Genomic DNA, 204,920 nt, shown 5'->3' on the forward strand with positions numbered 1-204,920 from the left:
GTCTTAATACATCAAGTTTTTGCTAGCATTTTTTATTTTTCATAAGGACTTGAGTACTGAGTAAAATTTTAATGACAAATATTGCAGTCATGAGCTAATGGTTTCATGTCATCTGACAAGGTTTAGGTCTGTAAATAAATAAACATAGATTAGATATAGATATTTAAAACAAATTCAATCAAGAGTGCATCACAAAAGTACTGTACATTTTGCAGAGCAGTTGAAAATCTCACAGACCTCGTACCTCTAAAGCGGCCTGTCATTTTGACTCACCATCGTCATGGTAAGTGACAGTCAGAGCCCTGGTGAGTAACATCTGGCATTAATAGGTGAAGAGCTTCCTGCTTTCTAGGATGTAACAGTCATATCTGCCATTGGGGCTTTTCCGAAGAACGCTCTGATGATGAAGAGCTGAAGTGCTCCTTAAAACTTAAGTGTATTTCACCTACAAGTAACAAGTTAGAGAGCGCAGTAGTGAAGAGAGCGAGCTTGTGAAGAGCTGTTGGAAATTTGGTAGCAATAATATAGAGACATAGAAAGAAAAAGAAACAAAGGATCCAGCAGGGGGAGACAAAACGTCTGCAAGAAACGTCTTCTGCTTATTGGCGGAGTCACAGCTGGAGCCTCTGTTGTGAGAGTTGGGGAACAAGAGAGTTTCACCCACTCCACCACAGCTCACACATGTAACCGGACGAGGAAGCGTGTGTTCGTGTCTGCCGCACAAGTGTATCTTTAAGAGCAGAGAATTGCGCGATGACGTCATCGTGTAGTTTCTTATTGTCGATGAGAGCGTTTGCAGGAGTTTAGATGTGGCTGTATCCGCACTGACTGCCATCTTTATCATCCTTTGAAAACAAGGTATGTAAGTCTATCATGTGTACAAAAATAGTGTTTCCAAGGCTGTTCAGATGTATGACTGGCTAACAAGTAGTGTCAAGTGCAATGTTTTTAGATTGTGGTTGACGTATATTCGTTCTACTTTTGCCACATGTGCGCGTGTGAATGTGGGTGATGAACTTCATGTGACGACTCGTGTTGTCCAGGAACTCTGTGACTTCTATCCGACCCTGGTTAGTTGAGGCAGTGCGTTATACTTCATTCGATGTGGTTTTGGATGGAAATGAAAAGAAACTTTTTTTTTTTTTTTTTTTAACGAATTCATGAAGCAGACAAGAAGTTTTTTCTACTTGCGGTTGCAACAGAATAAATAAATCAGGATTTCGATTGGAACAATTTTATTTTCCGCGGAGTGACGGGGACCGTACGTGAGCTATAAATAGCTACTCGCGGGTAACGACGTTGATAACTACGTGACTAAATATAATTCGGAATTCATAACTTTTAACTGTTGATCTTCAAAGGGCCTTTATTTTGAAATGGCACTTAGGACAGAGTTCTAACTTCCTCTGTGCATTCCTAGGGTGCCCTAGTCTACTTCTAGAGCAGTGGCATTGGTGGCAAACTATGCGATTCTGTAAAATATCACCATGAATTCATAACTGTTATTCATCAAAATTCATGATATTCAAAAGGCCTTTATTTTGAAAAGGCACTTGTGACATTTTCTTAAACAATGCACTGTATTTTGGTGTCTTTTACTTTGAAATCAGCGTCGCATATCCATTACTGTAATACCCGCAATACTTGTGCGATGTTGAATTGAGGATTTACGTTTTGGTGCAGGCTTGACCGCGGTACTCAACCGGTCTCATTGTGTTTGTCGTGTCGCTCACTTTTTTTTCCCCAAACATGACTGTTTGATCCTGGTAGATGACTCTATCTTGTTCGATTGTGCAAAGTAGGCCAAGTACTGGGACTATGTACAAAAGGGTCATAAAATGGTAAATCACTTTTCAGTCAAAGTGGCACACTTGAACCGACTGGGACCGCGCCAAGTTAATATTTTCTTATTAAGTGTTCACACTTGACACTGCCAAGCGACTGTGACCTTTGAAGAAACCGTCTTCTGCTCCACTCTGACACAACTGTAAGGTGGATTAATGTTACAAAAGGTCATCATAGGTGGAAAATACCAAAGGTATGAGAGACGAAAAGCTTTTTGTGTTATGTAAGGTGATGAGTGAGTCTTATTCATAGAAATCAAACCAAGCCAAAATATATCGTTATACATATATAGTTATATAATATCATAATTTTAAGATACGTATTTTCACCAAATGAGCCACCAATGGCTGCGATTTCTGGTGAAGTTGCTATTGAGATGATCGTTTATACTGGACATAAGACAAAAAAGTGAGAGCAATTCTGGTGAAATGTCAAAATATTCTTCAAAGATTTGACTAGCGTTTAACTTTGAAACATAAACAATAAACCTTGCTGTCATCAGATCCACGATCAACACGATTTACATGGCTTAGCTCCACGTTTCACTTTGTCCTTCCCTAAACTAAACTAAAGGTGTGGCGTGTGCTTCACCTATTATTCATTGTTCTATTCAGTGGAGTGAAGACGCTCCAGTCTGCAGCCTGGCTCACACACACACAGACCAGGGCGATGTTATTGGTAGCATGTAATGTAAAAAAAAATATATAACACGTAAAAAAAAAAAAAATATATATATATATATATGTAAAATAAAACAGCGCACACATTTCTATCGACGCCACTTGATGTTTCAAGAAGGATCAAGGTAAAATGTATGAATTTTAAAAATCCATTCACAAGAGACATACGCCGGACGCAAACTAGACAGACAGAGATGTGCTTTAACCGCTATACTGCCACTAAGTCAGTGAGCCTTACATGTTGGTAGGATGTGGCTCTTTCCAGCAACAGTGAAACTATGTGGCTCTTAGCCTCTGACTGGTCGGCCACCCCTGCTTTAAACAGTATGTCATACAATGATATAAATAAGAATTAACCATTTATCAAGGCATCTTTTCGTCTACTATTTTTATATGTGACATATTTAAGGGAAAAGATTTTAAAATATCAAAGGAAAGGATCTGTATTCTGTCACAGTTCGGCATTGTATGCGTGTGAAACATCATCTCACCCACAAAGCTGCACATCACATGAAGCAACTCTCTTAACACCAGGTGAAGTCTAACATGGGGAAACAGAGTTTAGTCGAGTGCGCCGCCCTACAGGTTATGATGCTTCAGGCTTCTATGGTAATGAATGAATAAACAACAGACAGGTGAGTCATGAACTGACTTCACAGGAAGTGCATTAGTCGTCATTGCGCCGTGTAGAAGGATTGCTGCTTCTACGTTGGGTCACATGACAAAGGGAACTGGAGTACTGGTGAGCCTCTTCATCAGAAAAGTCTAGCTGCATCCTGCTTTTGCCATGCTGAAAACAAGAGCCCAGACTAGCTCCTTACCTGAACTCGCCACCTGATAAATTTGGTAACAGACTCCCTTTCATTTTGTGGCTCCGCCCCCTGGCACAGCTTGACAACTTGGTGAGAGAGGCTCAGACATCTGATCCTTCAGCCTCCTGCGGATTCAGGTAAGCACCGTTTTGTCAGTCTTAAGAATGAAGTGAAACATCTTCACTTATTTGCCAAAATATTTATGGTCAACAACTGGACATACTGGAGAGGTGCTGGGAGAAAAACTGTGTTGTGGCTTGACGGAACATTGAGAGTGTGTTCTAAAAACATTCACTCTCAGTTATGTTTCCTTGTCATGTTTGTTGAGCTATGGGGCAAATTGAACTTTATTTGCCTGTCTGTGTGAATCAGGAACAGTGCTGTTAATCAAATATTGTCTTTGTGTTTTCTGACTAAAAGCCCCTGTACTTTGTGGAGTGTTTGCAAGTGAGTCCAGGAAACATCGATCTGGTCGTGTGTGCGTCATTTACCATAAGGTCATGAGCTTGCCAAGTGACTGCGAGTGAAGACACTTTTGACTCTTGATTCGCCCTTAAGACACAAGAAAACAAGTTTGCAGTGACGCAAATGATGGAGAAAAAAGAACACTCCTCCTACAGTAGATCTCTTCCATCGAGTCACTCCTCTTTCCAGGAGTTGTGAGGTCAGCCGGCTGCTGACGGTGAAACCCATACAATGCAAAAATGTTGTCAGACCAGGCCGTGTTTGAGAAGCGTGTGGCTCCTCGCATTAGTTTCGTCACTTTGCTCTACAACCGGATCTACGAGTTCATTCACGCCGACTGAATTCTGGTTTTAGCAAACAATAATATTATGCGCTGAGGGACGTCATTCTTGTCATGTACTTTACAGGAGTGTCAGAGGGGAAGAATTCACAACGCAGTCCCAGTGGCTGGCTGATAACATAGATATCCTCGGCAATTTCCTTTATCAACATAGCGGGGAGACGCGCCCTCTGTTGATATGAAACGTAGTGGGTGTCTCCTCCACTAAGGGGTAACTTAAGCATCAAACTTCTTCAGCGGTTTTCTCCTTGGAACATGTATCCACTTGAAAGTTTCCAGATCTTTTTTTAAGCATAATCTTTTGAGTTTGACAAGAGTCAACATCACACTGTTGCACTTCATGACTCGAGGGCTATTGATTTGTCTGTCTAATATGGAACCTCTTGTTGTTGTAATAGTTTCCAATGGTGATGTTTTTCTTCATCTTTTGTTCTGGTTTGACTATGCTACTATTTATAGTCTGAACACGAGAAGATATATGGAGCTGGTGGTCAGGTTAAGGGTAGTGTTGTAGTGAAGACTGTGTCAAGACCAGAGCATACAGAGACCAAGACCAAACTGAATCCAGAGCCATGAGAGACACATTTATTTTGTAGTGTAAAACAAACAGGACACATTTTTCTAAACAAATCCAGAATTAAATGTTTTTATTGGAACTAAATTGGATTGTGTCTTGTAGTCAGTTTGGTCTCTGTCCTGACAAAACATTTTGGAGAAAAGTAATGAAACACATAAACAATTTGTCCTTTAGAGCAGGGGTTCTTAACCGTTTTGATCTCGGGGCCCAAACAAATGGACCCGGGGCCCATTCAAATGATAGAACTGACTCATGACTCTTGATTTCATTTGTGGTCAATAACCATATTTAATCTACTCACACGTGAACAAACCATAACCTTGTGAAATGACATAAAACCATGTGATCATCACAAAGATTTGTCATTGAAATGTCCAACCAGCAGCAGAACCAGGTGCAAGTCATATTCCTCAAATTTACTAAAGAAAAAAAGGAAAAAAATACATTTGATGCAAATTGTTGAGAAAATTGGAAAAACTGAATAAAATTCTAAATATAATAAAACCATGTCTAAATATCATAACATAAAATTAATATATTTTATTTAAACTCCAAAGAAGATGTAAAAGAAGTGTAAATAAAAAATAAAAATAAATAATCGCCATTTCAAAATTGCTTTGACAGGTGCTTTCATGAACAGTATTTACTGTTGGGGGAAGCATCACTTTCTTTATCATTTTTTTCTTTTCAAGAAATTCTCCATAGTTGTTAACTATCACAGATTTGCAGCTGTCAAGTCAATTCAATGACACTCTACTCCCACCATATGTGGCCAATGTATTAAAGAGGAGGATCTCGCGGCCCTTCGTGACCCAAAGGTGTAAAACAAAAAGCTTTTAGCGGCCCTCTAAGGGGGCACTCGCAGTCCAACCATGAACCCTATGGTTAAGAATCACTGCTTTAGAGCAATACACAGATAGATATTGCATAATAAAAATATGCGACAGTATATTTCTACATTGTGATACTGATTTTATTAAAACATTTGTTTAAAAAAAGACCTGAGATTTCGAATTTCCAGTCTCCATTGTGTCTTTTTTATTCTTGTATTTTGGATATTTCCACTATAGTCTGAGCTCAAACTGTGTAAAAAGTACTGCAAAGCTATGTTGAGCAGTAAAGCACCATCTATTAAACAGTGACAGAGAAGAAGATGCTATCTGAAGTTTGTTTGTTTATAGCATTTGTGCTGCTCCCATACAAAAGACTATTCAAAATGCTAGTTGCCTACGGCTTTGAATACCAAATAGTTTCCATGTGAATCACAGGTGAAAGTACGAGCAAGGGTGGTTGGATGTGAGTACAATGAAACCGTCCAACAATTTATGTCTTTCCCGCTTAAATGTTTCTCAGATTACAACAATGGAAAAGACAAATCAGGTGCCCCCATCAGAACCCGCACCACCATACCCGGGACCGCCGCCTGGGTACAGCGTCGGGACGCATCCAGGTAGGTGGAGATGAAAGCAGGGCTGTCAAGAGATGACCATTTTTAATGAATAATGTGGTGCATTGACAGTAGGGCGATAACTTATAGTACACAATATAGTGCCAAACACAATCTCCACGATGACAATTCTGCATCTCACACTAAATTCGATGAACACCCGAGTCACTCGCTACATTGGACCTGCACCCGTGAACATGACGAGACCGCGACGAAGAAGGGAACCTTTGATGATGACTCTGGTCGACTCTGAGTCTCTGGACCTGTGTTTATTTTATTAGATGGAGTGGTCCTCATAGGTCCTCTGACGCGGTCGTCTGCCTTGGTTCACATCAACACACTCAGCTTTCCCGCTGCGCTGGCACCTCGGCCAAACACCGTGGTGAAAAAGTTGGATATTGGACGGAGCTCTGCTCCGGTATTGGTGGCGGCGTCCTCTTCCGCGTCCCCATTAGGGTTCACTGATCTCGGACACACTCTCACAGGCAGCGCTAATGCTACACCCAGGCATCAGTTAGGGACCATCAACAAATTCTAAAACGGTCAAAGTATTAGTGAAATTTTCAATAAGACAAAGAAAAACATCCATTTTAGGAGCGAGAATTGTGAAGGAAAGAACTTAAATTATCATTTATTCACTTGATTTCTAATATTTCTTACGATATTTCTGCATCTAGGAAATGTGTCCAGACTGGTCCAAGTCAACTGTTCAGAGATATCAGATACTGCAGACAGACGGCTCAATTTAACCCCTAAATAAAGCTGGCAGAGCAGCTTGCAGACACCAGCGGCTTCTAACAGAGATGTGAAATTTCTCATCTCTACACTTCGTGAACTATTATATTTAAACATAAATAAATAATGATGTTGGAGACAAACTCCACAAATTACTTTCATCATGAAACAGTTTCAAGAGAGACTGTAGTGTCCAACACATGGAATAGAATGAAAATGGATTTATCGTAATAATTATTGTCATCGCTGAAATGACGTTTATTTAACATTTATGGCGATAACTTTTGTTGCCCGTATCGCCCAGCCCTTATTGACAGCTCTACTTGAAAGTTCATCAGCATGTTTCAGTCATGTGCTTCACTTCTGTCTCCCCTTTTCAGCACCAGCTGTTGCTTACACCTACAGTGTGCCTCCACCTCAGGTGATACAAACAACAACAAGTAAGTCATCTCCTGTCGAGTCCATGGTGTGAGGACGTGGAATGACCCGAGCGTTTCCTTTCCAAGCGTCACAGGTGGTGATGGTGCAACCGCGGCCCAGTGTTGCGTCCGGACCGATGATCTGCCCGAACTGCCAAACCACCGTGGTCACCAACGTCCGCTACATCAACGGCTTGCTGACGTGGCTGATCTGCGCCATCGTCGGGATCTTCCTGTGAGTTCCACACACACACATGCTGTTCTGCCACCCGCGGCCACCCGCGTCAATATGATTCTGCCTTCTCAGGTTGTGGCCCTGCTGCCTGATCCCCTTCTGCGTGGACTCCTGCAAGGACGTGGAGCACACCTGCCCCAACTGTCACAGAGTCCTGCATGTCCACAAACTAATCTGAGCTCACTGATCTGAACACACACCTCTGCTGCCCTGACACGGAGGCCACCAAAGACACTGAGCTCATCCTTCCTCTGGACTCAAGCCACAATACAAACACGCAGATTTAATCTTGACCCCTGCGGGTGCATGTGATGGGTAATCAACTCTGTACATGACTGACATGTATAATGTAAATTTGTCATTAAAAGGCCGTAATTTGATTAAATATACAATCACTGTGTTAGAAATAAATTGTGCATTTTTTTTTAGTCATGAAGTGCTGAAGTGTGTCTGGTTAGCAGCAGAATGAAGCTAAGACAACCTCATTTCTGCCGGTTCCTTTACAGGGGTTTAACTGTCCAAGAGGTTTGGGAAGTGAACTTCTGTGAACCATCGGGGCTCAGGTTTTACACACAGAGAGGGGAAACTCAGCAACCAGACAATGAAAGTGAAATAGAATGGTTGTGGCTCATAGCACTTGCTGGAATACCTGACTCACGCTCCCGGCCCCAAATCTGTTTTCTCGTTTCTGGAGCTTTGGTTTGGAAAATCGCCACAGTTCAGGTGCGCCAATTCACGTTTGCCCTTCACGCAATGTCAATTTCAGCCGCTAGATGGAGGTCAAACCACCAACGTCACGAGTTGCCGCTTAACTGTCAATGACGAGTTCGTCTCAGCGGGAGGAAACTAGAGTGGAGAACCCCCAAAATGACGTCACAATATCCATATTCACAAAAGTGCATGCAGTTTAAGAAGTTTGTCCAGACCCTTCGTCCATGAATGTGCGTCAAAAGCCATCTAGTTGATTTGTCCAAATCTAGGCAACAAAATGTTTTCATGTTATTTATTCAGTCCATGACTGCCACACTCGCGCACGGATATTTTGAAGGGCAGGCACTCGAGCCAGGAGAAGGGGAACCCCTTGCAAATTATTATTGTTATTATTAATAGTTGTAATTTACCAGGCGATCTTGAGGTTTCCAGAGGTCTTTTTTATTCGCACGCTTTCCTCGCTGGGATCAATACTGACCACGACCCCTAGTGGCTAAACAGTTGAACTTGTCACATCACAACCATAGTATTATTCCGCAACGCTAAACAGTCCCCCAATAGCGCTTGCTTACACTACGATAGTATTCTTTTGTTGCTGTTGCTGTTGCTGTTTTTGTGTCGGTTCGATTGGATTTACAAACGAAGCATGCCCTCATTATTTTACAAAGTGACTGGACACCTGACTGGGGCTAAATAAATCTAAACTAAAAAAAAAAACAATTCGAAAATTTGACTTAAAAATACGGAATTGAAATTATCAGCTTTAATGAGACCATTGTGGCAAAAGGATGTTACCCACATCAAACCAACATCTGTTTATGAAAACTCAAGGGCACATTTATGTGCAGCGAGCTAAATCTAGGCATGTAGTGAGCAAAATATTTGTATATTAAAAATGTGTCATCTTTCCAGACGTACACCTGCAACCAGACTGTTGTGGCGCATGAGTTCATGAAAGCCATTCTTTTCTGAGTTGTCTTGGCTCAGTGTATGATCCTTCTGTTGTGGGCAAACATCCTTGAATTATTTCATATTCCTGGTGTCTTTCATTCTATCAATATTTTGGGTCAGGCCTTCCTATCTTCCCAGCCCAAAATCTATTTTTCTCCAATATTGTGTGTATTATGTCACATTGTATGTAAACTAAATCATTATCAAAATTTGTGTGATCTTTTTTTACTTTCTGTTTTGGCGTTAATATTTGGGAGCCCCTAAAAGGACCTGGGAAAATGGTGATTAACTGGTCCACACAAGATACTAACTTGTGTGAGTATTATAATTATATATAATTATATAGCCACAGTTCAGAAACTGCTTGATTTGATTCGGCACCCATCTCAATACAATAACCACTAGTTCTCAGTTCAGAAATACCAGGATCCTTAGATGTGAGGGACATGTTACATGTTTTCAGGTGGCTGGGTGGTAAAGTAACTGAAATTAGTTCATACATTTGCTGTAAAAGCACCCTGTTGGGAATAGTTCTTGTGAAGCTCTGTTTTTATTAAGAAATGGTTCCAATGACTCGACTGCTCAAGCATTGCAGGTGAGTTATCTAATCTGTTGCTGACAAACATTTATGACACATTTCTGTAAGGTAAGGTAAGGTAAGGTAAGGTAAGGTAACTTTATTGTCAAATATGCTACAGTACGAGACATATAGCATGGATGAAATATCTGTTCTCACAGACCTGGACACAACATACAATCACAGACAAACATAAAGATCACAGACACAACATAAAGATCACAGACAGCAGGATACATGCAACAAAAATCGTCACATCAGTCCATCAACCACCGGGAGGAGCACCTAGCTCATGGCAGCATGGCAACATCCTCTGCCCCTGTGGATGGAGCCAAAAGTGCCTGGTGCAGACCCGGGGGCAGAGCAGGGAGGGAGTTCAGCATCATGACAGCCTGGTGGATGAAGCTGTCTCTCAGTCTGCTAGTTCGTGCGCGGTGACTCTGGAACCTTCGCCCTGATGGTAGCAGCGTGAAGAGGCGGTGCGACGGGTGGGTGGGGTCTCCTGCGATCCTCAGGGCTCTCCGAGTGAGGCGAGTCTTGTAAATGTCCAGGAGGGACATTACAGCATTTATAATTGACACAGTTTAAAAAGTGCTTTTACACGTCCTGTATAAACACAAGTTATACACAGGTTTGGGCTGTTGCCTTTACTATTTCACTGGACGTTTCCATGGATGCGTATTGGACAGACTTTACAACAATGTTTTGACAGCATCTCTCCGGAGAATATACAGGTCCACAGCCTGATAAGGGTCTGAAGTGGGACGGTGCCACAGTAATATTCCACAGCTCATATACATCTGGGTCACATGGTGAAATGCTCGACTTCACAGATGTAGTCTATTGTTCCAATGGATGCATTGCATTGGGTGGACCACTGGGAACATTCGGGTTCTTAGCAGGTCTGATGTGTCACCTCAACGCTCACCTCATGACTGGCCACATATTTCAACAGATATGACAATCATCTGATTATGTCTGTCGTTTGATGTTATCCGCTGGTATTCGTCAGATTATTTATGGTATGTGCAGAGCATAATGTTGGTTTGGGGCTGGAAAAATTCAGAAATGCATAACTTGTGATATTTATTTTTCTCATAGTAACAACATACAATATCATTTTAAATACTGAGAAGTTATTTGAATGAGAACAGGCATTTGTTAAGTATATATTTGTGTGTACACACATATGTTCAGCTATGTCTCTGAGTGCAGGCACACTCACCTGCATGAAGCAGTATTGGAGGAGGTGTTAACTGAAGGGAGAAACCGCTGGAAGTCTCGTACGTGAGCACTTTCAGTTCCGAGATTGCCTCGTACGACTCTTGTGAATCCCCCTGAGCGATATACTGCTCCAACGCAATATCCTCCCATCAGCTTTGGGCCGCTGTTCGTGGTGTACACGTTGAGCCACTTTCCTCGAAAAACCATTGCTTTAGGTGCTTCGTAGAGTCGCGACGCCAACTTTCAATTGATGTGAACGGCCGACAGCAAGATCAATTTCTAGATGACGGTCAAAGATCAATCATGGACGTCACTAATGGCCTATTAAATTTGCACTTATTTTGCAAGTGATTTAAGCGAAGCTGAAAGGCCGGTGAAGATTGGTCAGTCTGGTTATTAACATATGTATAACATCACTCAAACTGTCTAAATTCCTCTCAGCATGTATCAGGACAGTGGGAGGAAACTAGAGTGCAGAATTATTTTCCTTATTCTTATTGGCCCTAATACGGCGTCTGACACATGCGGCAAGCTGTCAAGATTCGCTTTTATTTGGCACCACTTGCGTTTCGGCCTCCTTCCTCTTCCCTGTTTTGTTGGAGCTTCCCTCTTGGATATGGCACACAGCTGGAGCTGATCCACAGATCCTCATCCGCCCTTTCTGAAGCACCTTGGTTCCAGCAGTGAGTGCCAGATCGAACCAACTGTAGGGAATCGGCTTCTGCGTATCATTCACCTCGTTCGCACGCTCTCTGTGTTTTTCCGATCTCTTGGTTTTTCCCTGGTGCCTGAGTTATATAGTCGTTTCTATTCTTTGTTTGCTTCCGATCTCCACGTGCTTCCTGTTTCCTCTGATTTTAGTTTTGTCCCTCGCGAGTTCGTTTTGACGACCGCTTTCTGTTTGGATTCTTCGACCTTTGTGTGATTATTGTGAATTCTTTGTTAAAATTAAATACTACTATTTAATACTCTGATCTCCTGTGAGTCTTATTCATTCAGGCATTTGGGTCCCGCTCCGCTCGAATCGATCCACAAGCACCGATAAGCTCTCTCCGATTGGTGCTCCGCCCACCTGTACACACCCATTATTCCTGTAGCTCCACCTCTTCAGTCTTCTATTTATTATACGAACTTCACAGTTAGTTTTGCTACTCGGCAGTGAGACAGGCAGGAGGTGTCACTTGGTTGCAGGTAAGATGTCTTCATTTCCATGAACGAACTTGTTTTGGAATCATTTGTCATTTTTCGCATTGAAGAGCAGAGGAAGAGACAGTTACTTTTGATGTAGAAGTCCTCAATAGTTGCACTGCACCGGCTGAACGGAGTTAAACGTCTTGGTCCGGTAGATCTGATGTATTTTCTCTCTCCCTAGCCGTGAGTTTGACAAACCAGATTCATGTCTATGTTGTTTCACAAAAAAAAAAAAGATATAAATATTTACAAATCCAGTTTGCGTTTCAGAACATCAGAAGCAAAAGTAGGCTATAAATCTAAATCTAAAAGTATTGGCCACATATTCCAAAGGCATGGTGAACATTTTACAATTTACAAAACATTTTACAAAACGATGAGCGTGGCAGCAACTATGCTACGGTTTTTAATGAAACAACAATACAATTTGCAAAGTTCAAAGATGATCCAGAAAATTTTTGCAAGAAAGTCTTATGCAGAGACTGCGAAAGATGAACGTTACGGCGTTACCAACGGCACAGCCACTGAACTTGATATTATTTGATTCTTGGGACCAAGGATTCAGAGAAGCAGCGATCAAACCAACCACCTGGGACAAGGGTTGGACTGGCATAAGTTTTTTTTTGTTTGTTTGTTTTAGTTTTTTTGTTCCCTCCGGTATCAACTTCAGGGTTCAACTCACAAAAGATCCTTGTCTTTCCTGTGGCGACTGCACAAAAGGACATGGATCAGGAAAAACTCATGAACTCAAAGCGCATGGCAAAATGAGAGGATCAAAAAGGGGATTTGTGACTTTGCGACAGAAAGCATTAGATCGAAATCTGCTTGCATTCCACTGCATCTTGCATCAAGAGGTGTTACGTGCACAAACATTCCAGAGTGTATGGCGGTGATGAACCATGTCATCGAGATGGTGAACAAGCATTGAACCACCGTTGATTCGGTGCATTGCTTGAGAGATGCTATCAAAGCATTGTTGTAAAGTGAATATTCCGACGTCCTGCTGGTTCATTAATAGTATAATGAAGTTACACTTGAGGTAGCATGGTACAACAGAGCAGTCATGTGGTGCCTCATTCTCTACAGGACGCACTGCCTGGAAGATAAACATTGAACCATGAAGGCTCATTATGTATTTGTAGCCAACTTTGATAGAAGGTCAATATGGCTAATATAGACGCATACAGCATGTGTTGCCTTCATTACAAGGCTTATATAAGGCTTTTACATTTTTGCAGTTTGTTTTTTGGTCCAATATGGCTCTTTCAACATTTGGGGTTGCCGACCCCTGAGCTAAGTGTTCAGCTGATGTGGCTATCGTGAAAAGGTAACAATCATTATGACCACATAATGCTCTGGTGCAATGAATATTAATGTAATGAGCACATTTATGTTTAAGAGGGACGTTCAGTCAGCAGTTACTGTATGTGAACTAGTCAGTGCTGTTGCTTATCTGATGTCTATGGCATGTGGAGAATTTAGAAAGAAAGTCAGAGATACGTAATATGTGGGTTGTTCTTCGGCTGGCACATACTGCACAGCTGGCAAGGAAACCTTCACTCAGTCCAGGTAAGCAACACAATGCACTGTGGAAATAATCATGATGCCTGCGATGAAGCCTGTCAGTTTCCAATCTCATTCTTTGGCTTGTGTAGTTCTCAAACTGAGAAGCCCATGTGATGCGACGCAAAGTCAGTTTTTGAAGCTCAACAATAATCCGGCCTGAAATTTCCTCTCATTTAACAGGTACACAACATGGGAAACAAACTGACCACGACTCCAGCGACAATATCTGATCCTCCTCCTCCTTACAGCATCAGTGTGCCGACACTCCCTCCAAATGGTGATGAGATGATATTGGGAAATATTTTAGCTGGTGTTCATTGTTAAAGGGCCACAGACACGGTACATTATTAATGATATAGTAATATATACAGTAGTTTTCTCCTGGTTCCAGTGCCACAGCCTCTTTATGACAACAACAACCCACTACCTCAGACCTCAAAACCCGGTAAAGTTCTAAACAGTGTCCTTCACAGGTGCATTTTCTGTGTCTGTTTAACAATTCTGCTCTTCCCTGTGGCAGCGGCTCAGGTGGTGTCGACGCAGGCATTGCCACAGGAAGCTCCTGGACTGATGTTCTGCCCTTTCTGCCAGACCACAGTGGTCACCACAGCCAAAAGTGTCACTGGAAGCCACCAGTGGCATATTTGTATTTCCCTTTCATTGGCATTGTAAGTAGCTTTCTGAACAACCTGCAAATGAGCAACGTCTGATTTTTATTTTCCCTCACCAGCCTCTTCTGTTTTGCCTGGATCCCATTCATGGTTGATGCCTGGAAGGATGTGGAGCACAGCTGTTCCAGGTGTGGGCGAGTCATACACATCTACAGAAAATGACGAGGCAGTCTGAGCTGTAATTGTACACCCTCATGTTAACACTTGGTGGTGATCAGTGAATATCGCAGTTGCATTCCAATAACAGTAACACCATCTTCAACCAAAATTTCTATGTTAATGTTAATGTTAATTTCCATAATCACGTTCAGTGTCTCTGCTTCATTCTTCTGCTTCATTGAAGAAGAGAAATGTACTATTGAACACTGTACACAGACTGTGCAATATAAGAACCCTATGATGGTCATAATTATGTGCGGGTGAAATATTTTCTTGAGTACATTGTGGTGTGTGCTGAGTGCTGATGGCTTTGTGAAGTGAGCTTGAATAAACAAATTGCTGAACCGCCTCCTGGTCCTGACCACAGATGAGGAAGGGACATGCGTACACTGTAGCTAGCTCAGCTCACTCCTCCCATGATGCATTGCTCCTGACTGATCTGAACCAGACCAACACTCTGAATGACAATATGGTTAAGAAACAATGACCCATAATTGACCTCTACTTGAATGAGGCAGTTCAATAAAAGCGTCACTTGGAGAGACAAACAATACAAAACTCTTCATTAGTATTGTTTTTTTCATTGCATGATTATGATTTCCGTACGTGGGCTGTTATTTCTTTTTGATAGCTCACATTACGGTTCCATTAACAGTACAATGTGCAGATTCAACTCCACCTTCATGTTCACTCCAACACGATCTGTGGGACAGCATCTGTGAGAAGGGAAAATGAGCCCTGCCGAACCAGGTGAGGAGCTTTTGCTCGCATTAGAAAAATCTCTGATAGTCAGACACGATTTTATACAGGATGAAACAGGGCGTGGTCTTCAGTTTTCTTAATTCTCTAATAATATTCCTCCTGTTTCAACCCCAGCTTAGCATCAAAAGCAGCGGGGGGTGTCAGTCATGTGACTGAAATAATTTTTAAATTTACAACAATACAGTTCATCTATATGGTCACACAGTTTTAAAAAATTCTGTGGACCGAAAAAGAGTTTTAATGGGCAGTGAGGGTGGATGGCTGTTTTCTTTATTAATTTTTATAACATTTAATCTTTGTGATTCATTACTGTATATCTATATTCAAATTTCTAGGTATTTCTATCCAATTAAATTAACTCATTTATTCTTTGCCAAAAATTACACATTTATTGTAATTACCTAGATTCCCATGTGTGTTTTATGACTATGGTGCTGCGGTGGCTCAATATTATTTCACTATATTTATGCGTACAGGAATAATGATATTTTACTTATAATTATATTAGTGAAATGATCTTGTGTTGTTGAATAAACTGCTTAATAATTCTTTGTCTAATAGAGCTAGAATCCAACAGATGCTGTGATATTGGCTAAGGTGACCTTAGTTTGGCCCTGTATGCGTGTGGTAGAATGTGTGGGGTGGAAGAGTGAGTTGAAAGGTAGGAAGCACCTGGTATGAGGACCAAGGGAGAGCCATACAACCACTGGACCGGTCCAAACCGCCGGATCTGATCCTGAGTATGGACTTTTCTGGGAAAAGTACCTACCGTACAGATTCCGATACCGATACCTATATGTATGTGACTACACCGAATCATCGCTTCTAAGAATGAGTAACTTATTCGTTATTTATTTACTCTGGAAAAAAAAACATGTGGAAGACACATTAAAGGTGTATTTCCCTACACCAGTGTGGACCACCTTTCATTCACTGCAGTACCTTGAACTACAAAAATATGCTTTTGAAATTTCTGAGGGAGACGTAGTGCACCATCTATCCACAAGAGTCAGGGTGTTGCTGTTGAAGGGATGCAGGCTTAGTGTTCTTGGACCCCGGTGGAAGAATAGAGAGCAGTTAGACTGACCCAGGAACCGTAACGTGTGGCAGTCTTGAGGTGAAACTAGTTACTGTATGATCAAAACTATAGGAAAGGTAGCTCAGTTCTTTACAGCACAGCAACCACCAGAGGGCGCTCCTTGTTCCCTCCTGTCATAAGCTCAACAGATGACCGCAAACCCAGCCTTTGTTCTTTCTGATAGTGCATGGATTGATGTTGATGTCGGTGACTGGAGGATGAGGCGGAGCCAGATCCTTCCAATCTTGTGAAAAGTTGATAGTTTCTTGCATTCACTGTTCCATTTTTTTTCCACTGAACTATTTGGTTACGGCTTGCATCTCAACACTTTTGTTAGTTTGCTTCTAATTTCGTTCCTCAGTTCCCGTCTCTCGTGCCTGTTTCAGAGAAACAGAAACACAATATGGTGCGTGCAGGTGAGCAAGACAAAGACTGAGGTGTGGCAGAGGAGCCCAACCCTCTCTCCAAACCCGCCATCGCTGTCAGCAGCCTGGGTCCCGTAAATGACTCCAAAATGAAGTGGCAACACCCTGATTGCACTTTCTGTTATTGTCACTTGGCAAACTCATATTCCTGCAGCTCCGCCTCTTCTGTCTTTACATTTATACTTAGTTTTGACACAAGGCAGTGAAACAGACAGGGGAATTCACTTGAACAAGGTAAGCTGCCTTCACTTCAATGAACTCACCTGTTTTGGAATCATAATCATTTGTCACTTTTCATGTGACACATTGACGGGCACAGGAGGAGTAAATGTTAAAGTTGTTAAAGCAAATCATGTGGTCAACGTTAAGCAGGTGATGGTAGATAAAACTTCATTTCAGTACTGATGTGCCAAAATGGCCATGACCGAACAAGAGGCCGGTGCTCAGCCTTTGGTTTATTTCTGGTCAACTGACTTTTTCATAAGATGGTATTTTTATAGTTAGATTGTTGTTATTGTTTTTTCTGTCTGTCACTCAGTGTTGCTGTCTGAAACTATGTGATAATTGCAAAGATATTTGTCATGGAAAAGTCCAACCAGCAGCAGAACCAGGTGCAAGTCATGTTCCTAAAAATTTACCAAAGAAAAAAAGAAAAAAATACACTTGATGCAAACTGTTGATAACATTTGAAAAACAGAATACAATTCTGAATAAAATATATATAATAAAACCACATCTAAATATCATAAAATAAAAATAATGTATTTTATTTAAACTCCAAAGAACATATTAGTGAAGTGTAAATGGAAGTATCGCAATAAAATGTTCTAATTAATTTTCAAAACTGCTTCAAAAGGTGCTTTCATGAAGCAAGCATTGTTGTGCTTAGTCAAAAGTCCTGCAGAAAATCCCTTTTATTTTGTGAAAAATTGTAGCTATTGACACTCGGATATCTTGGCATGTTATTTGCAGAAACAAATGGCTGAAATGTATTGGTTGAAAAATGTCTCTAGAAAGGGGCGGGGCCGTATGGCAATCATTTTATTCTACTTTGGGGAATTTCCAGACAAGTTTTTATAGCATTCTTTGCCACAGCTTCATAACAACAATGATTCTTTCCCTCGTTTCATTTTAGAGCGCATTTATTTGGTTCTGCATTTAGTTTGTAGCCAACTTTTAAATCATGAAAGAAAGTATGAAGGTCTATTAGTGTCAATAAAGTTTTGAAGTGCGGTACGGGCAGTTTTGGTTTTTTTCTTTGAGTGTGTGGGAAGCAGCAGCTCTACAGCGAGAGATGGGCGAATCAACATTTCATCATAGATCCGTGGATTCTATGAAGACTGTGACCGAATCCATGTAGTTTCCTTGCGTTGGTAGATGGTCAACACGTTCTAATTGATCATGATTTAATGTCAACATATCGCCCACCTCTGTCTCCGGACAAATGAGAAACGGGGTCATTTCCCACGGCGCACTGGTTTGAAAAATACTGCTCTAGAGAACAGTTTATTCGCATACTCCGTCATCAACCTTTTTCTCAGGCTCTTCTTGAGGAGCAGAAGCAATGTCTTGTGTTACGTTGGTAGGTGTTCCCCCAAGTGTGAGAGTATCATAGTGCAGTACAGTGTTCTCAACGCTCTTTGATTCAATAAGCTGTTTACTAGAGGTGATAGAAATATGGCGATTGCGCAAAAAAGATGGATGTGGTGTTTCATGATGTCCTTTGCCTGGTGAGTGAAAATCCAGAAGTTCAGCTTGAATACAGGCTATCACCAATGTGCACCTTCCTTAATCCAACGATTAAGTTAGCCACAGACGACTTCATACATCAGTTGAATACGTCTCAAGTCGCTCTAAAAATCGTGGATAAGTTGTGGAGCAGAGAGGACAATCAAAAAGTTTAATATTTGAATTGCATTTTGAAACTGGAATCATACAAGAACTTGGCATTTCCTGATAACTAAACAGAGCTGTTCACGATCGTGAAACTCTGAGGGTCACACCACGACCCGGGCCCCGTAGAACCGCTGTGGCATTGGTTGTGAAATTCAATCCATCAAAGCATCTTCCTCTGCTCAGCAGCAGGTGTCACTCATTCACACAATTCAACCCCTAAAATATTTTTAATTGATTTTTGTTTAACAAGAAGTTGCTCCCTTTTGTCCGACAAATACTAATAAATAAATAATTCAGAATTATATCTAATGATTATTTATATTACGCAGTCCAAAGAGAAGCAGCAGTAAAAAATGCACTCATGCACATATACAAGCGCAACTAGTTTGTCAAAAATAGTCGTCAGTTACATATGTAAACATTTCTTTCCAAAGTTTGTGAGTCCTCTTCTGCCAAGCTTCTTCAGTTAGTTTGTCCTCCAATATCTAAAAATCACACTTGGTCAGTGTATGATCCTACTATTGTGGGCAATGGTGAAATGCTCGACTTCACAGATGTAGTCTGTTGTTCCAATGGATGCATTGCATTGGGTCGACCACCTTATCCGCTGGTATTAGTCAGATTATTTACTATATGTGCAGAGCATATTGTCGTTTTGGGGCTGGAAAAATACAGAAATGAATGACTTGTAATTGGCAGATTGTGTCTTGTCCTGTTTATGATCATATTTATTTTTCCCATAGTAAGAACATGCAATATCATTTTAAATATTGAGAAGTTATTTGAATGAGAACAGGCATTTGTTAAGTATATATTTGTGTGTACACACATATGTTCAGCTATGTCTCTGAGTGCAGGCACACTCACCTGCATGAAGCAGTATTGGAGGAGGTGTTAACTGAAGGGAGAAACCGCTGGAAGTCTGGTACGTGAGCGCTTTCATTTCCGATACTGCCTCGTACGACTCTTGTGAATCCCCCTGAGCGATGTACTGCTCCAACGCAATATCCTCCCATCAGCTTTGGGCCGCTGTTCGTGGTGTACACGTTGAGCCACTTTCCTCGAAAAAACCATGGATGCTTCCATTGATACACAGGCCATATGGTTTTAGTGTGTTGTATGAGTCAATATGCCAGATGAAGTTGGGGCCATTTGAAAAATAGGTGGGTCAACAAAGGTGTGTATAAAAGATACTCCAACAGGATCCAGCTCCTTCAGAACCAAGCAGACATCTTCTTTCCTTAGTCGCCGCAGTTTGCTGCATTCAGTGCACATCCACCCATAACCATGAAGCTGTCCAGAGTACTGAACTCGACCAGCGCAGCCAGCTCTACCAGGAGTTCGACTTATGCTGGTAGAGCACCCATGCACGGAAGAGTCTCTTCAGATGGCTCTCACTTATTGACACGCCACGCCGTTTCAGCAATGCCACAGTTTCACTCATGCCAACTTCAGTGTAGAATCCATTGAATTTGATGCAAGGGTGTATGTCTGCCATTTTGCCCATCTGCCAATAATTTGTCCCTTTAAGGGCAGGTTTGGGCAACCCGGTCCTCAAAGGGCCGGGTTGTATTTCCCTGACCGTTTTGTGTTTGTACTTTCAGATTCCTCGCTCCTCATCTCCCGGTTTGGTGACACTTATTTCAGTTTTTGTATCTCCTGGTTCGGTGACACCCTCAGTTTTTTTTTTGATCTCCCGGTTCAGTGACACTTTCTGTTTGGATTCTTTGACCTTTGCTGACTATTGTGAATTCTTCAGCGTCAACAAGCTCTCTCCGATTGGTGCTCCGCCCACCTGTACACACCCATTATTCCTGTCGCTCCACCTCTTCAGTCTTCTATTTATTATACGAACTTCACAGTTAGTTTTGCTACTCGGCAGTGAGACAGGCAGGGGAAGTCACTTGGTTGCAAGTAAGATGTCTCCATTTCCATGAACAAACTTGTTTTGGACTCATCAGGAAGAGACAGTTACGTTTGATGTAGAAGTCCTCAACAGTTGCACTGCACTGGTTGAACCAAACCGGGATTAAACGTCTTGGTCAGGTACAGTACATCCGATGTATTTTCTCCCTCCCTAGCTGTGAGTTTGACAAACCAGATTCAATATAAATATTTACAAATCAAGTATTGGTCAAATATTCCAAAGGCATGTTGAACATTTTACAAAATGATGAACAACACATCAACTGAAACAACAGTAAAAAACAACAATAAAAGTTCAAAGATGATCCAGTAAATTTTGGGAGACTTTGAATCTAATTTTACCGCGAAAGATGAACGTTACTGCGTTGCCAGCCACACAGCCAATTAACCTTCTCGGGACCAAAGATGCAGAGAAGAAGTGATCAAACCAACCACCTGGGACAAGGGTCGGACGGGCCCTAATACTTTTTTGTTTGTTTGTTTCAGTTTTTTGTTTTGTTCAACTTCAGGGTTCAACTCACAAAAAATCCTTGTCTTTCCTGTGGAGACTGCACAAAACGACGCGGCAGTGTTGTTGACTTCCTGTTATTTATTGTTCCTCATGCTTGGCAAGGGAAGTCAAATTTTGGACCAGGTCACCTCTGAAGTTCCAATAGCAACACACTGTAAGGTTTTCTGATTTGGGATGGGCTGTCCAGAGTGTCCCCTGGCTCACGTCCTGTGTAGCTGGGAAAGGCTAGCCTGCCACGGATGAATAAATGTCGAGGCACAGTGAAGTGTATTTTAAAATGTGCAATGGAGCACAGTGAATTACAGTTCAGCTGAAGTGGCTACTGTGAAAAGGTAACAATCATTATGACCATATAATGTTTGTCTGTTGGAACGAATATTAATGTAATGAGCATGTTCAAGTCAGTCGGCAGTTATGTGAACTAGTCAGTACTGTTGGCTGTCCAGTGTCTCTGGCATGTGACTTGTTGCCTGTCAGCTTTCAATCTCATTCTTTGTGTAGTTCTCAAACTGAGCAGCCCATGTGATGCCACACAAAGGCAGTTTTTGAAGCTCAACAATAATCCAGTTTTAAACTGAACCGTATTTTTCCTCTCATTTAACAGGCACACAATATGGAATACTATCAGACCACGACTCCCCCGACAATATCTGCTCCTCCTCCACCTCCTCATAGAAGCAGTGTGCCAACAGTATTTCCAAACGGTGGTGAGATGATAGAAAATATTTTAGCAGTTGGCCATGGTTAAAGGGCCGCAGACACCGAACATTATTCATGATATTGTAATATGTACAGTAGTTTTGTCCTTGTTTCAGTGCCACAGCCTCTTTATGACAACATCAGCCCACTACCTCAGACTTCACATGCCGGTAAAGTTCTAGACAGTGTCCCTCACAGGTGTATTTCTGTGTCTGTTTAACAAGTCTGCTCTTTCCCTGTGGCAGTGGGCCACCCTGCCACAGGTGTGGTGTCGACGCAGGGGTTGCCTGGTGAAGCTCCTGGACTGATGTTCTGCCCTCACTGCCGGACCACAGTGGTCACCATTGTCAATCGTGTCCCTGGAGGTCTGCAGTGGCTTTTCTGCTTTATCTCTTCAGCACTATGGTAAGCCATTTTCGATACATCAACCTGCCAATTGACAACTTATGATTTTTACTTTCCCTCACCAGCCTCTTCTGTTTTGCCTGGATCCCATTCTTCATTGATGCCTGGAAGGATGTGGAGCACAGCTGTTCCAGGTGTGGGCAAGTCCTACACATCTACAGACAAATGAGGAGAGAAAATGAACCAAAGAGGAATTGTACACCCTGGTGTTAACACACAGCTGTGAGCAGAGAATATTGAATGTGGATTCATTGTTAAGAGCTACTGGATGGACATATTTTCTTTCTGTAGTTTGTTGTAACTCCACCCTCCAAATAAAATGCCCTGGATAAATGAGAATAAGACTAAGAATATAGACTCTTATTTCTGATCTAGGCCGATAATAATAGATAGAGAGAAACAGGTCACTGACAATGAAATATCTGAAAAACTTGACATTGCCACATGTTCATCAATTCCTTTGTGATTAATAAAGAGCAGTGCACCGACTGAATTTCTCTGCTTCACTCTTCTGCTACTGTATCTAACTGAAGTGTTAGACTTGTTGGAGTCATGTGTTATGCACAGTGGATGAGTGGCGTGCAATGTTAAGTTGGTCTTACAGGAGTGTCTATTGGTTGGTGTGAATGCTCTTCTCATTGGCTGAAGAAGGCGTACGCGACGTGACGTGTGCGTGTTGATGTTAGAAGTGTTATGGAAGCCAGAGAAGCTTACTAGCTTTTGACCGTGCTATTGCTGTTTTTGTCTGGAATACTGCAGTTATTTTGTTGTCACGAAGAAGGATCTCAACAAATCCTGTGGATTTAATAAAAACTGTGGATAATGTTCTTGCATCGGGAGACACGTGCCAACTACATGCTCGACTCCCATAATGAAGTGTGTTTTGGAAAAGAATCGACGGAACCACACTTACAAGACTGATCACAGTCTGTGAACTATAATAACACATTCATCGTCATAGTCATTTTTGGGAGGCTTACTTTTCGAGAGTATCCCACGACAGATTACAGAACACATCCCCCAACAAGTGTACTGTAAAAAAGCCTTTTAGATAGGAGCCTTTTAAGCTAAACTGCAAAACATGAAAAAATTGGAAAGAGTGTTTCCGGCTGCAACAGATTCTAAACCTTGTTGTAGCAGTATCTTGGATGTCGAAGTCCCTATGTTGGTTTATCGGCATAATCTTGCGCTTATCCTCATCTCACGAGTCGCGACACGCACGCATTGAAGCACACTGTTATTGATGGGATGTCTCCCGATGCTCCCCAGTGCAGTGCAGCAAACTGTTCTGGGGAGTGCAGGATCCCACAGCGCCTGCCAAATGCTAGCAAAATAGCTTAACAAAATTCATTTATTTATTTATTTTTGGAATGAATGAATGAATGTTTAAAGATGTGAAAGTTCAGAAAACTATGACAGATACAACGGGATGCTTATCTTGCATAAGTATATGAAAGAAGATGAACAAAGCTGGAGAATCATTCTAAAAATATGTTGTAGTTTCTTTAATAAATCAGGGTCTGCCAAGTAAGGACTGCCCAGGAGACCTCTACTACTGAAAGTGTTACTGCTGCAACAGATACTGAGTTCATCTCTGTTAACGTTTATCATTTGGTTCATCATTTCTTGTTTATTGAGTCATTTTTGTACAAATAGATGTTTACAGCTTCTTTTTACAAAACAAGTTGTTAAGTTGACGTGGCGTGTCGAGAGGGCAATGGATCGGGTCGGGGTTATGGGCTGGGGGGGGGGGTTTGGACGCCCTATTTTCAAAATCCGGGCTATTACTATAAACCACCATCATTTTAACATCAGTTTTTCACGGTTTTCAAGTCTCCCTGAACTGAAAATATATTGACTATAGAGCTGCAAAGACAAGGACATCTCAAAGTAAGTTGAACTATACTTGCACAAAGACAAATCATTAAAAAGACTAGGTTAAAAAAAGACTGACATTATCCAGCAACATTACTACTTCATAGGCTTATTTAACCACCAAACAAATGCATGCAGCAAGGTCAGTGCAAAACGTGTAGAGACTTAACTCTCCAAATAAATTAAATGAATAGCTCAATTGCAGCCAATGTGCTGTGCTGCTTCACAAAAACATGCCTCGAATGTTTTTACTTGTGACCTCAGTCAGTCTTCAGTCCAGTACAGGTGGTTGTAACGTGCCACAAGCACCTGCTGTGAGTGCTTGTCTGTCATGTGGTGTGGAGTCACTCAGAAGAAACGGAACGAATGAATGTTTATTTCAACCCTCTCACACATTGTATTCTGACACAAACTAAGTTGAAGTACATTACCAATGGTATATGCCATCAAAACAATGGATTTAATTCTAGCTCCATACTTTTACTTAACACAAAGGAATTTGCTATTAAATAAACAACAACTATATTTGGTGACTATACAGGTACTAAGCCAAAAGACAGTTTAGGCACATCTGTCTGTAGCTCGTGAGGAAGTTACTTTGTCATCGACTCCAGTTTGTTTTTATGCAAGAACCTCAGGTAATTTACCGAGCTGACACCTGACACTCAGATACAAAACCTCTCAGTGTTGGTATCAACATTATTCTCATTGCAAGGTAATGAGTAGAAAGCCTCACCAGCTGACTGACTGAAACTGTGGGCTGTTCTTTGCTCTAGATAGGTCACATTCTGCATTGATTGACAATTTGCAGATCCTGCTCCTCCATTACCTTTTTTTCAACAGCAGCTGTGGGACGTCAGCTGAGAGAAGAGAAAGTTTCAGGCCTGCTGAACCAGTGAGGTGAGGAGCTTTTGATTGCATTTGATAAGTCTCTGATCATTGAAATCAATCGATCCCAAAAATAAATAGGGTTTTTTTTTCAAATCTCAAATGGTATTTTTATGCTGTTTCAACCGGCCATGTGACTGAAACGACTGATCCAGTTCATGTATGTGCTTTCAATGCTAAATCTTGAGGACTAAACAAGGTTTTTATGGGTGTGAGTGGAGGACTGTTGCAAATATTTACTTTAAATTTGCAGTGATAAGCGCTATCTATAATAAGATTTTAATTCTCTGTTTAATTCGTAATTGTATTCACAGTTCTCTGTATCTATAGTCATAGAGTCTATAGTCGTTTATTTATGACTACATTTCCATACCATGCCATATTTATTTATAGAGCACTTGAAAAACAAAAACATCATCACTAAGTGCTGCACAAAGTGTAAAAACAACATAAACCAAACATGAAAAATAATAAATACAGACACAAAAGGCAGCAGAGGTGGTATCACTAAAAACTGCGCACGTAAAGTTCTAAACAAGATCAGCTAAATTTCACACATTTCTAACATTTTCACGTACTTATATTTTCTCCTGAGTATAGCGCTCCGGTGATTCTATATCATTTCACAGTCTTTAGGGGGCGTGACCACTTGACAGTTGTTTGGATGCAAAGATAAGGCTGCTTTAACACATTCAACACTTGGATCAGTAAACTAGCCCACAATCTTCCGACACCTTTATTGAATAAGCGACTCGTTCTCCTTCCCCATGCTTTTGCTGATCACAGCTTTTGAAAACGTGTTCATACCAGAATGTCGCCAAACAGGATCGATTTACACTAAGTTAAACGTACAGACGATCCTCTTCATAGTTGCCTGACAAAGGAAAAACATACCAACGTGTCACTTTTGCGCTTCTGTTTTCGGAAATTAGACACTGATTCAAAGAGTTGGTTTGAACTTTCTCTCTAGGTGGAACTTGGGTTGGTTCTTTCAGATATCTCAGGAAGGAGTTTCTGGATCCTGCTTTTGGGCCGCTGGGTTGTGCATGTCAGAACGAGAGCTGCAATAACTTCATTTGAATGCAAAGGCAGATAGTTTGGAAAGAAAACAATAATTATCATATAAAAAATATAACGTGTATTCAAACTATTCTTAAATAAGACGATGTCTCACTCTGACAAATATGCTCCCTGTTTTTAACGTTTTACAAAATGAAATCACCGTATTTATCTCAACTTTTTAACTTAATGACATTGAAATATCTTGAACCTGAAGACCTGACAACAACTGAAGACTGACAGGGAATGAAATGACGTCACATCTTGGGTTCAGGCCAGGGGTTTTCAGAAAGGCCCCATGGTTACTGGCAGGCATCAAAATGAGGATTAACCAGCTCTGCAGGGAATTTTTTTTGTGGTATCTGCATGACAGTTTTTTTATAGGCAACATGACAAACGATAACGTGAAGAATCTGCTCAGTCATGGTGGAGGTGTCGTGTTTTTAGCTAGCCTGCTTTTAACATATGTTATAAGTAGAACTTAATAAAAGCATAAAGAGAGTGCTGACCTCCACCAAAATACTTGAAACAACAACTAGCTGGGCTTCCTAGCTCTAACCACTTGTTCCTTTTCATTTATCGGATGTGAATGTTTCGTCCAAGATGTGGCTCGGTGGAAATAAAAACATGCAATATCAGTCTCACTTTAAATCCGTGGAAGCAAACAATTGCAGCCTGTCGAATGGCCTTGGAGTTTTCACACATGCACTGGCTGAATTGTCCATAGATTTGTGGACGTGGGCTTCACTTGGAAACCTTTCCTGGGTATCCCTTGCCCAGGATGGACAGAAGCAACCATGTGATCCCATTAGGATCCCTAAGATTTCGCCCCAGCATAGGGGGGTGTATCCAATGTCAATGTGTCAGAGTACATCATTGTACATCCTTCAAGGTCCTCCTTAAAGTTTCTTTATGGTCCTACTCACCTGAAGGGACCACTGTCAGTGCAAGTCATTGAATCCCTGCGTAAGTTCCAGAGTAGGAAACCCCGATGCTGTTGAAGCGCCGGGGAGAACCCTGCTGCGAGTGGAAGTGAATGAATGAATTTGAAGCAATGACTGTAGCTTTAACTGTTGTGATGCATCATGGGATTTGGTGGTAGGGATTTTTTTGCCAGTTTGCAAGTCACAGATTGTGGAAACTTCCCGCCACAGCTTCAGCTCACGTTGAAAGATGGACCGGCGACATGAGCTGCCCGCTGCCTGGCCTGCCGGTGCTCCTCCTGACTACAATGTCGGAGTCTATAATACTGTGGTACCACCTGGTGAGTGATAGTATCGTGTATCGTCCAAGTAGGATGTACACTTGCTCCATATGTCTCTCTGTCATCACATGTAACCAGTCTCAGCAGTAGCTTCAGGCGGGTATGAGCGCCATCTTCCAAACCCTCCACAAGCCAGCCGTATGTTTACAGTATTTTTCTTTATTTAAAGGTTGTCGTGCTTTCAGCACTGTTGATCTGCTGCTGTTGTTGCAGCTCCACAGCAGCAGCCGCTGCCACAGCCTCCAATGCAGCTTCCGGTGCAGCTGCCGCCGCAGGTCAGCAAACTTCCAACCAAGAATCCTGGATACATCTGGTGCTCTCATTGCAACAAGACCGTCATCTCCGATGTCAAGTACAAGCGAGGCTCATTCAGCTGGATCGTCTGTGGCCTGATGGCGCTTTTTCTGTGAGTCAAAGTGGTGTTAAAGAACTCCTCTTCGCATTCTGAAATTGAAACTGGACTTAGGCTCCGTGCTCCTCACCAGGCTATGGCCCTGCTTCCTGTTCGCTCTTTGTTTAAAAACCTGCAAGGACGTGGAGCACACCTGCCCTTCCTGCCAGAGGGTCCTTCATTTGTACAAGCGTCCCTGAAGCCACTGCAGCGGCAGGCAGGAGGACTGCCCTGATGAGGCGCGCAAGGGTGGTAGCAATATTTGTAAATAGATCCTGCATGTGCCTATCAAGAACGTTCATGTTCCAGATAACTTTCATAACCCAATGAAAGACATATACGTGGTTTACCCTCCATCTGTTCAAGTTGTGTCCAGCCTCAAGAGCCATTACTGGAGGTTGTGAATGTTTTCAGATGATGGTGACGTCCTGTGCTGCTTATCTGTTTAGCATCAGCTCTCACAGAGACTCGAGTTATCTCCGAGTCACTCTATCAGCAATCGCAGGTCTATAACTATGATTTTTTTGGGGGGAGGAAATTTGTTTAAATGGGTGTCTTAGCGGAGGTCTGCACTCTCTGATATAAATAGATTTTTTTCTTAATGTACAGATGAATGCAACATGCATCTGACAGAATAGAACAATCCATATATAAGACACAAATATAATGCACTTATTATCATATCATGTTCTGCCTTATTTTGGATTTATTCAGTTGCACTTCCTGTTAGCTCCCCACTCTGTCACCAAGGTGTTGCTGCTCACCCGATTCTTGACACACATTATTGAATACTGTGTTCAGTATAAGTTTAATGTTTTTTTATGTATTAAACATCCCTCTTGATGTGTTGTGAGTTATTGATCACTCGCACTTGGGTTCATGACATATCAAACATGCAGTGCAGTGCATGTTTTTGTTTTAATACTATTACTACTACTGCGCTCCACTTGTTGTCTCAAAGACATTGCAATAAGAGGTGAGAAATATAACTCAGAAATCTGGGTTTTAACAACCATTGCAAACTGCATTCTCTGTTCATGTGTAATGATTATTCGAGTATCAGTGATACTGGGCCTGGCAAAACTGACTGAGTGACTTCTGGTGAAGGTTGCCAAAGAATGACAACCTGCTGGTTTATCGTCAGGACTGCCACCAGCTCAGAATCATGAACACATTTTTTTTTAATCTCTATAGTATGTGCTGTAACCTGGAAACAACAGTGACATTTTGTTGGATCAAACCTTCAGGAAGTAATGGGAACGAACCTGGGAAGCACTTGGGTGCTGACTGAGAGGAAGCTTGCTGCACAGCTCTGCAACTCCATCTTCCACATCTGGGGCCTCATTTTTAAAACTCTTTGAATGAAAGCAGACGAGGGTTGGCGTATGCCGAGTCATTTTCTTTGATTTGCTGCTGTTTCCAGTTCTGGAAGATTTTGGAGTCAGAGCAGCTGTTGAGTTGCACAAAATCTCTTGGTTTTTTTTTTTTTTTAATACCTAAACATGCATCCTAGATGTTGTATGCATTCTGTTCAGTTGAGAAGTATAACTACAGGACTCCAAAGTAAAAGCTAAAACAGATTCCTTTAATCCAATTTTTGTTTCACAATAACAGGAATGATTGAAATTGAAGTTAAGGAAAGTTAATTCAACCAGACATAGCACAGTAAAGAAACCATGTGGCTCACTAGACAACCCTTCTCAACTGACCTGTAATGAACCTTTGCAGCTATAAAGTTCTCTCTCTTCAAAGGACATTAACAACAAAAAAATGAAATGCCACTAAATCCGCAAATTGACTCTATAAAGCCACCCATGGTTCCTGAGCCACATGCGACTTGCATCGTCATCAGATCACGATTTAACATGACTTACTTCCGTGTTTTGCTTTGTCATTCCCTAAACTAAACGTGTGGCATGTGTTCTGCGTATTATTCATCACTCATTGCTGTAAAGTCTGTTTCATCTGTTTCATTCGGTGGAGCTAAGAGTCAACATGAGACGCTCCAGTCTGAGGCGTTGCTCACACACACACAGATCGGGCAGATGTTATTGGTGGTATGAGACATGTAAAGAAATATAGAAATAAAACAACTGGCGCACACATTTCAATCTACACTGCTTGATATTTCCAAGAGGATCACTGTAAAATGTATTAATTTTAAAAATGAATGTGCACAAGAGAGATGCGCCAGAGGCGAACCGACAACCTTCTGACATGCAGCAATGTGCTTTAACCGCTATATTGCCAGTAAGTCACATGACCAGGCCAGCCTTACAGCATTGTTTGCCATACCTGCATAGATGTGGGATGTCGCTCTTTGCAGCAACCAAGCAAAAGAATGTGGCCACGCCTGAGCTGATATTTACCACACATGAAAGTCAACTCGTGAAAACGTGAAATACAAATCCAATATTAATTATTAAGCTAAATGATATACATTGTTCACGGTCTCTGGTGCATTTAGGGGCAAATCATGAATCACAAGCAAAGGAAGGAATCACTTTGGTCCGGATGCAGCGTGTTTTCGCTGTTAACTACAATGAATGTGTCGCCCTGATGATGGTGATGACTGGCAGTCAGCTGGGTTAGACACACAACATAGCTCTCTTTGATTTTATTTATCAATATTTAGTGGTTTTTAAGTGAAGTCAATAAAGAAAACAATAAAAACCAGACATCACATTTTGGCAAAGAATCATTACTGTTGAAGGCAACAATTGCAAATCATCGATGAAGAAGTATTAGTTGTCGTCACCGGCTGCACCGTCCCTCCTACCGTGGCTTAGGGAACAAAGAGCAAAGACACATAAACAAACAAACAGAAAAACAACAACTTGAATGACTGATTCTGGTTTGTTGTCGAGTAGACGGTGAGAATGAGACTTACCTGTTTGTATCACCTGAGCTTGGGGGACACAGGGGTTGTAAACAGGCTGTGGTGCTGCGAGTCAGGATAGAAGGAATTATATAACTTGAATGGAAGTCATCCTGATGAGGCCTTTTATCTCCCCCGACCTGCAGATAGTCCTGGTCCCATCGGTGGTCCCAGGTATGGTGGTGCAGCTGGGGCACGCATATTGTAATCCATGTAGCTGTAGCTATAAGCAGGAAGGGAAGCTGAAAACAGACGGTTTAAAGGTTATTCCATCTTTCAAATGGGACGTGTCCTTTGATCTTTCCCTGCCTGCACTTAGTTCCAGTCCTATCGGGATCACTGGGCATGGTTGGGCGTGTCCAGCTGGTCCCCAGAAACGGTTATCCATAATCATAATCTGGGGGGGTTAGTGGGGATGAAATATTTATTGTGCAATTGAATTGCTTTGCTTTCAACTAACACTTTCTAAAGATCTTTGTTGAACATCAGGACTGTTATAGGAACAGACGTGCCAGTAATCCATGTAGCAGTTGTTTTTGGCGTCATATGGAGAACATCGTTGCATCCCATTCACGCATTTATGTCAAAATGAAGGAGTCAAAAATATTTTTGCAACGCAAATAAAGTCAAAATGAAAGACAAACTGGGCAAAAAGGGAAGATTTCTAAATAATTTTAATAATGCTAATGAAACATTTTTTCCCTCAGAATGCAGTTGAATGCCGGTGAACAAAAGAGAAACAAAAGAAAAAACAAGATTCCACTGCTTCCGTGTGCAATCCTGCCAAACCCGCCGCACACCAAGTAACATCCGCTGGTGGCTTGACTCATTTACAATATATGTTCTGGGGTTTGTTGATTGTCATTCACCTCATTCCCCATTCAGCAGCAGATTAAAACGTAGTTTGATATCACACTATTACAGCATTTCCTCTTACAGACAGTATAAAAAAAGTTAGTTCTATTCACACACATGAATACTGACATGAATGTTTCTTGTCAACAAGTAAAAAAACACATTTCTTCTATACATTTACTATACATTTACTATACAAGTACTACTAATACTACTTAAACTGCCAGAATGGTGCTTACCTGAGGAAGCGAAGGATCAGAAGACGAGGCCTTCAGATACTCTCCAGCAGGTTATAAAGATGTTTAAGTGGGTGGAGCCACACAAACAAAAGATACTCTTTAATCAGATTTATCAAGTTCTGAATACAGGCTGGAACAAATCTGGGGTTTGAACAAAAGCAATACCCAGTTTTACTCCTCTGATGTCGGCACCTAGGGCTTCTATCAAGTCAACTTTCCTCCATGTGTCAGGAGCCGATTGTGGGCTCCTGTATTCTGGGGATTCAAACACTTGAAGCAAACAAGAGCGAGCATCTTCCTTTATTTCTTATAAGTGGCTGCATTACATTAAATCTGTACTTGAATTCGCATTTCTGCTGCGGTTTCTCCATCCCGTGCTTCAACTGGTGTTGCTCCACGCTCACATGTAAACGTAATAAACTGTCACTGTTTGGTCATGGATGGATTGTTTTGTTGACATGGCGAGGAGATTGTTGCCGCCATGTAAACACGTGCATCACAGTACTTGGGTCACCGTGCAAGAGTGTCACGACACATCACCTTGCAATATACCTTATGATATTACGAAAAATTAGAAGGACTGGTTAAGTCAAAATGATTTCATTGGATTCAACTTTTCTTTTTTGTTTTTAAATACTGTAAGTCACATGCAGTGTGACTTGTTTGCCACTTGAAATACTGTGACATTGAACTCATGTTTAAAATAGTTGTGTGACTTTAACAAGTTAATTGCGATAACTAATATAATAATAATAATAATTTAATTTAACAGTTTACTCTCCAGACAACAGGGAACCTTTGTAAGTGCACGACTTCACTGATCCCACTGATGCACAAGACACGTGGCAGCTAGGATTATAACAACAACAACAAACATGGAGGAATCCCTGAACAAAAGCAGACAAAAGCATCTGTTTGCTTTCGTTCAGGGATGTTTTTCGCTACACAATGGCCAGGGTTTCCACTACTCTGAATGTACTTGAAATTCTTATAAAACTGAAATTCTTATTCAAATGTTTTCAAGACATTAAAAGAACTTTAGTTTCTGTAAGGTGATATAAAATCTTCAATATAGCCACCATCGTGATTTATTGTGCTATTGTCAAACTGATGCAAAATAAACAATATTGTGTTGTTTAAATGTATGTATGGCTCCATCATTTGATTCAGTAATATACCAAATTCATGTCGAAAATGAGTCTGAGCAATAACCTGTGGCTGCATTGTTTAGCTTCTTGTAATTACACCATAGTAAGATAAAATCTATCACAAGACCTACTTGCTCCCAAGTCCGGACTTTTGGGAGACTTACCTAACTGCACACAAGATGGCCAACCTCATTCCTCTAGACTGGATCCTTCTCCTCTGTAATGAAACCAATGCGGTCACTATGACACCATCAACTCATTTGCAACTCCTTGCAGCAAGTGTATTTGAGAACTATAGAGTCACAAAATGGTAAGAACATAGTGTTTTAATTAATGTACATTTTGCACTTTTGAGATGCACAGTGATGCTATAAAACATCTGCATCTGCTGCCTCATAATGAGTTGTACATAGATCTTTAGTCAATAGCGTCGGGCTACATATCAATAGGTCTTCTGCCAGGTGGAATCCAGGAGATGAAGAGTCATAATGGTACGTTGTCATGCATTGGACTTCCAATGTTTCATCTGAGTTCATACAAGCTGATCTATTATGCGTCCATGTATAGAGGTGCTTGCATATATGGAGGGGTGGGGTGGGTTTCTAAGAGCGTGACAGTCCTAACCAGGACCTGCCACTGCCCTGTGAGTCGCAGCTGTATGTATTTCAAGTCAACTTCTCAGTTGCCAAAATGCACGTGTTCTCAGAGGATTTTGCTGTTGTGACAAGACAGACTCCACACTCGAGGGCTGCCCCAAGCTCTGGAACACTTTTACCATCCAGTCGGCTGGAGTCTTAATATCCTTTTTATTATATTCAGTCCATGTATTGTAGTGGTGACTCACTCTTCTGCATTTAATCCGAATATATAAAAAGTAATTGTCAAATAATGATCATTACTTTTTATTACAATTTTTTATACATGAACAAGAAATGCATGCAAAAAGTGTGATCTCATCTAAACATGGAACATGGTTATGAAGAAAATATATGAATTTTAGTACTATTTGACAAATAAATACCTTCTGTTTATTTATCAATAAATGTTAATTCAGAACAATGACATTTTTAAAAAGCAAGGAAAATTAATTAATAAATATTAGCAACCGTGGGAAAAAAGAAAAGAAAAAAGAAATGACACTGAAATTTTATTATTATTTTTTTTCCAAAAAGGATGTATTTAGGACCTTTTCAATATCACAACTGAAGTGGCCTCAAAAGATGAGAACAGACAAATAGTCATATTTCTCCAGGTCTTGTTGACATGTTACTTGACATGCTGACTCACCCGTTATACTGTGACATGTGACACTCCCATTTTCTGACCTGGACCCAGATCCATGATCTCAACATGCAGTGGCAGACCAGCAGGAGGAGGATTGGAGCTACACAGATGAGCAAAAAGCATCATTTTGCTGAACGCTATTAAAGCTAGTCAAGATAAAGCAGACTTAATTTATTACATATGAAGATTATGCTCAATGTTTATAGGGCCTCAAGGTCAAATTCATTTCCTCAATCTTTTAGTCGACCTGTTTTGCTTTCTCCGCCTTCTTTTTCAGTCACATCTCATACAAGGCGACACGCGTGTCTCATTCCAGTGACTCCAGGTAAGCTGCTTTTGATTCAAAACATTTCTGCAAGCTGCGTGATTTTCTATGTGCATCCTCTGTTAAGTGACTTTGCTTTGTAAAGCTGCATCGTATGGATAGAAATATTTGGAATGTTAGGTCACTGTTGTGTACGTGTGCGAGAGGAAGACCAAAGAGGAGATTTATGCACATGGTGAATAAGGACATGAGGTTTGTAGGTTTGAGAGAAGAGGAAGCAGAGAACACGGTGAGATGGAGGAAGATGATCTGCTGTGGTGACCCCTGAAGGGAGAAGCCAAAAGGAGAAGAAGAAGAAGAAGGTCGCTGTCGTGAGAGAATGTTGAGATTTCAATGTTATACACCTGATCAGGAACAACAAAGAGTTTCTATTTCAGAAGTTCTAAACCAATCTTTGTCCGACACTAACTCCAGTATTTATTTGTTGGCAGCGTGTGGAAGCGAGCACATTTTATCGTTGTGGTCCAACTGGCAGGATCTTGTTGAGTTGATTGAAGTGAATTTCACATTCTCCAACTGTTTATATCTTCCAAGTGGTTCATAAATAGCGTTACATTCCTTCATCCCGGATGTCTGGACCCTCTGTTGACCCTGAAAATGGTGAGTAGTAGCACCCAGAACAATTTTAGCTCAGTTCTCTGGAGCTGTGTCATGATTCTTCTTGTTCTTCTTAAGGTCCTGGACAAGGGACGGTGACCATTCCTAGAATAAATGGTCCCGACTATATGTGGTGCTCTTACTGCAAGAGGAACATCTGCACTGATGTTGGATTCAAAAGAGGCAAACGGGCTTGGATTACCTTCGGCATCATGGCGCTGTTTTTGTAAGTGATGTTCGGTGTGGCACACATCAAAACAAGCTCTTTCTCACATCCTGGACTTCAAGGTGGCGCTCTCCGTCACAGGTTGTGGCCGTGGTGTTTGATCCCGCTCTTCGTGAATAAATGCAAGGACGTGCAGCATTCCTGCCCCATCTGTCAAGGAGTCCTGTATCAACACCAGCGCTCCTGCTGTTTGGTGGGCAACGGCTAACAGGCTCGCAAGTGCCGCGTGTTTAGTGATCGGACATGACAGGATGGATGTTTCTGTAGAGAAACAGTGAGTTTGCACCTGCAACCTTTCCCAACTTGAGGTGGATTCTCTCCCTTTCGTGCTGCTACTTTGACCAAACGGGATCCAGTTCTTTGACCACTGTTACACTGGTTTGATGCAAACCTGCTTCTTAGATACAGTTTCTATGTATTTATTTCAAAAGTCCTCAGCAAGCCACGCTACATGACACTGAGCACTGTTGCTCTTTTGTGCTCGTCGCTCAAGCTAAATATACTTCTCAACTCAAAAGACAACATTGTCTATGACCTTTCAACCCGCCTATATAGCATTTATAAACTTCTTTTCTAAAAAGGCCTTTTTATACACTGACTTTTGTTGTTGACGTTTCTTTGTAGTGTGTCATACAGTATGACGTTTTTACAGGACCTTGAAATGCTATGTTTCACTTTGGATTTATAAAATGTTGACTTTAAAAAGACTTCTCCGTTCATCTGAGTTTTTGTCATTTTTAAGTCTCAAAAGGATTTTGAATGTAGACTTGGATTTCTCTGTTTTTCTCCGGTTTCCACGCCAGAACCAAGCAGAGGTGAGGTGATGACAATCCACTGTCCTTGTCTCTTTCCTCAAGGACCCAGTTAAGGAAATGAGCAGTGGACAATAAGAGAGAAAAGTGACCACTTAGGTCCCTCCTGTCCACCTATGTGGAGACTATATTTTTTGAGTTTTTGAAAATGCTAATCCAGTACCAAGCGGGGAAGTACAGCTACTTCTCTTAGCGGAACAGAAACAGGTTTGACGTCCTCTTCTGAGAATATAACCACCTCCAGGCGTCTTCCCGACACGACGCACTTGGTACTGTCTGCCAGGAAGGGGCCACAAGTCAGGTGCTGAATGACAGTTCATACCTGTTGTGTCAGTGGCCAAACCAGTGGAGTGTGTTGTGCACGGTGTGTGTGACCTCAGTGGGCATTATTGGACACAGCTATAGTTCACGTTTGACTGACACTGAAAATAATGGCTGTGTTAAATTCATCTGCTCAACATTCTTTCCTTGAAGAATCCCCGTCATGTCTATTCCACTACCTGCCACTGGATGATAGTGTTTCCTCTTCAAAGAACAGATTCGTTTTCAGCGGGACGTCAGTTGTGCCGTGGGAAACGAAACAATTACGCGTAGTTTGGTTTAATAAAACATAGATTCTGTCATATTCTTTCTATACAGTCTTGATCTATGCTGATGCGTCGACTGCCCATCACTCGCTGTCTCTTCCCACACTCACTCACAGCGAAGAAATTGGTCAAATGCACATGTTGAGTTGTTTTTCAAACCAGACGTGCCTCTAACTTGACCACACACCTGCACGACAGAATGATTCCTTGCCGGAGCCGTGATGCCAAAGACAGAGCTAACGGCTGACGTGACGTTTAGGTTTAAAATTCCCCAAACTAGTATAAAATCCAGCCCAAACATTGTACAAGAGGGAGTGTAATAAAATTGAAACAGTTATTAAAAATAAATAATTAAATAAATCATGATACATTTTTTTCCATATTGCCCTTTTTGGATATTTTTTTTTTAAGCGAATACATTTTCTACAGGACTTTCTACTAAACAGAATTGTGCTTGGTGCGTTACCTTTGGTAGTGTGTTTGTTTTTTTTTGTCTTTTTTTTTTTTTTTGCAATGAACGTAGTGCGTCTTTTATTACTTACTTTTTTATTACTTTTATTAGTTCCACAGTGGGGAAATTGGACCAACAAACAGCACAACAATTCAAGGCAAACAGAGGTTTCTGCCTGGGAGCTATCTAAGCTTTGGCAGACTAGGTGTCTTCCCTGTCAATCAAATGGCTGGGTGCGTGGGTGTTACGTTTGCCCGCTGGAAGTGGAGGCGGCATAGTGGTAGGCATTCAAGGCATCAAAAACACAGCATGCAAATGGCAGAGTGACAGAAAGATCTTGCTGATACTTCTTGGAAAGCAGGTTTAATGACTGACGTTCTGTCAAGTTCTTGAGTTCACTGAGTGTCTTTGTGTTGACGGTGGTGTGAATGTTTTGCCATAGTGACAAATGTCATGAGGGTGGATGGAGGCTGATGTGCTGATGTTTTCATGTCATGGAGTGTACAACCTGAAGCGCATCACCGCTGTAGTGCCACCGTAGGGCTGCTGGAGGAACTGCACCCGTGGCTCACTCTCCCTCTGTTGGGTTGGACGTTTGCTGGGAGATTACTAAGTGGTGAAAGAAGGAAAATGAAAAAATGAAGACTAACTTAAACTCAGTGGTACAAGAAGATTGGCTACTGTAAAATCCTGATGTGAGTCACATTTTATCATGACTGTATTGGCTCCTCCTGCTCTCATGAGAGGAACAAGTGACTCATTATTCTGGATGACTTCCTTCTGGTCATGCTTCCTCATGCATGTGCGTGAGTGCGTCCTCCAGCCGCCGCTCAGTCCTCTGGGATCTGCTTGCATTCGTCTTTCTGGCTGAGTTGATCACTGGAGAGAAGCCCTGCTGTCATGAGCTCCACACGAGGCCTCAGCGTGCAGAAAACCTACATCCCAACCCGTCTGACTCACTGGTCTAAGGCTCTTATGTAAGCTGTGGCCACAGGCCTGTGATTATGGAGCATTATCACCACAACATACACCATGACTGGACATCCTCCCGCTGAAGAGCCGTCCGATTGTTTCCAGTTGGCTTCAGTTACCCAAGTATTTTAGCTTGAGAGGGAGGTGAAGATGTGGGAGTTGGGCGGCAGCAAACATCTGCGACTCATACTGCACATTCTGTACCTCTCTGCCCGGATTCTAATGGATCGACAGGTGCGGCTCGAATTCATTCTCAGGATGTGTGGGTGACTTTGTGCGAGGCTGCATCTCTGTTGACACCTACGCAGAATAAGCATGAAGCTGCGCGAGAGGGACGCAGACACACAGATGGAATGAATAGACATGGGGAGGACAGACAACTAGCAAGAGAGGGAGTGCGGTGGAGGGAGACCAGATATATTTGAGTGTGTGGGTGTGCAAAGTATTAAGGAATGCATCATAACTGTTTTGGTTTTTTTCTCGGAGCAGCCGGACGTGTCGGAGCAGCAGCAGGACCTCGCTGAGCGCGTTTTGATCCCATAACACTTCACAAAAAGGCAAAAAACAAAGGGGACGTAACTCTGCCGTGAGGACTTTGCTGGACTAGCTGGACTGCACTGACAATGGCTGGAATATGAGACACCTCCCCTGACTCTTGAATCACCTTCTTAAATCTACCAGAGGTGAGTTTCAGGAGATTCTCTGAATTCATGACTGTTTTTTTTAAACTCAAGCTCAGTGTGGACGGGGAGCTCCGGCTGTTATAAACATGTCAGTGAGCTCTTCTGTGCTTTTGGTTGATTAACTCGCCTTTTCAGAGCCCAGTGTGCCATGTCCTCAGCCCACACTGTTTCCGGTTCCCATGGAAACAATCGCCTGGTGTTCAAGCTGCTTTGTTCAGCGCTGAGCCTTTGTGTGTACCTGTGTTGCAATCAATACATTTTATTTTGCTCTTTCTAACTTAACTATTTTCATTTGATGAACACGTTTTTTGTTTCTCCAAGATGGATCTCCGCACCGTCGTCCTCTGCCTCCTCCTGCTGCCGTCTGGAGCGACCTCTCAGCCGTCTGCTCCGCGGGGATGCCGAGAGGACGTGGACCCGTCCTACCGAGTGCTGTGTGACCTGGACTCGGTGTGGGGAGTCGTTCTGGAAGCAGTCGCCTGTTGTGGCGGCGTCGTCTCCCTGGTCCTCTCCGCTCTCCTTCTGGTCAAACTTCGCTCAATACCAGACCCTGCCAGGCAGTCTGGCTTCGGGCCTCTGCTCCTCCTCCTCGGGACGTTGCTCGGGATTTTCCCTATTTCTCTGGTTTTCCTCGTGGGGAAGAATCAGGCCCTCTGCATCGTCCGCAGGGCCTTTTGGGGGCCCCTCTTCGCCCTTTGCTTCTCCAGCCTGCTGGTTCAGGGCATCAGGCTACGGAGGCTGGTGGCTGGAAAGACAAGCCCATCAGGCAGTACCTTAGCGGCTCTGGGCCTGGCACTGGCTTTGGTGCAGGGGATCATTTCAGCCGAGTGGGTCCTCCTCACCGTGGTCAGGGAGGGGCACCCAGCCTGTGAGTACCCACCTTTGGACTTCGCACTGACCTGCAGCTACACCCTCGGCCTCCTTCTTATCGCCATGGGGATTTCTCTCGGCGTGGTGCTCTGTGGAGGAGAGTTCGGGGTGGAAGGATCAGGCAACGACGAAGACCGAGAAGAGGAGAGTGACAAACAGAAGTGGAAGTGCAACGCTCTCTGGCTCTTCCTGTCCTGCCTGGCATCGGCTCTGCTCTGGGTGGCCTGGCTCGGGTTCTATCTCTACGGCAGCCAAATGCTGAGGGTGAAAGGAAAAGTGGACAAGTCCGCCGGAGACAAGAAGGATCTGAAGGTTCTGGATGAGCCCGCGTTGGCCGTGGCCCTGGTGATTCAGGGATGGATCCTCCTGCTCTTCCACGCCGTTCCGGAAACACATCTGTGCCTCAGAAAGACGACACAATCCACCACGCAGGACTTCTTTGAAACTAGCCAGTCGTCGCCTGCGCCGCATTTCGGAGATGATCACGCCGAACACTCTCATCGGTCCTTCGCTGAAAACAAAGCCTTCACCCTGGAGGAGCGCAGTGCAAGTAGGCCCATATGCTGTGTTGACGTTCGTGTATGTTCACCCACCGGAGTGTGTGTTTTAAAGGCATACATTGTGGCCTGCCTGCAGTGGGTCAAGCACAAAACTGTTTCCCAAGCTGTGGTGCTGCTGTTGCTTAGCAACTGACAGCCAAATTTGATGTCGCTTTTCTGGCTAATGAAACTTGAGGGATGTTTTTCCCCAGAGTAGTCGGCTGAAAGATGAGGACACGATAAACATTCTGATCCTGCCGTTCAGCAAGACTTTTTAACTTATGATGCCTTGCACTTTGAAGGGATTTGCCCCTCAATGGCAGCAGGAAGGTGTGAAACACAGGGGAACTAAATACAAATGGAGAAAACATCTGTTGATTTAAAAAAAAAACTGTTTAAAGGAGGAATACAAACTTGGCTTATCGTATGAGATGAGGGACAGGGTGGGTGTTTCTCCTGATGAAACGATGACAAGCACCAACTATATTAATAACTTGGTTGCCAATATTTACACATATTAAACCATCGTCACAATAGACCCGTCTACTGCAGACTCAGGTTCCACTGGATCCTTCTCAGGACTGGCAACCATAGTTAAGTGGAGTAGATCAAGTTTAGGGGCAACGTGTCTTTGTACATACGATTTCAAAGTTATACTTTTCCAGCTCATCTTACAAGTTTGACAGGACTGCTCTCACAGACGAGTCAGTAGCATGACGCTCCTGCAGGGGTCACTAGAGAGCGCTTCACAAGTACAAATAAAACGGCATCGTCTACAGCAGTGGTCCCCAACCCCCGAGCCGGGGGCCCGTACCGGTCCGTGGAGCAATTGGTACCGTGCAGCATAAGAAATAATTAATTATTTCCGTTGTGTATTATCTGAGTCTGAAGGATCTTTTATTTTGAAAAACTTTGAATTTTGAAACATGAGTTTCTCAGTCACTTTCTCGCAAAATGAGGAGGGACCAGCTGTTTCTTTGCGAAGGGGTAAAGGCTCAGTGAAGAGACAGAAGAGCCTGCGACTTCCAAGAAGATGAAAGTTTTTAACAAACAATACCAGGAGTCGTACTTGAAATATGGATTTATCGCGGCCGTCTACCGTCACGTTGGAGAGAAACAAGCTCAGGGCTCCCATTCATTTAATGATATGGTGATTTACATTTTCATGCACTTTATATGACCAGAGTCAGAGAGCATGAGGGCACTGGTGGAGAGGTGAAGAGTTTGTGAGTCTTAGCAGGTGCACAGAGGCCTTATGTGACTGTTCAGAGTGCCAACTTCATGCCCCCCGGGCCACGTTCCAATTGTCAAGTATTGACAGGTGCGCGGTGATAAAAAGGTTGGGGACCACTGATCTACAGCAACAAAACAAAAATACAAAATGACTGACGCCAGTCTACTGAGAGTATTTTTTTTTATCAATCATGATATAGTTTGCAAAAAATGTATTTCTGAAATGTATTTTTACATGAGGTGGATTTTAGTCATCTGGTTGCCATGGTTATGCTCCATCACTGTAGAATTAGTGTGACACCGGTGATGTTTTTTTTCCTGAACTGGCTCACACTGTCTGCATTGCATTTCCTTTCCTCCACCTGCTTAAAACCGCAGAATCTCAGAGTGACTCACAGTGTCGTCCATTACATCATGAGAGGAGCTCGACTGAGAAGATGCCCAGTGGGAAGTTTCATAACAAACAGACATTTTAGAATCAATCTTTAGGTAACTGTGGGTTGTAGCTGTGTGGAATTGAAGCATATTTTCCTGGTGTGTATGTGGGGTTTAGTCCAGGCACTCAAGTTTCCTCCCACAAAAAATGCCCCTGGGAATTTGGAATTTGTTGGAGTGTGTGTGTCTGTTTATGTTGGTCCTGGACTGGTGTCCTATAGCTGAGCTTGACTCCTCACATCAGCATGACTCCTCATATCCCTCAATAACAGTTCATGTTCACCTCAGAGTCACCAAACCTGCTGATCCTAAAATGATTTCATTTTTGTTGTCTGCTAGCCATCCAGAGTGGATCTTTCCACAACAGACATGAAAGTGTCCGCCCTGGCATCGCCTTCAGAGGTCACGTCTATCAACCCACTGAAATGGCTTTGGTGATGAATGGAGGAACCGTAAGTGAAACAATTCACGGCAGGATTTCACTTTACACCTTGAGAAAATTCAGCTATGATATTCAGATATTAGTGCAATGATGGAGGGGGACTTCCAAGACTGTAATACTGTTGTATTATTGTATTATATTATATGATATTATATGATATTGTATTGTATGATATGATATGATATGATATGATATGATATGATATGATATGATATGACAAGATATTATATTATATACAGTGGTACCTCGGTTTTTGAACGTCCCGGACTTCGAACAAATCGAAACAAAACACAGAGCGTTACTTGGTTTATGACTTTGTCACAGCCAAACTGCACAGAAGCGCACATTCAGAGCTGGACACGCACCGGGCACCTCTTCACTTCTGGAGAGACGTCACTCGCTCAGCAACCCCTCCCACATGCAGCGGCCACACACATAGAGGAACAGCGCACCTGCAGCAGACACTCTACATTCACTCCTACAAAAGATTATTTTAAGGCTTGGAACGCATTATTTCTTTTTCCATTCATTGTAATGGGAAAAATCGATTCAGATTTCGAACAATTCGCTTCTCGAACGGCCGTCTGGAACGGATTGTGGTCGAGAACCGAGGTACCACTGTATTTTATTATGTTCTATTATATTTTAGAAGAAAAAAGTGGTAAGGAACACTTGAAATATGAACAAAAAACTTTGGAAGATAGTAGTAAAATTGATTTTTTTTTTTTGTCTGAAGTAATTCCATGAGTTAATATGATTACACAAAGCTTTTTAAGAACTCACTCCTTTCCCAGAGTTAAAGGGTTTGACAGCTGTGTGTTGAGACTATCTTACTGAAAATGAATTAAAATCATGGCTATATAGAATAGTCGTGTAACATTTTTGGGGAAAACAATAATTTTCAAGAACACATTTTGATCTGATATTGAGCAAGATTAATTTGGGGAGACAAGTTCATTTAAAATTCAGATCGGAGGAGAGACAGTTATAACAGGTTTTTTTTTCGCTTGATCACTCAAAAGGCCAAAAAAATTAGAAGGAATAAAACGTATTTCAAAATGATCTTTATTCCTTTATTGGGTACTATTGCATGAATTATCCTTTACACTTTTTTTCTGGCTGATTGTTGATGTCTACAACTCTCAGCCTGTTGAGCAGTGAACCTCAAACTCTGTGATCTTTGTGGGTAGTGGTGTCTAATTCCTCCATTTCCAGGCCTCTAAATGACTGGTCTGACTAGAACAGGCCCTCTGGCCTGCAGTTTGGCACTCAAACATTAACTTTAATTCTCTCTCTCTTTCTCTCTCTCTCGCTCTCTTGTTTGTAGATGCCCACAGCCCCAATAAACTACACTGGCCGACGTCTCTGGTAAACCAGGAAGTCTTGCGAGCCAAACAGAAGCCATGTGACTGGTAGGGTTCTCCTTTCCCGACAAGCCGTGAGAGAGAAGAGCAAGAACGCCTCCAGTGGATCCTCTGGACTCGCTTGCTGCCATGTAAATATGCTGGACTGTGGAGCTCAGGAAAGCTGGTGTTAGTCCTTGAGTTTGGCAGGACAGAAGACACGTCATCTTAACAACATATAAATAACGTGTGGTCAATATTATTCTGCTAATATGATTCAGATGAAATGCCTGAGACGCTTAGTAACTTCCAGATATCTCTGTTGGGAAGACCACTGGATATAATGTGGGTCCGTACCTGTTCATGAGAGACGACGGAGACGTTTTGATGATAATGATGACCAGTTTTTAACCACGTCGTGATTGTACGGTATGGAAAATGTATCATTCGTTCCCCGTTCTCTGGATTTGCTGAAAGGTTTTTCAGCGCACAGCAAGTGTCAGCGGTCTGAGTGAGGCTCTGCAGTCTGAACACCTACAAGCGTATAGACGCTCCACTTGTTAATCTGGTGACACATCCTGAATTGTTGCTATGGCGATGGTGATCTCCGTCAATTCATTTCAGTTTGTCCCTCCGCCAGAAGCTTTTGTGGGTTTCATTTTCGTCAGATTAGATTTCAGTTTGTGAGCAATGGCAAATACAAAATCCAGCCTTCTGGCTCAGCACCTTTTTATCACGGCAGTGCGCTCTCTCACTCAATAATCCGACCTTTGTTTTGAACAAGTCTTTATAGGTTAGTGTGAAGTGTGGCAAAAGCCCTGGAGATTCTGATCCAGCGATCATTACGCATCATCTGTGCAAGAAGCAGGACTCGATCATGGGACTTCTTGGAGCCAAGCACGTCCTGTTCACATCCTCATTCACCACAGAGTTAGGGAGGCCAGAGGGAAGGAGGAAACTGAAGCTTATAGATGCAATAAATGAGAAGAGGAGGACAGCTGTCACTAGGGAGGATGATCACAGGTTACAGTGGAGAGGGACGGCCTTTTGTGGCAAGTGCCATCTCAATGCATGAACTTACCTCTGAGCATCCAAACATAACTTCACCGAGAATCTATCCGATTCCAGTTTCTCTGGCTCATTGCAGAGGACTATAAACTCCACCAGCCAAGTTCTCACATGGTGAGCTGCCTAGGTTGATACTTTAATTTGAAACCCCTTAAGACACATTTAGCACTTTAAATTCCTGAGAAATAGCAGATAAATGCCCCTGTCATGGCACAACACCCTCATATCTAATACTCCATTTTCTCAAAATCCCATGAACTGTGATCATGAAGTCCACATTGAAAGTGGGGCGTTGAATATATATGAGACTGGGACTGAGATATACCATGCATATTATAATTATAATAATGTTAATATTTTGAAACCAGAAGGATCAATTCTCTGCTGAATTATTACTAATCAAAACATTTAAAAAAAAAGCTGAAATGATCCACAGGAGAGGTGTGTTTCTGTATGTGTGCGCTGAAGCATTGCACTTTGTAGTTGCTGTAGTAAACAGTGTGTGGGGGCTAAACACACTTCCTGATAAAGGACGGTAAATTTATTATATTCATATCTATGTATTTTCAGTGTTGTACAGTTTTATAAATGCACAGAAATTCTATTTATTGTTGTCATCGAGAGACAATCTAAACATTGGTTGACAAAATAATCTTACGGACTTGAAGCCATGTCCTCTAAAGTGCTCCTGTAAAAGTGAACAACGCTTTTAATGACCAACTGATCGTGCTTTTAAACCAAATATACGTTGATGTAAGATTGATTTGTCAACTGGGTCACTGGAGATTATTTATTACTTGTGAGTGTTACACAAATAACAGCGGCAGTGTTTCACGTTCACTTGTCAGTTTTGAAATGTAACTCAACACGTGAAGTTCTCGCTTATTTAATGCATGGAAGTTGATATAAAGTTGGCTTTTGTGTGCACAGTTGTAATACTGATATTTTGCAATAAATGCGTTTAAAATAAATCAATATAAAGCTCGTCTTGCTGTTTTGTATTTGGCAAAAGGAGCTGCGTGATAGAAACCGACGTGTAATTGTAATGCCATAACAGAGGGTGGCGGTAATGCGCCTCAATGCTGTTGCACACCACCGACAAAGTCATAGAAGAACAGATGTTCAGGCACGTCCGAGTAAACTACACGTGAAAATTCGGTTTGGTAAGTGATTTATGTGTTTTCACGACGTTTTTAATCCAATAGACGAATGCACTGTTGAGTCTTTAGCTGGTCGTGGCAGCGTTTGTCCTCGGGTTTTATGACAAAGCTGTGTGTCCCTGAACTCTAGTAAAAAAAGACTTAAAATCTGGCTTTTCTAGTTTTAAAGAGAAAGAAACACTGAATGGTTTGTGGGGTCTTGTGTTCTCAGCTGTAGGAAGTAATACATAGTCTCGTGTTTTGTCAAAACTATCATAACGCTATTATTGTTAATATAACGCTAAATCAACTATAAGGATAAGTTTCAATGTGTTTGTTTGCAAATTATTTGGTGGTTTAGAATTGTGTGTTTGTGAATACTCCATTTTTTAAATTTCAAATTCATGTCAACGTAATATTACCAATATAAAGTACAGTTTTATGTTATTTTAATAAGCTCTTTCTCAGTCCTTTATAGACTGAATGGGGATGAAAATAATGTCTGACGAGATAAATCATGAAACGCTGAAAAAGAAGAAGAAGAAGAAGAAGCACAAGAGAGAAAAAGAGTCTTTGCCTGAAAGTATGAATGGAAGTGATCAGCCAAATGAAGATAGGGAAACGTGTGACGGAAGAAGTGACAAAATTCTCAAGAAAAAGAAGAAAAGGAAAGTTGATGACTGTCTGAATGCTGAAGTTGCTGCTGACCCTGTTGATGAAAGTGCTGCCAGCGTCAGTAAAAAGAAGAAAAAGAGTGAGGAGATCGATCGGAAAGCAGGGAAGAAACGAAAAGCTGAAACGACAGAAATGAAATGTGTCGACCAGGAATATGAAAAGAAATCAAAACAACAGGAAAACGGTCCGATGGTGGAAAATGTTGAAGAGATTCAGGGGAAAACTAAAAAGAAGAAGCAAAAGAAAGTGGACACTGTTGAGAATGATGGCATTACTGTAACAAAAAAGAAAAAGAAAGCAAAACATGAAGAGAACAAAGAAGACGAAGCAGCAGCAGCAGAAACCCAAAAGGAAGAAACGAACGTGTTGGAAGATGAGAAGAAGAGCAAGAAGAAAAGTAAAAAAGACAGATTAAAACTTGAGGATGATGTTGTAGTGAGTGAAATAGAAGCACCAGAAATTATCAAGAAGAAAAAGAAAAAAAAGTTCAGCAATAAAGAAGGAAGTCAAGACACAAATGGGAACACAGAGGTAGAAGAGAAGAAACTGAAGAAGAAAAAGGCTAACCCACAAGAGGTGGAACCTTTATTAGTTGACGAGAGTCTCGCCTCTTTAGCAGAAGAAAAGACCAAAAAAAGCAAAAAGAAAAAATCTTCAGTTTCCCTGGAAACGCATTTAGAGACAAAGCAGGTGCAAAGTGTGAAAAAGAAAAAGAGGAGAGCTGAAGTGGCAGACCAGAATGTGAGTGTGTGGCATCACCATTCCATCTTGCAGTTGGTTTGTTTTGTTGAATGGTATTTCTTTATTTTTGCAGTCACAAGACAACATGGCCGACACTGATCAGAAGGACGTGAACTTGGTGAGCACAGATGGGTCATGAACATTTCGCCTTCTTTTTTAAGATCATTCTTCACTGCAGCCTCTCTGTACATGATGTAATACATCACAGCATCTGCTCTTACATCAGTTGCGTTGAAGAAACTGCCTGGATACGTTATGTGTTGGTGAACAATTTTGCATCACACAGGAAAGAAGACCGGCTCAGAAGGAGGCTGTTCAGTCCCAGACAACATCCAAACCTTCGGTCAGTGTTAAGTCTTGCCACAAGCTCCGGCTGTGTTTAGCTACCAAGAGTCGGAATACATTTGAAATATGTTTGAATAGCTTGTAATGTATGTTAAATTGAAAAGACAAATGGGAGCAATTGACAGAATGAAATACATTTAAACTAGGGTTGAGATTCGATTAAAAAAATAATTAAGAAGTAAAGTGAATTAATCTCAATCACAGTTTAATGGTATAAGAATATTTGCCACAAGAAGCCACATTTCTATTTGAATGAATTTGGTATATTACTGAATCAAATGATGGACCCATACATACATTTAAACAACAAAATATTGTTTATTTTGCATCAGTTTGACAATAGCACAATAAATCAGGATGGTGTCTATATTCCAGTTTTTATATCACCTTATTTAAACTAAAGCTCTTTTCATGTCTTGAAAATATTTGTATAAGAATTTCAATTTTATAAGAATTTCAAGTCCATTCAGAGTAGTGGAAACCCTGGCCATTGTGTAGTGAAAAACATCCCTGAACAAAAGCAAACAGATGCTTTTGTTTGCTTTTGTTCAGGGATTCCTCCATGTTTGTTGTTGTTGTTATCATCCTCGCTGCCACGTGTATTTTATTAATAATTATATATATATATATATATATTCTCTATTTTGCATGGTCTGTGAACCCTACTTTGCATGGCAACTATGTTGTAATATGCTTGTCATAATGCAAGGAAAGCACTTACCATGCTGCCATTATTTGGGATTTGTCCCTCAAATAAAGCAGACGTAATATAATTCACAAAATCTTGATCAATCCCTGCGCTGAACATGACTATGGCACTCGTCAAAACCGTTTAAATTAAATTTCAACAGAGCGAAATGAGCCCCCTGTTGAAAGGTAATGAAACCTCATGCCGGACCCTAACTCTCCACACCTGTGTTGGGCAGGGCTTGGGCCAGTGGAGCACTGCTCAGTTCAACAACTCCCAGCAACGCGACAAGTTCCTGCGCTTGATGGGAGGCTTCAAGTCCGGCTTCCAGAAGGCCACGACGAGCACGGATCACGCCAACATGGCGCTCGGAGCGGAGGGGCAGAAACACTTACAGCAGGGACTTATGGGAGAGTTTGAGCGAGCGCAGTCGCGGAGGATGGACTTTTCCAACAGAGGGGCAGGACTTGGCTTCAGCGCACCGACAAACAAGAAGTTCTCAATCGACGTCAACGCGTGTCGCTCAGTCCGTTTTGATGACTGAACCGATGGGATCTGTGTTTTTTACTTGAGTAAAATGAAATGTCTTGAAATCATTTTCACACAAGCTTGACAACTTCAATAGTCTTTTTAATACTTCTTGAATAAAAGCTCTGGTTTTACATCAAAGATTCATGTGTCTGTTGTTTAAAGGCTCAATCTTTCTTGAAAGGTAAAAAAAAAAGATGCAGAACATTCAGGTAGATCATCTTACAGTGAACTTCAATACTCCCGCCTGAAGGTCTGTCAGCAATCCCACTGAAGGTTTAGCGCAAACATGAGCACCTTCCAGAATTCATTCTTGATACAAACATACATGACCACCGACAGACTGTCATGTCCAAGCCGCAGTTTCACAAGCAAAACCCCTCTGATCTGAGTTCAGACACTGCAACATGAAACTAGTCTTGTGATGTCACGTGCAGAGAGACAGCTCGATGAGAATGAAAGCCAAATGCATCTGGCTGGTTGACTAGCCGAAGGGAAAGGAGGGAAGCTGTGTGTTCCATGTGGGGAGAGGAGGAAGACTTCAGGCTCCTCACGCCTGTAGGTACTCCGGCTGCACACGCGCCACTTTGCGGAACTCTTTGGAATGTGTGAGCGGACACTGCATCTCGCACCAGCTGATCGGCACCATTTGTGCGCCTGGGTCACACAGAGATGTGAAGTTACTGCAAAGTCTTGGGTGAATGAACTTCACACACCGACCAATCAGTGAGCATAAAGTCAAGCTTCTCAGTACAAGTAACATCTCACTTACGACTGGGATTGGTTCCGACCAACCGGTCGTAAGTCAGATTGGACGTAAGTCGAAAGCCATTCAAAATAGCAGACGCAAGGGTTATAGTTGCTACTGTAGTGGTAGATCGCTGTGTGAGAGTGAGATGCTGGGATACTGCGCTGCCTTTCCTATGCGTTGCTGGGCTGCTACGTGCATCTGCTGGCCGTTGTCGTAAGTACTGGTGGACGTAAGTCCAACTTCTGCTGTCATCACCGACGCTGGTTATGGGCCAATAGAAACTGTACAACATTTGTGCGAAGTGAAGGACTCACCTGCTTCACTGTGAGCCACCACTACCCCAAGTTCATTCTCAGCTGTTGTCAGCAGGTAGTTCGACTGGACGTCGCCCAGAGAAATCTGATGGCGCAGGTCAAGGTCACACACCACAAAGACAATGGCTTATATTGGAAACATCATTAGATAAAATGGCAGTGTATTCCACAGTATGGAAGTGAGAGGGACGCAACTATTGCAGCACGTATGGCTTCAATGACAAAGGAAAGGATACAACTTTGGCGAGCACGATGTCACCAGGTCTGAAGCTTTTGTACGTCTCCACCTGCAACAACAACAGGGGTGAACATGGAGCTAAGAATCATGCTTCAAAGAAAGGCTTCGTCTGACTCTTCACTGCACCTTGTCTTTCTCTGTCGCCCGCACGTCTTCTTTTCTGTGGAGCCACAGACACGACGTCAAAACAGAAAGGCATTTTTCAGCCGGGTTAACAAGAGTCTGACAAATGCACAGCTACAGTCGATAACACAACACTCTTAGATGATGTGTGTTAAGGAAAACATTTTCTGAACCCAACAGCCACGTGTTTGAGCTTCTTACTGCTTATATAATGGACATGTATAAGCAGTGCAGCCTCACCTGATGGTTCCTCTGAACCGGTCTTTCAGTGGAGTGGAACCAACATAGAGAATATGGACCTTTGCGAACCGCGGGTTAATGCTTGTGACCTGCTCAGACGGACAAACAACAGATTCAGAACGCTGCTCTCCATCGACAAGTCCATCCATCTTGATGTATTCTCACCTTGCAAGTGACTATAGCGCCCACATCTGGTAGCAGTTGAGTTTCTGTTTCCCGCACGACAGATATCACTGGTAACTGGGGGAATATATGAAGGGGAAACTGGCTTCACATGTGCGTAAACAGTTCAGGCTTTAAGTCAGCTGTTGCTTTCAACAGAAACACATTGCGCAATGTCATACCTCCACCACACACACCCACTGACACTCCCTGAAGTCTAAACACATTTCTGCACCTCTCACCTCTTCGCCCTCATTTTTCCTGAGCACATAGCCTGCCAGAGAGGAGTAAATGTAGCCGTGCCGCAGGTAAACTCCTGTGCCGGGAATGCAGTCGTCTCTGCTGCATAGTTTGTCACCTGAGAGCAGGATTGAACAAAACACGTTTGAACCATCAGCAACTCATTTCCACTCAAATCTTAGAAATTAGAAAGAAAATACAAAAAAAAAACATGTTTTTGGTCAATATTTGTCTGTTTAGATTTGGTCACAGACGATGCCATCATGCAGGGAAAAAAAACAGGGTAGAGTTTGCCTACATTCACAAATGTGTCACAGAAATGATGAGTATTATAATTATGTTATTCATTATGATAAATAATCACAGTTTCTAATTAATAAAAGAGGGAACAGACACAATATTATCGACTTATTTCTGGTATCTAAAAGTATGTCACCTCGAAAACCAATGTATTGCCATTTCATTGAGACAGTATATAGCAAACAGCAACTATTTTGGACGGAGTAACATATTGCAGCAATGAGTAACAACAAGTGAAGAAAGAATGCTGCCGTCCTGCTTGGGGCCATGGGCAGGGCAGATCTGGGACCTGCCTCGGAAAGTAAAAGTAAAGCCTTGAACGATCGTTAAATGTACACAGACACCCTGACGTGTTCGTGTCACCCCTTAAATGTCACATGCTTCCACTGCTGCACATCAGGAGATAAACTCACTTGACTGCAAGGTCCCTGACTTCGATACACAAACGTGGTCGTAAACAGTAGCTGTTACTTTCTTCAAGCTTGAATTTCACTTTCACAGTGATCTACGAAGCAGCGTAAGACTATATAACCACCAGAACAGCAAGTTAAACACACATTTGAAGTAGTTTAAGCAACATTTTAGACCACTCACCTGGAACACACAGCTTCATGGGCGACATGTTTGCGAAGAGAACAGACCACGACGCGATTGGTCGTGACGGAGGCTCGCTCTCATTATGATTGGCTCGACAGTTCCAACACGGAAGTACATATGGACCGCTGGATCAGCCATGTTTGTTGAGGCACATGCGTGCGCTCGAGTATAACATTTTGCATGAGGCGAAATGTTATATAATAATTTGTGCTTGTTTAAATGGCAGGTGTATTAAAAGTAATGTTGGAGTTGAGAAAATGTCAAAAGTCATGTTTTTATAAACGAAAATAAAAGTATGGGCATATTTGCCCCAAAATATTTTAAACAAACGAGATATAGTTGGAGTGAGTGAATGGATTAAATGCATAATAATTATTGATCCATAAGATTAATCACTATTTATTATTATCACAGATTTGGTCTTAAATCAATGTCATTTTTCCTTTAGACATCTGTCTAAACTATGAAATCCTCAAAATATACTTTATGACTGTTTAAGGACATTTCTTTCTTATACAACTATTTGGAATTGTGCTTCATGCTTTCTATCTGATAAAGATTTGAAATATTCAGATTAAATTTAACACTGTTTCATAAACAGAAAAATGGAAACATAAAAAAATCTATTGAAAAAACATACAAAACAAGGAGCATACTTTGTCTAATCATTTTCACATTTGGGACGGTGCAATGCATCAGTGAAGTTATTGGGGGGGAAAAAAACAATCAAAAATTAGACCAGACAATGGAATCAATTTATTGACTAACAATGCCACAGAAATCACAATTCAGCAGTGCACAGAACATCTACTCACTCTGAGATTTAAAGCGAGGTTAGCTGACATATTTATCTGGGTTAATGTAGGCAAGCTCCAAATTTTAGGTCCCAATTCATCATGTTTTCAATGCAACAACACTCAGCACAGCGATCTTGGAAGGATAATAAAGTGCAGGTCGGGTGAGCATCTGCTGTGCAGGTCTTTTAATGACGTAACAGTGAATGACTTGTACTTAACAATGGCTATACTGGGCGTCTCCACTAAACAGGTAACGTGAAGGGTGTCTATTTGTTGGCCTTGCCCTGAGCTGCCACAGCAGCCATGGCCTTCTTCACAGTCTCCTCATCTCCCAAAAACTGCATGGGGCCAGTGGGTTTCAGGTTTTTATCCAGCTCGTACACGATTGGGATACCGGTGGGCAGATTCAGCTCCATGATGGCCTCCTCCGACATGCCTGAAGGTGAATCGCTATTGTTAAAGAAGAGCGTCCATTTGAGGAAGAGAAAAGTCTGATACAATAAAATCTGTTTTACCTTCAAGATGCTTGACGATGCCTCTGAGACTGTTGCCGTGGGCGGCGATCAGGACCCTCTTTCCTTCCTTGATTTGTGGAACAATTTCATCATTCCAGAAGGGCAGCACTCTTACAATGGTGTCCTTCAGGCTCTCGTGTGTGGGGAGCTGGTCCTCTGTCAGATCGGCATAGCGCCGGTCCTGCCACAAAGAGCAGCTGTTTAGCCTGGTTTCGCAAAGACTCTGGCTGAAAATAAATCTGTTTTTGTACCTTGCTTATATTTTCATAGTAGTCATGGTCCTCATCCATAGGCGGGGGTGGAACGTCAAAGGAGCGTCTCCATATCTTGACCTGTTATCAATGACAGTGTAGTTACCTCATAATTCCACATGAAGTCAATTAACTCACAACAGTTTCTGCCCCACAGCAATGCAAAAAGACTCAAAAGCATCACATTAAAAACGATTCCGCCACAGACTGACCTGAGCCTCCCCGTGTTTGGCAGCAGTTTCAGCCTTGTTCAGACCGGTCAGGCCTCCATAGTGACGCTCATTGAGGCGCCAGGTCCGATGAACAGGCAGCCACATTTGGTCGATGGCATCTAGGACGTGCCATAAGGTACGAATGGCCCTCTTTAAGACCGAGGTGTAGCAGATATCAAACTCATAACCAGCATCTGATGAGTATAAGAGAGCAAGGAAAGATGGACACAAATGATACACCGGGAACAGTTGCACAATTGTCATCCATCAAATGAGTCATATGATTTTTGTAGTAAAGCTGTTGATCATTCATTGACAGGTGCAGATCTGATTGTGTACAACAAAATATGACCAATTCTCATTCTTCACTGAGTTTGCAGACGATTACATATGGCAACCCAGACAAAAAATGGAGTTCATGTGATTTACAGTTAATAAACCATGTTATATCTTAGCACCGAGTATGTTCACACCGTCTAAGAATAAAAGCAATGTGTCAATAAAAAAGTACTTTATATCGGCTTTTTTTTATCATTTTAATGCAAGTCAAACAGTAATGACGAATAACATGAAGTGAATTAAATTCTTTCAGGGCTGAGTGAAAACGCGCCTGTCCCCTTTCGCAGCGGGTAACGACACGTCTATGTTGCGTAATTACCAGCTTAATCCAATGACAGCCCAGAAGGCCACGAGAGAAGATACCTTTTAATGCCTGTCCTCCTCTCTGGGCCTCTTGCGTCCCGGTTTCACTCAGGTCGGCATCAAACCAGCCGCAGAAGCGGTTCTCCTGGTTCCAGCAGCTCTCACCATGGCGGATTAGCACTAGCTTGTAGGCGGCCATCCTCTCACCGATGCCCTCTGCGCTGCACTTCCGGGAATTTGGACGTGAGGAACTCCTGACAAAACTCCGAATCCTCGTCTGTATTTTCGTCCTGGCCGACCCGAAGACCGCGCAGCCGAACACGACCAAGCGGTAGCAGGGTTTTTGGTGGTGGTCGGTGAAGAAGTTGTTCCCGGTGGCTTCTAGTGGCCGATGTTGCTGAAATTGAAAGACACTGCGTCTCCTCCCTCACTGGTTCTTTCCACCAATCAGAGTCGCAGCTGAAGAGCAGGAGGAGCCGGGTGAGGATAAGAGAGGCAGAGGATGCGCGCAACTGCACGTCCCCACAGTCACTGGAGCATGCTCGCACTACTGTTCACATCTGCGCAAAATAAACTAAAGACGCCATGGTACTACACGTGAAAGTGTTAGTCCAATACGCATTTAATTTAATGGCTGTTTTGTTTATTTCGATATTTGGATGATATGCTGTTAACTGTTTTAAAGAACGTCATTATACAATAATAATTATTTATTAACTGTTCTACAGGCACTTTACTCTTGGCTGTTCCATAATAGTCTTGAAAAGTCTATTGGGAATGTCGAAAATGCACATGTATTAAGACTTTCTTCTTCTTTTTTCTTGTTCTTCCTCTTCTTCTTCTTCTTCTTCTTCTTCTTCTTATTGTTATTACTATTAGCTACACACGCATCATAAGCTTTTTTCTTTATTGCAAAAATTAAATGTCTAGTCATGAACAATGCCATTACAATGTCAAATCACTGTACATATATTTGGATAGACGATGTTAGCATCAGAAACATATGTGTACAACTGAAAATGACTATAATAATTTTGTAAAAAATTAAATAAAACAATATGTCAAATGAAGTATAGATATCAACGCTTGGGGTGAAATGGTTTACATGAAGATTTAAAATTGAGGGCAAGCACTTTTGTGCTTTTTGTTTAGTTGGATGTTTAATGGAATTGAAATATTGTTGTGTTTCAATGTAGAAACCAATTAAGGAAGGGGATCTGTGAGTATATTTATGGATGTGGAACTTGGCTGCGATTATAATGAAATCAATGATAAAAATAAGATGGAGGTAAATGGTCTTCATATAAACCAAAAACAACATTCTTCCAAAATACTTCAAAATTAGTTATTACGCTGTTATTAATGAAGTCACAGATCTCCTGCCAGAAAATCTTCACAACGGGGCAAAGCCAGAAGCGACATGACGTGCATCACCATCTCAGGGGATTTCAACCATGTATATATGGACAACACCCTGCAGCATTCAGTCAGTAAAAAACCCTGGGTGACAAAGGACATCAAAAACCATATTAAATAGTAAAAAGAGGGCTTTCAGAGAAGGCAATATGGATGAGCTGAGGATTATTCAGCGTGAGGCCAAGTTAAGATACAGGAGGAAGCTGGAATGCAAACTCCAGGCTAACAATATGCGGGAGGTCTGGAGTGGCATGAAAACCATCACCGGCTACAGACCTAAGAGCAGCAAGGTCGTTGAGGGAGATAATAACAAGGCCAATGAGTTGAATGTGTTTTTCAACAGATTGGACACAGAGGCACCAGTCCACTCCCCCGCCATCAACGACAACGATCCCTACTGCGATCTGTGGCCTCGGATCGCCCGACGCCTCCCCTCCCCCCGGATCCTCCCCATTGTGAAAGTACTGGACCCCCAGCTCACACCTTCACCCATCCACACATCACCCACCTCGCAGCTCAACCTAAGGACTCCACCTCCCCCTCCTCCCCACCAGGGCCACCACTTTGTCTGACAGTGGACCAAGTCAGGAATCAGTCGAGAGCCCTCCACTCAGACAAGGCAGCGGGCCCGGATGGTGTCAGGCCAGGGGTGCTCAAAGCCTGCGCCAAGCAGCTGTGTGGAGTTTTACATCGACTCTTCACCCTCAGCCTCCAGAGAGTCGCAGTTATGTGGAAGACATCATGCCTGGTCCCAGTTCCGAAGACGCCCCACCCCAGGGGAAATAAGGACTATAGACCGGTGGCTTTGACATCATATGTCATGAAGACCCTGGAGCGCCTGATTCTCAATCAGCTCCGGCCCATGGTCTCACAGCATCTCCGGACCCCCTCCAGTTCGTCTACCAGCCCCACCTGGGAGTAGATGATGCCATCATCTACCTGCTGAATCGGGTCTACACTCACCTGGACCAGCCTGCCAGCTCGGTGAGAATCATGTTCTTTGATTTCTCCAGCACTTTTGATACCATCAGGCCAGCTGTGCTGGGAGTGAAACTGACGGAGATGCAGGTCGACGCCCCCCTTGTGTCCTGGATCATGTACTACATGACGGGTAGACCACAGTATGTGTGCCTGCAGGGACGTGTGTCGGACATAGTAGTTATACCGGGGCACCACAAGGAACTGTTCTCTCTCCATTCCTCTTCACCATTTATACTACAGGCTTCAACTATCGGTTGGAGACTTGCCACCTTCAGAAGTTCTGTGACAACTCTGCCATAGTTGGATGTATCGGCAAGAACGAGGAGACGGAGTACAGAGCTGTGGTGCAGGACTTTGTGTCTTGGTGTGAGCTGAACCATCTGCAGCTCAATGTGGCAAAGTCCAAGGAACTGGTGGTGGACCTAAGGAGGGCCAAGTCTACAGCACTGGTGTCCAGTGCATTTCTGGTTGCGGTGGTTTGCTGGAGCTGCAGATTAACGATGGCGGACACTAACAGACTCAACAAACTCATCCGTAAAGCTGGTGAAGTGGTGGGGGTGAAACTGGACTCCTCCATGAGCTCCTGGTCCAATACAGAGGCACATGGACCAACAGACTGAGACTATCCATCTCAAAGACCAAGTGCCACAGGAAGTCCTTTCTTCCTGTGGCAACAAAACTGTATGTATTTATCCCTGAAAAAATTACAATGACGGACTCTTTGGCACGATTTTCTGTTCACTCTGTCCTGCTTTTTCTTGCACATTGTTTCTAAGCTCTTTTGTATTACTTTTTGCACTTTATAATATTATTTCTTTTTCATTGTATTGTGATATGCTGTGTACAGAGCATGTTACGAACATAACTTGGCTTTCTGATTCTGATGAAGTTGATTCCGCAACTTTGCGGATGACACCACCGTCATCGGGCTCATCTCAGATGGAGATGAGTCGGTTTACAGGAGGGAGGTGGAGCGGCTGGTGTCCTGGTGCAGCCACAACAATCTGGAGCTCAACGCCCAGAAGACAGTGGAGATGGTCATAGACCTCAGGAGAGTAACAGTTTCTATGTCCCCTCTAATGTTGGCTGGTTCGCCCGTTCCTATTGTAGACTCCTTCTGCTTCCTAGGAACCACCATCACTGAGGACCTCAAATGGGAGCCAACCATCAGGTCCCTCATCAGGAAGGCCCAGCAGAGAATGTTCTTCCTGAGGCAGCTACGAAAACTACGACTGCCGACGAAGTTGCTGGTGGAGTTCTACACGACCATCATCCAGTCCATCCTCACCTCCTCCATCACCGTCTGGTACAACAGCGCCACCTCCAGGGACAGGAGCAAACTGCAGCGCATCGTACGTTCTCCTGAGAAGGTGATCGGTTGCAACCTGCCACCTCTTCAGGACCTGTATGTCTCCAGGAGCCAGAGACGTGCAGGTCGGATCAGAGCCGACCCTTCTCATCCTGGACATGAACAGCCTTGTTGTTTAATTTAATTTAATTTAATTTAATTTAATTTAATTTAATTCCAAAACACTTTCCTAGTAGGTGGATTCCCCACTGACCATGGCAATAAATAAAATTCTGATTCTGATTAATCATAGGCTTGTTTACCCGAGTACGTAGGGTTCAACGTCATTTTCTCGAGCCCAGCTGTTGGACAGATTTTGACCAATAAATAAACGGTATGAATGATTGACAGGAAGAGCGGAGTGTGGATTGGTTGATTGTCCAGCACCTTTCTCGGCCCGCCTTTTCCCGGAAGCCGATAGTCATCTGATTTGTTTCCTTGTTAGCAGTCAGCCTTAGCCAACAAACAACCGCCGTACTTTGATTCTTCGCTTCCCTTTCTTCTCTCTGGAATATTTCCGGGGTTCCAGAAGCTCCCTGCTTAGCCACGGAACCATGGACGAGACGAGTCCGCTTGTCTCTCCATTGCGGGACTCGGGTGATTTCGCGTACTGTCCCACAGAACCCACCAGCCCGCGAGGCGCGTTTGGAGGCACGCCGGGCTCGGTGGTCCGGATCCCAGCGGGCAGTCCCGGGCGCAGCCGAGAGAGACAGCCGCTTCTCGATCGGGACCGTGGAACGTCACCCAGAGAGCAGCATAGAAATGAATTCCCTGAGGATCCCGAGTTCAGAGAGATCATCCGAAAGGCCGAGAGAGCCATCGAAGAAGGCATCTATCCGGAGAGAATCTATCAGGGATCCAGTGGAAGCTACTTTGTGAAAGACTCTCAGGGGGTAAGATACCGCTGCCCAAGGAGACCTCGTCTCACACAAGAACATCAATGGTGGTTTGGTGAAGAGTGCTCTCGAAGGCCCTACATTCCTCCCCCGATGACTTGGCGCATGACCACAATAGAAAACTTCTCACTTTTTCAGCTGCATTTTTATTGTTGCTAAACCTTTATTTGTTGACCACACAAACTACAAGTTCGACGTTACTGTTAATTCAGCATTGGTAATCCAGTCCGTAGAATTTAATATATTATACAAAGTATTAATTCCAAGGTGTGCTCAGAAGTATATGTGTAGTGTTGAGCCGATTACTGTATAAACACAGTGTTCCTTCATTGTACACTAGTATGATCAGATACTACTCTTAATTGAAGTTCTTTTAAAGAATTCTTTTGTTCCATCTGGTCATGTGATGTGCAACGTGGAAGTGGACCCTACAAATGAATTTGTCGCACAAAAGAAGTGAGAGGTAGAAGGAAAAACATCAAAGAGGTGTGAGAGTTCACACTTCACCCGGGATCCTGACGGACAACATTTGCTCCACACACTCATGTATATCATCTTCAACTCTTTGGGCAAATATATGTACCTTTTTGAATCATCAATTCTTGCATCACAACAGACTCATGTAGTAGTGATTACCAGTGCTACGTTTCCAGGCAAAGTCCACAGTGTCAAGCCGAACATTCTGAACGCCCTGAAACCAGCAATCCATTGTCTATTATTCTCCAAAAGAAGAATATAAAGCCACATTTACATTCTGTAAACTACTCTACATGTAAGGTGCATCTCTGTACTCAATATTTTACCCGCCATTTATTCTGCTTTCCCCACTCCAGACCAAGTGAAAGAGGTACTGGAGTCTATTATATCTCAGCATTATAGTCAGTGTACTTGTGTGTGGGTTTTAATCCGTTGACCCACTCCCCTCGGCCCCTCCAATCCACGTCAGGTCCTTTCCTTATGAGTTACCATTGTGCTTTGTAGTCATGTGCTTCATCTGTTAGGGTGCAATTCTCCCTTATCACCGAGTTATGGACTGTAATCTGTGAGTAGGTGTCGCCTTGATGTTATTCAGATTCTTCAGAATCATAAACCATCAAATGGCCTTATTTAATTAACAAGGAATGAGATTTTTTTGGAGACGAAGAAGCCTCAGCCTTTTTGTTGTACCGTCAATCTCTGCTAAATCACTATTCGCGTGATGTTGATCTAATCTGTTTGTGTCATCATCTTGTCGTTGTTTGTGTATGACTGATTTATTCGTGTTGTCGTAACTTGTCCTCATATCCTGTATACAACTGATAAATTTATTATGCTTTCATAAGGGAAGCATTTTATTCATGAAGGCTTCAGAAAGTGATTTATTTATTTGATTTTTTATCCAGAGAACATCACTTTGTCGCCATCTCTTTGTGCCCATTATGATCCTGACCTCTAACCCTCTGTCTCCATTTGCAGAAGATCATAGGCGTATTCAAACCAAAGAACGAAGAGCCCTACGGACAGCTGAACCCAAAATGGACCAAATGGCTTCAGAAACTGTGTTGTCCGTGCTGTTTTGGTCGCGACTGTTTGGTCCTCAACCAGGGTTACCTCTCAGAAGCCGGAGCCAGCCTTGTGGATCAGAAGTTGGAGCTCAACATAGTTCCTAGAACAAAGGTCTGTTTCTTTAATGGGATACCACCAGTCAAGATCTGTGTTCCATGAACTCTTCTCTTGTGCAGGTGGTCCATTTGGCGAGCGAGACCTTCAACTACAGCGCTATTGACAGAGTCAAGTCTAGAGGCAAACGGCTAGCTCTGGAGAAGGTGCCCAAAGTGGGGCAACGCTTCCACAGGATTGGACTTCCACCTAAGGTAACTGCTGTTGTATGAAGTGAGAAGAATCCAATATTGAGCTTTGTTGTGTTTCACTGACATGCACAGAAGATCAAACACCAGAATCTGTGGCTGTAAACGCCTTCATTACCAGTCAAACAGGGGCATGATTACTTGTTATCTTAGTCAACTGCCATTGATCTGCTAGAGCTATTCTTTCCTCAATGCTTGTTCCCTTTTCTAAACCTATCTCCCTCACTAGTCTGTGCGTGCTTGGATCAGCTAAATCGGGTCCACACTTCCTCCAGCAAGTAAATTGAATACTGCTTAATCTGTGAAGAAGGAAAAAAGCTAATTTGATTTTGCGTCTTCCAAACATGTTGGGAAATGCTGGCTATTTGCGTCCTCACTGTCCACTGTCATCCCTTTTATTCTTTCATGAGCATCTGCTTGTTGACTTAATGGAATGGCTGGGGGATCCTGTCCCAGCTTCCTGGGGCTAGAGCCATCAGACATAGAGGGCACATAGAGGCAGGCTGTCACTCACTCCTATAGACTGTGCCCGGCCATTTGCTTTCACAGGGTTTCAAAGTGACAAAATCTTGCTTCCACCAGTGAACTCAAGGGTTGATGCAGTCATGGAAAACTTTCTTTTGAAATGGTTGTGCAATGAAAAAAACATGTACAAAATGGATCCATAAAATGTATCTCATTGATCTATAATCATCTAAATATTCTGGTGGAGTTGTGCGGTCATTGTAGTCAAAGGTGGTGCAGAAGTCACTTTAAAGTGAGTAAAAGCTGAAGTTATCAAATGCCGCAAAACAAGAAACTGCAGGTTCCTTGTGACAATCCTGGGTTTGCAGGAAAAGAGGGTTTACGTTCTCCTATTGCTTGTCTGGGTTTCCCCCGCGCTCTTGTTTCCTCCCACAATCCATGACATTCATTCACGGATGTACTGTATTATGAGTGTACATTTTCCATGGGTGTGAGTGGTCGTCTGAGTGCTTGTGTGTTGTTCATGAATGAAGAAGTATTTCCATGAAGTGAGCAATTTTTGTTACGCTGCAGTTGTTCATGTTTGTGTAACGTTAATGCATTGTTTACACTGGCATTTTGAAGACTGTTCAAGGGTGAAACAGTCGACAGTCCTGTATAGAAGTACAAAATTATGAGCTGTTTAATGAACTGCTCGACGACCTAGATAACCCATTTACGCATGGAACTGTTTGTTGAAAAGTTCAGCTCATGTCAAGTTTGACTTTGTCCCTGCTCCAGGTGGGTTCCTTCCAGCTCTTCGTTGATGGCTATAAGGACGCAGATTTTTGGTTACGACGGTTTGAAGCAGATCCACTTCCGGAGAACACAAACAGGCAACTTCAGCTGCAGTTTGAGCGACTCGTCGTCCTGGATTACATCATCCGGAACACGGGTCAGTTATAGCGTCGCACTTAACTTTTAGCTGTCTGAAGCAGAGCTCCGATCTCTTGTGTAAATGAACTGCATTCAGGTTTATTCCTCTGAATCAGGGAGCTGTAGAGTAGTGAATTAGATCTGTATTTCCTGGGGGCAGAAAATTAGATTTGACTTTAACAAGATTGTCCTTTTAACACTTGTAAGTACATGACCAGTCTTGTAATCTATCATATCTAATGTCATCCGTCTAACACACACAAGAGGACACGAGTTGGTGGAGTGATTCAGATTACATGACTGTACTGAGCTGACTGATCATTACAAAAAGTAGCTTCTCAGCTCTGAATCTTTCCATTTTCCAGACAGAGGAAACGACAACTGGCTGCTGAAGTACGACTGTCCAATGGACCCGGTGGGGAACAGGGTCAGGGAGAACTTACAACCACCTTTTCAACATGTTCACAAAGCTGTTGAAGGAGACTCTCATTTGAATCTGTCCCTCTGATCTCAGGACACGGACTGGATCGTCGTGAAAGACCCAATCATCAAGCTGGCAGCTATAGACAATGGCCTCGCCTTCCCCCTCAAACACCCGGACTCTTGGAGGGCCTGTAAGTGTGGTCACCGCCATTGGAGGGACATGAAATCACAAGTGAAACCTTCAATTTCTAATGGACCAAATCATTTTATTAATTCACCAATGTTACACTCTTTGGAAGTGCAGTTGAATTCATTAAAAATGTATATTAAAAAAGAAAATCTAAATTTGAAATTCATAATATACAAATAAAACATTTGTTTAGATTAGCATCATTGTTAGCAAGTACAGTTATAATAATGTGTAAGTCACTGTGTCTGATGAGATATGGTGCATCCTACTTTTAATAAATTAACGAAGAGAGTATTTTTCCGGTTAAAACTGTTTGATTGATACAGTTTTGGATAGGACTGTGTATTTGCAAGTATCACGTATCCCGATACAGGAGTAGTGACACGATACATTGCAATACATAGCGAAACCGTTTCAACAATATATTGTAATAAGAGCCATTATTTTTAAGGGCAAAATCAGATAGTGCAGTAAAATATTATGTGTATTATAAAAAGTTCATTGTGATCAATCCAGTTAGGCTCTCAGTTAAATTTCACACTCCCAATGGAGTGTGCCTTTGTCAACAAAATACCTCCAGTGTGGAAAAAGAAAATGTAAACACATCACAAATGCTGGAGCATATTCAAGTATCTATGTATTGAATATGGATAAAGCCGACTTTATCCAAAAATTAAGACTGTATCACACAATTAAGTATTGCGATATCTCAGCAAAAATATAGGTACAATATCAATGTTCGAGTGTGTATATGAAAATATATTCTGTATACATGAAAGTGACTTGGTACATGGGGTTCAGCTGTCATTTGATGGTGAAGTATTCATGAGGAAAGTCAAGAATCAGACTCCATTCACTTGTGTGAGGTTTTCAAAACCATAAAGGAGCCAGGGAACTACAGACAACGCAAATATCTGCTGTGTCCTCAAGGGGGGTGGTGGGGACGTGGTCTGTGTTCTGCTCATAAGTACCATATTGACCACCCCTAGTTTAGAGGCTCATTAACCCAAATCAATATTCAGTACAATATTTTCATTGCACACAAATGCATGTATATTATACGTGTAATGGTGCACCACTCTTGTAAAACCATCTGCTGTGTTTCCTGCTGACAGATCCGTTCTACTGGGCGTGGCTCTCTCAAGCCAAAGTTCCTTTCTCCCAGGAAATCCGAGAGCTTGTCCTGCCAAAACTCTCTGACCCAAATTTCATCAAAGACCTTGAAGAGGACCTGTATGAGCTATTTAAGGTAAGAATTATTGTGAATTTAATATCCACGCAAGTGTGTGTACAAATGAAAACAGCCAGTGTCTAAGTAGAATCGTATCGCTGTCCTGCAGAAAGACCCAGGGTTTGACAGAGGACAGTTCCACAAGCAAGTGGCAGTCATGAGAGGACAGGTGAGTGTGCAGAGCTTTCAAAAGCACTGGTCAACACTTGAGTGTTATTTAGTTTCCTCGTGTTGATCTAAAATAATATTAGGAACAGAAAACGATAGGAGCTGATGGTTACGGCCACCCTGGTAAAGATCACTTCCTCTTGCTTATTTATGGTGGTGTCTTGGACGACAGGAAGACTATTTGGATCTCTTTAGTTTGGTTCTTCCTGGTATAAATTGACAAACATGACAGCAAGTCAAATACTGATCAAGTTTTTGTTTGTTTTGGTTGATAAATATCTGACTTTGGGATAAGGTCTTGTTGTCCCTGAAATATTGAGCTGTACTTCAAGAATACTGCTCTTCTTTGATCCATTCAGTTTGTCTTTGCCTTTCCTTTCCTTTCCAAGATCCTGAACCTGAGCCAAGCGCTCAAAGATGGTAAAACTCCCCTGCAGTTGGTCCAGATGCCTCCTGTCATCGTGGAGACGGCCAGAGCCCCTCAGAGAGCCAACAGTGAATCCTACACACAGAGCTTCCAGAGCAGAAGACCTTTTTTCACCTGGTGGTAGGAAGCCAGTGTGAGGATTCAGGTTCTCTCGCTGACAAGGAAGGAACTTGCTATGCTCTTCATGCGGATGCTTCAATGACCCAGAGGAGTTAAGAGGCTAAAAGAGGAAGAGTTTCCGAAATAATTCTTCCCCGTTTGCCTCTGTGCCTTGTTTGGATGTATTTACACTGTAAAGAAGACGAAGGCCTACGATGTGAATCCTCCAGACCCATGAACGAACTCACACGTGCATGTCAGACTTCATTTTGTGAGCGACTGGTGTCACATTCCTCATCATTGAATTGCTCATGCCTCTGCCTTGTTACATTCAGCTACACTCGAGCCACTTTCAAGCCCCGCTGACCACATCACGTTCCACCTTTCATCCTTTGCCAAAAAAAAGAAATGCTCTCCAAACCATCAAAATTGCAGGTACTGAGCGGTGGGTTCCGTGTTTGTCTGTGCACGCCCAACACACGCGCCGCGGGGACCGGTTTGATGGTCAGCTAGTCACGTGTGGTTTTTGGAAGGAAGAAATACTTTTCATCTGTACGAAGGTTTAACAAGAAGAATAATCCACTAACAAGTGAGTTCCAGGTATTAATGAAGGTCGGGCTGTATTTCTGTTCAATCTGACTCCAGCAGGGACCCAAGTTAAAAACTACCTGCTGAACTGAATTGACTTGAAGTGTATGGTGACAATGCACTGCATAATTTGTATGTAATATTTAATGATAGATTATAATTAAAATGTATTCAATTAATACAGGTGTGACTTGTTCGCTTTAGTTCAATGGTTCTTCATTGTTTCAGTCACAGGTCCTGTGGTTCTCTGGCTTTGAAAGGTGGAGATCCTGGGGCAGACCGAGGTTATGCTATTTTGTTTGTCCAGGATATTTCCCCCAGGAGGGAAAAGGATGGACCTCCTTCCTGAGACTGCTGCCCCTGCGACCTGACCTCAGGCTGGAGTCCTGTTTTTCACCGATATGTTATCTGTGTACCTTATCTGGTACCACTGTCAGGTGTGCCCTGGTAAATGATCCAGTTTCAGATCACATGAATTCGCTCACATTCTTTCGATACGCTATAGATTTATGCTGATGCGTTGAATCGTTCATCAATCGCAGCTGAGCGAGATGAGCAGTCGCTCTTCCCACACACGCACACACACAGCAAACAAGCCAGTCAAACACGCAACCTTGAGTTGTTTTTAAACCTGATCTAACATGACCACAGACACCATCATGACAGAATGGTGAAGTTTTCCTTGTGGGAATCGCGTCGCCAAAGACTGTGTGCACCATAGAGCGAACAGTGCTAACAGTGACGTCTCACTTCAAAACTTTGCACTCGTAGACCGTCAAAAGTTTGTTGCGTGGTTTAAAAGCTGGCTGAAAATTATATGCAGAACCAAATAAATGGCTGCCAAAATGTGAAGAGTTAAAGAATCCTTGTTATGAAGCTCAGGCGAAGAATGCTAAAAGATCTGTCTGGCAATTCCCTAAACTAGAATAAAATCATGCAAAAGAGATTGTGATAAAAACGAAACACTGATTTCAAATAAATCAATAAATCATAATGTATTTTTCCCATATTACCCACCCCTTTCTGTAGACATTTTAAATGCATTTTCCTATGTCTCTGCAAAAACCATGCCAAACAAGTCAAGTGTCAGTTGCAACAATTTTTCACAAATTATAAGGGAATTTCTTCTGGACTTTTGACCAAGAACAATTGGCTACTGTGGTGTGTCTCTGGATTTTTTCATTGAACACGTCTTTTGTTACCCCAGGATGGATCTGTACTCTGGATAGAAGCACTAACTCTGCTTTCACTCCTAAGAAAATTGCTAAGCAAGAGCTCTGTATTCAAATTTCCACTCTTAAGAGCTTTTGTTTCTTAAGTTATTTATGATTCGTTTTCAACAGCTGCAACCTTCCGCTATGGTGTCCAGACATCCGTGTTCTCAGCTGCCCCCTCTCCTCCCCTGGTCATGTTTCATTTACACACAACATTTACCTGCCCAAATACTGTACAATTTACTTCCGATAATGGAGGTGAGTGTTTTCATTCAAAACATTTTTCACTGAAAAAAAACAGAAATAATTTCTTTCTCAACGGAAATGTAGCAAGTGAATTATCATGTGACTAACTCAGCATGACATCACAAGACTGAGTAGTTCACACAGGATTACACACTCAAGCACGCACACACTGTCCACATTCCACACTCAGATGACACCAGTCGTATGGATGTTTGAGCGGAGAACTTTTAACTTTTCAGTCAATGAAATTAGGGAGTTAAACAAGGGTGTTTTGTTCTTGTCACGTTACTCCACAACCAGACTAAAGCCTGACTCTTCCAAGAAAAATAGATCCAGTAAAACATCGTACAAAGACCATAAGTCGTCTTTGATCGTTTTGGAAAACAGAATGTCTTTGACACACTGTACAAATAAGATGATCAATTAAAGTGCTCTTCAAAGGACATTGTCAGTATTCTATGGACTTTGAACACTGCAGTGTTTCTCCTATTGTACTTAAAGGCAGCACAATTACAGACAGACTTGAAAACAGGTGCGCGTTCTTCTCCTTCAAGCATTCAGATCTTCACCTCTGAAATCATGTCAGGTGTTGCTGCGGGCCTGCTGAGGACCGGGCGACTTCTCGCTCTGAGAAAAGCTGTGGTGCTGGTTCAGAAGAGACCTTACATCCACAGTAAACCTGCTCAGCACAACGTGGGCGTCATGGTAGGTTGCAGATGAGCTCATTTAAAGGCTTGAACTGAAGCTTGGGCTTCTCCGCAGGAGTCTGTGTTTGTCATGAGTGTGCTGTCCGTGGCTGTCCTGGGGCCTTCTGGCTGGATTATGTCGCAGCTGGATCATTATAAAGCCCGCGACTGAAGTTCTCAAAGGGCTGCTTATTTAATCTGACAGGAGCGAAATAAATGTTCTCGCCTTACTGTAAGTGTCTGACATTATTTTCCTGTTGTGTATTGTCACAAGTCACCCAGAGCTCCTCAAGTTCACGTCCACTGTCCAAGCTATTCAGCTGGTGAAGTGATTTAAAAAGAAAAAAATCTGGTTTAGTAGTAACCATGCAAAGATCCTTGTGTCCATCAATTTTATATAAAGCTTCTGAACATCTAAGTATTGTGACCTAATAATATAAGGTATTGAAGGCCCTGTAATATCTTTATATTAGTTGGCTTGATATAATACTCAAGCCATTTGGGTTGCTCAATGGGACTCACAGAAGTCGCCAACATATATTCAAATCTTGAGTACAACAGCCTCAGATTTAGAGATTGTCTCCACACTTGATATATTTGATGAAATGACCACGGTATAAAACCAATCTTGTGCTGTGACATGCACACAAGTAGAACAAAAGCTCCACATTTACATCATGAGTCAGAAGAGTTGGACACACAGGCTATGGCCCTGTTAAACTTTTATAAGGCCTTTGGTTGTTCATTGTAAAACTTCATAGCTCACCAGTGACACACTGACTGCAAGGTTGAAACAAGTACTTTGATATAAAGGAAACTAAAATGGAATGCAAAACAATGGATATGGAAAAAGACGGTGTTGAATTAAGCCTCAAATGCAGTTATTTAAATGGAAAAGAAAAGCAAAAGATTAAACCTATCGAACAGCCAAAATATTTGTAGTAGTTTATTGGAGTTTACAACATCTCAATGTCTCCAGGAACTTTACAATTGCACTGATGATTCTAACACAATAGGTTACACTCAACTACTCAGTCATCACATCTCCTCTGCTCTTTCACTTCCTCGCCTGCAGCCTTCTTTCCAAAATCTCTAACTCGCCCATTTTCTACAAGAGGAAATGTCATTAGTTTCAAAGCAAAAGTGAACAATTTCTAGGAAGCAACTTCCCAGTCACCTGTGATATCTCTGTGTTAATGATGTGGATGTACTGCTTCTCCTGTCCCAGAGCAGCCATGTCTGCCAGAAACTCTCGCCTCTCCTCTATTTGATCCAGCACTGCAGACGACACATCTGGGTTATGACCCCATCCAGAGGTGTGGCAGCGAGGGGACTCACCTTCCTGAATGGGATCCAAGTCCTCCTGCGCCGCACTTCTCATACATGGAGCGACATCTTGAATGGAAACATCTTCTTTGCCCGTTGCTAACAGGTTTTGAAGCCGAAGCTTCTCTTTCTCCAAATCCCCTGCGATCCAAGGTACACGTTTGAAACGGTGGTAGAAGTAAATTAAAAAGTATTTTTTTCCAATGCTTATCTCAACTTAAATCACCTCCCTAACATGAGAAGACATTGCTGTAAAGTTATTATTCTGTATTAAGTATTATCTATAAACTTATTACATAGTATTAACTATAAAGAGAAAACGTCTCAGGTCGATAACATACTTGTTGGACCAGGTTGAAACTTCTCTCTGATGTAGCTGTCACTAGAACGACATGACTCAGCGCTTCTTCTCAAGGGCTTTGCAGGCAGTCTACACCCAACACTTCTGGTGGGTTTGGATTGCGGTAGCACAGATGGCAGTGGCTTTGGGTTGAGTGGTAACGGTCCTCCATCTGCAAAAAGTGCAACTGAAATACAAGGCCAGCTTAACCTAACAAGTCATGAAGTGAAACTGGGACACCACCGTGGTGACCCTTTTAACTACTGCTTTACTGCTTTAAGGGCACTTTCACGCTACGGGTTCTGTCTCGAGACAAAGCTCTTTCGGCTCAGAAGTCCGAGATGTGAACACACACGTAAACACATGTCATATATGTACCATTAAATTAAAGATACAGTGATCAACTTGAAATGAATTCACCGAATTTACTGAAATAGCTAGGAGCTAATGTTTAGTAAACACTACAATATGGAGGCCATTGTTATCTATTTAGTCCAAATACTATAAACAAATATAGACAAAACAAGACTTGCGTTTCAAGCATTCAGTGATCTGTCGTCTCTGGACACTGTTGAGTCCTGAGTTCTCCATCATTGCTGAACACAAAACGTTCATTGCCTCTATTATTAAGTTATTACTTCCACCAAACGAACGATGGCAGCAACTTGAAGCAACCAGTTTATGTATTAGATTCTTACATTTCATCATGTCCTGGGTTACTTTGCTGTATGGTACCGGTTTAACAAGGTTTCTCACTCCAATACCATTTTCCATCTGTCAAACACACAAGCAATAAATCGCAACGTTGTCCACCCTGGTTAATATGTCTAATTTGGATATTAAACCATGAGAAACGGACACAATTATGAATAGAAATCACATTATCAAAGCGTAGAGTGAAAAAGTGACGTACTTTTACTGTCGTCGAGTCAACAGAATTCCACACCTAAAACGCATCTACGAATCCTGGTGTTCCGTGGGGAGACCGCGGTCGTTGCTAAGCAACAAGGCGTCAACAGTGGGAGGCAAAAAACACACGTGTTTTACAAATTAAAGCGCCAACGGAAGTCAAAACAACAAGAGGCCCTTGGCTTAAAACCAGAAAAGGCAAAAAACTAACTGAACATATGAACTTACAAAGATGAATTATACGATAGCAACTGGACAAATGCTCAATTGTAACATTTATAAAATTTCAGATATTTTTTGTAATATTAACAAAAAATATATAAAAAATAAGAACAAATTTACACTAGTCCGCGCATAATTTTGAAATCGCACTGGAAACGTTCATCTTAAAACGTAAGATCACGGACGGCGCCAGTCACAAACAAAAATTAAACCAAAGGGACACAGTAAATAACTTGCGAAAGACGCTAGACCAGCTCTTCATCTGAATGAGAATTGTATTCGTCAGCTCAATGTTTATCCATGGCACATGACTGACATCGCAACAGGATGTGGAGGAACTGAAGGACGCTTGTTCATGTTCGTCCTTGGCCCAGGAGGTGGCGCTGTGGTGGCGCATTGCCAGTGCGCCCCCGCAGGACTCGCGAAGAAGAATCGCAAGCACGCGTAAACAGTCGCTTCGTCTTTGGAAACGCAGAGTGTGGCGTATGACCTGGCACAATTATGCCACCGCAAAACCAGACCCATGAAGCCGTCGCGTCTCTTAAACTGGAGCTGGTCGCTGCAATCCGCGGAGCCTTCGAGGTGGCCGTGGAGCTCGCAGTTCGGGAGGTGACGGAGTTAGTCGGCCAGACAACAGACAAATACCTGGAGGTGATGCGTCGAGAGAAGGAATCTCTCAGCCAAAGAAGGGAGCGAGCTAAAGGTTATATGGACAGAGGAAGAAGTGAGAGTCAGCACTACCTCAAGAACAACTGCAAGCCTATAAATGACTGCGGCTCCTCTGCTGCTGCCGGGCAGAGCACCATGGATCCCAACGGTGTCTCAACCAGACACTTGTATCTAAGCATGAAGGACGAGGTCGGTGCCTTGAAAGTGGATGAGGAGCCTCATGTGATCAGTTCCGATGAAGACACTGCGACTGGTGGGTGTGAAGTTACAGATGACCACTATTTAGTTTGTAATGACAGAACTGAAAGGCCACACAAGTTGGGAAATCGTTTTGCCATTGTCAAGTTGCACAATAGACGTGAAGACCAAGACTTGACAAGACAGATCAACTGTAAACAGAGGCTGTCAAATGAATCGTGTGTATGATATAAGTGTTTCTGTGCATTGATGGTCATGTGCTTGAGGATACTGATTTTAGTGACGCAGACGGGTCTCCAGAACTTCAAGTCTAGCTACCAGTATATTGATGTTTTGTCTTCAAATGCATTTTGTACTGAAAATCCAAAAGTCAAACGTGCATTCATAGATGAAGATCATGGATCATCTGATACTTGCAGTGAGGGAAATGAAGCTCCAACTAACAACTGTTTCTTGTGTTGTTTTGTAGGATATGTCGACGGAGATGTACTTGACTGCAAAGACAGGACTGAGATTGCTTCCCAAAATATAAGAAACAAAAAGAAGGCCCCTCCACACATGGTTAAAGTGAAGCATGAGAAAATCAAAGAGGAAACCTGTCAAATTAAAGTGGAGGATTGTAGCCCGAAGAGGGAATCTGAAGCAGAGTCATCGCTGTCTATAGTTTCAAAGGAGCGGCAGAATGTTGTACCGCGGCAAACTGGAGGTGGGATGTGAAACTTGGACAGATTTTATGTCTTGATATTATTGTATTAATGTAACAGAATATAAATTCATCTTGTCGTGTGCTCGCTGTCTTCCAGAACTGGCTGCCGCGCGTCCTGTTCAAGTAGCGATCGCCAATGGCCAAATGTTGCCCGTGGAGTCTGTCATCACAATTTCTGTACTACCAACGGCAGAGGTCCATATTCCTCAGAATACGATTAGCAATATTTATAATACATTGGGTCAAACTATAAATCCAGCAAGTTTGACCCCGAGCAAAAGGACCAGCCCATTCCGCTGCACCATATGCAACAGAGAGTTTAACTATCTGATGAACCTCAAGACCCATCTTCGCATCCACACAGGAGAGCGGCCGTACACTTGCCACATCTGCTCCAGGCGTTTCCGCCACTCAAACGCATTAAGAAGACATATTCGGATTCACACTGGAGAGAAGCCTTACAACTGTGGGTGGTGTGAGAAGTCCTTCAGACATATAGAAGGACTGAAGATACATCAGCGGTCCCATAAGTAGGAAGGTAGTGCAAGCTCTTCATTTTATAGATGTCCTGTACAGTCCAGGTTCTTGATTTTAGTTAATACGTTTCATTAAAATTAAGATGACTCATGCTGTCATGTCTTGATAACAATTACTCTCTCTTTTCTACTTGTGTAATAAAGGCCTTGTAAAAATGTTTGCGGGCTTTATTTTTCTGAAAAACATACTTTGTGTTCACATACACACAAAAAATAAACACTTCACCACAGAAATCACTTTCGAAAGAACTTGTTTTGTATTTGTCTACATGCGGGTGCACATCAGTGTACTGATGCACGTCTTTCACAGTACGTATCAGTCGTTCATATGGGCCGGTCATGTATACTGGAACTGCTGGTCAAAAAGTCCTCTAGTAGATTTTAATAACAATTTCAGGGATTCCCAGTTGTGGTGCAAGAGGCTTCTGAAATGGCTCATAAAAAGTGCAAAATGTTTATTGGAATTGAATACATCGCGGTTATCTTGAATTCTGGTATGGTAGTTTTCTTTTCATGCCTCTTTTTGTGCTTCCGCATCGGCAGTCAGACTGTAAATATACGGTGGCGTGCAAAACACATTCGCAAACTTTCTAAACAAATTTGCAAACTCAAGGTACATGTTGTTACACATTTGTGACAAGCAAGAACAATTATTTCTGGACACATTTTCCCAGACAGATTTTAAATCGATATACCTAGAAAAGTGTGGGAATATAATATTCTATATAAGAATTGTGTCGTTCCTGTGACGCCTTGATTTCACGTTTTTTTAATGAATATATCGATTTTATGACAATGATGTGAAACCCTGCTGTTTTGTGTATCCATTATAGGGTGATGGAGGAGCCGATACATAGCAATATGATTAGAAACGAGGCGAATGAACATCATCGATTGATATCGATGCTCGATTACACGTCACTGATGCGCGTTCTCTTCTATCCATTATTCAGACTGGATTAAACCAGGAAGTAGATCTGCGGAGCTAACCCTGCTAGCTTGAGGAAACAAAATATCGAGTAGCAGAGCGAGGAGATTGGACGACTGGCCTTTCTATTACCGGCTACGTCCGCAATAAATGACGGAAATGCGGGAAGACACGACGCTGTCATGGGGACTGTAGCGCTCGATGCGGATGAGGATGTGTGATTTGGCCTGACATCCTCGTCTCACTCCTGCTGCTACTTGCCAAGTTGTTACACTCTCGGTAAGTTGTCGTTCTGAATTCAGACATTGTTGCGTTTCCGAATGGAAAACAGTGTATTAATATATTAGTGTTTGACGATAGGTTATTGTAGGTAACATTTACGTATCGCTGTTCATACATTTAAGTTGAATATTTGCTGAGCATCAACCTAAGTGTAAAATTAAAGCTACCTTTTAATATGAGATTATGTCAACATATATATCCATTAATAATACTCTTCAACCTTGTTAGCACTAGCAGGACTATTACTGGTACTTTTTTAGAACGAGCCTGGCGGTGTTTGTCCCAGCCGAAGCCCAATCTACTGTGTTCGTACGTGTTCTGTTTATATTAAATAACATTTCGTCTGTGTAACGGAAAGACAAGGGTCATAGTTTAGTATCTCCAATGACCATAGCCTTCACTATGATTCAAACCCTGAGCACTCGGCTCAAAAGCCATCTGTGTCGCCAATTTATCTCCTCAGATGGAAGATGTGTTTAAATATATATCAATTTAATCAGCCAACTGAGAAGAAAGTCGAGGAACTGGTCATACTATATTTGTTTTGTGTTCAAAATACACACACAACGCCATCTCCAAAAACATTTTTTAAACTATTGTTATTGTTATTGTTCAAATTTCTTCATACATTACTAATCTTAAGTGGTTATTGAGTACAAATGATACTGACAAAACAACAAGCAGATCAAAGAGGATTTTGGTGAGGGGAACTAGTACAATAACAACTCAATGACACAAATGTCAGAACTTTTTCTGCTCATCAGCAGAAAATGTTGAGGCCTAACTTGACCACGTAGTTGCTGCTTCCTGTCTCTGCTTAGATGATCAATTTGATGAAAGATAACTCTCTGTATTTTTTTATATTTTGAATTATTTATATTATTAACATATTGCCACCTTGACTGACACAGTATTATATATATCATATTCTGCCTTTCACTGGTCAATATGACATATTTTACGGCAGAAACAATTTATTCTGCTCCTGGACCATGTTATGCATTTCCTTCTTTGGACTTTGTTGTCGATTGTGTGGTCAAAAACAATTGTTCTGTATTTCAGGAACTACCTCTAGCGGACACTTCTCTCTGTCTGCTGTTCACAGTTAGGACGATGCACAGTGGAGCAGGATTCCAAGAGCAGTCACCTGCTGCCGGGGACCGGGCGGAGCGTGGGCAGCTGGTCCACACTCTGTCCAACGAAACCTTAGGTTCCCTGGATGTGTCTGAGCTTGGGAGCCCACGGAATACTCCACACTTTGACCTTCTCAACATGGTTGTGTCTTATAAGAAAATGGCACTGTATCTGGAACCGGTTGCGGACGCGGTGGAACTGGCTCGCTTCCTGCTCGGGTGTGTGTGAAAGTCAGCCGATGGCGGGGATCAATCTGGACATGCAGCTTTAGTATCTAACCTATCTAATCCTGTAGGTGGAGAATGCCACTGTGCTCACTGTTCGTCTGCTTGTTTCTCGATGTCTTCTTCTGCACTATTAATGAAGGTAGTAGCTGGTATTGATCTTTCTTCTTGTAACTTTTGAATAATTGATGAAGTGACTGTGCCGTTTGACTTTCCTCTGTCAGTGGGGTGGTTCTCGATGTGTGTGGTTGTGGTGACCATGCCTGCTGCCCTGGGCTACCTGCAGGACAGGTACGGGGGCAAACCTTCGGAGGCTGAGCTCCAAAAGAGGCGATACCATGCAGTGCACCGCAGAGATCTTCAGACGGTTAACCTCAGCAAACAGGAAGCCATGCTGGAAGTCAAAGACCTGTAAGAGGGAGTTTGTTTTTGTTGGAAAAAAGCGTGATGTACTACAGACTTAAAAGGGCAGGATAATTTTTTTTAAAGAAAGGTTTGATTTGTCCTGGGGCAAATTTCTCATGAGATTGTCATTGGTGCTTTGCATGATACACATATGATGGAATGACACTTTAATGCAGAATCTAAAAGCAATTCTTGTTTTTAAAAAAATTATTAAATTCAGAAACATGTATACAGAAGTTTTTGAGTCTTGGTCTTACTATCTACTGTTGGTGTTTGATTTCTTCTCTATTTCTCGGTTCTCCACCAGGTTGAAGCACCTTGATGACATGTTGACGTCTGCATGTCACTCAGCAGAAGCACTTTACAAGGTCCTGTACTGGGACAACCACACAAAGTCCTCCAGGTTTGGCTCCTAGTGCTATTCCAAACCTGTACAAATGTGTAGTTCTTAATCCTTGCTGTGTTGTGTCTCACTCGTGGATGACTTTTGAAATCTTTCCCTCCAGATTCTACGGCGCGATGTTGTTGGTGGTGTGTTTGCTGTACGTCGCTCCTGTGGGCTGGGTGCTTGCAGGGCTCAACAGTACCATCTTCCTCTGGAATGAAGACTTTTGTAGAGGTGAAATAATCCCCCGGCCCTTGCTTTGTTGATTGTAATCTGAGGTGTTAGTGAAGTTGAACCTCATGCTGACCTCAGATTGACCCTAGAGGAAGTTATGTCATTGCCTAGTTCTCAACCAAAAGCATCAGTTTGCTGCTGTGAATAGTCTTAATGCTTGTGAATTGATGCTGAAGTTATTTATGGTTCTTGTTTACCATCCGTGTCTCTCACTTTCTTTTGTCATGCAGCGATACCATTGAACTCACTTCAGTCGACATGTGGCTCACTCACTCACTCACTCATCTTAAAATTGAACGGTCTGTCTTTGATGTCCAGTTTTATCAGACCTCAGAAAGGTGTTCCATGTGGGTCCCGCCCAGGCCTCAGATGCAGTCGGGGATGAGCAGAGCCAGAGCAACTTTGTGGACCAAACACCCACACCCACAAGTCTGGAGGTGACAAGGCTCTCTCTCTATATGGCGCTACGTATTTAGGCTTCATTCACATTCATATTACTTAATATGTTATTGCGGTTATATCATAATCCTACAGTAAGTGTCACAGTTTGCGATTGTATTGAGTCCTTTGTGCAAAGCAGAAGTGGTGGTCTTGGTCTGCTAGCTTGTATGTCTGTATACTCTCATGGTCATGCTAAATTCCAAGTAAATTTGAATGCTAGCTTGAGAAAAGGGGCGACCCACCTTTCCCAGAACAAATGGGCCCATTCAAGTGATAGAACTGATTCATGACTCTTGATTTAATTTGTGATCAATAACCATATTTAATCTACTTTCATGTAAACAAACCAAAACCTTGTGAAATGAGATGAAACCATGTGATCGTTGCATATATATTTGTCATAGAAAAGTCCAACCAGCAGCAGAAAAGCTTAATAAAATCCTGAATAAAATAAATATAATAAAACCATGGCTAAATATCATACAATAAACACAATACATTTTATATACTCTACAAAGAAGGTATAAGTAAAGTGCAAATAGAAGTATTGCCATAAGTTTTTCTCATTAATTTTCAAAACTGCGTCAACAGGTGCTTACATGAACATTTTTTTTTACTGTTGGGGGCGCCATCGCTTTCTTTATCATTTTTATAGGAACTTCTCCATAGTTGTTAACTCTCACAGATCTGCAGCTGTCAAGTCAATCCAGTGAGAAACTACTGACACCATATGTGGCTAATGTATTAAAACTGAGCGTCTTGTGGCCCAAGGGTGTAATACAAAAAAACTGTTAGCTGCCCTCCAGAGGGCCACAGTCATTTCAGTCGAGGCAGCAACTTTGTAGAAATCTAAAATGATCGCTACATGAGAATGAAATTGTGTGGTATGGAAATGCATTTCCGACTGTTGTGTTAAGCAATTATGACTGTCTATTATAAGTAAATGACAAACCTTGTTGTGTTTAGAAAGGAGTTTTACATTTTAATACTGTATGTTGTCAGCCTTTTCATACTGTTTTTCCTGACACAACTCTGGAGAAAGAGTCATCATATGTTGCCACGCCAACCCAACCTGGTGTTTTTGAAAATGACAATAGAGTCAACAGAAATAGCATTTGTGTGTGATTTCAGGACCTGTCACCAGGAAGCGTAGAGGAAGCAGAGGAGGCAGAACCTGATGACGAATTCAAGGATGCAATTGAGGTACATGTTTCACCTAAAAACATCCAACACCAGCCTTTCTTGATAATATCGGTTGTCCATTTTCCTTTTGATTTTTGGTGGTCATAATGCAACCAACACTGCTTTTGTATCGCAGTGAGCATAAATGTGTCCGTTTACATGGCTAGTTTTTATATTAGATGTCATGAATGCACCCGAAATGCTCCGCCTGGTAAAACAGTTAGCTGCAGTACGCTTGCTGTGTTTTCACTGACATGTCACCTGTCCCTGTTTTTGTTCTGCTGCTCTTCCCTGAACTCAGGAAAGTTCAGTTTCACTGCAGGTGAGTCTTAAGAAGCGACTCTCACTGGTGGGCCCTTCTTCACTGTCATGTCAGGGGCACTGGTGGATTTATTCTTGATCTTTGACACACTCTTGTGCTTGTGTTATCTGACGATTTTGTGTTGGTGTCATGTTTTACTGCGTCAAAGGAAGCTCCCATGGTCTTGGTGGTAAGATCATGTCTCTAGTCTCTTCACTTTCCTGTCCCATTCTTGGAATCTTGTTTCTATTTAAACTTGTTTCATTCTCTCCCTTTCCGATGAGTGGCATCTTGACCTGTCATGTTCATGTTCTCAAGTTGTGCTTTGTCTTGTGTGTATGTCATGTGGCTGTGAACGGATGCTTGACATGGCAGCTTCATACAGTCTGAGCGTGATGTCAGCTGGTTGAGTCCCAGTGATGCTTAAACAAAACTGTCAAGTTCATTTAGCATATTTTGCAGGAGGACGACGACGGGCCCCTGGTTGCGCCGGAGTATGATACCATGTCTGAAAACGGCCTTCTAAGTCGAAACGAGCCGATCCGCAGCAAAGTGTCCAAGTTGACAGAGAAGCTGCGCAAACGTTACCCCACTGCCGCCACAGGTGGGTTTGTTGGACTTGAAACTGACTGTGATTTTCTGTTTGAAACATGGTGGCGCTGCCTTTTTCTTTCAGGCAACTGTTCAAGCTGCAACGCTGTCTTCTCAGTCCTGAAGAAAAGGGTGAGAGCTAACACTTGACTCTCGCCATGTTTAACAGCTCCTGTTCTCTATTAATATGAAGCGTTGTGATGTTGCAGAAGAACTGCAGTAACTGCGGCAACAGCTTCTGCTCTCGCTGCTGCTCCTTCAAGGTGTTTCGGTCGAGCATGGGAGCGACAGGTGAGAGGAACCAGACCGACTGATATGAGAGACTTGGAACATTTAGTATTTCTATATCTTAACTCCTCATCCCAGGTGAGAGTTACTTATATTTCTGTGGTCTTTATCTTTAGCTCCAGAGGCCCAGAGGGAAACGGTGTTTGTCTGTGGCCCCTGCAACTCCTTGCTTGTCAAGCTACAATAAGCTGGAGGCCACATTCGCTCATCTCCTGAGGACAGCTCACTTCCTGATGTCGAGAAACCCACTCTTCACCTGTTTTTTGTTTTTATGTTTAGGTCACTTGAATGTATACCATGGCCCTCATCTCTCGGTGTCGGACGCTCCTTGCCTTTTGTAGTTGCATCATCTGTGTGACTTCTACTGTAGTTAAAGTCTCTGAAACTGGACCTCGTGGGATGGTAAGGCTACTAATGAGCACAATGTTTTTATAAGCTGGACAGTCGGCCGTGCTGAACATCCAGGGATGGGCTTTTAAATGTGTGGGCTCAAGTTGATCTCACTTGCTGATGTCGTCGTGGGCTTCTCGATGGCTCCAAACAAAACAAATGTATACACTGTGCACACCTGGAGGACATTTAGATGTTGGAGATTTTTGACAAAACGCCAAGTGGGCTGGATCCTTTTTTGACGTGCTGCTGGTCATCGATGTCAAGTGGGTATTTAGAGCACTTTTTTTTTTTTTTAGTTGTGTCCGCTTCCCTTTTACAACCTGCCGTCGGATCATTTTAAAACGATTTCCCACGTACATATCGGCCCATACCTTTATGGCAGTTACTTGACTAGATGGATTTGGGTTTTGTGGATCTATTTTATCTCTGCAGTCTTTCATGTTTTTGGATTCATATTGAAATAAATGAGCCATTAAATTGGACAAAGGAACATCTTGTCAAAGCACCATCGCAGCCTGACACCTCACTGGGGAGCAGGACTTCAAAGGTTCCGCAGCTGGACCTTTGGATGACCGTTTTATTCTTTACACAGACACAATGATTGTACCTGTTTGGTTTTATTGTCGTAATATATAAAAAAAAACTTGCGGTTATTTTCTTCTTTGTCTAACATTTTATTTAAATCTCTGTTTAGGGTGCATTATTACATATTTTCTGTGTACCTGTACAAGGTTGTCTTTAATTATGCAGAAGGTAAAATAAAGTGTTTACTTCACTCGTTGACTGTGGTTGTGTGAGGGCTGAAGAATGAGAGAATAATAGAGAGAATAATCGAATTTTGTTTACTATTTTGATGTCTAAGAGCACGTTAAAACGTTGATTCTATAGTGAAAAAAATACAACCTGTTTGGGCGCATTGCTATGTGTCATGCACTTTGACAAGTGGAAGCGGTTTGGTCTGGAAAGCGGAAAAATGCAAGTGGTTTAAATGTGAAGTCATTGATCCCTGACTGTAAATCGCCTCCTTGATATGTCGTCAATACATAAGCCCCGCCCCTGCCCCGCCCTCATCCTATCAGCCCTCGTGCCCCACTAGCGCGAGCCGAGTGTCCCGACGGATGGAAACATGGCGACAGAGGTGAGCCGCCGACGTTTATTTGAATAATATTTCAATATTAATAACGCGCAACAGTGTGGTTATGGAGTGAATACACCGAGCTGGCTTCACGGGAACATTCTCCACCACCGGCTGAACCAGAATCATGACACACAGACCACCGTGTCCTACATTTTCAAGCTAGTTCCCTGCGATGTTTTTGACTCAGTGCGAGAATATTTCCAAAATATTTCTCGCCAATGTACCGGGCGCTTCCACTTCCACTCTGAAATAAGACTCAACCCTGGGATGTTTACAAGACTGAGTGACAGCAGCGCTATTGTTCGTCGCGTTAATCCGCTTCGACACACGCAGCCTCCAGAACCACGGACAGCGCCGTCCCAGACCCCGCTCCACACGAAGCCATCGCGCCGACACGGGGTGGAAATACCAATCCAATAGAAAGTAGATAAGAGATTAGATAAGAGTCGATTGATCTTTCGCAATTTACACGGATTTTATAGTGTCTTGTTCAGAGTGAAAGCGCATGTAATAACAGCATTTAAATACAAATTCCAGCGCCTTTAAAATGCATGTTTGAAGGGTACTGGGTGCTCTTATAGATCAACCAAGCAGAGATCTTAAAAGCAAAGATGTCAAGACAATCTGGACTCTATAGTATATTGTATGTATATTGAACACCCCCCACGATGACTGTCAAATGAACACAACACACACTTGAGAGTAAAAACATTAAGACAAAGGTGGTGCCACGTGCTGTTTTATAGGTTTATGCTTCAATATAAAGCCGATAAAGTTTGCAGCACTTAGCAAGTACTTCCTATGTACAGAAAACCTTTGCTGCCTGTCCCCTGAAGAATCAGGGCCTAGTCAGCTGTGGTCTATTTTGCTTTAGTCACATGCACTTTTTCACTGTCTGAATTGGATTACTGTGTTATGGCGCCTCTTAGACGCTGTATTTTCTCAGATCACTACATTTGGAAGACAAATATTTTGTTCATAACTCATTCCATTTTGTTCCCATAAAGTTGTGAAGTGTTTTTCTCGCTTATAACTCCTGCTTGGAAAGAAGAAGGAGCAAAAAAAGCCTGATACAGCGTCACGTCCCCGAGTCTGAATCAATTTAAAAAATGCTCCTCGTGTCTTATGACATCCTGATGCTGCATGATTCACAATAAATGTTTTGTATTTGACCCAAATAATCTTGAACAACCATTTTAAATACTTGATACTTTTTAAATACTCTGATTTCATAGTCTGTCTACGAGAGGGATTAGCATCCCTTCGATTCTTGATGCAATGTCCAGTAAAAACAGAGCTGGGCAAGGCTAGCTATCTTAGTACAACGTAGACAACACAGGAGTACAGCGGTTACGTAACATAACACATGTCTGTCTCTTCACTGGAGTAGAGAGTAGAGATGGCTGCACCTGAGGCCTAGACAGGCCCTAACACAACATGGGGCTTCCTCATGGATCTCTGCCAGTTTTCTGAAAACAGAAAGTGATAGCGCGATTGTGAAAGAGCCAGCGACGCAGAAACACTGATGGATGACAGTCTGGCTCCCAAATGTAAACATCAGCAGCAGTTTGCCAACATCAGGTGAAGAGAGCAGGTCGTCCTCCTCAGGGGAACCCATGAGCCGGATGCTGTATCAAAGCTCCATGTATCCATCTCTGTCACTCTGTCGTCTGATTCCTCCCCAGTTCCACAACCTCCAGGAGTTGAGGCACAGCGCATCCTTGGCCAACAAAGTCTTCATCCAGAGGGACTACAGTGAAGGGACCACCTGCAAGTTTCAGACCAAGTTCCCCTCAGAGCTGGAGAGCAGGGTAGGAGAAGCATATGGCCTTCGAATGCATGCACATTGCCTGTCCAACATCTGTCGACCCAGATCCTCTTGTTTCGCCTCCACCATTCTCTTCTATTGGAATTCATTTCTAATGTGAGTCTGGTACAAAACCAGAAGACCGTTACTGACCGTCCATGAAGTTGCTGCTGGCTAGTTCAGTGTGGTCTGTGTTGCTCCTCCATGTATAAGCTTTATACAAAAGAGTGGCAGCAAACTCAAGGACTAATATTGTTCCATCTGTTGGAGTGTGACTGCAACAGCCAGTCGGGTTTGAGCCACATCCACTGGCTCTTCAGTCCTGAAGTCACGAGTGAATCCGTTTCACCCTTGTTCAATGTGTTGGCAGATTGAGCGAACTCTCTTCGAGGACACGGTCAAGACGCTGAACAGTTACTACGCCGAGGCGGAGAAGATCGGAGGGCAGTCTTACTTGGAGGGATGCCTGGCCTGCTCCACCGCGTATCTGATCTTCCTCTGCATGGAGACGCGCTATGAGAAGGTCAGGTTTTGCCACATGCTTCACGCTGCCTCTCATACTCATTTTCTTTCCCTTCTCTCAGGTGCTGAGGAAGATTGCCAAGTACATCCAGGAGCAGAATGAGAAGGTCTACGCCCCAAGAGGTCTGCTCATCACGGATCCAATCGAGAGGGGGATGCGTGTTGTATCCTGACCCCACATTAGATCCTCAGCTGGAACCCCACCTTGATCTGCGAACCTCATCCTCTTCCTCCATCTCCAATTCCATTCTTCATCCACTGTCTCTTCTCTCCACATGTTCAGACCATCTGAGTCTGGGCTCCCTGACTCTCATCTGTCTCACTTCTCAGCTCCACCTCTGCAGCTTTGAGTCCCTAACTTCTCCCTCCAGATAGAGATCTCCATCTACGAAGACCGAGGCTCCAGTGGCTCCACCTCAGGCAGCAGCTCCGTGTCCAGCAGCACCGCTCGATGACTGGCCGCGCCCCACTATCCACCTCCATGAAACCACTCCAGCCAAAGCATCCCATGCACATCCAGACGCCAGGAGAAAGGAAGGTTGTTTCCTCAAGCTTTGACTCAAAAACACCCTGGTTGTTTTGTGCGTCTTCCATCCCTTTTCCCTTTTATTTTCCGACTGACGTTGCTGCAGCTCTGTGTCAACCGATCTGCTGCTCCAGCAGATGCGCACGGGTGAAGCACAGGGATCCACGAGTCGTTCCAAATATGATCAATATGTAGCAAATCTTCCAAGGTAAACCACCTCCTGACACAAGCGCGCGCACAAAGGGAAGTGCCAACCTCTGAACTAGAGCAGTTCTTCACTTTTATTATGCAAGGAGAGTATTAATCCAGCAGTAACTAGTCGTGTCTTCCTGAATCTTCCCATGTGTTTTAATCTACACCTCCTCTTTATGTATAAAAGAGCAAGGACGGTCGAGATTATTCAGCGACTGGCCAATCTTTGTTATCACATGACTATGTCTTTACATCACATGCACCGCTCACAAATAAATGCTCTTTCATCATGACTGCAAGTGTTGACTGTGTGAAAGCAAATACAACAATAATGTAAAAGGCGTAGAGGATAAACATAGTTTTATAAATGACAAGATGATGCAGAGATCATAGAAATATTATTCTATCTTAAAAAAAAACATTCACCTCTTACGACTGTTCTGAGACGCAAGGCTGCATTTTAAATCATGTGACCATCATCAGCACCTCCTATTGGACGACTCACAGGTAAGGAAAGAGTGTCTGGTATGAGAGAGCAGCCAGAGCTGACAAACTCTGAAGACAGAACGCAGTGTTAGTGAGAGCTTCAAACATGGAGGCAGAGGAGGAGTGCACCGCCTCAGAGAATGGATCTGGAAGGAGCACACGAGAGGAGAGACACGCACACAATGACTTTTTTAAACGTTATGAAGGATTATTAGGCTTCATTCAAAAAAATAAAAAATACATATAAATGGGATTATTATTGTGTCTGTATATGTAAATGTATATACAAGTCTCATTTGTATTACAAGAAAATAAATCATTTAGATGATATTATTAGCAACAAGCACAAGTATACGAACATTAAGATATGGCTCATCAAAGTATGTGTCAACACATTATCATGAACGAAACATGAGGTATATATTAATGAAAACCACCGGTTCATGAAAAGGAATTTAAATAATGCAATAAATAATCACAAAAATAAATCTTGTTGCTAGGTTTCTAATATAGCAAACTCTTACACACAAAATGGTGGGATGAAAATAACATACCGGGATCTTTCTGGCCGACGAACACATGCATAATAAAATCATCAAGAGCTTATTTGACTGGTTTATCAACATGATGAGTGAAAGAAATGAAACAGGATCCACATTTAACTTGTTCATGGTTTAATAAATACAAAAAAATGCCAACAGAAAACCAGAAAAAAAGGGATTTATTCAAAACTGGAAATAAAAAGCAACTAAAAGTGGTTATAAAAAAAAAAAAAAGGTTTCAGGCTACTCACAGAGCAACGTTAAAAAAGAAAAGGCCAAACAGGAGTGGAGTTAAAGCCAGTCCCACATCCTTTGCACAGCATGCATCCTCAGACATCTGTCGATACATTACAAAGCAGAAACCAAAATGTTGAATGCACTGAATGAGTCAATGAGGAACTTGGGATCTCACCTGCACAGCGGCCACCCTTGACTGTAAAACCTTCTCCACACTGCAAGATAAAAAACGAGGAGACAACATAGGTGTTGACAGTGTTCCAGGATGAAAACCTGAATGTGAATCTCTGCGCTGACCTGCGTGTCATTGGAAAGCACAGCGCCCTCTGTCGGGTATCCGATCTCCACCACGCTGTTCATCTCAGTGGGCAGAACAGAGCGGGTGAAGACGGTCTCATCAGGCCAGGAGACTTCCAGGACCATCACTCGGTCGTTCCCTGAGCAACATGGACGTTTACAAGTTGACATTCCTGCCACCACCTGAGCTACCAAATGTCTTCTCTCCGCTTGATGTGAATGCAACTGAATGTGGCAGAACTCCACTCAAGTCAGGTTGAAGTTAACACATGCCAACCCAACGCTAAGATTTTTATTGAAATACATTACTTTGTTTACCAACGCACAGATCTGTGGCGGTGAATTCCTTCACTTGCTCAAGTGTTAGTGCCATTGTTACCTAAGCCAAAGTGGGCCACAGGTTCCATCTCGCACAGGTAGCCAGAGCCGCCGTCAATGATCCGTGTGTGTCGACCGCTCTGGCTGGTGAACGCCGTCACCTTGGCACCACGGGCAAACGCACCGAACTGCGTCCGAGGAATGACCCGCAGCCAGTTGTTGGTCGAGCCCTGAGGATGAGAGTTAAGTCGGGTTGCTTTTCATCGCCGAGGAGACACGCGTGAACTGGGCCTGGTGAGACACACCTGAGCGACTCTGAAGACAGAGATGGGCTGCTGGGCACTTTCGCCGTGAGCAAGCAGCAGCTCAAGACGTCCGTCTCCGTCCAGGTCCGTCACTGTTCCGCCTGAACAGAACAGAAAGACGCTCAGATTTATTCACAGTATGGAAAGAAGCCTCAGTGCAGTGAGCGGCTGCTCACCTGTTCCTCTTCCTTGTGGCTCTGCAGCATCACCCACATTCAGCTGCTGGATGGCAGGGTCAGCGTTAGCAACTCTTGACACCCTGAAAAGACATTCACAGGAATAAAGTCCGTCTTTTGACTTTTCCCAGGGACCATCGGTACCTGAAGAGCGAGTTGGGGGCGTGTCCCATGTAGGCGATGTTGTTGAAGAAAACCTCCAGCTCCTTGTCGTTATCAAAGTCAGCGGCGATGACCGTGCGGATCGGCGACGGCATGGCAAACGCTCCAGTGGCAATGTTCTACTCAGATGGACGTCGGTTCACAATCTTCTCTAGAACTTGTTAAGTCTCTAACTCACCCTGAACTTTTCATCGCTGCTCTGCAGGAAGAGTCTGTGGGGGCCGTTCCAGTTTCCGTAAACAATATCGGTTTTACCGTCACCGTTGAAGTCAGTCAGGGCGACGCCTCTGCCGTGCTGGTACCTGTCCTCCACACCTGTGTGCCACCAACACGTCACAGCTACAGATCAGACAGATTGTTCTGCTTTGTACCAATGTGATTTTAGCCTTTCACCATTGCCCATAGATGCCCACCTGTACTTGGCCTAGCTGAGGCTCATAAGATGGTGATGCCCTTATGAGAGTCCAGAAGACCAGACATTCCATCCCCCGTCTGGAAGTGTTTTTATTAAAAAGGTAGGGGAAACACTAGTTATGTAATAAGATTTACTAGGAATATTAATGACAATGGAGTAGGAATCTGCGGTAGCTCTCTGGTGCTACTTGCAGAAGCCAAGTTGAACAACATGATGTCTGAGTATAACCTCTGGTCTGAATGAAGCCGTGACCCCTGGGTGGCAGTTTTTGAATGTGGCAGGAAAACGCTTCTGTTGTTACTAACATCAGGGTCACATTTGTGGACGGCAGTGTTGCCACAGTTACTTTGAAAAAGTAATCTGATTACTCCCTCAAAAAGTAACTTAGTTACTTTACTGACTACTTGAATTTAAAAGTAACTAAGTTAGATTACAAGTTACTTGTCAAGTTACATTTGGCAGCTGACTACAGCTCTCATTGCATTTTTTTTTAGCACAATCTCAGTTATTTAAATGTACAGTCAATATTTTACTTTGACACACTCTCACCCATTGGAGCGAAAACCAGTCACAAAAAGCAACAAGAATGAAAAACGAAACAAAGTGATATATTGCCATTTCCATAATAAAATGTAGGTAATGCCCCATTATTTTTCATTATTATTTTACTTTTTTACATTTTTTAAACTACAAGGCAGAAGTATAAGTCTCAGTGTGTCACGTCTCCTGTTGGCCACCTGGAGGCAGTAGTTGCACTTAAGTGGCTGCTGTTACTCCCTATATGCGCCATCACGCCGGAGGATCATTTTATTTCTGACTTTCGAGAGAAAATGCAACACCAGCACATCACATCAGTACTGTTTCTTCCTGTACCAAAGAAAAAATAATCTATAAAAGTCTAAAAATCTATCATAAGTGTTGTTTAGCTTGGCCTATCAAGAGGATTTTAAAAAACTGGTACATAGTTTTTTGAGTCTGCACTTTCCTCACATTTTATTTCGCTCTCTTTAACCGGTGATTTCTGCGCGTTGGTGGAGCCTGCAGGGTTAATATCTTCATCTGTGGCAGACACCGATTCAAAGTAGTGGCCGCATTTACTGTTAGAAACGTGCATCTCTCTCCTCACGCTTCTGTTATTTACTGCCGTGTAGCTAGCAGCTTGACACGTGAGCTGCCCGCGTGTTGAAACCGTGACTGGCATGTCCCGCACATGACGTCATGCCCAAAGACACAGTTGTAGAAAGTGAATGGTAATATTTCACGTTCGACAATGGCAACAATAGTAACGCACGGTGACCTAAGTAACTTTAATTTGATTCCCTTGTTTGAAATAGTAACGCGTTAGATTACTCATTACTGAAAAAGGTTTTGACATAAGAGTAACACCTTACTCAGTAACTAAACATCACTGGTGGATGGAACTGTTGTGTCCATACACACAGCTACTCACCTGCTTTATTGGCCACATCGCCAAAGCTTCCGTCTCCTTTGTTAATAAACAGGAAGTTGGGTCCGTTTTCATTATCGCAGAAGACGTCGGAGCGGCTCTGACTGAGGATGGGTCCCACCACGACGCCGCGACCTCCTGCAAGGCATCATAAAGGTGTCACCTTCACACGGCACGGGACGTGGCGGAGGCAGGGTCTCACCTGTGAGCTTGTTGACGCCTGCTACAGCGGCGACATTGGAAAGAGCGATGACACCTCTGGTCACGTCACTGGCAGACTCGTCCATTTCCAGGAGTGCGTGAGGTCCCACGTCTCTGCGGGCATAGTTGGCCACGTAGACAGAGTAGCGGCCCGTTCCCTGTCAGAAATAAAACAGAAAGTTGAGGACTTCATCTAAAATGCCAGAGAAAAGATCATAAATATAAAAAAACCAGTTCTTTCAATACCAACCTTCCGGTCCACACAGGCCACCGAGCGTCCCGCCATGCGGTTAGCAACACCGCGTCGCACATTCAGCTCATCGCTGAGCAGATCCTCAAATCGACCATTGCGGAACTTGAACAGCTTGTCCGAGTACGACGCCTTTCCTAAGTGAAGACTTATTTTACTACCAAATTATTTGTTTCACATTATACATTCAGAGGAAACGTGCCACAAACCAGAACTCGTTTAAAAACGATCATTGGACGAGTGAGACGTTTTATTTTTACGGCAGTAGAGGGCGCTATCTGATCAAAAATCAATATACACAAGTCAGCGTTATTGCTGAACACAATAACGCGTCCATATATAGGAATATATCTAATATTTGTGGGGAGGGAGAGGATAACAATGGCTGCTGTTTTCATGTAACCATCTTAAGCGACAAATATGCATCAATGCTTTTGAGAGACTCAATCAGGTAAGAGATTTGAATCCAATGTTTACGTCAACGACAGGCAGTTCGTTGACAATAAACAGACTTGGATACAAAAGAATGCGACTTGAGACTTCGATGACACGTAGTTTGTTGACAATAAACAGACTTGGATACAACAGAACGCGACTTGAGAATTCGACGACACCTAGTTTGTTGACAATAAACGGACTTGGATACAACAGAATGTGACTTGACACTCAGACGACACATAGTTTGTTGACAATAAACGGACTTGGATATAACAGATCGCGACTTGAGAATTCGATGACACATAGTTTGTTGACAATAAACGGACTTGGATACAACAGAATGCGACTTGAGACTTTGACGACACGTAGTTTGTTGACAATAAACAGACTTGGATACAACAGAATGCGACTTGTGAATCTCTCACCAGAGTAGGCGTTGTTGGTGTTGAGGAAGTAGATCTCCTCTCGCCCGTCTCCATCCACATCGCACGCTGTCACTCCGATGGCGTTTCCCGCCACATCTCTCAGAGCGTAATACGGAGAGTTGCTGTCATCAATAGCAATGTTCTGCAGCTTCCCCTGGCTGCGGTCATACTTCAGCACCAGGTTGGGCCCATTGAATCTGAAACATAATAAATATACAGCGCTAGCTAATGTATTCTAACATGCTTGAACCGATCCACTCACCCTGCCACGACCACTTCCAGGTCTCCATCTCCGTCCACGTCCGTTACTGCCATGCCATAGTTGAGCTGCGTGGGGTTGTGCAGGCTGTCGTGAGGAAGCATGGTCTCTGTCACGACCTGAAACATGGGCTCGGACCACTGGGCCTGGGCTTGTCGGCACAGGCCGATGAGGAGGAGGAGCAGAAGGCAAGTCGGACCCCACATCGCTTTGACCAGTTGGTGCAGGGCTGACAACAAAACACAAGAGAATTAAGAGCTTAACTGAAACTGGACTTAGCAGGTGACAATTCCCTCCTTTCTGCTTCTTGCTCTCAACATTTGTCAGTCAGGTTTTGCTTTATTTTCTATGGTGCCACATGAAAGGACACAAGGGAAACACCTTCACTTCAAACATCCCTGTTGACTTTTGCTGCAGGAGAAAAGACTGCCGTCTCTTCCTATAGATGTTGTCAGCCGCTTGCCTCGCTGTCTCTCAGTGACAGCTGGAAGCTGACTATTGGTTCAAAGGTTTGTTTTGTCAGGGACTGCCATGGTATTTGCGACATGTCAGTAAGGTGCTGAGGGGACGGGAATGCTTGAAGGATTGAGACAATCCTGTTATGTCCACCTTCCCCTAGACTGGGGACATAACAATATGGAAGATATTGCTTCAACAGACCTCCTTTGGCATCTCCAGTGCACCTGAAATGTACCAAAGAAAAATGATGGAAACCCTGGAAGGCCTGCAAGGCGTGGCAGTGTATATGGATGACATCATAGTCCATGGCAGAAACATGGGAGGGCAGTGCCTGAAGAAGGGTTTGGAGTAGCTGGAGTCAGATAGATTAAAGTTGAACTCAGAGAAGTGTTCACCGAGGTAGTCAGAGTTGCAATTCCTGGACCAGATCCATCTCAAGTTTCAGCCTTAAACAACCTACTCTTGTTTACTCTGATGCCATCAGGGATGGTTGGAGACCAGTGGCACATAGATGACTATGTGATGCAGAAAGGAGATATGATGCTCACATAGAAAAACAGTGCCAGGCTTCAGCGTGGGTGTGTGGAAGGTTTGAAAAATACCTGTATGGCTTGCTAAAGTTTCCACTGAGAACAGATCACAAACCTCTGGAGCCACTGACCAACTCTAGAGACCTCGACAACTCAAGACGGAACCGAATGCATCTTCAAGCTCAACCCTTGTGTAAGCCACGATCGCGACTAATACAACAACAGATGTTGAAGATGCTCCAACAAGCGTTCGTCCGGAACCAGGTGCAGGAGTCAATTATCGTTAATAGTTGTAGAATAGGGAAATAGGGACACGTTCTATCAAAACAAAACAAACAACACAATTAACACTCGAGAAAATGTTGCCTCTGAAAAGAACTTAACTAGGAAGGAAAACATTGTGAGGAAGAAATATTTACAGTAGCGACTCTTGGTGTGCAGGAATGTATTGCGTGCAAACGGGTGGTGACATTTAGAACGAGTTACAGTTAAATGACATCGTTCAGTCTTACCTGCAGCCGGATGAGAGAGAAAGATCCACAGCTTTCAGCGAGCGGAGCTATTTATCTGAAACGTTACACAAGCTGAGCAGGAGAATTTACGAAACGGCTTGTGTAACGAGTTGGTCGTCAGCCAATCGGTGTTGGCCAAAATCAGCCTTGACCAATAGCAGCGCAGGCGCAGCGACTCCACATAAACACGTCAAGAAAAATGATAGAAAACTGAACTTTCTAAGCGCAGAATTTCAGACCATTATCTTCATAATAATAATAATAATTATTATTATAACAAATGTCTGTGGATGACCATTCCAATGCAGAAAAAGAATGAGTGCAAAAACACTACATCGCCCAGAATGCTTTGCGTCGGCTTTAAGATGACGTCTTCTGCGCGACGTTTGTTGTCAAACAATCCATTCACTGGTAAGCTCAGCCAGTATGGTCGGTATAAATGTAATCCTGAATTTAGGAAGACTCTCATGGTAGCAACGGTTCATTTTTAAAGTTTTCTTGACCTCAAGCGACTCTTAACGATCGAATGTCTCTCTAAATTGTGCGGTTCGACGTTAGCTCTCTCACGCATGGTAACACTTCACTAGCTTGTCATTTTTGCTAACACCATGCACCATATTAGTCATTTGCATTTGCTCGCTGTGTGTCTTTGTCGTGTTATACTAATATGTTTGGCTGAGATTCCTGAATGCACCTTCTATTATTCCAGATGTGCAAGTGATTTGTCTCCATAAAGATGGAGGAACCCAGGCAGGACGGTGAAGCTGCCCAACCTCCAACCCCGTCTCAGCACAAAAGGCCAAGCCAAGCTCTGTATGTACCGAAACAACGGTCGCAGGCCTCCAAAGACGGCGCTCAATCCCGCGGAGAAGTGAAACCCAGAGCTCAACCAAAATACACAGACAAAGCACGGAAGAATGCCAGGAACAAGAAGAGAGCGGAGCAGAAGGCGAAGGAAGAGGCACAAACACAGAGTAGCACAGCTAGTCCTGATGTGGTCGAAGAGCAGCTTCCAGCAGAGAACAGCAGCCCCTCAGACACCACCAGGGCAGAAGGGACCTCACAGCTGGAGGCTGCATCCTGCGAGGAGGAGAATGCAGATGAGGAGAGTTGGGACACCATGTTTAATGACGATGGAGACTGTCTCAGTCAACAGCTGATGGAAGAGGTGAGAGAACGTTTTCTTCTTCTGTCACTTGAGAGGCCAATAAACCATTCATTCTCTCTGATCTGCGATGTATTTTTGTTAAGTTAAGGTGGACACCTGAAGTAATGCTTCAGGTGCCATCATAGTTTTCACAACAGTTCATGACAGACCTGCTTTAAGTGGAGATAATTACAATTGTATTGGTGATGATTTTATGAGGGTATTAACAAGTTTTGAAGTCCATTGTTACGTTTTATCAGTCTGATTCTTTGTATTTCCATTTTTTCTTACGTTTGATAATATTAGTCATCACAATATCAGGCTTTTAGCTAGGAGGGCATCTGCAAAACATGAAAAAATGGCACAGCTACGGTGGTGAATCGGACGTCCATTTTTTTTCATGTTTTTTCATGTATTGATCGTGTGTTCAGTTTGACCCAAGGTTTCCCCAAGAACCGGCTGCCCTTAAGATGTGAAAAACAATTGTAAAGCCAGTGAGAAACCACTAGCGTACTGGGAGATGGCTCTGCTTGGTAGACCTCCAGGTGTCGCCGGCTGTATTTCTTATCCGACTTTAAAGAAAGAGACAGCAAGGAATTTGAGTGTGTGCACTCGCAGGTGGCGATGGGTTTCGTGTCTTCCTGAAAGTGCCATCCTCTCGTTTGATTTACACCTGATCAGGAGTTTCCATATATTTTATGTAAATATCTGGTATCAAAAGAGATGCCAGCTGTTTTGAAGTAGCCTGTTGTTCCTGACATCCTTACCCTCTGTCTGCATCTGTCATAGCTCCTCCTCCTCTTTCTGGTACCTGTGTATTGTAGAGAGACTCTTCAGGGGAGTGTAGAGGTGGCTGTTCAGGGTTAAGAAGTTCTGGCGGTCAGAACACAATAACTGGAGATGGAGTTCCTGTTCAAACCTTTTACTGGAGTTGTATTGCAGCACTAGTGACAGTAATCATTAGAAGGATGTGGGTGTGGATGCAGGTCGGTGTGTGGTTATATACATACATACATACACAATATGTGCAATAGAATGTACCTTAACATCAGCGCAAACCACCCGCCCCGCTCTCAGCGCTGAAACGGCAAATGATACAAACGCGCAGCAAACATTTGTAGGAATATCAGAAATGAAACTTTCATTCGTGAAGGACGCAGACTGACCTACGGATCCCTGTAAGTGACAAAATGTGTTTATTTTTTTTGGATTTGGCATGCATGACTTTATTATTTCTTTGCCCAAGATAACAGTTATCTTGAGATAATTTTTATCTCGTGATAATGCGTAATTTTTATCTCAAGATACAATCATAAATGTCAGCGCATGCGTAGCTACCTGTCTGGCACAGCATTTTGTATACGTCCTCCTGGAACCACTACGTCACTCAGTCACTGTCTACAAGTCTGTGCGCTTTTAACACCCTGATCAAGTGCCTTCTACTCAAAATAATATCATATGTGACATGCATGACTTTATGTTTTTTTTTTAATCCCGAGATAAAAATTATCTCCAGATAACTGTTATCTCGGGAGAAAAAAAATAAAGTCATGCATGTCACATCCAAAAAAATAAGCGCATGTCACTTCCAGGGCTCCGTACCTGACGCATCCACACTGCCCAACAAACTTTCAGCAAGAGAACGAGTTCAGCAATCGCAACGTCAACCTCCCAACCGAAACTCGTGAAGAAACAGCACTCACCCACACACTGAACAACAAAGTGAAAAGTCACAAAGGAACCTGTCTAACACTGTGTCTTTAGTGTTACTTGTCCGACCAATGCCTCCTGAATCAGGAGAAGAGCCGACTGCAGAAGTTGACCTCAACAGTCTAAATGATTTGCTCTGCTTTCTTCAGTTGTCTCTGACAAGCGGTCAAGGAAAGACGTCTATCCAGGAGGCCAGATTTGACTACTACAACATGCACAAGTTTGATGGTGAGGAGGAGGAAGAGGAGGAGGTCGACTTAAGAGCAGATGAGCTCTCCCATATTGTGGAGATCTATGACTTCCCTCCAGAGTTCAGGGTAGAGGACCTGCTCAAGTGCTTTCACAACTATCTGTGAGTACATCATCGGGCTGGAACTTCATGGAGTTTCATGCTCAAGTCTTACATTTGTTGCTGTTAATCTGTAGACGCAGTGGTTTTGACATCAAGTGGGTGGATGACACACACGCGCTGGGTCTGTTCTCCAGTGCTCAAGATGGTGAGACAACTTTGTTGACACTAGCATTTGTGTATTTGCTTTTGTGAGTCTGTTCACTTTCTCTTTCATATTTCACATTGTGACTGTGGTCAGATGGCATTGATGGCAAGAAAAGATAAACACCAAAAATGTCTTTCATGTTCAGCTCGCGAAGCTCTGAGATCCAAGCACTCGATGATGAAGCTGCGGCCGCTCTCCAAGTCTTCCTCAGCAACCAAGGCCAAAGCTCGAGGCTGTTCAGGTAAATACATAAAGGGAGCAAAAAATATATATATATAAATAAAAAAAAAAAAAAAAAATATATATATATATATATATATATATAGGGTCTTGAATTCAACTGACAACTGTCTGTTTCATACTCAGACTACCTCCTACCGTACAAAGAGAGGCCAAAGACCAGCGCAGCTCTGGCCCGCAGACTTGTGACCAGTGCCCTGGGTGTGAAGACCACTGTGACCAAGGAGCAGAGGGAAGAAGAGAAGAGGAAACTTCAGGAAGCAAGAGGTAGAATGGATTGTTGCTGCAGTTGTTCCTGTTTTCATCGTTGTTCTTACCGACTTGGAGGACAAGTTGGTATTATTTGGCGTCTAGGTGGGAGTGTTATTTTATTTATTTTAGGTCTTGCAAACATGGCTTGCAGGCAGTCAAGAAACCATCACACACCTGTTATAAACACCTGGAATCTGGGCTCATCAAATGATACCAAAAAAATAAAAATAAAATAGGGAAATAAGTAAAAGTGATCTATGTATCATCTCTGTTTGCATATATATTTTAGATATATTATAACGTTAAAAAACGTTTTTTCTTTTTAAAATATTTTTTCTAGTAACTGTCTGATATTGAAAACGAATCTTGGAAAAACGCCATGCAAACTACTGCCATGCAATTGAAATAAACCCAGATATTGTAGTAGTTGGCAGGAGCCACCGAGTGGCACTTTAAATAGTTAAATAAAATAAAATATTTTTTTGACGTTCACTCTTTCACTGTTCCCCTCTGTATTTATTCTGTGTTTAAAAAGCTGCTGCAGAAACGACGAATTGTGTCGTGCTTGTAGCTGCATTACCCCGTTCTCGCCACGGCGGGGAGCCACTCTCTAAAAAGTCCAACTGCGTCCAGGCTGCAGCCCTCACAGACGAACATAAGGGCAAACGCAGGGAGAACCACAAATGAGCATCCACCGCAAAGATATGGTGTTTCCTAGTCGGCTGTTGGCCTCTGTTCTATTTGTGTCAGGAGGCCTCTGATCAGCCGGCTCCGAGTGCCACGTCCAAGTCTTTTGACTCAACAGTTGCAGCGTGTTTGCAGCGACAAATCATGTCTGTTTGTCATGTCGTGTTGGCTTTGGTGACTGATGCGTCTCCTCGTCTGGCTGTGATTCATCCTGCAGAGCAGAAGCGTCTGGCAGCCAAGCAGCGCGAGGACGCTTGGGAAGGGAAGTGACACGAGGACCGGACCTGCTCCGTGGGCCCCACCCAGTAACTCACCTCAGCCCTCTTGTGTTTGTGAATGTGATGCTCGACTCCATGTTGGACTCCCAAAGTTGGACAGATGGTCGTAATGTTATGGCAGAGCTTGCAGTTTTTTAGGTTGTTTTACACCTGAGGCTCGTATTTTTTAAAGATATGATGAACATCTACTGATGCTCTACTCCATGTTTTTACTCGCCTCGTCTTTTTGTAAACCGGTGATTCACCTCAGAATTTGTCCTTGTTGAAATATTAAAAGTTCTCCAAACATGACCCACGACTCTGGTTTTACCCCTGTTTATGCTTCGTCAGCACCAAAATCACCTCATACCAAGTCACTTTTTCAACCAATCACAGGTCGGTTATGTGTATTTGAAAATAGAAATGTCTGCAGAACAGACCTTCATATTTCAACTAAATGTCCAGGGCTTGTTGGAAAATGATAATAACGTTCTGAGTTTCAATTGGCCACAACACTTTACCTGGCGGGACATTTTTATTTTATATAACACTGACACATCATCTTGCATGTGAGCATGGTGTCAAACTGTGGATTTTTCCAACGTTTTGAAGGTCTTTCTCCTTCACTCCTTGCTTCAGCACGTCTCTCAAGCGTCTCTCATTGGACCTTCACAGCGCTACTGCCATCTGTTGTCCATTTAAGATCACTGCACTCAGAATATTTACCATGCAATATATAGGGAGCCTCAGTCTCCAATGCCTTCGATCCATGGCACCTAAGATCGGAAATAAATGAATGGAAGTCTATGGGGAGATTATACATACTGCACCTCAGTTTAAATGGTAAATAATGACGTGCGTTTCGACCATGTTTGTCACGTAATTTATGATTTCTTTATTTATTCATTTGAAAACACATACTTATTTGGACCACAAATCAAATGTTGCATGTGGGACGACACAGCAGAATCTGTCCATAAACCTCCTCTTTGGCCTTCCTCTCCACCTTCTGCCTGGCAGTTCCAACCTCAACATCTTCCTACCAATGTACTGGCTCCCTCTCCTCTGTACATGTCCAAACCATCTCCATCGAGCCTCTCCGACTTTGTCTCCTAAACACCTGACCACATGTGCTGTCCCTCTGATCTACTGCTTCCTGATCCATCCTGCTCACTCCCAGAGAGAAGCTCAGCATCTTCATCTCTGCTACCTCCAGCTCTGCCTCCTGCCTTTTCCTCAGTGCCACTGTTTCCAAACCATACAACATTGCTGGCCTCACCACCCTTTTGGACACTTTCCCTTTCATCCTTGCCGACACCCTTTTGTCACACATCACACCTGACACTTTTCTCCAATGATTCCATCCTGCCTGCACCCGCTTCTTCACCTCTTTCTCACACTCTCCGTCGCCCTGGACAGTACAGCTGCAGCCCGTGTGAGAGCAAGGGACAGAAACCTGTGGTGCAGCAGGACGACCTCCCTGGGAGCTGCTACCGTCCGCAGTGGCCCGTGTCCCTGCCGCGCACCGTCGTCGTGTGTGATCCGAACTGACCTGTAATCTCACGCCTCCTCGCGGTTTGACGCGGAGGTGAGGCACCACAGAGCAGCCTGCTGGGTGCCAAACACACAATTATTAGTTGAACAACAGGAGCCACCCGCGAGCCAGTGGCGTGGGGACACCCCTCTGTTGTGCTTGTGTTTCCCATATGTGTGTGTTCAATAACTCAACTCTTTGCTGCGAACAAATACTGTTTCTGTAAAAACAACAACGCCTCAGTACTCATTCATTCTGATGTTTATTTGTCTGCTACCGTGCAGTGCTGCTGCCGCGACCTGAATCCCAGCAAACAAAAAGAAGCATTTGTGGTGGTGAAATGAACAGCACAAAAGACACGTCTCACAATGTGACATCACAATTCTGCATAAATTAGAGGACTAAGGCACCTGACTCCGCAGAGGTAATATAAAACTGTACATGACAAAACATTGCAATACATTACACTATTTATTCATGAGAGTGAAAGTAGCACCGTGGAAATGAAATTCTCACTTGGAAAAAAAAAAAAAAACACAGTCGTTGGTGTAAATGCTGAAATGCGATCTCATTGCTGATGAATAGCGTGAAACTACTCGAGTACTTTAACTGGTAACTGAGTACAGAAACTCTCCCGTTGACTCCTCGACTGGAACACTCTCTGGTCTTGGCACTAAAGTCCCCACCGAACAGTTCTGATCCTCTACGTTCACTGTTCTCACATCAAGCTTCTGTGAAGTTTCAAACAGCGGATCTGTTCTCCGATGATCCCCAGCTCACAGGAAGTTGTTGGATATCTGCCGTTGGTGGTCGAACAGGTCCTCCGCTTCGGCGCTGTAGGCATCGCCTGCGAACAGAGGACCATGAGCCGAAAGGGAGATGGAGAGGGAGAGAGCGTGACCTTTACCCGCGTGACATCCGAACATGTAGACCCGGGCGCCGTCGTACTTGCATCGACACCGCATCACGTTGTTCTGGAAGTCGGACTCTGCCATGTCTAAGGAGGGGTTGACCTCCACCTGCAGACACGTCGGTATGATGTCAGTCAGGAAGGTTTGCTCTTCACACTGCAGTGTCTGCACTAGAATTCTGAAAGGTTGGTTTGAGCGCAGAAACGCTTCACAAGAGTTCAGCTGCTGTCATGGGGGAAAGTCAAGCAGGCTTCTCCAGTTTCTTCTGCAGTGGGCAGAGAGTCTGAGGTATAAGACGGCGCCTCCAAGTGGATAAACCAATGATGAGGGCTTAACACATATTCATAGAACTGAAGTTACATTCAGGTAACTATTAATTTCTGCTTTCTGTTGGCTTAATATGTATCTCAAGTTACTATTTAAATTCAAAACATGTAAGCTGGAACATGATACCTGGATCCATCTTCATCAGACCACACTTCATGTGACAGAGAAAAAAAAAAAAAAATAAATAATAATAATAATATATATATATATATATATATATACACACACACACACTCTGGATTGACAACATCAAATTAGTAAGTAACTAAGTAGTAAGTGGCAGGCGCTGTAAAGCAGCTGAGGACAACACCAAGCCTCATCACATAAAACGTGAAGCGCATGCTAACTTTATGTTGACTCGCTAACCGCGGCAGCGCCTCCCAGCTCCCCAGGAGCAATTAGGGGCTTAGCAGCGGCGCGATTAGCAGGAATCTGAGCATCTACTTTTAGAGGAATGTCAGTATATTTCAGACAGAAATGCTTTAACGGTGTGGCTTCAAGTCAGTTCGTGTGGACGGCGCTGCAGCCTCCGAGCCAAGAGTGGCACTGAGTTTCATCTGAGCCAAAAGGATTTTGGCATGAATCGTTGAGAATCATGTGGAGAGAAAAGTAAGGTGCACCCTGGAGGAGTCAGCATCACACCTCTGGTTGTTGTGCGATCACCAGCGTTTGTCTGCGTCAGCAAAACTGCAAAAGGAAGCGATCACAACATTTTGGTGCATGTCAGCTTTTGCTGACCAGAACGTTTAATCCTATCCTGGTTTCAACAGTGAGGCTACATTCAGGGTTTCAAAACCCAGTCCACATGTCTCGGGTCAGGTTAGGATTATCACATTAACCTACTGACCACTTCTTTTCCCCTAATAATCAGAAGGGGAAATGGCAGCGTTCTACTTTCAAAACAAGACGTGCTTGGTCAATAAAGCACTGAGGCCACACCCCCATGACTGCGCTTGTGCCGGGATGGAAACACCCTCCCCTGCGGCCCGTGGTAGGTACCAAATCTGTCTGCTTACAGAATGTGTCCTACCTGGCGGGGGGTGATGATGTCACATATGGCAGAATCGGTCCCACCACTTCCGGGTTTGCTGAACCGTGCTTCGTGATTGGTTGACATGTATATCGCACCAAAAGCTCCTTAGCTGACAGTTATACATACCTAAAGATAATTTTATTCTTGTGCCACAGAAACAACACTCCTTACAAGTCAACCAATCACAACATGTGGTTTGCCAAACCAGGAAGTGGTAGGTAATTGGATGAAGGTTCATACCAAATATGATACCAATCACGGCTTGTTGTTCCGCAGACCGCGGAGAAGAACATACTTGGCAACCTGACAAACATTGTATTTTGCGGATATAAATGTTACGCATGTGGTACAAACTGGCATCAAATCCTTCACTTAAACATTGCTCATTAAAACATTCAAGAAAAAAAAAGTCGTATCTGCTGACCTCATCATCCTGCGGCAGGTAAGACACATCAGTACATTTGGTACCGACACCATATCTGAGTCTTTTGAAGGATTTGCCTGTGTAGTGAGAGCTGAAACACAGGCACCAACTCTTCTTCATGCTGTGAGCGCGTTTCGCAAATGAGTTCCTGAGTGCTACTGCCACCTACAGTTCAAATCATTTCAGTTAAAAAATTTAACGTATTTAAGCACTGAAAAAAAGCACTTTACAATAAATACAGGACGATATCATGATATGAAAACTGAGTGGGATATTGTGCGATTATTTTGCAGTGCTTCTTACTTTTATACAATGAAAACACACCAGTTCTGGTTCCACTTCAGTCATGTTTGAAGGCGGGCGTAGAGAGCAACAACGAAGATGTAAGGAGTGGTGGAAGGTGTGGAGTCGCGCTGTACACATAGTTTCCGGCATCTAGTGCTGAGTCGCCTGAGGCGAGAAGCTCACCACCCGAGACAAAGTCCAGCTCTCCAGCCGGGATCAAGTCTGCAGCCAAAACCCGACTGACTTCTGAGCGGAAAGAGCTTTGTCTCGAGACAGAAGCCGCAGTGTGAAAGCGCCACAAGAGAGGATGTGTTGTGGGTGCACACGGACACATACGTGCCACCTGCCAGAATAAGAGTAACCCTGACGCCCTGGAGGATGTAATTGGGAGTCCGGCTCTCCTCAAGCAGACTGCTGTTTTCAGTTAAAGACCAGCTTAAAAACTTACATCATAGAAGCAACAAGAAAAAAACTACCACCTCCTCCAAAGCTAAATATCCAAATTGGCAGAGCAGAGACTGTCTTCACTGACAGTTTTGGAAAGTAAGTAGTGGATTTCCAGCAGCCGCCTGAGAAGCCTCGAGATTATTCTTCCAGCCTTTCCTATATGATAAATAGTATGGAGGTGCCCATGACATCACTTTCCCCTGTTATCACTCCGTAGGGAAAAAGGCATCCAGAGGTGCAGATGACAGTTTTGGGTTGGCAGGCTATCATTAGCCTGCAGCCAGGCTGGGTTGCCATGGCTAGATGTTTTCCACCCTGTCTGCCGTCGACAAGAAAAGCACCTAAATGAACTTTCCTGATGTACACATCAAACACCTCACCGCACGTTCTATAAAGTGACACCATTATATTTTTATAAACATTATAAAGCCGCTTTAATCTTTTAAGGCCGGTGACGGACGCGGCGTGTGCACGAGTGGGACTCTCATTCATAAGAATTCTGGCTCGCTCTCTTGTTACAGGCGAGCTAATGATGCTGCTTTAGCGCGGCACGGTGACACTCGCGCCGCTCGCTTCAAAGCGACTGTAATAATGTGGCTGAAAAAGCGCACGTGCGGTTCCACGTACAATAAAGCTCCTTGTCCCGTAAAAGACTGAGGCTGTGTGGCGGATTTGCAGAGCAATCAGGAGTCATCAAGCTTGAGGTGGACGTGACTCATGGGTTTAAATGTGCGCTCCTAAAAAAAGTCTGCCGCCCCGGCAGTAAAGAAGAAACACCCTGCTGCAGGAGACATGAGTGTGCATCCAAATCTTGCGCAGATTTATGAGCCACTCGACCACAAAGAGCAGCTGGGTCGTGTTATCCTGGCTACAGCTGATCCCCATGTTCGCTCAACGTACAGGCTTCTGATATATGAAGCCTCCGATGGTCTTCACAAAGTGCTGACCGACAGTTTCCTCTGTGACAGGGCAGAGTAATAGCACGTTCCTTCGCAAGCCAGACTTGATTCACTTTCCTTAAATACGCACACACCCATAAACGACCTTCACACCTGAGTGCAAGACGGCCGCGCCAAGAGCTATTTAGCTAAAATTACAGTTGTTTTTATCACAGCGTTTATCTGAATTAGATGTCATAACTCGAGCGATTTTGTTGAACTACTTCTGCTGTTTTCTTGGGGTAAGGGAAGCGCAAAAGTCCTGACCTGGAAGATGTATTCGCCAGGCCGCACATCCGTGACGTCGATCCACTGGCAGTCGATGTCGTGGCGGTAAGTGTCCCAGCAGCCCACAGAAATACCCTGCTGGCCCATGTTGTAACAGGCATATCGCTTGTGGAGACCTGGAGGTTGAATGAAAGCAGAAGAATTGCAGTAAAAATAGATTTTTTTTTTTTATTCACCAAAACAACCACATCTCACTTTCAGGTGCCCTGGTTATAAAGCAGGCATACAGTATATCACTAGGTCAGGTCTCTAGAAGGACCACAGAAGTGCATAACTCCAGTGAGTACTTGTGAGTACTAATGCTTGAGTTTCAAGGTGGACTAGTGTGCGACGGTTTTCAAAAAGGAAGACCAGATTCTCAGCGCTATCACACAAGCCACGCCCCCACAGTCCTTCCAAGTACAGAGCACATACTCAAGTCAACCGAAGTGGAACCAGGAAGCAGTGAAAGCTTGGCTTCAGTGTCTAGTTGATGGCAAAGTCGTCAGAAAGCATGAGGTGTGTGTGGACCCCTGCACTGAACCACCTACTTGGCAAAAGGCTATGTTGAATAGAACCATCTGATCAATTGACATGAGGCTCAAGCAAGATCAAGCAAGAGTCTACTGTGAGTCTACACTAAAGTTGTCTGTGCTAGACAATTACGGGGCAGATCTCCTGGAGTTCCTGGAAAGCAGGTCATAGGTGACAGGCTTTAGACCATCAGTGAAGGAGGAAAATGGTCAGAGGCCCACTTAATGTTACAGAGAACTGATAGTAGAAGAGTCTGTCTGACTGACGACAGCATAATCGCTGTGACCTCTGACAGTAGAGGGCGCTGGTGAGAAGGATGGTGAGGAGTTGCAGTCCTCAGCAGTGAGCTCAGAGAGGCAACAACATAAAAATGAAGTTTGCGATGAGTCAGACATTAGGCGAGGCCCTCTAGTGGTCACACGCTACCATTACCTTCAGGGCAGTAGGTGTCCTCCAGACAAAAGCTGGCTTTGTGACCTTCAGCCACTTTGGTGCCGTTAAGGGTCAGCAGGTCGTAGTGGGTGAACACCTCGATGCTGTGGTAGTGCCTAGAAAACGCAATAAACAAGATGAGCACGTAAAGACTTTTCACTCTCAAGTTCACCCCACGAGCATTTTTCTTGTCATGAAGCTGCACTATGTCCAGTACCAGAAGGTCTCTGTGCTGCCTGTAGACGTCAGTATGCAATGAAAGGATTCCAAAGAAGGAAACCTACTAACCAGCGTGTGGGTCATGAGCTGGCCATTGGCCCACTACGAGGGTGGAATTGAACCAGATGAAATAAAGATGAAACCTTGCTGATCTGGGCCACACAGGCTTGTCAGCTGGACTCGTTCCCATTACGTGCCGTGGTTGGTTTTTATTGGCCGTGGAAAGCGACCTAGCTGGTCTGTGGCTCACCAGCAACCCTTGGATGCCCATGACCCTGACTGTTTACCATCCATTCTTCAGAAGAGTGGGCGGAATTGCAACAAGTCACTCTGCCATTCAGTCTATAGACGTACACAATTACATACACAAATGTGTACTCATCTCCAGTGACTAGTTACCAAAGACAGTCTCCCACAGCAGAAGCTTCTGGCACTGAGGAACAAAGCATATGTTTGCTGGTTGTAGAGGTAGTGATTTTGGCTGCAAGAAAAGACTGAGCTGTGCCCTTTTTCTCATTTTAGGATGTAAACCCACAACCACTGAGATAAGAAGTTACAAGCAGCTAACCAATGAGGTCCGTGTTTATTGTAAACATTGCCCTCTTTGGGTGAAGGCAGGCTCGTGTTTACTGCATCAAATAACAGGCTTATGCAAGTTACGAGCCCAGAGGACGAAAATATTCCGCAGTAACCATTTGTGAAACTGAATTTTCGAGTCATCGTTTGTGGTAGATTTGGGGTGAGACTTGGTTCGTTTGACAGGAAAAAGACTTCATGGTGGTGCTGAGATATGTACATGTGGCGATCTGACCTGTGACACTGGTGCCAGGTCCAGCTCTCTCTGCTGGCCCGGGGTCTGAAATCCGCCCGACCGAGGTTCATGATGCGGGAGGAGAAGCGAAGCAGGCGGCGGTGTCCGTACGGCCAGTTCATCCTGGCTGCTGAGGAGGACAGACAGTTCTCTTCGTTGGCGCAGGTCAGCAGATGGAGCGGCCGGTCCTCCAGGTAGGCTGTCTCCTGGACAAGCTGGGCATCCAGGACCAGGTCAGGAGCAGCTGTCGGAATACAGAAGTCTAGTTTAGTAAGGTTCGACAGCACCCAAACTGGAGACCCTCTTACTCTCTTCTTAGTCTTATATTATACATTAATAATGTGCGTATATTCAGTTATTTTGGAAGTGATATAAACAATCTTCCTCACAGGCAAAACAAAGACCATGCTTGTATATTTATTCACTTTGTCATTTCTTTATGACTAAACCTTCATACTAAGATGTCTTTAATTTCTGTCTCAGCTTATGATTTTTCTCCTGAAGTGCTCTGGCGTATTGGACTTTACTTCCCTCGATCTACCTTGTCTTGGCTTCAGCCTCCAGATACTGGCTCCGGACATGGGAAGGCCAAAAACAACGCTTTCCTCTATTTGTTCAACTACACACGTGTGTAAGTATGTGTGAGTGTGTAAGTCCAGCCTTCCCCCACGCGTAAATTGGACATTTTTTTTGCCTCACTCTCCACACAGGTGACTCCAGCAGCTCGGCCGTCTCCTCCTCTGGGACAGTAGACGTGTGTGTTCCTGCGACACTGCTGGATGGACATCTCAGTGCCGATACAGTGGGTTCCACTGAGAACCACGTCCCTGGCATCGCTTGAGCCGGGCCAGTACCAAGTCTCCTGCAGGGAACACACGCCACAACAGTTAAAGCCCTGCAGCCAGAAACTCCCACACATGCAAAGCTAGTGTTTCTCATAGAATCACTATGCATTTTCCACTCTTCACGATTTATAAAACTACCAGTTAAACGTTCCCAGCAGTCCCTTTAAATGACCTGCCCTTTCCATGCACAGTTCTATTTCCATCTTGTTTGCGCTGAGAATTTCTGCCGATCTCTCCTCGCCTCACGTTCCCTCTTTTTATTTTCAGTGCACTGGAAGTGGACGTTTGCGAAGCCTGTAATTACCTCAGGCCTCAGTAATAACACAGCGCGGGCTCAGCAACAACAGGCCGGACAGAGAGAGAAAGTACGTCGAAAAAAAAGACCATAAAAGCGGAGGACGAAACTTGTGTAACACTTTGTTCAGTTATTCACCTGGTGAGCAGTGGAGGCGAATCCTAACCCCAGCTGGCGACAGACAACCATGGCTTCATTGATTCCCCAGTTCTCACTGCAGACGGACCCCCAGCGCTTCTCTCCGCCCACCTCCATCAGGACCTCAACTCGGCCCTCGGAAGACCCACGGCCTCCAGCTAGACGCACCTGAAAGTGTCAGAAGGAACAACTTAAAACAGGCGTTCTCGATCGCACTCCTTCTATTGCTTCCTTACCGTAGCTCGCAGGCCGACGTTGGGAGTGTTGCAGCGGACTGCCACATCCTGGTTGTGTTTACACGTGTACAGTGGCACTGGTCTGTACTGACACTCCGTGATGGACTTCTCTCTGCCTGTGCACTGGACACTGTTCATGTGGATCGGACCGGTGCCTACAGATGGAGAACGATCGCAGCTGACTGAGCTGCTCACATGCAAACACTCAGGGTTCAAAAGAGTCTGTTGAACCTCACGACTTCGTGGCCACGCTTGTCCACAGTGTGAAATTAAAAGCTCAGAGAAGATCCTGACCTCTGATGTGGCTCTGAACTGGAGCCTAGTGAATGATCTCTCTTAAAGGACAGCACAGCCAGAGCTATACAGCGCTCTGGGGTCCGACACTATTAAGACACCAAAATGTCCAAATGAAGGAAACACGTTTGCTGTATATTTGGTGCCTGTGTGTGGCCGGTGCCAGAGCCCAATAAAGCCCTATAATTTGGCTGTAAATACTCAATGATGTCACAAGTCTGGATTTAGGTCACTTTGGTGCAACTTTGCCACCCACGACTCTTGAAAGGTACATTTTCCTCTTCAAACTTTTCAGTCCAGAACAACTTTTTATAGGCTTTTTGTAGCATTGCCATCAAATGTTCCTTCAGCAGGACACACACAAAAGACCACGACATGAAACAGATTTGAGTCGCTTGTTACAGAGCTTCAGCCTTCATGTGAATTCATATGAAGCAATATCTTTATGTTCACACCATCTAATCTAAATACACTGGATTACATTCATAAGCTGTGCCTTTATCATTCATTCATTCACTCACACCTAAAGACAATTTATGGGTCTCAATCAACCTCTGTATGTTTTGGACTGTGGGAGGAAACTGGAGTGCCCAGATTAAACCCATGCAAGCACGACGTAATTTGGCCCAGGCGAAGCTGAATTTGTTGACCACAATACTTTCCTAGAACAAGGAGACACTTGGAGACATGCTTTTTGCGAGGAGGGCGTCTGGGCGTCTGCAAAACATGATGCCTGATGCCGCCATATACCGGCATAATCTGGCGGCCAAGCTCCAGTCGAGAATAGGGCGTCCATTTTTCCATGTTTTGCAGACGCCCTCCTAGCTAAAAGTCTGCTCGGCGATAAGGTTAGGAGTTCAGTCACCGAGTGGAGACAAGAACCGCTGCCACATATCATCCAGAGAGGTTAGACCCAAGCAAGGCTTTTGGAATTTTCTCAGGTGAAACCATCATGACTGAAACAAATTGTTAAGGTGAGGAGGGATGGTTCCTATCCCAGCAAGAGGTGCCCTTCTGGGGTCAGCAGTCCAACTGCTCTCAACTACGGACAATTTAGAATCGTTGATCAATCTTTGGACAGTGAGAGGAAACCATAGTGCCAGCAGGAAACAAGCACTGGGTGAACACAAACTCCAGAAAGAAAAGACCCAACCCTCGAGCTGGAAATAGAAACACTGAGATTTTGTTTGAATTCAGGTTGACTTTAATATAATGTGTCTGGTCTGGTGGAGACATTGTCGGAGTCTAATGTCACAGGCTTTTAAATCAAAAAGATTACACACGTGTGAGTCCAGACAGCCATTACTGTCGTGTCAATGAGGTCACTCGTGTTCATTATATGAACTGACTGTAGCACCAGCTCTAACTGGTCTAAAATCTGAATCAGCCACAAGACTGCGTTTTGACATTTTGCCTGTGGCCTATATTATTTTAACATCCACCATTGCACCTACTTTAACAGCGCCCTAAATGTTACAGTCTGTTTCCATGAATGAATTGAAGGACATGGTCTGTGCTGAGATAATGGCAGGAAATGAATGAGATTACAGAGCACGGTCAGAAAAAAAATAATGGCACTAACTACTTGTGTGAATGTTGTGTTTACTTCCAAGCAAAATGTGTTTTTGTTGGACACTTTCATGGCTACATTTCCCAGCCCACAACAAAAGCCCAGATAATCTTCTGGATGTTTGTTCCTGCTCACGCTTGAGTGCCTGACATCAAAGCTGTGTGAAATGTTCACATCCCATATGTTTGTTTTGACCACAGCGCGTGCCACTGTTTGGACCGCTGGGACATCGCAGCTCAGTTTACTCTGGTGTAATTGGTCATGGGTCGAAATCCTCAGTAAGCAGAGACGTAAACATTTTTTCTGGGTTTATTTGAGTACGGTGTCCATGAATCAAGACGAGTTTTTAAACAGGCATTTATCTTGGAACATGTTTAGTCTGAATAGACGAGGTTGATCACAGAGACTTTTTGAATAGGCAGGTGTCTTGTGTCTGTCGTGGTTCATGTGTCGTGTTGCTGTGGCCTCTCACCTTGTCCCAGCTGAGCCCTGGTAAGTGCCTCCTTGGCCGTCCCGAAGCCCAGCTCCCTGCAGACCACGCTGGCAGCAGTGATGTCCCACAGGTGATCACACACGGTTCCCCACTTCCCCTCCTTCAGCACCTCCACACGACCCTCGCCCAGACGGGGCCCGGCTTTGAGTCGCACGACAGGCTGCAAGAAACCCACATTCATTGCGAGATATTTAGACCCAAATTTAACCAACTGGAGACTCACCGGTACCGTGGGGGGGGCAGGTGCTCTGCCGTAGCGGGAGAACTGGGATCCAGGGACGCAGCGGACCACTGCATGCATGCCTCCATGGCATGGTGAGGCACTCCTGGGGATGGACAGCTGAGTCTTGCACTGGGACAAGGAGATCTCGTTGCCCTGGCAGTGCACCTTCTCCACCCAGTAGGCCTTTTTACTGGTCAAGGCCCGCAGTCTTCGTGGAAGCAGACACATTTCAGTCACATTATCTGTCATACTGATCATGTAATGATAAAATTGAATAAGAAAATCACTCATGTTGTTTTACCTTGATGACGGATCAGCCATCTTTGAGTCCCAAAGTTTCCTGAAAAGAGATTAGACATTGGGATATGTATGGAATGCATTTGTCCAGTATCAGTTCCCTTTGAATAAATGATCATTTAGTCATATTCTGTCCACGAAATCATGATACAAACTGTCAGTCCTTTGTCTTGTGTGATGAAAAACATTTTCACAATTCTCTCTCCTAAAATGGTTGTTTTTCTTTGCCTTATTGAAAATGTCACTAATACTTTGACCGTTTAAGAATTTGTTGATGGTCCCTAACTCATGCCTGGGTGTAGCATTAGCGCTGCCTGTGAGAGTGTGTCCGCGATCAGTGAACCCTAATGGGGACGCAGAAGTGGACGCCGCCACCAATACCAGAGCGGATGTCCGTCCAATATCCAACTATTTTCTCCACGGTGTTTCACCGAGGCACCAGCGCAGCAGGAGACCTGCATGTGTTGATGTGAACCAAGGCAGCAACTGCGTCAGAGAACCTATGAGGACCACTCCATGTAATAAAATAAAACTCAGAGGTGACTAGTGTCATTATCAAAGGTTTCCTGTATTAAAAATAGCTTTAAAACTTCGCTCGTGAACCACAGTCCACCACACTCTCCACGGCTGTCACACGCGGGTGTCGGCTGTCAAACACCGCAGAGGTACGATAAGTTATTGTCCATCCCTTATTTCACAAAAACAGCAGTAAACTCTCACTCCGCTGGGAAAATCACAGCTTTCTTCAGCTCTAATGCTCCCTGCAATAAGCGCACAGGAGAATCCTGGCAGTGCAGACACATGAGGAGAGAATAAAGGTCGAGTGAGTGAAGGCAGAATAAGGGACCTGCTCGACACTGTGATCGCACACAACAGGAATTTTAAACAACATGATGAAAATGTTGAATTCAATAAGAAGACTGGCTCACAAAAGCAGTCTGGAAAGTGTCTGTAAGACAGAAAGGAGTGTTACCATGCTGACAAAATGTGACTTGACTGAGTCACATGATGATGAATGACCAGACTCGGTGTGAAACTTAAGCCATTTTCCCTCTCTGTAGCGATGACATTTTATCACAAGAGGCGCCGCTTGTGATTTACCTGCAGAACTGTTTGGAGCAGATCCTCAGTATGGCCACGAAGGGTTGCTAAGCTGGTGAGATGGTAAAAGAGCGGTAGTTCGCAAGGAGGATGATGTTGAGCAGAAGGAGGAGGTGGTGACTTTGGCCCATATAATTGCCAGCTCTGCTCGACTATGTCTGCAGTGTGGTTAGGCAGTAGCATGTTAACTCACACACAGCAGACAAGCAAATATGCACGTGCGCATCCACTTTCCCTGCCCTGCCTGGGCTTAAACAAAGCCCTTTAAACCTCTTGTCTTAATTAATGAGCGCGTGCTGGGTAGCAGGGTGATGTCAGAAGAAAACCTCTGTTAACTGGCCAGCGTTTATAAGCAGTCGCACGACTTCAGACAGACAGGGAACCGCTGCCTCCCAGGCGCTGCAGGATGCAAGACAGCTATCCTTTCACCGAAAATCGCTTGACACAGCAGACAGGTTCTGACCCGATTAGTAAATCCTCTCAACCAGCTTCTTTTGTCGTATGCCAGGTTTTTTTTTTTTTTTTTTGGACCACGCAATAGCATAAGCCACAGTGGAGAGAGGAGTTGACTTTCTGGAGATAACCTGTCATTATCCTGCATGACTGCAAAGCTGCCTGGCTGGAACACTTGGCTCACTCAGGTTGCCACACCGACTCGGCGCAGACAGAAAGATCCTTCTCCTGCAACTTAAGGGGTCGTAATGATGCACTTTCCATCAAATGTGGGCTTTAACATAATTGCCTCCAAGACAGGAGTCTGTTGAAACAGCAGCCATGGGAGGTGAGACGCAGATGAAGAGTGAGCTATGCGAAACTGAATCAAAAGTAACATGAAGAGTATTTTAACATCTGGTAAGAGGGAGAGACAAAGGCAGTGTCAGTAAAAACAACCACAGGGAGTGCTGACACAGCAGCGGGGGTGAAGCAGGTTCATGTGGGACAACTCAGCCAGAATTAGATGCTCAATAGAACACAAAGCCATATAAGAAGGGTTCTTTTGGACATAAAACCAGGCTCTACCAACTCCTTTGTCTTGTGTCTTGCTTATTAAAAAAGGTTCTGGGTGGTCTTGTATTGGACATGTAGCACATTACTGGAGAGAATCCATGAAAGACAGACTGTTTATAAAACTCAAAGGCAAATTTGTATTTCAATTGAAATTTCAAACGAAGTGAAACTGCTTCAGAAAAGATGGAATACAATGTTGTAAAGATGAAAGTCACTGACTCCCTCCTGGTTTAGCAATGTGAAGCAAAGAGTTGTAAACAGAAGGGCCACATTTTTTTCCTTTGGGCTCAGCAGCTAATTTGATCGGAGCATATCTGCGACTGTTCCACTCTTTTAGGTCAAATTCCCGTATGTTTGGTACCAGAAGTTGTGACTCACTCCAGCGCACTACTTTCCTTTGATACGACAAGCAACAGACATCCAATGTTATGCTGCTGACAGAGAGTTCTTGAAAAGAAAGAAGGAAATGGCAATACATTTATTTAGACTTTACTTAACTTTTATCTTCTTTGGAGTTCAAATAAAATCTATTATTTTTTTTATGATATTTAGACATGGTTTTATTATATTTTGAATTTTATTAAGTTTTTCAAATTTTCTTATCAGTTTGCATCGAGGGTATTTTTTCCTTTGTTTCTTAAGTAAATTTGATGAACATGACTTGCACCTGGTTCTGCTGCTGGTTGGACTTATATCTTTGCAATGATCACATGATTTCATGTTATTTCACAAGGTTGTGGTTTGTTTACGTGTGAGTAGATTAAATATGGTTAGCGACTACAAATGAAATCAAGAGTCATGAATCAGTTCTATTACTTGAATGGGCCCCGGGCCCATTTGTTCTGGGAAAGGTGGATCCCGAGATCAAAAAGGTTAAGAACCTCTGCACTAGATGACCCTGAGGCTTACAGGTGCCAAACTCAAAGCCTGGGGTGCCAATGCAGACTCTTTATGAGGCCTGCCAGCTCTTACACACAGTACACATAGTTGAAAACAACATCAAATACGAGTTCACCAGAGCATGTCGCTATCAGGACCTATAAAGATGAGTGTTTGAGCTTTGCTCCTCTGGAAAAATCTGGAAAAAGGTAGAAGGAAATGAGATGACAGAAGAAGGTTTGTGTTGGGGAACTAACCAAGTGGGTCTCGGCATCTTTAGATTTATTAACAGGAATCAAGGACCAAAACACAAGCCACACAGAAAAATTAGTCCAAACACACAAACATTACCAGCGCTTCACTATTGGAGATGGCAGGGATGCAAAAATGTCCCGTCGGTTCATCTCCCACATAGACGTGTCGGGTTTACTCAGAAACAAGCAAACATTCTTCGGTTGGGTCAATGTGCGGCGCAGATTTTCGTAGAATTGAAATGTGGCATTTATTCTGGCATCAGAGTTGATCTGAGCTGTCTGTGTTGACGTTGAAATCCACATGGGATACAGGTTTCAAACAAGTTTATATGACACCACTCCCAAAGGTGATAAGACATAGTATCATCTGGCCAGTGGGAAGCGCTGCAACTATTCAGTGTAGAACACAAGGCAGCATTATTGGTGACACGGAGAGACCATCGGTGGTCAGTGCAGATGTCCTGGTAGCCAAGCTGTAAAAAGCCCTCTGCGGGCAGACAGATGGACACACATAGAGCCCAGTGTTTTTTAGGCGCACAAGTGTGTTGTGTTGTCTGCGTTTAAACTTGTGTGCACACGTGGAGTACGGTTTATGTAGGTGCTGTTGCTGTGAGGCTGGTGGGAGGGATGTACCCGTATGTGTGTGTTGAGGTTCTGATGGTATGTACTTAAGGGCTTTGAAGGTCTGCGGAGGTGCTTGGGGGGTATTTAGAGCTCAAGATAGACTTGAGAGTCGGATTCATCCTCATAAACCATCAGAACATGAGTAAATGACTCTGCTCCTGTGTCTCTTCGACAAATATAGCTGGAAATGCAAACCTGTCTACGGTAAGTACCAATGAAAAATGCATTGTTGGTTTAATGGATTAAATCCCACGAAGACGGTTATTTCCATGTGACTCACTGAGCTGCTGTCAGAGCGTGAAATCTCTTGTACTCCACTTGATCGCAAGGATCTTGGTAAGCAAGTTTGGCGGTGCTGATTTTTAGAACTTCCTTTTGGGTTTTGGTGAAGTAGATCATCCTGCAACAAACTGCACCAGCAAAGGAGAACCTGTATTTGGTGCTGATCAAGGACTACGGCTAGACCTGGGCAAAGTGTGGCTTGGGGGCCATATGCGGCCCGATGCCTGTGTTTTTGTGGCCCGTTTGACATCAGACTAAAATTATAATAATCATTTTTTGTTTGTTTGTTTTGTTTTTCTCCTTTAGTCACCACCACCACTTCAGCAGTAAATATCACACGTTCATATCTTCTTTTCACTGGCCATTTTGTGTTTTTCCTGTTCCTCAAAATACATTGAAGGAATACTGAAAATATATTTTGAAATAAAATGCCTTTAAATCTTGAAAGACTGGTCCTTAGTTGATTTATATTCAAATTAAGTGCATATAAAATGAAATATTTCAAAAGGTTTCATGGCGTATTTACACTATTAAGATCCTCAGTTGCATTTCATTTCCATAGGTTCATTTTGTCCTTGTTGCTAAAGTACATATTTGGGATTTTTTCCGTCACGTTTTGTAGTCATCGCTGTCTTTCTTTTGATGGTGGCCCCTCACAACCGTTACAGTTTCTAATGTGGCCCTTTAGAAAATGTAATCGCCCACCTCTGGTCTAGGCTGATGACAGCGCCGGCATATAGTAGAGCGAAGATTGGCCCCAAAAACATCTTCCCAATGGTGCTACAGTAAACTTGATTCTGTGCGTCCACGTGTGCTGAGAGCAGCACGGGCATTTGCCACTACGGCTCACACCCTCAACCTGCTGGTCCCAGCTCTTCTCCTCTAGCTCATGCCGCTTTAGGCTCCTCCCACTTTAGGTGATGCTTTGTGGACAGCACTTTTTTTAGCCAGTAATAGTAAACAGTTGATAGATTTTTAAAAATGTGGTTGTTGAGTCTTTCCAGTAGTTTTTTTTAATTATATGAAATTAAACGCGATGTAAGAGATCTTTCATGAGCAGACACACTCCATGAGTTCCTGTGACATTAATAACATGGGGGCCTAAAATATCAGGCCTGTACGGACACGTCAGGCCATTTGTGGTGGAACTAACAGCATCTGCGGCCAACCTCAACTACAGGGGGCACGGAACAAAAGTCTGGACACAAGCCTGCCTAATGCGCTGGCTACCAGGGCACCACACTTTCCCATCCTTTCTCAACCACACACACACACACACACACACTGTTTGATCTAGACTCAGTGACTTCCACAGAAATACCTGTAGGCATTTTGGTCGAATCCTTCGGCTGATGGGAACCCTAACATGCCACAAGCGACACGGCTGCTGCGGAGGTCCCAACCTTGGCTGCACACGTGACGCCATCTCCCAGCATGCTTCACTTCCAGCACTCCCTCCGACACCAGGCCGCCATGATTGCTGGAGAGCACAGGCCTGAGACGGGCCTCCTCCAACTGGGTCCATTCAGACCCCTGTGCAACACAAAGGAGAGATCACAAATGACTGGCAAGCTTTTGGTAAAAGGTGTGACAGACGCTTCTCTAGCTGATACCATCTAACTCACGTGAGAGTGAAACATATCGTGAAGAGCAAAACCCAGATGAGGTGATAAGAGGCCCTGTTGTGTCTGTAATCATCTCCTTTACAATTGAAGCAGGAAGTCAATCACCAGAAAAGAGTGTTGTTTATGGTGCCATTAAGATTTCAGTCATTACAGGAATCACTAACCAAACAACGTCAAAAAAACCCCACAAAATAACCAAGCGTTCTTCCAAAGAATTGGGCCTGTTTGTTTCAATCGATGCTATGGGACAGTTTTGGTTCTTCAGTGAAACATACAGTAACCACCGATCCAATGAGACGTTTGGGTACCCGAGTGATGGATCATAGAGTGAACAATACCCTGTGTGTGAATATGAAAGTGTGTCAAAGTGTGTTGGTTTTTACCTGACTTGAGTGAGTGTTTGTGTCATGGTCCATATCAGGGTAGACCAACTCAGGGTCAACGTGGTTCCCGCTGAGACTGGCAGGCTGAGGACGGCGATCCGGTGGGGGCTGGGAGCGTGGCTGTGACTGCCTGTTCTCTTGCGTCTCAGCCTCTCTTCTCGAGGTCTCCTGTCTCTGTCTGTTGCTCCCTCCAGTTGCCAGACTCGACGGAAGCTGGTGTCCTTGCGGCAGCCCGGAATTGGTTGGCTGGCTGGGTCTGGAGGTGACCCGATTCCGCCGCAAGATCTGGATCTCGTGACCGTTCTCCTGGGGTGAAAGTCTGCTCTGACGGGAGTTTGTGGGGTTGCGATGGAGAGCGATCTGATGGCCTCTTCCTAGAGAGGAGGAGATGTGGTTTGGGGGAGACTGAGGGCGTGGGTTTCTTTCTCTTGGCTGGCTTCTGGAGGGCGATGTGGAGTGAGGCTCCTCTGCTGGGGGAAACCCTGGCCTCCTCTGAGGGCTGCATACGACACCAAGGTCCTCTGCATGGGTGCAGTCGTTGATGCCCCAACCATTGGACTGACATTCTGCAATGGAAAGCTCTGAGCCCTTGCAGCGCACATTGTCAAGCCAGATCCGACCTGGACACAGAGATCACAACATGGCCTTAGATCAAAAGTAGGCAGCCAAGAGCGGGTTCACAGACTGACAGTACCTTGTCCTTCACCGTACTTGGCGCTGTGCGCCCAGGTGAAGCTCCGCTCGAAGCCCAGCTGGCGGCACAATACGTTGGCCAAGTTCAGGTCGACCTCATCATCGCACACTGTTCCCCACTCGCCATTGTAGAAAACCTCTACACGCCCCTCGTGTGAACTGCGGTGGCCCATGCCTGCCAGACGTACAAGCACCTCCTGGGCAAACAGCGGCGCGGGACAGAGGGGAAGCATCAGGAGGAGGAAATGGAATAGGGAGGTGAAGCCCAACATCCTGGATCATGAAGACAAGAGGAGAAGATGTTTTCAAACAACGCAACACTAGACTCCAGCAGTGCTTCTCATTTATTTTCTCCGCCATCTCTGAAAGTGATTTGAAGTATTTGTCTATGGAATTATTTTAAGTCAGCATAACATTGTATCCTTGTTAACATTAAAGAAAGAAAAAAGAAAGTAATGTAGATCAACTTACAATAAAGAATAACTTTATAAACATTGTTTTTGTAACAGAAAAGACTTAAAGTGCATCAATTCGCCAAGAGTTATGTCGCAACTAGATATCTTTTATAAAAATGTACTTTAATTGCAGAGTAGTCCACATAAACAAGGCACTTTTTTCAAGAAAGTAACTTTTCAGGACTTGCTGTTTTGTGTCCTCAATTTATTATTATATACAACTGCGAAAGTAATAGGTATAATTGAAGTAGTTATTTTTTTAATAAATAAATGAGAAACAGGTGAGATATGGTTATGTGTAAAGAGTCCAAATATTTTACTTTGAAATCCCAGGATGGAACCTTGCCATCTCTGATGTCACACTCACTGGTTGATAGCTTTAGGCTACATACAAAGATCACCACAAAAATGTCAAAAATCTATAACCCTTGAAAACATATCATTACAGTCTGATCTTCTTTCACTCACGGCACATTCCATGGTGTAAACGCAACGATTGACTGATGTCTTAAGCATCACGCAAAGTCAGAGCCATTCAGCGGACACGGCCAGCCCGAGAGGCAGTGGGACCCGCGGTCTTTCGCTCTGAACGTTGTAATAACCAGAGCTAAAAGTAGCTGCTCCATCCAGCCAACGGAAACTTTGGCTTTCCGCAAACCCTCAAGCTTTGCTGCATGTATTTAGCGTACAGACACAGAGAGCAAATAAACACCACCATAAAAACGTTCTCACACATAAATAAAGCATCAAGTTTGCATGTTTGGCAGACATTTTTGGTTAACAGGCGATGATGAATTCATCTTTGTTCCTTCGGCCCTAAAATTTTTACTTGCGAAACAGCAGGAAAACAATTAAGAAGAGAAGTGACTTAACAAATTGGTGTAATTTTTTTTTATCATTATGGTTAGCGAGCACAATAAAAATGAAGTTAGAGTGTTGGCAGACTATTCAGGTGAATCTGGTTGTTAAATTCAGAGTCAGTGAGGTCACACAGATGCAAGAATAAAAGGAAGCGAGGGGAGCTGAAAAGAAAAGTAAGCTTCACTCACCTCATCTGTTGATCTCAGCCTCGGGTCGCTGGGAGAAAGAGGGAAGAGAGAGCTCTGAGGGAGAAAGAAGGCAGTTGAATTTGTCCCGATGAGTCTCTATTCTCCTCATCTCCCTCCCTCTTTCTTTTTCTGTCACTCCCTAACATCAGCTGCTTTCTCCATCCCTCCCTCATTTACTTTCTCCGGCTTTTCATCTGGTTGCTTTGTCCATCAAATATCGCCCATTAAAAGTCTAGAGGAGGAAAATAGATGCGACAAATGAGAAGCCGACACATCATAAATCGACTTCTTTCCATAGATGGGAGGCTGGTGATGTGGACTCAGCTTTTGATGCTTTCTGAGACGCAGGTGGTTCAAAACGACCTCACGGTCGGTCCTCGTAAAAACAGTCCGCACCAACAAGACATGTCAGCAAGACACTTTTAGAAAACACAAACCTCCTCTGTGTAGTTAAATCGTAGTCAGTATTCTTTAGCTGCTGGTGAAACGTGACATGTGGATCACAAACACTGCTACACAAACATGTCAACTCACCAAAAGTTCATGCACAGTTTCTTTCCTTAGTTCGACACAACATGAAGGATCAAGAAATCATGCACACAGTACACAAACATTACACCCCACCATAGCACAACAAAACTGAACTACTCTGCAACACCAGGGGTGAGAGGTGAGACACAACAGAAAAACTGAATGTGTACAAAACATCCATCTACACAGCACCTTACAATAACATGGGATTTCATGGATATAACACACCTTTTCATCAGACAATACAACACAACAGTGAAAATGAATCGAACACTTACTTGCCATGGATTGCGTTTGTGAACATACGCAAACACACAAATACTACACACAATCACGATACACATATCAAACACATTCTGAACACGTGCACTCACTAGCAACACACACAAACACACATGACTTACTTAAAACACAAACGCACAACAGAAGATTACAGACTCACAAGTTCCAAAGAAACAGTGTCGCTACCGTATCACATTTAATGTTGTTACACTACACATTCACATGCTGTGACCTACTCAAACGTTTTATTTGCAAGCATACAAAAGCTACACACAGAGAGACACGGATCTTTTTTTTGTCCCCACTCACAGCTCAGTTTCATAACTTTGTCAGTCGTGGCACCTCCGCACAGGGAGGAAGCTCGGTCTAAGAATAGAGGTAGATGCTGCAGATCGCCAAATATAAGTTTACAATTCCTTAACTTCAAGCAAATAAAACACCCCTCCGTGATTGATGTCGTTCAGATTATAGTGTTTAGAGGCCGAGCAACTACCAGTTGAACTCATCAAACCCTACAGAGCACGAATTTACCTCTTTTGAACTCGAGTGATTTATTCAGGATTGTCATCTTATACTCGACACTATACAAATTGTATGAAAGGAGGATTACAATACGACTTTGTTTTCACCTAATTACACCCTTGTTTCCTTTAAAAGACTAAACATGCTTTTATTTGGAGTCAGAGCCTCGCGGCAACAGGTGACGAAAGAAGCTCGAGGGCGCCCTCTTGTGGAGCAACATCAATACAACTTCTTTTGAGACGCTGCTACTGAAGATGCGGTCTGATATTAACTGAAAACTTCTATATTGTTTTTCATTATTATTTCGCTAATAGATGAAAAACATATGTCAGATTTCTTACCGGAAGTTGTATCTTCAATCATGAACAGCAACGTGAAGGAAATTCCTTAAAAGAAATGTACAATGTATGCGGGTACAATACAAGTTATCCAGCAAGTACAGTCGTCCAAGCGTCAATTTCAACACTAAAACGGCATGTGGTGTATGATTTGATTAAAAAAAAAAAAAGAAAGTTACAGTAAATAATGGTTAAAGCTGGAACAAGCCTGACCTACCACTGGTAGACGTATGACCTCTAAAGAATATGATTCTGATGTTGGTGTAAACTGCCGATGTCTCGACCAGATCTCGCGAGTCCAAGATTTAAAATTAAGGTGATTAACAGTGGCAAGAAATCCCATAAATTCCAGAATTAACAGAATTCACAACCGACAGTTTTGATAAACCAGGCTCATTTTCAATACCCTGACAGCCTGGTGATGCTTGGATAGCGTTTGCGATGGCTCATACATTTTTGTCTGTCGATGAAGAGCGAGTGGGCTTTACACTGGATGTCCTTCTCCAGGGCGGTGCGCGACTCCTCCAGGTGGGAGAGGGACCCTCTGGCCTCGCTCAGCTGCAGCTGCAGAGAGGCCACAGTGGACTCGATCTGTCTCACCTCGTCTTCCAAACTACACCGGAGAAGAGTAAACGCATGCGACAACACATTACATTAAAATCACGGCGTGCACTTGAGCAGCACACACTATGTGAACTTCTCCCCATAGGAATCACGTACAGTGCATGAATTTAAAGACTGAAAATGAGAGACTGTTACAGCGTGTAATTCAGTGTACCTGATCTGGGGGTCATCTCTGCACAGCTCGATGTTGGGTCTCAGAGCGCGAGTGTACAGTCTGGACTGAGCAACCCTCAGTGGAGCCTCTTTGTTGTAGATGGCCTGCTGCAGAAGGACTATGTTCCTCTCCTGATCCACAATCTCCTCCAGCACCTGTGCACACACACACCATCACACAAAAACATCGCAGCATGGCAATGAAAACCACTTGCCTGTCTGTGTTTCATCTCCAGCTGGGACTTTGCCTCCGTCAACTCCTCGCAGCGATGGTTGAAGGCTTGGTCCACAGTGGAGCACTGGACCTGCAGGTCCTTTGTGGTGTCGTCCAGCACTCGCTCCACAAGCCCCCTGACCACATGTACAGCAATGTAGAACAGTGGCTTTACCAGTGAGAAGACGATCACTCACCTGAGACTGTCTGTTGCTTGCTCTTCGTGTGTCGCCTTGGTGAGGTTGTCCTGAGTGAACTTTGTCCACGACGTCTGGTTACACACTCTGAAGCACCACAAACATAAGCGTCACCACTGGTCTTGTGTGCATGCTGGAGATCCAACGATCCAAATGCATTCATGTGACTGTCTTTATATTTATACGCTACAGCTCATTTTTACAAGTTAAAGTTCAGTCACGTGACCTGGCCAGGGACAGTACAGTGACTCACTGCTCCTGCAAGGCTGCTGAGCTGGGGTGTTTCTTGGTGTCGGGACTCATGTTTGAGTAGCTGCCACAGTGGTTGTCAAGGTTGTAGGCCTGGTATTTATCAGACCAGTCCATCTCTAGAGTCTGCTTGGCTTCCTGGTTGATCCTGGTGGTAAACAGGAATCTGACAGTGTAAGCAAGCACTTTCTCTTTCTCACTTGATACTCACTTGATCTGACGGATGACCTGTTCTCTGGTGCTTTTCAGAAGAGCTTGGACGCTCCTGATCAAGTCAACCTCCTGCAAAATGAAACACGCCGCTGTTATGATCAGGGTTCGGGGCAACATCTGTTGAAAATTTAAAAATGTTATAATAGTCTTAGGACGGTAATTACATTTCGCACACAACACTGTTCACCAGTGCATGCGCCTTTTCATCTGTCCAGTTTTTTCATGACCACTTTACCTCTTTACTGCTTTATTCTATTATTTCATCCATCCATCACTCAATAATCCCAAATAAAATCAATTGATGTGGTGTAGAAAAATGATCATTTACGTTACCTACAAAACTTGATTATTATGATTATTATTATTACTTTTTAAATGTATTTGTTTTCTCCAAGTTCATCACTGACTGAGCGACCTTCAACAGCTCCTCTTCCACCGAGTCCCGCACCAGGTCTGGTCCGAGTCTCGCGGCCCTGCACGTCAGATTGTCGGTCGCAATAGCGTATGGCGTCTCGGTTGCGTCAGTCGCTCTCTCCAGGCGGATCCTCAGGGCCTGAAGGGACTCGATGTCGGTCCGGAGCCGCTCAATGTGTCGCTGCAGCTCCGACCTCCAGTGATGGATGTTGTGTAGCCTCTCCCCGAGCAGACGCGTTCCATCCGCCTGCTTCTTCAGAGTCGCTGCCTCGGTGGTCTGGTTGAGGAACTTGGAGCCTCGCTGGATCTGCTTGGCTTCCTGGTGGTCGGTTCCGGCCTGGCGCAGGATGGTGTGGTAGTTGGAGAACCACTCGGCTGGCGTGTACTTGGCCGATCGGTAGCCCGCGGTGGCGGCTGACTCGGAGGACAGACGCCACCGCGGGATCTCCGCCTGCACCGAAGTCCCGGGGACCGCTGCGTCCTGCGCCACGGCCCGGCTGTCGATTTGAGGCCGAGAAACCAACAACTCAGAACTCATCTTCTTGCTGAACAAAAACACGTTGAATGAGTGAAACCTGTGGGAAAAGTTCGATGTGCTGACTTTGAGCAGCACGACAGGTGAGTGTTTGGGGTTGCCAGGTAACGCCGACGGGATCAGGTGACCGACCTCCAAGTCATTCATGAATTCAACACCTCTCACTCGAAATATGTTTGGGAAAGGAATAAAGAATAAAGAAAGAAATAATTAACATGAGAGAAATGTGAAATTGGAGTTTACATACGCCTTAAAATACTGTCATTATAGGTAGTAAATACCAGCCCAGAATGATGTGAAGGCATGATGTGGAAAACATATTTTGTATTTGAATGAAGAAGCAAATGAGATCAACATTTTCCACCACGGCACTAAAACAAGTGTTCACTTCATTAATTTCAATACATGCGGCAAAATAAAAATCTCATGCAATATAGTGGATTAAATATCAATTGTGAACATTGTCATGCATCTGATCATGTTTAAGGCAGCAGTGAATATCACAGTCAAAACCGACAAATATTAAAATGTAACAAAAGGAACTTGAAACTGAAAGAACACAAGACAATGGTACATCTTCATAGTTTGAACACTTGCATGAACATCACTTCCTGTTCATCCTGCCCATCTCACAGCCCTTTCCAGGCTTCTGTCCTCGACCTGCCTCCCTTGATAAGTTTGAAGTTTCTCTGTTGCGGAAAACGCTGTCATTACAATAGACTTGCTCTGTAGCAGCATTCAGGTGCACAGACGCCTCTTCATCCTCTTGGCTGTGAATGATTTGAGGACCTCTCTGGGCCGTATTTGGCTTTTCAACATTTTCATAATCCTGAAGAAAGAAAATAAAGGTCACACTTCACATCCAAAAAGTCATCCATTTTGCATAAACAAAGGTTACGACTTTAGTTGTATTTTAATGCAGTCGACTCACATTGTCATCACTGTACAGTTCTTCTTCTTCTGCTGTCTTCATGCTGACTTGAGCTTCTGTTAAAAAGACAGGTGTGTGAGTCATCACGCACGTCTAAATGTGTTTTGTGACACTTAATGTCAGTAGGTGTTTGATAAGAGAAAATGGAGACGTGTGCGTGTCAGTGGGTTTCACATCTACCTTTCAGTTTCCGCAACTTGCATCTCCACACAAGCAGCGCCACCACCAGCGCAACCAGTAAAAAGCCCAGCAGTGCAGGAACAATGACATACAGCGGCAGAACCAACTCTGTTCAGAAGAAGAGGACGTTACAGAGACACTTCCCTTCAACACTTGAGTGCACACATTTGACTGTTCGGTCACCAACTTATCTTCATCTGTCTGAAGTCGAGGCGTCAGCACACACAAACCTGCGACCGGTGTCTTGGCTGTTATTACACTTTGATAAGTTGTTGGTGCTGTGGTGCTTTGGATCTGCGGAACGTCTGCATGAGAACAAATGTAAATTCTGTAAATGTTTCGTATCTCATGCAGGACCTTCGTTCACTCACTCGTTTATAAGAATTTCAAATACATTCGTAGTGGAAACCCTGGCTATTGTGTAGCAAAAAACATCCCTGAACAAAAGCAAACAGATGCTTTTGTTTGCTTTTGTTCAGGGATTCCTCCATGCTTGTTGTTGTTGTTATCATCCTAGCTGCCACGTGTCTTGTGTGTTCTGTTCAATGAAATGAAATGAAATTAAAACGATTAAATGCACATGAATGCTCTAAAGTTGCTCCCAGCTCAGGCGAAAGAAAAGCACCAACTTCATAATATAAAACACAACATGCGATGGCATCACAGTAAATACACCAACTTCATGTGGCTGTGGTAAGAAAATGTCTTCTTTTGAAAGTCTTGTGATTCATCACCTGCAGAATGAATCCTCTTCTTTGTGTTTCTAGTGTGTGTTATTCTAACTCAGCTCCGTGGCGCGTCTGCCACTTTATGCTAGTAGTTTTTTCAAGCTAAAGTGTCATTAAAGTGGCATTAGTATTTGCTTTTGCCTGCTCCACTGGTAAATGAGTCTAGTTGGTGGCTCTCATATACGGCGGTGCAGAAACGCTGTAGAAAAATGAAAGACAAAGGTGCAGCTTCTTTTCCCGTCTAACTTTATTGCATCATGACTCAGCTGTTTCAATAAGCAGTGAGCAGTCTGTAGAGATCACGTTCATTTTGAGTTGACAGTGGAGACACTTGAAACTAGTCTTCTTCCACGACAACTGCCTGGGTTGTTGTTGAAATGCTGACGGTGGTCGCGTCTCACAGCAGCCCAGTGCATGTCTGCAGAAGAGTCAGATGTGATTGAAGAACATGTTACACTTGTCCAAACCAGATCATCCATCCATCCAACAACGCCAATGACAGTGAGTCAACTAAACTCTCTTTTCCGTCTGACAAATGCTGGCGGACCACAGTCACAGATGTTAGCTGCTAGCGGGTAATGTTGGAGCTAATCTCTTGTGCTAGCTATATCTACGTTATACTTTAATAAACAGAATCACATGAGTAGCGAACACTTATACGTTTGTTAGCATCTGAAAAATAAGGCACGCACCAAAGACCTGCGGTTAACATGAAGAATGACTTACAAGTCCGGAACAAAAATCTGTCCGTCGCCCTTGGACTCTTCACCACGAAGTCTTGCCACGGCCATGATGATCATGAACGGTCGCTGCTGAGTTAGCGCTCATAGGTTCCGTGAAATGATTTGATAGTCACGTGAGTGGGTTGTGGCCGCCTGACTCTCAGGACGCGCCTCTTGTCGGGTCGCCCAGGGAAAGTTAGGCTGTCCAGAGATTCCTTTTACTGAGAGTTAGAAACACAGACTTGGCGACATCTGTCTGTTCAATATGAAACCTGTCATGTTAATGCTAAGCTAAGTTTCTATTCTCTCCTCTTGTGAGAGTCTTGTGATTCTTAACCAAATTCTTACAATTGATAAATAAAGACAGTGTGAGGCAGAAAAACATTTCTCATCTCATGAGAAGCCAGGCGCTTGACAAAGTTTGGGCGAGGAAATTCCATAGAAAAGTGAACGTTGACCATTGGACCCCAGTCTTGTTTGGTGGTCAGGTTCATCAGTTAAATACCAACTTACCAACAGTCAGATGATACTGAGTGTAGGTGCCAGCGCTCCACCGCGGCTCGGCACCACACCAGTAGGTCCCAGCATCCCTGGTGCTCACTTCTCTCATGGTGATCTCGAAGACGGTGTCTACTGAGGTGAGTCTCAGTTCCATGTTGGCTGACGGTGCCACGTCGGTGCAGCTGTCACGACGCTCTCCCTTACACACAAAGATCTTCTGTCCTGCCCTCTGCGCCTGATAGTGGCACTGGATGGTGAGAGGCTTCCCAGCAGTGCCTGTCACCCTCAGTGTTTTCTCACAACACCAGTCTGTCAAACACAAGGAGCTCATTTAGGAACATTTTGTGTCTAGGTGTTAAACTAGGTGTTTATTTCAGTCTTCAACTTCTCTTCTTCTTCTTCTTAGTCTTCTAACTTACAGAAACATGCCATCAGCTGTTACCACACTATCCAGCCTCCTCCACCTTAACTCATCTTGATCATCCTCTTCAATCGCACCCGTCCTCTCTAAGTCCATCCACATCCACGAGCTTCATGGGTTGTCCTCCTCTTCACGTTTACCTGATGCATCTCCAGTATTTTACTTCCAACATGTCCACTATCTCTTCCCTCCATGTGTCCAGATGTTACTTCACCGCCAAACCTTTCTCCATGAGCAGTCCATTTCTAATCTTGTCACTGCCAATGAAAACCTGTGTATCTTCATCCACTCCTAACTCTGCTTCCTGTCTTTTTGTCAGTTTACGATAAAGGCCCATTTATGCTCCCTTCATGTATGAAATTGTACCCGTCCAGTTCATGTTCACCAGTGTTATGACTAACAATGCATAACTGTAACAGCGTTCTTTTTGCAAATAACAAGTAGTCGATTGTGTGGTTTTTAAAATTCGGTAACTCTGTTACTGTTACCACATGACTATTTGTGGCATTATTTTACGTTATTTAACAATCTCAGTAAGAGACTGCGAGTAAGTCAGAGAAGTGTTGTGTCGTTCTGAATCTTCCTGTGTCAGTCACTTGGAGATATTCTCACTACTACACTTGTGTCGAGCAAGACCCTATCGAAGGCCCAAAACAGCAATTCTCATTTTGTAAGTACGGTGGTACCTCGGTTCTCGACCACAATCTGTTCCAGACGGCCATTCCAGAAGTGATTTGTTCGAAATCTGAATCGATTTTTCCCATTGCAATGAATGGAAAAAGAAATAATGCGTTCCAAGCCTTAAAATAGTCTTTTGTAGGAGTGAATGTAGAGTCTCTGCTGCAGGTGCGCTGTTCCTCTATGTGTGTGGCCGCTGCATGTGGGAGGGGTTGCCGAGTGAGTGACGTCTCTCCAGAAGTGAAGAGGTGCCCGGTACGTGTCCAGCTCTGAATGTGCGCTTCTGTGCAGTTTGGCTGTGACAAAGTCATAAACCAAGTAACGCTCTGTCCGAGACTCGCCTCATCCCTGTCCACAGTCAAACGTTCATGACGGCTACAAACTCCAAAACAAACATGGTGACTGTTGAAGCAGAACTGATTATCTACCTCTCGCACAAAAGATGAAACAGAGGCAGCGTTGTGGGAGGCGGTGGTCGTGAATGAAAGACAGAGCATTTCCGGCATTCTTAGCGACTCATTAGAGCTATATATTGGGTATTAACAGCAACACTGCCCCCCCACGGTTTCTGGTGTTATTGCTCCGTTTGGTCTGTATCTGTAAGCTTTCTGGAAACGGCAGAAAAACGGACAAAATGAATGCAGAGCCCGGACAGAAGGCTCCGCCGGATCCGTACACAACGTTGAGCATAGATGGGCCTTTAGACTTCCCCTTCACTTTCACTGCTCCTCCTCTGTCACAGATAACTCTTGGCAGTCGTCTCCACCCTGCCTGCACTCTCCTCTTCACCCCTCCTAAATCTTTGTTTTAAGTCTAAGTTTAACAGTTTTTCAGTAGTACTACAGTGTATATACTGAATCAGTTTGAGATGCGTTATGTAATGAATGATCTGTGCGTAATCTCACCTTTGACTTTTAGCATGAAAGAGCGAATGTCATCTGGCCCGGGATTTCTCTTGACGCCACTGAGGTACCGCCCAGAGTCTTCACGTTTTACATTTCGGATCCTCCACACAAACAGCCCGTTAGATCCACCTTCAGTCAGGCTGATCCGGCTGTTGCTGGAGTGCCTTGAGGTTATCAGGGCATCCCTCAGACAGACAGAGGGCTTGCTTCCTTTGCACAAGTATTTTAGTGCGCCTGTGCCCTGACAAACAAAGGACGCTGACTCCCCTTCGCTGACTTCAACTTCCGAGACCTTGTCACAGCAGCTGTCTGTGAACATGGAAGAGACTTAGGTCAAATCTGAGCAAACATTTATTCTTCACATATTGAAAGATTAAAAAGTGCAGTAGATCATTTTTAAAACCAAGAGAATCTGATATCGCATGACGTTCATTCACCTGGTTCAACCTTAAGTGTGACTTCTGTGTAGACATCCGGTCCGTTCCGAGACACTCCACACCAGTACTTCCCTGCATCGGATCTTCTCAGCTGGGAGATGTTGACCATGAAATAGCTCCAGAAGTCGGTGATGCTGTACCTGTTGCGTTGCTCCTGAGAAGTAGTTACCAGTACATCACTGTCTGATGTACAACCCGTCCCGCAAAAGTACTTCTCATAGGACTCGTAACCTTTCTCAGTGCGACAGGTTATTGTAGCTTCTCCTCCTTCATACCCAAACGCCTGGATGGCCCCGGCTGCTGAAGTCACAACATTCCAAGCGACTGTGAGAATTAAAGAAAGCCTGAACATCATTGTTTTAACTGAACCTCTCGACGGCAGGAGCCTCAGTGTCAGTGTGGTTAGTGCTGAATGTCACACCTAAACTCGCAGTATCACTTCTGCATTTTGCCACATGATCCAAATATAGAATAATTAGAATGACAGTCATATTATGAGAATAAAGCAAGTCAAACCAGTGCTACCACAGCCAAGGCCATCTCAGTTATTAATGCGTTAGACATGTGACACTTATGAAATGACTGTTGGAATAGTTAACTTGCAGTCATCACCCAGTAATCGTGGGAGTGACACACAGAACCGTGAGCGTGTCCATCAGCCAATAGTGGGCTGTCAACATTGAAGATAAAAACAAATTCCAACATGCTACAGAATACAATAATGTTGTATATATTTACATAACCTCCATAGTTAGGTCATTTTAAAGCCCCAAATTGCTCAATGCTACTAACACTCCTCCCTGAAATGGTAAATACAAGAGAGGAAAGCCCCAATATAGCAGTTCAAATATGCTGTGACTAGCTCACCTTGAGATTTGGACCTGTCTTCAAACGGATGTTTTGGTGCCTTTTATTGATCGCTAGAAAATGATGCATCAAATGCATACACCGGGGATTGCATCATTTGAGACGCAAAACTTCCGGCAGCTGATGAGGAACACCAGATGCGACTGACTGTAGGAGTGACAGCAGGTGTTGCCACTTGATCTGGCGGGCGTTCTATTATGGAAAGTGAGGCAGGGGTCGTGTGCAAAGCATCGTTCGAGCCCCGCTGCACCAGCAGCAAATTGTGAAATGCCAGTGAGTGACAGCTCAGTGTGCTCCTCGCCAAGTGTTTCCGTATCTCTCACCCAAAGTTCAACATGGATGCAGAGGGGAGCTGGGTTGTTGCCAGGATGAGGATCTCACTTGGGGGTCGAGCGCCTGTCTTTAACATGCAGGGTGTGTCACACACCAAGTTGCTGTGAAGCAGCGTTCCAAAGACGCTTTATATCGCTCCATACATTCTGGAGTCAGCAGGAAACACCGAGTGGCGATGGGAACCACAGTAACTTAAATATCAGTGTAGAAACTTACAAATCATCATTTATATATTCACTTGAGACGGAAACAAGAGTGCAAACATTGCTAGTATAGGAACTAAAACCATGACCTCCTGAAAGTGTGAACGTTTCAAGGTGAGGAAGTCCTATTCAGCATGAGAATAAAATACTGGTTAGATTGAAACAATAAGGCTTGAACTGAGAAAACATTTTAATATTTGTCAAAAACATTTCGACTCAACAACTCACAGAGCTGCACATCATTCACTTCTGTCAGAAGACTAAAATAAACAGGAAGCTTCTTACAAAGCAAGCTCATATTCAGGGCAATAACTCATGACCCATGACTGGATGCAACACAAACCACCTCACTTCAATACCCTCCTTTAACTGAAGGGCAGCTCTTCGCTGGGGTGCAGTTGACAGGGGTTGGATCCCTCACTCTGCGCACTGCTGTATATCTTGATAAAGTCTTTGTAGCGAGGGGCGCAGCCGAGCCAAGCTTCGCCAAAGTGAATGGATCCGGTTAAGAGAAACTCTTCGCCTCCCGTCGGAATGTGGCATCGCGCTGGTAGACTGACACGTCCGCTCCAGCTCCGCACTCTTGCTCCGCCCCACGCAAATATCCTGCTCTTCTGCTGGAGCACTTGCTTCAGACTGACCATGACTTCAGAGTGGTCTTCCGTGACCTTCGCGACACCCCGAAATGATCCCCTCGCCACTGAGGATATTTGGAGGGTGAGAAATACAGTGTCAGTGAAATAATATAAACCCAAACAGGTGTTTAGTATTGACGATTTGAAGAATAGGATTTGACATTTTGCTGCTTCTGGATTTAGTCCAGGACCAGCTACTACCTCAGGTCCACATGATCTGTAGTTCTAGGTTTAGCAGGTCTCCAAAGTTTGAACTTTGCACCAGGCCGGAATTCACTTTTTACAGGTGATTGAGAGGACCATTTAAAGTCAACCTTGCATGCCACATTTAAAGGCACCATTCAACTATTAACAAACATAAGAATATATTTTTTTCAGACAAAATCTAGGGTTTCCGCCAGGATTTTTTTAAGCAGTGCAGACCCAATGAAGAAGCGATAGAGATACATGGAAGCAGATGGGAAGGTTCTGACTTTTTTTTTACTGAATTGGCAACAATAAAAATGCTAGTTTCTAATAATGGTCCGGCCAGAACACGCGACTTGAGTCCCGCAAGCAACAGACTGGATTAATCTGTTAAAAACCAAAAACCACCATGAGGCGTCACCTGCTGTCCACTTGTTTCCATGTTTCCACTTCAATTTAATACTTTGCAGAGATGCACTACGCTCATTTACATGCAGAGGAAACACTGGCCTCTGCAGTGTCCCATACAGTGGGTGTCAAACTCAAGACGGGCAAGGGTTCAAAAAGGTCTGGAAACAAAATATATCTAAACATTTTAAATACAGTGAAAATTGACTTGATAGATCGGGCCAGAGCCTTGTCGCAAAGGTCACTGCTAGATCACAGTACACTTTCGTTTAGACTAACAAAAGACCTTCTGAAAAGAAACATGCTCATCCAACTACTGAATTACTCACGCTGAAAACCTCCTGCAGAAGGCAAACTAATACTCATTCTGTACTGTTATATATGATTTGGAAGTATGCTTCTGATGGATTATGCAACGGTTAGTGATAACATTCAAACAGCAGGCTGAATTTTCTTGTTCAACAAGAGCAGACTAGTTTTTCTGAAGGCACCAGGGCCAGTTATGGCTCATCACATCACCTGGTACTCACCGAAGTCACTGGTGCACACAGCCATGAGAACGTCTGCATCTGAACACGGCACACAGGCCACTACATTTGGGAGGGAGAAAAACAGTTACAAACAGTTCCTCAATACTGCGTACAAGAACTGACGGATGAGCTGCAAACAATCCCAGATTAGATGGAAAGTACCATCATGTGTATGATTTTCACGCCGGCTTCTCATGTATGGACCATCAACATGAATAATAGCTAGGCTAAAATGAAGGAAAACTTCTAAAAACACAGATGCATATTCCTTATATTTAACATGTGCCTGCCTCCACGGAACGGACCCTGCAGCAGCGTGAAGTCACGAAAAAGGAAAGCAACACAACACGACGGAATGAACTGAAACAGCATGTACAGGAAGAGACATAATCAGAGAATTACCCTTTGACCCTGTCGCCTATAAAACACCCACCCTTTCTTCACTCAGCTCAGCTTTTCTCTGCCTTGATTTTTCACCCATATGGGTGGGCTCGGCTCTCGCCGGACTTTTGATTGACAGTTGGGTTGACTCTTGTGCTTGACCCTGACATGCCCTTCCCATTGGCCTTCTTGTTTTTATAAGTCTGGCAGGGGCAGGAATGTTGGGGGCGGAGAGTCTCTGAGCGGAGTAGCGTGTAGGTGAGATGGCGGGAGGAAACACTAATGTGTTTCACTCACAATGCTCATCTGTCACTTCCACTTAGGTTGGTGCGACGACAGCCGCGGCCAAACACTTTAACACCAGGATTACTGACAAATTGTGGTCAGTTAGGACATTTAGAACAGAGTGAAAACCAACAGCTTAACCAGTTTTTCACATTAAGCATCGGTTTAAATAAATTGTTCCTTTATCTAATACTCTTATCTTTTTTATTTAGGTTCCATTCGCAGTAATATAATGATGTCATTCATGGTTCTGATAGCCTCCAATGTACTTTGAGTCCTGCTCATATTCTGCAAATGGTCTTCATTTTTAATAACGTTTGGTGTCCTACCTGGACCTGAGTGCAGGCGTGTGTACATGTGCACGCCAGGACCCTGACTGGGGACCAGCTCATACTGGAAAGCAGTGATCCTCCGGCTGATGTCGGTCTGGGGAACAGCCTCCACAAACAGAGCCCCGTCGTCTTTGCTGAAGCAGTGCACCGACCCGGAGGCCTGCTCCTTCTCCGCCAGCAGCAGCTTCAACTCCCCGGCTTTTTCCAAATACATGTTGGCCCCCTGTGCACACAGTACTGCATGTTAAAACCAGGAAGGACTCGCCAAGTTCTCTTCAGGAGTGAGGCATACTTGAGAGTGAGCATGAGGTCTGATGCACACATGGAGACCCAGGCTGTGTCCCCATGAGGGTTCCGTGTTTGGGCGCAGGTTAATGAAGATGGCTCCTGTTGGGTACAGCCACTCTACAGACCCTTGAGAGCAGCGGAGGTAGACCTGCTCCACGTCTCTGTGGTGGGCCTCGTGACTCAGACCACTGCAACAGATAGTACACCATCATTTGATGATTTTATGAACCCAAACGTCACTGCTGTCAGCAGAAACTCATGACTACGTTAAAGAGTTGAATGAGTTTTGGGTCAACATTCACCTGTTACCAGAAAACATTGTAATAAACTGTAACTGTAATAAATGTCCAGTTGTAGTTTCTACTTAGATAAGAAACACCGTTTTAAGCTTAATATTTATGATTCACCATGATTCATATAATAATATAAGTGGATTGAACAAATACTTATATACCTCAATGATTGTTTGAGATATATATATATATATATATATATATCTTGTGTGGGTATAACTGAGATATTTAAATTGTACTACTGATAGATATCAGTGTTGAACGCTGTCATCTATCAAGACAATTAAGACAATTGATATTGGAGTTAATATTTAGCCACTATTACCGGTACGAATTTAGTCCTAAGGTCATTTGAACAATCCACTCTATAGCACTAACCCCTGCTTTCGTTTGTGGAAGTTTCTTAATCTTGAGTAAGTCTCCCAGTGTGTATGAGTCGGCAGAAGCGAGTGTAAAGGATGTAAATAATCCTGAGCATGTTCGTCTTCTTCAGCGGCGACACAAGGACAACACAAGTCGAGGGAGTCCGGTGGACTTCTTACCTTCCCCGCCAGCTGCACTGGTCGCTGGAATACTGAGCCCCAGCCCCGGAGAGAAGAGCAGCCGGGATCCAGAGCAGCAGCAAGGACCGGAGCATGGTGGTCCTCGGTCCGCTATGTGCTGTGAAAATGTCCAGTTCCGGAGAGCAGCGACTACATTCTCGAGCGCACCCGAAGTGAAGGGCCGCGCGTCCGAGTCCAGAAGAGTCTAGCAACGGCAGCCTCGCGCGCGCGCGCAGGAAAGTTTTCAGGTCCAGCACATGTGACCGCGGGCGCGTGCCTGCTGCCGACCCAGTTGGAGTGACACGCGTGAGCTCGCGCCAGGCCACGCCCACACACCATGTACGTTACAAGCAGTCAAGTTAATGTTCCTGAAACACACACACAGGACGCAAACCTCATTCATACAATCCATATTATAGTGTCACCGACGCGCCTGAGGAACAATGCATGAATAAATCTTCCTCAAAATCCCTGCTTATTCGCTGATGTTGCCGCTGCTTCAGCGTACCGGTGTCTGTGACGTCACAAGATGGCGGCAGCGTTTAACCGACTTATGTGTGGAACCCAGTGCTTCTTCTCTCCAGTGATATAATGGTGGGTTGGTGCTGCAGGTGTCGGTAACCTCAACATTTCACCGCGCGACCCTGCAATTCATTTCTCTTTCTCCGTCTGACGTCACAGTTGTGTGTGAACCACAGAGGTTTGTGGGGGGAAAACGTCAGGTCTTGACACAACTTAAAAGTCGCACATGTACTCGAACCGCGTCTTTTGCTCCTGGTGGACTTTTCCCGTGAGAACAGGCAGAACTGCGAGTATGTGACGGAGTCGCTACATTCCACCACAGAGCCAGAGTCACGCAGCACATTCCTCAAAGAGAGACGCGCAGTGTAACGCGACAGCAGACGCATCTATATCATGTGTGACGCAGTCGTTCGTTTCGTGCTGCAGTGAAAGAAGTGATTCTTCTACTAGCTATTTTTAGATATCCATCCTCTACACCTTCTTCCAGTTGTGTGACCATATCATAAAATAAATCACAGAAACAGATGTATCACTTTGTCCACTTTATGGCCGTTTTTTTTGACTGTACATTTTGTATTCTGGGCTCTTAAAACTTAAAATGACCTTCTCTCTCTCACACACACACTCACAGTAAACACATCTATACACAGGTTTCAGTCTAATTCAGTCACCCCCTCCTGGGACCCTCTGAGAGGGCGATGAGCTGATCGACCTCCGGCGCTTTTTCGCCGTATCGAGGATCCGGGTTCTCCTCCTGCCACCTGGCTCATGTCAAGCAGCCTGACAGGAGGAGCCCTTCGTCTGTCCACACGTTTTCTGTACCCACACACATTCCTCTATCTCTGATTTCAACCTTCATGACCCCCACTTCCTCCACGCTCACGCACAGCACACTCCTCTGGAGAACTTTATTTACCCTCGGGGACCATGTCAACTTCCATGTTGAAGGGCAAAACCCACAGCAGTTGTTGTACTAACAAGCTTCGTAGACAGTTCTGCATTTTTTTTATTCAATATATTTTTCCCTCTCAACTCAGGAGTAGCATCACTTTTTTTTGTAGTAAAACAGTTTTTTTTCCAACATTTTAAAAGACATTTTGATGATGTTCATGTTGCTCATTTTCACTCAGGACTATGTTGAGTTTGACCCTCAGTGCAGTCACAACAAAAGAGTTTATTTTTCCCATCTAAACACACCCAGTTCTCTTATCAGGAAGTCCTGGAGTGTGTGCGTGCATTTTTCTGCACGTGCTGAGGTTTGTTTGAGGCAGGTTGGGGTCAGTCGTGTGTGTTATCAGTTCTGATGTCTGGAGATAGATGGAGTGTAAACAATGAGTAAAGTTCTGTTTACTCTTCGCTTGAGTCTCTTCCATTGATTCTCCATTAGCTCCCTCTGATCATCCAGCATGTGCTCTGTCATGGGTCAAGGAGAAGGGAGGTATTTAAACAAGGGTTAACCTCGCTTAAACAACTCTGGATTTAATTAGTTGGCTTTTAGGCCTCTTCTGCACACTTTCTGCAGTTCCATGTTAAGTTCCAAAAAGAGTCTGGTTTGAATCCAGCATGATGCAACTCTGTATTGAGTCTTGGACCTTTCCATGTGGAGTTGTTTGTGCTTTCCTCTGGGTTTCAGTTTCCTCCCACAGTCCCTAAACATACTAGATGGTAGAAATCGTGCAAAAAGTGTGAGTGCGGTGAAAAGAACTCTGTATGTAAATGTTACTCATGTCAAGCTTATTTTAGTGTTAACAGCAATTTAACACCACTTATAAAATGAGATGAATCATTCATACACAAACATTTGCATGTGCTGAGTGACAAGAAGTGAATGATACAGTAGGTGTATCTGCAGAGGATGGTCAAGATTGGTAAAGGTGAAAGAGGGTGACTTCATGCAGCAACCCCAGATTCCCAGGAAGTTGAACCAATAGATGTAACTGTTGCGCTAACGCTCCTCCCCAATGAGACAGCAGATACAAACCACCAATCCTATAATATTCTTTGAAGCTCTGAAGGCGATTTGAAGGCAAAACAAACTTTGTTCTGAAGCTATCGCCTCATGCCAAGATGCATTATCATCCACCAGTGGAGCTCAGGTTGTTGATAAGGCCCAGTTTTTGCAGCTCAAAATTCAAAGCTTGCCAAAGTTTTTCAGATCCTTACCAATTTTCCATGCTTAACTGAATGAAATTTGAGAATAAACAGTCCTGACACTGTTTCACGGTTCTCAGACACTTCTGCACATAAGCCAACACTAACAGCAGGATCCAGGCAGCTCCTTCATCCAAGGGAAGGAGGCCACGTTGAAGCTATGAGCTACAGCCAATGCACCTCAAAAAGCTAGTGTTTGTTAGCCAAACAAGTTTACCAAAATCTGAGCGGTTTCGCCTTCTTGCCCCTTGGTTACGGTAGTAATAAATAGCAACCAAAGAGTATGAGGCTAATCCTCTGGTGTAGCTGTGAAAATACAGATTCCTAATATTTTAAGGAAGGACTTGCACGCTTTTCTCAAGCTAGAGTCACATTAAGCTTCACAAAACAGTCCAGTGTGGATCGAGTAGCACCTCAAACCTCAGACTCAGATATGGTCCTCCTCTGCGCTCTGCTGCTTATTCTCCACAAATTTCTGCGGATGGACTTACAGTTACGCAGACCAAGAAGACGCTTGCAGGGAAATCTCTGTTTACCTTTGTGCATGAAACCTCTGCACACTGCGAGGTAAAATAAACTCTTTGCGTTTGTGTATCGGAAGCCTGCTTTCATGAGAAGGCTTTTGTCTTAGATTTCACGAGAGGCCGAGGGAAAGACAAACAAAGACATGTTTTATTCAGTTTTGTACATTTGAAGTAGTTGTGTGTGTAGTTGAGCTGCACCGCAGAGATGTGTGAAGAGACGGTGAGAGGCACTCGCTCTGAGGCGAGTCCCTCAGTTGAAATGGTAGTAGTCGACTCCCTCCACCAAATTCAAGGAGTTAATGTTCTCCTCCAGAATGCCCCCCGTCATGTCCTGGATGAAGAAGCAACGGGAGAATACAGCAGGCTGTTACTACATTGTACCACTTGTATGTAAAGCCTGCGTAAGCCGACTACGTTTGAGACTCCCACACATTCCCAGCAAGCCCGACCTTGGATGAATGAGCAGCATTCTGTCGGCTTCTGGACGACAAACATGTGGGATTGAGTCCAGGTGTTTGACTGTGTCAGGCCGAGTTGGCGAGGGGGGAGAGTGATTGAGGCCAGATCTTCTTGTTTTTGGACTCTGATTATGTCTCCTAATTCACATAATTGAGCAATTAGTGGCCCTTGTTGGCGGGGTCACTCAAGATTTGATGTCAGCTCGGCGATAAGATGGTGGAGTTGCTTGAATTCCCCCTGCTCTCTCTTCTAAATAAAAGCAGTGGTGTGAGTCAGCGGCAGCAAGGGGATGAGTCAGACTCTCCTCTGAACACGAGAGGCCATTAGAAAGAGTTGAACAATATCAGCGTTTGTTACAGAAGCGTGCCATCAAAGATCAGGCTGCTGTCTCGCCCCATTTCCTGCCGGGGCCCATGTCGAGTGCGGTGCCGGGCACACGCCCACGATCATTATGTTGTTAGCTTAGATTACACCGCTGGAGATGGACAGCAGCGACACACATACGACATTTAGACACGAGTTGTGCTCACCAGTTTGACACAAATGATGAAGGGAGGAGAGGCATCTTTGTAAGAAACAATAGGGACTCGGCGTTTTGGTCTCTCCTGGGCATCAAAAGAAAATGACAGGAAGTGTGACTTTAAAGTTTACATGCAACGATAAAAACAATGAATCAATGATAAATGTTCATATCAAGAGAAAGTTTCATTTTCTTATAGAATAAAAAAATCAGACGTCAGCTCCTTCCCAAAACCAAACCCATGATTCATATCCGCCTCCCTCAAGAGCAGTGATTCTTAACCATAGGGCCGGGGCCCATGGTTGGGCCGCGAGACGCTCAGTTTTCATATATGAGCCACGTATGGTGGCAGTAGTGTGTCACTGAAGTGACTTGACAGCTGCAGATCTGTGATAGTTACCAACTACGGAGAAGTTCTTGAAAAGAAGAAATGATAAAGAAAGTGATGCCATCCCCTCTAACAGTAAAAACTGTGCATGAAAGCACCTGTTGAAGCAGTTTCAAAAACGAATTTAAATTAATTGAATTAATTTGAAAATTAATCAAATATTTCATGGCAATGCTTTAACTTACACTTTACTTGTACCTTCTTTGGAGAGTCAATAAAATATAGTATTTTTATTTTATATTTGGACATGGTTTAATTATATTTATTTTATTGAGAATTTTATTCTGTTTTTTTTTCCAATTTTCTCCATAGTTTGCATCAAGTGTTTTTTTTCCTCTTTTTCTTGTGATGAACATGACTTACACCTGGTTCTGTTGCTGGTTGGACTTTTCAATGACAAATATCTTTGCAATGATCTCATGGTTTCATGTCATTTCACAAGGTTTCGGTTCGTTTACATGTAAGTAGATTAAATATGGTTATTGATCACAAATGAAATAAAGCGTAATGACTCAGTACTATTGCTTGAATGGGCCCCGGGTGCATTTGTTCTGGGAAAGCTGGGCCCTGAGACCAAAACAGTTAAGAACACCTGCTCTAGAGAAACAGGTCATTCTCACCTTGGAGTCTTCATATGTGTAGAAGCCTTTCTTGATCTTTTTCTCATCCACGTCACAGAAAGCTTTCACCTAAGAGGAGACCCTGCTGCTTAGCTGGTTAGGACACGGCAACTCTGTTCCACACAAGCAGACTGATGAGAAACTGACTTTCTTCTGGTTTGCTCCGTTCAAGTATCTGAACAGCTTTCGTCCCTGTTTCCCAGCATTCCATATCGTGAAGCTCTGCCATTGGCTGATGACTTGTTCTTGCAAGAAGTTCACCCGTAGATTCCAAATGGTTTCCCTGAAGACGAGATGGCAAAAGTGGAAGGTGAACGACATTAAAGGTAGATGCAGTACACATTGCAGGTGAGTGTAAGTGTCCCTGGGTTTCGAATAGAGAGACGGAATTGAAGAAAATTCACAATTTTTCCAAAACCAAAAGACGTTCTCGACTAGTGCTGTAGTCAACACCACACCAGCCCAGACATGATGAAGCCTGGAGAGCATCGAGACCAAGACAATATACAGTATATAAGGAGTCTTTGAGACTTGATCTTGTATCAAAGAAGAAACACAACAAAAATGAACAAAAAGCGAGAATCCTTCTTCGACAAATTATGACAGTTTTCTCTGCTGGTCCCGACTGGTCATGGATAGAAATTGTCACAGATGGAGACAGAGACAAAGTAAAAATGAATAAAAAAGTTCTTATCAGAAAACCACAAGTCGGAAGGATTTGACCGGATTGTGGTGCCGCTCCCCTGAATGAGGGAAAGATCCCAGTTGACAAGAACAGTCCCCATGTTTCTTTCTTTTTTTGTTGAAAAACTCTTAAGGACAGCATTTGTTTACTTAAGTGGGAGTCACTCTGGCTTGTCAAACAAACAGATTCTGAGCTTGTTTTACTCCAGATGACCTTGCAGAGACTTACTGCATGCTAGAGGGAGGAGCGAGTATTGTTGTGAATAAAATATATAATAAAATATGTTGTAGTAACAACACAACCAGCACCTGCCTACCAGCATTTGAACAAACCTGGAGCAAGAAGAACACCAAATCTCAATAGCATGCATGTACTTGGTCTCCTGCCACTGGAAACTGTCATTTTGTAGTACGTAGTATGTATTTATACGTCGTTCAAAAAAAAAAAAAAAATTTAATATGATAGAATTGAAATTCTTATAGAAATATTTTCAAGACATGAAAAGAGCTTTAATTTTAATAAGGTGATATAAAAACTTGAATATAGCCACCATCGTGATTTATTGTGCTACTGTCAAACTGATGCAAAATAAACAATATTTGGTTGTTTAAATGTATGTATGGCTCCATCATTTGATTCAGTAATATACCAAATTCATTCAAATTGAGATTGATTAATTAATCACAAATTCTACTATTTACATATGAAAATATGGTTCAACAAAATTGAACTATTGAAAAACATATATTTACACACACACACATATATTTTTTTTACTAGTTCACCAAGATCTAACTAGTAAAATAGTTTAATTTTGTTATATATATATATATATATATATATATATATATATATATATATATATATATATATATATATATACATATATACACACACACACACACACACATATATATATATATATATATATAGCGAGAGAGAGAGCGGTAGTTGTACCTCTAAATAATCATCATATCGTTTCACGTCTCAGTAGCAGGTGTTTATGTCAAAGATTCCATTACGCTGCCAACAACAGATCAAGTGTACGTTAAAGAAAGCTTTCATTTATAGACAGGAAGTCCTGTAGGAGGGGAAAGAAAAGAGGTGACAACACGTTGGGGTGTGGAACGAAAGCAAGGCATTAAAAATAGCCTTTCTAAAAATAAAACAGATGGCGGATAGACAATGAGGATGGTGATCCGTGACCAAGTGCGTCACCATAAGGTGATGTACAAGGAAAGGAAGTGAAGAAGGAAGAGGCACATGACAAGGAAAGAGGGCATAAAAGTGGTAGAGGAAAGCAGCGTACGTTGAGTGTGGAAGTCATGCTGAGACACACACACATTGCCAAAGCACAAGCTAGAGCCGGAATGTCAGCTCCCACTGACAAACATGCATGCACACCGTCTGAAAGTCTCCGGTTCACAACAAGATCCGATTCCGTCCCAGCTGTGTCTGGGAGATGCAGAACATTCCACAGGGAGAAGCCAACAGGTTGGAATTCCTGATTCATATACTGGGACATGCGATTGCAGAACCATTTGGTGGAAGTCAAGATTACAGAAACCACAGCAGTGTTTGAGTGTGAGCGAAGCCTTGAGACGGGGACGGCGTGTGATGCCAGCAGGCAGCTGTGAGTAGGTGGAGGAGCTCCACGTGACGTCCATTTATTTATGCTTGTGTTTGCGAGTGGGAATGAGAGTTGGAACTTACTCAGTAACAGAGTGTGTCGCAGCTTTCTCGTGGTACCGGTAGACTAGTAAGCACTGGTCAACTCTGACCGCGCCTCCTCCTTGGCGAAGACTTTGGTAGAAGAAGAGCAAATCCTCGGCAACGCCCTGATGAGACCAACAGAGATTTTTTTTTTTTGTCTTCAGTTTCAAATCTGGAGTGACTTTTCTTTCCAGTGTGGAAAATAATTTGCATGAAATTCATCGCCACCACACTGAATTCCGCAAGAGGCTCGCAGGGAGCTTCACCTTTCCTCCTTCATCGAACAAGCCAACCTCCAGGAACCAGTCCCTGGAGCAGAACCATGTGGGCATGATGACGGTGGGCCCGTGTGATGTGTACACCTGGAACACATATTCCAGTCATAAACTCAAAACATGAACTACGACCATCCACATAGAGGTAGGCAGTTATGAAAAAAAGAAAGCACGAGTAACAAGGAGCCCAGATGCCGGACCCCAGTGGAGCACGTCCTTGCTTTCTTTTAACACTGTATCGGAGGACAGAACACTTCAATGTCTGAAGGACCTTGAAGTCTGGTCCATGAAAGACAAAACAAAGCAAAAACTATGGACTCTCACTCGGGTGAAATCATTGAGCAAGACGCATCAGACGCACCCAGCCTGTATCCAATCTACAGCACCTCCAGTCATCTTTTTTGACAAGTGTTCTGGGCTGCCTTTACACATACGCTTTTATGCCTTTTCTCATTGCCAACTGTAATACACACCTTCATTCTCTCTCTAAATGAAGTGATCCTATCTTGTCTTTTTTTGACTGACAACCTTCCAGCTCTAACCTAACTAGCTCTAGATCAGTGGTTCTTAACCCTTAACCCTAGGGATTTGGATGTGTTGGTCCCCAGGGTTCGCCGCGGAGGTCAAGACACACTCGACTCATCGTGTCAATTCGGGATGACACGCCCACCACTGGCTACAGATGTTCACGTAACATTGCTTGGCTAGTCAGCACTGTGGGACTCTAGTGCACTCAGTATTCAACATGTGACTATTGTGGTCGGATGCTGGACACAACGAAACAAAGAAAAGGAACAGACTTTGCTGTGAATATGACATGAGAGTGGCACTTGACAAGGTGAAGACACGCATATCTGAAGTGGTCTCTGAAAGCAGAAGTCACGCTGTGTAGGTTTTGTTCTCTGAACAAGTTGATGTTCATGCATGATTAATTTTGTGCATCAGTAAAAAACATACCTATTTGAACAAACCAGTGCAGCAAGAAGACCACCAAATAAAAAAAATGAAATTTGAACTGAATTTTTTTTTCCAGCTCCTTTAGTAGCTACTTGAGAAGGTCCTAGTGGACTTTTTGAATAAGTCTTTTCTGGAGCAAAATGCTCAGTCATACAGAGTAATGGACTGAGATCAGGGGAACACTGGGATGGATTGTGACAACTCTCGAGGGTGTTATATGACAGCGAGCTTGAAAGGGAAGCTTAGGAGGACAGCAGTGAGACTTGCCATGATGTATGGTTCAGAGACAGCAGCTCAGACACAAAGACAAGAAGCAGAGTTTGAAGAGGCAGAGTTGAAGATGTTCAGGTTTTCATCGGAGTGACAAGGAAGGATAAGAAGTACATCTGAGGCACAGCAGATGGAGAGACATTTGGAGGCAAAGCTAAGACTCAGTTGGTTGGGAAGACTGAGTAAAAGAAGAAGAGCAAGACAATAATGAACAAGGCTGATGTAGCAATACCTGACTTGAAGAGCTAAATCGAAGTAATTCATCTTTTTTGACTAACCATTTTATAATCAAATTGATACGTTGAGCAAAAATACTTGGGAAATCTGACCCGGTGTGACAGTATCACACACTAAATCATCCATACATGGGTCATCACAGGGCCTTTCGTCACAGTGCTGTCTCACTTTTCCATGCATCGCAGATGAAAATGATTCCACTGGTGAAAAACATCTGGCTTCTGCTTGTTAGACAGATGGGCCGAATTGAGTCCGACCATGCGCAAACGTGTGAGTCTGACAAAACATTGCAACACTGAGCAGAAGCAAAGTTGAGGCCAAAAGCATGAATAAGACGCGTAAGAATGAGTTCGGGGAAAGTGAAGGACAGAAAGTGAGCTCGCACGGATGAGGAAAGTCGGCGAAGGTTATGGAGAACCACATCTAATGAAGTGCAGATGAAAACTCTTGGATCCAACTCAACACATTCCACAGGAGTAACTCAGCTGGAGAAGCAGGGGGTCAAGAGAGCTACCACGGAGGGCAGGGTTTCATATGTGCAGTAGCATGCTCTGATTCTCAGGCTCCATGAAGTACAACATCTCATATCCTTAAATGAAGTGGGGAGGATCAAAGTGCATCGAGCTGAGCTGCGACGTTATCTGACTTCAGTGATAACATTAGTTTTCCATTCACCACATGTCATAAATCTGCTGCTGAAACATCCCACCTCACCTGTGTGAGGAGCTGATCTTGAGTAGTAGAGTTGATCCAGTGAGTGTATCGCTCCGTGGATCCCTCAGGGACTCGCCTCACTCTGCAGCCGACAATCTGAATGGAACGACGAAAGCTTAACAGCTTCACTTGTGACAGAATCCACCGTATATATATATATATATATATATATATATATATATATATATATATATATATATATATATATATGTTCAATTTACTGTTATATGCCATGGTTTTTTTTTATACTGTGCACCATTCTCCGTACAGTTTAATTCCAGGCTGCGCAGAATGTTGCAACAAATGCACACACCAAAACACAACACATCTGCAAAAGCAGCAACAAATTCAAACACTACAACATGGCAACACAAGCCAACAACATTACTACATAAAGCACAACAGACGTCACAGCAGAAGTTCCCACTGTGACAAAAAGGATAATGCATGGTAACCTACAAGGTGGAAAATTATTATTATTATTGCAGGTTTCAATTATTTGTCGGTTTTCAAAATCAGAGAGTTAGCATAATTCTAGCCAGAGCTAACACATTATACAGGTATGGAGCACGTATGTGCGCATGGACCAGTTGACATGGTCATGTATTTAAAAGTGAAACACAGAAGATTTCTGAAAACCACAAAGCGACATCAAACCCTTAAACTAACTTTTCTGAAATCTTTCGGCATTTTCTCCCTCAGTCATTTGGTCCTTGGCAAGCAACAAGGCGTGTCTGAATTTGTCGCGCATTTGCAAATGTTGTTGTGTTGTAGAAATAAAAATAGGCATAGACCAACATTCTGGTTGCTTTTCTTCAGTAAGGTTGGATCACAATTCAGGGAGAGGAGTTTTATTACGATGGTGCAGTTAAGAGGGGCAAGATTTGAAGTACAGCTCCCACCACTGAAAAGGAGGATTATTTATACACAACCACAATCCAAAAATCCCCACACATTTCTCTCCAAATTCCCTCACATGATGACCTTTCACCCCTGAAATGTCATGAAGTAGATAGAAACCATTGACACTGGTGTTTACGTGCCAACTGCACTCTTGCTCTCAGAGTTATTGCAACGTAAGGCAAAATAAAATGTGTTAACGGCAAGCTGGACAAAAATAAAAGCAGATGTAGGGGTTGAGCAAGACTGAAAACTGAAGAGAAAAATAGAAAGGTGGGAAAGTGAGACAGAAGAAGTGGGGAAGCAGAAACACACTCACGCAGCTTGGATGGAGAAGTGAGGCCTCAAACTGAAGGCGAACCCTCTCTGGTAACATGACGTCATCCTGAAGTATAAAGTGACAAACATGAGATGGTTCTACTGAACGGTGACAATGATCGGACAATGCTGGTCGGTCTGGATTTTGGCAGCTGGTTAAGGGAAGGCTGTTCCTTCGATGATACATTTCAACCACAACAGAGCTAGTCCTGCACTCCAGCGTGGCGGGGGGTTGAGCTCTGCCTCACACTAATGAAGTACATGAAGTATTGACCTTCATGCACAGAAAAGGCGACGCACGTTTCACTTTTGTCAAACACAACAATCCCTGAGACCTCCTCCTCGCTCCTCTGGGACCTGAGTCATCAAACTTTCATCAAGCTATATTTAACCGCCAACCAACGTGACTTCAAGTGAGGTCAGCATCCCTTGAGCAAACATTGCTCTGCCACGGGTCTATTGAGCAACATAAAAAAAAAGAATATCCTACCGCATCTTGAAAACAAAGGTATTTCCCAGAGCTCTGATTTATGGCTTTATTTTTTGCAAATCCCACTGAAAGAGGAAACAGAAGTTTCAGTTACATTTAGAAAAACAAGCCCTGCACTGCTGACAGGCACATCTGACAGACTTTTCTTTCCATGGTAAAAGAATGGAACCGCTTATTCACAAAAGATACTTCTTGATGTCAATTTAATAACAGCCTTTTGTTTCATGAAAATTGTGACTGATGTCAGCAAGATTTTCCCTAACTATCATTCATGAGGCTCTATATTGAGCTGAGCATCAACTGACCTCCTTTCGGTTGTGGAGACTTGTGGCCGGAGAGCACCAGAGAGACGCCCCTGGCCTCCAGTCTCGCCCTCCATGCCTCCACCACCTTCACAGATTCATCCTAAAAGACACACTTGCATTTCATGCAAATTCTACCTCAACATAGTGAATGTTCAAAAACATACAGTGCTGGCGTCATCAAAGACGGACAGCTCCATCACTCCAGTGAAGTCCTGCAGTATGATGGCCTGGAGACACTCGTCCAGCCAGCACGCCGCGTTGTGCACAGGCATGATCAGACTCTGCAAAACACATCACTGACTCATTGACTTATTCCCTTCATACTTGTTTATAAAAAGCCTGAGCTGAGAAGGAGTGATACATTTTTTTCTGTGTGGAGTCTATGTGTTCTGCCTTTGCTTGTGTGAGTTTCCTACAGACATGGGGACTCAAAACTGGCTGGAAGTGTGTGTCTGTCTACGAGCATCGTGTGACTTTCTGGTTCATCCACATCACAGCACTCACATTATAGATATACGCCAGAGGAACTACACCCGTATTTAAAAATTGACAAACAGAAATAAACAAAATTAGACAGGAGAAAATCTATAATAAATAGTCAAGATTGTTGGACCATCATCTATTTATCATAACCAAAAGCTTTTAACAAACAATGCCATTGAAATCATTTAGACATTATTACATTTCTGAGGTAAATTGCAGAGAAAAGACATACTTCGTGTTCGTGGAAGCAGCAACATTTAATGCTTTAAGAATGTCGATGAGAGGCAGAGTCTGAACAATGCGAGCAAGATCGGGTGATTGTTCTAGGAATTACCGCCAAGTCATTATTTGACTAGCGACAATGAAAAGACGTGGTCATAACAGGGAACAGGAAGACAGAGAGGGACACACATGTCGACAGATCGCCATCTGCTGGCGGCTGGTGGAGAGACAGCACCTTTCGCAGGGGTGAGAAGGTCTGACAGTGTCTGATGCATGTCATTGGTCCTTCCTTGTGTTAACCAGGTTTCTAATAAACACTGACTTGGTTCTATAAAGCGTACCAGTACTGCATTACACACTCATGGTGCCATTCTCGAATTATAGTGTGCTACATGTAGATCAATAGGTTACACTTCTGTCACTATCTATTGGTTTGTTTTCTTCTTTGTTCCTGAGTGGATATCATCTATCCCACGTTCAAGTCGTGTGTGGTAACAAATGTTGTCTTCTGGCCACCTGAGCGTGACGTGGTTGTGCACTGTTTAGGAAAGTTCTTGGATCTAGGTGGATGAAATTCACCCGGTAGGCTGCTGTTTTAACCTGTGCAGCCATTCAGTAGATATAACAAAGTAATGACTATATGTAAAATGTGAATTTCATGCAGCTCTTGAAGTATGCGAGACTAGACACACCACGGGGCTCGTTTAAACGCCCAAAACATGCTGTTGCCATGAACTTCCGAGGCTGACAAGATCACTGTCTAATAGTCAAGCATGTCGGCCAGAGTCTCAAAAGGTTGACCATATGTGTAAAGTAAAGTTAACAACGTAACGCAGCAGTAACGCAGCGTCTACCAATATTTACACTTCACACTCCACAGACTAACCCACCACATCCACCGTCCTCATCCTCTGCTCCGGGGCTTCCTCGGTCTCTGCATCCACGCCTCGCTGCCTCTTGCAGGGCGCCGTGGTGACTTCCGCGTCCTCCGTTCGGCTGGTCATGACGTTCGAAATACGTACATCAGTACAGTATATTCCTGTTCAATTTCATTAAAACAGTCCTTTTATAACTAGCCATTATAACTTCTGTTACTGTAGTTGTCACGTCGGCGCACCTCCTCCGCGACAACGCGGAGGCAGAATACGGAGATGACGTTTTATTTACGCGCCGACTGACGACATTTACAAGAGCCCGCAGGCTGCGTGTGGCGTTTGGTGGTGTCACAGGAGAGGAAAAGCTTTGTGTTGTGTCAGGCACTAGATGGGCTTAAATAAGTCACACTTATGTTGTGGCACACGTGTATAGTTGCTCATATCAGAACAATAGAAGGCGATGTGATTTAGTCGTCGTAATTTGTTCAGGTAGAGCAAAAAGCCACACGTCCTATGTAATTTTGCGAAGGTCCGTATCAGTCCTGATAAAAAGTTATTTTGTTGTGGTTGAAAAATACAGAAAATCTATTCTTTGCACCATTCCACATATCTTCTGTTATGAACTGAGAAGAAAGTGACTTGACATTAAATAAAAATACATAAGCCACAGACTCTGAACAAGTAAATTAAATAACATTTATTTACTGTTTCATATACGTCTTTGAAGTCGATACATTTACAGCCCGCATATGTGACCTGGCCGTTCAGGTCCAGATCCAGTGCAGTGATGACCTGACATCCTTTGTCTATACTGGTCTTCTCTGCTTCCCTTTCAGATCATGAAATATCACAACAGAAGTGAAGCCACTGCATGAAGGGAGACAGCGCCACCATGACCCAAATATCCTTGTGTTTCAGCAGCAGCAGAGACAGGTACACAGAGTCACCTCGGTACAATCAGAGATCAGTTTAGGTCCGTCCCAGTGAGATTCTTAAGAGGCTGGTTTTGTACTCTCGTACTTTCTCGTGCTGTCATTGAAATCATTGGAACAGACGCTACAGTGTGAGAAGATAACGGAACAATTTCATTGGCATTGACGGGTCATGATATTGGAACCAGAAAATTGTTGTAAAACATTGAAATGTGTTTTCAATATTTCTTTGGAGACAATTAAGGTGTTATGTTCTGTTTTCTGTCATAGTTGTAGCCAGATTGAAACATTTCAATGAAAGTCAACTGTCACTAATATTTAAACAGAATGTATTCCATTTCTTTTAGCATCGTGACAGTCTCCCAAATGGAATGCTACTGCTCTTTATAGTCAGCAGCCTGGAGCAGCTGCTCATCATTTTACAAGGTCTGGTCAGAAATCTGAAAGGAGTTCTTGTAACGTCACCAGTCATTGAATGTTTGTGCTGGTGAGCATATTGTACCACGTCATGGGGAGTATGGGACGACGCTGTCAGGAAGCAATTGTTAAATGTTACATTTGTCAATATAATATAGATCATGTTGTTTTGCCAAATCAATTTTGACTGACTTGCTTTGGCCCCATCCCAGCACTGGTTTGACACCTCTGACTTGTAAGAGAAAACATTCCTTATTTTCCCATGAGAGATCTGGGTCCCTGCCTGCTGGCAGGTGCCTATGTTCTGGCATTCATGTATTTGGTGTGAAGCAGTGGGGTTCACCCAAAACAGGCAAAGGATTTGTCAAAGAAAATGTAAATTACAAGTTAAATCTTTCAAATATACCTTTGTAGAACATGATTATATTGTCTAAATCTTTTTGCATGTATGAAATTGGAAAGAGGTAATCAGAATGCATGTGTTTGGATCTGTGTAAAACACCTGACATTTCAAGGTCTAGAAATTGGACAGCTTAGTTTTCATCGTTGAAAGCACATTGAAACACGAGTGAGAAGCGTATTTGGCAAGCGCTTTGCCTGTTGAGCAGCTTAGAGGAGGGTCTTGAAGTGCTCATGACACAGTTATGACTCTTTTTTGTGTTTTGTGAAACAACTGATTATAAATAAAGAAACAGTGCGGCCCACTGTATGTGACGTCAGCATGAAATCCAGCTGTTTTTTGCTGAGAGAATCAGAGATGTTAGTGACACCAGTTTTCGCCAAGTTTTTTTTCTTATGTTTCTTATGTTCACTTCCTTGATCTGATCATTTTGAGCTACACTGTTAAATACACAGTGATTTTATTGGAAAATAGGGCGTTAAAAATGTTCATTTATGAACAAAGAATCTGTTGAAATATCTGTACTGATCTGCTGTACACACAAGTTTACTCGCTTGGTGTGTGTTGAAACCTATCAGGCCTGATGTCCCACAACCTTCTGAACGAGAATGAGCACAAACCAATTCCAAGCTTGAAACCATGAGGAGCCAGGATCATTTTCGAAATCATGTCAAAGGCAATGTGTTCTCCCGCTGACGTCACAGCATGGCTTTCTTTTATATGTTGTAGATGCACTGTACCTTTATCATTTTATCACATTGTACTGTTGTATTGCAAATTTAAGTCAAAATTGTGTCATCAGCACTTTAATGTCAACAAAGAAGAAAACATAGTGGGACTCTCAGTGAGTCTCACTTGCCCCTCATATCGGTTTGGCCTGTGATTTTCAGTGGATACATTTCAGTGCTATGTAGAATCATGTGTTTTTGTCAGGGACATTATAAAACAAGCACCCACAGATAAATCAATCCGCACCTTGGACTTAGCACATGTGTGAGTCTTTTAGCAGCTGTTGTGTCTGTTGTCAGACAAAAATACATCCAGTCCATGATTTCTTCTCTTCAAGTGTGTGCCATGACATCAGAGCTGGATCTGCAGTCAGATTCTGGCTCGTTTGGTATTTTCTATTGTCAAGACTGGTGGAGGAGAGAAGTCATAGGAAAGGATTGTGACTCTGTGACTGGGTGCGCGACACCGGGCGGGGAGGGAGGGGCAGTAAAGGCTGGGGGAGGTTGGTGGGGAGGTCCAGAAGTCCAGCAGGAGGTTGTGTGAAGGAGGAGGGTAGGACAGGCAGCTGGTGAGTGAGAGGGAGCGGTAGAGACGGACTGTAGGACAGTATGTGTGGGGGCAATGGAGACGTGGAGGATGGCCTCATTTGGTTGAGGGTGAGGCGAGGGGTGTCGGAGTGGAAGGGGTTGGTGGGAGACGGCGCACTGAGACCTGAGAAGACGGAAGTAAGGGGTCAGACTTTATCGTACTGTACGTGTGAGGCGGTTTCACCTTACCTGAGAGGAAGGGGTTGTTGTGAGTTTTACTGGGAGGGTTGGAGGGGATCAGGGCGTCTAGGTTGACCAGCGAAGCCCCGGTAGGTCCCAGGAAAGCTTCAGGGGTCTGACAGACACGTGTCGGTGCGGTGCTGAGAGGGGGCGCCAGCCGGGACAGGTCGAACATCTCAGGGCTGGAGGAGTCCCGGCCGTTTACCAGAGGATTGAAAGAAAGGTCGCACCCTATTCCTGCTTTTTTGGGATTCACTTCAGTGTCGGTCGCACCAAACTGGTCAGAGTCTGCACCGGGACAAGACAGTGTTGCACACAGCAAAACATGAGTCAAAACAACGCCGTGCTAATGACAAGACGTGACTCCAAGTGGAGAGATATCAGAACCGGGACAGCAGGTGCAACAGCAACAGTTTAGCTGAAAATCATGTTGACCAATGAATTTGACTTTTACTTTTTGATAAATTAAGAAAAATAAACACTAAATTCCCGCATAGAGAGTGGTGTCAAAACTGTTCTCAACACAAAAGCAGGCGGTGAAGACCACAGCTCGTACCTGCAGGGCTGGTAGATTGCTCAGATGAACCAGCAGGAAAACACTCTTGGATCCGCTCCTCACCGTTTGCAGCAAATCCATCCGTCTCTTCCCCATCTGAGTGAGAAATGTAAAACTGATGTATTGACAGGAACACACTCAAATGAGACATTGAAGTTGTCTTAACATACTGCATGTGTGATTGTTCACACTTACGATATATTTGGTTCAAAAATGTGCAGTGCAGAAGTGTTGTAGTCACAAACACAAAATTACAAGACTTGTTTCTCCTTAGAATAAAGCAAAATGGTGCAGTATTTAGGCTAATCTTTGCAGTATTTCACTGACACAACGTTGTATAAGAATGTGACATGAAAGAAGATCTTTATTTGTTGGTGTTCATTGACTTTTATTCTATTTTGACTGAGACTCCATATCAGGCGAATGGTCCTAGGCCATTCTTCTGTCTTAAAGAGTGCTGGAGAAGACCCAAAAAGCAACACCAACATCTAGAAAACGCAGAGATGAAATGATGCCAAGCTGTTCCACGAGTGAACGCATGCCTGCAATGCTTTATTGAGAACACGATTGTTCTATCCTGTCAGTTGCAGAGGAAAATTACCATCTAGATCAGAGGTTGGAAATCCAAATTCCAATAGGGCCACATCACATTTTGGCATTTTGGTGCCAAGAAAATTCAGATCACTAAACACTACAAAACTGAATCACAAATTTGTCATTTAACAGATAATTTTGTGTGTTTTTATATAGTAAAAAAAAAGAAATAAGGAAACACCATATGACTATTGTCAATATAAGTGAGTCAATATGTAGGGAAAAACAGAATTACGTGTACAAAAATAAAAGTAAAATCCAAAACAATGTCAGCAAAAATAAAAATAACAAATACGTACAAATGGGTAATAAATAAAGTGTAAATAAAGTGAGTGTTATAAATAGAGGACATTAAACCATGGATGTACAATGAAACTTTGTCTGTGAACTAGTGATATTGAATGATAATAAAAAGCAGCTAGTCCGGTGAAATATCACATGTGAAGCTCAAAGTAGTCGGACCGCAAATCATCTGTTCCGTTTCCCTTTGACCTCATGAGACAGAGGCAGAGGGTCCCATGTGGCCCCCAGGCGGCTGCCTGCCCACCCCTGATCCAGATAGTTGACAAAACTAAATTCAAACTCCAGCAGTTGTGATGGTGTCGGGTGATGTGAAAATGTGAGCGGCGCATTCGTGATAGATATGTTTTTGAGAAGTACTATTATTCACATCATATTTTCAAGTCATGAAGAGCAAAATACAATTTAAATGTTGTATTACCTGTGTGGAAACAAAGGTACATTTTTTAAAAAGACAACTTTTCAGGCATTGAATTTTCACTGCATATATATTTTTTAAAAAACTGTCTAGAATCGGGATATAAAAAGAGCTACCTTCACCATTCGTTCTGTCCCACACATGATTTACAGGACTGGGAACATGTGCGGCTTTCCAAGGGTCAGTGCTTGAGTTGGCACATGGAGGCCAGGGATTAGAAGCGCTGGAAGAAGATGGCGGGGCCGACCAGGGATTACCAACCACAGGAGGGCTGGCCTGAACCGCTGCAAGCACAGATGAGGTTTGATTTTCAGTCAACTGACAAGATTGTCGGGTGCAGATCGATGTCTCGCCCACCTGCCGGCTCCCAGGGGCTCGAGGGAGCATCAGAAGACACAGCAGCAGAGATCCAGGGGTCAGTTCGAGCAGGTTGAGCTTTCGAGGATGCACCAAAAATATCTACCAGATCCAGCATGGCGGACTAGAAAGGAGCGGAGAATAGTTTTTTTTAGTGTGAGGTCACCATCATCCAAGGACTGGTTACTACAGGCGAACTAGCCGTGAGACGAGACAGTGAGTCTGACAAACGTGTGAGTCAAAGAGCTGCTATTGATGCAGGTAGCTTTCAGGGAAATGCCACGCTGAGCTCAGACCCTGATAAGACAAAGTCATTACGATTCAGTGGGCATCTCTTCTTTCTCAGACCTCATTATGCTGATCAGCTTTTTCTCCCCTCCCCGCCCGACTCATTTTCCCACAGATCACACAGCCAACTCCTCTGGCTGTAAGCCTGCCAAAAAAACCTCCCACAAAATGATGCACTCGCCAACCTTTCCATGCAGATACACGGCCGTCACGAACACGCCCACACGCACATTTGTAACTCACCTCTCCTGTCCCCGACTGGCTCTCTCTCCTGCTCTCATCCAGTGCTTTCTGTAGTAGGGACTCGTCTCCTTGGCGACAGTTTTTGTCCTGCAGGGGCGGCATCATCAACGTCATCTCCACCACAATTTATACACTCACACACACACACACAAGTTGGTCCACTATTGATTTCTGTTACGAGAAATGAAACATTAAACCAGACTAGAAAAGATCAGAAGACAGAGAGGAGAAACTTTTATGCAGCTACAGCCAATAATAAGGTGCAGCTAACAGCACACTTTTTTTTTGAGAGAAATCATCAATACTTATGTTTCTGTTTCACAGAGATGCACAAGCATTTCAAGGAATAAAAATAGGTTCATTGTGGAAACTCAGAAGACAACAGCAGTTCTTAAAACAGTACTTCAAACCTTTCTGACTATGGCCTATACAATATACAGCGCATGTCGTCATGGACCGAGGACACAGCATGAGGTCATCCAACTATCCCTACCATACCACAAACAGAAGCACGAAGACACCAGTTATAGCCACTGACTACAGCACCAGCACACTGGTTGGCTCCTTAGTGATAACTTAGGTGCCATTATAATACAGAGAAAAAGCCTGTTGAGGAGTGATTCATGCTGTCGGGGTAAGTGAAGATATCATTTCCAAATCTCCAGCACACTGGGGATTTCAAATGTCAAATTCAGCCTCTTGTTTTGATTTTTTTTTTTTCAAATTGGAATACACGAGTCATAAAATCATTCAAGTATATTAAACAAACACGGGTGAAAATGAATCTTGGCGCTCGTGAAACTGGTGACTCTGAACAGGGGTTGACTTAACATTTTAAAACAGAAAATGACAATGAAAAACGGCATCTAAAAAAAACAATGAGCAACATTAGTGCAGAATATTAGAAAAATATCTCTATCTGATAGAAAAGTTCTAGCACATAATTAAATTTATAAAAAGGAAGATTCAAATGCTTTATTATATATTTTTTATAGAAATGTGGAAAATGCCATTGAATAATAATTGCATGAATATGAATGAAACACAATATTACAAATATTTTCATTTCAGTCTATATGTAGAATGCTTTGAAAAAGGAATTTGGGCACAACAATGGCAGGTAGAGATCTTGAATGTGGGTAAACGTGGACACAATGTTGGGGAGCCCAGATGGTGTGTGTTCATTTAGGCCCCAAGATTTGACATGACTTAACTCAACATTCAAATTTAGTCAAATCTTAAAAGCAACAGAGCGACATGGAGAAATGTGTGAGACACGCACCTTCTGACTCTCCTCTCGACTCATGGCCAGAGCCAGCTGGAGCTGCAGCTCCTCCTCTCCGCTGGTCTGGGGTCTGGCTTGCTCCAGATCAGAGGCGGCTCTTGGAGACGACGACGAGGCTTCAGGGGAACAGACAGACACAGGGCCCAGCTCAGTGACAGCCAAGCTGTAACAACGCATGAGTAGATTCTGACCGTCACTCACAGTTAAAAGAGGACGGTGAGCCTCTGGAGCGGCTGAACTCCTCCCCGTACAGCACAGCCATGCTGGGCTGGCTGGTTCTTCTTCCCGGATGGTAGGTTGGAGGAATTCCTCCGTACACACTGCCTCCTCCTCCACCACCGCTGCCTCCGCCTGCCATCCGCTCCTTGGTCTTCAGCGCTTGACTTCTCTCTTGGCGCAGCCGCTCCTCGTCCCGGAGAAGACACACCAGCTGGCGGGCTTTTTCTCTCACATTGGCCCCCTGGTCTCGTCCATCGCGGTCCACGTACTGGAAGTCACGAAGAGTCTAGAGCACCATGAAAACAAAAATACTCATCAAACTCTGCTACTGCAGTTAAATATTTTTCAGCTCCAAATGTACTTGTCTAGATTCATAGTAATAAATGTGTTTGATCAATGTAGTGGGTGAGTTCAGGTGGGTAACAGTGAGCTTTTAAACTAATACCTGAATAGTGAAGGCGTTCTCGCGACACTGCTGTGCCACTCGCTCTGATCCAGTCTTCAGCAGGTAGTCCAGCAGAGTCATAGCCTGAAGATAAAGGCCGGTGAGTATCCTCATACAGTCACGTTGGAAACAGAACAGACTGATGGTGAGGAATGTACGGGCACAAGAGTCAACACGGTGGATGAAATAGAAGCACTGCAGCATCACCTTGTAGACGTGCCTCCAGTTCTTCCCGCTGTCATTGAGCCGCTTCCACAACATACCCATGACTTCAGCAAACGCCACCACGTTAAAGGTCAGGTCAGCAATTTCTGACATGAGAGATGAGGATGGACCCCATGGATCGTTGGAGGTGGCCTCACGAACCTGCGCACCATTGTCAGGGGAGCAGTGATTAACATTCACGTCCTTCGAGTGACATACAGAGCATCTGTGTTCAAGTCAGAGGGATCTGTTGTGTTACCTCATATGTGGTGCAGTATGGAGAAATTGCTGAAATTATTTAAAGGCTACGAATTCATTTGTAACAATTACGCTTTTAAGTCAAAATATTTTTATATTCTTACTTCAAATTACCCACCAATGCGGCAATAAAATAAATGAACTTATAAGAATCCTAAAAGCCCCGACTCTTCTTCACGTCTGCCACAGGATAAATGGATTCTGCGGCAAAGTCCTGTCCTGCACAGGACACCTTCCATGGACAGCTACAGAACCCGATGCACATTACATTGTTTTTATATATTTTAAAATCTCTCTACCTTCTGGGTGGGAGAATCCGAAGCAGGAATGGATTTCATACAATGAAATTAAATAAACAAAATAACTTATCCAATATTTTTACATATGTGACTAAGTGGAGTTGCAAAAAGATGAGCTCAGTGTTTATGATTCTCAGCTATTCCTTTGTTGTGCCATCACCTCAGTTAGCTAACTTACTAACAAAACAAAACAAACAAGTTTTGAATTAACTATATAGTGATCTTGTCTTGGTTCAAAGAAAAAGTGGTGCAAGAATAAAAAAAACAACTTTCTACACACATTCATATGCTCTATAAATAAGCTTTCCTGAAACACTACAAGATTTTATTTGACCCGCAGCTCTTGTGAAAATCTTGCCAGATCTGGTCAGAGGTGATGTTGAGCTCGCCACAATATCGACAGCAAACATTGAATACCTTGATCTCCGCTTCAGAGTAGTTGTGCACAATGTTCTTGACTTGGCGGCGCAGCGCTGACGTTGTCATGGTTACACGTGATGAGGCAGATTAAGGTCGGAATATCCTGAACAGGTGAATTCATGGAATGCGGCGCAGAAAGGAAGTCAGACTGTAGAGGTCACTCTTCTCAGTCAGGCACGATCGGATCAACCTTTAGAGGAATATAAAGATGATAAACGGAGAAAGTAAGAGGATATATCTCACTATATCTCTCAATATTTATGATCATTTGAAATGTTTAGATAGACACTACATGAATGTTCCATAAAAACACCCACGTAAAGAGGCGCTCACAACCAGAACGCTCATGTGTGGTACCAGACAGCTGCTCACATTCCATGTCAATGAGAAAGTGGTACAATGCTGAAAATGAAAGTCTAGTCAGGGAACTAGGTCACACCAAAACGACAGCACCCAGGTGCCTAAAGACACATCTTTCTGTTGGTCTAGATTTAGGTCAACACACACATTCCAAGAGCTCGGGTCATAGGCTTTTATGGCAAATTGAACATTTAATTTAGCGCTCAACTGAACCTTAATAAAAACTTTAAACCTTAAAATAAAAATAAAAATGGATCTGCTCTTTTTACTTTTCTTGAGTGTGAAAATAAATAGCATACAACTACAACGAAAGCAAACCAGCAGTGAAGAAAGGTGTCTTCTAATAACACACAAGCTGAGGATCCAGCCTCATTGCAGTACGTGTGTGTGTGTGCGCGCGTGTGTGTAAGGAGACAGCAGGCGCAAGTGACTGAAGGGCATAAAGAGGAAACTCAAGCTCAGCATCAATGACCTGTATCAGCTTTCTGCAAATCAACCCTCTGACAGCGTCGCCACAATTGAGAGAAGTTTGTATTTCTCGGCCTGCTGTGGACAGATTTGTCACTCTTTACTTTGCCACCTCACTCACCTTTCTGTCATTTACATTAGCACAGATTATTGCAATATTAATGCTGCACACAGCCACCAGAAAAAGACAAAGACAATGAGGGCACAGTTGAACCATTCTGCCTGATGGATACAAGTAAAGTGAAGAGCATCTTAACATGACATGGTATGTTTGTGTAGCACTGTGTAACACTTGGACATATAAACAACAGATATTATTAGCTAAGCTGTGTAGTAATATTCCAATTCATAGCAGTATTGGAGCACATTCTTGTGTCACAGCTTTGAGCTCTACACCTGCCGGTGCCAACTCAACCAGCACACAGTGAATCACCTCCAGTGCAACATGGACAAACTCCTCATCCAGTCATCTCCATGGAAACGGTGATCCTTCGTGGACGCACCTCATTTGAATCCAAACAGTCGCCAGAAACTTTCACCGCAGCGCCACAAACAAGTATTAAAAAGCGTCTCTCTGTCTTCGAATCTCCCCAATGAGCTTCCGTCCAGAAGTGCATCACAAACGGATGATGTTGCCAAATGTACTCTCATAAACACCGGCGTAACAGAGAGCCGCGGGACAACGAGACTGACCCACTCTGATGCGTCACAAGCAGAGAATCCACGTCAGCACGTCGCACACGTTGGCGTTTGCGCACGCGCACTTTGGCAGCAGGTGTATTTCGTATCAGGTGGAAAAGGAGGGCGACTATAGTGGCACTGCATCATCACTTCTACTACACACATACGCCAGTCCCCGCGTGCAGCGACCATGTAGTCTACACGTGTTGACCTGGGATACTTCCACAGTCAGGTTTCAGCCTCGCAATAATGGCGGCAAAAGTCGAAAACAAGCCACAAATTCGACGCGGTTCTTACCTTGTCCATGACTGCTGGAAGGCAGACGGGCACCGCCGGAGCGAGGAGTGGAAGCGGACCTCGCCGGCAGAAGGCTCGGCACGGATCGGTCGGTGAGTCGGTGAGCTACAACTGTGGAAGGATGCGAGTGATGAAATCCGCATAGGACACGCAGCATCTCTCCCTCTCTCTCTCTCTCTCTGTCAAACACTCTTGCTCATCCAGCCAGGCTCCCCCTACACACGCGCGCGCCAGCCGGCAGCGGAGAGGCGGGGGCGGGCGCGAGGCTTCTGCAGACTCAGCGGCGCTGCTGTCATCCACTGATGCGAGCGTGACACCGACCACAGAAGCAGCTCACCTCCACTTTTATTTGTTTTACAATGCAAACTGGACCCAAAAATTAAAAAAAGACACGCAGTCAAGCGTGGTTTTCAAACGTAAAAGTCAATGTCAAAGTCGTCTTCTATGATTTCCCGCTCATCCATCAGGCTGCACAGGTTCTCCACCAGCTCCTCGATCATGGAGTACACCTGTGGAGACAAAAAGAAAAGGTTTGATATGCATCATGTTGAGTTACAGGCAGCCATACTCACTGCTGAGAACACCCACCAGTTCATCACAGCAACAGGCTTTAAAAGTTTTTTTGTTTTTTTTTCAACATAACAACACAACGAGAAATTCCCCGAGGAAGCATTAAACAACAACAAGACAGCAAGTAATACTGTAATACAGACCTTTGAATATATCATAATACGAAAAAAATTTGATGCACTTTTGTAAAGACGAATTTGTGAATTATATATTGTGAAAAAAATATACAGTGGTACCTCGGTTTTTTAACAAATCGGAGTTCGAACAAAAAATTCGAGTTTTTTTGCTTCGGATTCCGAACGAAAATCCAGAACTTGAACGCCCCAGAAAAAAGCCGGAAAAAAACATCAACAACAACAACAGCGATCAGCTGACCCACAACATGCTTTGTTATTGTGTATAACGCAGCCTCTGTATGCAGACGTGTCCCGTTAGCTACATTTACTGACTGTTTTTTCTTCATATTGAGGTGTAAAACCTTTCCTGTCTCCGCACTGGACCGTGGTAGAGTGTCACAGGGGAGGTGCTCGCTCTCCACACCACTCCAGGGTTTGATGTCCTGTTGTGGGCTGGAGCTGGGACAGGGATGAGGCGAGTCTGGGACAGAGCTAAGTTACTTGGTTTATGACTTTGTCACAGCCAAACTGCACAGAAGCGCACATTCAGAGCTGGACACGCACCGGGCACCTCTTCACTTCTGGAGAGACGTCACTCACTCGGCAACCCCTCCCACATGCAGCGGCCACACACATAGAGGAACAGCGCACCTGCAGCAGACACTCTACATTCACTCCTACAAAAGCCTATTTTAAGGCTTGGAACGCATTATTTCTTTTTCCATTCATTGTAATGGGAAAAACCGATTCAGATTTCGAACAATTCGCTTCTCGATCGGCCGTCTGGAATGGATTGTGGTCGAGAACCGAGGTACCACTGTAATTCATTCAAGCAAAAACAACATGGACCTGAATGCCTCTGAGCATATATTTAAAAAATACAAATAAAACACGTTCATATTTCAAAATAATTTGACAAACAAGAATAGAACAGTGCACCTTTTGACGCAGCAGTCGCTTGTATATGACGATCATCTCCGGATCTGTAACAATCTGCTCCTCAGGCTTTTCCTTAGCCCCCTTCTTTGGGTCCTCCTTCTTTTTCTTGTCCTTCTTTTTGGTGTCCTGCATCCAGGACATAGTATCATTACCAATCATTAACTTAAAATAAATAAATACAAATCAATAGCTATGACAGCATAGATGCTGTTTGCTTACCACGTGAAAACAAAACTAAATGTATTTTAATGGCGACTAGTTTTCCTCGGCTGTAATCCAACGACTAACCTGTTCAGTTTCACTCTGCATCCACGTGTTTCTCTCTGGGAGGCCCAGTAACTGTTTGAGCCAGACCGCCTCTGCAGCCAAACTGTCGAACAAGATCCCCCACAAATGCTTCCTGCAGAGGGCGCCACACGACGCAAGTTGAGAACGACTCGACCATGTGTGAAGCGACGCATACTATTTGGTGATGACTCACCCCATTTCCACCGCTGTGAGGTGGTTGTTTCTAGGCAAAGGTTCCGAGAGCTTGATCAAGAGCGTGTTGAGTTTCTCCAGACCTTTTTCTCTGGTGATTGTCCACTCATAGGTCCCGTGCTCAGGCAGGGAGAGCACACCCTGAATCAGAATCAAGGACAATGATGTCTGAGAAACCTGTAAAGACTCCTAAAACAAAACAATTCCTACCTCTCTGAGTGTGTCCACAGAGAGGTCCCAAGTCACAGTGGGATTCACTTCATGCCACAGTTTCTTCAAATCCTCCACCGGCTGATCTCTGTATTGTAGCTAAAACAAACAGTTTTGTCAGCACCATAAAGCACCATATTGTGCATTTTCCTATCATTTACTTTTGGGTTTTTGTTGAGGAAGTCCTCCTCCTCTGTTATGTAGAGGTCTGCAGGAGAGCTGGGTCTCTCTGGAGTGTGAATCCCCATCAGGATGTCATACATTATGGACTTGCACATGTTGACCGTCACCGACTTCTCCAGGTTTTTCTTGGAGCAGCGAGAAAAAAATAACAAATGAGACAGTTGTATTGGGGTTTAAAGACGCACGAGAGGCACCTCTAACAACTGCCTCTCGTCCACTGTGCTGTCATGATAGAGCGAAACGCCCCTCAGGGTGACTTGCAAGGCGGCGCCTTGCAGCAGCACCGGGTGAGTGTTGAGCTGCCACTGCTCCGTTTTGATGCCTGGGCTCTGCGACTTGAACACAAACTCAATCTGCTCACTGGAGCCTGGAAGTATCACACCTTGAAAAGGAAGGGAAATAATGAGGAACACGAAGAAGCCCTTGTGGTGTGTGGTTCCGGCAGGCGAGGAGGATCCTGTCTACCGGAGGCGGAGTCGAAGAAGAAGTGCGGACTCTTCGTTTGGGGCTTGAGGTTCGAAAAGCTCTGCGGCAAGAGCAGCTGCTGCCAGCTGAAGAAGATGGCCGTGTTGCCTTCGTTACGCAGGTCAACGTAGGAAACGGCGTTTTCTCTTGCGGCAGCCTCGAAGATGATTGTGGCATTGATTCCAACTTTACCCTGATTTGACAAAAAAACAAAAAAAAAAGGTCAGGTTCTTTCTGATATTTTCAACCCCTTCACACAGAGGGGTGGGACAAATGACTGTTGAGTTTGATAGACATGTCAGCGTCCAATCCTTTGGACCAGGCTGGTTAAGTACAATATAAAAATCTATAACATAATAAAGCTGTATGGCTGAATCTCTGTTCGCCTCCTCACCTGATGAATGGGAGTGTTTCCGGTCCAGCTGGCGAGCTGACCACAAAACCTGAGCGCAGGAATGACCGGCCGGTCATCGCTGAAGGACGACAGATGATCTCTGTGGAGTACTACATTGTCACACACCAGAAACATCATCGAAAACATGTTTCTGACAAATGTCACGTACATATTCTCTTCCTTAATTTCACTGTCTTCCTTTTTTTCCTTTTCCTCCTCCAGAAAGGGGCTGCGAGTGACTTCAACGAAAACCGTGGGTTTGTTTGTACCAATGACCTCCAGTCCACTCATGTCCTGTCAGAGGAGAGGGGATGTGTTGGTTCTGATGGGGTCAAGGTGAACCGAAAACTCAGAATCAGAATCAAATTTATTGCCGTAGTCAGTGGGGATCCCACCAACTAGGAAAGTGCTTCGGAATAAAGTGCTGTCAATAAAATAAAATAAAATAACTCAGCCATTTGAGGCAAGAGACAATTTGAACATTGCTTACAAGGATTAAAACTTGACTTCTTTATCTGAATGGACCTCAGTAATATCCATTTAGTTGGATGTTTTCCAGAATGTTTGTGTGTCACTGCATAGCTTGTCTAGAGAGTTGTACATGACACAGTGAGAGCTGCGTTCACACACTGTGTCTCTTTAAGACCTTTATTCTTTACCTCCTTGGTTTCAGTGAAGATGTAGCCGAAGATGAAGAAGACTAGTCACACTCCTCACAAACCTGAGACAAACTATATTTTTAAAGACCACTCCCAAATACACCCTGCCCTCCCCCGCCTGTTAGGACGTGCATTTCTACTGTCTTCCTCTTTCCTTGCAACTGTACACATATTTTTAGGTTCGCCTTACACAATTGATGTCACAAATTCCAAGACTCACAAATGTAATTTTGAGGAAGCAGAGTAATACAAAACAAATGTTATCACCGGCTTTCTGAATTCAAAGTCGTGCAGGACTTCAGCAATCTCCTCGCGTTTCTCCTGCAGGTACAAACTCTGGGTCCACGTCCGCGTGGCTCGTCGCACACACTCGGTGTAGATGTTTCCTGTGAGGTCAGCAGCAGACGGTCGGACATGCGCGTCGCTGTCAGATAGAAGCTCTAGGACCCTATAATGCTGTCAGCGCTGAAGACCGTACCTGATTCAATACGCATGTTGGTTGACTGCCCGATGAACATGACAGGCTCCCTCTTGCCTTGATCTCTCAGAGTCAGAGTTGATGTGATGCCGGTCATTTCATCTCCAAACCTCTGAGGAAGGCTCCAGAACTCGCTGCCCACGTGATAACCCTTCAACAAGAGGTTCGACGTTTGAAAACTGTGGCAAGAGTGAAGTGATTTTGTGAAAGATTATCGTACGTATCCATGGTGGATGAGCGGCATGACTTGATTCAAGACTTCCTTTTGCTCCTGGACGTCTCTGTAGTCATTGGTCTGGTTCATCAGCAGGTACTCCACTGGTCTCTTCAGTTGATCTGAATGGACAAGGAGATGGAGAACTCACTCAATGAGAGCTACAATGTGCATCACTATTACAGTGGCTGAATCCAAAATATTCCGAACTGATACTCTAAATAGTCCAAGAGACTGTGTAAGACAGAGGCCATATCACCAACTCATGACGCTAGTGAGTGTTTTATTGATATTAGAAACAAGTTTCTCACCTGACAATGAAAACGCCTGCTTCTTCCGTCGTCTCATAGCCGTGGACCAATGCTTCAGGGCGTTGCTCTGAGTATTTCGACTGTCCGACGGCATCTCTTCAGGGCTCTCTAATGGAATAACTGGGATCGTAGTTGAAGCATCGGTGTTGGATATCGGCATTCGCTTCAACAACTAGGAGGGTCGACGGAATGGAACACATCAAATGCAGTTTTTTAGGGGGAGGATAGGTATGAAACTTGTAGCTACCTCTGTTTCTCCTCTGGCCTCAAGGTAGCTTTTGAAATCCTCTACATTTCCCAGGATACTGTGAGGAAGAACCATTCCTTTTTTGTCAAACTGAAACCCTGTCGGCCCTACAGAAGAGATATCATCATTAATACCAACAGCAACACACTAGATCACAGGCTTGAAGAGAAACAAACTGTGACTATTGTCTTCTACAACTTGAGTTCGTGAATGCTGAGCTTGATAGTGAAACTTTTAATAGAAAGTTTCACTATCAAGCTCTTAAACATAACCTGGGAGCATCATGAAACTCATATTGTCAATCAAACATGAGCCTTTGTGGCAACCCAAGCATCCATTACTGTGTATTGTGGGAAGAAAACAGGCAGTGTAATCTCATCATCACACAGTGAGGTGCTTTGTCGCCATGCTACCTCTTCTTGTTACATAACAGTCGGCTTCTTGGGTCAGACTGTGCTTTCATTTCGGTGTGCTAATAGCCACAGAAGGAGCCGTCGCAAGGCTTTCTTGTTTTTCCTTTCAAAAGTTCCAAAGGCTTCAAATTCAATTACAGCAAATGCAGTGGGGTTTCTGTTCAACAACAAGGCCTGAATAAAAAAATGCATGCTAGGAAATTAGATATTTTGAGAACACTGTGGATGTATTAGTCTGTCACCAAGGAGCTGCTCAGTGATGCTCACTGATGTAGGGGCTGACTCAAAATATGACTGTAATAATGCGTAATTTCCTCCACCTTTTTGTGGAGTCTGGCAGCAGGCAAATGCGTCAGCTCCTCGATTGGAAATATAAATTTCATTCAGTCAGTTGTCCAAAAAAATTGAATTTGTTCAACCACAGGATTGTTTTTTCTGTAAACAATGCTAAGAAGGATGTTGGTTGTTGTTAGGTTTCCACTGCAGTACCTGAGTAGTTGTTAGGTGGAGAGTTGTGGACCAGGGAATTCTGAATCAGCCGTCTCGGATGGGTCCTTGCATCGTCAGTTAAGCATGTTTTCTGCACGCGAGGCAACATCTTCCGATGATGGGTGGATGAGGGCTGTGAATCTGCGGGAAAACAATGTATCATTATTCACAAAAAAAACCAAACAAACTTAATAGTGATCCATAAATAGCACATTGAAGTTTAAATTAGATCAAAATACTTGTGTTCATACATATATATATATATATAGAAGTGAGGTGACTTGACAATGACACACTGGTGAACAAATGTTAGAGGATTTGAATCATTTGACATTTACTTTGAGTTGGCTCTAATCTGTATTTTCAGAAACACTATTACGTCATCTTCTAATATCTTTGGAAAATGTCAGCAAGTATTTTGGCAAATCTATCTTTTCTTCCACCAAAATACACTAGAATTTTATTTCTAGATCTAGCCAACCACGTGCAGTGCTCTGGATGGCCAGATTTGGCTCTGAAGCCAGAGTTTGACACCCAGTGAAGTTCAGAAAGTCACACATTAAGCTGATTCGTAACTTTCAAAGACCATTGAAATTGACGCACTGACGATGCTTAAATCTAATTTCTTATCAGTGGATCTGACCCCAGCGGTCACCAGCACAAGCATTGGTCAGTCAGTTGAATAGCCAGGGGACTTTAACACGTTTTAATGGTCGAATATTCTCTATTTTAACACAATATAACACTTCTATATTTGACAATACTTTTAATTACTTGATAAATGTTGATGATTGGAGTCTTGCCTCAGACCAATTCAATTGTTGCCTGATTTGCAACACGACAGAGGCTTCAACAGAAAGTGATATAAGCCTCACTAATTTTACTATAGACCTGTCATTCTAACGTCACAAAAACCTGTGCATTTTTCCCATTTATATGATGAAGAGGGTCTTAAAGACCTGGAAACATCCAGGCATTAAAGTCATCTAGAGGCACCAAATAAAGACAACACTAAACAAAGGGACCCAACCCACACCATTACTCTCTGATATGGTTTTAGAAAATCAGCCACCACAGAGACATTTAACAACAAGTTAGAGCCACCTAAATATATGAACATGGATTTACAATCTCTTTAATAAATTAATAATTTCATTAAACTTAAAACTTAAAAAGACACCTTATAGTCAGTCGTTCTCTAGGAGTGTTTGAGAATGATCAATAACAACACTGGAAGTGCTGATCGTGGCTCCCCCTTGAGCTATGTGTGAACCAACAAACGTTCATAACGCATCTAAAGCAAAGGATAAAAGCAAAACTGAAGTACAACTACGTGAAACCACGCTGTCTTTTCAAATAAAGCCTCCAGCCAGCGTTAGCGTGCGCTAACTAAAAGAAGGAGAGGTCGACCTCAACGCTTTTCTCATGCGACATAATAGTTAGCAACATTTTATACCAACGCAGCTGGAGATAAACAAAGCCGTCAATATGTTTGAACACAAGTTAAACTTCAGTATTCAGCAGGCATTGAAGAGTATTTACCATAGTCCATCTGCGTGCGGCTGCTGCGTAACCATGGCAACGAGTCACAACACGCACAACTATATCCCCCCTTGTTTTTGCCGGATACATCTATGAAGAAATGAGCAAATACATGATTTCAATGGACAGATATAAATATAAATAAAATATAAATCACTGTAAATTGAAGTTGTAATGACGGTAAATAATAGATTGTATCGCGAGGAAGGATTGGCGCGTCCCTGACTGTCAATCATTCTGACGCATGCGAGTGTGGACGTGGGCAGCCTATAAAAATCACACTCGTCCTCCACATCAACAGTCTCGCTTTCAGTCAAACAAAAACACTTTAGATCCCATTGTTCTCTGCCGTTCAAGCACCATGGACCCGGGGCGCGCTCAGACGCTGGCCAAAATAGAAGGAGCGCAGACGCGTGAACGCGAGGACTTGTTGGGCTCAGGTCCGTCCAAAGTCTTTTTGGCTTACAGAGCAGCAACACAACACCTGAGCTCGTCTGGAGTTAAAGCGGGTCTGGGCATTCTGAAACTGGCTAGATCTCAATGGACGCAGGAGAAAAAGACCAGCGCACAGCTGACCCCTGTGGAGAGCAGTCACAGAAGATCCACGCTGGACCAGCTGGCGGCCTTCGTGCTTCACGGTCACAGGCGCCAAATCGACCACCGACAGGACGCGGCGTATTCCACCAAGCCGCAGAACTCTAAGCGCATTGTTGTTCTTGGGTCGCCACGAGTGGGAAAGACCTCCATCTTAAGAAGGTATCTTCGGGATGGATTTGTGGAGGAGTACCAACCCACGACTGAGGACTTCCTCAGAAAACTGTTCCGCATCCGCGGGGAGACTTATCAGATCGACGTCCTGGACGCGTCCAGAGAGCGGGACTTCCCGGCCAAGCGGCGGCTGTCCATCCTCACTGGTGCGTAAACTTGAAAACTTTATTTTTGCTCTCATCGTCGCTTTGTTCAAATAATTTTATTTGTCTTCTAGGAGACATCTTTCTATTAGTTTTCAGTCTGGACGACCGAAGCTCATTCGAGGAGGTGTGCGCCCTGAGAGAGGAGATTTTGGCCGCGAAATCCAAACTCTCCAAGTCCGCGGCGCCAGAGCGCGCGCGGCTTCCTGTCGTGGTCTGCGCCAACAAGGTGGATCTGCCAGAGACTCTGAGAAAAGTCTCCCGCGCCGAGGTGCTCCAGGAACTCGGTGAGGACTGCATCTATTTCGAAACGTCAGCGAAGGACAGCACCAATCTGGAAAAGGTCTTCGAAATGATGGCGAAGCGAGGTGGACTCCCGACTGAAACTGGACCTTCTGGCCACCGCAAAGTGTCCCTGAGGTCATACCAAGCAGTGCGCACTTCGGGTCGCGCGCTGGGGGGGACAACAACCCCCGGAACCGAGGTGCCATGTGGAGCACTGTTCCCCCTCGCCCGTCGACCGAGTTTCCGCTCTGATCTTAAACAAGTCATCGGACCACGACATGTTCAGATGAACAACAAACGAGCGGAAAAATGCCCAATTCAGTGAACAGACTGTCGCAAAGATGCATGTAATATTTCACCAAATATGAGGAAATAAAGTTAATTTATTTGCCAACGAATGAAGCTTGATGTTTTTTTTATTTTTTTATTTTTTAAGAAAAACGTTGAGTCAGAGGCAGCATTATGTGATGACCGTTGCATAACCAAACATCCAGTCATTTCTTGGCTCCCCTCATCCTCACCCACTGCTGTGTTTGTGCACTGCAGTCATGATGTCAGGAGAGCACCTACTGTACACCTACAAAACCACGTGAAGGCATCTCCTGGAAGCTGGAGTATTTAAAGATATTTATAATAATGATGTGTATCTCGTGTGTTATGGGTGAACATAAAAATTGACATGGCAATCATTATTCAGACATCACATTTTTAACATTTGACATGTATCCCTTGCCTTATATCACTACACTTTTTGTTGACTCACCCATGCTTTTCTCAGCTATATATGGAACTATATTCTTCATTATAATATGAAATAATATAATATTCTGCGACCAATATAAGACTAAAGTTAAAGTGAAAAAAACATAATAATAATAACAATTCTGTACTAATAAAAATATATTAATAAAATAATGTATAAAGCCGGATCCCATATAAAACAGCTCTGAAATTCAGATTGCAAAGTGGGGTGTTTCAAAATATGAATTGGGTTGAAATGCCATGGAATTGAATAAATGGCACCCATCCATTACCTCATGCGTGTCGAAGGATGGGTGGCAGAAGCAGCAGGATAAGCAAAGAGGCCCAGGCATCCAACTGGCCATCGCAGTCCAACAGTCCCAAAACATTCACCATGGAAACTAAACAAGATGATACACTACAAAGATAAACAACCATGCTTTTAAAAGTATCCTCTAAAATGTAAGGCAAGCCTGGGTTTAAGCAGAAATAAGTTATGGTGGCAGAAAGACAAAAGGTGTGAAGATGTCTGTGGATTTTGCTGGTGATGAGGGACCTAGTTCTCTTGTTCTCGACAATGATTGAGAAGGTGTGCGATGTGGGTTTTAGGGACAGACTGGCAAGGAAGACAGCCTTATATGATGAATCCCAGTCAAGAAGTCTGTTGTCCTTGGCCTGTGGTGGGAGGAGACGGCACACGGGAGAGAGGAAGACCATCCACACCAGGATCTATCAGTGCTCCTTGTAGCATCTTCCTCTCTGTTCTCTCCTTCAAACCCTGTGCTAATGATAACTGGTCACAGAAACGATTCATGTTCATAATGAGACGTTCAATTGTGTCCTTTTATTTGGCTTATACATCACAGGGAACTGGGATCATTGTCACCCTGTCAGAGCACGTGACATCGGCTTTGTTGATTCACACATTTTAAACAGGTGACACACCAACAGATGCACGCATCCTCACTTGCATGTGAGGTGGAGTTTTCACTTGGACACACAGGAAACCTAGTTCATCACATGCTAAAGAAATGTGACACTGCGGCACGTTGTCATCCGCATGCCCAAAGACTTTGTCAATGAAGGAGTCGCACTATGATGGGACCTCCTGTCCCAACTACTTGGGATCCAATGTGGACTGCTCATCAAGTCACACAAATGTGGAAAAGTGAGAGTCCCTCTATAAACACTGCCTTGTCTTGGGAAACAACATGATCACAGAGAATTATTGTATTGGCTTTTTCTCCTATCACCGAGGCACAGATCTCTCAAAGGAAAAAAAACAATAACCTTTTATTTATTTTTATTTATTTATTTTTATTTAAACTGAGCGAATTTGGTATTGCAAGTCCCTCCCATACACGTGAACAAGATAAAAATAACAGAGAAAAGAAAATCAACATTGATTCACGTGATAATAGCAGTATTATTCGTGTCTTACAAAAGAGTCTGAGAATAACAGTGAATGTATTAAGCTCCTTTGCAATGAGCTTGAACACATCTGTGTAGCAACGTCCAGAGTCACTTCACGGTGACATCAGTGACGGTAGCTTCACTTGGTGAATGTTAGTGATTGTGTTTTTACTTCTGGTGGAAGATAGGGTGTTACCGATTGTTACCTTGTTAATATGGTCGGTAAAAAAAAAAAAACTTTCCTTGAATTTTCAAATCGCCTCTCTTTTGGAAAGTGTTTTCCAGACAAAAAGGCCACACAATCAGGCAGCGCTTCACACAGCAGGCTGGAAAAAGATAAAGAGGAAGGCAGGTGCCAGGTCACGCAGTCAGATGATGCTTAAACAAATGTAGAATCAACACCTCCACTCTCTGTGTTGACAGGGGCCTTTGTGCCTTCTAATGCATCAAATTAGGCCACTTTGGTCTTTTGTAGCTCTGAAATACAACTGATGCACAAAGTCTGTGACTGGAACTCACGCAGAGACTGACCTGTCTGGCGTCTTTCATTTTTAGTTGAACCCTGAGGTGAGACACTGTCGGCTCTAGGACTGGGTCAACAAGACAAAGTCAGATAACATGTGGCACGGTCATTGAGGTCAACAATCCTAAAAACATATATAGTTAAATTGATTATGGTAGTTATACTATGATACGCTACTCACACCAGGCATTGTGCCACCACTGCTCCGTGTCCACTGCAGTACTGAGTCAAAAGCTTCACTACTGTGAATACTACTACCACTGCCACTTCCAAACTTCTGCTACAACACAATTTTACCACTGCTTATCGTGCTACCATTTCTCTCACAACTACTACTATTCTAACAAAAGTACTTTTTCTTCTCTGCTAATACCACTATTCTTCCTAATAGAGAGGCTACTAGTGCTCCTCTTACCACTCTTTCAACTATAAGAACAGCTAATTCTACTCCTGCGAATACCATTACTACTAACTAGTAAAATACTATTACAACTCCTGACAATCACAAATACTACTGCTCATGCCGCTATTGCTACTACCTCTATAATGGTGGTTATTAGAACTACGTCTGCTGCAATTACTCTTTTTTTACAGCTACTGCCACAGTTAATACTTTTATTTCCAATACTACTCGCTAGTCACTACTGCTACTACTCAGTACTGTTAATACCATTCAAAACCATGACAACCGCTTAAACAGATATTCCAAAATACAACAGCTAATAACAAATATAACTGTAAACAGCAACAAGAGAAGTATTCAATAAGTGCGATCGTTTGAACTGCCAGTAGATGGCGCCACCGCAGAGGAGCTTACTGCAATGATTTCTTTGGAAACGAAACTCGATACTAATACGGATCCACTCGCTGCAGATAAGGAAGTGGGCCACATCCCTGCAAGACTGCTGACGCTCGCTTTAAGGTAAACTGCGCACTCAGATTATAAAAAAAAAAACATATAAAAATAATAACTTCTCAGATTTTTGCAAGGAAATGTATCAATAATAAGATCACGTGGAAGACTACAACTGTGTTTATTCTCAGAGTCATCTGGCAGAAAGAGAGAATGTTCCTCGGAGGCCTTTGTGTCCTGCTGCTCCTGGTTTTGTCCAGTTTGGATGTGCACTGCGAAAGTCACGGTGAGTTCATGATAAATGTTGATCTGACTGTGAGGGATGGACCCAGCCACGAGAACATTTTAGGAGGCCAGTACTTATGTCTGGAAAATGTCGCACAATTATTATTATTATTATTATTATTATTATTATTGTTGTTGTTGTTGTTGCTTCACCTTTGGACAAGCTAGAAAAGTTCCCTTTATAAAAGACAGCATTTACCCAAATCACTGACTTAAACGTGTCTATTGAGACTGAAATGTATTATCCACATCTATTCAACATCAGTTTATCAGCACTTTAGAGCTAAATTATATGCCACAGTACAGTGGTTGAGTGTTCAGAGCACATCCTGGATGATCATGTGGTGGCAGGTTTGCCTCTGGCATAAGTACCTGGACGCTCCAAGGCAGAACTGAGCGGTCTGCTCCTCAGCGGACAGCGTTGATGGCAGTTGTTCATTTGTCACTTTGTCCCAAAATGTACAGTTGACGTTGGTCTCTGTTGTGAGTTGTTTACTAAGGGGACACATGAAGTTTAGTCCTCCTCAAATGTCATGACGTACTTGCAGGTTCTGGCCATCAGGACGAGCTGAGGATGGTTTTGGTCGGGAAAACCGGTTCTGGCAAGAGCGCCAGTGGCAACACCATTCTGGGACATGAAGTCTTCAAACGAGATATCTCCCCGGAATCAGTGACCCAAGACTGCGCCAGAGGAGAGGCTCACCTGGATGGCGTCGACCTCGTCGTCCTGGACACACCAGGATTGTTTGACACCAACAAAACCGACGACCACTTGAAATCCACAATTGAGAGATGCATAGACCTGTCCGTCCCTGGTCCTCACGCGTTCCTACTGGTCATCAGCCTCAAGTCTAGACACACTCAGGAGGAGAGGGAGGCGGTTGAGTGGATTCAGGACAACTTTGGCGATGATGCTGACATGTATACCATCGTCCTCTTCACGCACGGCGATTTGCTTGATGGTAAGACTGTGGAGGATTTTGTGAGGGAGAGCAAGGAGCTACGAGGACTGATCAACCGCTGTGGAGGTCGATATCACGCGCTCATCAACAACAAGAGGAGCAACAAGGGGCAGGTGAAGGCACTCCTGAGGAAGATAGAGGGCATGGTGGAGGAAAACGGTGGACAACACTATACCAATGACATGTACAAAAAAGCACAGGAAAGACTGGAAGAGAGAGAGAGAAGGAGAAAGAAAGAGGAAGAGCGAAGAAAGAAGGAGGAGGAAGAAAGAATAAGGAAGCAAGGAGAGAAAATTGCTTACTGCAAACTTGCAGCTACCCTGGCAGCAGCGGGTTTGGCTGGCGGTGCGTACATGGGCTCATATGTTCTGATGGGAGCAGCTTCTATTCTGGGGCTGACTCAAGGTTACGATTGCACAGATGTGTTTTTTTAGCTCATCCTGAGAGTCTGCTCTGTGGTTTTGTGGGGAACTATCGTGATCTGAGTTTTCTCTGGGAATTTATTTGCACTGGAGTTGTTTTAGTGTAAGATGCCCTTCTACTTCCATTTGTCATCATGGGACGAAGAAGCAGGATTTTAGCTAAGAGGGCGTTTGGGCGTCTGCAAAACATGAAATAATGGACGACCGATTCTCAACCGTATCTTGGCCACCAGATGCCGCCATATACCAGCGCAATCTGGTCGTCCACGCAGACGCCCAGACGCCCTCCTTGCCTCCTGTGAAGAAGCCTTGGAGGGGGAGTCACTGCAGGACTGCGGTGGAGGCGATGGTGTGGTGAAGCAGGTACAAAGTGCCTCTCAGCTTTGACAACCCCCTCCTACACCCTGTGTGACGGAGGACACCGTCTGTCATGGACTCAGGGAATAAGATTTGACAACAATGTAGCAGTTTAAAGTTTACTGCCCGCCCCTGTCAGATCTACTGGATCAGCACAAGAAGCTTTGTTTGTTTGTCGGACTTTTTTGATCTAACTGTAAAATGCTATTGAACATTCCACTTCAATAAAGTCTACTCTCCTCTTGAAAAACAACCGACTCATCATTGTGCTACACGCCTGAATATTCTTTTAAAATGACTCAACAAATAAAGTCCAAATTTGGTTTTCAGTACGGAGAGAGTCGACCGGCCCTCAGTACATACCACAGTCAGCTGCTGTGGGGATGCACATTGTCAGAACCAATTGGAAGACAATGCAAGGAAATAGGAAGCCCACGTTTGCAAAGGCCATCCAGAAGTTTCTCAGACGGCACGCGTGAGAGTCGAGCTTGGACGCTACTGATTTGCACTGGTCACAAAAGTCAGGCGCGGCGCTGACAGCATTGGGAAATTGTATTTTATTTTTTATTAATTGGGAGCAATGGCTGAAGGTAAGGCAACGTTTACTAAGTGGCTGTTTTCTGAAGTTCTACTGAGTCAGGATGAGCTTCGCTGTCTTTGCTATGAGCATGTCAGTTTTTTTTCATTGAAATGTGTCTCACTGTGATGTCATTGTTTTGTCATAGCAATACCGCTGCGAGAGAAAAAGCAGAGAACTCTCCCTCGGTCTGATGGGTGTGGTCTGAATAACTTTGAAGGTTTGTTCACTTCTTTTTTTTTTACGTTTCATTGATGCTAAGAGATGTTTGAGCGCAAACAGTCAGGTTTTTTTTTTATTATAACTCCTGATCATGAAATCAGGATTCTTTGGAACCTCCAAAGATTGCCATTGAGTGTTTGGACTTTGTAGCTAGAGGTTTCTTTAGGCAACAAATCTTTGTCAAACACAAGGTCCCGGGACCAAATCTGACCTGCCAAGTGAGTTCATATGGACTGGAAGAGCTTTTAATATCGATACTTGGTTTAAAACTAAAGTCATTGCTATGCTAAGTGGTGTAAAGGAGTAGTACCTGGGATTGGTCTTGGTCTTGAGAACACTTTTTTAGGGTCCCGGTCTCAAAGGCATTTTCACTTGACTCAGGTTTTCTGTCCAAGGCGGGTCGAGACTCCTTATAAATATACTGTCTTGGTCGTGTCTGGGACTCAATGCTCTGCAGTCTCAAATATGTCTTGGTCTCTGGTGCTGTGGTCTTGACTAATTCCAAGTTCACCCAAAACTAGATCAACTACCAATACAGGAAGATATCATGACCCATGATGCAAAGCTGTTCAACAGGCCTGCACTTTGCATGACAATGAGCCTCTGGTCATAAAGAATTGTGACTAGCAACACATTCAGACTTTTCAATAACTTTCCGTATTGTTTGCCCTGTGGCTTGGGCGGTGTTTAAATAGTTTTACTCATTTAATCATATTTCTATTTTACTTATGAGATTGGTGGATGCATTCAACTGCAATGGTGATGGTAGGGAAAAAAAAATATTATGATGAAAAAATGTTTAATGTTCATCATGTATCCTTTAAAATCATCATTATAAAAAGAGTAGTTTATGCTAGAATGTCTTTTTAAAATAACAATAAAAAACTATATTATTTTTATTGTCATCATGTGAAAATATTTTTACATTTAAATTGAAGCTGCAGTATTGACACAGGGAAAAACCCTCATAACTGTTATTTATACATGGTTGTTTTAAGTCAGACTGAAACGCCTTAAATAAATGTCTGTAAAACATACAGTCTATCTGTATTTTTTTTTTCTTGAATTAAAGGGCATAAATATTCTAGAAGGATTTTGAGGGAGACTTGGGTTCTATTGGCGAAAAACTGATGTTTTCCTTTCAGAACTGTTGACTCTATTTATGTGTGGTCTTCTGTCTAACTGTGACAGACTGGTGACTTTTCCTTCCCTTGGTGTCTCCCACTTCCTCCACCAATTCCCATAAAGTGAACACTGCAATCTTTGTAAGTTAAAGTAACAATGTCATTTCCCCCCCCCAAATCCAGGTCTGGATTTCTCAGGTGGACTCAGAATCGTGTTGGTTGGAAAGACCGGCTCGGGAAAGAGTGCCACGGGAAACACTATTCTTGGCAGGTCTGTGTTCAAAGAGGACCCCAGCCCGGTCTCCATCACCAAACACTGTGAAACCGACAGCGAGGAGGTGGATGGGACGACGGTGCAGGTCATCGACACACCGGGGCTGTTTGACACCGCCATCACAGAGGAAGATCTAAAAATGAGAATCGAGGAGTGTGTGAAGATGTCAGTGCCCGGGCCTCACGCCTTTCTCCTGGTGATCAGGCTGGGAGTCCGCTTCACAGAGGAGGAGAGGAACGCTGTCAAGTGGATCCAGGATAACTTTGGAGACGACGCTTCCATGTACACTATCATGCTCTTCTCGTGTAAAGATCAGGCCAAAGCGGACAGTGCCCTGAAGGAGTGTAAGGAGCTGCGTCGGCTCTCCATCACGTTTGGACGTAGATATCACGCCTTCAACAACAAAGACCCAGAAGACCGCCTTCAGGTCAAAGAGCTTATCACCATGATCAAGGAAATGGTACAAGACAATGGAGGCAAACACTACACCAACGAGATGTACGAGAAAGCTCAGAGAAAGCTGAAGGAGGAGGAGGAGCGGAAGAAACTGGAGGAAGAAGAGAAGAAGCAGGAGGAGCGGAAAATGTGGGACGCGGAGAGAGAGAAGATGGAGAAAGAGAGAGAAAGGATGAAAAAGGTCAAAAGGAAGAACATCCGAGTGGCCTCGGCCGCTGCCGTGGTCTTGGTGTTGGCCGGTGTCATCATTGCTGTGGGAGCAAACACCATCGTAGCGTTGGCTCTCGGAGCACCGGTACTAGTTTTGGGAATACTCTGTGGCCTGGCTGCCATCTGTTTATGGAAAGGTGTTCGATGCAATGCTAAAGACAACGTGCCTGTATAACTGGACTCTCCGGATCGACAACATCCAAAGAACCTGTGAGTGGGAGATGAATGAACTCACTCAATGCAAATACTAGAGTTACTGTAAGAGAGGTTGACCCGATGAGGGACTAGTTCAGTTGTTATTGTGTTTAAAGATACCTCAGAGTTTATAGCTTGTCTCCTACATGTTATGATGAGTTTTCTCAGCAAGTATTCCACTGTGTACTGCGTTTTGTACCTGTCATAGCTTAATAAATCAAAAAGTTTGAACATTAGTTGAGTTATTAAACAGCTTCCTTCGATTGAGTCCTGCCTGGCCACTAACAATTTGACAAGTGGCATTGCTAATAATAATTGTATTGAATCTCCATGTGAGGTTATTTTGTACCTTTGATATTCATGGTAAATTTATGGCCTGCATTTATGTGTTTTGTTCTGCACTTTCTGTGTATGGAACTGAACCCTCCAGTCACATGACAACCACTCGGGCCAAGCTGCGGCTTATATATATTCAGCTTTTTTAACTTTATTTGCCATTCATAATAGTATATTTCAATTGCCTGATCAAAAATACAAAATAAAATAAAAAAATACATACATTAAAATAATAATAATAATTTTAAAACAACAAATTCCCTTGCGGTTTAATCCATTTTTCCAGTCAATTTTCTCTTTTTGCTTTCGCCCTTCTCTTTGTCAGTCGAACATCTGAACGCCTGAAGAGCTGGAGGAGGTTTGTGTATGTATATATATATATATATATATATATATATATATATATATATATATATATATAAACATATATATATATATATATATATACAGGAAGATATCATGACCCATGATGCAAAGCTGTTAAACAGGCCTGCACTTTGCATGACAATGAGCCTCTGGTCATAAAGAATTGTGACTAGCAACACATTCAGACTTTTCAATAACTTTCCGTATTGTTTGCCCTGTGGCTTGAACGGTATTTAAGAAGATTTACTCATTTAATCATATGTCTATTTTACTTATGAGATTGGTGGATGCATTCAACTGCAATGGTGATGGTAGGGAAAAAAGAAATATTAAGAAGAAAAAATGCTTAATGTTCATCATTTATCCTTTAAAATCATCATTATAAAAAAGAGTAGTTTGTTGTTTTATATCTTATACATATATGTCTTGAAAATATTTGTATGAGAATTTCAATGTTATAAGAATTTCAAGTCCATTCAGAGTAGTGGAAACCCTGGTCATTGTGTAGCGAAAAACATCCCTGAACAAAAGCAAACAGATGCTTTTGTTTGCTTTTGTTCAGGGATTCCTCCATGTTTGATCAGTGAACCAGGAACTCCTGCACTTACAAAGGTTCCATGTTGTAAGAGAGCAAACTGTTATTTTAAGATGTTTCAACAGAATAGTAATTTTCTGTTTGTTCATTGAGAGTTGGACGACACCTACGTCTTAGAAATTTTCAAGAGGTTCACTGCTCAAATAGACTCGGACTGGTCAGGTTTGGGAACAGTGTTTATTTAACCTTCATGCATTAATAATCCACTGATGACGAGTCCAAGACTCAGTTCCAAAGTCCATGACAGGCCAAACATCTGATGCTCGCACACCACTTCAATCATATCATCTCAAATAGAAACTAAAAGTCTATTTTATTTTTTAAATTTCACATCTGCTTGCATGTTAACTGAGAAAAGAAGTTGGCAAATTTCCTGTGATATTATTAGAAGCATGACCAGTCCACATCCTCACAGGAAGTGCAGGACAATGGTCCACCAGTCTCCATTCTTCTTCCAAGATGACATCACTACCTGCCGAAACCATCTGCGTGGACAAGAGTTCAGCTCACATGTCTAAAATATTGAGTCTTCATGAGGAGAGTTTATTTCTACTTCCGCCAAGCCTTTCGTTTTCAAAAAAACTGTGGTTTTGGACGTTTATTGTCTTTGAAGTTGATGGATGAGCTGAGAAGGAAAGATTTTGGGGCTTATCCATTGGTTCATTTGGATTTACGAGCGTAGAACATTTCCTCGTCCATTTCTTACTTTCAAAACAGAGCTGCTGCTCAGCTCTCAGTGGAAGCTTTCTGTGAAACTCTGACACATGTGGCTTGTTGATCCTTTCTGTGTCGCTCAAACCACAAGTAGAAGCTAAGGCCATGCTTGACGCCACTGAAGCCACTCGACTGGTTAACCTGTGCGTACTTGCTGGGTTGGAACAAAAACCTGAACCCACTGCAGCCTTGAGAGGACCTGTTTGACACCCCTGAGGTAGAGGCCTTGTAACACACAAGTCACAGTGGGGAGGGACTAATCTTCACAAACCAATCTTCACTTAAGGGAGTTTTCACTTTTGCTGCCAGTGGTTTGGGCCTCAATATCTGCGTGTTGAGGGGACACTAAATGCACCAGCTGTACACTCACTGCTTTACATGCCATCAAAGTGTCATTTCTTCAGTGTCGAACAACAAGTAGGAGCAAAAAATGTACACCCGGCATTCTAAGTCATATAGTCGAAGATTCATCCTGATAAGAAAAACTCGCAGTGTTATTATCACTTGCTTTTCAGTCACGTGACTGAGGGAACAAACCTTGAACACAGTCTCTAAATTCAGTTGTGATTGACGACAGATCACTTGACATCATAACTGAGCTACTTACTTGCATCTTATTTGAATATTCCAAGCACAAAACAATACCCATAGGTCCTTTATTGAGGTATATGCAGCTTGAAAACCATATGTCATGTGATTTGTCAGCATCTAATAATAGGATTTCACATTGCGAAAAAGCAAATAATAATTTCAACCAAGCCTGAATAAAGCCAACACGTGTCTCAACTTTCTTCATCACGTCTTGGTTTTGGCTTCAACCATCTTCCAACAGCTTTAGCAGAAAGTCCCAAAGTTTTGTTCTGGTTCAGATTGAGGGAGTGAACCACACTGGAGGAACAAACATTGGAACTCATTAAAGGGTCCAAGGTCAGACGGAGGAGGCTGGGAAGTACCATCTTCTCCAGAGCTGAAAGGAGCTGGTCCTGATAAGACCCACCAGGGACGGGGGGTGCATGCCTTGTGGTCGTTGCCATGGTTACGATGTACAACAGCCGAGGACCCATCGGACGAGGACGGAGTCCATGTGGAGAACTTTGGTGTATAAAGGGGTCAAGACCTCAGATAGTGTTTTGTCGCTCTACTGGACTTCTGCTAAAGCTAAGTCAGGCGTAGTTGCTGACCCAGAATTCTGCTCATGTATTAGACTCCTCTGTCAGGGAATAAATCTTGGATGTCACTTGTTGGATTCTTTGTAGTCTTTCTCACGAGTAAACAGACGTGCGGAGGTACACGGGAAGTGTATTTCCAACACACCTCAACTAGCTCCCCCGCACACACACACACACGTCCAAGACATCAAAACATTCAGCCAAACCCAAAACGGTGACAGATACAGTCATCACTATTGATGATGTTCATGCCAAATCTACACTGACCAGTTACCTCCATGATTCACACCTACAGCATAGTTATCTTAGAATAAAAGTCATTTATTATTCGAAATAGACTGAAAAATAGATCACACCAAATGGACGTCAACATTGTGACCCACTAAGATCAGTGTTCAAGCTTTGCTGTTTCACACGCACATTTCAAGAACAAAAAGGTTCAGTTGAGTGTTGCCTCTCACGAGGTGGAGTGAAATTTCTTCAACGAAACTTTTCTCTTCACTATACCCACATTTCAATAAACACAGACGGTGCATTTATGTGCTAAGGCCAATCATTTTACGACATACACCCAAAAAAGAATTGTTCAATGAGTGAAATAACCCAACCATTTTCATTTAAAACTGTCGCCATCTAGTGGTTTAAAATTGAATTATGAAAATAATCGCCCGTCCTACAAGGTGAAAACACAAATTTTGGGTTAAATTTTTTCAACCAGTTTAAGCTAAACTTGATTTGGCTTAAACTTATTGAATCATTAATATCACCTGAAAACTGGAGCTGACACACATCATAACTGTCACATCATAACTGATGCGGGACTTGTCCTTCCAGAAGAGCCTCTGCAACTTTTATATTTTTGATAACAGAACTGAGTGAAATGCCCAACAAAATAAGGCGGTTGTCGTTTCTCCTGAAAAATTCAATCAATGAGGCGTAAATCAGCTGCTTAAAAGAAGCAAGGCGTATTGTTTAGACGCAACAGTCAGCACAATACGACTGTGAAAGATGAAAAATACAGACAGAATCACAGTGAAGATGCAGACAAAAATTATTCCTGAGAGTGTGGCTTCACTAGTATCACAGAAGTTCTGGATGAAAACACCCAGCTGTGGCAGTGAGACGGTGGAATAAGCCAAAACAAAGTGTCCTTGTGTTGTCATTTCTGGCATATCAATCTGTGTGTGTAAGTGTTTGTGTGTGTTTAGTATGCAGTTTTGCACGCTGCCGCCCTCCTACACAGCAGCGTATGAGCTCATGACAACAAGCAGGCCTGTCACAGAAGAAGACAAACCAACAGCTCACCACACAGACACTCAACATCCATGGAGTCACTTCTGGTGAGTAAGGCCCAGCCTTTATGCAACTAACCCAAATATGAGGGACAAAATGTGAATTTGTTGCCTAACATACAGAACTTTTCGCAACTACATCAGTACTTTAATCCTCAGCTGATTTGTATTGGTTTATGAAGCTTGAGCGGAGCAAAATAAGAAGCAGAAAAGGGTTTTAGAGACACGGTTTGAGCTCAGTCATACTAGTTGTGTCCAAGGTGAGGCAAATACGGAGCGTGACATATGAGTTTGTGGTTTCAGATACATAATTCAAGAACAAAAAACACATGTTTGTGGAGGATAACTTTTATTTTATGAATTAAAGAGGTACAGATGCACCACTATCAACTTGTACAACTTTTAGGCATTTAAATAAATGCACAGTTAATTTTGATTTTGACATATTAAGATCAAATAATTGGGTGAGATTCGCTTTGAAAAGTTTAACTCGATTTCTAATGGCGTGTACTTTCATTAACGAGTGTGGGCTTGGAATTTGCGTCCCGAAGAGTGAAACAGCGTCATCTACAGGTCACCAGTGAAACAACTCGCTCAAGAACGTCAAAATCGGCAACAGTCAACCAGAAGATTAAATCGCGTTGAGAGTGGAATTCCTTGGACGAGTATAAGTAACAATGTATCACATGTTTTTGGAATATGTTGGGGTTCTGTAGCCAATAGATAATTTATTAATCATTTTTTGGGTTGGCTGAGCAGGTTATTTCATATGCAGCACAAGAGAATCAGAGTAAGTTTTTAAAAAAATACTTTTTACACCTACTCCAGAGAAGCTTGACATTTCAATAACATTTAATCATAAAAACGGAGACTGATACCACATTCCATTTAGAGTCTTATTTCCTGTTGAATGAGCTCATATTTTGAGGCTTCGTGTTTAAAGGCGCCTCTGCTTTAAATGAAGATATTCGGGCCCCTAACGTTTAATGCGTTATTTACGACTGGATGAATCTCTGAAACTGCATTTTAAAGTCAAGTCTTAAGAGACCCTTGTTGCTTCCACCAATTTTCATTCCTTTTAATGGACTGTATTTTTTGACCCGTGCAAGAAAGTTAGAAAACTTGAGCGATTTCAGAAAAAACAACAACTTTTTTTTAATCATGTGTTTGTCCAAACCAGTTTGTGGTCATTGAACTTTTGAGCTAACACTTGGAGATAGATAGATATTTGGAGTTTCGGCTTTCTGCGGATCACTGTTGGCGTCCTAGACAAATGACACAGAATATAAGTGAAGAAAAGCACATTTCCTTGAGCATGTTTCTTCTCTTGTGCAGTGACCAGAGAAGCGAAGCGAACTCATCCAGTTGACTCTCTGAAGCTTCTCTAGGGTCGACCGTCTCATACATCTGAGCTCTTTCAAGACAACGTCCGGTCCCAGCAGCTTCTTCCATGGCGTCCACAGGTCTCCAGCTGGTGGGCTTGGTGCTGGCGGTGCTCGGCTGGGTGTTTGGGGCGCTGGTGTGTGCAGCTCCTCTTTGGCGAGTGTCTGCGTTTGTGGGTGGTGAGCTGGTGATCGCTCAGGTTCTCTGGGAGGGACTTTGGATGAATTGCTTGTCTCAGACCACCGGCCATATCCAGTGTAAGAGCTACGACTCCACCTTGGCTCTGTCCACCTACGCCCAGGCAGCGCGCTGTCTCACTGTCCTCTCCCTGCTGCTCTGTCTCCTGGCTCTCCTCTTCGGTGTGCTGGGTGCCAAATGCACTCACTGCATGGCGACCGCCAAGCAGGCCACCAAGGCTCAGCTGGCCAGAATATCGGCAGTGCTGTATATGGTGGCTGGGTTTGCCTACCTGATACCCATCAGCTGGACCGCCTACGCCATCGTCCGGGACTTTTACGATCCGAACGTGGCCGCGCCCCTCAAGAGGGAGTTGGGCCCTGCGTTGTATCTAGGCTGGGGGGCCAGCGTGCTTCTCCTCCTGGGCGGCGCACTTCTCTATATCGGCTCCACTCCAGCAGGAGGCAGCGTTCTGCCTGGCTTTACCAGGGCGGTGAGAGACAATCCAACCTCAGCAGCAGCAGCGGAAGTGAAGGCACCAGAAAAGTCATTTGTGTAGTCCTTCTTTAGTATTGGTTCTTCACTGATGAGATCTTTGTTCAGTTATCCTAAAATATGGAGGGATTCAGATGTGTCTTTGTGTTGTGAGTCACTGATGTTTTAAAACTATTGTCAATAAAAGTTTGTGGGTAATACCTATAATAATGATGCAGCTGGGTGTTGTCATGTTGACAAGGGTTGAATAATCTATGTATCCATGTTTATTCATGTGTGTCATTTACTCCGAGCAAATTCCACCGTGCCTCTGCCTGTGTATGTGAGCGGGAGGTCTGTGTACAGAAGAACACAATGTGCCCTCTGTCGGTCTGTTCTTGTGTGTGCACTGATGTTTTATTTATGAACTTGTTAACACTCATGTAATTGACTTATTGCATGTGACAAACCTGTGTTTATAAATTGGATGCGATGTTTGTACGTCCCACTTGAGCTGTGCTATCTTCTTTAATAAAGTTTTTTTTTTTTTTACATTAATGATGGAGCTGTTTACTTTTGTTTATGTCTCTCTCAATAAAAGCACAGTGCTTCACCAGACGATAAATGATTTGGTTAAAGCATTTCTATGAATCTATCAAGTGAAAACAGCGTTGAGATACCAAGTCAACATCTTCATAATCCCATTAACTGATCGGGATGTAAACCCTCAACTGGTCAGGAGTTAAACCATTAATCTACTCAAGGCCATAATTCCAAACAGATCACTGTGGACATGTGCGCTTTGCCTTGAGGGATGTTGAAGGAGAAGTCAGTCAAGTGTGATGCAGAGAGAGTCAACAACAGAGCTGCTGGAGAGCAAGTGTGTTTCTGCCCGCGGAGGCCAGACATGACACCATCAGTCCAGAGAAGACATGAATGTGATCGTTGTCACGAATGATGGAATGGATTGAAAACATTTTGTCAAAGTTTTTTTTTTTAAGTAAAATATTTTGATCACATTTAAAGAGCCAAAACCTCCCCGTCATGGATAGAACAAACACAATCTAATCTCTCTAGTCTAATTTAATCTCGGGGATTTAATGAAACTCTATTATCAATCGAATCTATTTTAGGAATAGATCTGGCCCGCTGTTCAACACCCTTCCCACCAGAGGGCGGTCAAACCCTTTCTGGAAAACAAAATAAAATACTGTAACATGCGTGTTACTTAATTTCGTTCTCCACATCATGGCGTTTCTTCCTCGCGTTATTAGTCCACCGATTCCTCAAGTTATTATTAATATGTGTCGATTCAAACAGAGCAGTGTGTAGCGTGGCTAAAATGTACTCCGAAACTCCTGCGTGTTACTGTCAACGACCGCCGTGTCTTCCTTTTAAAGAGACAGCGCGCGCTTCCGGTGTGCCCCCACGCAGGAATGCGTGGCAGCGGCTGCGTGTCGCTTTAACGGCAACATGACCGAGCGCCGATGGTAGTGGGCCGTGGAGCGTGCGCTGGTGGCTGTTAGCTTTCGGTAGCCCCCAGTCGACCTTTAGATCTGGAGCAAACAGGCAGCTCCTCCGTGCGCGCTGACAATTGGCTGCTCCGGCGTCTACTGACGGAGCCGCGCGTTCACGTGGACACGCGCACATGCTATGGCGACGGTGTGCGCGCAGCAGCTGGAGCACAAAGTCCCAGGTTCGGTGCCTGACTTCACTCGGCGTGTTTGACCATTAACGACGCGGTCGGAGACGAAGTTGGTCTTGCAAGGGCGTGCGAGCACGAGCCCACCTTCGCTGCAGGAGCACCGTGCGCGGGACGCAGCCATGACTGAGAAGCGGGTGTCACGCTGGTACTTCGGCGGACTGGCGTCGTGTGGAGCCGCTTGCTGCACTCATCCTCTGGATCTGGTGAAGGTGAGCTGCGTGGAGGCCTGCGGGGCAGCTGTTTCCTCTTTGCTTCGCAACTTCTCCCTGACTTCGCGTGCGCCTGTCCCGCCGCGCGCTCGCTCTCTCTGCACGTATACGTCACATCGCTGCATATGTCAGCGACTTTCTGTACGATGGGGCATATAACATCATCCAGAGCAACTTGGTTTCAAAGCTCAGTGGATGCGTTCCGCAGTTGTCTCCTCAGGCGTTTCCAGACTTCTCCTCCACCGTGTCTCTGGCTGCTTCTGGTGGCTCTGTAATGTGGAAACCTGCTCGTGGGTCTGCCTGCACATGTCTGGAAAACCTCCACATGAGCCGGGATGAGCCAAGTTGTATCACAGATGCCTCAGTCTTAACTCCTCAGTTGGGATGCCACGGATGTGCTCACACGGTGGCTGGCGTGGCTGCAACATTAACTCCAGAGAGGTGGACAGTTCCATTTCCTTCTGGACCCGATTCCATTGGGTTGGCTGGTGGGCTGTCAAGCCGAGTAACAGAAGGAACAAATTACATTAGGGAGGAAAAAAAAAACACTTAAATAACAGGACCAAACAGAAACAAAGGGGAGTGTGTTTGATCTATGAAAATTATTATTTGCAAGGGGTATTACAAACAAAATACTGAATTAATTTGAAATGTTATTATTAGATATAATATAAAAATAAATGTTTGCTTCTGCATTCTAACATTTGGAAACAAGTTTTTTTGGTTAAACCTTTGACGCAATTTTTCCATAAATCAATTCATGCAATCTCAAAAATAACAACACTATCAATTCACTGATTCATAAGCAGCATGAGGCCGACCCCAAAAATTCCCTCAACTTATCGATTGATCTGTGCAAGACGTGTGATCTTTAGAGGCTCTGCTTTGAAGGTGAAAACTGATGTTTGCTTGTTTTCTCTTCCCCTCACTCTGCTGTGTGGTTCCTGACTCTGTCACTCCCAGCATCACATGACCCAGATGAAGCTATGTGACACTCAGGAAGTCATGTGCAGCGTAATTGTGTGGAGAAGCAAAATGGTCAGCACATGCTCTTTTGTTTTCGAGCCTTGTCGGGGAACACTTGAACGACACAGCAGATCTATACGCATGTAATTGTGTGAACATTGGTTCTGATGAGTGTAGACATGTTATAGTGATGTTTATCTGATGAAATAAGATAAGGCCTTATTGATAATCCTGCAAGAAATCTCATTGAAGTCCCTTGCTAGAAGCTTCTCGCTCTCTGGGCTGATAAAATTGGAAGCTCGTGCTGTGAAGGTTGAGCGCTGACTTGGCGCAGAGGAAGTGCCCTGACCCTGTCACACCACTGCTATCAAGGCCAGTTGTGGCTTTATAAACTGACTCACTCACTCCTCAGACTCGCTTAACTTTCACTCTTATATAACAGCTGATATAACTTGTTACACTTCTGCCACGTCTATGTGTTTATTCACTGACATGAAGTGGGCGTGCGTCCAATTCAATTATTCAATAGAGTCTTAATTGGTTGACTGCTCTTGGGCCCTCAAAAACAACGTCAACAACAACAACAGGGCTTCTCAACTCTAAAGTTTGGGGTTTCTATCAATAAAAGGAACAGCAGTTCAGGCTCGGCTAGTTCCAAGTGCTTGCATATGGGATTTCGCAATGCTAACTAAAACCAGACCTCATGCAGACTGAGTTGTTGAATTCACCACGTTTTAAAGGCATAAATGTGACATCTGTGATAGCATTCTGTAAAGCACAATTCACTGTTTTCTGTTGGATCTTGAAGTTATGAAAAGAAATGCCTGAATATAACTGACAACAATTGACTCCCACATACAAGTCACTGACTCATTTGTGCTTATGGTGAACTGATCCCAGTGATCCATGCTTGAGCCATGATTTTTTGTGTGCGATTTATATAAATTTATTTTGGCCTGGCCATTGTAAAACAGAAAGGGGGCATCACAGATTCAACAATAATTCAGCTCACATAGATCTCACAACAGATCATTTTGTTGTTAGAGTTGGTAGAAAAAAAGCAAATAAGAAATTATATTTTCATAAACATAGATGTTTTCTGTTTTTATTCATTTTAAACTACAGTTCTTCTCCACTCCTTTTTTTTACCCCCATAAAATCAGATTTTTCTTATATTGCCAGACCTTTGTATCCGTACATTGTCTCTCATTTTAACATGGCTCGCATCCAAACCTTAAGTATTATCGCATCAAATTCCATTCAATGAATATTTCTGCCATTTTTGCTTTTAAGATTCACTTTATTTAATTGTTCTTATCGTCCTTACAAAGTAAGTAAAAAAATGAAATATTGTTTTTTATCATACTTAAATGTAAATGAAATATTGCTTTTTATGATACTTAAATGAAAATGAACTATTGCTTTTTATGATCCTTTTTTTATGATACTTAAAAAAATCACCAGCCCATGGTGAACCAGGCCACACCTGGTTTATGAATGATAGTTCCCCTCACAGTTGTTCCGGATGATGAAGTGAGAGAACAGACAGTAAGACAGCATAAGCTTGTCTGCACATTGGGAGTGACACAAAATTGAAATTGTTTGTTGCAAAATTTTCAACCCAATTTCTTATGAGCATCATGGAAGTTGATTTAAGATGCTGCAAACTTGCCGAGAGATTTGGCAAGTCATCTGTCTGTCAATACTTTACAAGTCTTTGTGGAATGATTCATTCATCGTCCTTATTGTCTCTTCAGAGTGTAAAGTCTGCTCACTTTTGTTCCAGCACTCTCCTCTTAATGACTAACCCCAGTGATCCAGCGCTTCTTCGACTTTTATATAGGCACCAGCTACGTTTGACTCGCTGCAGCTTCTGTGTCCTTCAAGCTAAAACGGTTGAGCTGTCTAAATGCCAGAGTGAGTGTTGACACTAACTGCTGTTGTACGTCCAACTTATTGCCAAACACTTGCTTAACTCCCTTCCCCCAGTGAAGTGAATCCCAAACCTAAATAGTGTTTGTTGGAGCGGGACTTTGACACACATTTATGTTGTAAAGAGACTCCCCAACTCTGAGCTGATGACTTGGTTCCATCACAACTGGAGTGTCTGCTGAGATCTTCTGTAATGACTGGGTTGTGTTGCTCTGGTGAGGAGTCCATAAACATACACCAGAGTGTGGTCTGTGGTGCAAAGTTAAAAGCCAGGCTTCTTAGCGTTTTCCTCTTCTTCACAACCGATAGCTGCTCAGGTATTTGGGTTGAGCCTGCAACCTGTCACTGGCTCTGTCAATATTCATCTAAGTAATAAAGTTTCTGATTGATTCCAATGACTTGCCGTCAGGTTTTTTGTTTTGTCCTGTCATTATTTACTAATTTTTTAGTTTATGCTGTGGCCCAAACTGTCGTACTTGACCTGAGATACTGACCAGTGCTTGGCGAGGCTGTCGTAGTTTTTCAGGTGGAAAACTCAGCATTTGGAGACCTATTGTTCTAGCATGTGTTTCGGCCAGTCGCTACACTGTTTAGAATACACACATTGAAGTCGACTCAAACCCATGGCAAAACCCAATGTTGCCCCCACGGCTGTTGATGGACTTTAAACGTGTTAGTTCTCACCTCCTTTCATAATCCCCTCCTGTGTGAAGTCATCCACAGTCCAATATTATTCCCCAGAGAACCCTTCATCATTAAATAACATTGTTCATGAATATTTATTTTGAGTATTTATTTCATCCACGTGGAGTAGTTATTAATGTTTAATATATCATCTTTCAATATTAGTATTATTGACTGAAAGGATTATTTGTGTTGTCACAATGAACTGTGATGCTTGTTTAAAGGTTCTAGCACTATTTAAGGCAGTCTTTTTTTAAATAGTGTGGACTTCAAACAATTGAAAAGAGGGCAAAGGTCACATTGCTGCACCGCGGTGTCGAGGCCAAGACTTGGAGGCAAACATGTTGCAACCATTTCATGCATGTGTCCATAGTTCTGACTCTTCATTTGTCCTCTGATAGAAGCAACAGTGAAGTAACAGGAATGTGCTTCAGCGTCAGGCCCAACCTCACTTTGTTTCCTCTTAGAATTTCCCAGCATCATCAAGTTTCACTCTTCTTCCATTCAAAAACACAGAGCCTTGTATTCATGACTCTCTGTGACGTTTTGTACTCATGGAAGTGCTGTGATCATTTTATTAGTGATTATTCTGGTGATAAATCCTGTGCACTCATGCAAACACATGGCAAATTTTCACTCAGTCTTACAGCAACATAACGTAGCACTGGTGAACTGGCTTGACACTTTTCTGTCATTTTGTGTTGCGGTTTGCGCTGCAGTGTTTTTCAACCTTTTTCAAGCCACGGTGGCCTTGGTTCAGTGAAAAAAATCCCGAGGCACACCACCAAAGGAACCTCAGCCAAAGCGCACCTGTGCTTAAAGTACTATAGAAACTTCCGTCCAAAGAAAGGAAGTTGAAGAATGAATGCTCCTCATGACTTCTCAGGTCCACCTGCAGACGCAGCAGGAGGTGAAGATGAGGATGGTGGGCATGGCTGTCCATGTGGTGAAGAACGACGGATTTCTGGCTCTTTACAACGGACTGTCTGCTTCTCTTTGTAGACAGGTGAGTTTGTGCGTCATGTTCACGTGTAAGTCGATTGTTAACTCCTGCCTGACAGCTACTGTGGTGCCTGTGCTAATATTAACACGCTCATCCTCAACATTTGTCTTCCAGATGTCTTACTCCTTGACCAGATTTGCCATCTATGAGACCGTGCGGGACATGATGGGGAGCTCGAACCAGGGGCCGATGCCCTTTTACCAAAAGGTCTTGCTCGGCACACTGGGAGGTGAGCAGCCGACAGTTTAAACTTTTAACCAATTTTTTTTCTTTAGTTTTTTTATCTCGCATACGAATATAGTAGGTTCGTGTCAAAAGAAAAATGTAACTCAAAGTTAATGGATGTTTACTGACCTAAAGATGAAAACTAAATCAACTGTTGTTGCACAGAAAAAAAGAACCTTTGATTTCTTATATCCACCAAACTTATAAGTCCAGATATAGTAAGCATTGCTTTCTCTGTGGAGCTGAAAAGTGGTTGAAGGTCAGGCCTTCTCTCCTAGTCATTTCAGACTGAAAGACAAAATCCAGTTTGAGTCCAAAATCTTTTGGTGAATAGATCTGAAGAAGCACCAAATGGCAGCTTGGTAACCTCTGACAGTCACATGTTGGTGCACATGACCTGCCTAGGATGCTCCACCAGTCATGTTGAAGCATGCAGCAGAGCGCTCATGGTGTCTCCAGACTTTCCAATGTGCTCAATGCAAAATCCGGTGCCGTCTGGCTCCCGTTCCACCTTCAAACAGTGACTTTGAGCAGGAACATCGCAAGCCTGCTGGAGGTCATTGGGGACTTCGGGCAGAAACAGGGTGGTGACCCTGCTGCTCCAAACCTTTGACCCACAAGTTGTGAAATAACTGCACTAACAACACACAATTGTCAACAGGAGTCACGGGTGGATTTGTCGGCACGCCTGCCGACTTGGTGAACGTAAGGTATAGCAGTATTGTACGTCGCCGTCTCTCACTGGAGCCACTCCGAGTCTCACTCGCTCTCTCTTTCAGGATGCAGAATGACATGAAACTCCCCCCTGAATTACGGAGAAAGTGAGTGAAGCAAGAAGCAACATGTTTTAATGGATAGCCATTTTAAACGTGAGCTTTCTTTCCAGCTATAAACATGCAGTTGATGGCCTGGTCAGAGTGTTCAGAGAAGGTAAATGCCTGTGCGTTCCTGGACTGATCCAACTGTGCTGCGTCCCTGGTGTCTGACCTTCTGTTGTGCTGCACAGAGGGCCTGCGGAGGCTCTTCTCTGGAGCCTCTATGGCCTCCAGCAGAGGGGCCATGGTCACCATCGGTCAGGCAAGTCACATGACTCACACTCCTGTCCTGCTTTCATCAGAGCTCTGAAGAGTTACGCAGCTCTTTGCATTCTCTAGTTGGCCTGCTACGACCAGGCGAAGCAGCTGGTGCTGGGAACAGGAATGATGGGAGACAACATCTTCACACACTTCCTCTCCAGCTTCATTGCTGTAAGTAGCACGTGAACTCAGCTGCTGGGTCTGCGGGACACTGGACCTCCTATCTTCCGTGCCTGCAGGGAGGCTGCGCCACCTTCTTGTGTCAGCCGCTGGATGTGGTCAAGACTCGGCTGATGAACTCGAAGGGAGAATACACTGTAAGTCCACTTTTATTCTCACTGGTTTCCTCACACTCTCCCTGACTGACTCCGCTGTCTCTTCAGGGCGTCCGGCACTGCTTAAGAGAGACCGCCAAGTTGGGCCCTCTGGCGTTTTATAAGGTCAGAAACACTCATGAACTGAAGAGCAGATTTTAGCGTGAACATCAACAAGAGACACATTTGTCTTGCGTTGTCACTTTCCACTTCACTATTTACTCTCAACATGAAAATAAAACTTTGTCGAAGAACTGGTTAGCAGCGAACCGGAGCGATCTTTGTGAAGTAAATATTGTGACTAATAATGCGACTTCAAACAGTTTATAGACGGTTTACATTTTCAAATTTGTTGGGCTGATCTGCATTCATGAAGAACTATGAAGTCCTTTTTTTTTACCGTACCTAGCAAAGCAGGACCCTCAGAGACCTGCGGGGTGAGGCTAGATTGACGTGGCGTATCGTGCGGGTCGTGCTTGGTCAAACTAAAATAATAAACGCGTGTTCTTTACGGGCTTAGGTTGCGTTTGATGAAAGCTGCGATGGGATTGTTTGGCAGAGAGCGCCATCTAGTGGACGTGATCGCCAACTGCTTATGCGAGGAAAGTGGCGCAGTTTGAGGGAGGATCTGTCGTTTGCTGCTGTTTTTAGATTCTCTCTTATTGTACCGGGGGGAGTAAACGGAAATGTTTGGGCTCCTTATATATTAAACACAGACTGTGTTAAATATTATGATCCTAATAATTGAAACAGAACACGTTTAAACAAGTGAGCAGCTACATTATGACTACATGAAACAAAAATAAACCGAGTCACTTGTCTCCACTTGGCCCCTCCGTGTTTTATGGATGAGTCAAGAAGGATCAAGCTGTGGCTTATTCTCAAACTTAGCTGGACCTATCAGACCTCACACCTTTCATGTTGGGAATGTCAGAGTGACAGGTATGAGGTGTTTCAACTCGGTCGTCTTTGTGATCCTTGTTGTCAAATGAAACTCACTCACTGCGGTTGGTAGATCGACCTGAACTCGCATTGAACTAGGATGCCATTGGAGAATTCCACCCGTTGTCCCACCCTTGTCTTTTTTTGCATTCTATTAGCAAAGTTATTTTTCACCACAGTCCTTGTTGTCACTGCTGAATTATTATTCCGTGGTCATTTACTCTATCTCATAATATTAAATAAAAAGTAAATAATTCCAAAATAATGAAATGCAATTGCTCACAGAGTATCTATTGCTAGTTGTGATTAAAAACAATAGACTGGTTGAATATTTTCCTTAAGATAATGCAGTTTGCTCAGTAGCTTTAATTTGTCTTATCAAAGCGATGAGGGCTCCTTGCAGGTGCAGCACCTGGATTTAAAATAATAATATTGCAGTCTCAAACTACTGATCACTACTCAAACGTAATAAAAACTTTAAAATACACCCACAAATTCTATGAGCAGAATAAAAAAATAAATTCATGCTTTTTATATGACAGTATGATGAAAATGAATGTCCTTAAAATGGATGGTGCCATGGAGCTGATCCTAAAACTGCTGCTTGTATTTCCATCCCCACTGTGCTTGACTCAGGTACAGCCGTTTTTATAGTGAGATAACCAGATTTGTTTGAGTCGGAAGAGCTATATTCAATTTCTCAGGTCAGTGAAGTGAATTCCACGTTAAGATGTCTTGGTTGGACAACCAGGCCACAGAAATATGGAGGTAAAATCTCAGGCCAACTGGAAAGCAGACAGCGAAAGTGACGTTACCCTGTGAAACATAAATCGAGACTCTGGGTGAGCATGAAAACAAGACGCAAAGGGTTCAATAGGAGACAGAATGGTTTGTGGAGAACACTTGTGTGAAATGTTGCTCATTCCAGCTTGGAGATTTCTCTAATATTATTCTCTACTGTAGCTCTGTGATGCAGAAGTTACTTCTAAAATGTTTAAAATTTTTATAATGTACAGCACAAATTTAGTGAAGAATATCACAAGGGCAAAACAAATTTATTGCATCCTCCGATCAGAATAGGTGATGCAAATCTCTGTCACTGCTCTAAATTCCCCTTTTTTTTCTCCTCCTCCTAATGCAGGGTCTGGTTCCAGCGGGGATCCGCCTGATTCCTCACACGGTTCTCACCTTCATCTTCCTCGAACAGCTGAAAAAATACTTTGGCATTCGCGTGGTCTCCTGATCGCTGTGACGCCATCACACCGGCTCTCGATCAGCCTTTTTAAGACGGAAAAGGGAAGAGGAAAAGTAGCGTGCAGTTCCCCCACATTTGTGCCTGTACTCCTTTTTGCTCTACCTCGACGTGACACCCATGATCTTAACTGAATTTTCGCTTAGCAGTGCGACGGTGTTAAGATTGTTTTAAGTGGCGGACTTGTCGAATGAAAATAGCAGATCTCGTCTTGAGAAAAATAAATTCATGTGTAATATTTGTAGGACGTAGAAAAACACAATCAGAGGATTTGTAATGAATGAACGCCTAACTATTGACTTGAACTCATTTGGAACTGAATCATGAGATTTTTTTATTTTAATTGTTGCATGTCATCCTGTGTCTGGGCGGCTTGTTTTCCCTCAGCATTTTCCTTTTTTTATTGCATTATATATGCATTCAAATTAATGCGGTGCGAGTACAAAACCTTCATCCTACTTTTAAAAGAGCTGTTGCTGACACTGACACTTTTATGATGCGTCATTCCTGTCGTTGACCAAATGTGGCGTCACACAGTGAGGTGGAGGCCGAGCGCATTCCTTTGAGGGAAGTTATCAAGGAAGGTTTATTAAATAAATAAAGAAAAAAAAACAAGGCCATTTTTTTTTCATTTTGATCCCAGAGGACTTTTTTTTCAAAACACTGATAAATTGTCAGATTTTAATAGTGTACTGTACTTACTGAGATGGTTTTGCTCACATTCCAACCCAAAACGTTTAGAGAGGCGGAGCTAGAAAACCCGGGTCACATCTTTGGTGGGGTGCGTCGAGAAAGGGTTGACGAAAATGATTATTATTCTGCTTTTAACACTTATATTCGAGAAGATCCGAGTATTTGTCAACGTATGACTGCTCGATAAATAATGAGTAAAAATATAAATAAATATAAAAAATAATTCCAAAATAATGAAATGCATTTGCATCGCTAGTAGTGTTTAAAAACAATATCCTCTCTGAATATTTTCCTTAAGAGAATGCAGTTTTGCTCAGTGGCTTTCATTTTGTTATGCAGTTATTTAAAATGTGAACTAATTGACATTTTTAACAATTTCTTTTATCCTCATTCCATTCATATGCATCTTCAGGAGAGGAGGACCAAGGTTTTCATCAAGCCAGTTATTGAACATCAGTCTTGGGTTCTCTTAAAACACCTCCTTCAACCGACACAGATTATGTTAAAATTATCTGCTCATCCATCCTCCCGACTCAGGATGCTTGTTTGTGCTCACTCGGCACTTGACTCCACCGCTGCAAACCTGTTAACTTCTTCCAGTGTTTTCACGCGACCAATGTTGTCCGCTCAGCTCAGCAACTGAATGCCTTGATGGATCGCCTTGCCTTCTGCTGTCTGCCCGACAGGGGGCAGTATCGCCATGCAGTAGTTGACTCATCCTCTCACTTGCGTTGTTTGACCTTTCACCATAGAGGCGACAACCAATTCCTGCGTCGAACGATTCCTTCGAAATGTGAACTTGATCGGCAATGTGCTCTTAACCCACAAATTATGAAAACACTTGTAACTGGAAATATCTTGTGTTGTTTTTAAAAATATATTTTTAGATTATTTTGAAATTAAAGTCACTAATATCACGTGTTTGGGGTTTTATTTCTATTCTTTCTGCTGCTTTTCCCCTCGGTGCAACACTTGCATTCACCACACAAACACCTGGAAAATCTCATGCTGCAGCACTGACTCTACTGTGATGGAGACGGGGCAGCGTTGGATCGCTCCAGTGGCGCATTAATGTGGTGATCCTCTCCGATGATAAAGTAGGACACCACAGCCTCTCCATCTGAATGACTGCAGTTTTATTGCTCGGATCCATGACATGCGGAGTGTTAATGTTGGATGTACAAATGTACTCATCTGTTCCCATTTAAAGAAATGGAGGAGGCCTTAAATGTCTTGGTATTTATCAAAGCAATGGGGGCTCCTTGTAGGTGAAGCACTTTACCTTCACTAAGTCCTGGATTTAAAATAATAATATTGCAGTCTTAAGCTACTGATCGCTACACAAACATAATAAAAACTTAAGAATAAACCCACAAATTCTATGAGCAGAAACGGAACGCTCTCGCCCCAATTGAACCATTTACTCGCTGTTTTTGGTGCGCTAGATATGGTCTATTTAATGTTTAATTTGCAAGGTCAATTTTATTTTATGTAAAATATTGAATTATTAAAAATAAATTCATACTTTTTATATGACAGTGTGAGATAACCAGATTTGTTTGAGTCGGAAGAAATAGGAGGATTGACAATTTCAAAGTCGGAAATGAATTCCATGTTAAGATGTTTTGGTTGTCTATGCTGCCCTGACCACCAGTCCACAGAAACTTGAAGTCTCGACTAGAAAGCAGACGGCAAAAATGAGGTTATACTGTAAAGCACGACTAGAGACGCATGAAGACAAGAAGCAAAGTTAATTTGGGTCCTATAGCAAAACTAAAAAGGCAATAACCAATGTATGTTTACATCCAAATTTTCCTGATCGTAGTCAAGTTATATATAATATATATATATATATCATCCTAGTTTCTCTTTTAAAAAGCATTTTAAAGAACATTTTCATGCATGATTATGTAACAAAATTAATAAGGAAAAAAACAATGCTTAAATACTTAAAAAAATAGCTTGTTTTAGACTATTGAAGTCAATAAAAATATAACTAGAATTATAAAAATTGCTGCGGCTTAACCAGTCCTCTTCCACAGCCAGATCCACAACCTGCCAACGGAGCTCCTGGAACAGACCCCTCTGAATGTATGAGTGCGATCGTGAGTCACCTCTCCAGGGTTTTTCATGTTGTGCAGCAAGGATAATACCATGACAATAAAATGCCGTGGCTTTCATGGCAACGCCTGACAAACTCGGCCACAAATAAATGCATCCATCCATCCATTCAACCATCCGTCTTTTCATCCACCAGTGTATACATCCATCACCCATCCATGTTTTCATTAATCCATCCACCCATTCATCCATCTTTTTGCCCACCAATAAATAAATTGTTCCATTTGTCCATCATCCATCCATGTTTTTGTCCACCAATGAATCTGTCCATCCATGCAATCCATTCATCCATCCATCTTTTTGCCCATGAATAATTCCATCCATCCGTCCATTCACTCTTACAGCCATCTATTTTTTAATCCATTAATAAATCATGCATTCATTCATCATTCTGTCTTTTCATCCACTGATAGATCCATCCTTCCATCATCTTTTCATCCACCAATGTGTACATCCATCACCCATCCATGTTTTCATCGATCCATTAACCGATCTACTCATCCTTTTGCCCGCCAATAAATACATTGTTCCATTCACCCATCCATCCATCCATCATCTATCTTTTCATCCACCAATGAATCTGTTCATCCATCCATCTTTTCGCCCACATATAAGTCTGTCCATTCATCTTTTCATCCACCAATGAGCTACTGTGGACTGAGGTACAAAATCAATAACCTCCGTCTGACTGACAGCCTTATGTTATGTCTTAATCCTCTGAGGAGGTGGGCGAAGACATGCTCCATTGTGTTGTTCACGTGTGCTGACAGGCCTCAACATTGATCTTGGCAGCTGAAGCTCATGCAGTGACACGCCCCCACGCTTCCACCCGGGTTCTTCATGAGTGGACTCACCATTGTGGCCCTGCCATTAACTACCAAAAGACAAACAAGTGCTGGAGCATCAGCCCAGCGCGGGGCAGATTTGGCCTTCGCCTTCAGCGCCAGCGCTACGCCAATGTGTTTTATGAGCAGGCAGCTAATAATTCCTGACCCAACCCTGCCCTCCGAATCAGCGCTGGTGACGGGAGACCGACTGTCGCAGAGGTGGAGAATAATCCTCAGTGTGGCGTAATTACCTGTCACTGCGGCACTTCTTTACTCCACGCGTGCGTGTGGGAGGTCAGCGAGCGTGTGCACCTGTGGGTGTAACTGTCGCACGGAAGACGGTGAACTTGACACGTTATCCCACTGTGTCAGAACAGTAGTAAGTGGAATGTCTTTTGCACAGTTCCGGAAGTTTGTCTTTATGATTTCCATCCATCTCTTCATCACATTAAGCCCCGCCTCCTTCATGTTCTCTCACCGCTGCGGCTCAGCAGGCATCACCTTGGTAATCCCCTTATGTCTTTGTGTGGAATCCTGTTACCACTCAAACCACTTTAAACACAGCCCATTCACTTGATTGACACTCCCAGGTTGTAGATTTCCCTGTTTTTGTCGGACTTCCCACTCACGGAAAGACAACTAAAAGAGTTCTCTCGAGACGCTGGAAAGCAATATCTCAGGAAACAGTGACAGCTGACTCATGAAAGGTCTGTGGAGTCTTGCTTGAAGGTAAGTTGCCAGGTGGTCATAATAATCCCCATTACTATAACTGTATTGGTGCTCGCAGCCAAATGAATTCATTAATATGCATTATGAAGCCGGAGTCAGCAGCCTGAAACAAAACAAAATTGTCTTAATAAAAGTATGCATGAAGCAAGCTTATTATGAATAACCATTTCTTTAGCTGGACTGAGAGCAGCCCGAGGTTTTCCTCATATACTGGGGCTCAGCAGTGCGAGCCCTTCTCAGCTGGCGCCAACGTTATCACAGGCACTGATCTACATTTACCACCTATCATCTCATTTGTCTCATGGAATTGCTTGAATTTATTCTCCAGTTTCTAATCTTATCCCTGTCATCTCTCAGGTGCCGCCTGCTTCCAGCGCGTGGAAAGTTAGATTTTGGTCCACTTTCAGTCTCTATGTCTTGGTATGTTGATCTTATCTAGAATCCGCCTCCGCCTCCGTGAGACTCCGCCTCCGTGGCTCAGGAAGTGATGTTTGTGAAGCTCACCAAACACAGAAACGCTACAAAATCACAAGGCACAGAGTCACGGTTGATAGCAGCTTGTGTTTAGTCATGACTTCAGCAGACAGGTTCAAAATATTCAATACGCTATTGTGCTGCGGGACTGGCTTCGTTCACTCAGTCAACTTTGAATTTGCAAGGTACATCGCTGACGTGCAGCCAGAGGAACTCTGGGTATCAAGGGTCAGTCACATGCTCTGCTCATTTAGGCGGCCTTCCAAACACTCTGCAACCTTCATTGTGAAAAGTGACCTGGGTCAAATTTAGTGACAGAAACTTTGTGGGTTTCTGTGTAAAGCCCCTCCCACTTTTATATTTATAACCCCTAGATACCCAATAATGTCACAATAATGGGGTTTCCACCCGTCTGTTCTTAGGGAATATGGAAAATAAACATGAATGAACATTAGAAATAAAAAAATGAAGAAAAAGTTCATGTGTATCAATAAAAATCCTTTTCTTTCCCATGGAAACAACAAATGATGACTATGTTGTCTTTCAAAAATGATGCTATATGAAAATGTGTGGCTCCATGTGAGTTCAACTTAATGCTAATGGATGGGAGACGGCAAAGAAACGTCAGCTGAGTGTGTTGTTTGTTTTGTGGTGGGGAGACGCTTGCTGATGACATCATCTCATGGCAAATGGAAATGAGCGTAAAGTCGTATCTTCTTTTCAGATCTGCAAAAAATGTCAAAACATTTGGATGGAAACCCCATTATTGACTGAAACTCTGACAGCTTGAGGTGCTGTCAATAACAATTGGCACGTTGTTACAAGCAGAACTAAAGATGCACCACCTCAAGTCCATCCATTGTTTACGCTGCACACGAAGTCTGGATATGCCGCGAGGGCAGAAATGCTTTTGAACTGGAAGCCTAAGGTGAGGACATGCCACCCTGTAAGCTGCCTTCTGTGTCAGCACAGGACGCAAAATTCCACTTTCTCAATATATTACGCTGTGGGAGTGAGGATGGGTTGATCTCCTAATGTTAAAGAATGCTTAAATAGAATCCTGGATCCAGACGGTGAGCTCCTAAAAGTGAATCACTTGGTCCACCGTCCAATTTCACAAATTTCCTGGAAATGTGATCCAAAACCGTACATAGGTTTTCACATTATGTTGAACACAGACAGATAGACAGGAAGTCGTAAAGCATGAAATGTGGCCGTACCTGTGACGTGATAGGAGTGGGTTTAAGTGATGCATGAAATGCTGCTGAAGGCCTGGATACACAGCTGTGGATAGAAGCTGTGGGTCTGTAGGTGGAGGTGATCTGGCTGAAACCCACACTAGTTCACAGAGGAACAAGACTTCTCACCTCAGGGCTGCTGTGGGAGTCAAACCTGGACCAGAGGGCCAAATTATGGGAAATGAAAAAAATAGCATTGCAACTAATCTGTCTTTCATCACCAAGGTGATATGCGACTTCCTGTTAGAGGCAAACCAGAGCTGCTTGAAGGTAACAGTGGGTCAAAAAGTACGTCACAGGACTGCTTTCACTGTGCTTGTTTCACAGGTATTAAACAGTAACAACCATCCCGTGAGCTCAACTATTTGGCTGGTCTCAAATAGTGATTTAGGAGCTAAAATCCGGTGTCAGTACCAATGTGAATATGTACCATTTTGACAGACTGCCGTGTTGTAATACAGCTGTAGTTACACACACAAAATGGAATGGATCAGCACCTCCTCAGACGGACTTGTTGGCCCACTCATTACGCGCCGAGAATCACTATCGACAACATGTAATTACTTCTGTGTTAAAAGTTAATTACATTATTTCATGGAATCCATGGGCACCATCGATCCTCCGCATCACCAAAGTCAGATGAAGTCAATCGATGGTGTTGGTAGGACCCTCTGAGGGCATGTGTGAGGGGTTAATTCAAGAGATGAACCAACGGCCTCCATATTCTCCAGCGGTTTTCTGAGGGAAGGGTCGTTTGTCAGGACCGATCAAGTTTTTGGTGATGCATCTGCATCATTGTAGAGGCACCAAACTGCTTCTGTGTGGTTGCTGTGCCCTGTGGTCTGTCCACAGTCGCATGCAGAGAAAGACCCCTAGTGGTGCGCAAGCGTCAACCTTTTCCTTGCATGATGAGACCTTTTCTCTGGAGCAGTGATTCTTAACCATGTTTGGGTCGCCAGCGCCCCGTAGAGGGCCGCTAAAAGTTTTTTGGTTTTACACCTATGGGCCACGAGGGCCGTGAGATGCTCTGTTTTAATAATACATGAGCCACGTATGGTGGCAGTAGTGTGTCTCTGAATTGACTTGACAGCTGCAAATCTGGGATAGTTTATTATGGAGTTCTTGAAAAGAATAGAGTTGAATAAAAACTGTTTATGAAAGCACCTGTTGAAGCAGTTTTGAAAATTAAATAGAACATTTTTTGATACTTTCATTTACACTTTACGTAAATCTTCCTTGGCATTTCAATAAAATATATTATTTTTATTTTATGATATATTTTATTCAGAATTTATTCAGTTTTTCCCATTTTCTCAACAGTTTGCATCAAGTTTTTGTTTTTAGGAACATGACTTGCACCTGGTTCTGCTGCTGGTTGGAGTTTTGTATGACAAATATCTTTGAAACGATCACACGGTTTCATGTCATTTCACAAGGTTTTGTGTTGTTTACGTGTAAGTGGATTAAATATGGTTATTGATCACAAATGAAATCAAGAGTCATGAATCAGTTCTATTACTTGAATGGGCCCCGCATTTGTTGTGGGAAAGGTGGGCCCCAAGATCAGAAAGGTTAAGAAGCCCTGGAACATCATTCCTAGTCCAAGTGAAGGCCCTGTAAAAGTCCAAGTAGCTGAATTGAAAAATGTTAAGTTTACAGTTCCATCTTAATTTCTTTGCATTGGAATCACACAGTTGCGCTTGACCTGAACGGCAGGACGAAACAAGACCCGTCCACCGCCTGCCCAGGATGAGACCAAGAGAACAGCCTGGAGTTCCCACACCAATTCAAGGAGCGCGGCGGCGTGTCATGAAAAACTGACAAGTCAGTTCTGATTCTGGTGCGCTATGTTCCTCAGCAAGACACGAAAGGCACGGAGCAAGTCAGTGCCTGAACTGGAGACGTGTCTTTCTGTCTTACGAAGACACGAGATTCAGTTCCATTCCTTCCCTCACCTGTGGTGGTCATTGTCAGTGACGATACTTTTGCCAAGGCTTCTCATCATCAAGGCTTATTCCCCATCAAAGCTTGGAGGAGCTCCATTGTCTGTTTCTATGGCGACACTTCAGAGGACACTCTTGTGTGACGTCTCCAGTGATTTAAAGCAAATGTTCGAAGCAAATTAGCCCTGAGAGCTGAATAGATGAAAGCGTGAATTAGCGTGACATGAAGAGTCAACAACCGAAGGGATGTTCTCCCTGTGCTTGCATGTATTTCCTCCGAGCACAGGTTTCCTCCCACAGTTCAAGAGCATTGATGATTCCAACTAGAGAGAGTGTAGTCGAAACAGAAATGCAGTTTCATACTTCTCCTATACTACACATAGAGTGATATAAATGAAGTCTGTGCAATAACAAATAAAAAAAAGAACCGTAGACTAAGGGTGAATTTATCTCCCACTGCAGGGGTCAGTCTTTTTTTAACCAAACTGGTCACGTGGATATGGAGAGGGATTTTTCATAAACACTGGCTGTCATGTTGGATGACGCACCTAAATAACACAGTAATATCCAGACAGCAACAGAGAGAGATCAGATCATTTTTTTATTATTTATTGTCGCAACACAGCCAGTGGGGCTTCCAATTCAGTTATCGTCAACATTTTGATATGAAAATCCCAAGCCAGGAGCGTTATTACAACGTTCGGAGACACCATATCCAGAACATTAATACATCCGAATTGGAAGCATCCTTCTCAGAGAGAATCCGGTATCAATGTATATTTAAGCAATAGAAACAATGTAGATCCGTCTTTTTTTGTCATAAGTTAAAGGCCTTTTATACAAGGAAGCCGAATACAATTCATCGATCACAATGCTTTCAAGCGGTCTTTGCATTGGTATTGCAGTTCACCAATATGTCCACCTGGGGGAGCAGCCCACAGTCAAACGTGTAACACCATGACAAACTAATGTTATAATAATGTACCTCTTGCACAAAAGAGGAAAACAGAGGAAGCGTTGTAGGGGTCGGTGGTCGGTGAGGCCATTAAATATATCTAATATATCTATATAAATATATCTATATAAACTAGAGGACGGAGAATTTCCACCATTGTTATGTTTTTAATCATGTCTCAAAAAAGCTACGTAACAGGGAGTAACAGCAACAGTTATCAGTGGTGATGCTCTGTTTGGTCCTTATCCGTAAGCGATAGACACATACAGACTTTGTAAGCTGCTATTCATTCTCCACAGTTATTTCATGCTGACCTCACTGCAGCATTCAGCATGACACGTGGGGCAGTTAAACCCCAAGTATAATAATATTTGAATAAGAAAGTCAAGCGTTTAACATCTCATGGATTTGATGGATGTAAGTAAATGGAAGGAGCTTCCTGGTGGCGTCAGTTTACTCAACTCCAGAAAGCGTCTGTGCCTCAGGTTTTTCACCTGTGTTTGGAAAGGTGAGCGTGAATTGGTGCTCTGAAGCTTATCAGTGCCGACAGGAGGAGCAAGGATGAATTCCAATTCCTCCCTTAGTCCTCAAGATCAATCCTCAATCTTCAAAGCGTTGAGGGCCAGAAATGGGACACTCCTTAAGTGCAGATACGTCATCAGACTGTGGGGGACAGCATTGCTCAAGAGCAGCGTTCAGTCTGGCAGTTCAGAGGAAGACGATTGACCCAATACAGTGGTACCTCGGTTTCAAACGCCCCGGACATCGGACAAATCGGAGTTCGAACAAAAACTTCGAGACTTTTTTGCTTGTGATTTCGAACAAAAATCCAGAAGTCAAATGCCCCCGAAAAAAGCCGGAAAAACCATAACGTGCGCGGAGTGAACAGCTGACCCACGACGTGCTTTGTTATTGTGTATAACGCAGCCTCTGTATCCAGACGTGTCCCGTTAGCTACATCTACTGACTGTTTTTTCTTCATATTGAGGTGTAAAACCTTTCCTGTCTCCACACTGGACCGTGGTAGAGTGTCACAGGGGAGGTGCTCACTCTCCACTCCAGGGTCTGATGTCCTGTTGTGGGCTGGAGCTGGGACAGGGATGAGGCGAGTCTGGGACAGAGCTAAGTTACTTGGTTTATGACTTTGTCACAGCCAAACTGCACAGAAGCGCACATTCAGAGCTGGACACGCACCGGGCACCTCTTCACTTCTGGAGAGACGTCACTCACTCGGCAACCCCTCCCACATGCAGCGGCCACACACATAGAGGAACAGCGCACCTGCAGCAGACACTCTACATTCACTCCTACAAAAGACTATTTTAAGGCTTGGAACGCATTGTTTCTTTTTCCATTCATTGTCATGGGAAAAATCGATTCAGATTTTGAACAAATCGCTTCTCGAACCGCCATCTGGAACGGATTGTGGTCGAGAACCGAGGTGCCACTGTATCATAAAATAAATGTTGTGCAACAATGAGGTCAATAATGCGTTAAATGAGCTAAAATAATCCAATGTTTTTTGAATATGTATATCTCCATTAACAAAGAAAATACTCACATTTGAAGCTTGCTTTCTTCGCTGCTTTGCAAGCCGTCTTTTATTGGCTGAAAATATGCATAGCATTCTGGGTATTCCTCAATTCTATGAAGGTTTCCAACAGAATCTCAAAACTGAGGAAGATGCTTCCTCAATCTTGCTCCTCAACTTAACTTCCTCAGAACAGGGATGGACATCTCCAACCACACACCACCACTGTGAGCAGCATCACGCCAGAAAATTCCACAGAAACTCTTGACATTCTTTCTCTCACCCTGCTGTTGAACACTCAATGTCAATGACTTGCAAGCAAAAGGCCTTGTCTCACTTTGCATTTAAGCTGTAACCGTCCAACAGCATCCTCAAGATGCATCACTGTGTACTGAACTGAATAAGTACTCTAAACAAATACAAGTATTGAAAGGCAACAGTCAGACTGGAGTACACATTAATTGTAATGCAAAGGTTTGTGTTAAACATCTTATCAGATTCATTCAGACTTCATCCCCCATTTTTTTGTTTTTTTCCTCCAGTCTGGTGAGTGGCCTATGTCTGGTGGTGGGGTCAGGACTGCAAATTGTAGTTGACCCTCTGCTAGTGCTAGTGTGGCTTCCTGCATTCTCCCTCCACCAGGATGTCTGTGTTTGTGCTGTTCTAACGTTATTGTATATATCTTACATGTGATTGGACGTTCTTTCACATTTTAAATCATTAAAGTACAATAGAAAAAAAAAACAACTTCAAAAATGATCATACATGACTGAAAGCAATAATAATAATATCAACAATAATAATACAATATACATAAAGATGTTCCACCTTTGTTCAGACTGAAATAACATAACTTGTTATATGAATACAAATATAAGACAAAGTTTTATCAGGTAACAAATACAATCCTTACTCCTTGATTTTTTTTTTTTTTTTATCAACTGCAGAAGTCAGCGTTTCCCTGGCTGCTCTGTTGAACCCAGCAGAATGAGGTTCTGTGTCTTAATATGCTGTGAATAAAAGGAGGCCGACCTGAAAGTCCCATCTTTGATTTGCCCGGGTGATGAACCAAAACTTCATCTGATCATGTGGCAGGCGGTTTCTCCTAGTGAGTCAGGGCTCCGTCATAAGAGCAGCAGTGAATAACACTATTATTCGGAGCAGTTCAATGATATGGCATGAATGTCTGTCGTTGAAACTGAAATCACACATGGGAGGAGGCAGAAAAAAAGAAATAAAGACTGACCAAGATAAGGTAGCTTTTACTGTCAGTTCTGCCACATGTATTACATTGAAATGTTACTACGTGACATATACGACATTGATCTATGTATAACATACAACATAAAAAACATATATGACTGTCACTTGCATGATGATATGATGAAAACAGGGAATAAAAAGAATTCAGAGGCAAGCAGGTTTGTACAGATTTTCATTCCATATTCATTTCGTTTTCATTTCATATTCATTTTTCACAGATTTTCCTCATGTTTCCCAGTAATTGTTTTTCCATCTTATGTTCTGACATGAATTGTGATTCTAATCGAATAAAAAATGTATCTTATGAACCTACTTTCCAAACTAGTATTCTGCGTGGTAATGACCTTAGTGTGAGATGGACAGGCACTTCCACGGTGTCGTTTTATTTTTTGAATTCACCGGAAGTCCTTTGCTAATCTAAGGAAGCTTGACACGTCCGTGAAGACGCGGCATCCCGCTTCATCGCTGCACTTCTCTTTAGTTTCCACCTCCTGGGGAGACAGGTGTTTTTTGGGGGGGAAGTTGCGGTAGACTCATTTTAAAAGCGGAATATGACCATATTGCACTAGCCTCCCTTCTTTCCCGGCGGTGTCCTTCCGTTCTTCTTCACTTCTGTCCTCTCCGCTGCGTCGGCTCATGTGTCGGTGCTCGGCCGCCTGCAACTGCGGTGACGGGTCGACTCCGGAGATGAACCACTGCCGGTGCGTCGGTGCGCGGGATGTTTGGACGAGGCTGGATGCTTAGGTAGGAGTTGCCCTTCAGTTGTCTACTTCAACGTTAGAGGAACTGACTCTTTTTGCTTCTGTTAAAGTGCGTATTTCTTACCTTTGCAGCCACAAACAAGTGCTTAAGTGTCTCCACTTATAGTGTTAGCAATGGTTTCAGTCATGGCTTTAATGCTGCCGGTGGTTTAGTAGTAATCTGTCCATTTTGGGATTTCATCCTTCGCAGGAGTGAGACTCACTCAACTTAACAGTGATCCGCAGAGTGATCTGACGCAGAGTGGGAGTCTGAAAGGGTGAGGCAGGGGTCGAGAGTGAAAGGATGAAGGGATAATGGATATGAGGTTATGAGCATCAGGATGAACAGGAATGCTCGGCCTCTGAGCCCTGAAGAGGTTTGTCGAAAGTGATTCATGCACAGTGCGTTTGGAAGTGCGTCTTCCTGTTCCAAGGCTTTGCCACTTCATAACTTAAATTAAGAGCAAGGCTTTGGATGGGATACTCCTAAAATCCCATTGAATGTCTTTGCACATTTCCCCCTCACTCAATCTCCGATGACTCGAAATGCTGGGCAGTGATGTAACACTGAAGACGAATGAGGACTTCCACAGCTGACAGCTTTCAAACTAACTGAGACGTCACTGGTTCCTGAAAATAAAAGACGTGCTGTAATCCATAGAGACGCGACTAAGGGCTTTCCTGCGTGTCACACACTCGGAGGAGATCCCTACACCAGATAACTACAAGACTGCTGTTCGGTGGGATTTAAACCGGTCACATTCCTTTGGAGAGCCGGTGACTGAAGACCTATAGGTCTGGCAGACACATGATAGCCTCATAGCATGTATAACAACTTATAATAATCACGCTCATTGAAATACAGACATGTAATCTAGTATACTGATACTCACATGACAAAACACCCACACAGAAAGCCCAAGATAAAAGGCGCTTAAGGTGCCAGCCGAGTGGTAAAACAAAGACTTCAAGAGTTATCAATATTTATTGAAAATTGTTGTGCATTGTGTTTATCTGGACTTCGGCGATGATAAAAAGACTCTTTTTTTCATGCTATATTTGTATGCTTCCTGCAACATTGCTGCAACACAGCCAACATTTACGGAAGGCAGACAGTGATGAATTGTGCTTTTCAAACTGATATGAAGACAAAGTAAATGTATCTGCCCCACTGTCGGATCACCTGTGCTCAGAAGAGGCAGACAACGCCTGGTGAGAGAACAGCGGGAAAAAGTAATTCAGCAGGTCACTGTGGCTGGAGCTGCCAGTGCTTCATTCACGTCAGCGCTGGCGGATGAACGTCCCTGCTTTACAGTGCTCTTCATGGACGGTGTGGTTCAGTGCGTGACAGCGGTGAGGGATGTCTTACCTCCACCAGGACACTAACCACTAAGTCGGTCACTCACGTTATTTTCAACAAAATTGTCCACTTCGGAGGAAACAGCTGAAATCTACTGAGCCCTTATTTTAGTTGGCCTAGATGCAGAGCCTGGATAGATGTTTTTGAGTGGTCCCTGAAGCTCAGAGGGCAAAAGGCAGGGTCAACAGGGCTCTAAAGTTGGGCCAAACCTGGAATCTGGGTCTTGTGAGCAAGCACCCAGTGCCAAGAAAGACATGGCCCCGCCCTCTTGTTCGCTCACCACTTGCATGATCGATTGGACGGTTCTGGATATGGATTACCTGAAGGAACTGATCGGTACTGACACTGTTGGGTACTTTTCCTGTTTGTCACACTAGAGTGGTTTTACCTGCAGAATGTTTATATGACATGAATTAAATTGAAAGTAGAATGATAATTGGAGAATAAACTTGGTACGAAAAAGTTGAAAAGTAGTAAAGTATCGCCGCTCAAATGGAGTATCCGAGTACAATACTAAGTTGCCATATTGTCAATAATGTCAATAATGTCCAGTACCCATAGCTGATATTTGGGGCTCATGAGTTCACATCATTCACAAGTACAAACTTGTCTTTTTTTATTGATTTATTTTCCCATTCATGTGTTT

At 43.4% G+C, this 204,920-nt stretch overlaps 28 protein-coding genes and 3 long non-coding RNA genes across 49 annotated transcripts; 19 read left to right on the forward strand and 12 right to left on the reverse strand.

Annotated features, from left to right (window-relative positions):
• The first annotated feature begins 663 nt into the window (after positions 1-663).
• Positions 664-7,978, forward strand: LOC128754231 (lipopolysaccharide-induced tumor necrosis factor-alpha factor homolog). 3 transcript variants are annotated; one of them, XM_053856708.1, is made up of 6 exons: positions 665-858; positions 3,416-3,474; positions 6,073-6,169; positions 7,282-7,341; positions 7,408-7,555; positions 7,628-7,975. In XM_053856708.1, exons 3-6 carry the CDS (start codon positions 6,082-6,084, stop codon positions 7,731-7,733), a joined length of 402 nt encoding a protein of 133 aa, XP_053712683.1. In that variant the 5' UTR covers positions 665-858; positions 3,416-3,474; positions 6,073-6,081; the 3' UTR covers positions 7,734-7,975. The 3 variants fall into 3 exon arrangements, with proteins under 3 accessions (XP_053712685.1, XP_053712683.1, XP_053712684.1); XM_053856710.1 differs by lacking the exon at positions 3,416-3,474 and having other exon boundaries at positions 664-858; positions 7,628-7,978; XM_053856709.1 differs by lacking the exon at positions 665-858 and having other exon boundaries at positions 3,313-3,474.
• Positions 7,979-12,199: 4,221 nt separating this feature from the next.
• Positions 12,200-14,920, forward strand: LOC128754232 (lipopolysaccharide-induced tumor necrosis factor-alpha factor homolog). Its single transcript, XM_053856711.1, has 5 exons — positions 12,200-12,209; positions 13,956-14,052; positions 14,167-14,220; positions 14,296-14,443; positions 14,506-14,920. The coding sequence occupies exons 2-5, from the start codon at positions 13,965-13,967 to the stop codon at positions 14,606-14,608; spliced, it is 393 nt and encodes a 130-aa protein (XP_053712686.1). The 5' UTR covers positions 12,200-12,209; positions 13,956-13,964; the 3' UTR covers positions 14,609-14,920.
• A 392-nt stretch (positions 14,921-15,312) lies between these two features.
• Positions 15,313-22,770, forward strand: LOC128754227 (cell death-inducing p53-target protein 1 homolog). Of its 5 annotated transcripts, XR_008413908.1 has the most exons (6): positions 16,960-17,104; positions 19,624-19,691; positions 21,808-21,910; positions 22,019-22,072; positions 22,148-22,307; positions 22,373-22,770. XR_008413908.1 is itself a non-coding variant. In XM_053856704.1 (5 exons), the coding sequence occupies exons 2-5, from the start codon at positions 21,817-21,819 to the stop codon at positions 22,518-22,520; spliced, it is 456 nt and encodes a 151-aa protein (XP_053712679.1). In that variant the 5' UTR covers positions 15,313-15,355; positions 21,808-21,816; the 3' UTR covers positions 22,521-22,770. The 5 variants fall into 5 exon arrangements, 3 of the variants coding, with proteins under 3 accessions (XP_053712679.1, XP_053712677.1, XP_053712678.1); XM_053856704.1 differs by lacking the exons at positions 16,960-17,104; positions 19,624-19,691 and adding an exon at positions 15,313-15,355; XR_008413909.1 differs by lacking the exon at positions 19,624-19,691 and having other exon boundaries at positions 22,002-22,072.
• Positions 22,771-24,979: 2,209 nt separating this feature from the next.
• On the forward strand, positions 24,980-29,126 carry LOC128754229 (lipopolysaccharide-induced tumor necrosis factor-alpha factor homolog). The gene is made up of 5 exons (XM_053856705.1): positions 24,980-25,082; positions 27,284-27,393; positions 27,472-27,531; positions 27,607-27,799; positions 27,879-29,126. Exons 2-5 carry the CDS (start codon positions 27,303-27,305, stop codon positions 27,982-27,984), a joined length of 450 nt encoding a protein of 149 aa, XP_053712680.1. The 5' UTR covers positions 24,980-25,082; positions 27,284-27,302; the 3' UTR covers positions 27,985-29,126.
• A 240-nt stretch (positions 29,127-29,366) lies between these two features.
• LOC128754240 (uncharacterized) lies at positions 29,367-30,908 on the reverse strand. The gene is made up of 3 exons (XR_008413912.1): positions 30,803-30,908; positions 30,675-30,728; positions 29,367-30,568 (listed from the first exon to the last, which is right to left on the reverse strand). It is a non-coding gene; the product is annotated as an uncharacterized LOC128754240 (long non-coding RNA).
• Positions 30,909-34,282: 3,374 nt separating this feature from the next.
• Positions 34,283-36,010, forward strand: LOC128754234 (cell death-inducing p53-target protein 1 homolog). The gene is made up of 3 exons (XM_053856713.1): positions 34,283-35,113; positions 35,189-35,336; positions 35,418-36,010. The coding sequence occupies exons 1-3, from the start codon at positions 35,083-35,085 to the stop codon at positions 35,542-35,544; spliced, it is 306 nt and encodes a 101-aa protein (XP_053712688.1). The 5' UTR covers positions 34,283-35,082; the 3' UTR covers positions 35,545-36,010.
• A 12-nt stretch (positions 36,011-36,022) lies between these two features.
• Positions 36,023-45,751, forward strand: LOC128754213 (G-protein coupled receptor family C group 5 member B-like). Of its 3 annotated transcripts, none has more exons than XM_053856680.1 (5): positions 36,023-36,151; positions 38,648-38,841; positions 39,163-40,261; positions 42,258-42,370; positions 43,688-45,751. In XM_053856680.1, the coding sequence occupies exons 3-5, from the start codon at positions 39,163-39,165 to the stop codon at positions 43,730-43,732; spliced, it is 1,257 nt and encodes a 418-aa protein (XP_053712655.1). In that variant the 5' UTR covers positions 36,023-36,151; positions 38,648-38,841; the 3' UTR covers positions 43,733-45,751. The 3 variants fall into 3 exon arrangements, with proteins under 3 accessions (XP_053712655.1, XP_053712654.1, XP_053712653.1); XM_053856679.1 differs by lacking the exon at positions 36,023-36,151 and adding an exon at positions 38,224-38,392; XM_053856678.1 differs by lacking the exon at positions 36,023-36,151 and having other exon boundaries at positions 38,506-38,841.
• Positions 45,752-45,867: 116 nt separating this feature from the next.
• On the forward strand, positions 45,868-49,218 carry LOC128754210 (lysine-rich nucleolar protein 1-like). The gene is made up of 5 exons (XM_053856672.1): positions 45,868-45,934; positions 46,379-47,326; positions 47,400-47,444; positions 47,613-47,669; positions 48,598-49,218. The coding sequence occupies exons 2-5, from the start codon at positions 46,394-46,396 to the stop codon at positions 48,901-48,903; spliced, it is 1,341 nt and encodes a 446-aa protein (XP_053712647.1). The 5' UTR covers positions 45,868-45,934; positions 46,379-46,393; the 3' UTR covers positions 48,904-49,218.
• Positions 48,958-51,906, reverse strand: LOC128754225 (exosome complex component CSL4-like). The gene is made up of 8 exons (XM_053856700.1): positions 51,850-51,906; positions 50,958-51,073; positions 50,719-50,793; positions 50,554-50,642; positions 50,317-50,350; positions 50,189-50,239; positions 49,953-50,037; positions 48,958-49,544 (listed from the first exon to the last, which is right to left on the reverse strand). The coding sequence occupies exons 1-8, from the start codon at positions 51,875-51,877 to the stop codon at positions 49,438-49,440; spliced, it is 585 nt and encodes a 194-aa protein (XP_053712675.1). The 5' UTR covers positions 51,878-51,906; the 3' UTR covers positions 48,958-49,437.
• A 679-nt stretch (positions 51,907-52,585) lies between these two features.
• On the reverse strand, positions 52,586-54,702 carry LOC128754222 (phosphoglycerate mutase 1-like). Its single transcript, XM_053856695.1, has 5 exons — positions 54,330-54,702; positions 53,628-53,821; positions 53,416-53,496; positions 53,165-53,345; positions 52,586-53,085 (listed from the first exon to the last, which is right to left on the reverse strand). The coding sequence occupies exons 1-5, from the start codon at positions 54,466-54,468 to the stop codon at positions 52,916-52,918; spliced, it is 765 nt and encodes a 254-aa protein (XP_053712670.1). The 5' UTR covers positions 54,469-54,702; the 3' UTR covers positions 52,586-52,915.
• Positions 54,703-58,433: 3,731 nt separating this feature from the next.
• LOC128754209 (phosphatidylinositol 4-kinase type 2-alpha) lies at positions 58,434-65,422 on the forward strand. Its single transcript, XM_053856671.1, has 9 exons — positions 58,434-58,907; positions 60,366-60,566; positions 60,632-60,763; positions 62,003-62,156; positions 62,503-62,564; positions 62,652-62,751; positions 63,866-63,999; positions 64,091-64,150; positions 64,539-65,422. Exons 1-9 carry the CDS (start codon positions 58,569-58,571, stop codon positions 64,698-64,700), a joined length of 1,344 nt encoding a protein of 447 aa, XP_053712646.1. The 5' UTR covers positions 58,434-58,568; the 3' UTR covers positions 64,701-65,422.
• A 1,791-nt stretch (positions 65,423-67,213) lies between these two features.
• Positions 67,214-67,640, forward strand: LOC128754239 (uncharacterized). Its single transcript, XR_008413911.1, has 2 exons — positions 67,214-67,428; positions 67,486-67,640. It is a non-coding gene; the product is annotated as an uncharacterized LOC128754239 (long non-coding RNA).
• Positions 67,641-68,373: 733 nt separating this feature from the next.
• LOC128754224 (UPF0193 protein EVG1-like) lies at positions 68,374-70,155 on the reverse strand. 2 transcript variants are annotated; one of them, XM_053856697.1, is made up of 7 exons: positions 69,989-70,155; positions 69,774-69,849; positions 69,609-69,671; positions 69,077-69,247; positions 68,748-68,876; positions 68,587-68,687; positions 68,374-68,517 (listed from the first exon to the last, which is right to left on the reverse strand). In XM_053856697.1, exons 2-7 carry the CDS (start codon positions 69,847-69,849, stop codon positions 68,467-68,469), a joined length of 591 nt encoding a protein of 196 aa, XP_053712672.1. In that variant the 5' UTR covers positions 69,989-70,155; the 3' UTR covers positions 68,374-68,466. The 2 variants fall into 2 exon arrangements, with proteins under 2 accessions (XP_053712672.1, XP_053712673.1); XM_053856698.1 differs by lacking the exon at positions 69,609-69,671.
• Positions 70,156-70,636: 481 nt separating this feature from the next.
• On the forward strand, positions 70,637-72,457 carry LOC128754218 (adult enhancer factor 1-like). Its single transcript, XM_053856688.1, has 3 exons — positions 70,637-71,128; positions 71,543-71,779; positions 71,877-72,457. Exons 1-3 carry the CDS (start codon positions 70,708-70,710, stop codon positions 72,311-72,313), a joined length of 1,095 nt encoding a protein of 364 aa, XP_053712663.1. The 5' UTR covers positions 70,637-70,707; the 3' UTR covers positions 72,314-72,457.
• Positions 72,458-73,279: 822 nt separating this feature from the next.
• On the forward strand, positions 73,280-79,846 carry LOC128754212 (protrudin-like). 4 transcript variants are annotated; one of them, XM_053856673.1, is made up of 14 exons: positions 73,280-73,522; positions 74,588-74,877; positions 74,955-75,025; positions 75,108-75,294; positions 75,596-75,691; positions 75,795-75,907; positions 76,226-76,344; positions 77,480-77,551; positions 77,832-77,852; positions 78,001-78,021; positions 78,294-78,435; positions 78,508-78,554; positions 78,632-78,713; positions 78,827-79,846. In XM_053856673.1, exons 2-14 carry the CDS (start codon positions 74,639-74,641, stop codon positions 78,895-78,897), a joined length of 1,281 nt encoding a protein of 426 aa, XP_053712648.1. In that variant the 5' UTR covers positions 73,280-73,522; positions 74,588-74,638; the 3' UTR covers positions 78,898-79,846. The 4 variants fall into 4 exon arrangements, with proteins under 4 accessions (XP_053712648.1, XP_053712649.1, XP_053712650.1 ...); XM_053856674.1 differs by having other exon boundaries at positions 74,631-74,877; XM_053856675.1 differs by lacking the exon at positions 78,001-78,021.
• A 323-nt stretch (positions 79,847-80,169) lies between these two features.
• LOC128754226 (golgin subfamily A member 7B-like) lies at positions 80,170-83,563 on the forward strand. The gene is made up of 5 exons (XM_053856701.1): positions 80,170-80,241; positions 81,927-82,052; positions 82,419-82,571; positions 82,633-82,734; positions 82,942-83,563. The coding sequence occupies exons 1-5, from the start codon at positions 80,230-80,232 to the stop codon at positions 83,023-83,025; spliced, it is 477 nt and encodes a 158-aa protein (XP_053712676.1). The 5' UTR covers positions 80,170-80,229; the 3' UTR covers positions 83,026-83,563.
• A 211-nt stretch (positions 83,564-83,774) lies between these two features.
• Positions 83,775-90,864, reverse strand: LOC128754205 (cartilage acidic protein 1-like). Of its 2 annotated transcripts, none has more exons than XM_053856661.1 (14): positions 90,748-90,864; positions 89,250-89,475; positions 88,988-89,184; positions 88,125-88,261; positions 87,876-88,032; positions 87,677-87,811; positions 85,990-86,126; positions 85,794-85,930; positions 85,650-85,732; positions 85,474-85,574; positions 85,230-85,398; positions 84,851-84,990; positions 84,729-84,768; positions 83,775-83,920 (listed from the first exon to the last, which is right to left on the reverse strand). In XM_053856661.1, the coding sequence occupies exons 2-14, from the start codon at positions 89,450-89,452 to the stop codon at positions 83,790-83,792; spliced, it is 1,767 nt and encodes a 588-aa protein (XP_053712636.1). In that variant the 5' UTR covers positions 89,453-89,475; positions 90,748-90,864; the 3' UTR covers positions 83,775-83,789. The 2 variants fall into 2 exon arrangements, with proteins under 2 accessions (XP_053712636.1, XP_053712637.1); XM_053856662.1 differs by lacking the exon at positions 83,775-83,920 and adding an exon at positions 84,331-84,653.
• Positions 90,865-91,039: 175 nt separating this feature from the next.
• Positions 91,040-95,808, forward strand: LOC128754221 (coiled-coil domain-containing protein R3HCC1L-like). Of its 3 annotated transcripts, none has more exons than XM_053856692.1 (7): positions 91,040-91,158; positions 91,457-91,915; positions 93,754-93,956; positions 94,031-94,101; positions 94,247-94,342; positions 94,468-94,608; positions 95,498-95,808. In XM_053856692.1, the coding sequence occupies exons 2-7, from the start codon at positions 91,484-91,486 to the stop codon at positions 95,548-95,550; spliced, it is 996 nt and encodes a 331-aa protein (XP_053712667.1). In that variant the 5' UTR covers positions 91,040-91,158; positions 91,457-91,483; the 3' UTR covers positions 95,551-95,808. The 3 variants fall into 3 exon arrangements, with proteins under 3 accessions (XP_053712667.1, XP_053712668.1, XP_053712669.1); XM_053856693.1 differs by lacking the exon at positions 91,040-91,158 and adding an exon at positions 91,161-91,176; XM_053856694.1 differs by lacking the exon at positions 91,040-91,158 and adding an exon at positions 91,179-91,319.
• A 1,528-nt stretch (positions 95,809-97,336) lies between these two features.
• LOC128754200 (lysyl oxidase homolog 4-like) lies at positions 97,337-116,523 on the reverse strand. The gene is made up of 15 exons (XM_053856653.1): positions 116,444-116,523; positions 114,941-115,212; positions 114,247-114,866; positions 113,560-113,771; positions 108,095-108,133; positions 107,794-108,001; positions 107,550-107,730; positions 105,214-105,368; positions 104,978-105,145; positions 104,399-104,561; positions 103,700-103,943; positions 102,670-102,785; positions 101,704-101,840; positions 97,979-98,090; positions 97,337-97,918 (listed from the first exon to the last, which is right to left on the reverse strand). The coding sequence occupies exons 1-15, from the start codon at positions 116,446-116,448 to the stop codon at positions 97,848-97,850; spliced, it is 2,703 nt and encodes a 900-aa protein (XP_053712628.1). The 5' UTR covers positions 116,449-116,523; the 3' UTR covers positions 97,337-97,847.
• A 1,992-nt stretch (positions 116,524-118,515) lies between these two features.
• LOC128754648 (tektin-4-like) lies at positions 118,516-120,718 on the reverse strand. Its single transcript, XM_053857415.1, has 7 exons — positions 120,182-120,718; positions 119,765-119,835; positions 119,558-119,701; positions 119,305-119,391; positions 119,109-119,244; positions 118,895-119,049; positions 118,516-118,729 (listed from the first exon to the last, which is right to left on the reverse strand). The coding sequence occupies exons 1-7, from the start codon at positions 120,716-120,718 to the stop codon at positions 118,516-118,518; spliced, it is 1,344 nt and encodes a 447-aa protein (XP_053713390.1).
• Positions 120,719-121,188: 470 nt separating this feature from the next.
• Positions 121,189-126,488, reverse strand: LOC128754673 (polymeric immunoglobulin receptor-like). The gene is made up of 7 exons (XM_053857473.1): positions 126,219-126,488; positions 125,782-126,090; positions 123,790-124,086; positions 122,057-122,131; positions 121,827-121,934; positions 121,647-121,702; positions 121,189-121,544 (listed from the first exon to the last, which is right to left on the reverse strand). Exons 1-7 carry the CDS (start codon positions 126,325-126,327, stop codon positions 121,320-121,322), a joined length of 1,179 nt encoding a protein of 392 aa, XP_053713448.1. The 5' UTR covers positions 126,328-126,488; the 3' UTR covers positions 121,189-121,319.
• Positions 126,489-127,809: 1,321 nt separating this feature from the next.
• LOC128754387 (meteorin-like protein) lies at positions 127,810-131,679 on the reverse strand. The gene is made up of 5 exons (XM_053856968.1): positions 131,502-131,679; positions 130,671-130,854; positions 130,376-130,601; positions 129,381-129,440; positions 127,810-128,321 (listed from the first exon to the last, which is right to left on the reverse strand). Exons 1-5 carry the CDS (start codon positions 131,594-131,596, stop codon positions 127,987-127,989), a joined length of 900 nt encoding a protein of 299 aa, XP_053712943.1. The 5' UTR covers positions 131,597-131,679; the 3' UTR covers positions 127,810-127,986.
• A 3,165-nt stretch (positions 131,680-134,844) lies between these two features.
• On the reverse strand, positions 134,845-145,381 carry LOC128753764 (UDP-GlcNAc:betaGal beta-1,3-N-acetylglucosaminyltransferase-like protein 1). Of its 4 annotated transcripts, none has more exons than XM_053855824.1 (12): positions 145,145-145,381; positions 143,714-143,830; positions 143,550-143,649; positions 143,245-143,309; positions 142,756-142,821; positions 141,537-141,632; positions 139,350-139,445; positions 139,084-139,208; positions 136,833-136,968; positions 136,686-136,754; positions 135,688-135,762; positions 134,845-135,029 (listed from the first exon to the last, which is right to left on the reverse strand). In XM_053855824.1, the coding sequence occupies exons 1-12, from the start codon at positions 145,256-145,258 to the stop codon at positions 134,949-134,951; spliced, it is 1,140 nt and encodes a 379-aa protein (XP_053711799.1). In that variant the 5' UTR covers positions 145,259-145,381; the 3' UTR covers positions 134,845-134,948. The 4 variants fall into 4 exon arrangements, 3 of the variants coding, with proteins under 3 accessions (XP_053711799.1, XP_053711800.1, XP_053711801.1); XR_008413874.1 differs by having other exon boundaries at positions 134,959-135,029; positions 136,686-136,770; XM_053855825.1 differs by lacking the exon at positions 141,537-141,632.
• Positions 145,382-145,517: 136 nt separating this feature from the next.
• On the forward strand, positions 145,518-152,894 carry LOC128753768 (uncharacterized). Its single transcript, XR_008413875.1, has 3 exons — positions 145,518-145,658; positions 145,966-146,062; positions 150,395-152,894. It is a non-coding gene; the product is annotated as an uncharacterized LOC128753768 (long non-coding RNA).
• On the reverse strand, positions 145,823-156,251 carry LOC128753762 (epsin-3-like). Its single transcript, XM_053855823.1, has 12 exons — positions 156,067-156,251; positions 154,258-154,450; positions 153,287-153,445; positions 153,080-153,163; positions 152,617-152,920; positions 152,413-152,531; positions 151,131-151,217; positions 150,600-150,723; positions 150,359-150,526; positions 148,931-149,026; positions 148,384-148,662; positions 145,823-148,318 (listed from the first exon to the last, which is right to left on the reverse strand). Exons 2-12 carry the CDS (start codon positions 154,324-154,326, stop codon positions 148,032-148,034), a joined length of 1,776 nt encoding a protein of 591 aa, XP_053711798.1. The 5' UTR covers positions 154,327-154,450; positions 156,067-156,251; the 3' UTR covers positions 145,823-148,031.
• A 155-nt stretch (positions 156,252-156,406) lies between these two features.
• LOC128753761 (MYCBP-associated protein-like) lies at positions 156,407-163,131 on the reverse strand. Its single transcript, XM_053855822.1, has 17 exons — positions 163,009-163,131; positions 162,235-162,375; positions 161,333-161,439; positions 161,086-161,257; positions 160,781-160,896; positions 160,561-160,711; positions 160,350-160,468; positions 159,593-159,717; positions 159,424-159,523; positions 159,030-159,222; positions 158,759-158,946; positions 158,543-158,689; positions 158,382-158,480; positions 158,173-158,312; positions 157,980-158,091; positions 157,692-157,817; positions 156,407-156,575 (listed from the first exon to the last, which is right to left on the reverse strand). Exons 2-17 carry the CDS (start codon positions 162,341-162,343, stop codon positions 156,477-156,479), a joined length of 2,103 nt encoding a protein of 700 aa, XP_053711797.1. The 5' UTR covers positions 162,344-162,375; positions 163,009-163,131; the 3' UTR covers positions 156,407-156,476.
• A 962-nt stretch (positions 163,132-164,093) lies between these two features.
• LOC128753765 (GTP-binding protein Rhes-like) lies at positions 164,094-165,333 on the forward strand. Its single transcript, XM_053855828.1, has 2 exons — positions 164,094-164,690; positions 164,762-165,333. The coding sequence occupies exons 1-2, from the start codon at positions 164,138-164,140 to the stop codon at positions 165,295-165,297; spliced, it is 1,089 nt and encodes a 362-aa protein (XP_053711803.1). The 5' UTR covers positions 164,094-164,137; the 3' UTR covers positions 165,298-165,333.
• Positions 165,334-168,524: 3,191 nt separating this feature from the next.
• On the forward strand, positions 168,525-170,762 carry LOC128753767 (GTPase IMAP family member 7-like). Its single transcript, XM_053855830.1, has 3 exons — positions 168,525-168,571; positions 168,694-168,788; positions 169,336-170,762. The coding sequence occupies exons 2-3, from the start codon at positions 168,716-168,718 to the stop codon at positions 170,181-170,183; spliced, it is 921 nt and encodes a 306-aa protein (XP_053711805.1). The 5' UTR covers positions 168,525-168,571; positions 168,694-168,715; the 3' UTR covers positions 170,184-170,762.
• Positions 170,763-170,974: 212 nt separating this feature from the next.
• LOC128753766 (GTPase IMAP family member 4-like) lies at positions 170,975-173,566 on the forward strand. Its single transcript, XM_053855829.1, has 3 exons — positions 170,975-171,118; positions 171,254-171,325; positions 172,635-173,566. Exons 1-3 carry the CDS (start codon positions 171,109-171,111, stop codon positions 173,564-173,566), a joined length of 1,014 nt encoding a protein of 337 aa, XP_053711804.1. The 5' UTR covers positions 170,975-171,108.
• A 5,942-nt stretch (positions 173,567-179,508) lies between these two features.
• LOC128754339 (claudin-4-like) lies at positions 179,509-180,177 on the forward strand. The gene has a single exon (XM_053856879.1). The coding sequence runs from the start codon at positions 179,509-179,511 to the stop codon at positions 180,175-180,177; it is 669 nt and encodes a 222-aa protein (XP_053712854.1).
• Positions 180,178-181,573: 1,396 nt separating this feature from the next.
• On the forward strand, positions 181,574-191,996 carry LOC128753841 (mitochondrial dicarboxylate carrier-like). The gene is made up of 11 exons (XM_053855976.1): positions 181,574-182,006; positions 186,475-186,594; positions 186,706-186,820; positions 187,478-187,526; positions 187,596-187,637; positions 187,703-187,746; positions 187,823-187,893; positions 187,971-188,063; positions 188,132-188,209; positions 188,276-188,332; positions 190,290-191,996. Exons 1-11 carry the CDS (start codon positions 181,917-181,919, stop codon positions 190,389-190,391), a joined length of 861 nt encoding a protein of 286 aa, XP_053711951.1. The 5' UTR covers positions 181,574-181,916; the 3' UTR covers positions 190,392-191,996.
• The last annotated feature ends 12,924 nt before the right edge of the window (positions 191,997-204,920 follow it).

This window comes from Synchiropus splendidus, chromosome 2 (assembly GCF_027744825.2).
Source record: "Synchiropus splendidus isolate RoL2022-P1 chromosome 2, RoL_Sspl_1.0, whole genome shotgun sequence".
NCBI lineage: Eukaryota > Metazoa > Chordata > Actinopteri > Syngnathiformes > Callionymidae > Synchiropus > Synchiropus splendidus.

What these genes read in the sequence shown, in the direction of transcription:
- LOC128754212 (XM_053856673.1), top strand. Translation starts at nt 74,639, where the DNA reads ATGCACAGTGGAGCAGGATTCCAAGAGCAGTCACCTGCTGCCGGGGAC. An exon ending in AACCACACAAAGTCCTCCAG is followed by an intron (nt 75,692 to 75,794) that starts GTTTGGCTCCTA and finishes CTTTCCCTCCAG; the next exon opens with ATTCTACGGCGCGATGTTGT. An exon ending in TCTCAGTCCTGAAGAAAAGG is followed by an intron (nt 78,555 to 78,631) that starts GTGAGAGCTAAC and finishes GTGATGTTGCAG; the next exon opens with AAGAACTGCAGTAACTGCGG.
- LOC128754232 (XM_053856711.1), top strand. Translation starts at nt 13,965, where the DNA reads ATGGGAAACAAACTGACCACGACTCCAGCGACAATATCTGATCCTCCT. An exon ending in ACCTCAGACCTCAAAACCCG is followed by an intron (nt 14,221 to 14,295) that starts GTAAAGTTCTAA and finishes TCCCTGTGGCAG; the next exon opens with CGGCTCAGGTGGTGTCGACG. An exon ending in ATTTCCCTTTCATTGGCATT is followed by an intron (nt 14,444 to 14,505) that starts GTAAGTAGCTTT and finishes TTCCCTCACCAG; the next exon opens with CCTCTTCTGTTTTGCCTGGA.
- LOC128754209 (XM_053856671.1), top strand. Translation starts at nt 58,569, where the DNA reads ATGGACGAGACGAGTCCGCTTGTCTCTCCATTGCGGGACTCGGGTGAT. An exon ending in TGGACCCGGTGGGGAACAGG is followed by an intron (nt 62,565 to 62,651) that starts GTCAGGGAGAAC and finishes CTCTGATCTCAG; the next exon opens with GACACGGACTGGATCGTCGT. An exon ending in ACCTGTATGAGCTATTTAAG is followed by an intron (nt 64,000 to 64,090) that starts GTAAGAATTATT and finishes GCTGTCCTGCAG; the next exon opens with AAAGACCCAGGGTTTGACAG.
- LOC128754205 (XM_053856661.1), bottom strand. Translation starts at nt 89,452, where the DNA reads ATGTGGGGTCCGACTTGCCTTCTGCTCCTCCTCCTCATCGGCCTGTGC. An exon ending in CGATGTGGCCAATAAAGCAG is followed by an intron (nt 86,127 to 87,676) that starts GTGAGTAGCTGT and finishes GGTGGCACACAG; the next exon opens with GTGTGGAGGACAGGTACCAG. An exon ending in TGCTTTCCAATGACACGCAG is followed by an intron (nt 84,769 to 84,850) that starts GTCAGCGCAGAG and finishes TTTATCTTGCAG; the next exon opens with TGTGGAGAAGGTTTTACAGT.
- LOC128753767 (XM_053855830.1), top strand. Translation starts at nt 168,716, where the DNA reads ATGTTCCTCGGAGGCCTTTGTGTCCTGCTGCTCCTGGTTTTGTCCAGT. An exon ending in TGTGCACTGCGAAAGTCACG is followed by an intron (nt 168,789 to 169,335) that starts GTGAGTTCATGA and finishes ACGTACTTGCAG; the next exon opens with GTTCTGGCCATCAGGACGAG.
- LOC128754229 (XM_053856705.1), top strand. Translation starts at nt 27,303, where the DNA reads ATGGACCGGCGACATGAGCTGCCCGCTGCCTGGCCTGCCGGTGCTCCT. An exon ending in TAATACTGTGGTACCACCTG is followed by an intron (nt 27,394 to 27,471) that starts GTGAGTGATAGT and finishes ACATGTAACCAG; the next exon opens with TCTCAGCAGTAGCTTCAGGC. An exon ending in GGCCTGATGGCGCTTTTTCT is followed by an intron (nt 27,800 to 27,878) that starts GTGAGTCAAAGT and finishes GCTCCTCACCAG; the next exon opens with GCTATGGCCCTGCTTCCTGT.
- LOC128754648 (XM_053857415.1), bottom strand. Translation starts at nt 120,718, where the DNA reads ATGAGTTCTGAGTTGTTGGTTTCTCGGCCTCAAATCGACAGCCGGGCC. An exon ending in TGGAAGAGGAGCTGTTGAAG is followed by an intron (nt 119,836 to 120,181) that starts GTCGCTCAGTCA and finishes TTCATTTTGCAG; the next exon opens with GAGGTTGACTTGATCAGGAG. An exon ending in TCAGCAGCCTTGCAGGAGCA is followed by an intron (nt 119,392 to 119,557) that starts GTGAGTCACTGT and finishes GTGGTGCTTCAG; the next exon opens with AGTGTGTAACCAGACGTCGT.
- LOC128753764 (XM_053855824.1), bottom strand. Translation starts at nt 145,258, where the DNA reads ATGACCAGCCGAACGGAGGACGCGGAAGTCACCACGGCGCCCTGCAAG. An exon ending in GGATGAGGACGGTGGATGTG is followed by an intron (nt 143,831 to 145,144) that starts GTGGGTTAGTCT and finishes TGTGTTTTGCAG; the next exon opens with AGTCTGATCATGCCTGTGCA. An exon ending in AAGATCAGCTCCTCACACAG is followed by an intron (nt 139,446 to 141,536) that starts GTGAGGTGGGAT and finishes TATGTGTTCCAG; the next exon opens with GTGTACACATCACACGGGCC.
- LOC128753841 (XM_053855976.1), top strand. Translation starts at nt 181,917, where the DNA reads ATGACTGAGAAGCGGGTGTCACGCTGGTACTTCGGCGGACTGGCGTCG. An exon ending in CCCCCTGAATTACGGAGAAA is followed by an intron (nt 187,638 to 187,702) that starts GTGAGTGAAGCA and finishes CTTTCTTTCCAG; the next exon opens with CTATAAACATGCAGTTGATG. An exon ending in TCCTCTCCAGCTTCATTGCT is followed by an intron (nt 188,064 to 188,131) that starts GTAAGTAGCACG and finishes CCGTGCCTGCAG; the next exon opens with GGAGGCTGCGCCACCTTCTT.
- LOC128754387 (XM_053856968.1), bottom strand. Translation starts at nt 131,596, where the DNA reads ATGCTCCGGTCCTTGCTGCTGCTCTGGATCCCGGCTGCTCTTCTCTCC. An exon ending in CAGTGCAGCTGGCGGGGAAG is followed by an intron (nt 130,855 to 131,501) that starts GTAAGAAGTCCA and finishes TATCTGTTGCAG; the next exon opens with TGGTCTGAGTCACGAGGCCC. An exon ending in GACCTCATGCTCACTCTCAA is followed by an intron (nt 130,602 to 130,670) that starts GTATGCCTCACT and finishes CTGTGTGCACAG; the next exon opens with GGGGCCAACATGTATTTGGA.
- LOC128754225 (XM_053856700.1), bottom strand. Translation starts at nt 51,877, where the DNA reads ATGTCGCCCATGAAGCTGTGTGTTCCAG. An exon ending in GCGCTATAGTCACTTGCAAG is followed by an intron (nt 50,643 to 50,718) that starts GTGAGAATACAT and finishes CCGTCTGAGCAG; the next exon opens with GTCACAAGCATTAACCCGCG. An exon ending in GGGCGACAGAGAAAGACAAG is followed by an intron (nt 50,240 to 50,316) that starts GTGCAGTGAAGA and finishes TTGTTGTTGCAG; the next exon opens with GTGGAGACGTACAAAAGCTT.
- LOC128753765 (XM_053855828.1), top strand. Translation starts at nt 164,138, where the DNA reads ATGGACCCGGGGCGCGCTCAGACGCTGGCCAAAATAGAAGGAGCGCAG. An exon ending in GCGGCTGTCCATCCTCACTG is followed by an intron (nt 164,691 to 164,761) that starts GTGCGTAAACTT and finishes TTTGTCTTCTAG; the next exon opens with GAGACATCTTTCTATTAGTT.
- LOC128754222 (XM_053856695.1), bottom strand. Translation starts at nt 54,468, where the DNA reads ATGGCCGCCTACAAGCTAGTGCTAATCCGCCATGGTGAGAGCTGCTGG. An exon ending in CCAAACACGGGGAGGCTCAG is followed by an intron (nt 53,497 to 53,627) that starts GTCAGTCTGTGG and finishes CATTGATAACAG; the next exon opens with GTCAAGATATGGAGACGCTC. An exon ending in ACTATGAAAATATAAGCAAG is followed by an intron (nt 53,346 to 53,415) that starts GTACAAAAACAG and finishes TCTTTGTGGCAG; the next exon opens with GACCGGCGCTATGCCGATCT.
- LOC128754234 (XM_053856713.1), top strand. Translation starts at nt 35,083, where the DNA reads ATGTCTGGACCCTCTGTTGACCCTGAAAATG. An exon ending in CTCTGTTGACCCTGAAAATG is followed by an intron (nt 35,114 to 35,188) that starts GTGAGTAGTAGC and finishes GTTCTTCTTAAG; the next exon opens with GTCCTGGACAAGGGACGGTG. An exon ending in GGCATCATGGCGCTGTTTTT is followed by an intron (nt 35,337 to 35,417) that starts GTAAGTGATGTT and finishes TCTCCGTCACAG; the next exon opens with GTTGTGGCCGTGGTGTTTGA.
- LOC128754673 (XM_053857473.1), bottom strand. Translation starts at nt 126,327, where the DNA reads ATGGTCAACATCTCCCAGCTGAGAAGATCCGATGCAGGGAAGTACTGG. An exon ending in TCAGTATCATCTGACTGTTG is followed by an intron (nt 122,132 to 123,789) that starts GTAAGTTGGTAT and finishes GTTCTCATGCAG; the next exon opens with ACGTTCCGCAGATCCAAAGC. An exon ending in AGCCAAGACACCGGTCGCAG is followed by an intron (nt 121,935 to 122,056) that starts GTTTGTGTGTGC and finishes TCTTCTGAACAG; the next exon opens with AGTTGGTTCTGCCGCTGTAT.
- LOC128754224 (XM_053856697.1), bottom strand. Translation starts at nt 69,849, where the DNA reads ATGGAAAATGGTATTGGAGTGAGAAACCTTGTTAAACCGGTACCATAC. An exon ending in CTTGGATCCCATTCAGGAAG is followed by an intron (nt 68,688 to 68,747) that starts GTGAGTCCCCTC and finishes TGTCGTCTGCAG; the next exon opens with TGCTGGATCAAATAGAGGAG. An exon ending in TTAACACAGAGATATCACAG is followed by an intron (nt 68,518 to 68,586) that starts GTGACTGGGAAG and finishes TTCCTCTTGTAG; the next exon opens with AAAATGGGCGAGTTAGAGAT.
- LOC128753762 (XM_053855823.1), bottom strand. Translation starts at nt 154,326, where the DNA reads ATGACAACGTCAGCGCTGCGCCGCCAAGTCAAGAACATTGTGCACAAC. An exon ending in AGAACGCCTTCACTATTCAG is followed by an intron (nt 152,921 to 153,079) that starts GTATTAGTTTAA and finishes ATGGTGCTCTAG; the next exon opens with ACTCTTCGTGACTTCCAGTA. An exon ending in GCAATCTACCAGCCCTGCAG is followed by an intron (nt 148,663 to 148,930) that starts GTACGAGCTGTG and finishes GTCCCGGTGCAG; the next exon opens with ACTCTGACCAGTTTGGTGCG.
- LOC128753761 (XM_053855822.1), bottom strand. Translation starts at nt 162,343, where the DNA reads ATGTTGCCTCGCGTGCAGAAAACATGCTTAACTGACGATGCAAGGACC. An exon ending in CGCTCATCCACCATGGATAC is followed by an intron (nt 160,712 to 160,780) that starts GTACGATAATCT and finishes CTCTTGTTGAAG; the next exon opens with GGTTATCACGTGGGCAGCGA. An exon ending in CTGTGGACACACTCAGAGAG is followed by an intron (nt 158,313 to 158,381) that starts GTAGGAATTGTT and finishes ATTCTGATTCAG; the next exon opens with GGTGTGCTCTCCCTGCCTGA.
- LOC128754226 (XM_053856701.1), top strand. An exon ending in TGGAGACGCGCTATGAGAAG is followed by an intron (nt 82,572 to 82,632) that starts GTCAGGTTTTGC and finishes CCCTTCTCTCAG; the next exon opens with GTGCTGAGGAAGATTGCCAA. An exon ending in TCGAGAGGGGGATGCGTGTT is followed by an intron (nt 82,735 to 82,941) that starts GTATCCTGACCC and finishes TTCTCCCTCCAG; the next exon opens with ATAGAGATCTCCATCTACGA.
- LOC128754221 (XM_053856692.1), top strand. Translation starts at nt 91,484, where the DNA reads ATGGAGGAACCCAGGCAGGACGGTGAAGCTGCCCAACCTCCAACCCCG. An exon ending in AAGTGCTTTCACAACTATCT is followed by an intron (nt 93,957 to 94,030) that starts GTGAGTACATCA and finishes GTTAATCTGTAG; the next exon opens with ACGCAGTGGTTTTGACATCA. An exon ending in GAAACTTCAGGAAGCAAGAG is followed by an intron (nt 94,609 to 95,497) that starts GTAGAATGGATT and finishes TTCATCCTGCAG; the next exon opens with AGCAGAAGCGTCTGGCAGCC.
- LOC128753766 (XM_053855829.1), top strand. An exon ending in TGGTCTGAATAACTTTGAAG is followed by an intron (nt 171,326 to 172,634) that starts GTTTGTTCACTT and finishes CCCCAAATCCAG; the next exon opens with GTCTGGATTTCTCAGGTGGA.
- LOC128754213 (XM_053856680.1), top strand. Translation starts at nt 39,163, where the DNA reads ATGGATCTCCGCACCGTCGTCCTCTGCCTCCTCCTGCTGCCGTCTGGA. An exon ending in CCTGGAGGAGCGCAGTGCAA is followed by an intron (nt 40,262 to 42,257) that starts GTAGGCCCATAT and finishes GTTGTCTGCTAG; the next exon opens with CCATCCAGAGTGGATCTTTC. An exon ending in TGGTGATGAATGGAGGAACC is followed by an intron (nt 42,371 to 43,687) that starts GTAAGTGAAACA and finishes TCTTGTTTGTAG; the next exon opens with ATGCCCACAGCCCCAATAAA.
- LOC128754231 (XM_053856710.1), top strand. Translation starts at nt 6,082, where the DNA reads ATGGAAAAGACAAATCAGGTGCCCCCATCAGAACCCGCACCACCATAC. An exon ending in GGTGATACAAACAACAACAA is followed by an intron (nt 7,342 to 7,407) that starts GTAAGTCATCTC and finishes TTCCTTTCCAAG; the next exon opens with CGTCACAGGTGGTGATGGTG. An exon ending in GCCATCGTCGGGATCTTCCT is followed by an intron (nt 7,556 to 7,627) that starts GTGAGTTCCACA and finishes CTGCCTTCTCAG; the next exon opens with GTTGTGGCCCTGCTGCCTGA.
- LOC128754339 (XM_053856879.1), top strand. Translation starts at nt 179,509, where the DNA reads ATGGCGTCCACAGGTCTCCAGCTGGTGGGCTTGGTGCTGGCGGTGCTC.
- LOC128754227 (XM_053856704.1), top strand. Translation starts at nt 21,817, where the DNA reads ATGGAATACTATCAGACCACGACTCCCCCGACAATATCTGCTCCTCCT. An exon ending in AACAGTATTTCCAAACGGTG is followed by an intron (nt 21,911 to 22,018) that starts GTGAGATGATAG and finishes TCCTTGTTTCAG; the next exon opens with TGCCACAGCCTCTTTATGAC. An exon ending in ACCTCAGACTTCACATGCCG is followed by an intron (nt 22,073 to 22,147) that starts GTAAAGTTCTAG and finishes TCCCTGTGGCAG; the next exon opens with TGGGCCACCCTGCCACAGGT.
- LOC128754218 (XM_053856688.1), top strand. Translation starts at nt 70,708, where the DNA reads ATGCCACCGCAAAACCAGACCCATGAAGCCGTCGCGTCTCTTAAACTG. An exon ending in CGATGAAGACACTGCGACTG is followed by an intron (nt 71,129 to 71,542) that starts GTGGGTGTGAAG and finishes GTTGTTTTGTAG; the next exon opens with GATATGTCGACGGAGATGTA. An exon ending in TGTACCGCGGCAAACTGGAG is followed by an intron (nt 71,780 to 71,876) that starts GTGGGATGTGAA and finishes GCTGTCTTCCAG; the next exon opens with AACTGGCTGCCGCGCGTCCT.
- LOC128754210 (XM_053856672.1), top strand. Translation starts at nt 46,394, where the DNA reads ATGGGGATGAAAATAATGTCTGACGAGATAAATCATGAAACGCTGAAA. An exon ending in CTGAAGTGGCAGACCAGAAT is followed by an intron (nt 47,327 to 47,399) that starts GTGAGTGTGTGG and finishes TTATTTTTGCAG; the next exon opens with TCACAAGACAACATGGCCGA. An exon ending in AGACAACATCCAAACCTTCG is followed by an intron (nt 47,670 to 48,597) that starts GTCAGTGTTAAG and finishes TGTGTTGGGCAG; the next exon opens with GGCTTGGGCCAGTGGAGCAC.
- LOC128754200 (XM_053856653.1), bottom strand. An exon ending in ACGTCGGCCTGCGAGCTACG is followed by an intron (nt 105,146 to 105,213) that starts GTAAGGAAGCAA and finishes TGACACTTTCAG; the next exon opens with GTGCGTCTAGCTGGAGGCCG. An exon ending in TCGCCTCCACTGCTCACCAG is followed by an intron (nt 104,562 to 104,977) that starts GTGAATAACTGA and finishes TGTTCCCTGCAG; the next exon opens with GAGACTTGGTACTGGCCCGG.